This window comes from Rhipicephalus microplus, chromosome X (assembly GCF_043290135.1).
Source record: "Rhipicephalus microplus isolate Deutch F79 chromosome X, USDA_Rmic, whole genome shotgun sequence".
In the NCBI taxonomy this organism is placed as follows: Eukaryota; Metazoa; Arthropoda; class Arachnida; order Ixodida; family Ixodidae; genus Rhipicephalus; species Rhipicephalus microplus.
In genome coordinates this window covers 264,262,478-264,550,835 of record NC_134710.1, presented here as the reverse complement: position 1 = coordinate 264,550,835, position 288,358 = coordinate 264,262,478, and the positions used below count along the sequence as shown (strand labels likewise).

Here is a 288,358-nt window from a genome sequence, read left to right as displayed (position 1 = left end):
ATGGAAACTTAGCAGGATGAGAGAGATCTATAAAGGAAAGGGGGGCAAAGATGACATAAAACACTACCGCCCTATAACAGTGAAATCAGTGGTCTACAGGCTGGCGATGCAGATTATAAAGGAAAGACTGCAGGCATGAATGGAGGATGAGGGGGTGCTGTGGGAACTGCAGAATGGGTTTCGGAAACACAGGAGGTTGGAAGACAATCTCTTCTCACTGACGCAGTGCATCGAAATAGCAGAAAAGGAACACAGGTCCCGTGGCTACCGTTTTTGGGTATCAAGGGAGCGTACGATAGCGTGGTTCAAGAGGAATTGTGGGGAATACTGGATACACTAGGCGTAGAAGATGTACTCACTAATCTTTTAAAGGATATCTATAAAGGTAACAAGGTAGTTATAAAGTGGGAAAAACAGGTATCCGAGTCTGCAGAGGTAAAACGGGGGCTTAGGCAGGGGTGTCCTCTGTCACCCTTACTATACATGTTGTACCTACAAGGATTAGAGGCGAAATTAGAGAAACGTGGACTGGGCTTGAACGTCTCTTTCGTCAAACAAGGAAAACTCATTGAAAAGCACTACCAGCATTGATGTACGCAGATGATATAGTACTAATGGCCGACAACAATGAAGATTTGCAGAGATTGGTGGACATCTGCGGTAATGAGGGAGATAGGTTAGATTTCAGAATGAGTAAGGAAAAATCAGCCGTCATGATTTTTGTTGTCACTGAAGGTAGTGAGCTTAGAATACAGGAGGTCATGCTAGAGATAACAGATAAATACAAATATCTTGGCGTATGGATAAGCACTGGGCCCGAGTACCTAAGGGAACACGATACATACGTGACGACTAAAGATAACAGGAATGCAGCGGTAATAAAAATCAGGGCACTGCGGAATTACAATAGGTATGATGTTGTGAGAGGAATATAGAAAGGGGTCATGGTTCCTGGTCTGACGTTCGGCAGTGCAGTCTTGTGCATGAGATCAAAAGTACAAGCAAGATTAGAAATTAATCAACGTGGAATAGGTAGGCTTGCCTTAGGAGCTCACGGGAATACACCAAATCAGGGAGTACAGGGTGATATGGGATGGAGATCATTTGAGGGCAGGGAAGCTAGCAGCAAGATAAAATTTGAGAAGTGATTGAGAGAAATGGGGAAGGAGAGTTGGGCTAGGAAGGTATCCAGATACTTGTACATGAAGAATGTCGATACAAAGTGGAGGAAGCGAACCGAAAAATTGACTGGTAATTATTTAGAAAACAGTAGGGGGCCAAACCAAAAAGAATTATTGGTTAAGAAGAAGGTGAAGGAAGCCGAGACCGACATGTGGAGAATAGGCATGATTAAGAAGTCCGCACTAGAGATCTATCGAACTTTTAAGCAGGAAATTGCCAAGGAAAAGATCTGTGATAATACTCGTGGTAGTTCTCTACTGTTTGAGGCCAGGACGGGAGCATTGCGAACCAAGACCTTTCGGGCCAAATACGAAGGGGTAGACACGGTATGCAGTGCGTGTGGAGAGGAAGAAGAAACTGCCGAAAACTTGATAATGTTCTGTAAAGGGATTCACCCTATAGCTCAGGATGATGGCGCAGTGTTCTTTAAAGCACTGGGGTTTAGGGACAGGGAGGGTAAAATAGACTTTAAGCGGGTAGAATTGACTAGAAGGAGGTTATCTGATTGGTGGCTAAAGTCAAGGCACGAGTGAAAATTAAACCCTTCACTTCAAAGTACGAATCCTCAACCTCACTATTTAAAGATAAAAAAGGTAAATCTAATGGTTAGTTCACTAAGTATGACGGCTAGGTGGCGTTAGCCACCGCCCGATCTAAAGGGTACAGTCACATCCATCCATCCATCCATCCATTCATCCATCAAGAACGGCTCTTCCAAACGAGACCAAGATCACCACGCGAGCTCGTGTGTAACGGCAACGGTTTGGCGTGGAAAAAGCGCGACTTTAGCGTCTATTTGTGCTCAGAGTAATATCACAGGGGTGTTATAAATTGATTTTGTGCCGAAAATAATGACGGGAGAAGCTTGCAACTTCTCAAGTAAGTGCAAAATAGTTGCAGATTTTGAAAATGTCAACTTCAGCATGTCGGTTTTCTCGCGATTTTCGGCCTTTTAAGACCCGTGTCCCCCCTGAAGTGAACGCTGTGGTGATGCGGGACTGTCGTGTGACTATCCGTGAAATTGAGGAAGAGGCGGGCATCAGCACTTTCTCTGCACATTCCATTATGACCGAAGATTCAGCTATGACAAGCTGCAGTAAAATTCGTGCCGAAACTGCTCACATTGAAGAACAGCAACGTCGTGTTGAAGTGTCCCGGGACATGCTGGATTTAACAAGCAGTGACCCTCACTTCATGAACACCATTATCACTGATGACTAGTCTTGGGTGTATAGGTACGACCAGGGAACGAAATCCCAGTCGTCAGAGTGGAAGCATTCCATGTTAGCAAAACCAAAGATGGGCCGTCAAGTGCGCAGCAACACCAAAGTGATGCTGAGTGCTTTTTTGACTCCCACGGTGTGGTACACCACAAGTACGCACCACAGGGTCAAATAATCACCAAAGAGTACTACATGGATGTCCTCAGTCACTTAGGCTATGTGATAATGTGCGGCGCAAGAAACCTATTTGGGGTCAACAGAAAACTGGTGCATCCATCGCAAAAATGTCTTCACATTCCTCACACTTGGTTCAGACTTTTTTGGCAGAAAGTCACACTGCTGTAATTCAACAGGCTCCTTATTCTCCTGATAGGGCCCTCTGCGACTTCTGGCTGTTTTCCAGACTCAAGAGACATTGAAAGGAGAGCGATTACAGACAAGGGAGGACAATAAGTATGGCTGCAACGACAGCTGAGCTAAACTCCGTTCCAAAAGATGCCTTCTCAGAATGCTTAAACAATGGCAGCACTGCTGGGAGAAATGTGTGGAGTCCCAAGGGGACTAGTTTAAGGTGGATTAGGCTTGCAACCCTCCAATTATGCTAGTTTTTTTTCTTCCACCAAAGGACGGATACTTTCTTAACAGACCTTGTACATACATGCACACATAGAAATGCCACGAACTTAAAGCATGGTTGAATCCACCCCTTTCTTCCACCAAAAAATTTCTGAATATGACACTGCACTGTGTGCTCATAAAATAGAACCTGTGTTATCTTCTCAGTATATCACCAGGCATGCATACCTGTACTGTCACTCTTCCACTTCTCTAAACATGAATAGGCCACTCTTAGCCACACTAAGGGTGGTACTGATAGCGTTTTTGTAGGCTTATGCGAATAGTGAATTTTAGGTTCAAAGCGAATTCAAAATGGTATGTATGACATATATGAAAAAGAAATATTTATCATGACCTAAATAACCTGCACAATATTTCTTTAACATTGAAATAGGGGTTGTATGCAAATACCACTATTTTTTTGTTCTAAGGAAGTCGAAACAACCTTGAGTAGTAGTATCGGTAGGATGAGAGTGATTGATTGATATGTGGGGTTTAACGTCCCAAAACAATTATATGATTATGAGAGACGCCGTAGTGGAGGGCTCCGGAAATTTAGACCACCTGGGGTTCTTTAACGTGCACCCAAATCTGAGCACACGGGCCTACAACATTTCCGCCTCCATCGAAAATGCAGCCGCCACGGCCGGGATTCGAACCCGCGCCCTGCGGGTCAGTAGCCGAGTACCTTAGCCACTAGACCACCGCGGCGGGGCAGGATGGGATTGATAACCTGTAAGATATTTAACATTTTAAAATTTATTATACTTGGAGCATATGGGCCATCATAACACGCTAATAAAATGAATTGATTTGAGGGTAACATGTTCCTTTAAAGGGGCCCTGAAACACTTTTTCAAGTAGCCATGGAGCCAGTAAACATGCTTGTTGCCTCACAAATTTACCCCCGCAAAGTTTCTAGTATCCGTTCAGTACAAGCGGAGTTCCAAAAATTTGTTGCACGCTGCAACTGCAATCTCTCTTTTCGTCCCGGCAAAATAGCTGGAAGCTAAGCAGAGAGGAATGGCACGGCGAAAAAAATTATGTCACACGCACCTCATGACTTTCAGCCCCTCTTTTTTTTTTCTTCGAATACGCCGCTTTTCAGTGCGATCGCACACGTACTCGTGAACAAGCAACGGCGTCCCGCGGCGGCTCCAGTAACGACGAGTTCGCCATGCTCAAATTGGCCAATGGCTGTGACCAGAGCAGGATATTCCTTCTTAGCTGTGACAAGTGATTTTTGAGCTTGTGTCATTTGCCGAAAGGAAAAAGCAACTTTTTGCTTTGAAAATTTATTGTGAATTATAGGCCCCGTGCTGCGCTGTAATATTTGCCTCGCGTGTTCTCGGTAGCCTCGACTACCCATCGGCAGCGTTTTTTGACCATGTTCAGTAAGTGTTGCAGGACCCCATTAAACTTGCAGGGGGCTTCACGGCAGCACAATTTTTATGTGTGTTTTTACGGTTTGGCATTTCCACAGTGTAGTGAAACCACCTTCACGAGCAATGGCATGAGGACTAATATACACCTATTCAATCATTGCGAATACTTCGAAAATATTTTATAATTCATATTCGAATCCAAGCGAATTCGAATACTCAACTATTCGTTCAAATATTTGAAGCTTTTGAATATTCGCACAAGCCTACTTTTTTTTGATACCCCGCAAGCTTCATCGCACAGCATATTTGTATTGCAGCAAAGCTGACTTTTGAAGTACGTTACGGCAGCTAGTGGATTCCCCCCACAGCGTCAGTTTAAGCTTGCGAGATGATAATTGACATAGCAGTGGCTTCAGCCATTGTAGTGTCAGAGAGACTATTTTAGGAAAAAGTTGGAAAACTGAGACGTTAAGAGTTTCAGCATCTGAAATTTCAGACATCTTTATACGCAGACTAGGTACGTGGTGGTGCCATAAATGTGTACAAATTTTCTAGCAGATCCAAATATTCTACAGCTGTATCATCTTTGTAACTGGTGCTTGTTGATAATCCCATTTTATATAGTTGTGCCTTTCCCTGCATTGCTTTTTCTTTATGCAATTTGTTCATAAAAATCATTGGTTAAAACTGGCACTCGAAATTTGTTATAAGTTGATTTGACTGTATTTTGATTAAATGCAATTAAAAATAAAACCTTGTAAAGGGGTTATTTGACAGCACTTGGCAACAATGTGTATGGAAACCGTCAACGCATAGCACGGACTGCCAGCATGGGCAGTGTTCTCTCAAAATAGGAGCCAAAGAGCAGTGCGAAGTGAGCGAAAACAGGTTCTAAACAATGAATGAATTGCAAATTATCAAAGGCAGTGGGGTAACCCAAGAGCATGCAGTGAAACAATAGGGCATGAATCCAGTCAAGACAAACGCAGATGATGGGGTACAGTCGGCGGTGTGGTTGACAATGGTGTCAGATGGTTTGGTCACTCAAGGCCGGTGATGCCAACAATAGTGTAACAACACTAGCAATCAAAAACTGAGGGGACTCTAGTCCGCCGACCAGTCTTCGAAAGATTGTTAGCAGTGTGACAACACCGGCCTTGTATGGCTGTGCAGGGTGCTCAGAGTAGCGTGGGGACAAAAGATAGAGGGGTGCGTAACAAAAACAGTTATAAAGACCGACAACTAGAGGGCTTCTGAGGCAGGGCCGGCATTTAACAATAAGAATTTATGGACACCTCGCAGATGGCTTATCAGTGGTCAAAAGTGGTGTTCGGTAAGTCGCTGGAGCGCCTACTCCGTTCCCTGTAACCGATTGGCGGCGCTCAAAGACGTTTGTTGTAACTGCAATATTGTGTCATCAAAAAATGTATATTCCCACTGTCAGACAGACATCGTTTGTTTTAAGCAGAAGTTTGTTTTAAGTTTGGCAGTTATTTGTGGGATCAACTGAACAATACATCATGAAAATAATGAGCAACCTGCACGGCTGTCAATGCATGTTCTATGAATGACGCATTGCACTTACGCATGGCTTATGGCACTTAAATATGAGAATGACAATTTACTTTATTACTACATTTGTGTTGGGAATAAATTTGTTGGACGCATGTGCATGCAGTAGAAGTAGCCATTACAGCAGTAGTCCCAATCTAACAGAGGTTTATTTTCTTCCTCTTTCACCTGTCCGCTCACCACTAGTAAAGTGTTTCTGGCTGGTTCCAGTTACACCAAAGTGACCGCCATCTCGTGTCCACTACACACTTTGCCCTCTGGACACAAAGAGTTGTCTAGCGTTAACTTCTTTGCTACCCCTGTTCACCATTCATAGACATGACTTCTTAACCAAACAGCCTAACCGACAACAGATAAGGGTCATTGAAAACTTGCGCTTTTGTGACCCAGAGTGTCCTTTATCATAACTGCAAGAGTTAACTGCAGAAATAAATATCAGTGGCTGGTGTGCAAACAAAAACAAAACGACAATAGACAGATCACACAGCTGCTTAGCCTAACGGGCTAACAAAGCTTTGAAATATATTTTTCCCACATACAACATATTATGAAAAAAAAAGTTGCGTTAAGAGTCTCTGAAAAATCATCTAAAAATATCTGAAGCATTGAAATCCAGAATACGCAATTATTGGTGGTATTTGTGCTCTATTCAGAACAAAAGTTCTCTTTTGTGGGCCTTCATTATTGCTTTGCACTTTTGGAAGCAAGTCAAGTAAGATTTTTTTAAACTTCACCTTTTTCTATGCTTAGATCTTTCTTTAATAGGGCAGAGGTCAAGTGGTCATGTAATATAAAAGTGCCATGTCCTTGTGACATCTATAGCAGAGATGCCATGCATGACTTGGATCTTCATATCCAGCCTGTCTCCAATAATTTGATTATGGATGGATCAATTTTAAGGTTATGTGCCATCTATGAGGATCACTACCATCGTTTGCAAGCAAATTTCCATCGTACTACTGATTTACTATGCTCCTATGAATGATGATTACATGCCAACACATTGTCATTTTGTCAAGAACAGCTGCTAAGGAATGTGTGCAATGCCATAATTTGTAAAGGTATACATATCCAATTGCAGCCTTTGAAACGCATTTTGTGCATGTTACACATTTTAGGCATAGCATCACTTATAAGCACACCTTTGTGCTACCAATGCCATCTTCACTTGTAGATTTCATGACTTTTGAAAGAAGTAATTGCACACAAGGAGACTGTAATCCCGCCAAAAAATTTTTTTACGCAATGTACATAATTTCATACTCATTTTCAATAGTACTGCTTGTTCTGGCCCCTGAAGCGTATGTCAGAATGTGTGAAGTGTAAAGCCTTTCTCAGTGATTAAAAGGCGGGACTTCAAAATACACATTTCTTTACTGGAATTTATTTAAATCTGAGTGAAGGCAATTGTGATTTTCTTCATGTGGGGACAATGGCAATGTTGGGGTTGATGACTCCACTTTCAAGACCAAAATTCTGTTTTCTATTAAAACAATGATTATCGTCAGCACTATGAAATGGATGAATGAACAATGAAAACTGAATTTACTCTTGCAGTAAAGCAGTAAATTACTACTCTTGCAGTAAACCAGGAAAGCAACGTAATAATAATAACATTTGAGGTTTTACATCCCAAAACCACAACATGATTATGACAGATACCGTAATGGAGGGCTCCAGAAATTTCTATTATTTGGGGCAATATTTTGTAAGCGTTCTATCATACCACGAGGAAAGTAAAAAGACGAGAAAGAGCCACATGGGATTGGTCAAGGCTATTCTGATGATCAAGACTTGAGAATAGCCACGGAATGTGCAGAGAATGAACGGAAGCCCCGTTCTATCGATAGAATGGATACAAAATGGTCTCCGAACAACATGAATTGGCTTGAAATGTAAACACTTGAGCCCGGAATTTGAATTAGCTTGTTTTGGACCTAGCTTACCCCAATCCTGCACCGAAAATCACCACCGAACAACTCTTCAAATCGTGGCACCACGTGGCATCCACTCACTACATCAACACAAATAAATTGCTAAAGTCATCTCGCTCTGCAACTCATGCTTTGAAAAAAAAAAGTGCCTGGCAATACTGATGTCAAGTTGTATAAATTTTATATTTCTTCAAGCGTTGAAAGCATTTCTGAATTCTCTCAGCTCGCCTATTGGCTGTTTACTTCCTCTCATCTTTTTGTTGGATCCCCCCCCCCATTCCGCCCCCCCATATGATAAAACGCTTATAAAATACCGCCCCTAATGTTCTTCAGCGTGCACTGACATTGCACAGTACATTTGCCTTTATGATTTCGCCTCCATCAAAATGTGGCCACCGCAGCGGGGATCAAACCTGTTACCTTCAGGTCAGGAACCGAGCACCCTCGCCACTCTGTTCCGAGGCTGACAGGAAAGCAGCATCTACCCGATGCCAGTAAATAGTAAGCAATGTCTGTGCAGTCATGATGCATGGACAAATCTCCTAGAAGTTTGTTTTAAGCAACAGAAGCTATTCCATAAAACGCTTAACACTTCACTGAAGATTGACAATACAATACAAGCTACCTAAAATTTCTACTTAAAAATTCCGTCACCCATGCTACTATATAAGGTGGAAGTCCATGACTCCATAACTGATCAGTCAAGATAGAATATTCTACACTATCGTATGCTTTACATATGTCTAACGTTACTAAAGCAGCAAAGTGCTTTTTGTGACAGGCAATATGAATACAACTTTCCAGATCTACATGTGCATGACATATGGAATATCCAGATCTAAAGCCAATTTGGGAAGAACTCAACAGTTGTTTCTCGTTAATAAACCTAATTATACGACCATGAAGTACCTTTCAATAAGTTTTACTACATTAGATGTTAGGGCTATCGGTCGTATGTTGTCTAAAGTATAGCCTGCCCCCAGTTTCTTAAACAATGGTATAATTTTGGCCATCTTCCATTCAGAAGGGATCCAGGCTCTTCTATGAAAATAATTGAGGAGACCTAAAAGATCATTAGCATATTCCCTATGTAGTATTTTTAGCATCGCATTAGTTATTCCATCGGGGCCTGGTGCTGCATTTAGCAATATTTCCATAGCCTGATTTATTTCGTAAGTCGATATTTCTGTGTAGTCATAGATGGTTGTTGTGTAAACCGAATTAGGAAGATGCGTTGAGAATTTGTTTTCTAATTGTTCAGCCAATTTATTCAATGATTCCTGTAGTTCCTGTGAGGTATGAACTACTGAGTCAACGTTTCCTGGTATAGGGGTCTTCTTCCTACCACGAAGGAAATTGAATAAAGCACGTTTGTTATTTGATTTACACAGGTACTCGAAATGTTCTTGGTCATATTGCTCTTTCGCTCGCGATACAGTGCGTTTAAATGTTGCCGCAATGAACTGATAATTCTTCCAATTTTTTTGGCTCTGATTACATATGTCTTTTCCATGCAGCTTTTCTTCTTCTATAGTCTCGTGTGCACTCATTATTCCACCATCTACTAGGTTGGGCACTTTTGGTTGACGACGAAGCAATTACTATTTCTAAAGTGTTTTGGAGATTTTTAAAGCGGAACAGACATTTCTGCCGAGGTCTTCATTTTGGCTGCTGGACACTGCCCTAATGTTGTAACGCAAGCAGTCTTTAAATTTTTTTGTAATTGATCAACGTTTTCTCTGTCCTTTCAATAAATTTCAGAGCACATGAAATTTCAAAGTATACAGGAAGAAGGCCACTCTTTGAAGAGAAATAAGTTGTTTTCTAAGACTTTATTGAAACACTTGAGCTGCTCCTGCAATACGAAGATTGCTCTTCCTCGTCGTCGAAAATTAAGCACACCCCAATCGCGAAATATTGCATCATAACCGAGGAAAATGCGAGACCACTTCGTCAGAGTCCGTAAAAGGTTTCGACGCGAGAACGCGAGGCCATAAAGAGTCAAGTTGATCAAATGCTACGGAATGACATCAATCAGCCATACAAGAGTCCATGTGCATCCACCGAGGTGTTAGTAAAGACGAAGAATGGAACCCTACGTTTATGCCTTGATTATCACCGCCAGATCAATATCACGAAAAAGGATGTGTACCTCTCCCACGAATAGACGACGCACTGAATCGGCTCCATAACGCGAAGGACTTTTAGTCAATGGACGTCAATACTGCTATTGTCAAATCAAAGTCGAAAAACCAGACCGAGAGAAGACAGCGTCCGTAACACCAGATGGCCTCTTCGAGATAAAGGTGTGTCGCTTCGGCATTTGCTCGGCGCCTGCCACTTTTCAACGCGTTATAGATATGGTACTGGTCGGATATAAGTGGCACACTTGCCTTGTGTATTTGGATGATGTCTTCGTGTTTTCCTCGAGTTTAGACAACCACTTTCGGCGCCTTGAAGCTGTACTTCAAGCTATCACGACGTCTGGACTCAGCCTCAAACCAGAAAAAGAAAAGTGCAGCTTCACGTACGAGGAGCTCTTTTTCCTGGGACACGTTATTAGCAAGCCTGGAGTTGTCCTGATCAACGGAAAACAGCCGCCATCGCCGACATCCCACCGCCCACTGACAAGAAGGCAGTGCGCCGATCTCTGGGCCTGTGCGCCTATTACAGGCGGTTCGTCAAAACCGTCGTCCGCATCACCGATCTAGTCACTAACCTTACCAGTGCCGACGTGGACTTTATCTGGGAAATGCCGCAGGAAGAAGCTTTTCAGGAAATTAAACAACACCTCCAGATGCCTCTGTTACTTCCCATTTCGACGAATTCGCCGAGACAGAAATACACACTGATGCAAGCAGCATAGATCTCGGCGCCATACTTGTGCAAAGAGCTCACGGACTGGAAATGGTTATTAGTTACGCCAGCCTATCACTATCTAAAGCGGAAGCCAATTATTTCACAACAAAGAAGGAATCCCGCGCCATCATTTCGGCTACGTCACATTTTGTCCCTACCTCTACGGCAGGCCCTTCAAAGTTGTGAGTGACCTCCACGCCTTATGTTGGTAGCTACCTTGAAGGACCCTTCAGGTCGCCTCGCACGATGCAGCCTGAGACTTCAAAAATATGACATTACCCTCGTTAGCAAGTGCGGCAGAAAACACTCCAATGCCGACTGCCTCTCTCGTGCGCCTGTCGGCCCACCACCACCCGACGACCCAGATGAGACTACGTCTTGGGAACGATAACTCCCAACGACATCGCTGAACGGCAGTGAGCCGACCCGGAACATAGGGTCCTAATAGAATACCTCGAGGGAAGGACGGCCGCTGTTCCAAAGGTATTCAGGCACTCAGCGCTCACTTGCGTCGTTCTTCCTGCGAAACGGTCTTCTTCACAAAAAAAAAACTTCTCACCGCTTCGAGCGAAGTGCCTTCTTGTGGTGTCTTCAGCTCTACAACCAGAACTCCTGTAGGCTCTGCACGACGATCTGACAGCAAGGCACCTCGGTGTATCCCGCAAGCTCGAGTGGATACAAAAAAAGTACTACCGGCCAGGTCTTACCACCGACGTCACTCGTTATGTGAGGACATGCCGGGACTGCCAGCGATGCAAAGTACCGCCGACAAGGCCAGGAGGATTTTCGCAGCCAATTGCACTACCTCGCCGACCATTCCAGCAGATCGGTTTGGACCCACTGGCGCCGTTCCCGGCGTCAGCTTTGGCAAACAAGTGAATCATGGTAGCTACCGACTGCCTCACCCGTTACGCCGAGACGAAAACCCCGCGCAAAGGCAGTGCATCCGAGGTAGCTAACTTCTTTGTAGAAAACATTGTCCTACGTCACGGCACCCGGCAAGTTCTGATCACCAACAGAGGAACAGTATTTACGGCTGACCTAATTCAAGCGATCTTGCATACAGCCAGACAAGCCACCGCCGCACGTCAGCGTACCAACCACAGACTTACGGCCTTACCGAGCGGCTAAGCAAGACCATCGCTGACATGTTGGCAATGTATGTCGATGTCCAACACAAGATGTGGGACGCCATCCTTCCGTACGTGACGTTTACATACAACACGGTGATGCAGGAGACGACGCAGATATCTCCATACAATTTGGTCTACGTAAGGAGCCCAGCAATGACGCTCGACGCCATGTTTCCCAACGTGATCGACGAGAGTACCTTCAGCGCGCTGAAGATGCCCTAAAACTCACCCGCCACCGTATCAAGAACCGAGAGGCGACCGACAGCCGCCATTACAATCTTCGACGACGCTTCGTGGAATATTAACCCGGTGAACGTGTTTGGGTGTGGACGCTCATACGCCGACGTAGACTCAGTGAAAAGCATCTGCGATGCTACTTCCAACCGCATGGTTCGACGTCTCGGCCCACTCGATTATTAGGTTATCCCCGACGGAATCACGAACTCTTAACGACGCCGATCGCGAGCTTAAGTCGTCCATGTCGCGCGCCTCCAGCCGTTTCGTGCGCGTTAACGAACTTAAAAAGTGTATTTTGTGGTTGTATTACTGCTGTATTGTACCTTTATTGCTTCTACTTCCTGCATTATTGTTGCACTTTCATTTTCTGTTACAGCATAGGGATGATGCCTTTTTCATAGGGGGTCAATGCCACGTTCCTTTCTCAAGGATTGTTATAGCCACGTTACACTACGTTCTGCGCTAAACCGCACCTACGATGTTCGCGAAGCTTCGAGGCTTTAGTAGATCGGTACGTTAAGATTACGCCCAATTCGAGCACATTACAAATTTTACTGGAACCCACGTCGCCGCTAGCGATAACGCTAGAATATTCGATGGCAAGGGTATAAATGACAATGCACTTCGCCGCTTGTCAGTTGAACGACGACTGATGCTCAGTTCGCCGCTATCAGTGCCAGTGTCCTGCTGTAATATCACTCACTTTCCTTTTGCGGCGGGGCAAGAGTTCGGCCCCGAATGAACAGCTTAATTTCGTCCTGACGTCTGCACCCTTCGTCAACGTCATGTCGCCGTGACCATATATATATATATATATATATATATATATATATATATATATATATATATATATATATATATATCTGAGTGTGTGTGTGTGTGTGTGTGTGTGTGTGTGTGTGTGTGTGTGTGTGTGTGTGTGGTTGAGTGGCCGTAGCGTTGCGTACAGTCCAGTAGATTCTCCGTGAGAGGTCACAACGTGGTTTATTTCGACGTTTCGGCCTAGAGTCTGGCCTTCATCAGGATTAAAGGTACAGTTTGTTGGTGCTCAGCTTTATACAATCTCAAATCAGAAGGAAATGAAAGAGGAAAAAAAATTGTGCTCAGATTTGGGTGCACGTTAAAGAACCCCAGGTGGTAGAAATTTCCGGAGCCCTCCACTACGGCGTCTTTCATAATCATATGGTGGTTTTGGGACGTTAAACCCCACAAATCAATCAATTAAGAGGAAAAAAGACAGAAAAAAAGAAAAAAGAAAGAAAAAGAAAAGAAAGAAAGAAAGAAAGAAAGAAAGAAAGAAAGAGAAAGAATATAAGGTGGTCTCCCCTCGGGCGCCCCCCTTCCACTCTTCCTTCCACTTCCCCTTTCATCTCTCTCCCCTTTCTCCCCTTCACCTTTCTGATATCAGCGGTCTGTGTATGCTTCCTTTCACTAACGCATTCTTTCCGACCAGATGGCGCTTCCTGGCAATGGCGGTTTGGTGCGGGGCAAAACAGAGCTTTTTTAGAAAGTTCTAAGCCTTTAACTACTCTGAGCCCCGTCAACATTTCGTCGTAGAAAGAGGGGTGCCGCGTGTTGCGGCAGAGGCTGGTAAGTGGGCGTAATGCGAATTCCTTGCCCGCTTCTGGATTACGCGTGCAGTGGGGGCCTCCCGGCTGAGCACAGGGTTGCTGTTGGGCATGACATGCATGGCACAATTGATTGGGTAGTAAAATAAAACAGAAAACAGACGACAGCTGCACTTAGGAAGAGTAGTTACACTTGGAATTGTTTTGAGTTGTCCAGTGCCCTTCGCAGCTGCAGCGCCGTGAACTCAGTTACCATTTTCATTATTGCCGTTATCGTTTTTTAATGCTTTAATTGCTGCAAGTGTACCAGGATTCACATTTATTCCTATCGAGGGTGTTAAATCGGTGGATAAAATATGACTCTCGTTGTTCATGTTCTCGATTTGATTTAAATCCCTTCTCTAAGAGCGTTACTGATAGTTTGTCGAATGCATGGTCGGGAAGATTGAGATGTTTTGATAGAGGTAGACTTGAGGCTGATTTCGCATGGGCTCTGTGATTATTGAAGCGAATCCGAAATGGTGTTTCTGTTTGTCCGATGTACTGCATACCACACACGCTGCATTCGAGTAGGTATACCACATTAGAGGAATCGCATGTTAGGTTTCCTCGTATGTTAATTGAAAACTTGGATTGTGTGCTGGTTGCTTTGTGTGTTTCTCGCATCGCCTTACATACAAGACATCGTGGCTTTAAACAAGGTCGGCATGAATTATTGGGGGGTGATTTGTTAATTTGAGAGTAAACAAGTGTGTCTTTGAGGTTACGTGGTTGTCGGTAAACGACGCCTGGAGCGGATGGGAATGCGCGTTTCAGACGTTCACTTTGTTCCAGAATGTTGTAATGTAATTCAAGGATTTTGTTTACATTGGGGAAGTTTGTGCTGTAAGTCAAGCAGAGGTTTGTTCGTTGTGGGCCTTCTTGCGGTGGTCGCTTCATAAGTAAGTCTTCACGCTTTAGTTTTCTCGCTTTTTAAAGAGCGTCAATAATTACATTTGGGGGGGGGGGGTATTTTTGTTTCTCGAGCATAAGTTTTAATGTGAGCTCGTGTCAAAGTCAGCATCTCTAGAGCAGATTCGCTTAAACCGGTGAGCCTGACTGTATGGAATACAGTTTTTACAGTGGCGTGGGTAATCGCTTTGGTAATGGAGGTATTGTTGTCAATCCGTTGGTTTGCGATATATGGTTGTAGAGAACTTCTCTTCTTCTATCGTTATGGTAACATCAAGAAAATTTACGGTTACTTGCGAGTATGTGTGTGTGAAGTGTATTTTCGGATGTACAGCATTGTAAGTGTCGATAAAGCTGAGAAGTTCGTCCTCGCTGTGGGTCCAAATAAGACAGATGTCGTCTATGTATCTTCTGTATAACATTGGTTTGAAGGAAATTTGTGCAAGAAATTCAGATTCTAGCTTTCCCATAAATATGTTGGCATAATTAGGTGCCATTTTGGTGCCCATAGCGGTCCCGCTGGTTTGTCGAAAATACTCTTGGTTAAACTCGAATGAATTTATTCGAGGGCCATCCTCATCAAACTGCGATCAAAGTTTCCTGTTTCCATTCCCTCTGATTTGAGATTGTATAAAGCTGAGCATCAACAGACTGTACCTTTAATCCTGATGAAGGCCAGACTCTAGGCCGAAACGTCGAAATAAACCTCGTTGTGACCGCTCATGGAGGATCTACTGGACTATATGCAACGCTACGGCCACTCAACGACCATGCCTGCCTACACAAGACCGGCCACAGGCGCACCTCCAGTCGAGCAGGTCTCACGGAAGTTCCCTAAACGTGCACCAACTTCAGCCATCATCGGAAACTCGCAAACAAGGTATTTACGTCGGCATTTCAACCCGCATGAGAAGACGACACCTGCGATCATTTCCATCCGCGGAGCCTCCACATTCAACATCGAGAAAGAGCTTGCCGGCATACCACGTTCTGTGACCACGCTCGTTTTTCACGTCGGTACGAGCGAGCTGGCGTCGTACGGACTAGAGGAATCGCTACGCCGCCTTCGCCGCCTAGTGAACAACACGCTTCGGACACGCCAGGAACTCGAAAGGCTCGTTGTTTCATGCGTGCTGCCCCGTTACCTCAACCTACACCTAGAACGACCGAACGCACAATTCGTACACCGCTTCAACCGGGACGCTCGTGAATTCAACGAGACAGTCAAGGCCTACTGCCGAAGACCCAGCAAGGTGTCATACATCGACTACCAATTCGAGCAGTTGCCACCAAGACGTTTTCTTGCTGCGGATGGGCTTCATCCGAGTTTTATGGGTGTCGCTTTGATTGCCGAAACCCTCAAGAGTGCACTCGGTCACGGAGACTTCGAAGCTAGCACGGGGTGGTTGACTCAACCAGCAGCTCCCGTCAATATCCGTTCAACACAACAAGACACTCACGACAAGAACTCTGCATATCAACATACACCAGGAGCCCCACACCCACCCAACATCACAGACGAGTTCCCGACGATCGGCGAAACTGTGACTCCCGCGAGCCACAAGCACCCCCTCACTATCATCAACAGCGCACCACTACTAGGGGGGAAGTCTGCTGAACAGCCAACACGCGTCCCTCCATTGCGGATGTCGAGACCAAAAGCACTACACGACAGCACCACTACACCACTCCTCACAGGTAAGCCTGCCGAACTACGAAACCGCGTCCCCCTATTGCGGACCCCGGAACTGCCTACGAACACGTTCGCCGGGAGCCCAACGCCGAAATCCTCCCAACCACGACGAAGGCCTGCCGGACATAACTACAACCTGCACACCTCATCAGTGCCATCCCCGCACCCAAAAGAAGATTGGCTTCTGAAATATAAGTCCAGCTCATCGCTTCCCAGTTGCAGTGCCACTTTCCTTAGAGTACGAAAACTTGCTGACAAACGAATTAGACATGAAATGCATAAATCAACATTGCAAGTGTACCTTCGTGCTAGAATAGCCCCCAGGGTATGACACTCTCCCTCACACCAGCCGCTACAAATCTAGATGAACACGACCAAATAACATGAAAAAATGTCCTCCTTGAGGCACCTCTTAAATTATCAGAAATCGCTCTTAATCACAGTGATAAGCAGGTAAAGAAACTGGTCGCTATGACCAACACGATTCTCCGCCACTACACTTTATCGAACGAAGAAATCACCCGACTAACAAAATTTTAACAGAATAAATACCAAGCCATCATGACCACAAAAATTCATAAACTCAAAAGAGACCATGTGCCCGAACCCGCGTTCCCTGATATAGTTCCTTATCACTACAACACCACCACCCAGGAAACCACTAACGCTACAAACGAGCACCCATCTAGGAACACACTCTGTGACACTGTGGTTGTAAATCTATCAGACACGAGCTTGTCACCTGACGAAGAAAAACTGCTATCTAAGGGAATAAGCTTCTGCCCGACCACAAAATTTTTCGATGAATTTCACTTGCTCCGAGACCTCGACAACTTCGCTTGAAGCTTAAGGTTGCGCGAATATTTCTTGCACAGGCCTTCTAACCACAAAACAATTCACCGTCGTAAATCAAATGATTGGACACCGAACAGTAATCGAGACAAGTTCTTGGACCTTTATATCACCGCAGTACAGAAAGATATTGTACACGAATACCACAGACAAAAAAGAAACCGAGAAAACTTGACAAAGTCTGAAAAAATAGGTATGAGAAATTTGGCATCTAGGACAGACATAACAATAAAACTCGCTGACAAAGGAGGAGCACTTGTAGTCCTTAATACAACCAGCTACTTACAAGAAGCATACCGCCAACTAGACGACTCAAGATTTTACGAACGCCTCCCAGGTGATCCGAAAGACGAATACAAACGTATCGTATCAACAGAACTAAAGAAACTGTTGGATGCAGAAAAGAAAACCAACACTGACCACAAACTAATGCGAGCAGCATACCCTCGTCCAGGTCGCTTCTACATCCTCCCAAAAATTCATAAACCCGGTAACCCAGGTCGACCAATCATATCAGGCATCGGTACAATAACTGAACCTAAATCAGGGTACATGGACAAACTAATAAGCCACATTCCATGCACCCTCGCGTCGTACATAAAAGACACCACACAGTTTCTCCAAGACATTGCAGGTCTGTGTGTGCCGAAAAACTCGTACTTCGTTACACTTGATGTCTCTTCATTGTATACAAATATTCCTCACGATGACGGCATGCCTGCATTACAAAACATGTACACAAACAATAGACAATCTAACACCCCAGATTTCTCTCCCATCGCAACTTTGACGAGGATGGTCCTCGAATTAAATTCATTCGAGTTTAACCAAGAGTATTTTCGACAAATCAGCGGGACCGCTATGGGCCCCAAAATGGCACGTAATTACGCCAACATATTTATGGGAAAGCTAGAATCTGAATTTCTTGCACAATGTTCCTTTAAACCAATGTTATACAGAACATACATAGACGACATCTTTCTTATTTGGACCCACAGCGAGGACGAACTTCTCAGCTTTATCGACACAATGCTGTACATCCGAACATACACTTCACACACACATACTCGCAAGTAACCGTAAATTTTCTTGGTGTTACCATAACGATAAAAGAAGAGAAGCTCTCTACAACCCTATATTGCAAACCAACAGATCGACAACAATACCTCCATTACCAAAGCAATCACCCACGCCACTGTAAAAACAGTATTCCATACAACCAGGCTCACGGGTTTAAGCGAATCTGCTCTAGAGACGCTGACTTTCATACAAGCTCACAGAGGCTAAAACTTATGCTCGAGAAACAAAAATACCCCCCCCCCCCCCCCACATGTAATCATTGACGCTCTTCAAAAATCGAGAAGACTAAAGCGTGAAGACTTACTTATGAAGCGACCACCGCAAGAAGACCCACAACGAACAAACCTCTGCTTGACTTACAGCACAAACTTCCCCAACGTAAACAAAATCCTTAAACGACATTACTACATTCTGGAACAAAGTTACGTCTGCAACGCGCATTCCCATCCGCTCCAGGCGTCGTTTACCGACGACCACGTAACCTCAAAGACACACTTGTACACTCTCAAATTAACAAATCACCCCCCAATAATTCATGCCGACCTTGTTTAAAGCCACGATGTCTTGCATGTAAGGCGATGCGAGAAACACACAAATCGACTAGCACACAATCCGAGTTTTGGATTAACATACGAGAAAACCTAACATGCGATTTCTTTAATGTGGTATGCCTACTCGAATGCAACGTGTGTGGTATGCAGTACATCGGACTAACAGAAACACCATTTAGGATTCGCTTCAATAATCACAGAGACCATGCGAAATCAGCCCCAAGTCTACCTCTATCAAAACATCTCAATCTTCCCGACCATGCATTCAACAAACTATCAGTAACGCTCTTAGAGACGGGATTTAAACCAAATCGAGAACGTGAACAACGAGAGTCATACCAAACAATTCCAAGTGTACTAAAAACAATTCCAAGTGTAACTACTCTTCCTAAGTGCAACTGGCGCCTGTTTTCTGTTTTATTTTTTTACCCAATCAATTGTGCCATGCATGACATGCCCAACAGCAACCCTGTGCACAGCCCGGAGGCCCCCACTGCACGCGTAATCCAGAAGCGGGCAAGGAATTCGCATTGCGCCCGCTTACCAGCCTCTGCCGCAATACGCGGCACCCCTTATCTACGACGAAATGTTGACGGGGCTCCAAGCAGTTAAAGGCTTATAACTTTCTAAAGAAGATCTTTTTTGCCCCACACCGAACCGCCAGGGCCAGGAGGCGCCGTCTGGTCGGGAAGAATGCGTTAGTGAAAGGAAGCATACATAGACCGCTGACATCAGAAAGGTGAAGGGGAGAACGGGGAGAGAGATGAAGGGGGAAGTGGAAGGAAGAGTGGAAGGGGGGTGCCCGAGGGGAGTCCACGTTATATTCTTTCTCTTTTTCTCTTTCTTTTTTTTCGTTCTTTTTTTTCTGTCTTTTCTCTTTTTTCCTTTCCTTCTGATTTGAGATTGTATAAAGCTGAGCACCAACAAACTGTACCTTTAATCCTGATGAAGGCCAGACTCTAGGCCGAAACGTCGAAATAAACCACGTTGTGACCACTCACGGAGAAGAGGATCTACTGGACTATATATATATATATATATATATATATATATATATATATATATATATATATATATATATATATATATATATATATATATATATATATATATATATATATATATATATATATATATATATATATATATATATTAATGAGATCTAACAGACTATAATGCCAAGGAATGTACGGGGGAAGTTATTAGAACCAATGGACTGTAAATAGGCCGCTGTTGTAGCTCAGTGGTTAGAGCATCGAACGCGTTATTCGAAGGTCGTAGGTTCGATTCCTGCTCACGGCTGGGGTTATTTTTTCATCCACTTTTTTTTCTTCTTATTTACATTCCATTGGTTCTAATAACTTCCCCCGTACATTCCTTGGTATTACTGTCTGTTATATCTTACTAATATTGTGTTAAAACACGGAAAAATGAGCCCTTAGGTATACACTCCTTTATATATATATATATATATATATATATATATATGAGGAAGAGTTATTTACTCATCTGTAGATATCATCATGAGTGTGTGCCAGCTCCAGCTCGCATCGAATAAAGCTCTTCCTCATTATATATATATATATATATATATATATATATATATATATATATATATATATATATATATATATATATATATATATATATATATATATATATATATATATATATATATATATATATATATATATATATATATATATATATATATATATAATGAGGAAGAGCTTTATTCGATGCGAGCTCGAGATGGCACACACTCATGATGATATCTACAGATGAGTAAATAATAAAATTATGATGACACGTCCAATTGATAAAGAAGAGTCGGTTACTGCGCTCACACTAATTCCCCGTCACGCTGGAAGCGGCCTCCTGGCTGCGCGAGAGATAATATTAGGAATTGCGTCAGGTATACAGTTTTAGCCGAGAAACGTGCACAATTTTTGTCCCACGGCAACGGTGGTCGGAGGGAGCGTTAAGTGGTGAGATACGCTAATTAACGGGGGACGTTTGTTCTATCACCGTATAAGGCCCTATAAAACGACTGAGGAATTTTTCACATAAGCCGGGAACACGCACGGGAGTCCACAGAAGAACCTCGTCTCCTGGGGAAAAGGTGACAGCACGGTGTGTTGAGTCGTAGCGAGACTTGCGAGCTTCCTGAGAGATGCTGGTGTTGATTCGGGCCAGATGACGGCAGTGCTTGAGGCGAGACAAAAATTGTGCGGATAAAGGGCCTGCTGAGGTAGCAGGAGCCGAAAGGAAGGAGACGTGTAGAGTTACACTTGGAGAGCAGCCATGGACCAGAAAATAGGGAGAAAAGCCGGCGGTGCGTTGCGTAGCTGTATTGTAGGCGAACGTTACGAATGGCAAAATGGCGTCCTGGTTTTTCTGGTCAGGGTTAACGTACATGGCAATCATGTCCGAGAGGGTACGATGAAAGCGTTCCGTCAAGTCAATTGTTTGAGGATGATAAGTAGAAGTTGTTTTGTTGTTGGTGTTGGCGGCGCGTAGAACCTCAGCAACAATGAAGGAAAGAAAGACGTTGTCGCGGTCGCTGAGCAGAACATGTGGAGCTCCATGGCGTAAAAATATGTTACGCAGAAAAAAATCAGCTACTTCAGTGGCTGTACCAGTGCGCAGTGAGGCGGTTTCCGCGTAACGAGTGGGGTGGTTAACAGCCATTACAATACAACGATTTCCATTGGAGGTCACGGGAAGGGGGCCGTACAAGTCTATCCCGACGACTTCGAATGGCAAAGCGGGACAAGGAAGAGTTTGGAGAAAGCCAGAAGGAGCAGTAGTGGGTCGTTTCCGCCATTGACATAAGGCACACGAAGAAACATATTTGGCAATCGCGTATGAGAGGACAGGCCAGTTGAACTGACTGCGTATTTTGTCGTACGTTTTGTGATAGCCGAGATGCCCAGCATTAGGATCATCGTGGAATGTCTCAAAAACCTGACGTTGTAGACAACGTGGTAAAACGGGGACCCATTTGTTTCCTTCAACGTGGTAAATATAGCGATGTAAAACACCATCGTGAAGCTTGAATTGTTTCAGTTGTCGGCGAAGTCGGCCGTTCGGAGGAGTGGATGTGCCTTCTAAGCGTGCTATTATGGAGCGGCAGTAAGGGTTAACGCGTTGATGTGACACAAGGGTAGAAGGGCAGCGGGATCTTAGCCAACTGAGACCTGCGATGGGTAACGCTGCGATGGAAATTGGTGACCGTGGGTTATTACGGTTGGGTAGAGGGCAGCAATAGAGATCATCAGCATCTTGGTGCTTCTCATCAGACCTGTAGACGACATCAAAGTTGTGCTCTTGTAAACGAAGCACCCAGCGGCAAGACGACCCGATAAGTTCTTTAGCGACGGAAGCCAGCACAATGCGTTGTGGTCGGTGACGACTGTGAAGTGGCGGCCGTGAAGGTATGGACAAAATTTTTGTACCACCCAGACAACAGCAAGGCACTCTTGTTCGGTTATTGTGTAATTTTTCTTGGCAGCAACTAAAGCACGACTGGCATAAGCGATGACACGTTCGCGTGCAGTGTTGTCACGCTGCAGTAGAACGGCACCGAGACCATGACCACTGGCGTCAGTGTGAAGAATTGTGGGTGCAACTGGGTCGAAGTGACATAGTACCGGGTCGGATGTCAGGGCTTGCTTCAACGCCAGGAAAGCCTTTTCTCAGTCTTCGGCCCAGACGAATGCCTTGTTACTTGCGAGCAGTTGATGGAGCTGAGAGGCAAGCCTTGCGAAATCACGTATGAAGCGCCGAAAGTAGGATATCAAGCCGATAAAACTGCGCAGGTCTTTTTGACGCAACGGACGGGGAAACTCGAGGACGGCGACAAGCTTTTCAGGATCCGTTCGAATACCGTCTTTGGTGACTAAGTGCCCTAGAACCTTGATCGTCTTGCTTGCGAAGGTCCATTTTTTCGTATTCAGCTGTAAACCAGCTTTTGCAAGGCAACCTAGGACTTCTTCGAGACGTTGTAGATGTTGCGAAAAGGTAGACGAAAACACTATGATGTCGTCTAGGTAGCATAAGCAGGTTTTCCACTTCAGGCCACACAGTACGCTGTCGATCATACGTTCGAAGGTAGCAGGCGCGTTACAAAGTCCGAAAGGCATTGCGTTAAATTCATTTGGGTCCATCTGGGGTGGTAAAAACCGTCTTCTTTTTGTCAGATTCGGACACTGGTATTTGCCAGTAGCCCGATCGCAGGTCAAGGCTGGAAAAATACTCTGCGCCATGCAATGAATCTAGTGCGTCATCAATTCGTGGGAAAGGGTAAACATCTTTGCGCGTTATTTTGTTCAGTGCCAGGTAATCAACGCAAAAACGTACTGTTCCGTGTTTCTTTTGCACCAACACAACTGGTGAAGACCATGAACTCGAGGAAGGACGCATAATATTCCGTCCAAGCATGTCTGAGACGTCTTCCTCGGTTATCATCCTTTCTGCGAGAGACACGCGGTATGGGCGCCGGTGAATTATTCGGGAGCCGTCAGTCTGAATTCGGTGAGTCGCAGAAGTTGTCATACTAAAGACAGCAAAATGAACGTCAAACAAAGGGCGATGTCTGTTCAATAAATTTAGCAATTCTTGACTCGGGGCTGCTGTCAGATCATTGCTTATCGTCCCCGATAGAGGAGTGGGAGAGTTGAATGGCGGCGTGCTTGGCTCTGGTAGGTCTTTTTGACTTGGAAGGGCAACAATAGCAACGGGATGCGGGCCAATAGCGCATGTGACTGTTGATCCACGGGGCAACAATAAGGGTTTGGGGGTCTGATGTATGAGGAAGAGCTTTATGAAGACTTATGAGAAAGAGCTTTATTCGAGGCGAGCTTGAGCTGGCACACACTGATGATGATATCTACAGATGAGGAACTTACACAAATGATGATGACACGTCCAATTGATAAAGAAAAGTCGGTGACTGCACTCACACTATATATATATATATATACACGTTTCGATTGGAGACTGATCTTCATCAGGTCTGATGAAGATCGCTCTCCGATCGAAACGTCAGCAATAAACCGATATTTTAGAAGAGTATACTTACTTTCCCCCTAACTTTGCGGCAAGCCAATGAATATATATATATATATATATATATATATATATATATATATATATATATATATATATATTGCCATATTGCCGCCATTGCTTAACGAACTGCTGTGGCTCATACTCGTTTTCGGCTGCGAAGAATAGAACCGATTCGTGGCTCTTGTTCGGGTGAAATCCTGGCTGTAAGTCTTGTTTTGCTCGTGACATTACTGGTGGAGATGCTGGGTTCGTGTACTTCGGCTGTGTCGGCAATATTGGAGACGGCTACATCTCCAAGAGCAAAAACAGCCGCTGCCTGCGTGGGTTACCCCCTAATTTTGGTTCCTTGTTATCGACACCCAGAAAGATGGTAACTCCGATAACAAGCCAGGCGGCCCAAACCAGCGATGCCCATGGATCTCTTCTCGCGCATATCATTCATGCGCCACAGACATCAAAGCCGTTCCATGGAGACATCTTCGAGGATGTTGATGACTGACTCGACCACTTTGATCGGGTTGCCTGTATCAACGAAAGGGACGATGTTCGCAAGCTGCGTCGAGTTTACTTCTACTTGGAGGATTCTGCGAAGACGTGGTACGAGAACCACGAGGGCTCCGTTGCAGTCTGGCAAGAGTTTCGCCGACAGCTTCGTGGCACCTATCGCAACACCGAGAGGAAGGAGAGGGCTGAACAAGCCATATCATGCAGAAACCAGCGTACGAACGAACAAGTATCCATGTTTGTTGAGGACATGCTTCGGCTCTTCGAGCGCGCGCATCCTGTCATGCCCGAGAAAAATAAGGTGCGGCATTGGATGCGCGGAGTAAACAACAGCTTTTCGCTGGGCTCGAGCGCAATCCACCGACGACAGTCACCCAGTTCATCAGTGAAGCAACCACGATGGAGCGAACGCTGCTGCAGCAGTCGTCACAATACGAGCGGCAGATCCTGGCCACCGCATGCTCTATCGGCTCTGACAGCGAGAGACAGGCCCTCACAGACTTCATTCGAAGTATCCTTCAGGACGAATTGCGACAGCTTCAGGCAGTGCGATCCCATCTACCTGTGTCAGCCTTCGTGGGTGTAATCAGACAAGAAGTCTGGCAGACCGTCACGCTCCTGGCCCCGATCGCACCACCGATTCCCGAGGCCCAGTCCTGACATACGCAGCGGCATTGCGATCCCCTGCGCCACCGGCTACCGATCCTGCTATGCGGCCAAGGTACCAGGCTACGCAGCCATTTCACGACACTGCTTCGAGCCCGCCTCTCGGCTCAAAGTTTTCGAGCACATACACCTATCTGCCGTCTGCCTCAAGACAAAGTGGTAGTAAGGCAAGCACGTGGCGCACCTCGGATAACCATCTGTTCTGCGATCCCTGTGGCGAAGCGGGTCACGTGTACCGGAACTGTCAATGCCGGCAACTACGTCCTCGCGGCTTCCACCCTGATGCTCGATGCCCGCGCTACGGTGAGAGCCCCGGCGAAATCGAAGCCTATCTCACGGGCCAGCGAACACCTTCGACTGTTCAGCACCACCAGTCAAGATCACCATCGCTTCGCTGGTCTACGTCACCCAGTTTGCCCTCAACGTCTTCCACTCCTTTCAGGAGCCAGTCACCAAGTCCCCGAGGGGAATCTAGGAACGGCGACTTCTGGGGGTGAAGTCGTGGTACGGCGAACTGTAAAAGACCCTCCTTCGATGACGCCACCGGACGAGGACCATTCCGGTTATGCAGTGTTTTCCGACAGCAGAAAGATCGTTTCCGCCGAAATCGCCGTCTTCGTCGACAATCATGCTGTCAACGCCCTCGTCGACACCGGTGCTGACTATTCCGTATTGAGCACCACTGGCATCTGAACTGAGGAAGGTTACCACACCATGGCAAGGACCCCAGTTGCGCACGGCAGATGGCCATCTATCTGGTGATGACTGGTATGTGCACGGCACGCATTCGAATACGTACGTCGACATTTGCGGGCTCTTTCCTCGTATTGCGCGTGTGCTCTCAGCCAGTCATTATAGGAATGGACTTCCTTCGTGAATACGGTAATCGACCTCCGTGAAGTACTTGTGTCGTTCGAGGATCCTTGTTGCGCTGCAACTGACAGTACACTATTTCGGAAAAGAGCGCTCCGCGTTACCGACGATTCTCTGACTCTCCCACCTCGAAGCAGCCTCTTTGTGAAAGTATAATTGGGACAGGACGTGTCTGACGCGGTAATTGCAGAGGCCGATTTGTCACTCCTTATTTCACGACAAATCTGTGTTGCCCGAGGAATCCTTCAGCCTAGCAACAGGCTTGTTCACCTGCTGGTCACGTACTTCAGCGACGAATATCGCCGCATTACGAGACACACTGCCATTGCATATTGTGAAGAACTTGCCGATGCTGATGGTTCATCCACGTTAGCTTCATTTTCATCGACTCACCACCCTGACGAGGCCTTCGTGAGCACTCTCGACATAAACGAGAGACTACCTTCGGCTCAAATTGAAAGCCTTTTGCGTATACTCGGCTCATTTCAAGACTGCTTTGCCACTACGTCAAAGGTTAAACAGACAGCACATGCTCAGCATCGTATCATCACGGAACCCACTGAGAGACCCATCCGAAAACATGCCTATAGGGTATCACAAAAAGAGCAAGACGCTACGTGACCAAGTCCCACAGATGCTTTAGGACGACGTCATTCAGCCATCGAGCAGTTCCTGCGCTTCGCCAGTTGTGCTAGTAAAAAAGAAGGACGGTACGTTGCGTTTTTGCGTTGATTACCGTAAACTGAACAAGGCCACCAATAAGGACGTTTATCCTCTACCCCAGATAGATGACTCGTTGGGCCGCATACGCAACGTTAAATATTTTTTTTTCGTGGATTTGTGTAGCAGCTACTGGCAAATCGCAGTGGATGAGCGGGGCCGCGAAAAGACGGCGTTTATTATTCCCGATTGCCTGTACTAGTTTAAAGTGTTGCCTTTTGGTCTATGCTCAGCGCCAGCTACTTTCTATAGAATGATGGATACGGTCCTCACGGGGCTCAAATGGCAATCATGTCTTGTTTACCTTGATGGCGTCATGGTCTTTGCAGACACGTTGGAATAACACGTCCAACGCCTTCAGGCAGTTTTTCAGGCAATCAGAACAGCGGAACTTTCTCTAAAACCCTAGAAATGTCATTTTGGATACGAAGAACGGAAGTTTTTTGGTCACGTTGAGAGCCATGCCGGCATACGTCCAGATCCAGAGAAAACCCGCGCCGTTCCCGCCTTTCACGTGCCCAGAAATAAGCACGACCTACGCTGATTTCTGGGGCTCTGTGCATATTACAGGCGCTTTGTCAAAATCTTTTCAAAGGTTGCTGAACCCCTCAAGAAGCATACAAAAGACGGTGTCTTGTTTGTTTGGGGTCCCTATCAGTGCCATGCGTTCGACACCTTCTGAAGCCTCCTCCAAGCTCCGCCTGTACTGGGTCATTTTGACGAATGCGCCGATACGAAATTACACACTGACGCCAGCAACGTTGGACTAGGAGTGGTATTGGTTCAGTGGCATAATGGCGTAGAGGGCGTGATCGCTTATGCGAGCAGAACGTTATCCCCAGCGAAGAAAAACTATTCTGCAACCTAAAAGGAATGTCTCGCTGTTGTCTGGGTCATAACAAAGTTCTGCCCATACTTGTATGGCCGCCCATTCAGGGTAGTTAGCGACCATCATTCGCTTTCTTGGCTCGCAAATCTCAAAGATCCCTCAGGTCTTCTAGCACGATGAAGCCTTCGGCTACAAGATTTCGATGTCACTATCGTCCAAATATCTGGACGGAAACACACCGATGCCGACCGTTTCTCACGTGCACCGGTAGAAAATACCAACGCTGACCTTGAAGACGACGACACTTTTCTTTCTGTCGTATCAGCGACCCGCTTGGCTGAGCAACAGCGTCGTGACTCGGAGCTCATCCCGCTAATTGACTACCTGGAAGGAGGCAATTCTCGCCCTCCTCGAAGCTTTGCACGCTCACTATCCTGCTTTTGTTTCCACGATGGAATGCTTTATAAAAAGAACTTTAATCCTGCACAAGCTAAGTATCTGCTTGTTGCGCCAACTATGCTCCGTGGTGACATTTTACGTGCATGTCATGATGAGCCATCGAACGGACACCTCGGCTATACGCGCACGTTGCAACAGATTATACTTTCCTACTACTGGCCACGTCTCGCAAAGAGTGTGAATAACTACGTTCGCACATGTCGCGACTGTCAGCGACGTAAGATTCCACCTTTTCGACCAGCGGGACTACGGCAACCAATAGGCCCACCAAAGGCGCCCTTCCATCAGATTGGCATGGATTTGCTGGGGTCATTCCCCACGTCTTCGTCAGGAAACCGGTGGATTGTAGTCGCTACCGACTACTTAACACGCTACTGTGAAACCAAGGCACTTCCAAAAGCCACTGCAGCAGACGTAGCCCAATTTTTTGTTAACAGCATCGTCTTACGTCACGGTGCGCCAGCTGTTGTCGTAACTGATCGTGGGACAGCTTTCACTACAGAGATGCTGCAGGAAGTCTTGCGATTAAGCCAGCCAGTCTGAGAACTGGCTAACCTCCCTGTCCTTCCTCATTTAATCCTCCTCCTCCTCCTCCTCCTTGCGACTAAGTGGCACTAAACATCGTAAAACAACGGCTTACCACCCGCAAGCCAACGGGCTGACTGAACGACTCAATAAGACAATTGCAGACATGCTGTCAATGTATGTGGGCATCGATCACAAGAACTGGGACGCCATACTTCCATACATCATTCTTGCATATAACACTGCTGTTCAAGAAAAAACCGGTTTCACACCTTTTCGCTTAGTCGACGGTCGCGAGGTCAGGACGATGCTCGACGCCATGCTCCTGTCCGACAACTTGGGAATATACCACACGGATGCCGCCAAATTCCCGCAGTGCGCAGAAGAGGCCCGTCAACTTGCTCGTCACCGTATTCAACATCACCAAACTACAGATGCGCGCCGCTACAAACTTCGCCACGGTGAAGTCATTTTCAAGCCTGGTGATGAAGTCTGGGAAGGATCCCTATCCGGCAGCGTGGCCGTTCAGAAAAGCTTCTTCGCCGCTACTACGGCCCATTACAAGGTTGTACAACGTCTCAGCGACGTCACTTACGAGGTTCTCCCAGAAGGCACTTTGAGACGTTCTCGTTTCTCCCCGCAAACTGAAGTGATTCACGTTTCATGGCTCAAACCACACTTTTCGCGCTGTGAATCGCCCGTGAGTGACTGACTTTATTGGTAACTTCGCGTCTGTCTTTTTGTTTCATCTTTTCCTTGCCATCTTTCCTATTTTTCTTATTTCTCATTCAACTCTTGACTTCAGAACCAACTACCTTATTCCGCCTTACGCCATTCATTTTGCTTGCATGGTAATTTTTGTCTCATTTTCTTTTTTTTTTGCCTTCATGTACAGCATCGAGACGATGCTTCTTGTGAGAGGGTGTAATGCCACAATTGCTTAACGAGCTACTGTGGCTCATACTCGTTTTCGGCTGCAAAGAAGAAGAGAACATTTTCGTGGCTCTGGTTCGGGTGAAGTCCTGGCTGTAAGTCTTGTTTTGCTCGTGAATATATATATATATATATATATATATATATATATATATATATATATATATATATATATATATATATATATATATATATATATATATATATATGGCGTGTACGTGGCCGGTGCAATAACCTCCAATGTGACTGCAAGCAATATAAGGTCATCTTCCTGGTCGACATTGTCAAGTATCGCTTGTGATGCGACAATTGGGGCTATAGTCCCAGCGCCCACAATAGGATTGCTGATCTCGGTAAGCAAAGTTTTATTTTGCAGCCGTTGTGCGTTTTCCCTTTTGTGTGCCCTGACAAATGTGGCCTCTCGTATACGGAAATCGGGTAATCTAGTATTAAAATGTAAATTTTGCGACATTAATTTGTTAAATTTAGTGCTCAATCGGAAATGACGAGTTTATCGTGCAGCACATATTACTCGCTTTGCCTGCACGTGTCAGCTTACAATCTTTTCACAACGTTGTTAGGTAACCAGTGTTACGTACCATGTTCTGGCTCATGTGGCATTTTGCTTTGTAGTCTTTGTGCTAAAAGAGTAGTCTGTCTCAGCCTTTATTCAAACCTCACTTAGGCACACGATAAAAAAAAAGACGGCTTTGCGTTCTCTCGGTCGCACACTTGGGCGGCCTCTAGCGCTCTTTACGACCAACTTGCCCTCCTCATGTTAACTCGAGCGCAGTCGAAAACCGATGCTGATATGAGTGGATAAGCATCTACCGTATTCGCAAAACGTGAAAGACGCATTGATAAGTGCTCAAGCGGCAGATGACATTCGAAAAGAGGACTTGGACAAATGTGGAATGTCTACCAAATGGCTGCATTTAGTGTATACAACTCTTTTTTATCTTTGATATTCCTAAGTACAGGCTGCTCTACTGGGAAAAATAAACGTTGCTGCACCGCCTGTATACGTACACAATGACCAAACTTGGGTACAAGGAGGCAGGAAGAAATGTTTCACCTGAAAGAACTGGATAGTGCGCATGTGCTTTCTCCTATAATATCATGTAACCGTGTGCTTTTTCGCAGATAATGAATATGGTTCAACAACTTTTAAAACATGAAAAACCTAACCCACATTGGCTGTTTTCAAATCTATTGCAATGTTTCTTGGCGTTTTTTAAATAAAAAAGTTTGATCACTAATATGCAATTAGTTGGTCAAACTTTATTGACAACGATTATTTGACCAGATGTTTAGAGGTTCTAAAATAAACATTTTTTCCACAACAAAACACTGCAGTTACTTATTGTTATTTAATGTATACTTTCTCATTTTGAATAATGTTCGCATTGCTCTTTCTAACTAATTTGTTTATTTTCTTTGCATCCGGACGAGTGTTCGAGCCTAAGCTCCTGTATGGACTGTTCGGATTCATGTACTCCAAAAAGCTTCAAATATTTTTCACAGAAATTACAATGCACACGCAGGTTTTACAGACATTTATTGATTAGAAGATTTGTTCAACACTAAGCTAAAAAGCATGGCCAGCCGAAAAGCCTGTCTTTCTTTGAGGGCGCTTCTATTTTCGAGGTGAATGAAAGGAAAATGCAGATTGCTGCATTGATGGGATATGAACCCACAACGCCTGCTTGTCCATTGTGATGTTCTTCTCCTAATGAAAGAGTTATTGTACGAGACACGGAGAAGTTCTATAAGGTCAATTCCATGCAGTGGTCTGCTGTAGTTGTCATAATGGTTGGGATTCAAGGTTCACAGTATAACCTTTCTGTTTAGAAGTTTTTCAAATACCTTTAGAGACAAAAACACGCTATACCTCTAAAAAAGCTACAATTATAGAGGTTGCTAGTTACCTTTTGCTTTGAAGGTTTCTCTGTTACTTGGAAAAATACCGTGACTTATGCAATACAAGATACCATACTAAAAGGAAATACATAAACTTTAAATTAGACAGATACGAACCTTGAAAATTTATGCCTCTACTATAGAGCTTACGTGGTTAAGAGTGTAGCGTCGCAACCACTTGGATAACTACGCACGCGAGAAAATCACAGCATTAGTACAGCATTGCATTAGTACAGCAAGTTGGTGGAAAAGGAAAATAATCGTCAGAAGGAAAGTTGTGACGGTAAAGAGAGAAAGAAGCACGGGAGAGAGAGAAATACATAGCTGGAAAGAGAATTTTAAAGGTAACGAAAGGGAAGAAAGACAGAAAGAAATAGAAGCGAAGAAAGAGAGAACTTTGATGAGAGAGAGAGAGGAAAATAAAGACAAAGAGGTAGAAGGAGGAAGCAAGAAATAAAGATAGAAAGGCATGAAAGAAAGATAGAAAGTGCGAGAAAAAAAATACGCAAAAAAAGAAGGCAACAAATAAAATGTCAATAAACACAGAGACGACAGAGATAACAGAAGAAAAGAACAGAACGAGAAATAAAGAAAAACAATTAAAGCTTCTTCTTAAAGAGTTGAACGAAATAGCGATATACTGCCGCTGGTGTGTACTTCAAACACTTATATGTATGACATATTTTCGAGCTTGCTATGCACCCACTATGGGGCCTCAAGAAAATAGGCGCAACAATGTGTGTCCATTTTGTAGTGGGTGACTGGCTTTACATCGTGAAATCAATATGATATTCAAATTTTCTGATACCCGATGGCAGCACTTGTACCGCGAATTATTAGTGCAATATTTCAAGTTGTATTATGAAGCACATTTACAGAATGCGTGCGTTTCTAAAGCACGAGCGTTATTTTCACTGTATTTCCAAGCAGAGTAAATGTTTTTCAGTGTATTCATAAGCAGGTGCGTGGCTGTGTGGTTGAACACCTACTTTTATCGCCATTTGGACCCAGAATTTTTTGTTCTTTGCTTTGTTTGCATCTCTCTATTGTGCAGATGATTTTTCGCTCACAACTAACGACGCCGACAACGAAATTTTTACTATACGAGCTCCTTAACACAATCACGAAAGAAAAACAAAAACAAAGAATGCCGCCCTGTTGCATGGTTGGTGCCACTATTGCAAAGGTACCTTTACTTTTTTTATACACTGAACCTGCGGAAGCCGGCCGTAAAGGGTCAACCCTGCCTTTGCCACCATCATAAACTCACATGTACCACAGCATTTGCGCCAATCCTACCACCCACCGCTACGGTGTGGCCTTTCATAACACTGCACATGGGTAAGAGAACGGGTACAGAGAACTAGAAAGAGAGAAATAGAAAGAAACAGACACACGGGAAGGACATGTAATGAATTTGTACGATTTTTTTTTCAGGACGTGGAATTTGCCCCCACGTCACTTCGATCCGAAAGCGAGCGTCCTAATCACGTAGCTATACAAACACGCTACAGCGGAGTACAGCCCAACCTTGTACAGTATATTGTAGCAAGGGGGCTAGAAATGGAAATGAACGGGAGGAGTGTTGTATTTTGGAGGAGGATAGAAAGCAAAGCGCAGCACAGGAAGAATGATGAAGAGAGGAATAGACAGAGCAAGAAAAGCAGAAGGCAAGAGAGATAAAGAGAAGCCTCAACAAAACAAAGCAAATGGAGAGAGAAAGAAAATTCAGAAAGAAAGAGGAAGCAAGCCACGCACTACGTTTCATAGATTGAAGAAAAAACAAACAAACGGTGGAGACATCAGGCGCAGCCCCGGCTGTGTAGTACGTAACCTAGTCGCACCAGATCGGGACCAGAGTGTCACAGGACGTCCTGAAAAAGGGTGTGGCACCAAGAAGGAAGCTGCGCATCCCGAAGCTCGCCGTGGAGTATACGCGCGCTGGCGGGTCCTACATTGCTATGTCAAGCTTTGCGTGACTTAGTAAGCAATTCTATTTTAGAGTGAAAGCTGGTATGAGATCGCAACTCGGGTCACGCGCGGCGCCATATAGTTTTCCGCGGCCCCCACCACAGGTGTCCTTAACCACTTTGCATATAATAAGAAAAAGAAACTGGTACTAAGTGGACAGGGGTGCTCGAACCCCCGTCCGCGGTGTGTCAGCTCAGTATTCTACCACTGAGCTACGCTGGTGCTTCGGACTTATTCGCAAACTTGCTTGATGTCGGGAAAGGTATCGTGGTAATGGGAGTAAAAAAGCATTTTAGAGCAGCAAAAGAACAACCAGGTGTCAGACAATGTGAATATCATAACGAGTGGATTGTCGAATGCTCCAACCATTTACAAAAGCTTGTCCTTGATCACCAATAACTGTAGCGCATACCCACTTCAGGCGTGATTCCTCATCGTGGTCAGCCACTGCATGAACGATTGGCATGAAATTCCTTGCAAGCGTTTAGCGGATACCACGTTTCTCAGAAGAACAACAAAGGATAGCATATAAAATGCCGGCTTATTGCCCCGCCGCGGTGGTCTAGTGGCTAAGGTACTCGGCTGCTGACCCGCAGGTCGCGGGTTCGATTCCCGGCTGCGGCGGCTGCATTTCCGATGGAGGCGGAAATGTTGTAGGCCCGTGTACTCAGATTTGGGTGCACGTTAAAGAACCCCAGGTGGTCAAAATTTCCGGAGCCCTTCACTACGGCGTCTCTCATAATCAAATGGTGGTTTTGGGACGTTAAACCCCACAAATCAATCAATAAAATGCCGGCTTACTGTGTGTATCATTCTTCTAAAATCATCACGTGATGCACTTCTATACAGATCTACGATATCGTACCTTACGCAATTTTTTATTTTACACGCGCACGCACACGCGCGCGCACGCACACACACACACACACACACACACACGCGCGCGCGCGCGCGCGCGCGCTCTCTCTCTCTCTTTTACTTTTCCCTCCTTTTGCATTCATGTGAAAATTTAGCTGTATATTTTGATACATTTCTTGCGATTACTTTTCGACAGAGACCATCAATCCTAAGGCCATGCGCTTAGAAATTGTTGAACGGTGAAGATCCCCAGAGTCAAAATTTCTTGAGCTCTCCACTGCTGCGTGTCTCAATCATACTGTTGTTTTGGGACGTAAAACTTGCTATATACAGTAAAACTTGCTATATACAGTAAAAGTTGCTATATACAGCAAAGGCAAGAACACATAGCAGCATGACATTCTTAAAATGAAAAGCAAAGTTTTATTGCAACACCAACCTTTGAGGCACACACAATTGGAAACCTGCAACAAATTTTTAAACACACACACAAAACAAACAATACTTCCACGGTGAAAACCTATGAAAAACACACAGAAAGCTCATCGGGTGAGGGAAAGGCAACTCTTAGAACAATGCTGCAGTGTACAAAAAAAAGCACAGAGAGAACCCGCGAAGACCTCGAATCAGTTTGACCAGTTTGCTGGGTCTTGGTTTTGATTGTTATTCACGAGGACGGGTAGCTACATGAAATACACCTGAGTTGGTTTGACAAGGTATACTTCAATTCTGTCATATGTGCATTGTAAGCTCTCAACTTGCTTATGGGCTGATATTCACAAGATGCACAGAAGACAGAAGACATCGCCCGGTGGTCTAGTGGCTAAGGTACTCGGCTGCTGACCCGCAGGTCGCGGGATCAAACCCCGGCTGCAGCGGCTGCATTTCCGATGGAGGCGGAAATGTTGTAGGCCCATGTGCTCAGATTTGGTTGCACGTTAAAAACTACCCAGGTGGTCAAAATTTCCGGAGCCCTTCACTATGGCATGTCTCATAATCATATGGTCGTTTTGGGGACGTTAAACACCATATATCATATCAAATCAGATACAACACCTAGGTGAACCACGTGCCCCGTTTCATTTGTCACGTGTCTTCTCATCACCTGCGTTGTATAGCCACCAGGTAAAGGACATGTACATGGTTAGGCTACTAGTAGGCGGAAGACGGATTGCAGGAGTCAAGGCGGCGCCCACACGAATCCTCCTGAGCGCAACCTCTTTCCCGGTGGCTTAAGTCACCGAGATGAGATCGTGCTCAGGAAGATTCGTGTGGGCACCGCCTTGACTCCTGCAATCCATGCTACATTGGACATCCGGTGCACAGCCTCCCCCAACAACATGTCTATTCTGCGTTGCCCCAGCCACAGAGGCAACGCTTGAACACTTATTGGGAACCTGCCCTGGCCTTCACCAGGCTCGCATTCGCCACCTACGCGGGTTTAACCACCACCCCGGCTGACCACCTGACTTGACGAGCTGGACGCACGGTCCACTGCATCGACAACTCCCGGCCTTTATACAAAAAAAAACTTTTCTTTTTATTTATCTGATGGACATCCGGTGCACAGCCTCCCCCAACAACATGTCTATTCTGCGTTGCCCCAGCCACAGAGGCAACGCTTGAACACTTATTGGGAACCTGCCCTGGCCTTCACCAGGCTCGCATTCGCCACCTACGCGGGTTTAACCACCACCCCGGCCGACCACCTGACTTGACGAGCTGGACGCACGGTCCACTGCATCGACCACTCCCGGCCTTTATACAAAAAAAAACTTTTCTTTTTATTTATCTGATGTTATGAGGCATACTGGTGCAAAAAAAAAACTTGCAGCTGTTCACCCGAAAGTTGAAACAAGATGTAACATACACCTTCCACATCACACGCGCCTTGACCGGCATGCCTTGCGCTCCGAGTTGATGCCGACAACTGCTGCTTTGCCCGACGGCCACCTGCACACTCGAAAGCTTGGCAGCCAGGTCAGCAAAAACTGGAGCGTGATACTCCGGTCACCGGTTTAGGTGCCTCCAGGCCATGTCCAACAGATGCTCATGTGAAGGATCCTGGAGGAACTCGTTGCACATGGTGCAAACCTCACGGAACGCATTCCTTATGAAGTCGGCGAAGATGCGCAAGAGTGTCGGGCCGCGCACCACCAAGGCCACGATCAGAAAGGCCCCCAGCACGAACAGGGTGATGGCCGAGACCGTAATAAGCAGGCGCAACATCCAGAACCAACAAAAGAGCGCCAAGACCCAGACCACGTTGAGCATCACGCGTTGGCACATCGGACTGAGCAAGTCGAGCCACCAGAACCAGTTTTGCTGGGGAAGCTCGTGGGTGGCACGCGCGGCGCGTCTGCGTGCCTCCGCTCGGCGACGGCGCACCTGCGCATCAAGTAAAGTAATTGGCTGTTTTATGTACCTAGCATCTGCATAAAGGGAAAGCAAACGACAAATTGAGAGCGTGAATCACGCAAGGTAATTGTAAAGAGCCACAGCTGCAGAAATATGCTAGAAAAAAGAAACGCGCAAAGAGAAGTGCAGGTGGCTACGTCACCTTGAAGTTCCCGCACCAATCACTGTGAGGTGGTATATCGATGGCTGCCCTTAGGATGTACGTAGTTTGTAATTGCTAAAGATGAAGTAAACTGTCGTCTGAAGGGGCGATAATTTCAACGTACTAAATTTCATATTAATTCATTCAGCCATCGCCACCTGAATACCAGAAGTACTTTAAAACCCGTGACGTCACGTGCGGAGATATCGTCGTGAAATTTAAAAGGACTTTGAGCTTGATTTTCAACTTTACTAATGCACATATGACGGTGAATTATAGACATGAGAGTTTTTAAAGTAGTGTTTATTAATCTAAACCAATTCATATTTTAGGTAATTAGTGCCCCTTAATGCTATCTCCCGAACGTGAAAGCTTTAAGCATACAGAGTTTCTTATATGAAGTGGATCAGCCATCAGCTGGACTACAGTCGCTGTGAAGGAAGCCTACTTTTATCACTTCCTCTTCCGAACTCGTCATTTGTCATCGCCGATTGCTAAAAAAAGAAAAAAATTAGGACGTGCCCGCTTCACCAGTCATAATATATCTGAAAAACTGTAAAAGCTCTGTATCAAAATAAGTGCGACATGTATGTTTAAACTGGCGTAGTGCAAATATTTAATTTCAATTCTACGTTGCGGTTGAAATCTTCCGAAATGCCGAAATTCTTTCGATCACACCAGCATCGACAGTTTGCCACGTGACAACACAAAACTATGAGAAAACAAAAAACTAGAAAGTAAACAAAAGGAAGCTGTGTACGCGCGAAACGATAATTGATTTGTTTCCCTCTCTTTTTTTGTACTAGCTGCGGCGTTCGAGAGTTTCTTTGAACCTACACTTTTAAAAATATTATTTAAGTTATCTATTCAAAAACTCCAGAGTAAAACAGCAAGTGACGCATTACAGAGAAAGTAATAAAAAACGAATGAGCGAATAAAAGTAAGAGAGAAAGAGAGAAAGAAAGAGAGAAAGAGAGAAAGAGAGAAAGAAAGAGAGAAAGAGAGAAAGAAAGAGAGAAAGAAAGAAAGCAAGAAAGAAAGAAAGAAAGAAAGAAAGAAAGAAAGAAAGAAAGAAAGAAAGAAAGAAAGAAAGAAAGAAAGAAAGAAAGAAAAAAAGCTGTTCAGCACGCGTACAGTAGGCTGACACAAACATGAGCTAAAATATTTTGGCACGGCATTTCATTCGAATCCCTCGCGCGAACGCGATATTGATAATATTATTCCTTATATATCCACACTAAAAAATGACAGTATTGCTCCTGTGCAGTACAATACGATGAGCTGATACGACATGACACACTACGCGAAACGATTGCTATTTCCCAACAGGAACACTGTGTAGTAAAAGAGGCGCTGCACAACGCTCGCATCTTACGGGTCGTTGTCCACGACTTCCCGCAGCGATAGCGCACTAGATGAGACTGACAAAAAGCAAGAAGAACTGTCAGTGTTTGCCAGTTCTATAAATAGCTCGGCGTTTAATGTCCCCCCTCTCGTCTGACATAGGCTCCACAGTGTGGTAGGCGCTGAGCTGTTAAGAAGAAAAATGATGTTCGTGAACGCAGTGCTCATCAGGCAGTGCGTGGTCCAACCGCATGCAGTAAACCAGCTCTGCACTACCCTGGCTGTGCAGAGGAGATTCGACTGAGCGTGGAATATAGAAGAGGTCATACAGCACAACTTAACACTAAGAATGACAGCAGCAAGGCCAGTTTCATTGTACCTCGCATGAGGATGCCATAGTGTCACCTGCTTTTGTCCCATAAGTTTCTAAACACGTGCACTACACGAATCTCTGCGTCGTATCTCCCAGATAACGTGGGCCCAACTATTTTCGAAGTTATCGTACGACATATGAAGGGGAATCAACTACCTTCTGTTAGCAGGAGCCCTGTGCTAACTTTCCATTGACTATTTGGAGTAAACTAACCGAATAGTTAAGTACATGCACAATTTCTCTCTCTCACCTGAAAAATCTTTTTCGCATTCCATAGTTAAAAACAACGCTGCCACAGAACTGTCCCTAATCAACGCGGTACAGCTACAGCAGTGCCGCAGCTGCAACACTGCCATTTTATTTGCAGTGGAACTAGGCTCAGGCTTGTTACAATGCGCCCACTGTCAATAACCACAGCTCACATGACTTCTGTAAGCGATCGAAAGGGTAAGATGGTTTCGCTGGTGATTTTTTTCATTAACACAATGCTCTCGATGCATTCCTTCATTTCTACGTAATGAAACGCGATATCAGAACAAAAAATTAAGATACGATAAACTTTTACTCCGTATGGAAGTCTTCGTAATTGTGACACCATGTCCTGACACAGTGAGCAATTATTTATCTCATCAGTTATCCGACAAGCTCTATTGCGGGTGTTATACCAATGAGAAGATAGAGCCATTTTTGAAATTCATTTCATTGTATCGTGTGGTGGACGCGCCGCACGGAGCAACATATTGGCGACGAGGATGCGATCGTCGTAGTTGGTAAAGTCGATGTATGGCCCGGTAGGATTGGCAAATCCTCCGCAGAACTCGTAGAGGCCGATGACACAGCAGGGTTGGAAGCATCAAGTTGTAGCAGTATAGCAGGAGCACGAACAATGATGCTCGCATCTCGTAACCGAGTCGACCTGCAGAGCAGCAAGCTGTTGCAACGCGCAGTCAACGCGCTCGTCTTCCCTGGCATATTCCAACGCTGAAAGCGTCTCCCATCTGGATGAATGACCGAAGCAGGTCAGGGTCACGCAGGCCGTGTAGAATTTGGTCCGGTGTCATGGTATCTGCAGCGGTACCCAAATTACAGTCGTTGGCCAACCGCCGCAACGCTAGAATGAATTGGACAGCAGTCTCGTCCGGCTCTTGAACTCTCCGCCGGAATCGGGCACATACGCAGAAAGTGTCTTCAGGTGGCGCGAAGTATGCGTCCAGAACGGCTAAGGCCTGCTGATACACGTTGCAAGTTGTGCCATCTCCTGAAGCCTGGACGCCTTCACGCAGCGTCTGCTCGTCAGCAGCCTTGTAGTACGCTTGCAATCCCTCCACTCCAAGCGCGTTGAGCAGCAACGACTTCTTGGCGTCTTACGTAGCGTCCGGGCCACCGCGTCGATGTACACTTGCACGACGCGATGCCTTGTCTCCCAGGGAATCGGAGGCACGCCAGGGCATTGCAGGAACAGAGGTGGAGGAATTGCGGGGATCATGTTGCTGCCGAGACAGACCGTACGCGGAGGAAATAACGGTGGAGCCGCCCTACGTGTCAAGGTCTGCAGTCTTGTCAATCCGCCGAAATATCCTTAGATAGCATTTTGAATATGAGCCGCACAGCAGAAGAAAGTAGAATGAAGAATGGCTCCCATTTCGGCAGGATAGACGTGGCGCGACGCCGGTATGGTCTCAATGTCACGAACTGGAGATCCGCAGAAATGGAGTATCAGTGGGCTGAATCCAGGGTGCTGAACATGGTAGCACAAGTAGCAAATGTTGTATGCCCACCTCGGCTGGATGCATGTGGATCTCATCCTCGTCGACAATATGTTGCATCGTGCGAAGCTACACATACGTTCGAAAACCCCTTCATCCTGAGACTTATAAGCATCTAAGAGCCTCTCGAAGTCGGTATTTAAGGCCGACCCCCGTATTCTAGAGCGTCTCTTTACTCAATGCCCACCTTCACTAGAGAAAGCCGATGGGAGCGCCGTCTCTAGGCAAGACAAGCCACTGCATATCAGCGATAATCTGCTACGAGTTTTGAGTAGCGCAGTGTCACTTTCAACCGAGCAGCGGCACAGTGCTCAACATGGTCAAATGAAGGGGGAAAGTCGAGTCGAGGACCCTTTGTGAATACGGGGTCGACAGCAAACAAAGCCGGCTCTTAATCGAACGACTCGAACATAAGCACAGGAAAAACTCTCCAAACACGGCGCGTATGCCAATATGCGCCTAATGAACAACGAGAAACACTGCCAGAGAGCGCAGCCTTGTTACCACACTATGCTGGCAGCCGCAGTGACCACGGCATCAGAAGTAATCGGAGCGTGGTCTGAGACTACGCACAAGGTTCGAGGCTGCTCTAAAAACGCGTTCTATGAAATGCCTTACGTCATGCCTTCGGCGAGCCATCCCGATGTCGTTGGTACTGTTGGGCGATCGTCGACTTGGCTCGGGGAAAGTCGAAGGGCTGCGCTGATTAGGTCCAACGAGAAAGAGCTCTGGTCTGCGCCGTCAGCACGGGAGCGTTCGACACGTCGCTTCACGAGACAAGGGCGCGTGCACTGGACACTCGTCTTCTTCGTTTGTGCCTGCAGCTTCCAACGAGCGCGCACGAGGTGTTTTTGTTTTTGTCGCAAGTGTGATACAGAAACACATTTAGCGAGAAAGACAATGAAATTTGATGTCATTTAAACGCTCGAAATCTAATTTGTTTTATAGATTTTGATTTATTGATTTTTTCTGCACTTTTTCACGCTTTCTTTAAATTACCACTATTATTGTTCTTATTCAATTTCTCTCTTTTTTAGCAAGGATTGTATACAAAAATTTCAATAAAGGTACAGTGTGGCCAGTCCCCCTTGTGGATATGAGCCAAGATCTTCTAGGTGACAAGACAAAACACAAAACCCAAAAAAGGGCAGCGAAAATGCCAGTGCACTTATTGAGGAGAGTATTTTAGAAGCTGCCGTTGCTGAAGTGTTTCGCTCGTCAACATAGATACCTTGAAAGTACTACAGTGGAATTGTAGGTCTTTGATTTCTGCTTCTACTGACTTACTTTGCTTAATTAATCAGTTATATTCGAACATAATCTTACTACAAGAAACCTGGCTTAACCCTGTTAAGAATTATCATTTAAAAATTTTAGAGCATTTCGGTTAGACCGTCCAACACTAGGAGATGGTCTAATTATACTAGTCTCGAATAAATTTTGCCGCACAGCGAGCATAGCTTTTCAGCTTATGTCCACAGACTGTGAAATTTGGGCAATAGACCTCTGTCTGCCAGGGCACCACCCTTTTTCACTTATAAACTCATATTTTCCAACGTGTTTGCATAATACTCAACAATTAGATACTGCCTTAGCCAATTGCAAGAATGATTTCCTTCTGACTGGTGATTTCAACTCACATCATGTTTCATGGGAATTTCGAACAGACCTTTCTGGTACTCTTCTGTGGGATTGGTTGATTAATAAAAACCTTACCTGCCTAAACGATAGACAGTCTACATTTATTCGCGGACGGACACGATCGGTATTAGATCTCACGTTTTACAGCCCAAGTGTTTCAATAAAGTCTTGGAAAACAATTGATTTCTCTTCAAACAGTGACCATCTTCCTGTATACTTTGAAATCTCATGTGCTCTGAAATCGATTGAAAGGACAGAGAAAACATTGATCAATTACAAAAAATTTAAAGACTGCTTGCGTTCCAACATTAGGGCAGCGTCCAGTGGTCAAAATGAAGACCTCGGCAGAAATCTCTGTTCTTCTTTAAAAATTTCCAAGAACACTTCAAAATTAGTAATTGCTTCGTTGTCATCCAAAAGTGCCCAACCTAGTAGATGGTGGAATGATGAGTGCACACGAGATTATAGAAGAAGAAAAGCTGCACGGAAAAGACCTGTATGTAATCAAAGTCCAAAAAATTGGAAGGATTATCAGTTCATTGCGGCAACATTTAAACGCACTGTATCGCGAGCGAAAGAGCAATATGACCAAGAACATTTCGAGTACCTGTCTAAATCAAATAACAAACGTGCTTTATTCAATTTCCTTCGTGGTAGGAAGAAGACACCTATACCAGGAAACGTTGACTCAGTAGTTCACACCTCACAGGAACTACAGGAATCATTGAATCAGTTGGCTGAAGAATTAGAAAAAAGGTTCTCAACGCATCTTGCTTATTCGGCTTACACAACAACCATTTATGACTACACAGAAATATCGACTTCCGAATTAAATCAGGCTATGGAAAGATTGCCAAATGCAGCACCAGGCCCCGATGAAATAACAAATACAATGCTAAAAATACTTCACAGGGAATATCCGAATGATCTATTAGGTCTCGTCAATTATTCCCTTAGAAGAGCATGGATTCCTTCTGAATGAAAGATTGCGAAAATTATACCATTGCTTAAGAAACAGGGGGCAGGCTATAATTTAGACAACGTACGACCGATAGCCTTAACATCTAATGTAGTAAAACTTATTGAAAGGGTACTTCATGGTCGTATAATTAGGTTTATTAACGAGAAACAACTGTTGAGTTCTTCCCAAATTGGCTTTAGATCTGGATATTCCATATGGCATACACATGTAGATCTGGAAAGTCGTATTCCTATTGCCCGTCACAAAAAGCACTTTGCGGCTTTAGTAACGTTGGACATATGTAAAGCATACGATAGTGTAGAGTATTCTATCTTGACTAATCAGTTATGGAGTCATGGACTTTCACCTTATATAGTAGCATGGGTGACGGAATTTTTAAGTAGAAGAGAATGCTATTGTTATCAAGGCGGTTTCTCTTCCTGTAAGCACAAGCAAACCCGAGGTGTACCTCAGGGGTCAGTACTTTCCCCGGTTTTATTCAACATATTGCTTAGTATCATCCCCGTTCATCTAGATGTGAAAACCTATGTGTATGCTGATGACATTGCTTTCTTTGCTATGGCACATGACTTCCACTGTCTCTACACTATCTTGCAAGCATATCTTAATGAAATAGAACATTGGCTGGATGGATTGATGTTGAACCTGAATACCGGCAATTGTGCTATTCTCGTTTTCTCTATCAAAGATCCCGTGCACATATCAATTAATTACAAGCTTCAAGTTATCCCACAAGTACAATCATTGAAATATCTTGGAGCTATGTATAATGAACATCTAAATTGGCGCCCTCACATTGAATACATCGCGACAAAAGCAGTACGTGCGATGGGCGTATTGCGGAGGTTGAGCAATCGTAGATCAGGTATGAGAAGAAAGTCACTTTTGATTATATATAAAATGTATATCCGACCTGTGTTGGAGTTCGGCTGCATTCTTTTTTTCTGGTGCGCCAGCGTACAAACTTCGGCCGCTCGTTCTGTTGGAAAGAGAAGCTTTACGGCTCTGCTTAGGACTTCCAAAGTATACTGCAAATGCAGTGTTATACCTTGAAGCACGAATACCAACCTTATTATGTCGCTTTAACATTCTTACTGTGCAGACCTTTTTACGATTATATGAAGCACTGTTTAAACCTGAACAAATTATTTTTATTTCCAATCCCGACCTATTGTTCTCCGTGCATTGGCCCAGATTTCACAAACCACAAATATTATTTGTTCAATCGTTACTTGAGCCTCTAAATGTACACGTTCGTGATCTGATTCCTTTAACTGAGCAACAATATTCACCAGAAATTGTTTACCATGATATCTTCCCAACTCACGCTAAGCTATTAACTACAGGCATTTTAAATGGTTTATTTCACGACCATTTAAGTACTCTGCCAACAAATGTCATTATAGCAACGGATGCATCTCAATCACATGAAAAATCAGGCGTTGGAATATATAGCCCCGCACTTGATTGGTCATTTTCACTTCGCTTACCGAATTTTCTTTCTGTCTTGCTGGCTGAATTCATGGCAATAATGTTAGCTTTATGAAAGGTAAATATTTCCATTCCAGTCGTAGCAGTCATAACTGATTCATTATCAGTGTGCTCTTCTCTGTCCGCATCTGGTCACTCACCTATAGTGAAACTTTTTAAATCATTGATTCCCTGTCGTCTCCGAAGTATTCATTTAATCTGGACACCAGGGCACAAAGGTTTGTTGTTAAACGAAACAGCTGATTCTCTTGCGAAGGCATCCCTTTCGACACTAATTATTCCTATTTTCCCTCATACAGTATACATTACGGTGGCACGATTTCGCACACTTAAAATCAGGCAAAATTTATCTGACCCTGCACTGACGGCATCTCCAGAGTAAAAACACTTGTTATTTCCCTGGCGCAGTGAACTGACTAATTCAAGGATGATGGAAGTTGTCATCACGAAATTTCGTTGCCGCGTTACCTCCCTCAATTTTTACTTGCATAGATCAGGCATATTGGATTCCCCTATGTCCATTTACTGTAATCAAGAGGAAACGATCAGTCATTTTTATTACATTGTCGCCGTTTCGATTTATTCAAGCAAAGCATACTAGCACCACCTCTTCAAAGACTGGGCTTGCAACTATCACAACCTGATCTTTTATTTGGAGCCTCTACACTGGGTTTCAGCCACAGGGATGTTTTATTCGCCGTCCAAGAATACATCACTGCGACTAAACGATTTTCTTGCTAAATTACTGTCTCACTATTTTTCTTCTTTTTTTTTCTGCAAACTTGATATCGGTATTTCAAATCAAAATTAAGTTACAAAAAAATTTGTAGGAATGACGCATTGCTGAAAGTTTAGGGGAAATTCACCTTATAATCGGCCAATCCCCTTCTTTGGATACGAGTCATTTGCACAGGGAAACAACAACAACAACAAACATCGACGGCCTCACCCCATAGAATTCTAAGCACTCTCAGCCAGCTGACGCTGCGGGTGCTGGAGAGGGTTCCAATCGCCATGCGCTCTATATATGGTGTGGTCGAATAAAGCTAGGGGGATTCGTTCGGTCAACCAGTCTCGGATTCACTGATGTCGTCGGTCTGCATGTTGCATCGTACATGGCGGCGCATCGTACATTGAGTCAGAAGTGACCACCGTTCGCTCTCGATAATGCAGCCTACCGCTGTGTTCTGGGGTACGTGGACTCTAACAGCCACAAAGCTTCGACCTTAATGACCCAAGTTCATGGTTCACCAGGATTGGGCAGTTCGAGGACTATGCCTACGCAACAGGAATGCACTGAGCTACCGACGAGCTTTGGTACGAACGCTTCTATATAACACGACTGTTCAAGCTCATCACGTGCTAGCGTCTCTCAACTTGACGACCGAAGAAGCTCTTTCGTACAGCGTCGTGAAACGCAAGTTCACCTCATATTTCCTTCACCGGCTAAACGAAGTTCACGAGAGTTACCGTTTCATCTGCGCCCGCTGAGGATAGGCTCGTTCAAGACCAATTTATCGTTGGCTTGTTGGACAGCAGATTATCAGAACAACTTTCCCACACTTCCGAGTTGACACTGAACAAAGCACTCCTGCATGCACGGCTACACTAAGACGCCGAAAGAGAAAAACTGGAACGCGAAAACCAGTCATCTGGGCCGGTCACTGTGGATGCACCGAAGCAGACGCTAGTTGAAAGAAGGTTACGAAAGCGAGCATGGCGTCGAGAGTGACCTCCTTCGTCAACACGACGCGTGGATCATGTCGATTATTCGGACGAGAGGCACATCCACGAGAATTTTGCCCTGCCAAGACAGTGGTTTTGCAATTTTTGCAAAAATAAAGGACATTTCGAAGCAGTTTGTTTAACCATGCAGCATTCATTCAGCAGATGCATGCTGTCAAGACCTGTCGTGAAGCAAACGCCAAGTTTGGGTGAACTTGATTGGCGTCCCGCTAAGATTCAAGGTTGACTCAAGAGGAGAAGTTACCGTCGTTCCGAGCTCTTTTTTCTGGTATACCGTCTCGACTCGACAAACCGGAGAGTCATCTCACAGGTCAACGAAATTATCCTTTGAATGTGTCAGGGTAATTCAAAGCTACGTTGGAGTGGAAGAGCCACACCTGCGTACCATCAGTGTATGTCATGCCTTCGCAATCTACAGCTTCACTGGGCTACCCTGCTATCCTCGCATTGAGAGTCGTGAAATTCGTCGACGCCGCATAATGACCTGAACAGCCAGCTGACTCTGCAAGCAATGCCACCCGTAGCCAGGATATCTTCGATGGACTTGGCACCATAGGAAAGCAGTACACTATTCGTCTCAAGCCAAATGCCAAGCCGTTCACTCTCCGTGTACCTCGAAGTATTCCGATTCCTCTGTACGACCAAGTGAAGCAAGAGTGGGACATGATATAAAACAAGGGGTCATTAGCCACATTACAAAGCCGACGCTGTGGTATGCAGGTTTCGTCACTTTACCGAAAAAAACATCAAGCGGCATCCTAATATGTGTGCACTTAACAAAGCTCAACAAGGTAGTCCCACGTGAAAGACACGTACTTCCAACGGTTGAAAGCGTGCTCGGGCAACTTGGCGACGCAAAGGTGTTCTCAATACTGAAGGCGACAGTGGCATTTCACTAAGAGCGATTATTCCAAGAATGCCAAGATTACGCCACATTTATCACGCCCTTCGGACGCTACTGCTACATTCGTCTACCTTTTGGTCTAACCTCTGCACCGGAGTATTTTCAGCGAGAAATGGCTCGCATTCTAGAGGGACATCGAACTTCGTCAACATGGTAGATGACATCCTTGTTTTCCGAAAAGACCGTGAAGAGCACGACAAACGACTTGTGGAGGTTCTGGAGCATCTCAGGAGAGCCAGAGTTGAACTGAAGAAGTCAAAGTGTTGTTTCAGTCAAGGCAGAGTAGAGTTTCTGGGTGTGGTCATCGACGCCAACAGTATCTCGCCGAGCCCCAGTAAACTCGAAGCCCTACGAAACTTGGTATGGCTAATCATATTGGTCGCTTCCTGCCCAATATTTCGCAGGCAACCGCCGCTATCTGCACATTGCTAGGCGAGCAGAATGAATGGGAAGTGGGACCGCTTCAATAGATCACTTTCAATCGGATCAAGGTGATGCTCACGTCGGACCTCTGCGTTGAGGAGTATCATCCTGGTCGCAATACCATTGTATCATGCGACGCACGCTCAGTTGGATATGGAACGGTTCTTCCGTAGGATAACCCATCGGGGAACAATGTACGGTAGCGTTTGCATCACGGTCGCTAGCTCACGCGGAGAAACAATGCAGCGAAACAAAGAAAGAAGCGTCGGCGGTAGCATGGGCGGTGCACCGTTTTGACCAGTACGTGCGGGGCCTCTATGTCACGTGGAAACAGATCACCAACCACTGGTGACATTACTTGGAAACGCTGACCTGGACACGATGCCTCCACAAATTCTAAAATTCCGCGTCGAACTCATGCGCTACCAATTGAACGTAGTCTACGTTTCGGGCAAAGAACTAGCCATTGCCGTGACTCTTTCAAGGCCGTTGGACGAGAAGCCATCGATTAGTCCGGTGGATGATGTGGAATAGTTCGTGGAATAGCTAGTTGCAGCGATCACTGAGACGAAGCTGGTTACTGTAGAGGATGTCCGCAGGTGCCAAGAACTGGGCGGAGAATGCATTTTTCTCATCAAGTATTGCACTCGGGGCTTGCCTCATTGAGACAGGCTTCTAGATCAGATTAGGAAGTATTTAACCATCGAGGATATCTCTCTTTGTGCAACGACGTTCTGCTCAACAGTAACCGCTTTGTCATCCCGGCTTTACTGCAAGTGAATACTGTTATGCCTACGAGTCCACAGTGAACGTCCATGCCTCTGAAAAAGGCAATCTGTGTCAAGGCCAGTCCGCGAGCCCGCCTGACGCGAACAACTCAACGGCGTCAACACGCGGCGGTGCCTCTCTGCCACGCACGCACAGTGAGTCATCTCAGCCAGCGAGCCCGTCGAGCAAGCAACCGGCGCCTTCCTGTCTGGCGGGTCTGACGCAATGCCTGGCGACGTCACTCGTCCTTGGGTGCAGCCACCTGCAGCGCAGCCTTTCCAGATTCGATGAGAAAGAATGACGCGGCCCAGCGGCGACCCCATTGGAGGAGTCTGACCTCACGACCAGCGGCGCTTCTGGTTGGACATTTGGTTACTCAAAGAATCCAACCGGTGCATATAAAAGAAGCCCTGCGGCGCGTCGCGAGCAGCAGACCCATTTGAGAGCAGACATGTGTGTCAGAGAGTTGAGCTATGTGTTAGGAGCAGACCTATGTGTTAGAGAGGAGAGCTCGGCTCTTCGGGTCTCTAAGCTGTCGGCCCCAGTGCCGAATTTGTAATGTCTCTGTATATATGCTGTACATAAACCTTGTTTAACTCACCGTCGTCTCGTCCGCTCGTCTATCAGCTCTGCGCAGAAGCAGTCGCGAGCTGAGAAACCTACGCTACCAAACGGCTGGTGACCTTCCCGGCGGAGTTCGAAGCAGTGGCGCCTTCGGGACCGTGTTGGCGTCGCCGTCTTTCGAAACAGTGGTTGCAGCGGTGAGATTCGTGGCGCCCTTCGTAACGTCGTCGGAGGCGCGCTTCGCAACAATACGCTCGAGTTTATCCATGAAGGACACCAACGTATCATCCGTCCGGTTGAGAGCAGAAGACTGTGGTGAGACGGGCTTTCGCAGTAAACACGGGACAAAGTCACTGTAGGCTGTATGTATGTATATATATATTATATATATATATATATGTACATATATAAAAGTGATACAGACTGTAACAGTCTGTATCACTTTTGCTTGCTAGGGCTGACCTTCAATCGTTAGCTACACGTAGAAAAATAGCTCGCTTAAAATTTATTTATGACTTGTATCATAAGAACCCCAAGCTGGTTCCCAGTGTATACCTGCGCCCCCCAGGACGAGTGTCGGCTCGTACCAATCACTCATTTTCTGTCCAAGCTTATGTACCGCGGGTGGATGTATTTAAGTTTTCGTTTCTGGTGCGATCTATTGTTGACTGGAATGCGCCTCCTTCCGAGGTACTTACAGGATGTAGATCCTCACAGGATTTTCAACGACGGCTGGACTTGTTTTTTGCCTAACATTGTTTGTGTATTGTTCACCTGTTCACCTCCCACCCCTGCTACAGCCCGCAAGGGCTAGCAGTATTGTAAACATATATATATATATATATATATATATATATATATATATATATATATATATATATATATATATTGTCACGGGGTGGTGACCTGGCCGGAGACAGGAGACTTTGTTGGGATTCAACTGTTCATTTGGGCGAACCTGTGCCCGGTAAAAGGAAAGTCGGATTACAGTCGCATTCTTGCACAGATAGCGTTTAAGAGAATTTTATTTCCGGATATATGTTACACAGCTTATGTGCACACATAAAAATGAACAATGGTGAACAATGCGTATGTACAATGCAAGCTGTTATATACAGCGAAAGAACTTATAGCGTATGCAGTAACGTACAATGCAAAAATTTTACAACAAAGACAGGACATTCATGACATCGAGATGATTAAACTTAAATGAACAGTAAGGCTATATGAACAAACAAGGGGAGGTCATTCACAGTGTAGCATGATATTTTGTATTCACCTGTGAGGACAATTTGCTCTCGCACTCAAGAACAATATTGCACAAAAATACATGTTTCTAAAGAAGAAAAGAAAAATACTCACTGTAATGTCACAGTGGTACAAGCTCTAGCCCACCTCCTCAATAAGGGAGGAATGGCATGGACACTCTGGTGTTGTTTACGATAAATCGCGTAGACCACCGTCGGAGGAAAGCCTCCTCTCCCAGCATGACTAGTTCTGCGTTAAGATGCATAAGCATTATCTTTCTTAGCCGATGTAGTAGGGGAAACGGCTCTCTGGGGGCGTCCCCTCAGGCAGGCCAGTCTCCTTCGTTTCCATAAGACGAAGGCTCCGATAGCCATTAGGAGTACGACAAAGTTATCCTTGTGGCTAGACTTCCACTGCATACTTGTTTGGAATATCCTGGTAACAATGCGCCAAAAGGTGCGCGCTGCTATACATTCATGGAAGACATGGTGCAGTGTTTTGCACATGCCCGACCGCATTGCGGGCATGTGGCGGAGGGCGCCACGCCCCACGCCGCAAGGCGGTCAGCCGTTAGTAAAGCCCCCTATTCCCTGAGCCAGTTTAGGTCGCAGACCTCGGAGGGGAGAGACGTGTTTGTAAGAGTCCAGCGTCTTTTCGCCCGGCATTTCCGGCGTTGTTCTTCAGATAGGCTTTTAAATGCTATTAATTCGCTCATGTCGGTGGGGGACGTTTCCATAAGTTCTTGAACAGGAAAATCGTTTCGCCATTGTTGCAAAGATTTTATAACATGTGTGTAACACGCTGGTGGCTGCTCAGCAGCTAGTCCCGTGTCGTTTGCTAAACCAAAAAGTCTTCTAGAGGTTCCTAGCAGATACACTACAAGTTGCCTGCCTCGATACGATGAGTTCTCTAAGAGTGCCCAGCCAACATGCGGCACATTACATCAAGGTCGGGCACACTGAGCCCTCCCCATTTTACTGGTAGGTGGACCAAGGCTCCGGCAACAGCTTCGGCGTGGCCATCCCAAAAAAGGAGCCGCACGCAGTAGCCACTTTCAGCAAAACCCGTCGAGGTGGTCGTGCAATTCTGGCTACATAAAGCAGTGGCGCTGTTATGCTGGATTTAATTAGATAAGCTCTTTCAGTAAAAGGTAGTTGAAACGTTCTGGCGACTTCAATGCGTCTGTCCACTTTGTGTTGGATTTCTTTCCATGTGGTGCGGGCTACCTCACCAGTCGAAAGGAAAGTTACACCTAAGACTTTAACGCCTTGGACGATTTGGACGCCATCAGAGAACTCTTCCATGTGCGTCCCAAAGCACAATGCCTTGCTTTTTCCGGGATTAAGACGTGCTCCCGACAGGTAACTATACGTGTGGAATATTCGCAGAAAGGCTCTGTAGCTATCTATGTTCCGAATAAACAACGAGATGTCATCGGCGTATGCCGCTGCTTTCACTTCGCCCAAGCCTGGAAGAGGGAAACCACGTATCGAAGTACATTTCTGGATTTGTTTCAATAATGGATCTATGCATAACACAAAGAGAATTGCGGAGAAGGGACAGCCTTGTCAAATGCCCCTACTTACTGCAATAGGTTCAGATGTATAGCCATTCACTACTAATGACGTTTCTAAGTCTGTGTAGAGTAAACGGAGGGTGTCGGTTAAATGTGCTGGGAAGCCATAAAACTCAAGCACAGCGAATATATATTTCCATGCTACGCGATCAAAAGCTTTTTCTTGATCCAAGGAAACAAACGCCAGATATTTGTGTTCTTGTAGCGTACGTGAATAAATCGCGAGTCAGCGCAAGCGAGGTATAGATCGTACGACCTGGGACACAGAATGTTTGTATGTCGCTTACTATTTCCGGTAGAATGATTGTTATGCGGTTGACGGGGATGGCTGTCAATATCTTATAATCCGAGTTAAGTAGGAAAATGGGCCTCCACACCCTTGGGTCGGACGGCTCTCCCTCGCTTTTAAGCAAGAGTATAACTCTGCTCTCACGAAACGTATTCGGTCCGATTCCGTCAGCAAGAAGCCCATTTAGCATTGTCAAAAGGTGGTCTTGTATTCATTCAAAGAAGGTTTTGTAGAAACTCAAAGGTATCCCATCAGGGCCGGTGGCGGCGGTTGTGTTCATGCGCTAAAGGACGATGCGTAATTCATCCAGCGTCACTGGGCTGCACAGACCATCGCGGAGCTCCTCCCGTACGCGGGAAATTCCCTCGCAAAACTCATTAACTATGGTGGTATAGTTCACGTTGTTCTCCGCCCTGAAAAGATTCGAAAAATGTGTTTCAAAGACCCTCATTATGTCTTCTGCTCGTGTAGACTGTTCGCCGTTCGGCAACTGAATGAAAGGGACATGCATTTGTTCACCCAAGGAGCCGTTGCGAACACTTCGAAGAACAGCTGGATCTGAAACTGGTCGTCCGTTGATAAGAAACTGCGCAGCCGTGCGCGAACTAAGACGTAGCAAAAGTTCGTACCGCGCCTTAAACTGATCGAGATAGTCGTGCATTGCGAACGTCAGCGCCTCGTCTCTGCGTACAATGCGCGCTTTTCGTAGCGTGTCGTTTATCTCTGTCGTCAGGCGCGCTTTCCTTTCGCGCCCCGCTTTGATAAGCTCGGCGTGCCAACTGTGTTTCAATGCGTCCCCGTTACGGGGTTCAGGCGGCCTTTTGCATGCTTGCTCTAGTGCACTGCGCAGTAATGCTACGCTTTCCGAGTCGTGCACGAGTGTGGTGTCCATTTTCCAATGGTTTCAGAATGCAGTGGATTGTTCAAAGAAAAGTTTTACAGACTCTGGAAAGTGGTCTGTAATGCATGGAACGTCCGGTGGGAAATGTAGGACCTCGCAACTAAAGACATGAGTGGCTAGCACTTCTGGAAAATAGTAGTGGTCTAGCCGGGTCATGTTGGGACCCCGTTGCCAGGTTGCAACGAAGTCATTCCTGTGAGTGTCGACCCACGCATCCCTGAACTTGAAATTGCAGATGAGTTGGCGCAATGCGCTAACTACGCTATATTGTCTGCTTTGTCTGCGTCCGCGCGCATCTCTGTCGGTGTCCTCAACACAGTTGGAATCTCCAACTAAGAAAGTGGGGTAACTGTCAAACAAATGAGTCGAGTGAATTGAAAAAGTCGGCCGTGCCCCCCCGTTGAGCTGGGGCATTTATTACGAGCGCCCTTACTCGTCTGCCATGAAGGTCAAAGTGTACTGCTAGTGTGCGGCCGTCAAAACCATAAACAGTGTGCTCTTCGACGTAACGCTTGTGGCAAAAAAACAACAAATCCGACTCCGCACATCTTTGAATCAGTCAGCGAAAAAAGGCCTCGACTCCAAAATGTGAACAAAAGGATTGCACATCAAAAGGGGTTCAAAAATTACATTCCTGTAAGAAAAGGGATATCGACATGACGGGACCATGCGAAGTGCATGACTTCTCTCTGCGTCTGAAACCCCTGACGTTTAAGGAGAGAAAATGCATCGTAGCCATTTTGAAAATAGGGGGAGTGCGCGCAAACTTCAGAGAAACCTCTTGCAGGGTGTGGGGCGAGCGCTCAACAAGTGAACAAAACTAAAAAGAGAAATGCTCTGACGTCGTCAGAGCATTAGCGAATTTTTGGGGCTTACTACTGTCCGTAGAGCCCTCAGAGTCCGTCGTCGGTGGGTGGGCTCGTTTGGTGGCTGAACGGTCTATTTCCATGGCGCTGGCACCGACACTCGCACCGGCGGCCGCACCTGTAATCTGGTAAATGGGGTTTGACAGGCTCAGTTTGCGGGTCTGAGCCGAGTACTTACTGGCGCGGGCGCTCGTCGTTGTCGGTGGTATAATCACTGTTGTGGTCTTGTCTGGGCCGATGATCGGAGCCTCTGCACGTCCCATCGTTCGAGTGCCGCGTCTCATCGAAGCTCTCGGCGCCTCGGAGCTACTGGTGGTGCCAACTGTGTCAGAGCTGTAGCTCTCGTGGTCTCTGCTAAGTAAGGGCACTCGGGCTTCGGCTTTGGATGAGCTGTGTTCTTCATAGGCGTCCGGCGAGAAGTCGCTGGTCTCGGACGGGGTGTGAAGGGTTGACGAGGCTTTCACAGACAGGGGAGGCAGGTCTCCTGCGTCTTGTGGTTCAGCATGGGCGTCAGTCTCGCTCGCAGGCTCGAGCGCCAGATAATCATCTTGCAATGCGAGCGTGACGTCGGTGCACGCTTGTTCTTCGGTTACCGCTGCTGCAGCCGCTGCAAAGGACTTCGGACGTACGCAGTCAGCTGTTGCATGGCTGCCCGAGCACTTGCGGCACGGTTCTGCGCATCCCTCTGTGGCATGTCCAAACACGTTACAGCGCGTGCAACGGGGCGTGGCACAATCTTTGACGATGTGGCCAGCATTCCTGCACTTAGAGCACACTTTCTGGACACCCCGGTAGTCACGCATGGCATTGTAGCCTTGGACTGTCAGAAGGTTTGGTATTTGGCTTTTCATTTCCACTCGCGCCACACGGACTCCTGTGCCAACCCCAGGGTGGCCCTTGAACACTGGCTCGTGGATATGTTGCACGTTGCCGTAGGCGGAGAGAGCAGTCGCTAGGGCTGCGTCACTTACACACAGCGGTACCCGGAAGACTGTGACATGGACTATTTCAGGACCTACGCTGACTAGTGGAACTGATTCGCCGTTCAAGAGAATGGCGCCCCGGCTCTTCAGCTTGGTGGCTGCATGGACGTTTGCGGCTGCGGTGCCGATCTTTGCACCTCCGTGTGCTGGAGGGACTTGATACCGGCTGGGCCGGTTACTGCTTCGAGGGCATCTATGATGTCGTCGACGGTGCTCCCCTCTGGAGTGCTGAAGTTAAAGCAATGAGCTTTCAGCGGTGGCGCTGCGAAAGCCATCACACTTTCGTCCTGGCCCTGGCTCCCACGGCTTGCGCTGTGGTGCCCGGGCGTTGGCTCACGATGAAGGCCTGGACAGAGCCGGGGGGTTGTCCAATGGTTCGCTTGATGCTCGATAAGATGGGCTCGACGACTGGCAGCGTGCCTGGTCGTGGGAATTCCGGCGCCAGGTAAGCGGCGAACGGAGCGTCGGCCGTCGATCAACTACTGACAAGCGGTGAAGTGCGTCGGCATTTATACTCTTGCCATCGAATGATCTAGCGTTATCGCTGGTGTTGACGTAGGTTCCAGTATAATCTGTACCGTTCGCACAGTGGGCGTGATCTTATCGAAATGATCTACTACAGTCCTGAAGCTTCTCGAAAACTGCAGGCGCGGTTTGCGCTGAGAATTGTGTAATGTATTGGGGCGATAACAAAACTTGAGAAATGGAAAGTGGCATTGCCCTCCTCTGAAAAAAGCATCGTCCCGATGCTTCAACTAAAAATGAAGGTACAACAATAATGCAAGAAGATACAATGAATAAATTACGATACAGCAGTAATACAAAAAAACACTGTTTCAGTTTGTTAACGCGCATGAAACGGATTGAGGCGTTCGACAAAGACGACTTCAGGTCACGATCGGCGCCGTTGAGAGCTCGGGATGCTGTCGGGGAACACCTCGTAATCAAGTGGGCCGAGACGTCGAACCACCATGTACGGTCCGAAGTACCGTCGCGGAAGCTTTTCATGAGTCCACGTCAGCGTATTGGTGTCCACACCCAAACACGTTCACCGGGCTGGTACTCTATGAAGCCTCGTCGAAGATGGTAACGGCGGCAGTTGGTCGTCTGTTGATTCTTGATGCGGAAACGCGCGAGTTGTTGGGCTTCTTCAGCGTGTTGAAGGTACTCTCACATCGAGGTTTTCTTCGTCGGTGACGTTGGGTAACATGGCATCGAGCGTCGTTGCTGGGCTCTTTCCGTAGACCAAATTGTATGGAGATATCTGCGTCGTCTCCTACACCTCCATGTTGTATGAGAAGGTTACGTAGAAAAGAATGGCGTCCCACGCCTTGTGTTCGACATCAATGTACATTGCTAGCATGTCAGCGATCGTCTTGTTTAGCCACTCGGTGAGGCCGTTGGTCTGTGGGTGGTAAGCTGTCGTCCGGCGGTGGTTTTTCTGGCTGTGTGCCAAGATCGCTTGAGTTAGGTCAGTGGTGAATGCCGTTCCTCTGTCGGTGATAAGGACCTCCGGGGCGCCGTGACGTAAGACAATGTTTTCTACGAAGAAGTTAGCTACCTCGGATGCATTGCCTTTGGGCAGGGCTTTTGTCTCGGCGTAGCGGGTGAGGTAGTCGGTAGCTACTACAATTCACTTGTTTCCGAAAGCCTAGGTCGGGAACGACCCCAGTAGGTCCATACCAATCTGGTGGAATGGTTGTCGAGATGGTTCAATTGGCTGCAGAAGTCCCGCTAGCCTTGTCGGCGGTGTCTTGCGTCGTTGACAGTCCCGGCATGTCCTCACATAACGAGTAACGTCGGTGGTAAGACGTGGCCAGTAGTACCTTTCTTGTATCTTCGCGAGCGTTCGGGAAACACCGAGGTGCCTTGCCGTCTGATCGTTGTGCAGGGCGAGTATAAAAAAACTAGAGATAAGAGAAAATTGGAAGCTGGTGTCAAGACTCCTGGATGCAACAACGTTTCCAGCCAGCGGCTGGGGGGTGTTTGAACGTAAACCTATACTCACCTACTTGTAAATATTGGTAATACACTCATTTCTTTCTTCCGTGTGTTTGTAATCCCCGTAAATATATGATTGTTAGCTGCGGAACGTGGCACCTTGCGTGTGTGGGTTGCCAACTAATATGCACTGACTCGGATATTTTTCCTGAAAAATATCGCTGACGAGGCTGTGAAGCCATTGTCAAGTCGTTTTATCATGCAAAGGTGTAAAGAAGTAAAAAAATAGTAAATGCCAGGGTCAGCCCTAAGTTGAGAATAAATAAAACATTTTCACGCATTTTGTTTCGATTATGCGCTCACTGTTTAATTAGTTGCATTATCATAGAAACGCCGTGACGGAAAGAAACGAAAACATTCAGAAGCGCATGAATGGAAGCTGTTGGGTTCGCATTTTTCAGTCTTGTACCGCTCTTTTCGTCTCAAAGTTTGCATACCATTCACTTCATAACATTGATTGACTTGATTGATTTGTGGGGTTTAACGTCCCAAAACCACCATACGATTATGAGAGACGCCGTAGTGGAGGGCTCCGGAAATTTCGACCACCTGGGGTTCTTTAACGTGCATCCAAATCTGAGCACACAGGCCTACAACATTTCCGCCTCCATTTCACTTCATAACAGCTCGCTCGATTGCCAGCATTGAAGTTACAGTCACTGAAATTTCAAAGAGGCTTGAGTCAACTGTTATGAGATATCACACATGCTCAGTATATTTTGTGGCTGTTGCATCTGATAATGTATTGTATGAGTACAATACACGTGTTAGGAGGAAGTAAAATGTCTATCTTATTTTGTGTCAAATGGACCGTGGCGCAATTGTTGAGGTTGCTCATTCTAAACGAAATGGTTAAATCTGAAGCAAGGTTTTTTGAAGTGACATGCTCGCAGTTACTATAATGATTTTATATGCATTAGGAATGGTGTAGCTCTTCCAGATCAGTTAGCTGTGATTTTGTAGGATCCCAGTAAAGTGTGCTCACAATCTTACTTCCGCGAAAACTCATCAGGTGCGAGGTTCCATCTCGGTCAAGACAATACTGAAAATTTGCAAGGGCAGCAGGTATGTAAAAACAAGATTGATAATTCCACACACTAAACGGATAAAAAAAAGAAGATTTCGCATGTCCCGCACAGATGCATGTGCTAAATTTTAACTACTTCAAGCGCGCCGCGTATACGCGATACCGTGCGTGGGCACACGCAAAAACTCTTCCCCCCTTCCCCCACGGTGGCGCCACAGCGGTGGTCCGGGTACTAGAACTGTCACGCTATGGCGGGGCTAGACTGCGCATGCGCGCTCGCTTCTTACGGCTAGGGAAGTGCTTATAAGAGGGAAAAGAAGAGAAAAGTGAGCCCCGTAACTGTCTGCATCAGTATGCGACACCTCAACAGTAGCTCAAAAGGGATGGGGTTGAGGAGGGATTAAAAGGGTAGGATTTCGCATCGGGTGTAGTCATCTATGGGTGTAGTATATGCCTCTCGCCGCAGCTTTCAAGGGGGCGTGCGACCCTGGCCTTCCTCCGCCGCTCCGTGCAGCGCGTGCAACGCCGGCACATGAGTTCGGGCGCGCTTCTCCACTCACCGCGCTTTGACAAACAAGTTGCTGAATCGAAGACGCACAATTGGTTTATGGCATTGCTCATACCTGATGATGCTGGACTTGGACCTATATACTTCTGAAAAGTGTACTTTGCTGGCAGTATCACAAGCCCCGAAGTGCGCCCATGGTCGTAGCCTCTTTGTGACAGAGAGCGGCATACCACACACCTCTTACAAAATCGTCTGGGTTCACTGAATGTTTCCTTCCGTCACATTCTAGCCCCGCCGCGGTGGTCTAGTGGCTAAGGTACTCGGCTGCTGACCCGCAGGTCGTGGGTTCGATTCCCGGCTGCGGCGGCTGCATTTCCGATGGAGGCGGAAATGTTGTAGGCCCGTGTACTCAGATTTGGGTGCACGTTAAAGAACCCCAGGTGGTCAAAGTTTCCGGAGCTCTCCACTACGGCGTCTCTCATAATCAAATGGTGGTTTTGGGACGTTAAACCCCACAAATCAATCAATCAATCGGTCACATTCTATTTGATGCAAAAGAAACAGGGCCCTTTTTTCTCCTTTCTGTGGATCTGTTGCGATTTTCTTAACACATGCGTGGTGCTTGCTTTCGCGATTATATTGGGACGCCTTCTACACTTCTTTCAGCAATAGCTGCAGCCTCTCACATTTTGAACAACAGTGCGACACTTGGGAGCACAATCATCCTATCATAGTCTGGTATCGACCCTTGTGATGAGCGTCGCTGTTTATAGTTTGCGTGCAAACACTTACTGCTTCTTGTTCAGTGAAAGCGTCTTGTTAAGTTGCAACATCCAGATCTCTTTCGTTTGTCTCCGCTTTTCGCTTCCTTAATGTTGGACGTAGAGGCGAAGCTCGTGAAGCAGGATATTTGCGAGGCTTCTATGCACTTAAAATCAAGTGGGAAGGATAGTCTTCGAAAATAGTAGGCACGCAGTCAAGAATAAGTTTTCTAATGCAACGCAGGCACACAGTCTTCATCGCAAAAGTGTTTGCTGCATACGACTGTCGATGCAGACTTGTCGTTTATTATAGAGTTTTCTCTCGCAATATTCTGTTGTCACTTAGAGCACAGCTCAGTATTGTTTCAAAATTGGTGAGAAGGAACAGCGGGTGTTTTCCCGGAACGGGACTCGCAATGCGGAACCACGGCGATCCAGCGGCCATGGCGGAACACAGCAATACACCTTCACGCAGCTAATATATATCCATGTGTGTATAATGCGCGCACTGAAGGTTGTGCGACTGCCTTCTCGACTCGAGAAATCACTGACAAAGCACGTAATAAAATGCAGCCGTGGTGGGCAAATCTCACTATAAATAAGCAAGCCACACGAGAGATAAATAAGGAAATTGACAACGACCTGCTTGTAGCAACTGGCCACAAGAAAATTCTTACAGATTTTTAGGGGCGAAGCTCCTTATGGCGTGGCTTGGGCGTCCCTCGTATGTAACCACCAGTGGCACATACCCGAAATAGGTATAACATTTGACTTCCAAGGTGGTGCCAGTGAGAGATTTCTTCTGTGCGTTGTTTAACAATAAAAAATAGTGCTCAATGTACATGCCAATGGCTGCTAATGGGGAATGAGAGACATGAGCATTTGGCTTTTAGTCAACGCGCACGCTGCGATCCCCATTAGCAGCCATTGGCATGTACATTGAGCACTATCGGACAAGAAAGGGATGCTACATTATACTCGCTGGGTGTAACCTCCTTAGCTTTAGAAAGGTTTAGCGAGCGTTGAGCCGCAGTGCCATGAATACAATGAACTTGTATATACCATGAATGAACTCAAGGTGGTTAAAAATGAGAAGTAGATACGAAGCGCAAGCCACAAGAAAATAAAAGCCGAATTCTCCTGTCTCTCATTTCTCATTAGCAGCCATTGGCATGTAAATTGAGCCCTATCTGACAGGGAAAGGTTGCTACGTTATACTCGCTGGGCGTAACCTCCTTGGTTTTCGAAAGGTTTAGCGAGCGTTTGGTCGCAGTGCCATGAATACAGTGAACTAGAATATACCATGAACTCGAGGTGGTTAAAGTTGGGAAGTGGACCCAAAGCGCAGGTCGTAAGAAAGTGTGCGTGTGCCGCCTCTCGTTTAGTCTTTGGAATGTCCGCTGGATGGCGGTGCTTCTATATGGGGAATATATGATAAAAAGATGCGAGATGGTGGGACTTGGAGTGTTGAATAGATGAACGAACGGACACACAAACAGATGCATGGATGGACGCATGAACGGACGCAGGGGCGGATGCATGAAAGAACGCAGGGACGGGCGCACAAACAGACGCATGGACGGTCACACAGACGGACGCATGGACGGACGAATGCTTCGCCCCACTCTCCATCATTCACTCCGTGGATATGCTGCCATTTTTTTTAGAAAAATAGCTGAATCACTTGCAATAAAGTTGTAATGTTGTTCAGTTTCTATTTCTAAACACTTTTTTTTACGAACTCGAAGGATAGCGCAGAACTGATTAGCACTACAGTTTCAGTTCCGGGGAAGGTGGCTTGCGAGCGTAAGCAACTGCGAACTTCGTTCGCATTCTTCATGAACGTAGCTTGCAATACAAAGAAAATCAAAGGGGCTTAGGGTCTCCGGGTTTCCAGGTGGTGTTAACACAGGGAGACGGTAAGTTTGGTCAGTTGGTTGGGATCCATCATGAACTTCTAAGTGCCACAATGCCTTTTTTCGTTATGTCGACGATTTCGTGAATTTTTCGTATAATTACATTCACCATGAGGACATTGATGAAATTGTCAAGTTGTTCAGTCAGCATGGTATGGGTCTCGCCTTTACTCAGGAAGTCTGTAAGCACTACGACCTACAGTTTCTGGGCCTAAAGCCAACCTTTGGTAGAAATCATGTGTGTTGGAAATATGACCCGAGATCAGTCAAGCCCATCTTAAACTACAAGTCTGGCCACTGTAAGATTGTGAAGAGAGCGATTGCAAATACCAAAAATCCTGTGTGCATGGGTCAAATTCTGCTTTTCTTAAGCAGGTAGAACACTAAGTAGATGCTGTGTATCCGGACAAGGTAATTTCTTCGCTGTGTAAGTCGATGGTTCGGAGCGTTAAGCTCGTGAAACACAGAGCAGTTCAAACAAATTGTGATGAAAAAAGAAAAAGATTGCTTTTTTCTTACGTCCACAAATTGGCACGGGAGCTAAAAAATGTAGGTACAAAGTATGGCGTCAGACACGTTCTGTTTTTCACCAAAAATAAGATAGGTTTTATTTGCCCGATGGTTGATAATGCGCTGAATAACAAACAAACCAAAGGAAAATGCACTGTGAATCATAAAAACAAGTACATCGCATACGTGAAGAAAGCTCTGTATTTGGCTCCATTATCGTGTGCAGTGAGTACGTATAGGACAAACGAAACGATGTGTGAAAAGATTGTCGCCGCGGCGACAATCCCGGCACCGTGGCGACAATCCCGGCACCGCGGCGACAATCTTGGGTGGCCCGACACACGTCGAGAACTGAACAGCACGTGATAAGAACCGTATGTGGACGTACACGGACAGTTGGTTTCGTTCTCAGTGTTGACAGTGGTTCGTCCTCTTTTTTACTTTCTTTCTTTTCTTCCTTTTTCTTTTTCGCCTTTTTCTCCCCCCTTTTTTGTTTTTTTTTGTTTTTTTTTTTCATTTTTAGTTCCCTCTCACTCTCGCAAACATCTTTCAAGGCGAGAGGGACGTGGCAGCAACGAAGTTTGGAAGTTCATGTCAGTATAACTCATCCCCTGATGGAGGGAGGACCCCTCCCGAAACTGTTGGGAAATAAATATATTTATCCTTGTTGACAACGCTCCCGTTGTGCCATATCCCATATATATATATATGGGATATGGATATATGGATATGGGATATGGATATGGGATATGGGATATATGGGTAGAACTGGAAGCGTGCTAATTTCGATGCCTCGTTCCAGTTGTTGTAGACACCTACGCGGTCATAGTTGTCGAGCCAGTCTTCGACATCTTCGCCAGGCAGACCGGAGAAGATTGGAGGCTCCCGAGGGGGGTTGTTGACCGGGCTAGGGTTGGCGGCTGGTGGTTGCGCCGGCGAGTGGTTCGGTTGGGCTTGCTCTTGGGCCATGGTGCTCTGCTGGCGCAAGCGACGTCCCAAACGGAGCTCCAGGAGCTGGCTTTGGATGGAGAGAGGTCGAAGAGATCGGGAAGCACCTTCCACCACTTGAAATACAACGGTGCAGCTGACGCTTTATTGAAGCAATAGCAAAATGGCGCCGATCATGAAGAGGAACAGGCCGAAGACTGATGATGGTTATTGATAGATGAGGAAGATGACGTACAATGAATTCTCACAATATATATATATATATATATATATATATATATATATATATATATATATATATATATATATATATATATATATATATATATATATATATATATATATATATATATATATATATATATATATATATATATATATATATATATATATATATATATATATATATATATATATATATATAAGGGAAACAAGTGTATACTTAAGGGCTCGTTTTTTGTGTGTTTCGCACAATATTATTGAGATTTAACAGACAACAATGCCAAGAAAGGTATAAGGGAAGTTATTAGGCCAATTGTAATGTAAATGAGAAGAAAGAAAGTGGGTGAAAAGATAACTTGCCGTGGGCAGGATCCGGATATATATATATATATATATATATATATATATATATATATATATATATATATATATATATATATATATATATATATTAGGTTTTCATCCCGTTTCATCAAGTATCTATCATGTATCATCAGGTTTTTATCCCTGATGAAGGCTGGTCCCCGGCTAAAACGTAAGAAAAATAAAAATTTTTCGCTTTGCCCGTCCTTCACTTTTTGGTATTTTTTCACTGGATCCAAGGACACCTTCTTTTTCATATATATATATATATATATATATATATATATATATATATATATATATATATATATATATATATATATACCTTGCTGAGGTGCAGTATTACAAGTATCTAGGGGTTTACATTACAAACAACTTGAAGTGGAATAAGCATATCGATTATGTTGCAGCTTGTGCTAACACAAGACTTTCATTTCTTAGGAGAGTTCTCAAGCACTCCACTCCCACTGTGCGCTTGCTGGCGTACAAATCAACAGTTCTACCCATTCTAGATTATGCAGTCGTTATATGGGATCCTTTTACGTTGACTAATAAAAAGAAGATTGAAAAAATACAAAGAAAGGCAGCCCGTTTTATATACAACAGTTATGGTCGCACATCTGTTAGTGCACTGCTAGCGAGAGCTAATCTTCCACCAATAACTGAAAGAAACCGAATTTCTCGTCTCAAATTTTTATATCAACTAATTAAGAAGCACTATAAGATAGACACTAGCAAATTATTGTCTTTCTCCTCTGGGTATCCGACAAGGCATCGCCATAACCTCTCCATTACGCCCTTTCAAACACGCAATAACTGCTTCACGTATTCATTTTTTCCGAGAACAGTCGGGGAATGGAACAACCTAACTAATGACGATGTTTTACAGCCATCACTTGAAAAGTTTGCCTTGTGTTTAACTGCATAATATATATGTGTGCATATGTGTGTATGTATATGTATGTATATATGTGTATATATTTGAAATTGTGTAGAATTATCACCCGTGTTTTTTTTTCCAATCCTTGCGTATGTGACTCTGTTTCTGGAATATTTATTATCCTGTACATTTTGAATTGTATTTTGTCGCCATGATTGATCATGTATTCGTGAATTTTGTATATCAGTTTTTCCTTTTTTTTTTGTAATTCCGAGAATGGTACTTTGCTTCCGTATTTTGTTCTTGTTCAACTAGGAACATTTTATGATTGTACTTCCCACCCTGCTATAATCCCTCATGTGGGATTGCAGTATCTACAAATAAATAAATAAATAAATAAATAAATATATATATATACATATATATATATATATATATATATATATATATATATATATATATATATATATATATATATATATATATATATATGTGTGTGTGTGTGTGTGTGTGTGTGTGTGTGTGTGTGTGTGTGTGTGTGTGCTTCACTTTTTTTCAATTAAGGACAGTTGTGAGTCAGCGCCGTCTTTTTTCTTTTGCTCCTTCCCTGTCCTTTGTCTCTGGTGTTGCGCTGTAAACAAGTTCACAATGGTTGTTAACATCTTGACAATGCACACAACTACTTTTTGTGCGTGCCGTTCGAAGGGGTTATTCAGCGTAAAGGTTCCTCTTTTTTTTTACTTTCTTTCTCTTTATACGCAGTTTTTAAGCATTAGATATACAACGCGCGTACGTGTTTTAAAGAGTTGTCAAGCTGCACACTGCAGCTTTTAGCGCTGAAAATCACTTTAAATGCATTTCGGAAAATGAAGAAAACTAGGAAATATCTAGCAAAGGGAAGGCGCACTCGTCATTCTTTGAGCGACCTCTGTTAATTGCTACGGCGTTGTCCAACGAGACCAAGGGCCAAAGGTATTCGGTGCTCTTTGCTTGCAGACCAGGTGCAGCATATCTTCTTTTTCTCTCTGATCGCTCCCAATGCTTTATGCCGCTCATTACCCGATCTTCCGCACTTTTTCTGAATCTCAGCTTATGTTATCCACGAGCAGATACATATCTACATTAAGCGGAAAGTCATCTGGTAAGATTAGTTTTTAAATGCCAAGCATTTCTTAGTGAAATTCGGCGACTTTGAGCGTATCTATCTATCTATCTATCTATCTATCTATCTATCTATCTATCTATCTATCTATCTATCTATCTATCTATCTATCTATCTATCTATCTATCTATCTATCTATCTATCTATCTATCTATCTAGCCGCTCACGTTCTGGTGCTCTCGTGATCACCCCCTAAACTTGGCGCGAACCAAAATTAGCATGGGAAGGTAAGATGGTTTGACGGTTATGATGCGCCGGTCAAGACACGAATAATGTCACAATTCTGTCACGTACATCGTCAAGCACTTCCCGTCAGACAGTGGCCCCGCACACGGGTGGGTATGTGCCGCTGGTGTGCGGGTATGTGCCACAGGTGATTGACACTTTGTATCTACCCAGGAACGGCGAGAACACACATGGGCAATTCTAACGCTTCAGCGTTAAAGGGCCACTGACCAGGCCCATACCAAATTTTAGTTAGACAGTGGAAGTTGTTGGGTGACCGATGAAGAACATTTTGCCACAAAAATGTTTCGAAAGCCCTCTCTAGCATCCGACCATGAGGTGACGTGCGCATGACGTGCCCAAACAAGTCCAACCCCCGAGCACGCGAGCAGCGTTGCTTTGTTGACGAGCGTTATTTTGTGGTCTCCTGCCTGTTTCTGCGGAATGATTTGGAAACGCTGGCTTAGACGCGGTAGAGTAGATGAGCACACTGAGTGCGCGTACGCGTAGGAGCGTTCACGGTGGTCGTCTGCTCAATGCGCTGACCGCAGGGACACGAACGCATGCGAAACGCTGGCACATTAGCCGCGCATCTCCTAGCATTTCACGGGGGAAAATGAAAGAAAAATGCGCACAGTGTTTTATTGCGTCTCATTATTTATTTCGAGTTTCATTAATCTCTTAAAGCAACACATACATAAGCTACGCATGTTGTGTTAAATAATTTTTGCCATGTCACGTGGTACACTGTTGACAACGTCAGAACAGAGTCGTCTACATAGAGGACCAACGTCATTGCATTGCCGTGTACGTAGGGCCATTCATACGCTCACGTCATGCCTTTCTTCTCTAGGCATGCGCCGGCAGAGGGGAGGGGAATTAGCGTTCTTTTTGAAATTTGACCAATTTCCGCGGCGCGTAGCGTTGCAAATTTCGGCAGACGTGATCATGAACGCCTCGTCTACGCCTTGCGCTTGTCAGCTCAAAATTGCCAAACCTGGTGAGTGGCCCTTTAAGCAATACCCGACATCCGTAGCGTCAACCCAACTAAGGAAAAGAATAAATGTCAGTGTTAAGAAAAGCCTGACATTGGCAACGCTGACCCCCCGACAAATGCAAATAACGAATTTCAGGGTCCCAGCAGGAATCGAGCCCAGTCATTCTGCGTGGCAGTCAAGCATTCTACCACAGAGCTACGCCAGGTCACGGAACTACTTTTCAAAAAGACGCTAATCTTCATGAAACTTCAATAGTGGTTTCAGTACTGCGTACCCAATTTTATAAACATTACATATGTGCTCCTTTCATACAGCCGTCACGTCGGGCTAACGTCCATTGTGGTAAGGTGCCATGCACTAAAGTTGATTGATATAGCAGTGTCCAGGGCCAGCATCAGCGCTTCCTATCAGCTTTTGGTTTTGCTGATACGCATGTTCAAGTTGACATCGGTGCGCAAGTGAAAACAATCAGTGTTATACACATCTGCCACTCTTCAACATATGTCTGTGCGTGCAACATTTGTATATATATATATATATATATATATATATATATATATATATATATATATATATATATATATATATATATATATATATATATATATATATATATATATATATATATATATGCAGTGTCATTTCATGACGTGGCGCTCCAATAAAATTGCAACACGGTCACCTTCTCTCCGCATGCTTCGCATAACGTCGATTCCCAGGTACGTGGAATCGGCCGAAATGTTTTTAAAAGCGGACGATCCTCCTAACTTTGATTTATTCAACAATACCCCTCTTTACCGTGAACCGAGCACACCGAGCACGTGCCCCCCCCCCCCCCCCCCCCCGAAATTTTTTCGCCGTAGCATGTAGAGCGAAAAATGGCTATTTTCAGTGGGTGCCGCCACCGAAATCAAGGTGGTGCTCCCCCTCTCCCCGAAAAAAATTTCTCCCTACGCGCCTGGGTCACGCCGGTTTTTAAGGAGGCGGCCGGACGTACCCGTGCGCTTTTTCATCAAGCCGCCTTTTCTAAATTGGCTCCCTGGGCGCCACCATGATCGCTTTTCGGCTGCGCAAATTGGCGTGACCCCCAAAAATGTACTCTGGATGCTGTGCCTTTAGCCTTTGTTCTCCCGCGCGAAGCCCATCGTGGTGGCGTTTCTTCATCTCCTGTGAAAAGGTGTATACGTTTTCGTGGTTCCACCTCAGCGTCTTAATGTATCCTCTTCTTTCTCCCTTTGTAGTTATATTATTCAACTTCCCATCGCAGGTAGAATGTAAGATTTGCTATATCTTCCAGTTACCCTGCACTTTTGTAACATCAGCTCCCTTTTTCTCCTCGCCGAAGGAAAACGAAAATGCTGCCGTGGATGCTTGCAGATGAGCGTAGGAGAGAGCAAAAATTGCGTAGTTCGCTATTGCACTATAGATTCACTATAACGTTTCGCATGCGCACTCAGTGAAAAGTAGGGAGCGCGCGTATGCAGCACCACGGCATACAAGAGCTCTCGTCAAGCGGTGCCCTCGGGCTCCTGCGACCAGGTCCATCTTTCCTATCTCCTCTTTACTTCCGTCGCTCGCTATCCGTGTGCGTCACTCTCTTCTTCCTCTCTCTCTATATACCTTTTAATCCAATTCTTTTAATTCCTCTTTACCCCCATCCTTTATGAGCTACTGTTTACGTGTCGCACCTGTGCAGACAGCTACGGGGCTCACTTTTCTCTTCTTTTCCCTTTAAGAACCACATAAGAAAAACGTACGTACATGACCGATCGTCTCTGTTGTGTACCTTCTGGTGCGCAATCGGGCACGAGGCCCACCACTGGAGGTGTGGGTGCGCCAATCGCTGTGACGTGCAGGGTTGGATCACGTGATCTCGCCTCTATCTGGCGAAGGCATTGATTGCTTGATATGTAGTGTTTAACGTCCGTAAAACAGCATATGATTATGAGAGATGCTGAAGTAGAGGACTCCAGAAATTTCGACCACCTGGGGTTCTTTCACCTGCACCCAAATCTGAGAACACGGGCCTACAGCATTTCCACCTCCATCAAAAATGCAGCCCCCACAGCCAGGATTTGATCCCGTGACCTACGGGCCAGCAGCTGAACACCTTAGCCAATAGACCACCACGGCGGGGCTCTGGGGAAGTGAAACTGATGGTGGAAGGCATTGCTTGTAACCGTGACTTCGTGGTGTTTTCTATTTTAAACAGCGTTGTTTTGCTCTCGCTTCATGTGTGTGAACTTCAGGAGACTACACAATCAGGAAAAATGCTGTAAATGTTATCAGAGGCACGTCATAGTCCGCTACGTACGGGATGCCACTTACGTCTCTCTTTTTCTTTGTCGCCGGGGTTGTTATATACAGCCCGTAAGGTTAATGTGAACACTGACCACGAATGTTCACATAAGATGAGAGCGTTTCAGTTTCCACGTGGTAGTCCACGTGGTGTGTGTGGTAACACTTACACATTCAGTTACTTTCATTCTGTAACTCCTGCAACATTGATGGTTAGAAGAAAGCTCAAACAGGTTAACAATGTCGATCGTGGCACACAGAGTTGCCAATGTTTTCCGTACTATTCATGCATGCGGGTTTACAAAGCACTTGTGGTTTGTTTACTGTACTGTTTCGATTTCATTTAGAATGAAGGAATGGGCTAATCTGAACTCCGGAAGCCGATTTGAATTGGTGTGCCTAAAAGGTTAAGGTAGAGGGGGGGGGGGTGATTCAAGTTTGGTGAATGAAAAGAAAAGTGCGCCCCGCAATTGTCTTTCTCAAAGGAGGACACCTCAGCAGTAGCGAACAGGGGGGGGGGGGGACGAGAAAAGGGTGTGAAATAAAAAGAGGAGAGGAAGGTTAGAAAAAAAAGAGAGAGAAGAAAAAGAGCTACATTCTATGTCGAAGGCCACTGCCATTAATAGTATATGGGGGGGGGGGGCGAGAGAGCCCTCATAACGTGCAAGAAATGTGAAGCCTCGTGGGGGAGACCGTGCAGGCTGTAAACAGCGAGCATGTCGTGCCTGTCCGTGTCGGCAGCTGGGCATTGAGAAGCAAGAAGCCAAGAGTCTCAGTGTCCCCTCAGATTCCTGCTTTTATGAGGTAGACGCTTCGACGAGCATTCGCTAATGCTTTAGCAAATGTTTATGTCACCCCTGAAGACTATAGTGCATGGTTTTCAGCGTGATTGCTGGAGAAGGTTTGTGCCAATAAGGTTTCCGGTCACTCTTTATTATGTTTGAAGTAGAACTGACACCTTCGGGCGCACAGATAACGACCAGCACGCCACAGAAACCAACTCTCGCATTTAATTTTCATTTAACTTGGTTTCCACGAGACTCACTCTTTGTTGTTGGTTTCTGGATGTGCATGATGTTGCTTCTCGCGTTCATACTTTTGCAGCACAACATGTACCGAGCTGCGCAATCTCTGTGGATCTTGGCCCGACGATTGTTTTCTCTATATAACTACATATGTGTGGCACATCTGTTCTTGAAACTCCTGAGAGCGAACTGCGACCGTGTTTCTTGAAGGACGATACGCGTGTACGTTCTTCATAAAAAGCTGCCCGGTGTCGTAGGTGTTACTAAAGGTTAGCAGTGATGAAAAAGAATCAGGAGCTTCCCAAGACATTTAAAAAAACCCGAAACGTGGTTTTGATTGTGTCAGTATGTATACGCAGCTGTGGCAAAACTGACGTAAAAGAAATATCGAGTGGGGTAACTGCGCATATGTCACTAAACGGTTACACGTAAATTTGTGTCATTCCGTACTTCTACACATCACGTATTCCAGCATGTAATGAGGCAAAAAAAAAAACAATTGAGAACAAAGCGGCACCGGTGTGCTCCGATCTTAGAAATTGTTTACATCGCGTCATCGGCCTCCAACAGGCTGCACAATGCAGTGGGGCGACCGTTTCCAGCTCCTGTGACCCTTGCTTGGCTTGGTGGCCGTATTCAATTGCATGGCTTGCTTCATGCCAGTCATGAACGTCTTTTGCAGTGTAAAGCAATGTTGGTTGTGCAGCTAGCCCAAAAGTTCAGTCTGCGGAAATATCCATTAGGCTGTGCATGGTTTTCAGCGGTCACGTGCTACCATTAAGGTATAGCTCGTATGGGGCTGTATGACGTGTCCATCAGAGCTCGAAGCAAGGAGCATGGGCAGCTGTGATGCGGTGCCTCGACTCTCAAGGAAGAGACATTTCACAGGTGCCTTTAGAATATACATTGGCTTCCGTGTGTTAGAGGGCATCACAAAGAAGGAGATCTGGGACGCCCGAGATTTTGTGAATGTGAATATTGGCCGTATACAGGAATCGGCTGAATCCAGCACCAGACGTACGGATGCCTTTGTGCGGTTACTGAGACTCGCGTATCCTTGTTTGTGCAAGGAAAGTGAATTCAGTTGCATGTTCATGATAAATTTCTTTCATAAATTCTTGCTTTTGATTTTATTGCACGTTTATGTAGTGCGAACTGAATAATGAAATACGCTTGCACAAGTCTGGCGGAGACTTGGGGAGGTTCCTTGGGATTTAAAGGGACACTGAACAGCTTTTGAATTGGCGAACTTATTGCGAATTCGGTATCCGCGACATCTTACAACACGTCTACGGAGTTTTTTTTTCCCGAGAGGTTCAAGTAAAATATGGCGCTCTAAAAGGAACAAACCTTAACCGAGTGAACACCCCCTCCCCCCACCTCCACCACGCGTGCGCGCAGAGGCAGAGCACGGGAGAGTTAGCCACGTGGGGAGGTGACGTCACTGCCAGGCTCGAGCCGCCGCTTGGCGGGCAACTTTGCGCCAGGCTGCCTGCGTCGCTATGTTAGCTCAGCTTGACTACTTCGAGGTTGTGCATTGTTTCTGCTGCGACCTGCTGCCTGGCGAAGCATCAGCTCTGCCAGTTCGTAGGTATTTCTTGCCATTGCACCATTCACTTATTGTGATTGATTGATATGTGGGGTAACGTCCCAAAACCACTACAAGATTATGAGAGATGCCGTAGTGGAGGCCTCCAGAAATTTCAACTACTTGGGCTTCTTCAACAGGCACCCGAATCTTAGCACCGGGGCCTACAGCATTTTCGCCTCCATCGAAAATGGAGCCACCACAGCCGGGATTCGCTCGCGCGACCTGCGGGTCAGCAGCCCAGTATTTTAGACCACGGCGGCAGGGCATTCACTTTTTCAGATTAGAGATTCTCACCATTTCACATTCACAAGTTGTGTTTGTGCAAGGTTGAAGTTGAATCGCGATGCCGAGTTATGGCACGGAATATGGATGCCGAAGCACTTACGGTCGTGATGAGGCCGCTCTTCACAAGTTTCTTCGGGATAAGAAGATGGCTTCGAAATTGGCCGCTGTAGTTAATAAAAGAAAATACTTCAAACTTGCGAGATTAAGCATGTTGTGGCGGTCGCGAACAAGCCGAATTTCGAGGCAGCAGCAGCACTCCTCTTTCCCAATTTCCACACGTGCATGAGCACTTATGGCGAAAACACACGTACAAAGATATCAGTATACGCATAATGGAAATCAGCTTTTCTACATGACAGTCGAATACTTCTAGCCCAGCTCATATACCGCTTGCATTTTAACACATCATCATTGTAGTACTGGACGGAATTTAGGAAGAGCGATGGTATTATATAAAAAAAACAGAACTGCATGCAATATATAAGCTAAACTATTCTTGGCGCAATTTTCAGCGCAGTTCAGAGCACATATTACCACTGTGGCAAGAACGGCACTCGTCTGGCTCTTTTTTTTTTCTCGTGGTAGTGTACTGACCCATCGCGTGCTCCTTGCGCACTGCGAAGTACGATACTGACTGCATTGATAACGCTGCCTTCTCACCTGTGAAATACACTGACAGCTGACCTGTGATACACTGACAGCTGAAATACAATGACAGCTGATGAGCCCTCGCGATCTCCGACGTCCAGCGTAGCTCTGGCCGACTGGGCTCACCCTACGTCATCTCCTGACGCCGACGACCTTCGACGAAAGTGTAGCTTTGACCGACTGGACTTGCTCTGCGCCATCTACAGACGCCGACAAGAGCTCTCGTAAGTGGTGCCCCATCCTCGGTCTCCTGTTACCGTGTTCCCATCTTTTGTATCTCTCCTATCCCCTCGATATGTCGTCGCTCTCACGCTTACCACCTCACGCCTCTTTCTCTGTCTATACCTTTATTCCTACCCTTGTAGTCCCTCCTCACCCCCATCCCTTGTGAGCTACTGTTGGGGTGTCGCTCCCTGAAGCAGACAGTTACGGGGCTCGCTTTTCCTTTCTCTCTTAGAACCACTTAGTGAGCGCATAGCGCGGACCATGCCAATACTCGGCTAAAAGCGAGTGCCGTTGCTGCTGTTTCTTATTGAATTTGATATCCACTGATAAGCGTATCATTTGTAACATTTTGCTTTAGTGAAATTAAGCACTGGATTACATCTCATACGTGCCACTCTAGGTTTCCGACGCGGGTGAAGGTGGCTGGTTGGGACTCGCTTTTCTGTGCCGCTTCAGTCGAACATGTAAGGGTTGTTATGCCTGCGAGTCCACTTCGAACGTCCATGCCTCTGAAAAAGGCAATGTGTGTCAAGGCCAGCACGCGAGCCCGCCTGACGCGAACAACTCAACGGCGTCATCACACGGCGGCGCCTTCCTGTCGCGCGACGCACAGCGAGCCACCACAGCCCATGAGCCCGTCGCAGCAATAGGCGCCTTCCTGTCTGGCGAGTCTTACGCAATGCGTGGCGACGTCACTCGTCCTTGGGGGCAGCCACGTGCAGTGGCTCCGTATTTGATGAGAATGACGCGGCCCAGCGGCGACCCCATTGGAGGATTCTGACCTCACGACCAGCGGCGCTTCTGGTTGGACATTTGGTTAATCTAAGATTCCACCCGGTGCATATAAAGAAAGCCCTGCGGCACGTCGCGAGCAGTAGACCTATGTGTCAGAGAAGAGAGCTCGGCTTTTCGAGTCTCTAAACTGTTGGCCCCAGTGCCGGATTTGTAACGCCTCTATATCTATACTGTACATAAACCTTGTTTAACTCACCGTCGTCTCGTCCGCTCGTCTATCAGCTCTGCTCTGCGCAGAAGCAGTCGCGAGCTGAGAAACCTACGCTACCAAACGGCTGGTGACCTTCCCGGCGGAATTCGAAGCAGTGGCGCCTTCGGGATCGTGTTGGCGTCGCTGTCTTTCGTAACAGTGAGAGCAGCGGTGAGATTTCGAGGCGCCCTTCGTAACGTCGTCGGAGGAGCGATTCGTAACAGGATGTACAGCGAACTCGGCCCGACTTCCGCAGTTACCATACTTACAGCAACTACCCGATTTCAAGAGATTAACACGGCATTGACGGCCGGCGAGCGCAGTCAGCTGTCCTCGCCTTACTGACAGTGACGTCATAGAGATTCGACCAATCCCAGTGGCGGCGAGACTCGTGACGGTGGCCGCGGTGCCTGTTGCTTGTTTTAGGCCAAATAAAGTTATTTGCGTTGGTTTATGCGATATTTTGACTTGATTTTTGTGTTCGCAGCACGAAATTACGTATCATGACACTATAATCTCATTTTTTAATTGTTTCAGTGCCTCTTTGATGGAGCTTCGCAGAATTTTTGGTACCAACATGCTAGACAACTTTGCTAAGTTATTGGATAGTATACCCTTCATGCAGTGACTGCTGTCATTCAGCCGCATTAGAAGACAAAACCCGTGCTTTGTTGTAGTAAACAGAATTATCAACACGTCTCCAGCGTCCGCTTCCAGCAATTGCACATCAACTTCACGGCAACTTTGACAATTCGTTGCCCTGTCTCACATAAGATGGAAATTAGGGTGGGGAAGGTGCGGCGTTACTCTTTGCATCAAGCCCCGTCGATGCTTTCACAAGTTCTACGTTCCAAGAAAACTTTGTTGTTTGGAGAAGCTGTAGCGTGCTTGCTATTCATATAGTAAGAAACTTTCTTTCGATTACTATGCCAAGAGCCCAGCGTACTTTCTAAAGTGCAGTAACATTATTTACGAATAAATAAATGTGGCTCTACAAAAATTCGCAAATTATGTTGCGTACTGTAGTGAGGTGAACGTACAAAATATCAATGAATAGTGTTCAGAACAAATAACCGAGGGTTTACAGCAGGGGTCTCAAACACGTGACCCGCGAACACAGATGATGATTTCCGTTCCAGAGTTTACAGCGAGAGGTGTATATGGAAAAAAGAAACGAAAAACTAAACGTAATCAGTGTCACGAGTGGTCTCCATTGGATGTACAATCGGTTACGTCGTTCCCAGCATCTTACCCAAGCACGCGCGCCATATTGGCTGCACTGTGAGTGGCGTTGTCCATCCCGCCACAGTCGTGGCGCTACGCACATGCGCATCAGTTTCTGCTGAAAACGTATTCATGGCTGAACCACGGACAACTCTAGAAGATCACCAACAGTGTAAAAGTGAAAAAGCTCGCACTCACCGGGCCGACAGTGCAGTCAGGGCACAAAAACAGGCTTGAGAGGCCGAGTTCCTGCAGCAACTGCGTATCGATGATGCGGCAACCTTCCAGGTCGTGTTGAATCGCGACCGAGGAAGCAATCGTGGGTGCCAGGCGGATCCTGAAAACAACGGTCGCGAGATTTAACGTGCAATGTCACATGCTTCCGAGAACACCGTGCCGAACAAGCCCCGTTGCGGACACGACCGCGTCAACGTGATGATGATTGCGGGAGCACGCCCGCTTTCGGCCCGTCCTTATCCAGCGGCACTTCGGCTGCGACTGCGACGTCTCGGACCACCTGTAGTTCAAGAACAACTACTGTGATTAACGCATTGCTAAACACAATTAGCCGCTTATAACACTCCTCCATGACCATGATCATACGAGGCACAATGCTAGGCATGTGAAGTAAACACTGTGGTAAAACCCAAACCAAACGTGTATAATAACTTCATTAAAAGCGCGAACATGTAACGAATAATTGTGAGCGGCTTCTGTGCAGCGTCGGGCTGAACACATTCCTAAACACCTGGGCTGAACGTTTAGTCTTTCGCTGTTTAACCACTTGTACGGAATGCCTGGGTGGTGATTTTTTTTTTAAATATCACTCTGAAACTGAAATTTTCTGACTTGGCTAAGGTACACAATATTTATTGCCTATTTCGATCGTTAAAGCTTTCTTCAAGTTTGCTATGTGGTCATTAGTGGCCTGAAGCGTTTCTTTTTCGTTCGTGATGCACCACAAACAGTATTACAGTATTTAAGCCCAGATTAAAATCATCCTGCAGATCGGTATTCATTTATTGTACGAATGCTCGCACGCCAAATCTCTCTGGAAAGGATTCATATCTGAGATTTCGGAAACGTCAAGCGTCACTAAATGGATGTTGTTTATCCCCTTCTCTTTCTCCGCTTTTACAGGCTTCATTGCCCCGACTATTCAGAAACTGAACTTGTTGGCTGCGGCCGCTAGCTGAACCAAGTATGAAACCGGTGATTAAGAGCTTAAGAGTGTGACATTCTCAACAATGGGAGAGCATTAAGCTGTCCCTTAGGAAGCGTTTAGAAAAAGTAGTTAAAGATTCAAAGTACTTGGTACTCTACAATGGGAAAGCAGAAAGCTGTCCAACTAGGCCTACTTTATCATGAGGCCCTGTCAACTTTATTCTGCGGATAAATCTGTGCATAGAAAAAGTGGTTAACGATTTCGAGTACTGCGTACTCAACTATGGGAGAGCAGTGAGCCGTCCCTAATATCTAAAAAAATTAGAAAAATGTGGTTAACGATTTAGAGTACTAGGTACTCTAGTATAGGAGAGCCTAAAGGCGTCCCGTCATAGTCGAAGCCACCGAAAGACTGCATGGTTATATTGGTTTGAAAGCGAGTGCCCCTAAAACGAGCTTGTTTAGTCATCCCGTGCGGCCATCCCATTAGCTCTGTCCATGCACATTAGTTATGCTACAGTAATTTTTCAGAAACTTGTCTGTTAGTGCACATTTAGCTACCTACTTTTCGATCATAACATCTAGTCCACTACCTTTATCCTAATCAACCGCAGCAAAAAAATGCATATCTTACGAATAACTATTGCCATGGTTAACACGAACTGTCCTACTGCTGACCTCTCCTCACCTCGTTTGACGGTAGCTCCGTCAAGCTTTGGACGGGGTGAGACTGTTTTCACAAGAAATCCGTGCAGGGTGGGACCTCGCCTCGATGACGTAGGCACTAACGTCAGGTTCGCCTTAGCGTGCTGGCGGCGTGGGGGCCACAATTTCTCTTCTTTTTCTTTTCTCTTTCCCTTTCGCTTTCGAGCGCAGTTCATTTGGTTCGTTCGCGGCGTGTGCTGGAGACTTTTCTGCTCGGTTTGCAGCTAGCGTGCAGCTGCAGCGTGCGTGATCTTTCGCTTGCGAGCGGAGGTGCGGAATACAACGATGTTCAAGCCTTCTGACCGGCAGAATGCGATCGCAAAGTACCTCCGACAGTTACATCATCAGGAAGACAGCTATACTCCCACGGCTACTTGAAGTCAGACGATGAGCTTGAGCTTTTTGAGAAGTCATTGGCTGCCGTCAACGAGAGGCATGCTGTGCGGACATCAAGAGACTAGACTAAGTCATCTAAATGTAACAATATAGCAATTGCATCTTAATTTGCTGCAGTGCGCATTGATTTAGCCTTCAAAAGCACAGTAGTAATTTCAACCTGGTAGAATAAGTTTCTGGTTCGGGTTAGTGCAACAATAGAATTGATGTTTTGGTGTTTGCCACTATAGAGTTGTTAGTGCCACAATTTGGCATTTCTGAAGATCGGGTTATTATTGTTCGGGTTACCGGTTCAAAGTGTTCAGGTACACATTTATTGCGGTTTCTGTGGAGCGTTGCTCCGGGTTACCGGGCCGTGACCCGAAGTTCAGAAGTTCTAATAAACGTAATTGGAGCTTGACTGTTATTTTTCAGTTTCAGTCATCTATAAATGGGCAAATACACGCTAATCCACACTTAAAGAAACTAACGAGTCTACCCCTGTGATGCTTACCTGAATGCTACCCCTGTAATGTTCACGTAGATCCTGTTCACGTAAATGTTCACGTAAACGACCACGCACGTAGCCGCGCGTGGTCGTTTGTTTTGTATGCGCCTGTGCATTTTTTTTCTTTGCGCACTGAAAAATAATCATGCGCAACACGAGGCAGTATGTGCAGCTGGGCTCAACTTCATTGTCGGGTCATGGCCGTGTGTGCCATCTGTCGTCCTGCTAGAAGTGTGAATTAGGCGTCGAGAGTGAAGCATAGGCCTGATGTTGAAATCTGTTGAGCATGTTGGTGCTGCTTTCAGGTTGTTCCTTCTTAAACTCACACAAAAAAGTCTGCATGATTTGTAAATATACTCATACCTATTTTAGTTAAGGAGAGCCATAACTTTTTGACGGAGGCAGCGAATTTTTAAGTTTTTTTGCTGCTATTGCGCAAAAAGATTTGACATTGCCCTCTGTTAGCATAAAACTAGGCACAATCATTAAATAGTATTTATTTATTTATTTATTTATTTATTTATTTATTTATTTATTTATATTTTGCTGCCAGTGTTGTCTTCTCAATGATCCACTTCGGGTGTAGAATCTCTCTGGATATTGTACAGTTTCGAGTCGTGAAGTAAACCGTCAAAGTCTGCATATTTGGAATGAAATACTCTAAGAAGACTGAAAAAAAATGCGGTGTGTCTTATCGTTATGCGCTTGCAAACCAGGCTCATAGCCAGTCAGCCAGATGGGAGAAAGGCGAAAGGACTTGCCCTCTTCACCCCCCCCCCTCCCTCGAAATTCAAAAGAAGTGGAGTCGAGCAAAAATAATAAAAATGAGGGTTTCTCATAGCCTTCAACAAGTACCCCCTCTCACACGGAATAAAAATGCTTATCAGGGGCCTGTTGCAAACGTTTCAGTCTCGTGCAGGCATCCAGAAGCCTTCCTATTTGAAGATTGTGTGCAGGCAGTGTAAAGAAAGAGAGACTAGTAGAGATGGAAAGGCAGGGAGGTCAACCAGACCAGTATAACTGGTTTGCGACCCTACACGTGAGAACAGCAAGGGGGGGGGGGGATTGAAAGAAGGAGAGGCAGAAAGATAGCACATTCCACATAATTATGTTACTGCAGATTAGGTTACGTCAGGTTTGCTCCTGAACTTCAGACTTCCTGTTCGCCATCTGAATGAAATGTCCGTCTCCACCTTATCAGACGAAATATTCACGTGTGGGAAGTGGATGACGCCCCAGCTGATTGGAATATAGCGTGAGTGGTTCAAATACATAAGCCAGGTTGAACCCCCCATCTAGAAAACCTGTGGCCGACCTCGCTCACTTTGTACGGGGGAAAAGCCGCGGAACATGTCATTCACAACCAGGTATATTGAGGAACGCAAACTCTTCTCTTATAACATGATGGACTTTCACCCGTTCTTGTTCACTCAGACCATCATGAAACGTGTTAAGCACCAGATAACTGAAGAGACGTCAGGGCTATTCTGGTGCTGGATATCGAAAGTTTCTGCATTGGCACGTCCTCACTTCCATTTCGGACATAGGCCTTGGGTGCAAGTTTGAAGGAATTATGACGTCCTTCTTTCGGGGCAGGTGCGCTACCCTCAGGGTTGGTGAGGTTACGTCTGATACCTCCCAGTCAAGGGCGAGGGACACTCCTCAGTATCTCGTCGCTTTTCTTCAATGTCGCCATGTATCCCCCATTTCTCTAGAGTAGACGGCATTAATCATGCTCTCTACGGCGATGACATCATGGTGTGGGGCGACAGCGGCAGGGAAGGTAGGGTCGAGGAATGCCAGCAGGTGGCATTGAGCTGCATGGAGAAATTCTTGGAGGCCACAGGCTTCAGCTCTCCCGGCCATCAGAGTACGAACTCCTTTTGTATTGCCCTATTAGGAGCAGGTGCATCCCCTAAGGACAGGTCCCTCTCGGGAAGGTCGTTATTTCCATTCACTGTATTCCGCAGTGTTACTATGAGAAGAAAACGCATGAAAGATTGTAACATGAAAATAATGGCATGTATAACATGTGTCCCACAAACATTTTGGTCACTGGATGTTTAGCAAAACTGGTGTGGTATGACGCGGGCATGTGACAAGCATAAATGACAGGTTATGCGCTATCTATACCAGAATATACGCAAGTGCATTTCATTCACCGTACATAAACCAAATTCTTCATGCATGCATGCATGACAAACGTCATATATGTTCAACTACATGCCGTGATATGAATGACTTCATCTGGCTCAAAAACAAACAAGAACATTTATGCAACGCTTTGCTGGCTGCTTCGTATTACAACGATTTCCACAATGCGTCGTGTCTACCATAGTTCTTTAAAGCGCTTGTAGCCTATCTGTTGATAAAGGCACATAAGCTCGCGCATGATGCACAGAAGGGTAACTCTTCGTCCCGTTAAGGTGAGAGCATGATTAAAACGAATTAACAGCAAAGTGCACAGGGCCGCAGGCACCACGCTTTTCGTACTTCTTATGATGGTTTCGGTACATACTAGAATATGTGACATGGATGCTTACAAAAAAAGGCACAAATGTAATGATAATGTCAGGAGTATTACGTCCCAAAACCACGATAAGAGACGCCATATCGTGGACGGCTCTGGAAAGTTGAACCACCTGGTGTTTTTTTACTAAAATAGAAAAAAATATCGGTCGTCATTGTTTGGCCATATGTTTATAGTGCACTTACGTGGCACCACACTCTGGATTCTAGCGTTTCGCCTCCACTGAAATTCAACTGCCACGTAGCCGAGATCAAGCGCGTGACCTTGGCGTCAGCAGCCGAACACCGGAAATTAGTAACTACATGCATCCATGCGGCAGATGCACCGTTACACAACTGAGATTTGTCACAGCAGTTTCGCCACAGCTGCGCGCATGCTGATTTTTTCTTAGTCGCATTGTGGTTTTTTTTAGTTTTTTTTTTCTGGAAGACAAGTGATCCTGAAGAAAAAAGTATAGCTTAAAGCTTTGCCCAGTTCTGTTAACCGCAAGACACGTATAATTGATAAGCGTTGGTAAGCTGTATAGAATGTGTACTTGTACGCGTTCATTTATACGAACGAAGAGAAATGTTAACTGCACTTTACATAAAGGGCCCAATTATACAGGGTGTTTCAAGAAATGTGTCCTATATTGATTTTAAATCAGCAAAAGACGCTATTTGCTGACTGTCTTCACAGTTGCTTTCTCTGTAGCGGGTGACATATTAAGAAGATTGAAGACTTCACGTGTAATGGCAATTAGGAAAGTTAAATTATGTAACTTCATTTAGTGGTTGATTGATTGATTAATTTGTGGGGTTCGACGTCCCAAAACCACCATATGATATGAGAGACGCCGTAGTGGAGGGCTCCAGAAATTTTGACCACCTTGGGTTCTTTAACGTGCACCCAAATCTGACTACACGGGCCTACAACATTTCCGCCTTCATCGGAAATTCAGCCGCTGCAGCCGGGATTCGATCCCGCGACCTGCGGGTCAGCAGCCGAGTACCTTAGCCACAAGACCACCACGGCGGGGCAACTTTATTTAGTGGAGTTCGGAAGTTAAGTTAAAAAGGAGAATTGAAGTTGTTGATGCGAAAAACCCATTGCTGATCTGAGATTGCAGAAAAGCGGCCTCTAGTAATAACTACGAAATAATGAAATTTTCCTGAGTTCTGCTGCGAAACCGAAACCAACTAACCGAAAAGCGCAGCAAGCAGACGACTATAGTGACACCACTGCTTTAAACAGCGGTTACAGGGCTGCAGTTCTTCTCTATTCGATAATGTAAGTGCCTCATGCGTGCTGTAATTGCGAGCGCAGCCCATACACCCACACAACGAAGCTGTGTGGGTGCTTGGGAGCATTGATATAACTCCGGTCCGTTAATATTGATACGTGTATGGAACTGCCGCTCCAGCACAGCTAAAATGGCACCTAAAAGGAGAAAGACGACCACGTGGTTGTTGTGGGTTAGTCTCTCGAGCTTCCCCCGTTGGTCTGCATGACTGTGCGCTCTTTAAGGCGTTAGCAAGACCCGCTGTCGGTGAATAAATCTCCCCCGTAGCATCTTTTGGTGGAAGGTGCGGGGTCTTCACACAACCCGGCTCTGGACCACCGCAGTGGACGCCAGCTTTGTCATGCCGCGATGCCTGAAACCGGCACTCAGGCCTCGCCATCTGCGCTGGCTCCATCACCTGTGATCTCCCTCCCCACCATCTTCTTGACCCTGGCACTTTTCCGGGACGGACAGCACTAACGTCGAAGAATGGCTCGCATTATTCGAGCGCGTCAGCAAGCACTACAGCTGGGATGAGACGGTTATGCTAGCAAACATTATATTCTACCTACGGGGTATGGCACGCGCCTGGTATGAAACGCCTGAAGAAGAATTAACCAGCTGGGACACATGCAAGCAAAAGCTTCGCGACTTGTTCGGTCGGTCAGTTGCTCGTCATATGGCAGCCAGGCAGAAACTCGCGTCGCGTGTTCAATCATCGAAGGAGTCATACGCCACGTACATCCAAGACGTACTGGCTCTGTGCCTAAAGACTGACAAAGACATGTCCGAGTCGGACAAGATCAGCAACGTGTTGAAAGGCATTGCTGACGATGCTTTCAACATACTAATGTGTAAAAACTGTACCACTGTCGACTTCATCATATCTGAATGCCGACGATTTGAATAGGCCAAAAGCAGGCGAATAACCTACCACTTCACGAGACTACCAAACACCGCTGTGACTTCATCTTGCGAGGATTCTGCAACGCCCCGTTCACTTGCGCCTCCTGCCAATATGTTAAGGAATGTTTGCCATGAGCTGGAGGCCGTGGCACCTGCTTCCTATCAGTCCCCTGTGCAAGACAACTGGGCAACAGTCTCGCTTATACAAGTCGTCGTACGTCAGGAGTTTGCTAACCTGGGCGTCCAGGTTCCCCAGCCCACCAGGCACATGCCGCAGCCCATGAGCTTTCCCGTCTACAACGCTGACCATCACTCTGCTCCACTTGTCGCAACGGCAGCTTCGACTCCTCGGTTTCCACGCCGCTACCGAAATACATCTGAGTGGCGCACGCACGATGATCGACCCATCTGCTTTTCTTGCTCTAGAGTTGGGTACATCTTCCGCCATTGCCGCAACAGGTGGTGTTTCCGGCCAAGCTCTCCCAATGTCGACCGCCATCAGGACCGTGGACACTATTCGCAACCCACTTTTCCGGATGACCATCTTCAGGGCTTTTCACCTCGCTGTTTATCTCCACGCTCCGAACCGCCCTACGCTGACGTCGTCGCCCAAAGAAACTGGTCTAGTCGCTCGCCGTCACCTAAGGGTCGGCCGTCACACTGCCCTCAACGCCGCCGCTCTCCGTCACCGGCTTATTCTGGTCATTCCCCGGGAAACTAACGAAGGCAGACCCGCAAGTCACGGGTTCGAATCCCGGCTGCGGCGGCTGCATTTCTGATAGAGGCGGAAATGTTGTAGGCCCGTGTGCTCAGATTTGGGCGCACGTTAAAGAACGCCAGGTGGTCGAAATTTCCGGAGCCCTCCACTACGGCGTCTGTCATAATCATATGGTGGTTTTGGGACGTTAAACCCCACAAATCAATCAACGAACGCAGCTCTTGGAGCTGGCGCTGCGTTGACAACTCGGAACAAAAACCCTCAACCAGCTTCAAATTAAGGACGCAATTTACTTCGAGTGTTTCTTGATAGCCTCGCCGTTACTGCTCTAATTGACACTCTTGCCCAAGTATCTGTTATGACTTCTACACTTCGATCTCACCTGAAAAAGGTTCTCACACCTGCTATGTTCTCTACTGTTCGAGTGGCCAACGGAAGTCGAACATCAGTGCTTGGCATGTGCACTGTCCGCATTGCTGTTGCTGGCCACCACAATTGCTTTCTCTTCGCAGTCCTCGATGCTTGCCCACACAACGTCATCCTTGGAATTGATTTCTTAACCACCCACTCCGCCCTCATTGATTGTTCTACCGGTATCTTAAAGCTCGAATTGCCTTTGTGCACTGATTTCACTCCACCAAGTCGCACTCGGCTACGATTCGTGGAGTCTTTACGACTACCGTTCCAGGCTGATATGTACATTCCTATGTCGCCCTTTCCGTTCGTTCCTGATGGAGACTATCTGGTGGCTCCCCTCATTGATTTTACTTTACGCACCACATCGCACTACCACATACTATAGTGGTTGTTGCTAACGACACGGCGCTACTTCCTGTCCTGAACTTCTCTACGTCGACCCAAGTTCTTCCCCATGGCATCACTTTAGCCGATCTTTCCACCCTGGATGAATGTTTGATTTGTTCTTTCAGCCCTGACACTAAGACCATGGCAAAACCTGTTAGCACCCCGCAATATCAGGCGTTCCTTGACAAAATGATATCCGGCGACCTCTTACCTTCCCAAGTTGAAGCGCTTCGGGGTGTTCTATTTTCTTACCTGGATATCTTTGACGTCGACGACCGTCCCCTGGGCCACACAAGTGCCGTAGCCCACCGCATCGACACCGGCGACGCCGGCCCACTCCACAAACGAACGCCCTTACCGCGTGTCACATGTTGAGTGCCAAGTTATGCAAACGGAGGTCGAGAAAACGCTCAGCAAAGACGTCATTGAGCCTTCACTGAGTTCTTGGGCATCCTTTGTGGTCTTATTTAAAAAGAAGGACAACACCTGGCGCTTTTTCGTCGACTATCGCCACCTCAATCGGATCACCAAGAAGGACGTTTATCCTCTACCCCGAATCAATGATGCGCTCGACTGCCTCCAGGGCGCCAACTATTTCTCATCCCTTGACCTTCAATCCGGATACTGGCAAATTTCGGTCGACGACCGTGACTGTGAGAAGACAGCATTCATCACCCCCGACGGCCTTTACCATTTCAAGGTCATGTCTTTTGGGTTGTGCAATGCCCCGGCTACTTTTGAACGTATGATGGACTCTCTTCTCTGCGGCTTAAAATGGTCGACCTGCCTTTTCTATCTGGGCGATGTAATCGTTTTCTCTCCCTCCTTCGAAAGCCACCTGTCTCGTCTTTCGGCAATTCTTGGCGTTTTTCGTAGCACTGGTCTCCAACTGAATTCGTCGAAATGCGCATTTGGACGCCGGCAGATTAAACTACTCGGCCACCTTGTCGACGCCACTGGTGTTCGACCCGACCCTGACAAAATCTGAGCAGTCCGAGAATTTTCGGTTCCACGTTCCACACAAGACGTTCGCAGTTTTATTGGGCTCTGTTCATACTTCCGCCGCTTTGTCTTCAACTTCGCGGATATTGCTAGGCCCCTCACTGATCTCCTCAAAAAGAATGTGCCCTTTCTTTGGGGAAAAGACCAAGAACATTCCTTCGCGTCACTGATTACAGCCCTCACATCACCACCTGTGTTGGGTCATTTTGATCCAGCCGCTCGAACAGAGTTTCGCACCGATGCAAGTGGCCATGACATTGGTGTTATACTCGCTCAGATACAAAATGGCACCAACCGTGTGATAGCCTACGCTAGTCGTCTTCTGTCGCAAGCGGAAAAAAATTATTCCATTACTGAGCGGAAATGCTTAGCCCTCGTTTGGGTCATTGCGAAATTCCGTCCGTACTTATACGGACGTCTGTTCGCAGTCATCGCGGATCCATCATGCGCTTTGCTGGCTGTCGATGCTTAAGGACCCTCAGGAATACTCGGCCGATGGGCACTTTGATTACAGGAGTACACGTTCTCTGTTGCGTACAAATCTGGAAAGCTGCACAGCGATGCTGACTGCTTATCCCGGCACCCTGTTGATCCATCTAACTCCACCAATTTGGAATCCGATGCCTGCGTTTTAGCCATCACCGACTTTCTGAACGTGACCGACGAACAGGGCAGAGATCCATCGCTGCTCATCGTCATTGACCACCTTCAGTCGCGTCATACTTATCCTTCCCTTAGCAGATTCTTGCTTGAAGACAACGTTTTGTACCGCCGCAACTTATACCCCGACGGCGCGGAACTTTTACTCGTCGTACCACATCACCCGTGAAAGGATGTTCTGCGACAATTCCATGACGCTCCAACTTCTGGACATCTAGGAATCTCCAGAACTTACAACCGCGTTCGATGACGAGTATTCTGAAAGGGTCTTTACCGCTCCGTTCACCATTACGCCGCATCTTGCGACCTCTGCCAGTGCCGAAAGAAGCCTACGACTTCCCCTGCCGGTCTTCTTCAACCTATTGAAGTTCCCGCCAAGCCGTTTTATCGAGTGGGGTCGGACTTGCTAGGTTCCTTTCCTACTTCCACAACTGGAAATAAATGAATTGCAGTGGCCACAGATTATGCCACTCGGTATGCGATCACTCGTGCGCTGCCAACCAACTGCGCGACTGACGTTGCCGACTTCCTCCTCTACGACATCATTCTCCAGCATGGCGCTCCGTCCCATTTGCTCACCAACCATGGTCGCTATTTTCTATCTCGTGTGATTGATGATGAACTTCGACCTTGTGCTACCCGTCACAATTTCACCACATCTTACCACCCTCATACAAACGGCCTTACAGAGCGCCTCAACCGCACATCGACAGTGTTGTGACTCCGGGTCCTGCCGGTCTCGTTTTCGGTAGCTGGCCCCGTCGCAGGATCCATCGTCCAACAATTCAGCGAGAAGAAGCGCCCGAACGAACAACAGAGATTTATTTACATGTGGAGAAGTGGTCAACTGACCCAAAGAGAGAAGAGTGCGTGTGATACAAAACGTCTTCGGCATTTTATAGCGCCGCGCCGTTGACACTGGGCGCCCCGTCCGCATCGTCAGCCAATACGGTGTCTCCGGCCCCTCGGCCACGAGAGAGGGGGAAACACACCTCACAACACATGGAGTGGCACATCCCAACACGAGGTCCATATATGGTCACGGCGCCCTAAAATGTTACCAAACATGGTAACGAACGCACAGCAGACCCCGGAGCTCTCCCGGCGAGGAGGAACCCGAATGGGGAGGTGGGGGTGGACGACACCGTCAGGTCAAGAACCGGTTCTCCCCCAAACTATTCCTGCTTGGCTCCCCAGGGCCGGTCGTAACAGTCTCTCGCGCGGGGGGGTGAAGATCTCGATGGGCTGAGGTTTGCAGCCACTGTCCGGAGAGATCAGCGCCGGCAGTCGGTTTGGTGACGACCGTCTTTGATGAAGTAGAGGGCAACACCTGCTTCATTGAGGGCTCAACAGACATCACATACGCACATGAAAACACAACTACTCAGCCGGTGAGCGCCGGACAATTCCGCCAAACTCCACCAGGCAATTTTCCCCTTTAACTGATATTAAAGGAAATACACAATTTATTCAAAATGTTACTCACACTTTAAGGTGACACAAAACAACAACACTGGAAGCACACCGAACCCGAAACCCTGGATAGCCGTGTCTTCAACGTTTTCAAACAAGTACACCTAAAAGAGTAAAAAAAACAATCACTAGCTCTTGTCTAGGTCAGGAAAAAAAATGCCAGAGTTCTCGAGACATCCTCTCGCGTCAGGGGCATCGACTTAAGCCATCAGCGTTGCCATGGAGTACACCCTTTTTGTAGCGTATTTCAAACGTATATTGTTGCAAAACGAGGCTCCAACGCAGCAGGCGGCCGTTCTTAGAGGACATGGTCTGTAGCCAGGTGAGAGGACAGTGGTCCACTTCCACAATGAACTTGCTTCCGGCAATATAACAAGCCAGTTTCTGGACTGCCCAAACCAAGCACGCACATTCCTTTTCGCTAGCGCTGTAAACCTGCTCGCGAAGGGTGAGTTTCCGGCTAACATATAGGACGGGATGCTCTTGATCCCCCTCATCCCTTTGACTAAGAACTGCCCCTATGCCTCTATCACTAGCGTCGCATTGAACTATGAAAAGCCTCGAGTAGTCCGGTGAACTAAGCAAAGGTTGGCTCGACAAGGCCGCTTTCAAAACGCGGAAAGCCTTTTCTTTCTCCTCATCCCAGTCGACCATTTGGGGCTCGGTCTTGCGCAACGCGTCAGTAAGAGTGCTGGCAATGTCGGAATATCTAGGGATGTACTTACGATAGTAACCAGCTATTCCAAGAAAAGCCCGAATATCGGTTTTCGTTCGGGGCTGGGGAAAGTCTCGGATAGCTGCCACTTTCATTTCAGAGGGACGGCGATGCCCTCGACCGATAACATACCCGAGATAGAGTACCTCTGCTTGTGCTAGCTGACACTTGGGCGCCTTTACCGTTAAACCTGCTTCGCGTAGGCGTGTCAGTACTGCTCTCAAATGCGCCAAGTGTTCTGGCCAGGACGAGGACAACACGGCGACGTCGTCCAAGTAAGGCAATGCGAAGTCCTCTTGACCCCGCAAAACCTTATCCATTAAGTTTGAAAAACAGTAAGGCGCGTTCTTTAGGCCAAAACTCAACACTTTAGGGCGGAATGTCCCCAATGGTGAAATAAATGCAGCATACCGGCTCGCCCTCTCGGTGAGCGGCACCTGCCAGTAACCTCTCACTCGGTCTAGCGTTGAGATAAATTGCGCGCTGCTTACCCTCTCGACGCGTTCCTCAATGTGGGGAATTGGGTATGTCTGATCCTTGGTGATGAGGTTTAACTTACGATAGTCTACGCAAGGACGCGGATCTTTGCCGGGTACCTCCACAAGAATTAACGGGGAAGTATAATCACTTTCACACGGCTCAATCACGCCCAATTTCAGCATCTTGTTAACCTCTGCTTTTATTAGCTCAAGCCGGCAAGGTGACACCCGATACGTCTTAGATCTTACCGGTTCCGACGAGGTAAGCTCTATGTCATGAGTGAGGACGGATGTCCGGCCTGGCTCGCTTACAAATCTGTCCTGAAACTCGGTCAAAAGACCACGCAATTCCTGCTTCTGCTTCGTTGTCAGTTGTGACTTTGATACTAAATCCTCAACTCTTTTCTCGATCGGGACTTCGTCCGATTCGGGAGCTAATTCAGGGATTTCTGCCGGAACCTCTTCCGGAACATTTAAAGTCATGTTCACGATGGCTTCCCTCTCTTTGTAGGGTTTGAGTAAGTTGCAATGATACACCTGGTGTGCCTTACGACTTCCTGGTAATTTTATCACATAGTTGGTGTCAGACAATTTTCGAGTAATCTCGGCCGGGCCGACCCATTGCACTTCAAGCTTATTCTTTTGGGAGGGCCTCAACAACATGACCCTGTCTCCTACATCAAAGTGTCGTGCTTTAGCTGTCCGATCGTAGTAAAGCTTAGCCTTCTGCTGTGCTTTGGTCATCCCACTCTCGGTCAGTTCTTGGGCTTTTGTTAGACGATCCAATAAGGTGAGGACATATTCCACTACTACAGGATCATCACCCTGACCTTCCCACGACTCTCTCAGCATACGAAGAGAAGACCGCAGTCTGCGGCCGTAAACAAGTTCCGCTGGCGTAAACCCTGTTGTCTCATGTGGTGCAGTTCTTAGTGTAAACATCGTTGCAGGTAAGCACATTTCCCAGTCAGTTTTCCGTTCAAAACATAAGGCTCTTAACACTCGCTTCATCACGGAGTGAAGCTTTTCTATCGAGTTCGACTGCGGATGGTAGACTGAACTATGCAATAATTTCACGCCACACCGCTCTAGAAAGGTTGTCGTTAAGGCACTCGTGAAAATGGTGCCCTGGTCTGATTGTATCTCGGCAGGAAAGCCTACCCGGGCAAACACGGACAGAAGTGCGCTCACTACTTCGATGGAACTTAGCTCTTTTAGCGGGACCGCCTCTGGAAATTTAGTAGCTGGGCAGATTAAGGTCAGGATGTGACGGTAGCCTGAAGTTGTCTTGGGCAAAAGACCTACTGTGTCAATTACCAACCGACGAAAGGGGTCCGTGATTACGGGTACCAGCTTCATTGGAAATTTCGCCTTATCTCCCGGCTTACCCACTCGCTGACACACATCGCAATATTTTACAAACCTCTCTACATCTTTAAAGCATCCAGGCCAGTAGTATTCCTGTAAGAGACGATTTTTCGTCTTCTTTACGCCTAAGTGGCCTGACCATGATTCTCCATGCACCAAACTAAGCAAATCCTGACGATACGCCTGAGGTACGACTACCTGGTCAAATTCTACTCCTCGCCTATCTAGATATTTTCGATAGAGTATGCCGCTCCTCTCTTGGAATCTCACATTTCGTTTGGCGATTCCCTCTTTCGAACTGTCCTGGAATTGCTTAAGCGTTGGGTCACCCTTTTGTTCGGTTATTAATGAAGCGGGGCTCACCTGCAGCAGCCGACTGAAATTATCCGAAGTTGGCATGACACACAACTCTTTTGTAGTTCCTAGTACCTGGAATGTGTCACCCTCTGTGCTATCCTCTGTACTACCAGGAATCGGCTTGGGAGCAATGGCATTCTCTATTTGCTCGGTCAACGAGGCGTAATTGACCCCTTCCAATTCGGGAGGAGGTTCAACGTCGCCTTTAGGAATGGTTGCCTCCGCGACTACGGCTTCTGCAGCCTTTTCTCGCACAAGTCGATTTGTTTCCGTGGTGTCCAACTCGCAACCAGGCCCATTGTCGATTTGAGGCTTGTTTGCCTCGGTGAATGTTGCTCTCGCAGCCAGCGCACGTGCCTTTGATCTAGTCAGTGCCTGCACTATGCCTTCTCCCAACGTTAGACCTTTCTCCTTCATCATTTGATCTGACTTATTTGAAAATAAGTAAGGATACTGAGGGGGTAGATATGGCGATACCGCGGCTTCTGTTTCCAATGTTCCAAATGCGCCTTTAAGGACAACTTTAGCTACGGGAAGGCACTGACTGTTTGCTTCTACGGCTTGTCTAATCCAGGCACAGTCTCCTGAATACTGTCCGGACTGAACAAAAGACGGATGAACTACGTCCATAGTGGCTGCGGCGTCTCTAAGAACCCGACACTGCTTGCCGTTCACGGTAAGGTCGTACATATAGGGCTCTAACAACTTCATGTTCTCGTCGGCTTCATTTATAGATAAAAAGGCCACCTTTTCTTTCGAGCAGTCTTTCGCGAAGTGCCCTGTTTCGTGGCAATTGAAACAAGCAGCCGGTTTTCTCGCCTCAAATTTCCTTTTGCTTGCCTCTGCCGACGCCCCATGGTTAGATGAATTGTTTTCCTCACCCTTTTGTGCGAGACTTGTTGGTTGTTTTCTAAACGGCGCCTTATTCGGTCGTAGGAATTTTTCCCTTTTAGGCTCGCTGTTTGCCCCGAGGGCGCGGCGCGTAACGAATTCTTCAGCGAGCTCTGCGGCTTTTGTTACGGTGTTCACGTCTGGTCTATCCTGAACCCAGAACCTCACCTTTTCTGGTAACCTTTGATAGAATTGTTCCAGACCGATACACTCGAGCACCTTGTCATGATTCCCATACGCCTTTGCCTCTTTCAGCCACTCCCCCATGTTGGTCATTAACTTGTAAGCAAACTCCGGGTATGAATCATTGCTTTCTTTTACGGCGTTGCGAAATTTTTGTCTGAAACCTTCCGCTGACAACCTGTATTTCTTGAGAAGGCTCGACTTTACCTCACTGTACTCGTCAGCCTCCTCTTTCGTGAGGCACGCGATTACTTCTGAGGCCTCCCCCGGAAGTAGGGACAACAAGCGTTGAGACCATGTATCCTGGCTGAAACCTTGCCTTTCACAAGTTCTCTCAAAGTTGACGAGGAACAGCCCAATGTCCTCCCCTAGCTTGTACGATCTCATTAGGTCCGTCATTTTGAACCTGACCCGCTCTGCTGTACCGGATGCCTCGCTGCCTCCTGCTCTACCATTATGGCTAATCTCTAAATCGAGGCGCTTCATTTCAAGCTCGTGCTTTCGCATCTTATCTGCTTCGGCTTCTGCCGCTTTCCTTTCGGCCTCCGCCGCCTTTTCTTCGGCCTCGGCCGCCTTTCTTTCGGCCTCTGCCGCTTGCCTCTCCTGAATCTCCTCGACACATTCTGACAGCTCGTCATCCTCCGCCCCCAATGCGAGAATCGCCTCTATCAGCTCTGGCTTTCCTTGAGAGTCCGACACCTCCAGATTCAACTCCCTTGCAAGTAGCAACAACATGGACTTTCGCAGGGATTTCAGATTCATGGCTGCTTCCAGTACCGCTGTCTCTGTTCCACAAAGATTCCTGTTCTGCAACTAATTAACCTTGACGGCAACGACAGCTCTAGATACCTGCCTTGCCTCAAGTTTTCCGTTAACTTAGTCTACAAATAAAGCTTCAAAAGCTCTTACACGGAATCCTGCCCTGTCACTGTTAACCTTGACGCCACTGACAGAAAGAGCTTAACCAAGCTATCACACAATTTCTGCCTGACGCAAGTTACCTGTTAACCCAATGACCAAGACAGCCCCTCTCTACCAGCTTTTACTTAACACATAGAGTAAATGCCTGGTAAAATTTAACAGAGAAAGCCGGCACTCACCCAGTTCGCAGTCATGTCTCCGGCGTCGTGCCTCTCAGAAGTGCCGTTCGATTCCCTTTGGAAGTCGATGAGCTCATGTAATCCTTCTCCTGTCGTCCCGTTGTTGAACTTCGGGCTCACTCCGTCCAGTGGTCGCTTTCGGGGTTATCAGCATCCCGCCGCTGCCATCCAGTTGTTGTGACTCCGGGTCCTGCCGGTCTCGTTTTCGGTAGCTGGCCCCGTCGCAGGATCCATCGTCCAACAATTCAGCGAGAAGAAGCGCCCGAACGAACAACAGAGATTTATTTACATGTGGAGAAGTGGTCAACTGACCCAAAGAGAGAAGAGTGCGTGTGATACAAAACGTCTTCGGCATTTTATAGCGCCGCGCCGTTGACACTGGGCGCCCCGTCCGCATCGCCAGCCAATACGGTGTCTCCGGCCCCTCGGCCACGAGAGAGGGGGAAACACACCTCACAACACATGGAGTGGCACATCCCAACACGAGGTCCATATATGGTCATGGCGCCCTAAAATGTTACCAAACATGGTAACGAACGCACAGCAGACCCCGGAGCTCTCCCGGCGAGGAGGAACCCGAATGGGGAGGTGGGGGTGGACGACACCGTCAGGTCAAGAACCGGTTCTCCCCCAAACTATTCCTGCTTGGCTCCCCAGGGCCGGTCGTAACAACAGACATGCTTTCTATGTATGTATCTATAGCGATCACACTGATTGGGACCTAGCTCTGCCATTCGTCAACTTCGCCTGTAACTTGTCGCGTCATGAAACAGTGGGCTACCCCCCTTTTATTTACTCTTTGGACGTCATCCGTTACTGCCCTTCGACACACTGCTTTCATCAGACCTCCTCTTCGTACGCTCAGGATGCCATCACCCGTGCCCTCACGGCATGCGCGGTAGCCCACGCTCGGTTATCGTCGTCGCAGACAGCACAAAAATCTCTTTACGACCGTCGACATAGCGATGCCGTTTTTTCTAAGGGATCTCTTGTTCTCCTGTGGCTCCCATCTCGACGTGTTGGCCTTTGCGAGAAACTACTATCGCGATACGCTGGGCCCTACCGAGTCCTTCATCAGGTCACACCTGTGACCTGCGAGATTGCCGCGACCACAAACTCATCGGCTGCTGCACCCAGAACGGAAGTATTCCACGTTTCCCGTCTCAAGCCCTACAACGCTGACTCGCTCATTAGGCAGGCACCACGACGGTGCCTTACCGGCCTGGGGGATGATAAAACTGTCACTATGGCACAGCTAAAATGGCATTTAAAAGGAGGAAGACGACAACGTGGTTGTTGTGGGTTAGTCTCTCGAGCTTCCCCCGTTGGTCTGCATGACTGTGCGCTCTTTAAGGCGGTAGCAAGACCCGCTATCAGTGAATAAATCTTCCCCGTAACAATATAATAAGGAAGCGTTGATATAACAACGCTCCCTTATTTCAGTTGCGCTCTTTCGTGTTTCGGTTTCACCGCAGACTTCGGGATAATTTCATTAATTCGCAGTTATTACTAGAGGCAACCTATTCAAAATCTCAAAGCGGCAATCAGTTTTTCGCGAGAAGAACTCAATGGTATACCATTTGACTTTACTGTCTAACTCTACTAATTAAAATTTTAATTATTTTAACTTTCACAATTACCATTCCAAATAACATCTGCAACCCTCTTAAAATGGCTGCCACTATATAAAAAGCAACTCTGAAGAGAGCGAGAAAATAGCGCCTTTTCCTGATTTTTAAAGAATATTGGACAAATTTCTTGAAACGCAATACGAATCTTGGTATATAACAAGCTTGCGAGCCAACCGCGAGTGCATTATGACTGTAGCAGGCATATCATGCCGTTTATTCCAGGTATGTCATGATTTTCATATTACCAGCTGTCTTTTCTGTTTATCGTACAGGAGCGTCAAGCAGTACTACTTTCGTTGTTTGTGAAGCAAGCGAAACGACCGCATGCAAGCATGCATACGTATATAGAGCATGCACATGAAACAAAGCCGGAAATCAAAAACAAACGTGATGGAAAGTTATTGCAGTGGATATGTATCAGTCAGCTTTTATGGCGCACTCAGCGCTACACGTGAGCCCTAAGGTGTCAATTTTACGGCAAACCGAATTAAAGACGTCGGTCCCGCGCCAACCGCGCGAAACACGCTACCCTATAGCGCCAGGGAAACGCAATCATTTCTCAAAACGACATTTGCCAATTCTCAATAAGGTGCTTACGTCACAAAGGTGGGTATCAACATTGGGAGTGAACTTTTCCTGCCATATTTTGCTCAGCCACACAGCCCGTCGCTATGCGCAATTTTTTCCTCTGGGAATAGCAAAAAGGCTTTGCGCGTTTCCCGCCAGTTGCTACTTCCAAAAGAGCAGCACACGGTCATTTTTCGATGGTTCAACAAGTGCGATTAAGTGTACAAACGATTCTTGATGTCTAAATGTTCCTGAACACTTTTCTGAGGCTATAAAAAGAATCCCCCGCCAACGCGCCAAACTCCGGTGGCCGGGAGAGACTGGCGAACCGAGTGAGTTGGACCATTTCTGTGGTGAAGGCCACCGATTTCATGCGGCGGCAAAGAGGATGGCGGTACTTTCTCTGTTCAACTGACTTGAGTGAGTGGGCACCTCCAGTACCTGCAGACCATAGAGTTAACTCTATCTCCAGATGGGTCGTGTTTTTCCATGGTATTCCATGGCCTCTCCTTAGCTTTCCTTTCTTCATGTCACGTTGGCAAACACGGAGTTTCTCAGAAAATTACCGAGAAATTCTATTATGGTGGCTAGAAGGAGGGGTGTCAGCATCGGGGCGCCGGAGAGCGCGCGAGAATTCTTCCGGATGCGGCGGCGCTGCGGTCGTTTTCAAGATTTTAGATTCAGTAAGGAAAAATCAGTAGTCAAGATTTTCAATGACAACGAAGGTAGCGAGCTTAGGATACAGGAGGTCACGCTAGAGATAACAGATAAATACAAATATCTGGGCGTATGGATAAGCAATGGGACCGAGCACCTGAGGGAACACGAAATATACGTGACGACTAATGGTAACAGAAATGCAGCAGTGATGCCAATACACGCTGCAAAGCGTGTATTGGCAGTAAAAACTAGTGTTTTCAATTCACTTCCTAGTATATCAGCTACGAAGCTTGGAATATAGAGAATCAAGTGATTTGCCGTGAGCTTGACACAAAAAAAAGTCCGTGCAGTTTTCAAATTTGATGCCACAGTGTTTTCCGTAAAATGTTAGTGCACGTAAAGGTATCGGCAACCATTATTTTTATGACTCGCGCAATCAAGGTCTAATTTTACCAGCAAAACATTTATTTGCTCGAAAGCGATAAACAACATGAAAATAAACACAACATACGCATTAGGGTGAAGAAAACTGCAAGTTATATGAAACTCAGCTAAAGCAAGTGAATAAGGCTACTAAAGAGAACAGTAAATATACGATGATACAATGGGAATACATACACACATGACATTGAGATTTCATTGGCAAACATAGATACAGTCACAAACCAGTTGATAAAAAATTGATTTCTGCGTATGTGAACACAGCCAGACAGTGATACCACAGTTGTTAATTAGGGATTTATAACAATGTGAACGAGACAACAGTAAAATCGCAAGAAACAAGAGAGTGTGAGTAGTGCACAATAACATAAAATAAAACCTTGTTCACTGAGTTTAAGTATACTGTGACAGGTAAGTCAGACGTCTCAACTTCAAGAACTTCATTTTTTCTCTCTTTTTTTTATTGGACGCATTTTCTCCAGCAACAAGTAAATGTATTCTGGTCAGTGTAAACAATCTAATTATCTGATTTGTCACTCCCAGTTTGTGGTGTTCACTGCCGACCATACTTAACCTCTTCACAGACAGGCAAGAGATAAGGTCTGTTATGCTGCCACTTTTCAACTTGTTGAAACTGAATCAATAGGTGAGTGCTTCTTCCATAGCTTTCACCAGGTCTGCTAAGGACTCGGACGGGTACAGAAAGCATGATTCTGTCGGAAGCAAGCTGGAATTCTGAGTGAAGCAGCAACCTGCTACATTCGTTGCACTTCGTCTTTTTCACCATCTTCCGGGCCACATAGCCGCTGACGTAATAAGTGATCCGTGAGTCACCTTTGCGTCCATTGAGATCAATGTAGTCAAGGAGGGCTTCACAAGCAACAATAATTTCATGAACCTCATTGAGGCGCCCCACATCTTGCAGTGCATCTAGCTTATTCTGCAATTTTATTGAATTATTGTGGATTCCCAGACAGGGTTGCTCGGAACTCTAGAAGGTATGTTTCCACTGGGGGTGACTGTGCAAAACTGTAAAAACTGAGGCAAGTCACAGAAATCAAAAATTGTGTCGGCGAAGGGTGATCATTCGAGCCAGACATTCGCTTCAGAATTCAAAAAAAAAAAAGATTTCAAGTGCGTTTTGGCAGAGGCAAGACGTCATCAAGTGTTTATAGCCCAAGGTTTTCGTGACATAGTGCCGGATAGAAAGGTTGCTGGTTAGAGTGACGCGGAGTCCTTCGGCAGTTGATTCACTCAGGAACCCACCCTCCTTAGGTATAGCTTTTTCCCAAGTTGCTAAGAACCCGTTGATAACATGCTTGTAGCTACGGACGATGAATATTTCGTCGAAATGAGCTTCGCACACAACGCAGTTCTTTTCCAGTGGTTTGTCAGCGCGAGGAATCATACGCTCCCAGGCATTACTGTCGGCGGGAGCAGAGAAGAGAAACGCTTTCTTCCCTTGTTTGCAGGCCGAAGCATATCCCCCATTGCATCCAGGTGCAAAGAAGTGTCTTTGCTGTTTACTTATCACTGTTGCATGGTCACATTGACAAGTATTGACCCTGAAGAGGTCCAAATAGGCAAAGCGCAGACGTTGCGACTTGCGAGCTCACGAGCAAGCGACTAAAAGTACCGCGCTAGCAGCTGGCAAGCGCTTTCGAGCGATCATGGATGGATGGATGGATGGATGTGGCTGTACCCTTTAGATCATGCGGCGGCTAATGTCACCTATAGCCGTAATACTTAGTGAACCACCAACTAGATGTATCTTTTTTTCCCTTTAAATAGTGAAGCATATGACTGGTACTTGGCAGTGAATGGTTCATTTTCACTCGTGCCTTGACTTTAGCAACCAATCAGTTAACCTCCTTCTAGTTAATTCTACCCGCTTAAAGTCTATTGTGCCCTCCCTGTCTCTAAACCCTGCAGTGCTTTGAAAAACTCTGCGCAATCATTCTGTACTATCGGGTGAAGCCCTTTACAGAACATTATCAAGTGTTCGGCAGTTTCCTCTTCCTATCCACACGCACTGCATACCGTGTCTACCCCTTCGTATTTGGCCCGATATGTCTTGGTTTGCAATACTCCTGTCCTGGCCTCAAACAGTAGATAAGTACCCCGAGTATTAGTATACGTCCTTTCCTTGGCAATTTCCTGCTTAAAAGTTCGATAGATCTCTAGTGCGGAGTTCTTAATCATGCCAATTCTCCGCATGTCAGTCTCCGTTTCCTTCACTTTCTTCTTAACCGATAGTTCTTTTTAGGCTGGCCACCTGCTGTTTTCTATGTACTTACCAATCAGTTTCCTGGTTCGCTTCCTCCACTTTGTATCGAGATTCTTATCGACAAGTAGCTGAATACCTTCCTAGCCCAACACTCCTCCCCCTTTTCTGTCAATCGCTTCTCAAATTTTATCTTGCTGCTAGCTTCCCTGCCCTCAAATGATGTCCATCCCATATCACCTTGTACTTCCTGGTTTGGTGTATTCCCGTGAGCTACAAAGGCAAGCCTACCTATTCCACGTTGCTTAATTTCTAATCTTGCTTGATTTTCTGATCTCATGCATAAGACCGCATTGCCGAACGTCGGCCCAGGAACCATGAACCCTTTCCATGTTCCTCTCACAACATCATACCTATTGTAATTCCACAGTTCCCTATTTTTCATCACTGCTGCATTCCTGTTACCTTTAGTCGTCACGTCACGTATATTTCGTGTTCCCTTAGGTACTCGGTCCCATGGCTTATCCATACGCCCAGATATTTGTATTTATCTGTTATCTCTAGCATGACCTCCTGTATTTTAAGCTCACTACCTTCATCATCATTAAAAATCATGACTGCTGATTTTTTCCTTACTGAATCTGAAATCTAACCTATCTCCCTCATTACCGCAGATGTCCACCAATCTCTGCAAATCTTCCTTGTTGTCGGCCATTAGCACTATATCATCTGTATACATCAATGCTGACAGTGCCTGATCAATGAGTTTTCCTTGTTTGAAGAAAGAGAGGTTGAAGCCAAGTCCACTTTCCTCAAATTTGGCCTCTAATCCTTGTAGGTACGTCATGAATAACAAGGGTGACAGAGGACACCCCTACCTAAGCCCCCGTTTCACCTCTTTGGGCTTGGATACCTGTTTTTCCCACTTTATAACCACCTTGTTACTTCTATGAATTTCCTTTAAAAGATTTGTGACTCCATCTTCCACACCTAGTGTGTCCGGTATTCCCCAGTCCTCTTGAACGACGCTATCGTACGCTCCCTTGATATCCAAAAATGCTAGCCACGGAGGCCTGAGTTTCTTTTCTGCTATTTCGATGCACTGCGTCAGTGAGAACAGATTGTCTTCCAACCTCATGTGTTTCCGAAACCCACTCTGCAGTTCCCCCAGTAGCCCCTCATCCTCTATCCATGCCTGCAGTCTTTCCTTTATAATCTGCATCGCCAGCCTGTAGCCCACTGATGTCACTGTTATAGGATGGTAGTTGTTTATGTCAGCTTTAATTGTCCCCCTTTCCTTTATAGATCATGCTCATCCTGCTAAGTTTCCATCCATCGGGGACTTCACCACCGATTATTGTTCTGCTCACTGCCTGTCTCAAAGTCTGTTTAGACTTCGGACCCAATGTCTTTATCAGCATAATGGGAATGCCATCTGGGCATGTTGATGTACTACTTGGAACCCTCTTCTCAGCTCTTTCCCACTCTCGTTGAGAAAATGGAGCCATTGCGCCACTTGATGCATCCTTGTCTATTGTTGTGCATAAGGCACTTCTTTGTTGAAATTTTTCTGTCACCCTTGTTCTTATATATTCAATAGTTTCGTCACCTTCTAGTCTGGCACCTTGAGCTGTAGTCATAAACCTCTGCTCTAGGCTTGTTTCAATTCTTAGAGATTTTAGATGGTTCCGAAATTTCGCAGCTGCCTTTCTGTCCTTTTTATGTACTTCTGCCAGCGACTGAGCACCCTTTCTTCTAATCTTTTCATTGATCAGGAGGGATGCTTTCCTTCTAGAGCTTAAAAGATGTCCCATTTTCTTTCAACATCATCTGTCGGTTCAACCAGCTGCTTAGCATGACTGTGTTCCCTGGAGGCTTCCTGACGTTATGCTATGGCTCTCTTAACTTTCTCATCCCACCAACTATTGGGCTTGTGTCTTCTTTTCGGGGTGATATGTCACGTTCCTTAGCAAGCTCTATCCCAAACAGTCTAATTAGATTTGTGCATGTCCACACTGTTTTATTATCCACAGTGATTACGTCCTCAACTTGTTTAGTAGCAATTTCTATGTGTTTTTCTGAATGAGAATTTCCCTGTAGTTGCTCATGTTGTCTCCTTCCCACTTTCGATGCCCTTCCGAAACTTAGCTTGATACGTTTGTGATCACTACCCAGGCTTCTAGAGCCACCTTCATGTATGTGCATTCCCCTGAGCTTATCATACATCCTATGTGACATCAGGTCGTAATCTATCGTTGACTGCAGCCTTCCTACCTCCCATGTTATTTGCCCTTCACACTTCTCAGTACTGTTGCACCATCACGGTGCAACAGTACTGAGACACTGTTTTGCACCATCATGGTAGCGACTGTCGCGCTGCTCCACGGCGATATGAAATACCAGCACGCCTCTTTTCAATGCGCGGCCGGGACGATGCTGCCACCCACTTTCCTTCCTCCGTGCTGCCACCTCTCCTTCTAGCCACCATAAGTATATGCTGGCTAAGCTATGTTTGCCGCATTCTAAAGCTCTCGTGGGATTCATTCCGTTCATGTTCGACCCCAAATGCAGACGTTCATTGCATGTTTTCATCGTATACATTCGTAGATTGACAACTAATATTATATCCAGAGGAGTTTGTACTATATTACTACGCATAAATTCAGTGCACGGCTTCTTCGTCCGTCGCCCCGCCGCGGTGGTCTAGTGGCTAAGGTACTCGGCTGCTGACCCGCAGGGCGTGGGTTCGAATCCCGGCTGCGGCGGTTGCATTTTCGATGGAGGCGGAAATGTTGTAGGCCCGTGTGTTCAGATTTGGGTGCACGTTAAAGAACCCCAGGTGGTCTAAATTTCTGAAGCCCTCCACTACGGCGTCTCTCATAATCATATAGTGGTTTTGGGACGTTAAACCCCACATATCAATCAAGCTTCTTCGTCCGAACTGTTTGAGGCATTTGAGCGCTAGAATTGGCGCAGTTGAGCGACAATTGTGGTGGCAATTGGCAACGCTGCGTCAGTCAACAATTTTTCTCACGGAGGAAGGACCTTCGTCACATAATTACAATTGCATGATACAACTATCGACAAGAACGGTGCCGCGCGCGTAACGAAGGAAGTCGAAGCTGTCGCAGTGTGCACACTACGACTCGATATAGCAGTAATATAACAAGAAACTTTAGAGTTTATAGATGCTCATTCGATACCTCAATCTTCCTCATTTTTTATTCGTTCGCCAGCGAGATTTAAAAACTGCAGGCAGTTTCCCCAGGGAATTCTAGCCACCCTACCCAGGAATAACAGCTTCACCGTCGTTTGTTAATACCTGCATTCGGATCATGCGTTGCAGCTTTGCATTTCGTTTTGTTTTGAATGCAGTACGAACACACCCATTCAGAAAGCTTTTCGCGGATGTGTCAGCAATTGAACACAAGACTATCAAGCGCGACGTATGCAAGCGCATGCCACGGGATCGAATCCCGGCCGTGGCGGCTGCATTTTCGGCGAAGTCACTATACTGAGGGGCGTGTACCTAGATCTAGAGCACGTTAAAGCACCCCAGGTGGTCAATTTTCTAAGCACTCCGCGACGGCGTCTTTCATAATCATACGGTGGTTTTGGGGCGTTAAACTCCTGCTAGTACTAATATCAAAGCACAGAATTGCATGAGAAACAAAGTGTGAAGTGACAGCCTATGCTAATGTGGCGCCATCTCACGGCTGTCGATACCAACTGCGGCAGCCACGGCTCCTCCTTGTTCTGTGACACTACCTCATTATCTAGCACACTATAGTTACGGGACCTGAGGGCTGCCGCCGCCGGTGTGCAGTGTTCTGTGGTGCGCGCTGGTGCAGAGTGTTGCCGTAGGGGCGAGCAACTGTGAAGCGGGCGTGCTAATTGATATGTTCTGTCTTCTGCTGCCTTTTCCCCGCTGTTAGACGCTCGCCATGGTCGGTTTCGTCGCTTGTGGGCCCAACGAAGCTCTTGTCGTGTCTGGTAAGATTTCTGTTTGACCTTCCCCTGCTTGGACGCCCCGCCCCTTCGCGAGCTATTTCCCGCAAAACATCAACAATAGGCCTAGGGTTTGAGCCCGGTTGTCATTGCATGGTTTTTCAATCGTCGCAAAGGCAACCTCAGTGAAACGTCGTTCTTCTATTAGTTGTGAAGTGTGCGGAAAAGTAGTTCTACGTGTGAAGAGGACAAGAGCTGACTCAAACTCGTGTGATGAAGAATAGTGCTTGTATTGCTACTTTTTTTTTCTTTCTTGTAACGACGGCTGGCCTTATTTTCTCTGATTGCGTGCGTATTTCCCCCGAATTGCGGTGCGTGGCTGGTTTCTGGGAAAGCCGCATTTTCATGAGTTTGCTTATTTTAAAGCGCACTTTCAATTGCTCGTTCTGCAAAGTACTGCTGACTGCAGCTGTACCTGACAAGTTGTTTACGTGGATTTGGCACCAACACTTCCTTAACATGCTATCATGATGTAAAGTGTTCTTGAAGCGGAAGCGCTTGTTTTCGTGTTAGTCTTAAGTTCCACATTTTGAGTGCGTAAAACACCCCCCCCCCCCCCAAAAAAAAAAAAAAAAAAACGAAGCACGTGGAATTCACTCAGTTGCAAATAAAGAAGACGTTTTGCAACAGGAGAAAAACAAAGTTGTACTTCAGTAGTATAAGTGTGTTCATTTACCTCAAGTGCAACCTAACCGGACAGATTTGTGAATTAAAAATTGAAAGCGGTCAGTAGTAAAGGGATGTGATTGGTTTCTGTCTAGCGAAGTAAAAAATCATTCCAGTTGATAACTGTGTGTTAATTGAGCCTAATAAATGTGTAATGTACGGATATGTGTGCTTATGTTTTTTCCGTAACAATATCTGTGCATTACAATGTCTGTTGGCTCTATTCAATATTTGTCAAACGAATTGCATATGCTTTATGACAGTGCTACATTCAACTTGGCTGCATATCAACCTAGCTGAATATTCAACAAGGTTCATTATTAAGAGGTTTAACTTGCATAAGTAATCTAATGAGAATATGATTTTGTTTCGTCTGTAGTAACAAAAATTATGAACAGAAGCAGTAGCTTTTGCTTAACAGCTTGATATAAAAAAAAAAGGGTTACCATAAAAGACTTCTTTAAGGAAGAAAACAAATCCTGAGCCCGAGATGTAGCTTTTTTGCCACATTCCATCTGGGTTGAAATCTTGCATGATTGCTCCAAGGAAGCACTTCATTTCTTGTTTACCAGTTATCATTTGGGGCCAGATTGCTGGTGCAATAACTCTTCTTATCACTACAGGTTGCATTCTTGAGAATATGCCCGAGAACGCCTCAATGCAGGAACATGGTGGGATATGTGTAATTATTCATTTGTATATAATAGGATTCATCACCTAAATAAACTCATCTTGGCCAAAGTATATGAAACATCCTGTACATAAACCTATACCCTTTTTCTGAAAGAAGCCTAAAAAGAAAAAGCCACTTATGTCACTTACCAAATTTGTTAATACTTTGTTCACTAGTTCTGTGAACCTGCTGTCAAAGCTCAGTTGCTGCAATGGTTCACTTCCAAGCTTAATGTCATGGGCTCGATTCCAGCCACAATGGCTTCTTTCCAATGTGAACGAAATTCAAAACCACTTGTGTACTAGGCACTAATCGGGAACATGTTAAAAAATCCTGTTCGTCCTGAATCGGGGTAACCAACTGTCCCGCAACTCATGGGACTGCGCCGCATTGAGGGCTATTGTCCTGATTCACGTAAGAGATAAGAAAATCGTCGAAATTTCTCGCGTTGTTTGGCAGAGCGTTGTCCAGATGCTACTAGCATTTATGGAAACTAAGCCACAGTTTCTAAGGGTGACATTATTGGAACACTTTTTTATGATATTGTCATCCAATTTTCAGGAAAAAACAATTCATTGCGAAAACTGTTAGAGGGCATATGTGTCAATAACGTTTCTGGTTAGCACTCAGCTTCATCTGTCACGATGGCCGTATTGTGCATAGCTGCCCTTTTCAGTATATGGGACTAGAGATGCAAAGGGCGAAAGAAAACCGGGAAATTCTGGAAAAGGCTTTTCGTTTATTTTTGGCACAGTTGGAAAAATTGGCCAAAATATCTGTGGATTAAGATCTAAAGAAATAAACCTTAAGCAACAGCCAGCGTTGAACGTGAGACCAACACGTCTCACATGATACCAAAACACCAAATGACGGCTGACTACTTGCCATCGGCATCACGTAAAGTCAGCGTCGGCTTAGCTTGAGTCTATAGCATAGCTTCGTTTTTCGGGTGTGGTGATGTTGGGGGTGGCTTCTGATGTTTCGGTGCTTGTTATTGTTCAATTTTAACTTGTACATTTTTGCGACCTGTGGCCGAAGTCCACACAAAAAGCCGTGTGCAAGCAGATTCTGCAATGGTAGGGCTAATTTCTGACGTGTGGATGCACTTCACTGTCGGGAGATTGTCGGCGAGAAACGGAGACTCTTTGTCTGTAAGCACTACAACAGCAGCTACGCTTTCCCTAATACGGCATCTTAACATGACAAAGAAAGCTACAAATGAAGACAGTGATACTGACTCTGAATAAGAGTTTGAACTTTGTCTTTTTATCATCTTGAACAATGGTTTCATAATTAAAGCCACGACGCACTAGACATTTCTGGGTTCTTTGTTCCACCTTCTGGAAAAATTTTAGGAAGCTGCACCCATTCACAGAGAGCTAAATGAGTTCATGGTGATGCTTCTGACCTGCCTTCAATCAGTTAAATGCTGTATTCGTTTGTGAAAAACGAGAAAACATTTCATTTGTTATATACATGATAAACGATAATGCTCTTGGTACCTGGCGATAAACTATTACCGTACGATAAAGAAAATTTGTTGTTTTCCAATTTTTCCAAAATTTTGGGAAAAAGAGCAAAAAAAGTTTTTTTTTTACTATTGCTCAAAATTTTGGGAAAATTTGCATTAGATACAATTAGAAAAAAGGCAACTGGGCGGGGCGATTGCCTGCAAATTATGCAAGGCTAGATCCGGCGGCTACCTACAATATCTTAACCTAACCTAACTTACTCATTCTAATCAGTGCAGTGCAGAGAGTTATTTTACTTACCGTGCAAATTGCAAGTGATGACGGATCTGGTGCTGAATATCAGTCTTTACATGTATGATGTCTTCTAGTAGGCAGTGAGAGGGGTGTAGTGTGACGTCAACTTCCTTCCGACTACCTTTGAATTATCAGTGCACAAACTTATGCAGTGTCGTCATCTAAATTGCTTCATATGTTAATGCATCTAAAAATCTAAAAAATGCTTCACATGTTAATGCAAGCAGGAAGTAGCTATCACTCACTTTCCTTTTATTTGATTAGTCACGCTGTCAGTCAGTGCATGTCGATGCAATCATGACATACCAATGCCTACCTGTGCTGTCCAGCCTATTTCATTCTCTTAATTTCCCTATCATGATCAGGGTCTTCTGTGAATGATTGACCTAGTTGCCTGACCCTTATACAAGCTATAGTAGCTGACTGCCAGTCACTAATTCAAAAAATGGACACGGCAAACATAAATGTAGACCAGAAGAGAAGTAGGCGAAAAACAGTGCTTTTGTTATGCCTACTTTTCTTCCTCTTGTCAACATTTGATTTTACACTATTCTCTTTTTTTCCCACCACGTATCTATATCAAATAGTACAACTGCTTGCTCCTAATCACCGATTTTTTCTTGCCAGTCATTACATTAAGTTTCAGTAGATTAATCATTATACCTACAGTCATGTCTGACGTTGGAGCAGCCAAGCGAACAGTTGGCATCTTCACCTTGAAATTTCAGTTTCACTATTCAGGTTCATTCAGAGTCCTTTTCTTAAGACTTCTCAGCAGGAAGTGAATAGAACTTGACTGGTATTGCTGCGTTACGCTTTTCTTGATCACCATTTTTCAGCTTGTCCCATCAAAAGCTAATGTATCTTTGAAAACTTTCTTTCAAATTGTATGCCAAGATATGCATTTTTTCTTTACGCTTAACTGCATGAATATTACTCGGAATGGGCAAAATATGTGACCCTCTGTGAAATGTGAGCTTGAGCAACTGCTCTTGAAACACCTTGGTTCTGCAAGCTCAGATGCCTTTCCTGTTGACCTTTGAAGGGGTTTTTTGGGCATTTTTTTCTTTTGGTTGTGTGAAATATTTTGACAAGGTCACGTCTGCTCTGCTCTTACCCCCAACAGGGTGCTGCCATGCCCACCCACTGTTGGTTCCTGGGGGCAGGGTCTTTGTTTGGCCCATTATCCAGAGAGTGCAAAAGTAAGTGATGGATGAAGCAGTTAACAGGTTTTGAAGCTTCGTCGTGTTTACTGCCTCTGTTTCTTTTGTGTAGAATGTCTCTCCACTAGAGCCGAGTGCTCTTCCTTGTGCCACTCACTTTTCAATAGTTTTCCTAATTGTTTATAACGTGAAAAGTTTTGTCTCCTTTTTGTGGGAAAAGATTGTAGAATGTTTTGTCAGGTAAATGTAATTAAAAATGTACTGTAGAAAGATAAAATGACTACACTGCTTCTTGTTCTCGTGTGATCTATTGGCAACAAACGGGAGACCACAAATTGATTGTTGTATTTTCGAGCAAGTGCACTCTCTTGATTCATTTACAGTACTGCTTGCTCATCAACTGGCTTGACGGCCAATGCCTTCTGGCAGCATGAATTGATGACATCAGCAAGAGCAGTGCATGCATCAAACTTACTTGTACTGCATGCTTTGTATGCTAGGCTCTTCCAACCAGCATGGCACTGCCCCTGGCATTAGTAAATTGTTGTAAGCTTGCCGTCTTATTGGAAATAGCAAGTGTCTGTACCGTACCCGTGGCTTGCACATTTTTCTTGTGGCGTGTGATGCTTCAGCATGCATGCACAGGAAAACAATGAAGAAAGGTGTAAAGCTGCAGTACAGATGTATTTTAGGGATGGTGTTTCTAAAAACACATTCGGGTGCATGCGCACTTGCTGTCTTTGATGAGCAGAAAACCTTTCCAAAATTTAACCGTGACTGTCGGGGTCATGCCTTCGGTAAAATTCAAGTGTAGAAAAATTGTGCTACAAGTGAACTTGATGCGCATGTGCACAGAGTTCTTGTCTATTTGTGCCATCTTGCCACGTGTGCACCAAGATAACGGCGCTTCACACCACTAGAGGTTATTGCCTGGCAGTCAATACTCGCTTGGTATTGTTAAAAAGTCTGAAACGTGTACATTTAGATAACCCCGTGCATAGCTGCACCTACCCTGAATGCTTGAATAATACTTGCATAGTGAAGCTTCATGAACCTTCACTTGGCCTAAATATTGACCCTGATTATGGCCGAGGCCTGCATTTGAAAGGGATAAGTATGTATATACTTTGTACAAGTGAATGTGCAGGAACAGGGTGGCTCTTTTGTGTGCAGGTATGCACAATGCATTTTCAAACTCTAGTTTCCGTTGCCTAATTCAGACCTGTATACGTAAATACCTACGACAGAGCAGTAGTAGTGAACATTTATTTTAACAGTTTTAACATAGTTTTGATATAAGACCCAATACTCAATTAAGATACTCTCATGACCTGGTCATCAGTATAGTTGGTTTAGTAGCTCCTCGGGTCATCTGTGCCACTCTTTCACAGGTATCGTCAATGTCACAAATAAACATGTTCACATGGAGCATAATCGTATAGTGTTTAGGTGCCTATCTTCACAAATGTTGCCTTGGTGTCTGGTTGCTCGTGTCAGGGGTGTAGCAAGTGAAGCTTTTTTTAGAGGAGGTGTGTCTTCAACAGTGAAGGGTGTGCTTAGTGAGCATGTGGGATATGTTGTTTTATGCTAGGTAACCTATAGCATACCATCATTTTGCAAGGGGCATATGACCAGTGAGGCATCTCACTGTTGCCTCTGCACCCATATTGTTTCATTCCACCCCTGTATAGGGCCCTGGTTCAACAAGCACATTCCTGAATGGTTGTAAGTTCTTAGAGTTCAACCATTGTGGTGGAATGCGAGTTTTTTATTATAATTTTGAATTTGCATCTTGGTGTAATGCCAAGATTGATCATATTTACAGACAGTAGCACTAATTACACATGATTCTGGAGCATTTACAGATACATTCTGTGGTTTCCAGATGCAGGCTTGTTTATTGAACCGTAACTAAAACGTTTTGAATGTCAAGTCCTTTAAATGGTTACAATATGTGGGTTCTACAAATTGGCCGCATTTAGCTTAAGCCATTGTAATTATATAACACTATTTAAGGAGTATTACTAGCCCACATTGCACATTAAAATGCATACCTGGGCATTCCTTAGGAAGAAATATTTTCAAATATTTTCTTTCTACTGATATTCATTGTCCCGCGAACTTCTATTCCCATCAGTACTTTCAGTGCTGTGCTGTACTACCTATACATATCTATATTTGCGATGCTGAGTCATTCTTATTTATGTTTGTAGGATAAGCCTGAATACTATGACATTGACCATCGAAAGCCCCAAGGTATACACACAACAGGGTGTTCCTATATCAGTCACAGGCATAGCGCAGGTGAGCAGCCTTTTTAGTTTTTCTTAATTGTTCTGTGATCATTATAGCTGTGGGTGGTTATGTTGAACCAGTTTCTATAGTAGGCAGTTGTCAAGATGTGGCAGCCTTACCTGCAAATTGCTCCATCTGTATACCTTAGATGTCAAAAGTAAACCCCCCCCCCCCCCCCCACAGGGGCGTCTGCATAAACAGGTGTTTGGTATATGGCGACACCATGAACCAAGGGGGTTTCAACTCTCTCCCACGCTTAGCCATGTGTGGCATTGCTGTGTCCGGAGAAAAGGGGTTCTGGGGGTGGAGCCGATGCTGGGTGTGTGAACCTGTCTCACGCAGCACACATGCATGTCTTCTATGAGGTAAGGATCCACCCAAACCACCCAAGTGTGAGAGGTGCAGAGAACCACTAACTGTGGTCCACATCCTTATCGAGTGCATTGATGTACACGCGATCGGGAGAAAATGCTTTCTACTACCCCATGGACTGCAAATGCCATTGTATCCACCGATATTCATAGTTAGGGACCTGCTTTTTTAGGTGAGAGGACATATCGTGGCGCCACCACGCGGACGCATGCCAGTGACGTGCGTGGTTTGAGTGACGCTTCCTCCATTCTTTAGAGCGTGTTCAATTCTCTTCATGTTGCACCTTCTTACATTGGATACCTTATGCTTAATAATGAACTTTGAAAGCTCTGCCAGTTCTATTTTGTCTGTTGTATTTGAGGCTTTCATGCTTTGACATTTTTTTAATGACATTCTTTGTCTCCTGGGACAGCTTGCAACTGTCCTGTCTAACTATTGTACCTCTGGCTTCTACTGCACACTCTGTTATGATACTCGTCAGATTATCATTCATTGGGTGAAGGCTAAGGCTGGTTTTCTCGATAAGAGCCGAGTATCTGTTCTGAAGCGAGACTCTGAATTTTTGTAATTTCCCTCTCAGTGCTAGCTTATTGATTGGCTTCTTGCGTATCAGTTTCTGTCGTTCTTTCTTCAAGTCTAGGCCAATTCGAGACCTTGCCATTTTATGGCCACTGCATCTTACATTGCCAAGCACTTCCACATCCTGCACAATGCCAGGTGGGCACTCTCTATAAATTGTATTTCGTTCTTACTTTCGCCCTTAGGGCTCCTTCATGTCCACTTACGGTTCCCTCGTTTTCGGTAGGTGTTCAAGGTCTATAAATTATTGTGTTCTGCGAATCATACTAATAACTCCCCTCTGGCATTTCTAGTACCGATGCCATGATCTACTGTCCGGTCTCCAGCCTGCTCCCTACCTTGCCACTGAAGTCGCTCATCAGAGTGGTATGCTTTGTTTTTACCTTACTCATTGCCAGTTCCACCTCCTCATAGAATCGGCAATGAGTCCCTGATTCTACAAAGTGCTAAATAACTGCTCTGGAAAAGTTTTACGCTTCTCGTAATGCCTGACTGCCGGCGTCGTCTGCTATGGCCACATATGAAAACCACAGGGGCTGAGCACGCTGCCTTTGTAAAAGGTAACGACTGATTTCGTGTTGAATTGAAGCATAAAATGGTTATTAACGCGTGCTTGCGGCAAATACTTATTTTTGCTGAAACGAAATGCATGAAACCACGCTACTTTATTCATTGTAGGTTTGCTTCTGAAGACGGGCCGCGGGACTCTCCAATAGTGGAAAACCTTACAAACTTTAGGAACATATAGTCGCAAGGCGAGATTTCACGCTAATAACCGAGACGGAAAGTTGGCAGAAGTTTGTATCGGGCATCACGTCATATACACATGAGGTTTAAGTGCGGAACGGGGTCAGTAAGGTAATAAGACAAGTATATTCTCTCTCTAGTAAACACACAAGGCGACAGCTTGGAAGACCAGGCGAACTCCCTGGGCAAACACTTCCAACAGGTGTCCAGCTCGTTGCTTTACTCTGAAGCCTTCCGATGCTACTAAACAAGAATATAAAAACAGAAACTAAAGTGCGAATGTACAAAATACAAAGGCGCACAATGATGCTTTTTTTTTTTTTGCCTGAGCTACGGGCATCTCCATACTACTGCAATAAATCTGCCCAAGTTCCTACTTGGCGCTTTGGAATATATAAAGAAACCTGTCCCACTTTGGTGGTGTGCATGGGGGAATGTTTACCAGGATCGAAAGTTACTTGTCCAGTCGGACATTCTTTGTTCGAGTAGGCAGAGCTTTGTCCCCAAACTTTGACCAAGAAACAGGAGTGCCGCAAGGTTTTGTACTTAGTTGTACACATTTTATTGTTAAAATGAACTTTTTGCGTCTTTGCATCCCACGAAATATGTTTTATTGCTCATATGGTCGACGATGTGCAAGTGTGCTCAAAATCATGCGTACTTGCAATGTCAGTGGCAAATCTAGTTAGGTCCGAACAAAATCGCAAAATGGGCAGACAAGAAGTTTACACATTTTATTGTTAAAATGAATTTTTTGCGTCTTTGCATCCCACGAAATATGTTTTATTGCTCATATGGTCGGAGCCCTCCACTACGGCGTCTCTCATAATCATATAGTGGTTTTGGGACGTTAAACCCCACTTATCAATCAATCAATTGCTCATATGGTCGACGATGTGCAAGTGTGCTCAAAATCATGCGTACTTGCAATGTCAGTGGCAAATCTAGTTAGGTCCGAACAAAATCGCAAAATGGGCAGACAAGAATGGTTTCAGTTTTAATGCGCAGAAAAGCAGCTGCATCCTGTTCTTCTGGAAGCGAGGCCTTCATCCTGATCGAGATATTGACCTGCATGGTCAACATCTCTTCGTGAAAATGGAGAACAAAGTCTTAGGCCTGATACTGGATAGTAATCTATCGTTCATATCACACATTATATATTTTTAAATTAAGTGCATAAAAACAATGAATGCTCTAAAAGTTTTTTTCATGCACTATGTGAGGCACTGACAAGAAGTGTCTGATAGATCTGCATAAAAACCTCATACGCACTCACTTAGGCCACGGGGCTATAATCTATCAGTCTGTAACACCAAGGGCCTGACAGATGCTTCATCCTGTCCACCATGTAGGCATTTGCCCATCTAAAAGCGCCTTTCGTCTTAGCTCCGTAGAAAGCCTCTATGTTGAATCGAGTGACTTGTCACTTCATCTGCAGATATCCTACTCTTTATTTGTACGTTTTCTCAAGACGAACATGAAGAGAAACATCTATCACACTCCACTGTCGATCATTTGTCCACTTCTACTCTTTGTATAACCATCCTTCGGTGCGAGAGCCCTATGTACTCTGTGTGAGGGGCCTAACTGAGAAAATGCGTGTGCCTATTCTAGAACACCTTTTGGTGACCCCCGCTGCCAACCTCCCGCTATGGCAGTGACAGTCCATAGACTGATGTGTTCTTCTTCATGGAAGTTGCAAAACATGCCTTTCTTGCTTATATTTATACATACTTCAGCCAGATGGCAAGTTGGGCCAGTTGGATTATGTTCATGGACATCGAGTAAGCACTGTCTTTGTCAGCCTAATCTGTCCGTGTTTTCAGTGCGCTTCAACGAAATTCCAATCATACCTACTTCCTAGAACAGCAGCACAAGTATACCGTAAAAACCGGACTTTAAAAAAAAATGCGATGAAACTAAAAAAAAATGCGATGAGAACTCTACTCTCTTATTATATACCGGTCATTTGCAGAAAGAAATGTGGAAGTCTCGCTACAATGGGCTGCTGAAGTCAAAACCTCCATTGCCAATGTGAGCGTCAGTAGGGGTGCTGTTGGGCAAGGCTAGGTAGTGTTACTGTATATGCTACCTAGCATATGCAGCAACTCTAAGTAAGGTAACATATACTGTAACTCTAAGGCTAGGCAAGGTCTACAGCACAGTGTACAAGCAGTGCCATTTTGCTTTGGTTATCCTTGTCAGTCTGCTGTTTTCTTTTTTCTTTTCAGAAATTAGTGGTAGTCGATGGCAGTTTACGATAGGCTTTAAGAAAAAAGTTAGAGTATGCCAAAGCGCACGGCAACCTGGCAGCACAACAAGAATTCGATGCATCGAAGAAAAGTGTCCAATACTGGAAGAGCCAAAAGTAGTGCATCACATCCTGCAGCGAAAAAAAAAAAATCGTTTCGGAGACCGATTGCAGTGTACCCCGAACTGGAAACTCTACTCGCCGAATTCATCCGAGAGCTATGTACAAGGTCGCTACCTGTGACAGCGGAGTGCATCTGCGTGAAAGCTATCAAAATGGTGCGTGACTCTGGGCTCACGAGGGTGCAATTCAAGAGCTTGCCATCGTGGGTGCGCTGATTTATGAAGCGGCAGGGCTTTGCACTGAGGTAGCATACTTCCGTGTGCCAAAAACTTCCCGAAGAATCGGATAAGCTGGTCGAGTATCAGGGCTTCGTCATCGGGCTTCGTCAACAGCAATGCTACATGATGGGACACATGGGCAACATTGACGAAACTCCGATATGTATGTTTGATATGGCTTTGAACAGGACTGTGGCCACTAAAGGATTCAAGCAAGTGAAGCTCTTGACAACTGGCAAAGAGCATTCGCGATTTACAGTGATGCTCGCGTGCACAGCCGAAGGAAAGCAGCGCCTTCTTTATATCATATTTAAGAGAAAAGGGCTACCAAAAGAAAGCTTTCCCCAAGATGTTATCGTGAGGGCGAACGAAAAAAAATACCAGGCCTGTGCGGAAAGCGCAGCACAATCACAGTGAAAGATAGAAGAGTGGCCTTTCAGAGCTTTTTCAAAACACTAATTGAGAAACTATACTGCAAGCATACTTGCTTGACACCCGCCTGGGCATTAATAATAAATCTTTTGGGGTAGTGATGTAACCGGGGGTTCTGCCCAGAGGACCGGAGCCAGCCAGAGTCTCGGGGAGATGTTGAGGAGAGGAGCCCGGAGCTGTTAACAGTAACTTTTAATTACATTATATACAGGTAGCGTGTTACATGATGGTGGTAACATCATGGAAGCTCTCCGCGGAAGCATGATGGGAGCTTCTGGGTGCTTGTGAGAACCTGTCGGGAGCGCCACGTTTCTCGCATTTTATGTCCTGGCCTTCTCAGGATTACCTGCGGGAAAAAGTAACGGAGGCCAGGACAGTCTAATAAGTTTTGCCATCTTCATCTCCGCCCTCGAAAGGAGGTGAAACGGCCCCTCCTTCTCAACCCATGAAAAGGGAAGAGGCACGCTCAGTTCAGCCCATGGAGAGAAAGAAAACACTGCACAATGCGCACGACACAGCACAGCAGGAAGGCGTTGAGTCTTGTGTGGAAGTCAATTTCGTAGTCCTTTGCAGTGATGGGTATGTGGCGCCAGGCAGACCGCAAATTGTGGAAACAATTCCCGTGGAGAACGCGGGAAAGGCATTCGCAGATGGTTCTGAGATGCTGGGCCCTTTGCCCGGGGCACCTAGACGACAAAGCAAGATGCCTCGACGGCCAACAACTCTTCCTTATTTGTCAGTCGGTCGGGCGTGTCCAGAGGGTTTACGAGGGATGCCGACGACCTGGGATAACTAGAAGAATGATTCCTCTGTTGTCACCGCTCTTGGTGCATCTCTGGGAGCGCTGACTCGGAAGAAATCAGGGTAGGCTCAGCCACCATGTCTGGTGCGTCAAAGCGCCATCAAGCCAGGCAGGCCGATCGTAACAGTAGTAAGCCGGCATTCACAATGCTATTTTTCGTCGTTCTGAGAAGTGTGGCATCTGCTAAACACTTGCAAGGAATTTTCTGCCAATTGTTCATGCAGTGACTGGAAACGATGAGGAATTATGGCTGAAGTGGGTATGCGTCACAGTTAATAGGAGAAAAAGAACAAGCTTTTGTAATGGGTTGGAGCATTTGACAGCCTACTCGTTACACTATTCGCATTGTGCGATGACTGCTTATTCTTTCTCAGTTTTAAAACGCTTTATAAGTCATATTAACGCGATTGCTTTCCCGACATCAAGCCTGCTTAAGGCAAGTTTGCCAACAATCACAAGCAATGGCTATCCACCTGAAAAATATTTACGACGAGCTAGACTTTAGACCCGACTGGTACTCTGTCTTAGAGAACTGTTTGACCTCACCCCTTTGTTTGTATAACACTATGTGAAGAACTCTTCATCTGAGGAACTCACACTGTGTTAGCCATTTAGTGTTTATGAGTAACGCTTGAGTGCTTACTTTGGCGATTTGATTGTACTTTTGTTTGCTTGATTTTGTCTTTATTGCACAAGTACTTTATTAAATACCATGAAAAAAAAACGGCATAGCTCAGTGCTAGAATAATACTGGGCTGGCACCCAGCGGGGCCGGGTTCAAGCCCCACTGTGTCATTGGTGCTAGGTTTTTTTTTTTTTTGATTTTGCGCGATGTGGTTACAGACACCGGCAGCGGCGGACAGCTGCGCATGACCGGAGTTGTGATCTCATAACAGCTTTCGCTGTAAAAGGGTTTCATGATTGAGTCCCTCATGCTTGAGTGTTTCGAGCTCGTGTGGAATTGGCGACCCGGTGCGCTTTTTCAGTGACAAAGCATGTTGGTGCTCAACTCATTTCGAAGCCACCTCATGGCCGATGTAAAGTTTCCGATGGAGGCGGAAATGTTGTAGGCCCGTGTACTCAGATTTGGGTGCACGTTAAAGAACCCCAGGTGGTCAAAATTTCCGGAGCCCTCCACTACGGCGTCTCTCATAATCAAATAGTGGTTTTGAGACGTTAAACCCCACAAATCAATGGCCGATGTAAAGGGAGCTCGGTCCTCTTGAGATCATGACAAGGTCCGTCTTGCCATCGGACAAACATCAATCCTCCAGCCACTGGACGTAGTGCTCAATAAACCCTTCAAAGATTGCGTGGAGCTCTTTAATGAGTGGATTCTGGGCGACAAAACCCAAGGCCCCCGCTGGCTGCCTACGACATCCACCGCTCGCGCCTGTTTTTGGCTAGGTGTCGTCAGTTTGGAAATCTGTCCCTGAAAAGATAGTTTGCAAGTCTTTCCGCAAATGCTGCATTAGCAACGCACTGAATGGAATGGAGGACGAAGCACTCTGGGACGCAACTACTGAGAAACATATGTCAGCACTTTGTGGCCTTTTGGCATTTAAATACATGAGATTAAGGTTGAAATTAGAAGAAAGGTCACCACAGTAGAGCTGGTTTTGTCACATATTTATCGCGGTAAGGGTGCGCCCCATTAATTTGCTATTTTTTTAAATATTTTTCAGAGATTCAGTTGGAGGGGTTGACTTATATTTCAGTCCAACATATCTTCCGGTTTTTACGGTACCTGTCCTCTTTCACATTATATACCGAAGCAAACTGTAGCACGCCCTCTGAAAAGAGGTTGTTGCTATGGTAACTACATTACAGAATGCACCTACCCCCCTGCTTTTGGTGTCGAAGGCCTTGAGAGGCATTCGTGCTCTTTTATCGTCTCTCACTTGTAAATACTATGCTCGTTTGGAATTCACTCCACACCCATAGAGTACACCATGCATAACTTCCATAATTCTCTTTTTGCTACCTTTAACACTTATACATAGCACATGATTTTAGGCCTCTATACAACCGTAATACACCATCATTGCAACCATTTGTCATCGGTAATATCACATAAAAGACATGGCACTCTTTGGCTACCTATGGTCCTTGTGCCACAAAACCCTACTAATCATCATTATTCTGAGATCAATGTGCTGACCCCTTTGGATAAATTAAAGCCTTCTAACATACAAGTGCCTTAGGTTATAGCACAAAAAAATTTCAGTGAATATCAGTGAATACTTTTAAGTAGAAAAATTTGTCTGTTTACACTGCTGGTGTTTGATGGCTAAAGAAGTGCTACTAGTGTGATATTAACTTTTTTTTGGTGGTAAATGAAGGCCCAGACTCTGTAAACTTCTTGAAAAAAAGATATTTAATGGACCTGGAGATAATTACTTGGTATCTTTTCCACATCTGATTGCAGTTTTGCTTTTATTGTGTTATGGCATGTGATATGGAAAGCAGTCACATGAGGGCAGGACACCGCAATACTTTGGCACATGTTCTAGCTTGCACTACATCAGCCATAAAATTAACAGGCAAAAAACATAATAGTTACCTGCTCCCCCGAGACCTGGGAGCTTTGCTTCTTTTCACAATAAAAATAATGACCATTCCGTACCTTCATTGAAATTTTGTCACTTTCCTGTTCCAGGTGGTTTTGGTGTGATGTAAGAGTGGTCGTGCTTCATGTGCACTGGGTGTGATGAGATTCGACATCGACCTTAAAATTCAATGATGGGTATTTGTGATTTCTTTGTGGTTTCTAAAAAATTGGGTGGGCCATAAATTATCATGCATTACAACATTCCAATATAAACAGCTGCCCTCAAGTTAACAATTGAGAAATCATTTGATAAGTTTTTGTTACCTAGTCACAGCAGTAACATTTCAGCTGTGACAGTGTTTCTCCCCTCGTGGAGATCATGTGTGAAAGTGACTGGAACCTTGCTGTCATAACATTTTTTTAAGTATGTATTCTAAACAAGAGGTTGGTGTTCTCGTTTATTGCAGTAGGAGAGGTAGGGGAATGTACTCATTTAAAAACGATCAACCTTAGCTCTGTTGTAGTTAGATACTTCGATTTCTTGGTGAAACAGGTAAAGATTCAGGGCCAAAATGTGGAGATGCTGCGAGCAGCATGTGAGCAATTCTTGGGCAAGAAGGATGAGGAGGTTATGCACATTGCACGTGAGACCCTTGAGGGGCATCAGCGTGCTATCATGGGCACCATGAGTGTTGAGGTGAGTGTTGGTTTTCCTCACTCTCTGAAGGCCTTTGCAAGTTTCATGTGACTGTGACATTGGAATATTTAATGGTTTAAGGCATTCTAGCAAATAGCACCACTGTACACCATCGCAGCAGTTTGTTGAGAATGCCATTAGTGGTGAGACATGGGACTGTGGGTTTTCTTTTCAACATGGTATATACCAGCAACACAACCATAAAGGTTAGTTTTCATTGAGGTTGCAATCTGTGGCTGTGGAGCAGTGGTTATGGTGTTTTGCTGCTGATGCACAGGTCATCCATTAGATACCGGCTGCAGCGGTCGCATTTCAATAAAGGCGAAACGCTATAGACCTGTGTGGCATGTGATGTGAGTAAAGAACACCAGATGGTAAAAAATTTCCATAGCCCCTACGACGTGTTTCATAAATGTATCTCAGTTTTGGCTTATAAAACCCCAGATATTGTTTCGTTGAAATTGTGTCTTACTACAAAAAAAGAAACCCTGAAATAACCTCCTTTTAACTAATGGGAACAAAAATATGTGGGCTTTTCTGCTTTGCCACATTGTGGAAATGCATAGTAGATATTGGTAACATTCTTGTACTACATTGCATCATAAGGATTAATCCTTACCAAACCTGGTACTGTTAATTTTGGCAGATTGAATGGAGGTTTGGTATATATTGTGTAAGTTTTCGTCGCAGGGCTATTTTAAAGGGGCCCTGCAACACTTTTTCAGCATGGTCTGAAAACGCTGCCAATCGGCAGTAGATGCTCCAGACTACACGCAAGCCAAATATAGCGCAGCTTGTGGCCTGGAATTCACAATAAATTATCATGGTCAGTTAAAACTTGCTTTCTTTTCTCTCGACAAATCACGAAATATGCCCGAAAATCGCACGTGAATTACCCATCTATCAGCCATTGGCCGATTTGAGCATGAGGCCCTCGCGTGTTAGAGATCGCCGCGGGAGGCCGGTACTTGTCCACGCGTGCGCGTGTGATCACACTGAAAAAGCGGCGCATTAGAAGACAAAAGAAAAAAAGTGCACAAGGTCACGAAACGCGTGTGACGTTTTTCTGCGGCCCGGCCATCCCTGCCTGCTTAGCTTCCAGCGCTTTCGTCTGGTCAAGAGGGAATGCAATTGCACCATTTGACAAACCTTTGTAACTCCACTTGCACTGGACGGACTCTTAAAATTTTTGCGGCGTTGAATTCGTGAGGCAATAAGCTTTTCCAGTGAATTCATTCCATGGTTACTTGAAAAAGCGTTTCAGGGCCCCTTTAAGTGGCTTACATCTGTATGCCAGTGAGCTTGTACAAGCTGGTCATTCTTAATCTCAGGAGATCTACAAAGACCGCAAGAAGTTCTCCAAGCAGGTGTTTGAGGTGGCCTCATCCGACCTCGTCAACATGGGCATCACAGTGGTATCCTACACCATCAAGGACATCAGCGATGACGAGGTATACTACATATCTTTGAATTTAAAATGTTTGGGTCTATCTAAAGAGCTGAAAAAAATTTCTTGGGCTGCAACACAGATACGTAAGAATACCGATAAAGGTCATATTATGCAAGAAATATTTTGACATTTATGGTCAGCACTCCTAAAGCAATTAAAAATATTTGTGATAAATAGGCTGTCAGAATTGCTGTGGATTTACCATGATATAGCAATATGAACTGACAGGCCAGCTACCTGATCATGCTTTCAACCACTGTGGCATCATGCCAAAGACTATGGGTTGACGTGACAGTGCAATAAAGTCAGTGCTGTTTGCCAGTCAGTCGAGTGTCCATGGAGGCCTTAATTTATGGCATTCTGATTTATGTGTACGATATGTGTTGAATGTGTTTTAAAGAGGAGGTATGAATTACCTTCTTCCTGGTTAAAGGTTTTTGTTTTGATGAACAGTCAAGAAGATAGATGTAAAAACAAACTGCTTGTAAAGTGCACGGACTACAAGCTACACTGTTTACTGCAGTACTGCTTAAAGTGTATGTGGCTTGCAGAAGAAACCTGAAAAGTTGGTTGCCACAATCATGCCTCGCCTTGGTGGTCTAATGGCTAAAGTACTTAGATGATCCCGGCTGCATTTTCGATGGAAGTGAAAATGCTGTAGGCCTGTGTGCTCAAATTTGGGTGCACGTTCAAGAACCCCAGGTGGTCAAAATATACGAAGCCCTCCACTACCGCACCTCTCCTAATCATGTGGCGGTTTTGGGACGTTAAACCCCTCATATCAATCGTGCCACAGTCACACAAGGTAACACATTGTACTGAGACTAAGAAACCTTATGCACACACCCTTAAAACAAGCTCATACATGTGGTACAGCAAGTGTCCCAGAAATGGCAGCATAAGCTTTGTAGGCAATATGAGGCAATTAGTTACAGCGACTATCAGACCCACGCAGCTATGGTTGCCACATTTAAACAAAGTGGCACTGGATTTGCTCAGTAGCACATTGCTTTACAGTCGATCACACGTACATCTGGAACTCTTAATACCATGTTCCCTGTCATAGTTTTGAAATGCGTCTTGGTCTTGCTGCTATAGCTAAACCTCATTATAATGGAATTGGAGGGGCCTCACCTGCAATTCGCTTATTATAACCAGTATTTTGTTAGTATAGCCGCAGCGTGCATTTACTGCAAATGTTGCTCACTCTACTACTTACCCCCCCAAGATAGGAGGCAAAATAGCATCTTTTTATGTGGCGGTGCACAACAAAATTACCACATTCCAGACTAAATAGGAAACCACAAAGAACAAGGGCCATAACTTCGGCCCTTGAAAAAAGGTTTACTTATAGTGTGGCACCGCTTATTTCTTTTGTTACCATACCTATTCAAGTCGATCACTTGTGAGGAATGCTTTGGATCGTCGATTTTGGCATGTGGAATTGATTTCTGGTGCATCCAGCACTTTCTAGTTGTTAGTCCTGCCACTCAACTTTCAGAATCAATTTGAATTTGCCCGTTTTGGCAACACAGTGATTTTTTGTGGGCTTTTGTGCGTACCAATGTGCATGTGTTGTTGGAAATATGCACTTGGCAAGAGAATTTGACAGAAGTGCATGCCCCTCGTGCTTATGCTGCAGTACCATCAAAGTTCTGTAATCAAAGGAGCCTTGGCAAGTCAAATATCAAATTTATTCTACAAAAATATATTTCTGATAGGCCACTGCATGTATAAAGTTTGGAGGTGGCTTTCTCAACCAGTTTTCAGCAGCTTTGGTTAAGCTTGTATCGTAACATCAGACACAGGGCCGCATCTAGTGTAATTAGTCGCTCTTATGGCCCCGTCGTCACACGCACATAGGTGCATACTTGCGCCACAAAAACACGCGCAGCTCGAAACTGTCTTGCAACTGCGCCTGAATTGATTGAGGACGAGCTTAGAGTCCGAGGATGACAGCATCTCAGTTTCAAGTTTTATGGCAATGATGTTATGCGTCAGCCTGAGATATCTACAGCCGTTCATGTGTTTGTTTTGTTCAAGGCCTCCTATGCAAGTTGTCTCCTCCTATGCAAGTGCGTAGCTGCTGACCTTTGTGCACAATCGTATGGCTAATCTGGTTACGTGCAAGGTCCACACGACGCTGAAGCACGGTGTGCTGGCGCCGGCTATAGAGCTCCTCACGACAAGAAGGCCACTCAAGCACATCTTGGCTCTCGCTACGAACAGTGCAAAACGTTTTAGAACTGCACGTTAATTTTTATGATATGCTTTGCAAATATGCAAAGAAATATGCTTTGATGCATATATTGAAATGCCAGCCTATGCAGAGTGAGGTGACTCGTGGAAAGAGGCGAGGATAGATGAAATAATGAAGTTCATTGGACGTATGATTTCTCGAGGGATCCTTCACATCACAGGCATCTATCTACAGTAGACTCCACGAAACTCTCTTAGTTGAAATTGCTGCTTAAATGGAACAACTGCCACTAATATGTTTGGTTTCCTACTTGGATATTGTACCCTTGTTTATCTCTCAGTAGACGAAACTCTTCTTAAAGGAAACACATTTTCCTGGTACCTTCAGGTTTCATTTAAAAGGAGTCTACTGTATATTGTAACACCGGCAGGCTGTTATCGCACAAAAATAAAGAAAAAAAATCAATGAGGAAAGTGTACGAGTTTGTGTCTCACGAAAACCGAAGCAATGCCTCGCTGCATGGAATGAGCAATGAAGCAGTGTCTTTGTTGCTATTTTCTTTGTCTGCGTGCTTAGAAACATTTTGTACAAGATTTATTATTTTTTATGCTATTCCTGGGTCATTTACCTTGAAAATGTATATGGAGCTTTTTCTTTGTTTTGAATATTATGGCATATATAGTTTTTTTTTTGAATGGCAGTGTTTACCAGCTGGCAACCAAAAATTACACACTTTTTTTTTTCTTTTTACATTTTTATTCGCCCCGTCGTGGTGGTCTAGTGGCTAAGGTACTCGGCTGCTGACCCGCAGGTCGCGGGTGCAAATCCCGGCTGCATTTCCGATGGAGGCGGAAATGTTGTAGGCTTGTGTGCTCAGATTTGGGTGCACGTTAAAGAACCCCAGGTGGTCCAAATTTCCGGAGCCCTCCACTACGGCGTCTCTCATAATCATATAGTGGTTTTGGGACGTTAAACCCACATATCAATCAATCAATTACATTTTTATTCATTCCAAAATACTTTTATTGCTCTACAAGACATATTTTTTGAAAAGAGCATTTCATTGTGCAACATTTGGTATCCTGCAATGTGTGTTGGGGTAATTTTCAAACTCGCAAGAACTATTTTCCCGAGACATATGAAAAATGACCATTTTTTTGTGGGAATGAAAGAGTTGTAGTGCAGATGCTCACGACTCCTGTGACTTGCATTATAAGTGGTCAATACTTTATATAATTCTCAATACTTCAATATATTAGATGAAATTATATCTGACCACGAAGGTATACAAATTCAATAACTTCATATACTAGATGTCTGTCTGGAAGGTTTGAATGCAGAAACATGTTTATACACAAGCACAAATGCTTAAGTACAAAACTCCTACGTTTGTTGATACTAGTAGTACAATGTTGGAGCTTGCTGTAACAGAAGCAAGCATAATTTAAGAGGTTGCTGCCTCTGAGTGAGGTGTGCTCATTTTGATTTACAATTCTCAGTTTTGAAAGTGCCCTTTGAAAGTTGGGAATGCGCTTTCGAAATTGAAGTTGATCAGATGAGTCTGAATTGCTGAAAAGTTTAGCAGCGAGTGTTTATTGGATTTTTTCGAATTTATCTAAAAGCACGGAGCTCTAGTTATATCCCATAACAGGCAAGTTTCACCTTTTTAAAACAAGGCTTTATTTACATTGGTTTCTGTGGGGGCTTTCAAGGAAAATAAATAAAATTGATTTGGTCTTTGAACAAAAAAAGGCTTTGTTCTTCATGATGATTGCATAGTTATGCCCATGAACTGGCATGGTAACCACACCGAAGGTGAATACCTCTTTTGTGCTCAAGTTGGTAAAACTAGTCTTTTCTACTTCATGAGGGGAATGTTCATTGTATGATGTCCAATCATAAGGTTGATAAACACTATACAAATTTCCTGAATTATGTATTGAACATCAGCTTTATTGAGGCCTTGAATACTAATGAGGTGTTCCCCTTAGATATGGGTGACAGTGTACATGTCAACTAGGTTTGTTATTACATTGCGTTTGGCGACTAGCGTTCACCGTGTTTAGAAGTTTATTGCTGGGGGTGTATTGCTGTGTCAGCTTTTTGGCAACTGTCATCACGTGCAGCTACTTAAGGTCAGCATATTTATTGGTTTGAATTGAGTAAATGCCATACTTTACATATCATAACCTTAGTAGATATTACTGAGCATGTGTTTACAAAATTCTATTCTAATTTGTGGAAACCTTTCTTGAAGCTGTTCAGGTAAGGTAAGAGTTCAAGTTAGTAATTATTATGCATGTGTCAATAGTAAGTTTTAGATTCAAAGGGAATTCGGAGTGAATCATGATTTGGTCAAATTTCGAATCAAATTTGTATAGTAGTACTGTATGTCCTGTATTATAAAAAAAATGAAGCATATGTATTTGTCATCACCTAACTTGTTCAATATTATATATATCTTTAATTGGAACAAAGCATGTGCATTGGAAGAAGACATTGCCACAAGGCATGTCAAGAATATCCGTTCAAAGTAAAGTGTAAGCAACTTTAAATGGTAGCAGGATTTGACTTTTGGCAGAATGCAAGTGGTAACCTCTATAATATGTTCCGTTTCAAGATTTACTATAAGAGCTTACTAGCTATTGTTACAACCTTTGAAACTTAAAAAAACGGTCAATTGATTTGAGGGTAATATGTTCATTGAAACTTGAGGAGGGGCTTTGCGGCATAAAATTTATATTTGTGCATAAAGTTTATAAGCAATAACGTATGGTCTCAGTGTTTCACGAAAGGAAATGTTAGAACAATCCGGCTCATCGCTGCTTTAGCAGACATATTGACAGGCTGGTATAGTATTTGGGGAGGGAGGAGGAAAGTGTCTGGAAATTTATTGGGGGGTGTTTATTGCTGCGTCAGCCTATTAACATCTGTCATCACCTCCAGCCACTTTCGGTCAGCTGGTTTCTTGGTTGGAACAGCTTTGATGGCATACTTTGCACATGATAGCCTTAGTAGACATCACAGAGCACAGGTTTGCAAAATATTAGTACAATTTTCATGCTCCTTCTTGTAGCCTTAAAATAAAAGTGTGCAAGTTGTTAATTATGAAAAATAAATGCAGCATTTATGCATAAAGCTTTTACAAAATATTGTATCGTCTGTGTTATCTGTGTTTCAAAATGTAAATGCTAAAACATTCCTTCTTTGTCTGCTTTAGTAAGCAGACATATCGACAAGCGGACATTTGTTTTATAATTCATCACTATAATCAATAAATACTCTAATGCAGTTTTTTAAGGGAAGCTGGTATTATTTAAGAATTCGGTAAAGCTTTTTGGGCAAGAAATAGACATTTGTAAACTATTTAATAATTATTTCTGTGGTTTTTACAACAGGTGCTTTAGAATGCGCAAAAAAAAAAGTTTGTCTTGCTCCGCCTATGCAAGTGTGCTGGAAGTGGTGGCATGTAAACAAACTAACTGGAGCTATGTCATCTTCAATTTTATTGGCCTAATTACGCTGCACTCAGATGGAAGGTTCTCACCACTCACTGATCTGAACGGACTACAAGAGCACTGTTTATGTACTCGAGGCCCTAGCAAATATAGCTAATAAAAATTCCACAGCTGGGCTGTAATATGTGTCATAACTATAAATAGCTGTGCACAATTTGGAAATAGTCAGTCATATCTTCAACAGCAGTCTCATATTAAATTCAGCTGCACATTGCTGCCAAAGCCAATTTCAAAGGCCATGCTTCAACAGGGGCTGCTGTTGCAGACTATTCGGAATACTGAAGATATCACTGTATTCACTCAGCATCTCAAGAAGCTGTGCCGCCACAGTGTCTGCTTTCTGGGTGGAAAAAAAGTTATATGCAATAACTGTTCAGATTTCTCGTAGGTATTTCAATTCAGCAGGGCTCAAACTGATTGTACACTCCAAAGCACTTTTTCAAGTGCTTCAACTTTTCTTTGAATTATTAGTGTTGACATTTGGTAACTCTGCAGTTGCCTTTTTTTTTTTCCAGGGCTATTTGAGGGCATTGGGTATGGCCAGAACGGCGGAGGTCAAGCGAGACGCCCGCATTGGAGAAGCCGAAGCGCAGAGGGACTCTCAAATCAAGGTAATATCCTATCTCTTAATTATAGAGTGTCACTACTTTGATTGCTTCTGAAAGAGCCTTGTCAAATAAGAGATTAGTAAATTTCAAAAGGGAACATACAACTTTGTGCAGTGACTTGCACTTGTGTCATAATTTGCATTGCACACACATCTACAAGCTCCATGAACATGAACATCAGTGACTTACTTTTTGTGCCTTCTATGAAAATAAGATCAACCTAGTGAAACCTGAATATAATAGCTTTTAACCTAATGAAATTATAGATGTAATAAATTATTTTGATTTTATAATCTGTCTGGATTATTTCTTTCTGCTAATATATTAAAACCTCATAACAACAATGGCGAGTATTTTTGTCTGTTGTAAAAGGAGTATGTTAAATTCAAGTACTGTTACAACAGACTTTTATGTAAACACTCAAAAGGTCTGTCACAACCAAAAATATTTACTAATCCAAAACAGATTTACTCTCAGCAGGGGCATAAAAAATTCGTTTGGTTTCAAAAATTATTCGTTGCAAAAATGAGGTTGTAAAAGTTATTGTGGAAGTCATAAAAATAAAAAAAAAAGTCATTTTTCAAAAAATTATAGCTCCAAATTGGCACAATCGTCGAAAATCGTGCTACTTAGTGACGTTCTTGCACTCGTTCTGTGTTTGCGAGATGCGATAAGGCCGTTGCAAAAGGGAGCTCATTTATCAGATTGAGATAGCGTGCAGAATTTATCGCGAACATCGCAGACGTGCCTCTCGGGCCCACTGTGATCATTGATACATGGGGTTTAACTTCCCGAAACCACCATATGATTATGAGAGACGCCGTAGTGGGGGGCTTGGGAAAATTCGACCACCTGGGGTTCTTTATTTAATGTGAACACAAACCTGAGCACATGGGGGGCCCAACTGTAGTGTCTCGTTGCACCCGCTGCTTATCAGCACTCAGACCTTAGGACAAAAACCACTGCAGGACAACTGTTTAGACTCGCAATCGGGCATGATGTATTTGAAACATCGAGCACTGCGACCACACACATTGCAACCGAGGTTTCTGCTCAGTCGTGGCTAGGCCTAACCTTGCTCCGAACTTTGCGGGCAAAATTTTGTGAGCGGACATGCGAAAGCTATGAAGCCATATTGCGCTTCATCGAAAGCGGCGAATTACATGGCCTACTAGCTCATCAAAACCGCGGGTGGGCATATTGCACATCGACTGTGGACCCCCCGGACTTGCTCAGTACGCAGTGACCACTCAGAGCAGCGGCTAAAACCAAGCTTGCTGCGCACCGTTTTTTTTTTTTGTTTTCGTCACTTTGGTTAGGCACAACTGACATTTAATTGACCAAAGATAGATGGCCTTTGTTTTTCAATCGATACATCGATACCCGCGGTGCACCATTGATGTCCCGAAAGTATGCCGATATGAAGTTATTGAATTTGGGGCGTCAGCGGTAGAAAAGTCCACTATAAAGGAGTCTTGACCGCCTTGCTCGCCTTGCATTTTATTCAATTAAATCCGAATGTCCGTTGTACCAGAATCTGTAGTAAACGAAGCTCAATCAGTGGAACGAATAAGGTGGTCTGCATGACGACGTCAATTGGCATGTTGTATCCAAAAGACTGTTGTAAGCAGATACATTGTGTCTCTGTGTCTGCTAGATTAGCAAGAAGTTTGAAGGAAAGCCTTTAAGCAGTAAAAACAGAATGTACGATTCAACCTGGATATAATGAAATTGATGAATTCCCAGAAAAATTCGTTATAAAGAGGATTTCGTTATTTGCAGGTTCCGCCCAAAAATTCGAAAAATAAATGCTCATATAAACAAAAAGGGGACAGTAGACAGAGCTAACCAAAAACACTTATTTGATGAAAAACACTTATTTGATGAAAAACACTTATTTGACGAAAAACACTTATTTGACGAAAAACACTTTTTTGACCAAAAACAGTTATTTGACAGTAAAAAACTGCTTTATTATTGTGATGGCAATTGTATGGACACTCTCTGCCGTCGCCGCCCTGTTCCATAACATGCCCCCGCGCATCTTAACTTTCACGAGGAGGTAAAAGCGCGCGAGCGCTGCTGAAGCAGAGATCCCATATCGCCTGGAAACTGCATAACATCTCCCGCGTGTTAGAACTGCCATCGAATGCTCAAGCAGAAAGTAAATTGCCCATCTTGAACGAGCACTTCTCACTGGAGCAGCCGTGTTTGCTCACACCAGCGTTTTGTACGAGTTCCGTGATATCGGATACAAAAGAATTGGCTGCAGGCCTTATTTCTTATAACATTACAGTTTTTTGCTATCGCATCCATAGCATTGCATTCAACGCGCTGTCATGTTGCCAGAACTAATCGGCTAATCGCGAAAGCTACCAGACTGCGAACTCGCGGTGCGGCGCAAGATGGGAGCGCCTTACGAGCCGACCTCCAAAGATCTGTCGTCACTGTGGTCATGCAGAGTTTCCATTAGAACATAATCTGACATTCCCGTGGGGTGAGGACACGGTTGTGCAAAATTAAGAAAAGTCACAGTTTTGCCGCAAGGGCGAAGCAATTAATGCGATGGCGACAACTTGGAATATAACGCTGAGAACGGCATACAGATCGAAACATGCAGCGCGCCACTCATGCACGAATAACGCACGAAAACGGCATACACAGGATGAGAACGAACTAACAGCATTTATCGCTCGATACTTAACGCACATTTTAAACAAAAACGAGGCACAAAATGTAATCACAGGTGCAGATATGAGTGCGAACTAACAAGTGCCTCAGTTAATTTTGTTGCTGCGCTGTGTTTGAAAAGCGCACTTTTCGCAAACGGCGCCTGCCCAGCGAGTGAAGAGATATTTGTGCGCCCAGTAACTAAACGCAGTCATTTCGGTCTAAGTTGAAGGCGCGCGATTTTCTACACTGAAGGATATGTGCGCGCATGCACAAGCATCTAACGCCCCCACCCCACTCTAACTCTTCAGGCAAAGTACGTGTCTGTGCATCGTGACGAGCTGCAGAGTGCCGAGCGCGGGCGCCTTTTTTTTTTTCTTGAGTTTGCTTATATATGTATATATATGTATATGTGTATATATATATATATATACACACACACACACACGCACACACACACACACACGCACACACACACACACACATGCACACACACACGGTGAATGGTGGCGGTGGCAAAAAAACAAAATTCAGCCGAGACTGTCCATATATTTGCTATAGCAATAAGAAAAAAAAAAAAAACCTGAACGTCCTCGGGGCCACACCATGCGCGCGCAGTGAAACTGCACGCGCGCGTGGCATCAAAAATTAACGATCGACACAGGCACAGACACGGATACCACTATTCGTTAAAGCGCCCTCCATAGGCAACGCGGCCCCACATTGTGATGCTAACTAAAAGCGTGGACGCGCAAAAGTGTTTTTCTTTTTTTTTTGTTTTGATTTTGGTTTTAAGAGTTGGGGGGAGGAGAAGGTGGGCACACCCGCGTATGTGCCCGCGGCGGCGAGAATGGCGGCCACGCCGGTTCGTGTGGTGCAGGCCCGCCTGGCGCACACCCATGCGCAATAACAAGTGCTCGCTCTCGCCTAGTGCGCCGTGCGCACCGCCCGCCGCAGAAGATGCACGCTTGTACCAAAATGCCAAAATGTGGAGCGAAATACCTAGATTGTCTGTGGGGAAAATTCGTTATATCAAGGTTGTCTCCCACTGTTACTTTGTTACATAGACGTTGCAAATACATGTGCTTCTATGGAGCAACAGCTGGGAATTGAAAAACTTCGTTATATTGAGGAATTCATTATATGGAGGTTCGTTATAAGCAGGTTTAACTGTGGTGCCTTTGCTGCTTTTAACAGCATTAAAATGTCAGTAATAGATTGCACTCTCCACTTTTTAGTAAAGCATAACAGCAGCACTCATCAGGAAGCTTTAGATGAACCCGACTAACAGGCAACAGATTCACAATAGTATTGAATCAGGCCTAGCTGGTGAGCATTCCTTGGTGCTAACTCACTGAGCTAGTAGGACAGCCATGTGCAGTAGAAACTTCACCAGCCCCTACAACTTTTTTCATTTACTCTGTCTCTCTGTGTATCCTTGGACTCTGGCAGATTTCCATGTGTACGGTAGTACTACACCAAAGTACTTCCCTTGCATAAATCAGGCATAAATCAGGCGATAAACAATTTCTAGTTCCAAGCCAATATTCCTTGTACCTTATTCTTGCAAGAAGCTAAAACACATTATTCAAAACATATAATCGAATTCCTTAACTCTAATAATAATATTCTATCATCAGCTCAGCATGCTTTCTATTGTGCTTGTAGTACTCTAACAGAATTATACTCAATTTTATGCATGACGCTACTTATAACTTAGACCTTGGTAACCAAATAGATGCCATTTTCATTAATTTCTTAAAAACTTGTGATAATGTCATTCATTCAAAGCTATTGTTAAAACTAAACGTCATTCTCGATAACCCTTGTATTGTTTCTTGGATAGCCAGTTTCCTTCATTAATGCTGACAGTTCGTTTCTTTCAGCTGGACAGATTCATCTATTTACGTTACCTGTAGTGTTCTGGGATCTTTTCTAGGCCCTTTATTATTTTAACTTTTACAGCGAAAGCTGTTATGAGATCACTTTTCGGGTCACGCACAGTTGCATGCTGTCCGCCGTCTCCGCTGGTGTTCATTACCACATCGCGCGAAATAGGAAAAAAAAAAAAAAACCTTGCACCAATGACACAGTGGGGCTTGAACCCGGGTCCGCTGGGTGCCAGTTCAATATTCTACCTCCGAGTTACGCTGGTGCTTGTAATTTGTTGTTAAACTTTCCTTGGGCAAGCATGACCTAGCACCAATGGCACAGTGGTGCTTGAACCCTGGTCCCATGGGTGCCAGCCCGGTATTTTACCACTGAGCTACACCAGTGCTTGTGACTTGTTGTCAAAGTTGGCTTAGGCAGGTTTGATGTCGGGAAAGCAATCGAGTTGATACGACTTATAAAGCCTTTTACATCAGCTAAAGAACAACCAGTCGTCGCACAATGCGAACAGCATAACGAGTGGGCTGTCCATTGCTCCAAACCATTACAAAAGCTTGTTCTTGTTTCCCTATTAACTGTGGCACATATCCACTTCAGCCATGATTCCTCATCGTCGTCAGCCACTGCAGGGACAATTGGCACAAAATTCCTTGCAAGTGTTTAGCGGATACCACGGAAGAATAACGGAAAATAACGGAAAAATAACGGAAGAATAACGGAAAATAGCATAGCCAATGCTGGCCTACTACCCAAAAGTTTATTATTAATGCCCTAGTGGGTACCAAGCAAGTGTGCTTGCAGTAGTTACCCAATGAGTGTTTTGAAAAGGCTCTGAAAGGCCGCTCTTCTAGCTTTTGCTGTTACCGTGCTGCACCTACTGCGCAGGCCTAGCGTTTTTAGACTAAAAGACTATAGTCTTTCTTGGGGACCTTTGACGCAAAAATTTTGGTCTGTCTGTCTATACATTTGTCTGTTTGTCCACCCTTAACGGTACCCTAAATGGCATCAGTGACCAAACTATACTCCAAACGGCCGACCCCATCCGCAGTGCCCACCAATATTGCTCAAGGTTCAGTGTTCATACTTGTGCGATTGTCAATTAAAAAGCAATTATTACGCATATCTGAGGCACCATAACACGTCAATATTATGTATGTGTATTTTTTACTAGAAAAGGCATACATAAGTAATTTTAAGGATCGTAGCCTTTATAACGCTACGCTGGCCATGCAACGCTTGCACGAAACGGCAAGTGTTTCCAACGCTTTGCTAAGACGACACGGTGGTGGCACCTACCCGCCGCCTTGCATTCTACACCTTATCACCCCAGAGATGGGCGCACACGGCACGCGCCTTTTTTCTAGGATAACTGCCAGAAAATGCTCGTTTCTCACGTGTGACGCGACTCGATGCACTCTTTCGCCTCTGCTGCTTGCTCGAGGCACTGTAACGCAGCGCCTCCAGAATATCATTCACCAATTTTCTTGCGCAGAACATCAAATAAACATTTTCTTCACTCTCTACAGACCCAAGACTATCGTCTTTCGATGACATTTGCGATGTGACATGCATATACGGGGCCAATTTTTTTTATTAATGGCTTACTTAGGAGCATCTCGTTCAAAATAAGGCTCTAAGCAGATGATTGTGTCCTCTATGAAACTATGAATCTTATTGATCATCATTATCATCTTGCATAATCACTCACATCTTTTAGTAACTGGTGTGATGTATATCAATTTAACATTAACTGCACTAAAACAGTTGTAATATCTTTTGCCAATCGGCATTACTTCTTTTCATAAGATTATTCTTTAGGTGGCACAAGGCTTAATCAAGCCAGATCCAAAAAATAAATGCATAGCCCCAATGCTGAGGGCTTTCTGTATGGGGTGATGCTATTTTTATTAATTTTTAGGCATTATATAGATAAGAAAACAGACCAGCACTTACAATGGATATTCTGTTCAATTTTCGCTCATTACTATCCATAATTGTAATTAACAGTATGCTTCTAGAGTAATCGAAATAGCATCACCCCATAGGTAATGTTATTACAAATAAAATGATACCAAGTTTGTCATTCTCAATCAACAGTAACATATAAGAAAAACCCCTAAGGTTTAGTGTGGTGCACAAAAACATCGAACTGAGAAAAACGCATTTAAAGTTTCTGATAACTAACTTTTGCTAAAGTGAAGCTAGAGCAATAAAAATGGCACCGTTGTATAGCTCTACATTATGTGAGTATGGCTGTACCAAATGTGTCAATGCACCTTCCCAAAATATTTGCCACAGCTCATTTAAAAACTGTGTATTGGCCGTTGAATCAGTATAAGGAACCCAGTCTACAACTTTGTGGCTGTTCTAGTGCACTGAAAACCAAAGGAAGACACATGTTATATATAAAAACATCGCCCTTTTATACATAAAACACTATTTCAAGTAAAACACACATTTTTGTCCCAGACATCCTTACAATTCTACAGCATGCCAGGGCTGTATGCAGTGTCTCTTGCAGGCTTATGTCGCTTTGCAAGTGTTGCCTTTGTTGAACTGCTCTGCAGGTGCTCCCTCCGCGATTTGTGAAGCCTGGTTTTATCCTTTTCAAGGCTACGACGCATGAAGAGATTTCCTGCACTGTAGCCTAGCTTCTCAGCAATTGCTTCATTGCTCTTCGTGGCCCCCTGATTAAAGCGGCTGATGGCTTCAGCCACTGCTCTTTCTACGCTGCGCAGTGAGGCATGGGTGGTCTTGGGGACTTGTTGCCAAATTGTAGCGTGTAAGCTCTCACTAGAATTCTGGCAATAACAGGCACTTGTGCCAGCGAGTCGTCGTCTGAATGTGCTGCCTCCGCAATAACAGGCATTTCCGACAGCCCATTGTCGTCAGAATGCGCTGCCTCGGCTATCTCCGGCGTTCTCGGCGGCACGCAGGCCGCTCCCTTCTGCCGCGCATTCCACGCTCGCTTTCGTTTCCTGCCGAAAGCTTGACGAGTGTTCTTCTTCAGGCGAGCTTCCCAAGCCATGCCGGCGAAATGCAGAAAGACGTATACGTCGGCGACGTCTGTACACGAGCGGGTAGCAGACGAGATAACACGCTCGAGAGCAGGCGCCGACGGAGCAAAAAAAAAAAAAAAAAAAAGAGCGAGCAACCGTGGTTGCGCCGCCGCGCCAGCCAATGGTAAGCGCGAGACGGGGGGGGGGGGGGGGGGGGGGCTCGCCGGCGCGCGCGCGCTCTAGCCAATCAGCGGTCCGGCAGACGGCTTCGCAAAACGGGGGAGGGCAGTCGTTCTGTTGGAGCTACACCATTTTGAGAGCCCGCAAAACAAACGCGCACAAAGGAACCAGCTTCAAAACAAGCCCAAGATGGCGCCGATCCGCCGGCTGCTTCGCTGGCGGCGCGCGCGGGAAGTTCGAACAAATTTTCTGTTTTGCGGGTTGTTTTGCGACTCCCGTGATGGTTTGAAAATAGATTTTAACCTATTTTTTTTATCGAATTTAGCGTTAATAATTTGAGGAGAGGTGCTTATATGTTCAAAGATTCGAAAAATGCGTTTTTCTCAAAATCGATTTTTTGGCCATTTTTTACTTTTCTAATACCCGCGTCCCCCCTTAAGGGGGGAGGTGGCATTGAAAAAAAACTTTTTTATTTGTTGACTTACAGCAATGAAATGTGGCATGCATACTCATAATTGTCTCGAATAGGGAAATGTGCAGTTTCATTGTGATAGCTTCAGTAGTTCAAGTTACATAATGCTACATGGTCCAATTACATGGTCCAATTACATGGTCTGCTCGTGGAAAGCCTAGCGCTGCAACAAAACATGCCAGGAAGCTGTGAATGGTGTTGATCTTTACTCAAAAGAAAGCTACAGGGTATGGCACTCTCAGAATTTTTTAATAAGTTCTTTTTTTTTAGAGAACATAATGACTGCCGACACACATTGTCAGAAACAGTGGCACCGACAAATCATCGTCTAGAAAAATAACAGGGCCATAAAACAGAATTTGAGAATTGCTGTACCCACAAGCAGTGTTCAGGGATTCAGGAAAAAAAAAAAAGAATCAAAATCGGTCCAGTCATTCCCGTGCTACTCTTTCCACGAGCAATGCTCAATGTCCAAAACACACTTGTGAGAAAAAGCCTGTCGAAGTTTTCGACAGGCTTTTTTCAATGAACTTTTTGGTTTCTCGTTGGATGTAGATGAAAATTGGCACAGACACTAAGAATGACCTCACAGTGCTTCCATAAAAATTTTGAAGCGATACTACAAATACTTCAACGAGAAACAAATTATTTCTTCATTGAACCATGTGGAGGGGCTGAGCATAATGTAAAAAAAAAAACAGTTATGGAGAAAGCTGCGTTTAAGGTTTCAACTTTTCTTTACATCTCTAAGACGCCTAAAAATTGTGATCTCAGGTTTGTCTTGTGTTATTTGACTTCTTTTCATGATTTACTCTTTTTCATGATTTACAAAGAACAAGTATGGATTTCAAACCAAGTTCTTTGTATGAAGGAGTGGTGTTATAAGTATGACAGAAAAGATTGTAATTGAATAAAACCATATACTGACATTATTACACATATTTTTTCTGCTGATGTTGTAATTAGCGTAATTAAGTACTTGATTACAAATATTCACTGAACTTTTCTTTATTTGGAGAGAGGTTTATTGCATCAGAAAAATGGATCACACCATGACGGCCTATGCTTTCTTTCCAAATAACAAAGTTATGGGCAGAAGACTGGTGGCACAGGAATTTCTAGCAGTATAATTAATGACACGAAACGGGCATATAAAAATTAGTGCCCCTGATTCACACATGCTCTTTCGCCGCTCTAGCCGTGAAACGCATCATCATACAGCCGGTCGCAGAGAAACTCTAATCTACAGCAATTCATTAACCTCGGAACATTCATAGACGTTCGTGGCGATACCAAGCACGGCTCCAAGCATGTCTCAATCGCATCACAAAAGCTTGACAGCACTCCATATTACCGGCGGGTGCGCGGCCGCGTGGACAGTGCAGCCAGTGCGTAATGCACTTACCAGCGGTGTTCAATGACTATGCGCGGAATGTGTAACTACAATGACAAAAAATCGGCGCGCACTGCACTTGGCATCGCATTTTCGAATGACGACGCGCGAAACTGCTAGCCGCTGTTCCGAGCAATCCTTGGCAGTGAAGGGGGGGGGATGACGAGCTTGACTATGTTGTCTACTGCCGATGCGTAAAATGCCCGTACGGGATTCAGACGAGCTAGCGAGTGATGTGGTGCATTCCTTGCGAAAGAAGCACGTCTCCAAGAGTGCGTTTGCACGTTCTTCCTGCCCGCAGTCTCGCTGTCAGCGGAGTTAGAGCTAAAGCCGACACCGATGACGCGCCGCACTCGTAGACCGCCGCGCGCCCGCTCGTAGTAATCTGATCGTGAATCCGGTTCGGCCACTCGTAGTAATCAGATCGTGCCGCCGCTTACAGCTTCATTGCTTGCGAAGAAACACGTCGCCACGAATGCGCTAGCGCGACGTTCCTGCCCGCAGTCTCGCTGTCGGCGGAGTTAGGGCTCCGATGACGCGCGGCGCTCGTAGACCGCGCGCCCGCTTGTAGTAACCTGATCGCGCATCCGCTTACTGCTCGTAACTGAAGCGTAATTATATCTTAAGTGATTATCAAGCCGTGAACACGTCACGAAGTGGCGATTTTCGAGAGCCATGTCCTCGCGACGCACAAGCAGCAGACGACGATCTCCCGGAGTGAGCATCGGGCCAATGGCGAGGCGAGCTTAGGCAACATGGCGGCCGCGGCCAATTAAGGGTCTCAAAACGACCTTCAAACATTTGCTTTTTGCTCTCTTGTTGTTAAAGGGAGGAGCCAGATGAGGCAGGAAAGTTAAACATGGAGAAATGCTCTTTCCGATGAGCCCAAGAAGCCAGCTCCCGGGACAAGCATCACGAAGCTATAATTTTTTGAAAATCGCCGTTTTCTCGCCATTTCCAGAAAAAGTTTTGCTACCTAGGTGGGTGAAACGAATTTTCCGAAGCACTTCTGCACGGTTTTCAGTGTAGATATTTTGGAACCAATAGAAAAAGGGTTCCAGAAACTGAAAACTTGAGTTTCAAAAAATCGATTTTTTTTGCCATTTTTCGCGATCCCAAAGCCGCGTCCCCCCTTGCACTATAATCTTTCACTTCTGAAAATGACAAACGTGAAATGATCAAAATGGCACGAGAAATGATCTAAAGATGCTTCCAAGTAGAGAGCCGTGACGTGAGAAATGCGGGAAAGTCACCGAAAATGGCATAGTTCGCGTTATCTTGTCACGAAAACGACGCGTTGGCCGCCATTTGCAATCATGCACGCATGCTGCGAAGGCCTTCCCCTTCACAATTCACTAGTATTTCAGCCTGTCTCGTATCTTCACGAAAAATGAACCAAAAACAAGAAAAATAACGCACTCATTACACGTTTTGAATATCGCGGCAAGCAGCGCGAGGCCGCCATTGGTCGGCTGTGCGTTCCGCCTCCTCCCCGTCTTATCCTTCCTCGGACGTCGCAGTCGAGTTGTTTGGTGTTTCTCTGCAGATTTGCGTCATGGCAAGCCCCGAGAAGCGCAGTCTAGATAATCGAAAGTTCAGAACTCGCCCCAAGTATCGAGGGAAACATCGTCGGATGCTTCCCAAAGCGACAGTGAATGCTGATGTCACCGCCGACCAATACCTCGACTACGGATAGGCCTAACTGATACCGAACCCTGCGGCGACAGTGGTTGTGAAATAGCCGCTGCCGTGGAATTCCTCAGTGCATCCCAAATGAAGAGCGGATTCTTCGAGAGTAAACATAGACCAGTAGGTGCTGCTACTGCCACCACGCTGCTTTGCAAGATCGATGCGCTGACTGCCCTTGTGGCGGGTGCGCAATGCCCAACGTGCCGCAAACGTTAACTCGGCATCCAATGTAGCTGGAAAGCGCAAAGGGCTTTCGGCATTCCTCGAACTGTGCTGTGAAAATACCGATTGCCCTGAATCTACACTTTCATTCACGCACAAGTCGAGGCGTACTACTTCGGCCAGGGACCAAGGGACGAGCGCTCGTTTCGACAGCGGGAGCTCGCGTGATAGCTTTGCTGTAAACGTTGACAGCATTTCTGGCAGCACGCGCTATAGGCGCTGGCCATAACCAACTTTCACAATTCTGTGTGATTCTCGGTCTTCCGAGCATTCAGTGCAAGATGCTTTTCATTGTGCCCTAACTTGATGCAAAAAAAAATGGTTCCTATTAAATGCCAACTTTCCAAACTTTCAAACTTGTTTTTCTCATTTTCATTTTTTTTGACAATTTCACATTTTCTGGGCAGCCTTTTAGACACTTATAGTTATTGTATTATAACAAAACTTGGCACGCATATTCTTCAACACATGCAGAATGCAAATATCTACTTGAAATTGCAATGCTTACCAGAATTACTTGTGAAAATATTAGGTTATTGCTTCAAGGGAGGTTGAAAAATAATTGCTCATTAATGATTTTTTTTTCTTGGTTCCAATATTTCTGTGACATATCTGGATAGATATTTGTACTTTACAATCTACTAATAGTCAAATAAGATTAGAGACAATGCTTTTACTGAAAGTTAAGTACATGAAAGAGTACCCGCAAAACATGTAACGTTTTGCTATTGTGTGTGGTGCAACTTAATAACTATAGCAGCTACACAAAAAATGAATGCATATTCGAAATCTCCATAAAAAACTATATTATTAGGAAAATTTTGAAGTGTCTATAACCGCGAATAAAAAAAAAATTTTTCGAGGAGCGTCTCCCCTTAAGGGGCGCTTAGGACGCAGCTTTGGGATAGCAAAAAATGGCGAAAAAATCGATTTTTTTTTTTAATATCAAGTTTTTAGTTTCTGGAACCCTTTTTATATCCGATTCCCAAATATCTACTCTGAAAACCACGCAGAAGTGCTTTGGAAAATTCGTTTCACCCACTTAGGTAGCGAAAATATTTCTGGAAATTGCGAAAAAACGGTGATTTTCGAAAAATTGTAGCTTCGCGATGGCGGGGCCGAGAGCCGGCTTCTTGGGCTCATCGGAAAGGGCATTTCTCCGTGTTTAACTTTCCGCCTCAGCTGGCTCCTCCCTTGAACAAAAAGCGCACAAAAAGCAAATGTTTGAAGGTTGTTTCGAGGCCCTTGATTGGCTGTGACCGCCATGTTGCCTCGGCTCGTCTCGCCATTGGCCCGATGCTCGCTCCGGGAGATCGTCGTCTGCTGCTTGTGCGTTGCGAGGACATGTCTCTCGAAAATTTCTACTTCGTTACGTTTTCACAGCTCGATGATCACTTAGGATATAATTAGGAGCCGTAAGTGGTTAGTTAGGAGCCGTAAGCAGATTTTTTTTTCTGCGCAATCAGGTTACTACGAGTGGGCGCGTCGTCTACGAGCGCAGCGCATCATTGGAGTCGTCTTTAGCCCTAACTTCGCCGACAGTGAGACTGCGGGCAGGAACGACGCGCTAGCGCATTCATGGCGACGTGCTTCTCCGCAAGCAAAGAAGCTGTAATTGGCGGCACAATCTGATTGCTACGAATGGCCGCACCGGTTGCACGATCAGATTACTATGAGCGGGCGCACTGCGGTCTACGAGTGCGGCACGTCATCGAAGTCGGCTTTAGCCCTAACTCCGCTGACAGCGAGACTGCGGGCAGGAACAACGCGCAAGCGCACTCTTGGCGACGTGCTTCTTTCGCAAGGAATGTACCACATCACTCGCTAGCTCCTCTGAATCATGTACGGGCATTTTACGCATCGGCAGCGGACCACACAGTCAACATCGGCATCCCCACTCCCCTTCACTGCCAAGGATTGCTCGGAACAGCAGCTAGCAGTTTTACGCGTCGTCACTCGAAAATGTGATGTTAAGCACTGTGCGGCGATTTTTCGTCAACATAATTACACATTTCGCGCATCGTCACAAAACGCCGCCGGCAAGTGCATTACACGCCGGCTGCACTGTCCACGCGGCCGCGCACTCCACGGTCATATGGAGTGTTGTCAATAAGCTTTTGTGATGCGATTTATACGTGCTTGGTATCGCCACGAACGTCTATGAATGTTCCGAGGCAGTGAAAGCCTCGTAGGTTAGAGTTTTGGGCGACCGGCTGTATGATGATGCGTTTCACTTCTAGAGTGGCAAAAGAGCATGTATGAATTAGAGCATGAATTTTTATATGCCCATTTGGTGTCATTAATTATACTGCTAGAAATTCCTGTGCCACCAGTCTTCTGCCCATAGCTTTATTTGGAAAGAAGGCGTAGGCCGTCATGGTGTGATCCATTTTTCTGATGCAATAGACCTCTCTCCAAATAAAGAAATTTTCAGTGATTATTTGTGGTCAAGTACTTAATTACGTTAATTACAACTTCAGCACAAGAAATATGTGTAATCATTTCAGTATATGGTCTTATTCAATTACAATATTTTCTGTCATGCCTATCACACCACTCCTTCATACAAAAAACATGGTTTGAAATCCATACTTGTTCTCTGTAAAACATGAAAAGGAGGTTATGGGGGGGGGGGGGGGAAAGGGCAACCAAGGCAAACTGGTCAGAGACCAGATACCTGAGAAGTGAAATATCATAAGACAAACCCAAGATCACAATCTTCAGGTGTTTTAGAGACGTAAAAAGAAGTTGAAACTTTAAACGCAATTTTCTCAATACTGTTTTTTTTGGCAATATACTCGGCTCGTGGAGCGGATATCTGGGCAACCACGGTACAGATTTTGATTCCGCTAATTTTGTAATGCTCCTTGAACTGTGCTTCAAGGGGCTGCGATTTTAGTTTTTTTTATTTTACTCCTTAAAGAATTTTTTATAGGGTTTCTTGTTTGTTGTGCAAGTGTGCTCATTGTAGTGTCGTTGGAGAAAACGTTAACTACAAGTTTTAGTGTTGCAAAAAAATTCTTTTGAGAATGCAGCCCCATTCAACATTTATTTGGCTGTACGTACAGTATACCAACCATTTTTGTCATTTTATAAATCCTCCAGCCCCTCCACGAGGTTCAATTGAAAAATAATTTGTCTCTCATTAAGTATTTGTGCTATCACCTCGAAATTTTTATGAATGCACGGTGAGGCCATTCTTAGTGTCTGTGCCGATTTTCATCATCATCCGACCAGAAACAAGAAAGTTGATTGTCAAAGGTACGTCCCCCCTTAAGAGTTTCGCAGCACAAATATTTAGGTGTAATTTTAATCCAAGACCTTCCACGGACTATACACATTATGTATGCAGTAAAGTATGTATGTGATAAAGTGCTAAAAAAATTGCGTTAGTATTTGTGCTGCACCTTACCTAATACCCCTCGGGATACTAAACTGCTGTTATATAAATCACTAATTCACTCTGTTCTCGAATATGCATCCATAGTCTGGTATTTGCTTTGCAAGTACTTGCAATGAATGGATAAGTGTATGTTAATCCGCACGTAACTGCTTTTAAAGATGGTTTCACTGCAATGTAGGGGTGCTAAGCGGTGAAACCACCTATTGAGGCAAATTCGCTTTGCTGCGAAGCCCCCCTTCGAATTTAAAGGAGCCCTGCAACACTTGCTGAGCATGGTCAGAAAACGCTGCCGATCGGTAGTCAAGCCTACCGAGAACACGCGAGGGAAATATTATAGTGCAGCACATGGCCTATAATTCACAATAAATTTTCAAAGCTAAAAAAATTGCCCGCAGCTTCCCTCGGGGGAACACTGAGGAGGATGCGGACCATATAATTGGTTAACGGGGTGTTAAAGTGCGACTTACTTGGGTCGATGGCTAAATTGGTTAACGTGGTTGTGAAATGGGGTGTTAAATTGCGACTTACTTGGGTCGATGGCTAAATTGGTTAACGTGGTTGTAGGAGGGGGTGTTAAATGAGTGAACACGTACACACGTATGCGAAAGGGCGGCGCTGGTCGAAGGGACGTCGATCATTGTGTTTGTGGATTCGTTGGAATTCATTTCACCGCGACCTTGGACGTCGACGCGCCGTACAAACCAACCGACGAGCGGCAACTGAGCGAGCGAGCGCCGACCTTGAGTATATATACAGCACGACGGCGAATGCACTGTCAGCTGTTGAATGTTCTCGAAGCGCGACGCCACATGCGCGTCCACTGGAGAATCAGGAGAATTGTAGATGTCGAACGCGGTGTGTAGAGGAGGAAGGGTGCACAGATGGTGGAGGAGTGAAGCGCGCGCGGTGTGTAGAGGAGGAAGGGATGCACAGATGGTGGAAGAGTGGGCGACGGCGCGTCGGCGCATGCGCGCGCGTCAGCTGTCGAATGTTCGAGAAGCGGTGCGGACGGCGCACTACAAGGCGCGAGTATAAGATGCTCCGCATCTAAAATTGCTTTCTTCCCTCGTCAAATGACACCACAAGCTCAAAAATCACTTGTCGCAGCCAAGAAGGAATATACGGCTCTGGTCACAGTCATTGGTCGATTTGAGCATGGTGCGCTCGTTGTTAGCGGGGCCACCGCGGGAGGCCGCCGCTTGTCCACGAGTACATGCACGATCGCACTGAGAAGCCGCGTATTCGAAAGAAAAAAAAAAGAGGTGCTCAAGGTCATTAGGTGCATGTGACGTATTTTCTTTCGCCGTGCCATTCCTCCCTGCTTAGCTTCCAGCTATTTTGCCAGGACGAGAAGAGAGAATGCAATTGCAGCATGCAACAAATTTTTGGAACTCTGCTCGTGCTGGACTGATTCTAGAAACTTTGTGGCGGTAAATTTGTGAGGCAACAAACATGTTTACTAGCTTCATGGCTACTTGAAAAAGTGTTGCAGGGCCCCTTTAAAGGAACATGTTACCCTCAAGTTAATTCATTTTATTAAGCTTGTTATGACGGCTTATATGCTTCGAGTATAATAAATTTTAAAACGTTAAGTATCTTACAGGTTATCACTCGCATCCAATCGAAACTACTACTCAAGGTTGTTTAGACTTCCTTTGAACGAAAAAAAAAAGGCATTCGCATACAGCCCCTATATCGATTCAAAAGAAATATTGTGCACGTTAGTTATACCATGATAAATATTCCCCCTTATTATGTCATGCTTACATTTATTCAAATATATTCGATTTTGTTTGAATACACCGTATTTACTCGCATAATCAGCGCACTCGCATAATAGGCGCACCCCTAGTTTGGTCGCAGAAAATTCGATTTTTTTTAATTCCGCGCATAATAGGCGCACCCCGAACTTGGCCGTGATCAGAAACGATTCTACCCCCCAGCGGTACAGTTGGAACGCGGTCCCCGTACCCTGAAGAAAAAAAGAAGGCAAATCGACGAGCAAATAAAAAAAATTCGAAGTGCAACGACCTAACCAACGTGTTTGTCGAAATAAAACTTGAAAAAAAAAAAAAAAGCGTCCATGAGCGAAAAAAAAAAAACGGCTGTTCCATCAATTACTGATACCCCCCCAAATCGCCGCGCTTTTTGGAGGTCACATGTACAACGCCGGGGGCTCGATCGCCATCACCACCATCAGAGAAAAAGAAACGCCATTTTGCAAGCGGTGTGCGTATGTTGTGGTCGTGTATTGAACTTTGGTTCCACCATGGGGAAGTACGCGAGCTACACGGCTGGGTTTAAACTGAAGGCAGTGCAGTACGCGCTGGGGATGACATGTTGTGGGGTGCGGATGATTCTGACACCGAAAACGAATCCCCGCTCGGCGAGGATGAATGTGTGATCTCAGACTCGGACTCCGAATAGGGAAAAGGAGGAATAGCTACGACTTTTGTGTAAATAAATTTTACGTGTGTGTGCAGTTTACGGCTCTCGCTTGTTCGTTAAAAGGTACGTAGGTATGTTTGTTTTATGCTGAATTAATTGGTAAATGATAAAGTCGTCTTTTACTTGACAAGTGTGCAGATTTAAAGCGCGAGAACAGAGTTGAAAAAATTTTCGAAAATTTTACCCCGCTTAATTGGCGCAGCCCTAACTTCGAGCCGGATTTTCTGAAAAAAAGTGCGCCTATTATGCGAGTAAATACGGTAATTATTCAAACAAAATCACTTACGCGTCAAGTTTGCTTCGAACCTAAAATTCACTATTCGCACAAGCCTACATATATATATATACAGGTTGTCACTTAACTCTCAGCAGCATGATTAAAACAAAAAAAGCCGCCAGCATTACTCGAAAAAAGCTTACTGCATATTGTTTCTAGTACATTGGACTAGCTGATAGTAATTTTTTTGTTAATTACATACAAATACATGAAATAATTCAATATATTATACTAGAACTTTCGTTCTCGTCGTGGCGGTAGTCTAGTGGCTAAGGTACTCGGCTGCTGACCTGCAAGTCGCTGGATCGAATCTCTGCTGCGGCGCCTGCATTTCCGATGGAGGCGAAAATGTAGGCCCGTGTGCTCAGATTTGGGTGCATGTTAAAGAACCGAGGCGGTCGAAATTTCCGGAGCCCTCCACTACGGCGTCTCTCATAATCATGTGGTGGTTTTGGGACGTTAAACCTCATATATCAATCAATTAGAACTACTGTTGGAATCATTCAAGCGTCAATGAGACAGCTGTAGTCAAACACATGGGGCATCAAGCTGCGCTATTTTCGGCATTGTATGAATTGCATACTCAGTTTTTCTGAATGATAAACAATATCCGCAAAATACAAAAAGTACCACGTGACAGCGCTCCCAGCCACATCGTAAAGCAGTGCCCCCGAAGAAGCTGATTGAAAGCGATTCTTTTTCCGATCGCACATCTGAAAAGACAGCGCATCCACTTGATTTTGATATGGAAGCAGGAGCAAGCTACACGGCTTATCAGCGATTTCATGCCTGCCAACTCTTCAGGTTTTCCCATAAAATGTGCGAGTTTCGACCGCGCTTACTATTTTACGAATCTTGTGTGAAATTTTGTGAAAAATATTTTTTGACAAAAAAAAAATAAAATTGGTAAAATAGCGTGGCCTCTGCGATTGGATACAGTGCATTGCTGTAGCTAGTCGTGGAGGCCACAAAAGCGGCCACAATATAGCAGCCTGTTCTCTGCCTCTTTGAACTGGCTCCAGGTTTTTGTATTTTAGCTTTTGCTGCGCAGCCATTGGATGTTAAGGTAGGAACATGAAAGTGAAACTTCAAGCTCAGCAGTGGGAAAAAGCTGAAGTCTCTGATCGGAGCACCATCCTTTATCCAGGGATGGATGTGCTGCGCCAATTGTGCCATGCTTCACCAGTCTTACCTGCTGCTTCGAGCTGTGCATAAATGGCAATTAATGACTGCAACGTAAAATTTAGCAGTCTTATCAACTGGGCTACGTGCTTTGGGTACACAATTTACACAGTCACATCTATGTCTCGTGTAGTTCGGTTACATCATATTTTGGTTCATGCGTGGTGCTCACACCATGCATGAACAACATGCACGAATTTCGCGTCTTGTGAAAAAAAACGCCTGAATCTTGTTAAGGTGGGCCTTGTATTCAGACCTCATTACACGATTTGATCTTTCAACAGTGAAGCTGTTAGTCAAACTATTATAAAACGGCAGTGGTGTTTCGAAAAACTCACTGCACTATTGCCGAGTAATTGTCGTGTACAGTGGCACAGCACGCTCTTGGCGATTGATGCCGTTAAACCATAAAAACCAAGGGGGGAAGGGGGGGGGGGCAGAAATGACTGCCAATTAGAAATAGATCATGGCGTGACATCGAAACTCTGATTACTCATGTTTCCTTTTTCTTTTCTGTGATTTTTAATTAAACCCCAAACACACTGCGGCAAACAAAAGATCACTACGACTACATAATGCACGACAGAGGCACTGACTACCATTTCGCCTAGAGGTTCTTGCTTGCACAGGACAGATGTTTATACGAAAGGCCTCTGCCTCTTCTTTCTTCTTCCTTCTGTGCATTTGTGAGCTGCCTCTTTCAGCCCATGCGGTAGGCTTTATTGCTAAAGGGGTGCAATCAATCGCCTGTGTTGAATTGAAGTTGCTACACCCATGTATGTAGTTCGTTGGGCGGCTTATCGCACAACCCGTGAAGAGCCAACAGTGGTTAACTCCCTCGTTACTGTGCCAAAATGGCTATTTTTCATATGTCTCGACAAGAAAGTATTTTCCATCTTGAAAAGTACTCCAGCATGCATTGCAGCATACCAAATCATAATGAAATGCTCTTTTAAAAAAACATACGTTGTAGAGCAACAAAGATGTTCTGGAATGTAGAAAAATTTGAAAAGTGTGTAATTTCTGGTTGCTAGCTGATGAACAGATCAATAAAATAACACTATATTACAGCGAAAGCTGTTAAGAGATCGCAACTTGGGTCATGCATGGTGCCGTAGCTGTACGCCGCCGCTGCCAGCGCTGGTGTCCGTAACCGCTATTGCACGAAAGAACAAGAAAAACTAATACCAAGGACACAGTGGTGCTCGAACCCGGGTTCACTGCGTGCCAGCCCAGTATTCTGCCACTGAGCCATGCTGGTGCTTGGGACTTGTTCGTAAACTTGCCTTAGGCAGGCTTGATGTTGGGAAATGTATCACGTTAATGTGAGTAATAAAGTAATAAAATGTAAATAATAATAAAGTAATAATGTGAGTTAGAACAGCAAAACAACAACCAGGTGTCACAGAATGCGAATAGTGTAATGAGTGGTTCGTTCAGTGTTCGAAACCATTACCAAAGCTTGTTCTTGATCACCTATTAACTGTGGTGCATACCCACTTCAGGCATAATTTCTCATCGTCGTCAGCCTCTGCATGAACAATTGGCACAAAATTCCTTGCAAGTGTTTAGCGGATACCATGCTTCTCAGAAGAATGACGAAAAATAGCATAGTGAATGCTGACCTATTACCCAGAAGTTATTATTAATGTCGAAGTAGGTACCCAGCAAGTGTGCTTGCAGCAGTTACCTAATGAGTGTTTAGAAAAAGCTCTGAAAGGTCACTCTTCTCGCTTTCGCTGTGACTGTGCTGCGCTTTCCGCACAGGCCTGGAGTTTTTTATTTAGAAACGTTCGAAACAAAGAATATTCAGGGTACGTATTTTGAAGATAAATGACCCAGGAACAATATAATAAATGTTTTACACAATGTTTCTATTAACATAGACAAAACAAATTTGAACCAACGTACAGCTCTATTTCTCTTGTAATGTATGAAAAATGCCTATAAAATTGATGTCCAATGAACTTCACTAGTTCGTCTGGCGTGACCTCTATCCACCGGGCAGAGGGTTGGTTGGCGTTCGAAAATATACTCTCAAGCATATTTATTTTGGCTGATAGCATTGAAAAAAAAAAATCGAAATCACTCAGTCTTAAAAAAGTCTTGCACTGCATCGTAGTGCAAGGCTGAGATGACCTCTGGTGGCCTTCTTTTGGTGAGCTCTGCAGCCAGCGCCAGCACATTGCACTCCAGTGACGTGTGGACCTCGCAAGTAACCAGAGTAACTCTGAGAGAAACAAATTCCTGAAGGGATGTGAATGTCCCAGGCTGATGCAAATCATCGTCGCTATCATCGCTCGAAGTTGAGGCGTTGTCATAGACTTGAAGCATTTCGTCACTCACTTCAGGTGCAGTTGCAAAATAATTTCGATCAGTGCGTGTCTCCTTAGGGGCAGGTTTGCATCCATGCACGTGTAATGATGCCATAGGAGATCTAGTAACACTCAGTGTGGCCCAGTCTGCTATATAACTATATAGAAGCGAAACAGAAGTAGCTGTAAAATGGCTGAAAAGGCCACCTCTGCAAGTTGTATATGGGGGGAATCTTCAGAAATATGCTTTTGTTGAGTAAATTTCAGGCAATTATTACTGCTCAACACTATCAGATTGGAAAGCTGACACTATAATTTGATACTATTTAACTTGCAAAGGTTCTTTTGATTACAGAACTTTGATGTTACTCAGAACATTGATGCATTTTCTCAACAATGCAGGCACAATGGTTCACGCAAAGGTCCGTCAAAAATCACAATGACGTCAAAACGGGCAAATTCAAACTGATTCTGAAAGTTGATTGATTCATATGCGGGGATTTCACGTCCCAAAACCACGATATGATTATGAGAGACACCGTAGTGAAGGGATCCTGAAATTTCTTCAACGTGCACCCAAATCTGAGCACACAAGCCTACAGCATTTTCAACTTCATCGAAAATGCAGCCACCGCAGCCGGGAAGTCGGTTGTCATACATCATGTTTGTTACTATGGCAGCGACATCTACAATACATTGGAAAGGACAAGCAACAGTGTTTAAGCTTTTCCTACTTATGGGCTTCCAGCACATTTCATAGGGGGGAGCCGTCTGACGTCGCAGGGTTAGTCAGGGCAAGGAGATGTGGTCACGTGACCCCACGAAAGTAAAGTTGAGAGTAGGCATTTTTTTCTGATATTTTGAATTTTGTAAATCGATTAATTTTAGACTGTGTGCCAATATTGCTGCTGTTTTTGCTGCATTAATCTGTACTTCACAACCCATCAGTGAAAAATGGGAAAGTGTAATAGTGTTCAAGGTCACCTTTAACAAAATAAGACATTAGTTGGAGGTATCAGAGTGGCTACCACACCGGTCATTTGAAGTACCATTCATTTGGAAGCAAACTGCTAGTAATGGACTGCATAAAAAGTACTTTCAATGTAGAACTGGAAAATACTTTCATACCTTTTAGTATCTTGCCAGTAATTCCTTCATTACGCTCGGGCACTATAAATCATGTTTTCAATGATCACAATTCCTTCAAAAGTAATAGTAATTGGAGGAATTCGAGAATGGTGGTTGGGCAGGTCAATGTCACTTCGTGTAGGTTCATGAGGGAAAACAGATTAAAAAATATGAGTGGATTATGTCTGATCGCTCAAAGAAATCCTGTTAGAGCAATTACTTAGTTTGAGAATTCTCAAATTTTTTAGGCTTGACCTGCAAGTTGAGGTGGAAGAACTTTCTTCAATTGTCTTAAAGCAGAAGTATATTCATGCATATTTGCAAAGTACTTGTTCTACTTCTTGGGTGTGGGATGTTTCACTTCGAATTACCCGGCTGCAGTTTAGATGGCATGAAAGTGGTGCACTGCAGGGCGTTTTTATAGAAATCTTGGACTGTAATACATAGTATTATATGCCTAGAGAAATGTTTTTTATATTGCTTGTTCCATAATTTGCTCTGAAACCAGTTGTAGCCAAGACAAGATGTGAATATTGTTAAGCATTTTATTAAAGATTATATTGTACACATAAAAAAGTTGATGTTCATTTGAGAGTTGGTTATAATATATACTATTTAAATACGGTATATTTATAAGTATACTGCACCACCTGTATGCCATAATGCAGACTGTAGCTCTTAATGTTCTTATCTTTTAGGAGGCCCTGGCTGAGGAAGAGCGCATGGCATCACGCTATCTCAATGACACTGAGATAGCCAAGGCTCAACGGGACTTTGAACTAAAAAAAGCAGCTTATGACATGGAGGTTAACACAAAGGTGGGTAATGATTGTGATCTAGCTTACTTCTGATTTAGCGACTCTTCATTGTACTGAATGTTCGCCGCTGTGATGTAGCAGTTAGGGTGTATGGCTGCTGGCCCAAAGGTCGCAGGTTTGATATTCCAGCTACGGCAGTCGCATTTCGATGGACACGAAATGGTAGAGGCCTTTGTGCTGTGTGATGTCAGCGCACGTTAAAGAACACCAGATGGTCAAAATTTCCGAAGCCCTCCACTCCGGCGTCTCTCATAATCACATCGTTATTCTGGAATGTATAACTCATAACCCCAGATATTTTTATTCATTTTACTGAATGTAAACAGAGCACAGATGGCATTGGATGCTCTAGGTGTTGCATCTTCATACGAACTCTGCTAGAAAAGTATGCGACTTTTTTTTTTTTTTTGCAAGCACCTGATGGATTTGATACAAGCGCGCTTGCATCAGCCGACCTTGAACCTTCGTATGCAAGCGTGAATTTTTCCCGCTTGCCAATTGGAAAGTCGCAGGGACCCAGCATTTGAGTGAGATAGTGCGCAGTGCTTAATCAGTTTTTTATTGTAAGGAAAATGACGAAGTGACTGGAGCAGCGCTACTGCATCAAATTTTGTCCCCTCAGGGGCGCCTGCGCAAGTAGGCGTTTGGTTTGTAGGGACACCACGGACCCGAGCTAACGGGGGAGTTTCTACTCCCTCCCACGCCTAGCCGTGCGTGGCTTTGCCGTGTCCGGGGAAAAGGGGATCCTGGGGGTTGAGCCGACGCTGGGTGATTGGACCTTTAAGGCCCCCCTGCAGAGGCAACACACCCCTTTGGCCCCGGCTTCACATAGACGGCACCCCTGGGCTGACCCGCCCAGGGGAAATCGGCAGTCGCCTTTTCCTATCTCTCTCCCTACATCTTCGTCTTTATCTCTCACTATCTATCTGTCCTGTCTTCTACTCTCTTCTGCCTACTTCCAAACTTCCTGGCGGCTAGGGTTAACCCTGTGCAAATAGCCTACCTTGGTCTAGGCGCATTGGGTTATAGTAGCGTTGTACGGCTGGCGTCTGCAGGTTTTAGCATCCGCAAACTTGTAGCGTCTCCTCGTTGGGCTCCGTGGTAGGTGGCCGCCAATGCTTCTGAAGAAAATTAAACTGGAATGCATAGAGCGTTTCCCTTGTTAAGTGATCGTACCGCCTTAAAGCGCGTACGCACCGAAGACTTTGGCTTTTTCAATCGATCACATGGAAATTTTCCCCATTTTCATGTTATACATAGTGAGTTAAGCAGCAAGCAAGCCAGAACTGTATCCCCCTTTGTAGTAGCCAGATGTCTCACAGAAACTCTTGGAGCCGGGTACAAAGTTACCAAAATGGCCAGCGGAGACCTCCTCCTTGAAGTTCGAGAAAAAGAACAGTTTGAAAAGCTACAGAATCTTTCAACTTTTGGTAACACTCCCATCACTGTAATGCCACACAGATCTATGAATACAACCCGTGGAGTAGTATCTGATGCTGATTTGCTTGGCTTGACCGAAGAGGAACTTCTGGAGGGGTGGAAGAGTCAGAATGTGACCAATGTACAAAGAATCATCATTAGAAGAGACAACATGGTAGCACCAATGAAACACCTAATACTCACGTTCGCTTCCAGTAATCTGCCAGAAAGTATTCAAACAGGGTACACAAAGACATCGATCAGACCATACATACCTAACCCACGTCGTTGTTTTAAATGCCAGAAGTATGGCCACGGCTCGCAAAGCTGTCGTGGTCACCAAACTTGTGCACAATGTGGAGTGTCAGGCCACAATTCTGACAATTGCGAAGAACCATCACACTGTGTGAACTGTGGCGGAAATCATGCCGAATACTCACGGTCTTGCTCATTTTGGAAAAAAGAAAAAGAATTTATCACATTGAAAATTAAAGAAAATATCTCATTCAAAGAAGCAAGACGAAGAGTGTCGCCATTTTACGGCGCTACATATGCTGATGCGACGCGTCAGGGGGCAACGCTGCACCAGCCCTCGCCACCCCTTCGGCCAGTGCAGAGCGAGCCGTTGGCTGTGGCGCCTGCCGCCAAGGCGGCAGTAGTTCAGTCTACTCCGCCTCCTAGCGAATTGAGACCGGAGACCCCAGGGTCCTCTGGTCTCAAGGCCTCCCCTCACCAGGCGAGGCCTAAAATCCGAACCACCAGCTCGCATGTGCGGGCACCCAGTGCCTCTGAGGAGGCAATGGATACAACGGTACCCTTGGTACCAAAAGTGCGGGGCGGCTCCTTGGAGCTCGCCAAAAAAAATAAGAAACCAATAATGGGGCCGCACGACCGTCCTGCCACCTGAATTAACGAGCTCACTCCAACACAGGATACTCTTTGTACACACAGCAGCATCTCTCTTGTTTAAATATGCAGACAGAAATATTACAGTGGAACATCCGAGGCCTTCTTCGAAACCTCGATGACTTGCAAGAACTCCTCCATGAACACAATCCTAGAGTACTGTGTGTACAAGCGACACACTTGAAACGAACAAACACACTTTTTACGTAACTATGTAATCTTCCGAAAGGATAGAGATGATGCCATGCCACCATCCGGTGGTGTAGTGGTTATAGTTAGTCAAGGTATAGCATGTACACAATTACCCCTTCAAACTTCCCTCGACGCGGTGGCTGTCCGAGCAGTTATTCTAAACAAACTCGTCACTGTCTGCTCTTTGTACATACCTCTGCACCACCGTCTTGAAAAACTTCAATTCCAGTCTTTAATAGACGAACTACCTGAACCTTATCTGGTCCTTGGGGACCTGAACGCACATAATGGTCTGTGGGGTGACTCTCGCTGTGATGCACGATGTCGTCTCATTGAACAATTCCTCATTTCATCAGGTGCTTGCCTGTTGAATAGGAAAGAGGCAACATACTATAACCTTGCCAACAAAACTTACTCTTCCATAGACCTCAGTATCGCATCTCCTTCACTTGTACCATTACTTCAGTGGAAAGTCATAAATAATCCATACGGAAGTGACCATTTTCTTTTAGTTTTGAGTACACCAATAATATATGAATGTCCTCCACATGTTCCAAAATGGCTGGTAAACAAAGCCGACTGGGAACAATTTCAAAAGCTTACTCACTTAAATTGGACTGACATATGCGGATTAGGCATAGATGAAGCTGTGCAGTACTTCACGGCTTTTCTTACTGACGCAGCAGCCAAGTGCATTCCACAAACATCTGGACTGCCCGGCAAACGACACGTCCCGTGGTGGAACACTGAGTGTCGGAATGCGCGAAAGGAACAGAACAGGGTATGGAGGTTGCTGCGGAACTCGCCGACAGCGGAAAACCTTGAGAGCTTTAAGAAAATAAAATCTCAAGGCAGGAGAACGTGTCGGCAGGCCAGAAGAGAAAATTGGCACAAGTTTTTATCAGGGATAAATTCATATACACAAGAGGCCAAAGTCTGGAACATGGTTCGTAGGGTAGCAGGCAGACAAGTACACTCACTCCCACTCGTAAACACTCAGGTTGATACCATGGAAGATCAGGCAAACTTCCTCGGTGCACACTTTGAAAGGGTATCCAGCTCGTCCCACTATACTGACACTTTCCAAAAATACAGAACAAGAATAGAAAAGCAGAAACTCGAACACAAATCCACTAGATACGAGGCATATAACCAAGCTTTCAGTCTAGCTGAGCTCTGAACATCAGTAAACTCCTGCAGTACTTCTGCCCCAGGTTCTGACCGTGTGGTGTATGAAATGTTAAAAAACCTTCCAGCCGAAACACGAAAAACCTTACTTTGTTTGTACAATGCTATCTGGTTTTCTGGCACTATCCCTACCTCCTGGAAAGAGGCTATTATTATTACCAATTTGAAAGAGGGAAAGGACCCTTCTTTAGCTTCAAGTTATAGGCCCATTGCACTTACAAGCTGCTTGTGCAAAGTATTCGAAAAAATGATAAACTGCCGACTGATAACTGCAGTGCGGGTTTCGAGAAAGTAGATCCACCACAGACCACCTTGTTCGTATCGAGGCACAGATCAGACGCCTTCGTCCATAAACAATATTTTCTCTCTGTGTTCCTCGATATCGAAAAGGCTTATGATACAACATGGTGTTTTGGATTTCTAAGAAACCTGTCCCACCTTGGTGTGCGCGGAAGAATGTTTCACATAATCGAAAGTTACCTGTCAAACCGGACATTCCGTGTCCGTGTGGGCAGTGTTCTCTCCCAAACATTTGTCCAGGAAACAGGCGTGCCACAAGGTGGTGTACTTAGTTGCACACTTTTTATTATCAAAATGAATTCCTTGCACTTGTCCATCTCCCGCAATATGTTCTATTGTACATATGTCGACGACGTTCAGCTTGGCTTCAAGTCATGCAACTTGGCAATGTGTGAGCGGCAGGTTCAGCTGGGTTCAAACAAGGTCTCCAAATGGGCAGAGGAAAACGGATTCCGACTGAACCCACAAAGAAGCAAGTGTGTCTTGTTCTCTTGAAAGAGAGGCATGCACTCGGAACCAGACATTGAACTGAAGGGCAACGTCTGTCTGTTAATGCGGAGCATAAATTCTTAGGATTAATCTTGGACAACAAGTTGACCTTCGTACCGCACATCAAGTATTTAAAAACAAAATGTTTAAAAGCCATGAATGTTTTAAAAGTGTTGTCACGTACTACGTGGGGTAGTGACAGGCAATGTCTCATGAACCTCTATAGAAGCCTCATTCGCACCCGCTTAGATTATGGGTTCGTTGTTTATCAGTCTGCGACTCAAAGTGCTTTGAAGATGCTGGACCCCGTGCACCATTTGGGCATCCGCCTTTCTACGGGTGCTTTTCGCACCAGCCCCGTAGAAAGCCTTTATGTTGAGTCAAATGAGTGGTCACTTCATCTGTAGAGAACTTACATGTCCTTTGTTTATTTCCTTAAGGTGAAAGCAGACAAGAAGCACCCCTCATACTCTACTATCAACGATTTGTCAAGCTCAATTCTGTTTCAAAACAGGCCTTCGATGAGGCAGCCCTTCTCAGTTCGCCTGAAGGGTATAGCTGAGGAAACTGGAGTCTCACTTGAACACAGTTTAATGGCTCCTGTAGCATATCCGCCACCGTGGCAATGGCAGACTATAGACTGCGATGTGTCTTTTCTAGAAGTTACAAAACATGCTCCTATTGCCCATATCTGAACACACTTCCTGGAACTTCAACACAAATACACACGTCCTGAGTTCTTTACAGATGCCTCCAAGCCTAACTCCTCTGTGTCCTACGCTGCTGTCGGCCCATCCTTTTTGGATGCTGGCCCTCTACATCCAGGCACAAGTATCTTCACAGTGGAAGCTTACGCGATACTTGTGGCAGCTAAACATATCAAACAGTTACAAATACAAAAGGCAGTAATTTATACAGACCCCCTTAGTGTGGTACCGGCTCTGCACAGTCTTAAAAAACAAAAAAACCCGGTCCTTGTCTGACTTTACTCCATTTTGTGCACACTCTACACACTCAAACAACATGTAGTAGTGTGCTGGGTGCCAGGGCACCGTGAGATCCAAGGCAACGTGAGGGCGGATCAGCTCACTGCATCCGTCCACAAAAGCACTGCCCCTACACCCATATTAATCCCGGCCCTTGATCTTAAGCCGTCTCTCAAACGAAACTTTAAGGACTACTGGCAGAGCAAGTGGGATACACACATGCAAAACAAACTACACATTATTAAGCCACACCTTGGTCATTGGCTGCCAGTATCAAAATCGCGTCATACACAGGTAATACTAACGAGACTCAGAATAGGACACACATACACGACACACACATATCTTTTGTCCAGTGGCGATCCACCATTGTGTGACAGATGTGGTGAAGCATTAACAGTCCTTCACATGTTAATTCAGTGCAAACACTTAGAAACTCTAAGGCCCGTATTCACAAACGCTCCTTCACTCAAGGGCTCCCCTCGACTTGACGAAGTCAAGGTGGAGCGTGCTCCTCCACTCAAGGGGCCGCTGCGTTTCATGAACGCTCCTTCACACTTCCTTCGCCAAGGGAGGCTTTGGAAATGCTCCCTTCACTTGAGTGAACTGCATGCGCCGAGAAAAGCGCCTGATAACGAGAGTATTCGCAATTGTGGTTAAGAATTGCCTATCTATGTACATCAAGAGAACGCCTTTTCTAGTTATTCTTTTTTCTAAATTGACACTACAGCAAAATACGTGCATTTAGAGTGGTAGTGTTGTTTCCCTAAGCCTTGTGCTGATAGTTAGCAAAACCCTCCTTCAAGTCTGGCAACAGTCGAACCCAGGCAGCTGAACGAATAGCTGATGGCATTTCGTCTGCTGCTGAACGTGTCTACCTGCTTAGTTTATTTTGTCTTGTATGGGTCTAGTAATTGAAGTTTATATTTACGGTAGTGTTTGCGTGTGTGTCGTTTGAGAGCCTACTTTCGCCGGGGTGACTAACGAACTATGAGTGATGACAGGAAGCGCAATAGATGGTTTGTTGTTTTGTTTACTTTCGCTTTACTGAGAGCCTTCTGATCACTAATGTAGCCACCGAATGTATAACGCGGTGGAATGAGTATTTTTTACTATTTGTCACAGTATGTTGGCGTGCTTTTAGCATTCACCACCGCATTATGTATAAGGATTACTCGTACGTAAATTCGTTCTCGCTACGGGAGTACATGCACAGTTCCTAATTTCAGGGGCCTGTGCAATGTTTATTTTTCTCATTTACTGCGAATTTCACCGTGGCGCTTTCGTAGTTGTTCCTCTGCGTATAATAGGAAATTTGAAAGACATTGCTCGCAACTGATATTCAAGGTTATACCAGGGTAGCGTTAAAAACTAGGCATGTTATACTCGTGGCTGAGCGTTCGAATCAGACTGCTACGCAAGTTAAGAAAAGCGATCGTGTGCCTTTCTTTCACTATTGGCGAAAAATACACTTTAAAGTTGTTTTCTTCATTTAGTAACATATATAGTCGGTTAACAGGGACTGGTGTGTGTGTGTGTGTGTGTGTCAACTTTAACATTTTGAACTTTCAAGAAATAAGTTATTGTTTTTGCATTGTTTTTCTATTTGCCATGCATTTGTGGATGCGTCTAATTTGACAGATTCGCATAGAAATAACCTTTAAATTTGTGTAGCTTCCCTCTCCAAGTTCACACAGCGGCAACGTCTTAAATTTTTATTCCATCTCCTTAATCTGCATGCTCAGAAGCACAATCGTGAGTGCATGAATGACCTTCGCACTAATGTTTTGGATTTTATCTGCATTATAACTACTGGAAATACCTGTTGAAAAGAATTGTGGTGTCTGTGCTGCATTCCGAAGCCCTGGCACAACATAAATTATTGGGGATGTTTTATTTTTTTGGAAATCAAAAAATTGAAGCCGTGTCTGACTTGTGGCACTGTTGTGTTTTAAAAACTATCCTGTGGGTTCTCTCAACCTTCGAGAAAGTGTCTTCAAGAGCAGCGTATATTATTCTGCTGATTTATTGAAGACCAGTGCAACAAAGCGGTGAAAAATGCTCAAGAGTATTGCAGTCACCGCGGATGCATCTGGTCAGAACCCTGTAAATAAAATATCCGCTATTGCTGCATCATTAGCAAGTCTACCAGTTAGAACCACGCCATCTCAGTTCCGTGGAAGAGGAGTGGTGCTGCTTTATATAAAACAAGTTTAATTTTCCTAGAACTGCTTTCCTGTAGAATCGGAGAAGTGGTTTTTGCAGTCCTGTCTCATCATGAAAAGACAAACACAACGATAATTATGTATTGATAAATGAACAAAACAGAAGTTGTGAATGGCAAATGGACCTTTATTACATGTGGCTGATGAGGAGCAACGTGGCAAACATAAGAATGCAAATGAAAAGTGTTCATCAATCAAACATATGCAACCTACACACTGTAAAGATAAAGTACGAGCTCGGAGGACATCATAAATAAGATTAAGGAAGTAGACACCATAGCGCTCCTAATGCAGTGTAGCTGCACGCATTCACTGCTGTTTTTGTGCTTTTGTATACAGTCGTGCAAACTATGCAATGCATTGATAATACGGCAGATTCTAGGAGGCCTTTTCTCTGTGTTCTTCTGTCGGCAGCTGGTCCCCTGCACAAAAAAGGCAAGAAATAATATTAGAAAAACGTAATAGCTTGGATACAAAAGCCGCATTTTTCTTTAATTCTAGCTGTGCACACATTCATTAGTATGTCTCACGTTCAAGACCAGACATGGTTGAAGTATTGAGCTTTGACTATTTTGACACATGTTTGGCTCGGGCACTTGGGCAGCTGACCAGGCATATGGGTATATAATTTCATTATCTAATTGCACGAATCAGTGCCATAGCCATCAATTCTTCTTCGGTGGGTAGGAATGGGGTTAAATTAAAAAAAAACAATCTCATTATGTATCTGCTGTATTTATATTTCATATGTTTGCGTTTTCATACGACACTCGACGCACTTTTGCGTACATGCAGGTTTCACAGAGCATGATCATCTGCTTGATCCCCTAAATGTGTACTTGGTCGTTCATTGGTATTGTCAGCTGCATAGACACTGTATAAAGAAGCTATGTTTCACGTGTAGTAGCTACAGCAGCACACTCATTGCGCCCAATGTATTGTGTTGTGCTTTTCTTAAACTGTCTTTAATAGTAATTTGACCGAAGCAGGAAAAAAAAACACAGGAGAACTTACCTTCTCATTGGTACAGATGGTCGTCTAACGGAAGTGTGCTTCGTCGTAAATTTCGGCTAGGGCAGCAAAGGTTCACCGGAGAGGAAGCCACTCTAAAGTACGGTGAACCCAGCGCATCAAAAGTTTGCTATGCCGCTTGCTTGTCAAGCTTTCGCACCACGCTTGAACTGATGCGGTGTGCGAGCTTCATCAAAACACTTCAAAGCACTGGAATCCGCAGTAAGTCATGGAGCATTAGCACGAAGAGTATACGCATACCCGAAGGCAGGTAATCCACTGGCTCATGCACGGAACGCAACACATCACGGCACTGGTGAGTGCTCCTTTTGACACCACGCCCGCTTGTCCCGGCGCCACAGTAGCCGTTGCTGAGCCGTTCGAAGACAGCTCCATAGTAAACGCGCGCCGTCATTGTCGAAAGAACGCGGCGGTGGCAGCCTACTTGATCGAGAAACGCCGTCAAAGTGAGTCGGGCTCCGCCATGGATGCGATGCTGGCGCAAATATTTCACTCGAGGGACGATTCAAGGTAGCTCGATCGCTTCCTTGACAATCTCGAGGAAACGCTGAAGATTTTTTCAAGTGAAGGAAGCGTTTCAAGTGAAGGCCGGTTTGTGAATGGGAAAACGCCACTTAAGGAGCGTTTCGAGTGAAGGGTCGAGTGGAGGAGCGTTTGCGAGTACGGGCCTAAGAAAACAGCATTTTCCATTACCCTACCGACAACATATACCTTTACACCCTGTGGAGGCGGAAATGTTGTAGGCCCGTGTGCTCAGATTTGGGTGCACGTTAAAGAACCCCAGGTGGTCGAAATTTCCGGAGCCCTCCACTACGGCGTCTCTCATAATCATATGGTGGTTTTGGGACGTTAAACACCACAAATCAATACCTTTACACCCTGCAATGTTCGTTGGTAGGGAACCGCTTTTTAGTCACAAATCATTATTAGCGTTTTTAAAGGAAATTCATAATTTTCATATCATACACCCGGGCATACCGTAGCACGACCTCTCTAGAGAGGTTTTTGCTGCTGTGGCTACACAGGAAAGCACTTGCCTCACGGCCCTTGGACGCAAGGGTATGAACGAGTGAGGTACTTGTGCTAATGCCATACATGTTCACCATCGTTTTACATTATCACCAACTTTTGTCACCTATTCACACCACACACACCTTTCACGGCATGGTCATGATTTTATTACTTGTATGTTTTTACCCGCCTTACTGCGAGGAATTTTATGGCCCTTATACAGCCGCTAATCACAATCATTATCCACATTCCTTGTCCCATGAACTGGCGCTCTTTGGTCATCAAATGGCCCTTGCGCCAAAGAACACCACATATCATTATCATGCATCGAATTTTGCCAGAAATTGTGCGACAGCCAAATGGAAATCATTTAGGAAGATCAAGACTGCTTTCGTTGACGATGCTATGAGCCGCATATACATTGAGGAGTATGTTCGGCTCATATGCTGTGCTGCCTATACGCAGCACAGCACATAGTGATTGTCATGAAGGGTTCTCATCTCGTTGTCTTCATTACAACTGGAATCTCGCATCACAGCTTTGCAGAAACCAGGGGCAACATTGTACAACATGCGTCGCCCCTTAACAAATACGTTCCGAGATTGTTCCATGTACTTGAAGGCAAGCTGCTTTAGCATTCTCCACATCGTTATAAACACGGTCAGCAGCGTCTCGTCCTTTTCTAAACTCTGCCCCACATTGGCGATAGTTGGAATTACATCTTTCTTGCACTTGATGTACACTATCTATCGAAAGACTCTGAAGTCAAAATCATACAGTTGCTTTGCCAAAATCATGGCCTTTCCTCCAAGAACAGTTGTTCAGTGATAAGACTCTGCTCACGTTTGTGCTCTCACCTGAGTAGGTTTTTGTTCTTCCTCTCTTTTGGTGAGTGAATCCACGCTTGTACTCGCCCCGCACTTGATGGGAAGCGCTTTTATAAGCTGCTTCACCAGCTTGTAAAACTGTGCGCACTCAATGGATGTCGCATTGGCAACAGTTTGTGGGACGCATTGCAAACAAACGACAGGCTTCGATGACGCCATTTTGCCAAAAGATGACGCATCACCACTTCATTACAAGGCTCCGCTCAGCTGCATTCATGCAAGCTTTTTTTAATAATTTCACAAATGATTAAAACACCTTGGGCACTTTGAAACATAATGCTCATCATAATGTCAATTTGTAGAACCCTGACTATTCGCAATATTTATAGACTGTCGTGCCGCCTAGCGGAATTCAGGAGCGTCCTCTCAAGGATGATCAGTAGGCAGACACTCCCAATGATCCCTTGTTCCCGCAGTGTTAACGCGTTTGCAAGAAACAAACACAAACCAGTTTGTATGTTTCGTGAGTCAGTGAATATACCAGACCGTTCGTGACACAATAAGTGTGATTCGTTCTTGTGAGACGCGAAGTTTTCGTGAAAATACGTGGCAACTCGCGCTTTTGATTATAGCCCGTAGAGTACCGCATTTACTCGCATAATCCTCGCACTTTTTTTGGCGGAAAACCGGTGCAAAGTTGGGGGGTGTGAGAATTACGCGGGGAAAACTTTCCACAAGAACGTACAGAGCGAAAAAGAAAACGAAGTGGCCGCAAATCGGGATTCTCAAACCAGTAACTAACACAAAGCTTTGAGAAGTACTAATTAAAATTTACCTCAACAATAAAAGCAGAGGTTCAACACAAGGCAAGATTTATTTGAGACACAAAGTGCAAGCAAATAGGCGAGAATTGGAATACCATACGCAAAGCTTTATGGGCATTGCGGGCGAAGCGGTAGCATTCGTCACTCAACAGCAGCCCTCAAAAGGTAAGCGTAGGATGTCCGTATTGGGCTGATGGCTATTTAACAGAATCGTCGGCAGTTTTCTTTTAAAGAAATAAAGTTTACCATCAATCCCAGTCTTATGCACACGGCAGGCCCAACGCGTCTTGGTTTTTAGCTGCCATCATCAGTAGCGAACACAAAACTCGTCGTCTCCGAAGAGTCTACCGGAGGCTCTGTTGCCGTTGTTTAGTGCATGATCAATCACTTTCAACTTGAAAGCAGCCGTATAGCTTCAGTATCGCCCCATAACGTGACAAGATTACCGACACAACATACAAAACACGCCGTAACGTGCAAATGCCGCTTTGACTTGACTTGGATTGGATTGAATCTTCATGCAATAACGAAACCCCGCGAGTACGAAATCCCCGCGGCAACAAAATCTTTCCGGATCCGCGGCGAATGTTCATAGAAGCGCATGTATTACGTATCTTGCGGCAATGAAATATTTTTGGACAGCGATCCCGCATTAACGAATTTTCTACCACAGTGCGGGCCTTATTTTACCCTCCCGCCAAAGGTTAACTGTCTGAAATATGCTCGTATGCGTGTTATGTGCACTAAAAATTTGTAAACGTCTGCTTTTGCCGCGCTAGCGTGGGTACCGCCATTTTTGTTTACTTAAGGGGAGACGTGGCTTTGGGATCGCAAAAACCGCGCAGAAGTGATTGGGAAAATTCATTTCACCCACCTAGGCAGCGAAACTTTTTCTAGAAATCAGGAGAAAACAGCGATTTTCAAAAAATTGTGGCTTCGTGATGGCGGGGCCGGGAGCCGGCTTCTCGGGCTAATTGGAAAGAGCATTTCTCCGTGTTTAACCCTCCCGCCTCAGCTGGCTCCTCCCTTTCAAAACAAGCGCACAAAAACCAAATGTTTGAAGGTCATTTCGAGGCCCTTGATTGGCTGTGGCCGCCATGTTGCGTCAGCTCGCCTCGCCCGATGCTCACTCCGGGAGATCGTCGTCTGCTGCTTGTGCGTCGCGAGGACATGACTCTCGAAAATTGCTACTTTGTGACGTGTTCACGGCTCGATGATCACTTAAGATATAATTACGCTTTAGTTAGGAGCAGTAGGCGGATCCGCTATCAGGTTACTACGAGCGCGGCGCGTCGTAGGAGTTGTCTTTAGCCCTCACTTCGCCGACAGCGAAACTGCGGTCAGGAACGACGTGCTAGCGCACTCATGGCGACTTGCTTCGTCGTAAGCAACAAAGCTGTAAGCGGCGGTACAGTCAGATTACTAAGAGTGGCCGCGCCAGATGCACGATCAGATTACTACGAGCGCGTCATCGGAGTCAGCTTTAGCCCTAACTCTGCTGACAGCGAGACCGCGGGCAGGAACGAGGCGCTAGCGCATCCAAAACAACCCGCGGGTTGTTTTGGATGCACTGGACAACCTTCGCTCCTTCTTCAGCGCACATGATGACGACGTAGCAATAGACCACTTTTTCCAGTGCGAAGGGAGAGCTTTGAAGTTGTTGCATGGCAGGAGTCTGCAAAGTAAGTTGACCGACTTCTGGCAATAAATTTTCGTTCTGCTGGCCGTATCACTGTTTTTATGTCTCATGCTCGCAGCAACGGAATTCTCGCGAAAACGAAATTTTTTGGTTTCTCCGGCGATTTCGTTATTGCGGGTTTCGACTGTAATAGTACGCTTGACGCTTAAGAGATGGCACGCGCTATCATCATCAATGGCTGGAACGAGCAGGCGACATTATTGCGGCAATTTTCGGGGGTGCGATAATTACTCGAGGAAAAAAAATTTAATTTTTGTTGGGCGATTTGAGAGGTGCGAGAGTTACGCGTGTGCGAGGATTACGCGAGTAAATACGTATGCATATCAGCTTGACGAGATTTTTTGCAGCCACTTTGGATAGTTAAATGTTATCGTATGACCATTTCAGTTAAAACTCGCCCGTTTTACATGCGTATAGTATTCCTCAGTGCTTTTGTAGTGCATGAAATCCGTAACATTCATTGTACGCGGAAAGTAGCGTAGGCTAGCGATTTGCTTTTCAAAACCTTGGCCTATGCTGCACCACTTGTTTTTTTACGTTAATAGATGGCAGCACACTGCAAGCGATTTCTTTCTTGCTGGGTATCTGAGCGAAACGATCTCCGCACTCTCAAATAAACGTGGTGAGTGTTGCCGTATAGGTGTTGTGCGTGGCGAATGACGCGTTGTTGGTGCTATCAAAGTCGTTTGGCAGAGAGAATTCCTCAGATTACTTTCAGCAGGGATGTTCAAAGAAACCGTCTTGACGTCAAGGATTTTTCACTGGACATAGATGGCTGTCAATACGCTGTCTGTGACAGCGGCGATAAATGATCAGTTACTAACTCACAAGCAGAGAGTTGCGCTTCACGTCCTATCATGTGTTAATGTTTTTTCATGCTCGTAAGTTACTTTGATTGTATTTATTCTGTAATATTCTTCAGCAAGTTCAAAAAAAAGCATACTTTTTCTTGTGCATTGAATGCATCCCAATTTCAAGGGATATTAAAAAGCGCCGCATGCTGCCAACTCGCTCGACATCGACCAGTGAAGCGAAATAGAGCAATGAAATGCGCAGTTACGACTACAATCCATGCTGACGTCTCCAGCACTTCGCCGATGCTGTCCGAACAACAACGTTGTTCGACAAATTTTTGCAATTTTGATGTTACGAAAAGTTTACGTGTGTCTATATTCTTGTTTCGATCGCGCTGATGGAACCTGCAGCATCCGTGTGCAGGGCATTGCGCACTGCTAGTCTGATGATGGCTGTGAAAAAAGCGCTACTCAATGGGAACTTAAATGCTTGTGTCCCGTTGAAGAAGCAGCTGCATGATGCTTACAGTGCAAGTAATGACGGTGTAATACAGTAGACTCTCAGTAAACATAAATTTGTTAAACAAAACTACTGCTTAAACGGAACTATTTTCTCTGCTATGCTTGGTTTCGGGCTTGTATTCTGCACCTATGTTCTTTCAGTAAACGGAACTCCTCTTAAATAGAACATATTTTCCCGGTCCCTTCAGGTTCCATTTACTGAGAGTTTACTGTATGTTTGCATACCATCGCTACGTTCAACATTCGGTCCTGTGCAGCTGCGACGGCGCGCTACTCGCTAATCCGCCAGACAGGCTCAGCACTAATGATCTCCGAGTGCCATTCAGTTCATACGTGAATTTTAGTTCGTGCAATTTCTTGTACCACACACAGGATTACGCAAATCATCGGTGATACACGGTTGATAAGCTGACATCACCACCAATTGCCCTGTGGCAAGAAATGAGGTAGCGAACATTCAGAAGTTCCTATCGGTTGGGAAAGTACTTTGGTTTAATATACATTCATTTGACGATCAAGAGTTTATCCGGGGAAAGTGGCACGGGAATATGTCCATACGTACTATCTTTTCTTATGTGAGCGCACGGGTTGATCATCTTTTCACAGCTCTCTTGGATTGCACGGCTTCCAGGGGACCACGTAATATCGTTGTGTAATCCTGGCGTTTTATAATTGAAAAACTAAGATAACAGATAGTGACACTGAGCTTTGCCCTAGAAACAGGTACAGACTGTCATCCTCGGCATCGAGACGTTCCCAGGATGGACAAACTATGCAGGCATAGCGGCATCATTCGCGGTGCCACGACCCGACTTCTGTCCGAAGCCACCGAGGTCCTCCTGCAAGACACATTACCGTCTACCGCCGACTTGCAGGAAATCCTTGACGGGCTTCGTGACAAAGATTCAACTCTCGCCGAACTGGATGAACAGATTGCCGACGTCCTCGACGGGGAAGGGTTTGCTGAAGAAGTTGAGGGCGCTCTCGACTACCACGAGAAGATTGTGAAAGCCATCAGCAGGCTTCGATCTGCGATGAACGCGCGTGCAACGGTTGGCTCTACCGTCGTCGAAGCCAATCATTCGGGCATGCGGGTACGAGCGACGGACCCAGCCACTTCATAAGAGCTGCCCGCTTGGACACTACCGGCCATACCTTCGTCGATCACAGTAGGCCACGCGCACCAAGCTTGCGAGTCGCGCTGCCAAAGCTTCAAGTGCCCATCTTCAACGGCGAGAACTGTGAGTGGCAGGGGTTCTGGGAGCATTAAGAGGCGACCATTCACACGCACCCCGATCTCACTGGCATCGAAAAGTTTATAAGTGCTTGAAGAGGTACTTATCCGGCGCGGCAAAGCGAGCCATTAAAGGAATACGTCTTACAGAAGCGAACTACAGCATCGCTGTCAAAGTGCTCACCGAATGGTTTGGCCGGAAAGATCTCCTCATCGACAACCACATGGACAGCCTTCTAACCATTGAGCCAATCAAGAAATCATCGCATGTATCAAGGCTGTGGGACTTGTACGAACAGATATGGTTCTCGACCAGCTGTTTGGAGAGCCTTGGTATGCCTTCTTCTGAATACGCGGTTGTTCTGCAACAGGTGCTGATGTGCTCATTTCCAGAGGACCTGGTGGTTCAGTACTAAAGGCGCATGAAAACAGAGACAGGTGCCACGGACTCTCTAGTGCAGTCGAGAGACGAGCAAGTGAAGGCAATCCTGAAGTTTCTTCAAGTTGAAGTCAAAAGCAGAGAGGAAAGTCGCGCGTCAAGCGAGAAACCCGCTTCAGCGAGCCTGTCACCGAACCGTAATAATACTGCGAACACTGTGACGCCAAGTTATCTGCCGTCCGCATTGGCACTGACAGCACGGTCATTATCGGCAGGTTCGAATTCAAGGCCTGAACAGACTATATATCCCCTCTGAGGCATTTCAGGACACGTGACACGCGATTGTCTGGTCACACTATCAGCAGAGGAAAAGGGTCGTCTTTCCAGCAACAGTAGCTGCTTCAGATGCGGGAAGCAAAGTCGCATTGCTTGTATTTGCCGAACCGCACCCTGGTTTAAGTGCGACCGATGCTCCAGATGCCATATCTCTGCTCTGTGCGAGATCTGGGGCCAACGAGGAACTGACAGTCCACAGTTGACTGCAACTGAACCCCTTGAGGTGACCTCACAGCGAGAAAAGCGCGTAACGACTCCTGCAAGCAGCACACGCTCGTCGTCTGTGTTGCTCTAAACAGCCACAGTTAGGGCTTTCGGAACCGGTGGGCGCGTACCAGTGAGACTGCTGCTTGACACCGGCAGCCAAAAAACGCTCATCCGTAAGGACATATCGCAGCAGCTTTGTCTATCTTGTGCTGGAACGGAAGAGGTGGACGTTTTTGCATTCGGCAGGTCAAGTCATCCACGACATTACCAGTGCTGAAGGGTAAACGTCGCGCTCTGTGGACGTATGGAGCCTGTCGACGTCGATCTTGAAGCTCTGGAGGTGCCAGAGGTCTGTCCTGTAAATGTTCCCACGTTAGAGCCGAACGTTATCGCTATGATGCGTGACCGCAATCTGGCATTTGCTGATGCGTCTCAAGGAGACCAACCCAAAGACTCCATGATAAGCATTTTGATCGGCTGAGACCACTACTAGAGGGTAGTGACCAGGCGCGTCAAGCGTTTCACCGACACTCTGAGCGCAGTTGAGACCATATTTGGCTGGGTCATTCAATTTGGCTGGGTCATTCAAGGAGGGGGGGCTAACGTCAACCATCGGTTGTCCTCGCGTAACATCAGTGCCAATGCCTTGTTCCTGGCTTGTTCCGACAACTGGTGCACTGAAGTCCTACCTCAAGACCCATCAGACATCGGGCGCTTGGACGCCATCTGTAACACTGACTGACGACGTCAGCAAGCACCCAGCACTCATTTACTTTCATAGCACAGTACGCAAGAGTGCACGATGCTACGAGGTACCGCTGATGATCAAGACACTAGGTATCACATCATGCACTACAACAGACATGGGGCGCTTGGACGCCATCGGTAACACTGACTGACGTCAGCAAGCACCCAGCGCTCATTTACTTTCGTAGCACAGTACGCAAGAGTGCACGATGCTACGAGGTACCGCTGATGATCAAGACACTAGGTATCGCATCATGCACTACAACAGACATGGGGCGCTTGGACGCCATCGGTAACACTGACTGACGACGTCAGCAAGCACCCAGCACTCATTTACTTTCGTAGCACAGTACGCAAGAGTGCACGATACTACGAGGTACCGCTGATGATCAAGACACTAGGTATCACATCATGTACTACAAAGGTTTGCGTCGTATTTGACGCCTTGTCGCATGAATACGATGAACCGTCTTTGAACGACATGCTCGATAAAGGCATCAAGTTGGGTCCTGAACTCCTGCAGTTGCTCTTGCAGTTCAGGAGCAGCAAATTCGTTCTTACTGCAGACATCTGAAAGGCATTCCTCCAGATATGCATCCGACCGGAAGACAGAGACACGCTTCGTTTCCTGTGAAATGGACCTCCTTGGTTAGCCAAACCAGAAGGCATCTGGCCTCTGAATCTTCGCCCTGCGCTGACGGCGCAGAACCTCAACAGCAAACTGGCGGCCGTGTGCCTAACTGCAGTCTCAGCTCAAGCCATGCATCCGCCGACACCACTAGTAAACTTAATGAGCTCTAGGCTCCTTAGAGTAACCGCCTGGATTTCGAGGTTCGTTAATAATGCCTCCACAAACCAGACATCCTTCTCCGGGCCGCTGACATCCCTGGAAATAGACAACGCAGAGCGATACTGGCTCAAATTTGTCCAGAAAACCGCCTTCCCAGCAGAGGTCGCCGTACGTCGTGCGGGCCAGCCTTTGCCATCAGGTTTCATTGTTCTGTCATTAAGACCGGATATTGACCAAGACAATTTGCGCAAAGTTGCAGGCCGCTTACAGCAACTTGATGGACCAGAGGAGCTTTAACACCGAATCCTATTACCAAATAACCACGTCTTTACAAAGCTCCTGATATCCGCGACGCATGTTTGTCTTCTACACGCCGGCGTTCAAGTTACGCTGCTGGACCTCCGATGAAGGTTTTGGATTTTAAAAGGCAGATGAACCATTGAAAAGGTGCTTCAGTCGTGCTTTCCGTGTCATTGCAGACGTTTGCGTCCAGGGCCGGTCCTAGTTGCACCATTACCGAAAGACCGCATAACGGAAACGGCACCGTTCGATGTTGTGAGAGTAGACTTTTGCGGCCCACTGCACTACCGCTCTACTCAACAGTCGGCGAAACTTTATATTGCTGTTTTCTCCTGTGCGGTGACACAGGCGATGCGCTTAGAAGTAACCTCGGACATGACAGCCCACTCATTTCTTTTTAACTTTGGCCGATTTGCGTCTAGCAGGGGCATCCCATCTACCGTTTATTTGGATAACGCCAAGACCTTCCGCAGCTGTTCCAAGCAACTGCGATTCTTGCTCAGCGAGACTGTGCAAAACCACGCAAGTACCCACGGACTCTAGTGGATGTTCATCGCCGAACGAGCCCCGTGGTGGGGAGCTTTCTGGGAGCGAGTCATATGGGCAATTAAAGATGCGCTCAAGTGAGGCCTTGGACGAAGCAGCCTCAGTTACGAAGAGCTGCTCACTGTGTTGGCGGAGGTGGAAGCGATTGTCAACTGCCGCCCTCTGACCCAACTCTGCGAGGATGGCTAGGAGGCAGAGGCACTGACGCCATCGCATTTCTTAACCGGCAAATGTGTTGTGGGATTACCAGCAAGCACAAGCAGCAGTTTGCCTGGTTCCACAGCACATGATTATTGAAGAAGGGTGAGATACAGAGACAAGCTTCTGCACCGATTGATTACACGGTGGAAGAAGGAATATTTATTTCTCCTGCGTGCCGTCGATCACTGCCAGCCATTGTCTTCGTCCCAGCTGCATGTTGGTGACTTGGTGGTTGTTAGGGACAACGTGCCAGCGGTGCAATGGAAGCTCGGCAGAGTAGTCGAGGCATTTCCAGGCAGGGACGACCTCTTGAGGTACTTCAAGGTCGCCTTCCCCAATGTTTAGCAAGTTCGTTGCACTGCTCAACGGTTGTACCCTTTGGAGGCAAGTGACGACGCTGTGGCCCCGGGATGATGTTCAGTTTACCGTGGGAAAACGTTGGCGGGAAACACTATGCTGCGCACCAGATGCGCAAAGAAACAAGAGCAGGGGCGGGGGGCACGTGAGAACGCAATTAAGAACTAAGTATTCAACCAGAGCAACGCGGGTGTCGGTCTTGTCTCTGTCGTAACACACCACACCAGGGAGCACCCACTGCCAGGAACGAGGTCCGCAGCCCCGGAGGAACAGGGCGAGGCAGCACAATAGGTGCAGACAGCTCGCTAGAAGTTGGCCAGACTAGATAGTTTGCAGCCAGGAATGTGCGCGCGCAGCAGGCACCGCAGGCAGCCAGGAACATAAGCCAGAGGGGCCACGCTCGGTCCTGGGCCAAAGCTTCAGTGGGCGGACCAGCCGCCGAAAGTGGCCGCCAACGCCGCCAAGAGGGTTGAGCTGGAAGGTGGTGTCAGCAGGCAGAAGGTGGGAACCAGGTCACAGCGAAGAAAACCATGGGACAACAGGCCACCGGTCAGGAACAGGCTGGTAGCACTGTAGACAGGTGCTGGGAGACGACTGGGGGACGAAAAAATGGATGGCAATCAATCAATCAATCAAATCTTTACTTCTAACAGTTTTTTACAATTTGTTGGGAGTCCTTCAGGTGAATATCTGTTGCATACAGCTTGATAATGCCTGTAGGCCCTTTATGGCAGCACTATACACAGCATACAACAAAATAAAGTAAATAAGTGTACATCAATTGTATTAATAACAGCATAATAATAAAAACATAAAGAAATGAGTTTGTGTGCAACTGTGGTCATTTGACTGAGTTATTGAAAAGCAGTAAAACAATGCAACTTCATGTGATAATTAAAACTTGAAGTAAATACCATAAATATAAATACTATAGAAATGAATACTATAAAAGAGAGTGATACTTTTAGCAATCGTTTAGTAAGTCTACATGCTCTTGCACATTAGCATCATGGATCATTGAAACCACAAAAATATGTCTCGTCTCCTTCCGCATTAAAGGAGCACTGACATCAAATTTCAAAATTGAGGCTTGCCCTTAATTCGATTGCTCGGTGTGCGTAAGCCCTCTTGGCCAAGGTTGAATCGTGCTCGGCACGTGGAAGAATCGCGCTCGTCACGGCAAACAGCATATGAGAGCCTACTGGAAAATGGAGTGCCCCTGCGACATCGACACTAGTGCTATGTGTTCTGTGATACGTTCCACACATACCATCCTGAGTGACTATGCGCTAGTAACAATGTCGGGGCGCCGCCGCAGTGGTCGTCTAGTGGCTAACGTATTCCGCTGTTGACCTGCAGGTCGTAGGATCTAATCCCGGTTGTGGCAGCTGCATTTTCGATGGAGGCAAGAATGCTGTAGGCTGTTGGGCTCAGATTTTGATGCAGGTTTGAGAAACCCAGGTATTCGAAATTTTTGGAGCCCTCCACCACGGCGTCTCTAATAATCACATGGTGGTTTTGGGACGTTAAACCCCACTTATCAATCAGTAGCAATGTTGTATACGATCTAAGTGTTCTTATTCTGGCGCCGAAGCCTGGAAACTCACTCACTCACCATGGTGCAAACCGCCCATAAAAGATCATTGAAAGAAAAGAGCACGATTCAACTTGTGCTTGTCAGTCAAGGCGTCAGGGAACCGTTGTGTGTTGGTCTGGTTCGAAGTGCAGGAAAAGTGCAATGAGGGTGTCTTTTCATTATACGTATGTTACACACCAACACGACCACAAGCTATCGAAGTGGAGTAGCGTATAGATAGATATCATCGCTAACAAGTAGCATGCAGGTATCATTAGTAATGAATTTTAGTTTGTCCTTAGACTTCTTTGCTTCCGTGTAATACCTGGTTGGTGCCGCTGCCACCGTAATAGGCCGGAAAAGTGTGGCCATCTGGAGGCAAAGCAAAGAACCTGGCAGCAGTTGACGTATTCTATATCTCTGCCAGTGCGCTTCCTCTATACCATTATTCCATCGACCCCTTTGCGTATACCTAAATGCCACGCATGCCACACACACAGATCTAATTTAGACGCATGAGTGAGCATGGCCAAAGCCTGCATCCTCAGGCACCTTCTCATTGTTGCTTGGAACGGCGTTTGTTTTGGAACCGCCATTCAGCGAAGGGTTGATCGAAACGAAAATGCTTTGTGCCGTCGTGAATCACGGAGATTCCAAGCTCCAGACTGTCGTATTTTAGAAGTGAAGAGAACTTTTTAGAGGAAAAGAACTATGAAGAGAGCAAATGATACTGATACACCTCAGTAACTCTGATTATGTTAATTTAGCGAAAAGAGGTAATGCGTGTAGATGAACGTTTGCTATAATTCGAAGTGCACGTTTCTGAAGAACAAGAAGTTTGTGTATGTTAGTATTTGTAGTGTTGCCCGACCCAAGCATGCAGTAGTTGATGTGAGATGCAAAAAAGTGCGAGATAAATTTGTAATATCACCTTTTCTGGAAAGAAATGGCAACATCATGACAATGTTGATAACAAGTATTTCAACAATACAGTAGACTCCCTTTTAGATGAACTCAAACGGACCATCCCGGCTGTGGCGACTGCATTTCTGATGGAGGCGGAAATGTTGTAGGCCCGTGTACTCGGATTTGGGTGCATGTTGAACGCGATGTGGTCGAAATTTCCGGAGCCCTCCACTACGGCGTCTCTCATAATCATGTGGTGGTTTTGGGATGTTAAACCTCACAAATCAATCAGCTCAAAGGGACCACGATAATTTGTTCATCTTATCAGAAGTGTCCCCAAAAACCAAATGCTAACATGTAAGCGCGTCCAAATATGTTGCTTGAAAACACTGAATTGAGTATACTTACAATAAGTAGGTAAGGAACTAGTAAAAGCATTTATTTGGCTCAGCTTGATAAAAACTATACTTTCAAGTAGAGTATTTACACCAATCTAACAAGTACTCGCATAATAAATATGCTCATGAATAAATTGCTACCACATTTTAACAAAGAAACTGTAGCATGACCCTATTTTCACAATTACAAAAAAATTAAGAGAGAGAGAGAAGCTCCGGTTAATCGTGGCTTTTTTTTTCATTTTGCTTTTTCTTGTTCGCCTGAATGCCCTCATCAAGACTGATGTACGTTGCGCAGAATTCGCGTCATTGTCGCTCGCTGTGAGAGTTCGTCTTAATAGAAGAGGCGTGTTATGCAGTTCGTCTTGAGCAAATTTGTTTTTGCATTGAGTCTTTGGGAAACCGAACAAACATTCCCAAGTTGTTAGTCTTAAGCAATGGTTTGTCTTAACAGAGTTCGTCTTAAAGGGAGTTCACTGTATGTCAACAAGGGGTGTCCAACTCGGCACACTATTAAAAATGTTACCAAGTACCCTATGTTTGCTATCAATTTCAATTGGTTATCAAGCAGTAATTCATCGCATAAAGGTACCTGTCTTCCCCTCGTCGAAAACAGAACTGCCTTTGATTCTTTTCTTGCCAAGTTTAAGGCCGTTGCGGCAGGACCATTCTGATAGTGTGGAAAGGAGGTGTTCACCTTACGAATGACCTCGCTAGCCTCTGGACCAGAGACAGAGGCTGGTATCATCCACGTATAGAATGTTCTTGCCTCGTTCTGCATGTCTGTCATGTCATTAATTAAAATATTGAAGAGAAAGCCTAAGACACTGCCTTGTGGGACACCTGACCTTATTGCCCTGTCTCAGGAAATACTATTTCCTATGTCAATGTACTGCCTACGATCAAGCAGATACGAACTCATCAGAGAGTGAGCCACTCCTTGTACACCTCAGGCCATCAACTTTGTTAATAGATTGTTGTGTTGTAGACGGTCAAATGTCATACTATAGTCAATAAATACTTCGAGAATCAGGTTATTTTTTCTAGGTTATTGATAACTGCTTCTGGACAAGCAGTGGGGTTTCAGTAGTGTCTTTTGGGGAAACCATGTTGACAGTCGTTTAGAGCATTAGGTTTTATAAAGAAACTATCAAGACGAAAGAAAATAATTTTTTCCAGACCCTTGGAAAATATGGGCAGTAGTGAGATCCGTCTGTAATTGTCCAAGTCGTTTTTATCACCACACTTGAATACGACTGTCGCTTCGGCTGTTTTCATTGCACTAGGAAAGGAACCACATTCTAAGACGAAATTAAATATGTATATTAAGTGGGGTGCAATAATATCAATTACACATTTAGCAGGACTAACTTAGAGCCCATCGATATTGGTTGCTTTACTATTTTTCAGTCCGATAAATGTCCGGCAAACTTCTGCATTATTTGTTGGCTCCAAAGATAGTTTGTGGGCACTTTAATCCTCGCGTCTGTAGGGACCAGTGTGACTGCCGCCACGTTTGTGAAATGCCCCTGGCATAGCTGGCTTGCTGAAAGGAGTGCCTACCTGACGGTGCTACCCAACAAAGGGTGCGCTTGGCAAAGTTAGGCTTGGTTTGAGTACACATAAGAAGATATTTTCAGCACAGAGAGCCTTCTACCACTTCCAAACGTGCGTCTGTGTACCATAGCGGTTCGTCTCCCTTTACTAACATGGCATGCTTAAGTGCATTTGCGCACTTGTGCTGGTGGCCTGACTTGAGGTCAGCCTTGCAGTATTCCTGTGGTTGTGTGACTGCCTCCCTCGCTCCCAAGTCGTTGCTGTGGGCAGCAAGAGGGTTGGAGAGAGGCTGCGTGATCTCGAAGGGCTTGCCCACACAAGATTTTATGCATTGTAACGTGTGGAATAATAGCGTCATGCTTCATGCCTGGCCAAGTAGCAGAGTGGCACAACCTTTAGAAAGTCTTACAAGCACTCCCGTCTTCGGCCAACCGCGACTCATGGAAATAGTCTGCGATGGCTTTCCTGAGACTGCGGGGTACCCCCACCTTCGAAAACTCCTGGGGAGCTTCCTCAGGCAAGATGATGGGCAGGAAAACACTGCCGGTGACAAATAGATGTGAAACCAGCATGCCCACTACAATGCCAGGCTGCGTAAACGACACACTGCGCTGACAGCAATACCAGGCTGTTAATGCGCGCCCGCTCCTTGGGAGCACACTAAATGGATTGCACTGTTGTACGCTCGTGTCTGCTTAAGGCGATACCGGCAGAAGTGACGTCCTGACCTGAGGCAATTCACTCAAATGTCGCTTCACCATCGGGAGCCCTGCCGTGGTGGTCTAGTGGCTAAGGTACTCGGCTGCTGACCCGCAGGTCGCGGGATCGAATCCCGGCTGCGGCGGCTGCATATCTAATAGAGGCGGAAATGTTGTAGGCCCGTGTGCTCAGATTTGGGTGCACGTTAAAGAACTCCAGGTGGTCAAAATTTCTGGAGCCCTCCACTACAGCGTCTCTCATAATCATATGGTGGTTTGGGGACGTTAAACCCCATGTATCAATCTATCAACTTCATCATCGGGGTTCATGCCTTTTGACCTATTGGAGCCGGAGGCCCCGCAGTGCCTACTTGGTGCAATTGCTCTCAGGTGTAGCGCACACGATTGTCAAATGCGAAACGGGGGCACACAGCAAGAGCGAGAGCCACAATGTTTTAACTCTCTTTCTGGTAGTGCGTAACAAAGTTACACTGCTGCAAAATCAATGCCCAGCGCGGGAGGTGGCCTTGGGCTTGCGCAAGTGCTTAAGCTAGCCGAGTGCCATGGGGTCTGTTTTACCCACAAATGGCACTCTGTTGCCAACAGTCAAGCTTCCAGTGAGGAAAATTTCAAGTGGCGTCCCGTACTTAAAGGCAGCGATAGCTACTACGAGGGTTGCACATGGTTGTAGGGCGCCTGAAGGGACGACTCTGTGACCACTGCTTGGAAAGTGAGCCCCATGCACGCAAGGAGGTCTCGACTGAATATCACACCACGTAAGGTATAGGAAGATACTCCGACGGTGCGCGAGATTCTCCCTATGCCCAGCCAACCCCACAGCACTGCATGAAACAGCGGGGCTGCTCAGAAGGTGGAATGCAAAGTTTTCCCCAGGGATGCGCTGCGGTCGTGTACAGCGGCAAGTTCTCAGAGTCGGGCAGCGCTGTTGGAGGGTCGCGCGCCTATGCTCCGCCATGCACTCTAGACCCAAAAGCGCCATTAAATAGCTCAGGGAAAAGAAGGGTTTCCACACCGAAGGATGCGTGATGCCTCACACGACGGGTGAGCGGAATGACTGCTTAGCACGGTGACTCACAATTGCCGAAAGCGTCACCTATGTGCGACAAACACGCTCGTCGGTAAACGCAGCATCACCGGTGCGAGCCAGCATGTGGACGACGAGGTCAACCCTTTACGCTCATGACAAACACAGGCCAGCGAGCATGTAAACGCCAGCAGCATGTGGCCTACGAAGGGACGCTCCGATGCAGCTTTTTGTGCCTCAGCTGTGCTAACAAATGAAGGCCAGCGAGCGGAGACAATGCATTGGAGATGCCGGAAGGCATGTGCTCCGCATGTGTCTCGTACAGCTGAGAAAACCCAAAACTGGCTGGGCTAGGACTAGAGTCCATATTCGAGCGGTAATCGCCCCTAGAGGCCCCAAAGACGGGGCCTCCCGTTGGCCAAAAACAAAGGGCCGCTAAGGTGAGCCTATCTCGTGCTGCCGGCATCGTCTGCATCGAAGGGGACCAAGTTCACCTCCACCGTTTCTAGTAGAAACAATTGCCTCGAGGTGTATTGCTCTGAAGCCGTGCCGAAACCAAGTTGGCCGCCAGTTATGTGGAAATAGGTTTGCTTAAGGCTTATGCTACGAAGCGAACGGAAAGAGACACGATGCTCTCCACTGCCGTTGCACTCAAAGAGGCTACGACCTGGTTCGTCGACTCTCCGACACGGTGCAGAAATGGCACTCAAGGCAGGTCGTCAACAAACATGGGTTGATTTACCGAAATTACAGCACAGTGCAACAATTGTGGGCTTGCGAACCAGCAGGGAACTCTGCAAGACCGTTCGATGTACGCTTGCTGGCAGGCGCTAGGGCTATCACACAAAGGGCGGCAGCTTTGCGCACGTACGAGAAGCCCCCTGTTGAAGCAGCGCGTCTATCTCTTGTTCAGGCCTGTGTAAATCTGCCCGGCAGTGGGCGAGTGCCAGGCGAAGACAAGCTGCCAAGGAAGGGGGTGTCACGGGCGGCCAATGAGGATCGGCGAAGCACTGTGATGTGTGCTGGCATGACACGAGGGGGAGGCGTTGTCTAGGATAGTTCGGACACGTGTCTCCGTGCAGAGAAAACCGATACACAGCTCACCCCAGACAAAAAGGCCCGACGGTGAAACCACAGTCGCAGTGTTCCCGATGCTCGAGCCACACGCAGTCAGCACTCGCATAAGCTTGGGGAACGAGGCGCCTAAGGGGTGGGTGTGTTCGATTCCCACAACTTGGAGGGGATACATATCGTTAATGAAAAAACAAGGGTGAAACGTGTAGCACAGGAATAGTGGTTTACGATTTAATTGTGATGACTTGAAATTGGGTGCACGCCCATCAAATAAAACGATTGGCGTTTTTCAGCACATGAAACTTCGGACACGATTCTACATGGTTTCTGTGTAAGGCACATTATCGACGTGGTCTGAGAAACAGTTCGCGAATTTCCACAATGTTGCTTTATTTTGCACCCCCTCCTGCCCCCCTTTCGCATTCATTTCATTGGCAGCGCTGTTCTGTCATTTTATTTAACCATTCAGAAATTTGAATGGTTTTAAGTACCACACATCATGTGCTTCGATTTTGAGACACGTGAGGCTGCATGCTCAACGTGTTTTGCACCACTACGGCCCTTGAAAAAGGTCGCTTGCAAGGATCTCATCAAGGTCTTCCGATTTGTAGCAATTTTCGGAGTAGAAAAATTTTCATTTTGGAGCAGCAAAAGTTTCTATTTTTGAGCACATTGGAGCAGCAAAATTTTCATTTTGGGGCACTTTGGAGCAGCTAACTTCACATCCTGAAGGAGAACCAAGTTCATTTACATTCAAGGGCATGAACATATATTATGGGGCTCTTGTCTCCTGTGAATGAAATATTTCCATTCATTTCAAATCTCATGAAACCAGTCATCTTAGGAGCACTTCCTATTTTAGTTGATGATGCAAAAATAATGGCATCATTATGTTGGCCATTCTGAAAAAAACTTGTTCTGTGATTATTTTTGAAGCAAATCAGCAGAATAATGGTTGAATAAAATTGTACCTAATAAAATAAGTGACTTTTGAAAGGGCAAAAGGAAGAAATAAGCACAGTTTTGTTACTGTCTCTCTCTCAATGGAGAGCACCTCCACAGTTCTGCACAGGGGATGGAAGTGAGGAGGGATTAAAAAAGGATAGGGAGGAATTAAAAGTATAGATAGAGAGGAGCAGGAAGAGAGAGAGGCACAGGGACAGCCACATACAGAAGTAAGAAGATAGGAAAGATGGACACGGTCCCAAAAGTCCAAAGACGGGGCACCACTCAGTGAGAGCTCTTGTCAGCGTCGGGAGATGGCGTACGGCAAGCCAGTTGGCCAGAGCTTTGTCAGAGATCGCGGGGGCACAACTGGTCGACACGAAATCCAGCGATCGAGTGTCTTCATGAAATAACATTCTATACACTTAAGTGGTTATCAATAAATATGTTAGACAAACGCTGTGACGTACAACACTACAGACACACAGTTGCAAATGCATTTCCCTTAGACGACTCCAAGGATATAGAAAGATTATTTTTCTCCACAACCGATTATACTGCTGGGCTTAACATGACGTGATTTAGCTAGTCTGATGAAGCCAACCTCTTCCGGTACTCGTCTCTCGTGTTAAGTCGTTAACAAACTTCCTTTTCCATTTGCAGGGATGTTTTATGTGGCTAAGGCATTCTGTCTATACTCTAAAATCCCCCTGTAGTGTTCTAGAAAGCAGTGTATAAAGAAAAAAACCTCACAGGGTACCTTATGCATACGCCAAGACAACTAGAAGGGGAAAACCATTTTCTTTTTATGGCGATAGCAATTTTAAGGACATTCTCGGCTGCTCTTTGCCATTGCCAGAAGCGTCAGTAAATTATTTTTATTTGGAGGGGGGGGTGCAGCTTGATCTGAAGGGGGGGCATGCAAATGGTGATTGTTGAGTTATACATATGCCATGGCAAAAAAAATGTCGGGAGAAGGAGAAGCACGTTCCCGATATGCCCCTCTCCTCCCTGCCTGGCTATGCCACTGGCCGTTGCGGTCATGTTTTGTGTAATACCCCAAACATCCCCCCCCCCCCCACATCCTGTGCTTGCAAAGCATGCAAGCAGGGGTGACGAATCGGCTAAAGTAGAGATAAAAAAAGTCTACTGTTTCTTCGCAAGGGCGAAGCAATGAATGCAGTAGCAACAACTTGGAATGTAACGCTGAGAACGGCAAGCAGATCAAAATGTGCAGCGTGCTGCTCACACACAAATCACGTACGACAACATAAACAGAACAATAGCGAACTAATGATGTTTACTGCTCGACACTGAAAGTGCTGTTTAAACAAAAACGACGCGCGAAACGTAGTCACAAGTACAGATGAGTGCAAACTAACAAGTGTCCCAGTTATACTTCGCTGTGTATGAAAGGTGTGCTCTTTTCGCAAACGAGGCCTGTGCAGCCAGCGAAGTGACCTTTGTGTTGGACCCGGCAACTAACGAACTAAGCAATCGTTCTGGTGAAAGCCGAAGGCATGCTATTCTCCCCACCCAAGGATAAGTGCGCGTACAAGCATCTACCCCCCCCCCCCCCCTCTCCCCATTTGCGGGTGGGAGATAAGCATCATGACAAGCTGGCACTGAGCGTGGGCGGCTTTTTTCTTTCTTTCTTGAGTTTTCATGTATGTGGATGCGTATTCATAAGCTGTGAAAGATAGTGGCGACGCCAAAAAAACCAGCCGAGACTGTCCATATAATTGCTATCGCAATAAAAGAGCTGACCTACCTCCTTTGCACGGAGTGCAGATGCAATAGCAGCACCCTATGTGCCAGGCCTGCCATCGATTGTTACTAAATCAGAAAAGAATGCGCCACCCATATATCAAAAAGTAGGAAGGAACTAGGAACGCAAGGCAGGTGGTATGAACTTTTGAGTGTGATCACTGGCAGTTGCGCCGATTCAGCAGGCATTAAAGGCGGCTGTTATACCCTTCTATCTTATACTCTCAATGCGAATAGACTGTTGGTATCACATTCATTGCTAACCATCTTTTGGACACGCCACATAACTCAGATGAACGCTGACAACAATGATCACTCCAATTGCCGAAGCGGTTTTTGCACTGTCAGTTATCTAAACGCGAAGCATATGTTATAGTAGCACAGAAAGTTTAGGAGTATGTCTCATTAGTAGAGGCCGGATTATAGGCAAATGGCTATTTTGTTTTTTGCGTTCCCATCGTGCCATTTCGATATGAGCGTGAATTAAGGGTTAATAAGAGCTTTTATAGTGTTTTTATAGTGCCTATAAATGCCTGTTTTTGACATTTATGCCTCAATTCCTATAAGTGCCTATAAATGCCCATCTTAAATATCGGTGCCTTTGTGAACGCTATTTAACCTGGAATTTCGCTTTCAGTTGCAGCTGTAGACACGTATTCATGCTACCAGGCAAAATTGAGCTTTCGCGACACTATACGGTGCAACCTATACTCCATCTCATCAGTTCCTTTCAGCACTGTCATGACTAAAAGGCCTCTAAGCCAATACGAAGGCCGATTCGCCCCTGCACATGAATTCATCCGCTGCGTGTCGTCTGCTCGGCATCTCCACGGTGCTTGTTGGCATACGTAGGGAACGAGAGGTGCTTCTGTACAGCCGCAGGACAATGGATAATGATTGAAAAGTAGTGGAGTGTCATCAGGGGAAAGTTGACTGTATACGTTAAAAAAAAGCCCACGTGGTTTTTGTTTTATTTGTAATTTACTTAATCAACGGTGCTTCACTAGGTCAGATAAAAATTACTTGGACACTCGAAATTGTTGCGTGCCCAAGCTTTGCACCGCTAGGATTTTTCAATTGGTTCATTACAAGTCGCAAAAGCATGATGCGAGGAGGCGAGCTTGAAACCTTTGCCACTCGCCCGGTGTAGATTTTGCTAGCCAAATTCCTTCCTGCCCTCTTCGGTATCAGACCAACTCGAAGCCGGAGGATCACACGATGCAGACGTATCAACATGTCATGCGCAGGCAAGGACAGATCATGCACGCTAGCTACGTTGTGCCGTTTCGACATTCTCTGTATTGCCATTGCCATATGTTTCTGTGAGATGGAACCATCTCTACACGCACTTTTGGAGAGGCTGCCAGGTTCATGTATCCTTACCACGATACACAGCGTCGCATTGCTTGAGCTGCTATAAGGTACGATGCACCAAAAACACTCCGAGCGTTGTGAATGTGGGCACTGGAACGATGCGAGGATGGTGAAAACATCAACGCAAATTAAATGAAGGCAGCTTAATCTTGCATCTCACTTGATGCGAAGTTACAAAAAAATAATGCGAATAGATTCCATTTGTGTGTTTTAATATTTCTGTCAGCATTCTTACTTCTAGTCAGGCAACAGAAAACATGCCTTGTAGAATTCGCGAAGTGTCACGTATGATTCCTTCTTGTATATACACTGCCTCCACCGTGTTGGGGCACCCGTAAGATATATAAGCAGCGTTCGATCTGATATTTCACTTTTTTTCGGGGCAAGTAGCATTATAAATCTTGGCAGATGAGATCGCGAGCGCCCAGTGCATGCATCCCTCTTGCCTGCTCGAAATTCTCGAACTTGGTGAAGGGTCCTTTAAGGTGTCTGCAGACAGAAGAGAAATTATTAACCCTTTGCAGTTCAACCAAGTTAATATGAGGCAAAATAACCCTTCTAGCCTATTGGCGCTCTGGCTGTTTGCTCCCGAGTTGCGCTTCTCAATCATGCCGAAAAGAAAGACACCCACTAGCGTGCTTATTCAACGGTTGACATTTAACTCGCCATGCTGAACTAAAAAAAAATGGGATACCATATTCTGCAAACCCTGCAAAAAAAAAAAAAAACTGCATGGCTAGGTTAAACATTGGCGCCATTCTATCATTATAAACAGTGTTTTTTCTGCCTATTTTTGGCACCTGAAACGTGGTTTTTTAGTGCATGTAAATCCGGTCTCTACTCATAAGGCCTTGAAATAGTGCGCTCACGAATGCGCCCTTCAAGCGACGCAGCTCCGTCCTCTCCCACAAAAAAAAAAAAAAAAAATGAAGCAATGATTGGGATGGCAGGATGTTTAATTTTTTTAACCGTCAGCTATTGACCTTAGAAAGCGAGAGGCAGACGTGTAACAAGGTGTAGCCGCTTCACCATGGGCCTTCTAACCCCAGAGCTGCCAGCGATAATAAAACTGAATTCCGGCTGCTCCAACCAGTCTGCGTGCTTTTAATAATGAGATGTCATTAAAAAACATACAAAAATTTTGAATACGAACACTAGCAATCTCGAGGTTGAAATGGCAGGGTGTTTAGCTTTTACTGTAACAGCGATTACAAATGGGGATGTGCTGGTGGAAGGAAGTACGAAAATGAACTTCTGAATGAAGATCCATGAATAAAGTAGATTAAAGGAAAAGTGTCAACGCATTTCCACCGTGCACATGTTTTTCTGTGAACTCGAAGCGCGTGTAGATGTTGGTGAAAATTGCTTTAGTTACGTACCGCACAACTCGTCAGACGAGCTACCAGCAGTGTTTCTGGAACAGACGACACCCGCCGATGAATCACCGCCACAATTTCAAGATACAGATTGGAATAGGGTTCACGAGCCCCTGCGGAGAGCGCGTTTTACGGTTAAGCGGACTTGCGCAACAGAAGTTGCGTTGGCACCAAACATCCTAGATTACTTATGACACACGTGCGACCACTGTTGATTCAGCGGAATAATTTTAGGCACATGATTGTAATTTTGGTGGCCTCAAGAACAAGGTGTACATGTTTTGACACGCCCGCGTGGCTATTTCTGGTCAGAGACGCTCCCAAATCCGACTTTGACGCAGTTTGGCGCAATTTTCATTGATATTATCAGGATGGCGCAGTAAATCTGATTTGGCGCACTTTGGCACAGTTGGTGCAAGAGTTGTAGTGCAGATATCCGTGACTCCTGTGATTAAGGTTATAAGTGGTCTGTACTTATTAAGATCATTACTGTGGTCATCAGTATGGTTGGGCACGGGCTAGATAACCAATAAAGGTCAAATTATTCAGCACAGACGAATTACTGCAGCAAAGTAATCAAAATATGGTCTCATAGAAATGTATGGGCACCAACCGGGGCCTTCAGCCGGGCTTTAAATTACTAAGAAAAGTGGATTTAATCATTAGAAGCCTACTCTATTGAAATTGGCTGAAATTGAGTTGTTACTCAGTGCCCTGTGAAACTGTCAACACTTACTGTGTATGCCTTCTATGATTCATTTCAGGGCAAGAAAAGGAAATTAACGACTTGGAGTGAAATGTGTAAATATAAGAAGGTAGCACAGCATGGACAAAATTGTAGGCAAGAGGGCAAGTACACGCGCTCACTACCAACTGGCTCATTTTAGAACTATAATAATATGTACATGTTCAGAATGCCGAAATCAAAAGGGATTCTGTAAAAAATACATTATTATTGCAGCTTAATGGAATCATGTACACCAAACCCACTTAATTCTTTCCAAAATGATGCTGATGCTTTTTATCACATCATTTAGAATCACTAGCTTTCATTACACACCTACAAACACTAGATAATTGACATGGCACTGAAAAGAGCCCAGGCACATCAAGCTTTGAAGCAACCTTCTTAAGGTTATGTGCTACCTTATGCGAGTAACGGATAACTATTGGTCTTGTTTTCTTTTCTTGACACGCTAATGCCTTTGGTGCCAAAAATAATTGTCCCAACTATGTACAGAGTGGCCCAGCATTGAGTTTTGTTGGACTTTGAGGGAACAAGGTTGTCCTTACCCCCATAATTCAGAAAACACCCCTATACTTGAAGCCCCGACTGGACTTGGTCAAGTCAACCTCAAGGTGATGCGCAACTTCAGACTCGCCAAGACAGCCATTTCTCGAACTGGGTTCGAGATTGATACTGACTTCAATGCAGTATCTTTCTATTTTAAGAAAAAAAAAAGCTTACCATGAAATCTATGAAATGCATTATTCCAGTCATTTAGGATATGAAAACAAAGTTTTATGTAATCCAGCATTGGTTATAGCCGCTACATTAAAGCAAATCCTTAACAGCGCAGCCAGAAAAAAAAAACAAATAAAAACTTGAGTCATCCATGAATGTCATATTGCCTGCGTCGTTTCCAATGGCAAAAGCATTCGCAGTTCGCTTGAAATTTCCTTTCAGAAACAATATCCTAGTATGTGGCCTTTGTGATAAGTTTCAGTAATTCTGTTCCTATGGTGTGCTGTCCAAGCTAATTGTGGAGGCCATGGTGCAAATACCGTGTCGCTATGCACTTCCATTGAGTTGTCTTTGTCGCGCAACAATTCATTCAACATGCTTCACAAAATGTGTGGGTCTGGTCGAAATTTCCGGAGCCCTCCACTACGGCGTCTCATAATCATATGGTGGTTTTGGGACATTAAACCCCACATATGAAATGTGTGGGTCTCGTAACATAGCATCAGAGGTTTTTGCATACAAACTGAAATGCTTGCTCATAGTGCCTTTATGAAGATGCTTTTGTGGTGGTAGACAGCATCTCTCTGAAACACAGCTATGGTTCAGCTTCCCAGACAGATTCAAGAGTGCTCATGCCTAAACTTGCTTTTCAAGTTGACTTAATGGAGCGAAGCTCACAACAAGGACTCGTTTCAAGTCGAGGAAGATATCTGAAAGGCATTTGCGATACTTCAAGGCCGTAGCAAATCAAGTAGTTGTGCATTTCTCCATATGAAGGTTCGTGTCACAAATATTGTCACTTGTGCATCTGATATTACTGGCCGACCATACAGTTTCCACCTTGACCATTAGATTTTTCATTAATGTCACTCCCGTCACGTTTTTGTTCCGACCTTTTCATGCCAGTGATATCTGACAAGCTCACTTCAGAACAAGTTTCTGCTCTCCACCCCGTCCTCACTTCTTATCAGGACATCTTTGACTTCAGCGACTGTAATTTGGGCCAGACAACCATGGTAGCCCATCGCATCAATGCCGGTGATGCTTGATGCATTTGCAGGCGGCCCTCCCGTGTGTAAGCCTCAGAGCGTGCTATTCTACAGCGGGAAGTGGATAAAGTGCTTCATAAGGGCACAATCGAACCTTCATCCAGTCCCTGGTCCTCACCTGTTGTACTTGTTGAAAATAAGGACAACAGCTAGAGATTCTGTGTTGACTACCGCCATCTCGACCGTATTACCAAGAAAGATATGTATTCTCTACCAAGCATAGATGATGCACTTAATTGCTTGCACGGCCCCAACTATTTCTCTTCAATAGACCTCCACTCAGGCTACTGGCAGATACAGATTGCTTTGGACAGACAGAGAAAAGGCTGCCTTGGTGACTCCTGAAGGACTTGATCAGTTCAAAGTGATTCCTTTTAGATTATGCAATTCTCCCATGACTTTTGAACGCATGATGGACTCTCTCCTTCGAGGCATGAAATGGTCTATCTGCCTTTGCTATGCTGACGATGTTATTGTTTTTTCGACTAGTTTGATAAACCACCTTACCCATCTGTCTACAGTGCTTGATATTTTCCAACGTGCCAATCTGCGACTTAACTTGTCCAAATGTCACTTTGGGCAATGCCGATTCTGTGCACTCAGCTATCTTGTTGACACTGCGGGCATACAACCAGACCTTGCGCAAGTCCGAGCAGTTCGAGACTTCCCCACACCCCGCTAAGCCAAGGACGTCTGAAGTGTTCTGGGACTGTGCTTTTACTTCCGTTGTTTTGTCGAGAATTTCGCAAAAGTAGCCGGTCCGCTAACCTGCCTTCTCAAAAAGGATGTCGCATTCACCTGGGGCCAACAGCAAGCAAACGCCTTCTCGTCACTAGTTGCCATTCTCACCAATCCACCAGTCCTGGCACACTTCGACCCATCTGCCACCACTGAGCTTCGTACCGATGCTATTGGCCATGGCATAGCTGCAATGCTGGCGCAACAGCAACAAGGCGTACACCACATCGTCGCATACGCAAGCCGACTGTTGTCGCGCTCGGAACAAAATTATTCGATCACAGAATGGGAGTGTTAAGATATCGTCTGGGCCATTGCGAAATTCCGACTGTATCTGTATGGCAGACACTTTTCAGTTATTATGGACCATCATGCGCTTTGCTGGTTCTCCTCGCTCAAGGACCCTACGGGACACCTTGGTCGCTGGTTGCTGCGCTTACATGAGTACTTTTTTCGTATCCTATAAATCCGGGCAACTTCACAAGAATGCTGATTGCTTGTTCCGTCATCCAGCTGATCCCCCTGAGATGATGGAAGATGGACAAGAAGCCCTCGTTCTCTCAATTACAGCCTTCACCAACATAGCTGCTGAACAAGGGTGCGACTCCTCTGTGCATTCTATCATCGATGGTCTGCAATTTCCACACCCTGACCACTCCTTACAGATGTTCATCCTTCACAACATCTTGCATCACTACAACGCCCACCCTGATGGTGCTGAGCTTTTACTTGTTGTTCCTGTGCAGCTGCGCTTAGATGTTTTGGCCCACAGGGTGTCTATCAACCTGGAAAACCTGGAAAAGTCGGGGAATTCAGGCCTTTATCGAAAAGTCAGGGAGAAGTCGGGCAATTTCTGAAAAACCTGGCCAGGTCATGGAAACTGGCGGCAGTCTGTGCGACCATCACAAAAATAAGCATTATCATTGATCAAAGCTTTAAGTTGCACCTTCGGCTGCAAAAACTAACGATGAACCTTTCTATGTTGAATGAATAATAATAAACTGAACTTGACTGAACAGCTAGAAGCGACCTCAAATGAAGAAAAAGGCAGTGCATAACTGTCTACTCAAAAGAAGACAAATTTTACAGACGCTTTGCCACTTGAAACGGGAGTCTTTTTCACTATAAAAGCCATAGGAAATGCGCAGCGTATTTAGGTACGCCTAAGTATGAGACGTAAGCACTGAGAGTACATTGTCGAAAGCGTCTTATCACTCCTGTTCAGTGTATGTGCAGTCGTCTATATGTGCAGGGATTCCGAGGTCCAGGCATGATGCAACCTTTTCTTTGGCTAGAGACCATTCAACTTGGTGGCTTGTAGATTTGCCATGTTTAGCGAGGGCATTCGAGGACATGCGTCATTTCGTGCCATAATATTTGTATCGCTTAACTCTTTTCGTGAAATCACTGGTCTCACCAACGTACTGGTTGTCACAATTGTGGCAGCCTATGGCATAAACAAGACCGGGAAATTTTTCGCTCAGCAGCTTGTCTTTCATGTTGACTAAAGCATTCCTTAGCTTCCATGTTGGTACATGCACTATTTTAATGTCTGTTGCTTCTACATATCACACACCATATCTGACATTCAAACCACAGCATTACTCACTAGTTAGTACAAACCACAACATTACTCACTAGTTGGTAAATTTGTGCATTATTGTCAGGGCCGCGATTTCAGCCTGGCTCGGGTTACGCCAGAAGTGCCATCAGCAGAGGCTTCTTGGGCTTTGTCATGCCTTTTAATATTATTAGTACTGCTGTAATTATTATTTTCGAAGCAACGGCAAACGTCCTCAGCAACGCCCTTATTGCTGGTAGCTCGCCTTCTTATGTAGCATTGGGTAACTTCAGGTAAAGTTCTCAAATATGTTTCTTAAAAAGGTGTTATTAAATCTGTCATTATTTTAGTCTCACGTCCGAAGAAGACTAAGTACGTAAACGAAGGTAACATGCTGGCATCCGTGATTAATCTATAGAATCGAGAAAGTCGTTGCAACCTGACAGATTCCTTCTTGCCACCTCATATTCAAACATAAGCGCTTTAAACGCTACCCTCAGCTTTCGTTGCAGGCATCTGAGGACTTTTGTCGCTCTGCAAGCGTTGGAGCCTAGCGAAATAAAACACCAACATGCATCTGCTTAATGTAAAAAAAAAGGCAGTACGGCTTTGTTCTTGTGACATTCTCATAGTTATGTCAGAATACGTGTTTTTGGATAGTAAGTACAGCAATTCAGGGATCGAACCAAATCCAATCCATATCATGAATAGTAAAATCACTTCAGTAAATACAGTAGTTCAGGTCGATTTTATTCAATCCGATCCACATGCTAAGTGGTCTGAGCATTTACTCCAGTGGCGGATTCGGTCGCGGGCTCCCACATACTTCTATGAGATGGTGGCACTTCTAAAAGGTGCAGCCACATGTGCACTTTGCAGCCCGTTTGGCTTATTGACGCGGTGCTGCGGGCCCGCTTCTATGGTCTAGTGGCTAAAGTATTCGGCTGCTGACTAGCAGGTTGGGGGATTGAATCCTGTCTGTGGTGGCTGCATTTTCAGTTGAGGCGAAAATGATGCAGGCCCGTGTGCTCAGATTTGGCTGCACGTTGAAGAATTTCGGGTGGTTGAAATGTCTGGAGCTTTCTACTACGGCGTCTCGTAATCATATGGTGGTTTTGGGATGATAAACCTAACGTGTCGATCGATGCGGTGCTGGGTCTTCTTCCAGTGAAGGAAGAAGGGAGCGCAGCTTCGCATAGCCACGTGCCTTCTTTCTTTGTATAAGGAGAGGGCGCAGCACAGCATCAAAAAGTCACTCGCTGAGATGCAATGCACATGTTAGGATCAGGCTTCAAGTTTCCTAGCAGCTTTGACTGCGTTGCTGCACTATTACGGCTCCTTCAGACTTTCAGTTATGGTTAATTTCAACTCGTGTGTTCGCTTACTGGTCCTTCCAAACATTAAACAGCTGACTTGCTCATTTCCTGACTCAGAGGCTTTGTTTTGGCCAGATATACATATTTTTTCATGCTTACCAGACATGCCGAGTACATTCTGAGCACATGTGGTAACTATGTTTACTTATTTTATACGAGTGCCTGAGTTTTTTTGCCTTCAAGGGTTTGTTTACAGTGCACAGAGTTTTCCAAGCAGATGTGACGGTGATGGAATTCGCTTTTAATCATCATGGAAAACCTGTAAAAGTCGGGGCATTTGGAAAAGTCCAATTGGTAGACACCCTGGGCCCAGTTTTATGACGCACCCACCGCTGGACACCTAGGGGCGTCACGCACGTATGACCGCGTTGGCCTGGCTTCTACTGTTCTGTGTGACAGTGAGTTGCGGCATGCGACCTCTGCCAGCGCCACAAGACATCTGCACTGGAGCCGGCTGGTACCCTTCAGCCCATTGAAATACCACATGAGCCATTTTTTCGAGTCGGCCTCGATCTTCTAGGACCTTTTCCTGCGTCGGCCAGTGGTAATAAATGGATTGCCGTCGCTACCAACTACGCAACGTGGTATGCCGTTACACGAGCCCTTCCCACCAGTTGTGCTACGGATGTAGCCGATCTCATTCTTCATGACATCATTCTTTGTCATGGTGCTCCTCGTCAGTTGATCACCGACTGCGATCACTGTTTTCTATCTAAAGTAGTCACCACCTCCTGCGATTGTGCTCCACCCACCACAAGTTCATTACAGCGTACCACCCACAAACCAACGGCCTCACCAAACGCCTCAATCGCTCCCTGACAAACCTGTTAGCGATTTCCTTCTCTAAGGATCACAAAGATTGAAACATCCACTCAGCTTTCGTTACCTTCGCATACAGCTCTTCACGTCATGACATAGCTCGATTTTTACCTTTTTATCTACTGTTTGGTCATGACCCGTCTTTACCCATGGACACCATGCTCCATTCTGACACCACCTCATCGATATGCTCGTGATGCCCAGGCTCGTGCTGACATCGCCCGCCAAGTCGCCCAGGATCGTTTATGTGCCTCGCAGGTTAACCAAAAGAGTGTTTACAATTGCCGGCATCGTGACATGTACTTCCCGGGGTCGCTGGTCTTGACATATTGCGACAAGTCAGTCTCTGCGATAAACTCATGTCCCGTTACATTGACCTTTACCGGGTCACATGCGAGGTCACCAGTGGGACCTATGAGATTGCTCCCCTCTATCCCATGTCGGCAACAGCTTCAGTCCCGACCGATACAGTGCACATCTTGAAACATAAACCATCACGAGACTTCAACCAGGATTGAATGCACCGAGACAGTGCTTCTGCTGCTGGTAGGTGATGTCACGGGCTGAGAAGATACCTGAGGATGACAACAACGAAATGCTTAGCGGAACGGACGTAGACTGCAGCAGCATTGTATGCATTTTCTGGCAAATATATTTTCTGCATATACTTTCTTCCCCATAACAATATAATTAATAATAGCAGCTCTCATCATTGGTGTAATAAAGCACCTCAAGCATGTTGGAAAAAATGTTACAAATCTGTCAACAGATGTCTTCACACATAGGTACTGATGAGGAGTAGGTACTGGGGCATGGTCAGTCACTTCAAATGATATGGCAGACCGATTGGCTTGATCACTTTTATCACAAAAAAATGCCAGGCCTGCGTGGAAGGCACAGCACAGTCACAGCAAAAGGTAGAAGAGGGGCCTTTTAGAGCCTTTTCAAAACACTCATTGGGTAACTACTGCAAACATACTTGCTCGATACCCACTAGGGCTTTAATAATAAAATTTTTTGGGTAATAGGCCAGCATTCGCTATGCTATTTTTCATCATTCTTCTGAAAAGCGTGGCATCCGCTAAACACTTGCAAGAAATTTTGTGCCAATCGTTCATGCAGTGTCTGACGATGAGGAATTATGGCTGAAGTGGGTATGCGCGACAGTCAATAGGGGAACAAGAGCAAACTTTTGTAGTGGGTTCGAGCATTGGACGGCTCAATCGTTACGCTATTCGCATTGTGCGACGACTGGTTTTTCTTTTGCTGTTTTAAAACACTGTATAAGTCGTATTAATGCGATTGCTTTCTCAACCTCAAGCCTTCCTAAGGCAAGTTTGCCAATAAGTCGCAAGCACTGGCGTACCTCAGTGGTGAAATACTGGGCTGGCACCCAGCGAACCCGAGTTCGAGCCCCACTGTGTTATTGGTGCTAAATTTTTTTTTTTTCCCCTAATTTTGCGCAATGTGGTTGCGGACACTGGCGGTGGCGGGCAACTGCGCGTGACTCGAGTTGTGATCTCATAAGAGCTTTCGCTGTAAAACAGTCTCTGGCTTGTAAGATCTGTGCACTCCACTGTACTCTGTTTCACCACTTTGGTTTAGCACTACCAAAGCTACAGGGAAAGCCACATGCTTGTGCAGCAAAGCCTAGTCCTCTTTAGGCAGAAACAAAAAAGAGCCAAGCAGCGTTACAGCGGTAGACGCAAAGAAACGCGTCTACGGAGAAACAGACATACGAGAGCTAAGAACAGCATCAGAGAGAAAGAGCCTCAAAGTGAAGTTATCCGCTGGCATTAGATTCTACCAATCTCCGGCAGAGCAATAAATTCACGCTTCAAGTTCCCAGTGCAGTAGCTTGTTTAATGGCTTAACTGCATTTTTTAAAAAGTCAATAAACTAACGATAATAACTACAATTTATTATGCAGACACCGTGAATGCGGTGGGCAGATGACATGGCGCAAATGAATACATGTGGATGGGCTAAGCGTCCTTCCTATTTGCTCAACAGTGCAGAAGGGAACTTCTCAAACAGAGTATAAGCGCTAAAATCAAGCCTCTAATGGGATGCATGCACTTTGATTTCCCTTTGTGGCTGCTTCCTTTCTTGTAATAATCTTACCCAGGCTTGGACAGCATCTCTTCAGAGGCTTGGGGCAATAATCACTTTTATGCCATCTGTTACCTGGGCTTAGAGAACTACGTTGCGAACTTTCATTAGTAAGTTTATTGTTAAGCTTGCACAATTTCTTGATGCAAATTTCATCAGCTAGCTATCAAATAGTGCAGCACACTTTTGAAGCGTACTTGCAGTAATATACTGTCAGTGTCGTATTTACTTGCGAGTGAGCAAGCATTCTTTTCAAGGGTCATTCATTATTGAAGTCTGTGTTGCTTCTGGCTGTGAAGTTCAGGAATGCTTCACTGATGAGCATATTGTCTTTGTGAGGGCCATATCAGATATGAGATTTTTTTTAGTGTACCTTTCTCATACAAATAGACGTTAGGTGATGGTCTATCCTAAAAATGTACTTTTTTTCTATAAACTGCTTCTTGTTAATACTTGCTTTGTAAAGTTCACCTTGTTGACTTTTATGAAAATAAAAATCGAACCTGAATTCAATCCTGTAGGTTAATATCACTTTCAAAAAGGGCAAGGTGTCTGTTAAAAGCAGAAAGCCGTGTTTTGCAGTAATAGTCAGTAAATACTGCTTTTCACAGGCACTTGAGTGAATACGAAGTCTATACATGAAATTGACTGTTTATTTGGTATACTTCTAGGTGAAGGGAGTGTGATAAGCACGAGCGTATTCGAAGGTCGTAGGTTCGATTCCTGCTCACGGCAGATTATTTTTTCACCCACTTTTCTTTCTTCTTATTTACAGTGCATTTGTTTTAATAACTTTCCCTATACATTCCTTGGCATTGTCTGTTAGGTCTCATTAATACTGTGTCAAACACGGAAAAACTTGCCCTTAGGTATACACTTCTTTCCCTTGTATATAAATAATGTTTTTCTCCAACTTGCAGAAAGCGGACAGTGACCTGGCATACAGCCTGCAAGCAGCCAAAACGCGGCAGCGCATCAAAGAGGAGCAGATGCAGGTACAGGTGGTTGAGCGTTCCCAGGAGATACAAGTGCAAGAGCAAGAGATCATGCGGCGTGAGAAAGAGCTCGAGGCAACTGTGCGTCGTCCTGCCGAAGCGGAGAAGTACAAACTTGAAAAAATGGCTGAGGCCAACCGTAACCGCGTCATTATGGAGGCTGAAGCAGAGGCTGAGGCCGTTCGAGTGAGTCTCCCAACTACCGTGCCTTCTTGAGTGCAAGCATTTTCCTAGATATTTTTAAGGAGCAACAATGTAATAATTACTCGTAAAATATTCTTTAAAAAGTTGTGTGAATTTCACAGTGCACTCACTTTCTGCGATTTCAAACTTTGCTGGTATCACAGATTTTGGTCTCATTATTCTAAAGGTAGAATAAAGAACAGTGGCTAAATGACCTAATCCTTTTTTTTTACCCTTTGTTTTTTATTTATTTACTTGTTTATTTATCAAATACTGTGGACATGTAGCCCAAGCAGGGAGAGCAAATAAAATGGTACCACAGTGAACATGTTCAAAACAATCTTGAATCAAAATAAAAACAAACAAACTTGAAGTAGCCTGATGTAGCCAATCACTTTTCATGTTATTTCTTGACAAGGATCACAAAATAGTTTCATGTATTAGTAATTTGAATACAAAGTATGCATGCCCATTTAAGCTTATCTGAAACCTCGTGTGACATTTTCCTAAGGTCATAAAATGTGGCAATCTGCCGAATTGCTTCTCTAGGGTGCAGTTGAACATATGCAAATGCCTGAAGTCTTCTGAGCTTAAGAGTAGCCTGATGCACTAATCGCTATTTCCGATGGAGGCGGAAATGTTGTAGGCCGTGTGCTCAGATTTGGGTGCTCGTTAAAGAACCCCAGGTGGTCGAAATTTCCGGAGCCCTCCACTACGGCGTCTCTCATAATCATATGGTGGTTTTGGGATGTTAAACCCCACATATCAATCAATATGCACTAATCGCTATGTTATCTCCAAAAGATTGCATTGGAGAGCTTGCTGGAGATGGAACAGTGAAGAACTGAGTCTTTTATCTCCACAAGCATGCTGTGTTTGCCGTGAAAAACTCTCCTCCATTCATTTGTTTTTCTGGGTGCATCTTCTTAGAGCACCATCGTTGCACACATTTTTCATCGGCCTGAAACTTCAACCAGACAGTTGGTTAGTTGCGAGAGAAAAATCACCACCATATCCATAAAGTGAATGATGTTAGAGGAGCTTGTTCGAAGGTGCATGAGGCATTTCTTGGCAAGGCCATTTCTGTAGGAAGGCTTGTTAACGAGCCAGTGCATGATGTGTACGTCATAGGCAGCGTTGTGCGGCACGTTCCGCGGCCGGCACTGCACAGTGTTGGCCGCGTCGATCGGCACGTTAACCACCTGCCTCTTTATGCCATACTAACCGCTGCCGTGAGTCAAGTGCGTAACGCTCGTGAATGGGAGACGGGCAGCTATCGGGTGTTTTTAAACATGGGTGAGAGCAGGCAGGTGAGAGGGCTTGGAATGATATCGTTACCCATGCGTAACACTCATCGTAGGAAGTTGTCGCGTGCTGCCATAAAGGGAAGAGAACAAAGTGGCCGTAGTCGCGAAGAGGCGAGCGTGCGGGTCATCGAAAAGAGACACCTTGGGCGTGCCATCTAGTGAGTATTGTTGGAATCACCGGAGAGGCGACCAGAGCAGTCACCGGAGCGGCGACCTTGAGTGGCGACTGGAGAGGTATACACTGGCAACACTGGGGTACATGCCGGCGGCGCCGGACAAGGTGCGCGCATTAGAAGCTTGCTGAGTAAGCTCCTAAAAAAGCTATGGATTCTATCAACACATTACAGATAACACTGCTAGGCTTCTAAAATAATCGAGGGTGTCTCTAATACACAGACAATTTTTAAAGATATATTGTGGGGGACCTTTAAACAGTGCTAGGTGCGGCTTTTACAGGGTGCGGCCATTGCCCTAGTATATGCATTAATGCTCAGACACGTGTTAAAGAACACCAGCTGGTAAATACTTAGTCTCCCACTATGGTTTGCCTCTTAATTGTGTTGCAGCTTTGGCACAAGATATTTCTAGTGGTATCAATAGTGTCAAAGCCTGTATTGCCCAGAGGGGCAATTTAGGTTGTTATCACAGCAGAGCATGTTGCTGCTGAGATTCAGTAGTGATGGCTGTGTGTGGAATTTCTTGGTTTCAGGCTTTTTGTGATGGGGTCAAATAAACCAAAATGTCTGCTTTCTCGTTAGAATGAAACAAGTTTCTTTCCTAGGCAATGCACGGTTGCATGCAGTGATCTTCAGTGTAGTATTCTGATTAAGCAAAAAGTCTGATTTAAATTGTAGTCAAATCAACTGCTGTTAACATTATTGGGTTCATGTACATAATAAAACAGTTTATTTTAATTTTTACTTGCACTGAGTGTTTTAATCTAGCTTGCTTTTCCAGATGATGTAAAGACCTTTGAAGCACTTTATTCATATTTGGGGTCATTTGAGCTTGCTGATCTTACTCAGCTCTCTTACAATACTATGTGTTCCATTGCTGTTAATGCCTTTCTTTCTTCATCATGTGACGTCATTTTGTGTTCTTGCAGCTCAAAGGAGAGGCAGAGGCATTCGCCATTGAGAGCAAGGCACGTGCTGAAGCAGAGCAACTAATCAAGAAGGCAGATGCATTCCGAGAGTACAAGGAGGCTGCAATCCTTGACATGATGCTGGATACACTGCCAAAGGTTTGTGGAACTGTCATGCTTATCTTAAAGGGACACTAAAGGCAAATATTAAGTTGATGTTGATTGCTGAAATAGCGGTCTGGGAACCTCGTAGTGCTACTTTTGTGGCAAGGAAGTGCTTATATTGAAATAAAATCACATTTCAGTGGTCCGCATCACATTAGCACACTTTGAATTCCCCATTCGAAAGCAGTCCGTCTTGCGTCACTGTTGCCGTGCCCAATGCGGGCCTTTACTCCGTGGCCGCTGATATTACTACAGTTGAGCCCACATATAACAGACCCACTTAAAACAAATTTTTGCTTAGAAGGAATAATATCCGCGTGATTGTGAAAATATACATTGGTTCAATGGCACAAAATTGCACTTACAACGAGCATCTCCGAGCACTGCTGATCGGTTACAGCGAACGGAGTCAGCGGTCTGTCGACTTCCCAGAAAACCACTTTCGACCACAGATCAGGCATCGGCGAGGTACCCATACTTTCTTATTGTTAAACGCCGACCCTGCCTCCGCGACCCTCTAGTTGCCGCTCTCCCCAAACTATGGAGGAAAAAAAGCTGTTTCTTTCCTTCGTGCCCCGACTGCTTTTTGTTACACACCCCTCCGTTCTTTGTCCGCCTGCTACACTGAGCACCCCGCATCACCAGACGAAGCCCATATTTTCACACTGCCACTGATCTTTCCAAGACCGGTCAGCCATCTACCCTGTTTTTGATCACTTGTACTGTCGTTGGCGTCGCCGACCTGGAGTGACCAGACCATTTGCCAAGATAATCGGCCACCGACTGTATCTGATAGTCTGCGTCTAGTGCACCCACGTTCGCTACCCCACCGACTCTGATAATTTGCGATTTATTTCGTGTTTAGGACTTGTTCTCTCTCACTTCACACTTGGCACAGCATGCCTGCCACGTGCACGCCGAAGCGCGAAAACGGCTGTTAATTTGTGCGGAACGAATCGCAAAATATCGAAGCTCGTGAGGCCACGCAAACCCGCCGGCGCAATGAAACGATTGTTTGACCACGGCCGCCAATTCTTCGAACACTGCCACGCGCACCGATCCTGGCGGCCGTGCTTTGACTTCTGCGCGCGCAGGTACTCTTTCAAGTTTTTCTACGTGAAAGTTTCGCGGGCCTTTCAAGCAAGCTACCTAACCTGCCTCCTTCCCGTGTGTTTTGGTTTTCAAGGTCGCCCTCCCGCCCCATCCTCCCCTCTCTTTATCGCAACTCCTTCGAGCCAGCGTGGCAACACCAGCCACGCTGGCTCGAATTAGTTTCGTCTTATGACTGGAAACAGGCCCAGAGCTGTTCCACGCGTTCTAGCATGTGTGTCGCGTGTGTGCATCTTGAACGTAATCTGTGCGTTAGGTTCCCCGTTGCGAAGCGCTTGCTCATAGTTGTTGACCACCTGGATGCCAACTTGCCGCTTCGGGCGTCCCGGTAGCTGTGGAGATTGTGAATATTTCGTGGGCGGCGGTGATGGCTACATACACGCGAAACTGCTTTTGCGAGGCCGACTTCGTTGAAGTCGGGCCCGTTGCGGAGCCTGAAGCTTCCGAACAGGACCACTGTGGCGGCGATTTATGGCAGCGCGTCGTTGACTCCGACCTGGGTGAGTGGGTGGGACATCTGTTACGATGGTTTAATTACGGCCAATGATATGTCGATACTGCTTGCATGGATTGGGGCATTGTGAATGAAGTACGTGGCGAGAGCGATTTGGAGGAATCGGATTACGAGAACGACGAATCTTTAGAGCCAGTGCCTCACGCAGCTTCTGCCACGGGCCTCGGCGAACGAGCACCCTGCCGTTTTAAATGAGCTCAAGACCGTCCTTATCGCTTTTGCTTTTCTTAACACGTGCATCACGGACTTTTTTGGGCAAAAAAAGTTTGTGTTTTACACTCGCAACTTTTTTTAAAAGCTGTGTTTCAGTTACTACGAACTTCGTGATACAGCGAACGGATGCCGTATCGTGCTCAGGTTCGTTATAAGCTGGCTCGACTGTAGCAGCAGAAAGTACCTGAAGCCACAGCAGCAACAGTGGCCATTAAACAATTTCTGCTTGCTTGGTTCAACTGAGGCCTTCTAGATGGCACCACCTATCTAGCATAACCAGGTGAAAAATGAATTTTAGAACCACTCGCGCCATTTCCCATAGTAATGCCAGTCGGTTCTTTTTTCTATAAATCAAACAGCAATGAACATGCAGAATTTTGTTGCATCTCTTGATACACAGAAGCTTCATCTTTAAGAAAAGGAAAGAAGATGATTACCCGTTTTGTAGCACGAAGCCACAAGGAAATCCATGCGGATTTCTCAGAGAGAAAGCCTCTTAGTTGCCGAAATATTGGTCCAGTTCCCGGGTTCAAACCCTGGACTAGGATGAATTTTTCGGCAACTAAGAGGCTTTCTCTACAAGAAATCCGTATGGATTTCCTTGTGGCCTCGTGCTACAAAACGGGTGATCGTCTTCTTTCAGGGTGTCTGGCGACCGGGAAAACCTGGAAATGTCAGGGAATTTTTAGCCACCAGGAAAAGTCAGGGAATTGTCAGGGAATTCGTCAATCAAGCGAGACAAGTCAGGGAAAACTGTCTTGGGGCCTGCCCACACTACTAATGACTCACACAGCCGATCGCTTTGGGCGAAACGCTAGAGTCAGGGAAATGAAATTTCCATAGAAGGACGATAGGAGGTGTCTAAATTCTACGCTCACTCTCCTTTTTTTTGTGTAGGGAATCTTGAAGGCGATGCATTTTGATAGCCAATCTTGGAGGCGATGCATTTTGGTAGCCAATATTGAAGGCTATGCTTTCTTACGACGTCAAGAGCCAGAATTACGTAATCGAAGTGAAACAAGGCAGATTTTCGGTGTTACCTATTTTTGCGTCATCGTTTGCACGCACTGACCTCTACTAGAATTAGTTTGTGCGTTCTGGCTGCGGAGGCAGGGTAACGTAGCATATCGAGCCGAGCCACAACAATCCGCCCGCAATAAATCCAGCATGGTGACGTCCCTTTGTTGTACAGTGCGGCTAGGCTCTACTACGACTGAAAATGTGTGAATTGTGAGCTTTGCGTTCTCGCGGACGTTTTCCCGGAGTTCCTCCGTAGCACGAATTGTGGTGTGCGACATTGTCCTCGACTAAGTGCTTCTGTGATTCGAAGTGAACATATCTGTATATTTCTGTGAAGGCGTATTCCGGAGAGAAGAAATCCATCGGACCTGCAGCATTTCAGACGCGATCATCAGTGTCGCGCGCTGCTTATCAGTGCTGCGTTTCGGTGTCGCGCGCTGCAAAATATTTTTTCATCGAAGATGTCAGGAGGCAAGAAGTGTTCCTTTAATGCGGGCTAGGCGAGCCCAAGTGTCTCCGACTATGCAAGTTGGATTAGGCCTGTGGAAAATGATCCGCACAAAGCCATGTGTACAGTTTGCCAAAAAACGTTTTTGCTGAGCAACATGGGTCACAGAGCTGTTTAAAGTCATGCCTCTAGCAAGCACATTGCTGCATTGAATTTTCTCAAAAGTGCTTTCCAGCCAAAGCTATTGTCAATTTTTGAAAGCCCGACGGACGCCTCGCCTAGCAGTAGCGCTGGATCTGCGCCTGCTGCTACCGAAGTTGCAGTGGCTACAGCTCCTGTGCAAGTGTCAGTGGGTGGTTTTTGTTTAAGAACAACGTGACTAAAGCAGAAATAATTTGGCGTCTCAATACCATAATGACACATGGATCCTTTCGTTCTGCGGCAGCGTCTGCGGTATTTTTTTCCACTGTTTCCTACTTCTGAGGTGGCTGCAAATGTTCAGCTGGGTAAAGACAAGGTAGGCTACACCATTTGCCATGGCATTGCGCCGTACTTTCGCAATATGTTGCTGCCGAGTCTCGTCAATGTGCCTTACCTGGTAGTCTGTTTCGACGAGGCGCTGAACAAGGTCACCCAGAAACAGCAAATCGATGTTCTCATTAGATACTGTGATGCTGCTGACGACAGCGTAAAGACTCGCTACCTGACGTCTTGTTTCATGGGTCATACGTGCACTGAAGACTTGGCGTCAGCGTTTCGCCAAGCGGTGGAGGAAATCAAAGGATCCAAAATCCTGCAAGTGTCCATGGACGGGCCAAATGTCAATTTTATGTTTTTGCGGTCTCTGAAGGAAGAGCTTCGCGAGTCAGATGAGAGCTATATCCTAGACATAGGAAGCCGTGGCCTTCATGCAATCAATGGTGCTTATAAAGCTGGCCACGTTGCATCTGGCTGGGATTTGGTATCATTTCTTTGAAGCGCCTACAACCTGTTCAAATGCGTTCCTGCACGTCGCGCTGACTTCGTCAGCCTCACGGGGTGCTCGAAATTCCCCATGAAGTTCTGTGCAGTGAGGTGGCTGGAAAATAGTACTGTAATCTGTAGGGCGCTGGAGATTCTACCACACCTTATTGTATTTGTGCAGCAGTGTAAAGAAAAAGCACACAAGAGGCCAACATGCTCAAGCTACAAAGTGGTTGAAGAAGCTGTGTCTAATCAGGTCTTGTCAGCAAAGTTAGCTTTTGCTCTTTTGATTGCTGAGGAATTGGAACCCTTTCTGCGTGAGTTTCAGACGAATAAACCGATGGTTCCATTCCTGTCAGCAGCACTAGAGAGCATTCTGCGTTCACTGCTGTCGAGAATTGTAAAACGGGAAGTTCTCGATGCTGCCGACACGATCGCCAAGTTGATGAAGATAGACCTAAGCATACCAGAAAATGCAGTAAATGTAGCCGCATTCGACGTTGAGTTCTCGGCAAAAAACGAGCTCCGCAAGAACAAGAAGTTGTCACAGCTTGCAATAATGAATTTAAAGAAAGGCTGCATATCGTTTGTCAAGGCTTGTGCACAGAAAGTGGTGGAGAGATCGCCACTTAAGTACAAGTTGGCCGTGGGTGCAGGCTGTTTGGACCCTGTCTGTGCATTGTCTTTGGAGACTGGTCCCAGGCGGCTTACGCTGGCACTTGAAGTACTTTGCGAGCACCACTGGATGACCGGCTTGCTAGCAGAGTGAGCCCATCGCACCTACGTGAAGGTGTGCTCAGAAAGCAGTACACGGGCACAGCTGGCAAATTTTTACAGAAAGAAACAGAGGCTGGATACTCTGTGGACAAACATATGTTCCCAGGATCACAAGGAGCTGCAGTTTTTTGTGAAACTTCTCTTGTGCTTGCCTCACGGCAATGCTGCGGTAGAGAGAGGCTTTTCTGTCAACAAGGAATGCCTTGTTGAAAATTTGAAAGAAGATTCTCTTGTGGCACAGAGAGTAGTGCTTGATGCGGTCTTGGCAGCAGGTGTCATCGCTCAAGTAGACATTACCGACAGGATGGTGAAGACAGTTCGCAGTGCCTACAGCGTCTACAGGGAGCAGCTGCAAACAAAGAAGAGAGAGCGAGATGAAACAACTGAATTAGAGAAGAAGAAAAAAAGAGCAGCAGCTCTGATTAAATAGCTACAAGAAAAAAAGCAAAGGCTCCTTAGTGTAGTGCAACTTGAAGCTTCATTCTTCAAGACGAAATAAACTCTCTCAAACACTAATTGAAGTGCATTTCGAGAATGAGGGCAGTTGCAATAAATGTTTTACTCTACAATGAAATGTGTTTTCTGTACCCTTTTAATATGCTTCACAGACCATTTCCACAAAATGGTGTCTGTTGTATAGGTCAGAGAATTTTAGCTAAAATGGTCAGTGAAAACCTGGAAAAGTCAGGGAAATTGAATTCTGCGATTTGCTAGACACCCTGTCTTTCCTTTTCTTAACCCTTCCGCCACCTTGTGGGTTTCCGCAGAACTCATTCGCAAAGCTTAATTTTTTTTATTGCAGCTAGCTTGATTACTAGTAAATAATTGTAGTTGGACACTGTCACGTCATCACAATAATTTCGCAAATGTCCCTCTCGTGGTGCATGTCGTGTGCTACATTTAGCTTAATTTCTCTGTAAGTAGAGCACTTCTGGTGATATTATTGCCATTTCAGATGTTGTCATACATCAAGCTTTCACTCTGACACATAAATTGTTATTTGCCTTTAATGTCGCTTTTATTGGCAACATTTTTTTTTGCTATTCCCATTCAAATGCTGATTTAGCAGGGGGGCACGATAATTTCATATGGCAGATTCGGAACCTAGTCTAGTTAATGTATGGTATGTATTGTGCCCACGCTTCAGGCATTTAATAATGATGCATAATACTCAAGTAAAGTAATGGAGTGTGAACGATTAAGCGGGCTTTTTATGTTAAAATTAACAGCTTCTCTAAAGCATTGGCTATAGGTTGATGCATGTGAAAATTGAACTTCAACAACAGTGGTTGAGTATAAGGCAGCAAAACGGCACTGCTTTTTAAGTGCGTCCACATTTTACCATGCCTCTGAGTTTTAACCATTTTGCTCTAGGTGGCAGGAAGGATAGATTCAATGCAGTTCAGTACTCCAGCCTATGTGAAAGTATGTTGTCATGGTAGTTAAATTTGCTTGTATTGTGTTGTCAATCTTCAGTGAAGTGTTAAGCGTTTTATGGAATAGCTTCTGTTGCTTAAAACAAACTTCTAGGAGATTTGTGCATGCATCATGACTGCAGAGACATTGCTTACTTTTTACTGGCATCGGGTAGATGCTGCTTTCCTGTCAGCCTCGGAACAGAGTGGCGAGGGTGCTCGGTTGCTGACCTGAAGGTAACAGGTTTCATCCCCGCTGCGGTGGCCACATTTTGATGGAGGCGAAATCATAAAGGCAAATGTACTGTGCAATGTCAGTGCACGCTGAAGAACATTAGGGGCGGTATTTTATAAGCGTTTTATCATATGGGGGGTGGGGGATCCAACAAAATGATGAGAGGAAGTAAACAGCCAATAGGCGAGCTGAGAGAATTCAGAAATGCTTTCAACGCATGAAGAAATATAAAATTTATACACCTTAACATCAGTATTGCCAGGCACTTTTTTTTTTTTTTTCAAAGCATAAGTTGCGGAGCGAGATGACTTTAACAATTTATTTGTGTTGATGTAGTGAGTGGATGCCAGGTGGTGCCGCGATTTGAAGAGTTGTTCGGTGGTGATTTTTAATGCAGGATTGGGGTAAGCTAGGTCCAAAACAAGCTAATTCGAATTCCGGGCTCAAGCGTTTACATTTCAAGTCAATTCATGGCGGTCGGAGACCATTTTGTATCCATTCTATCGATAGAACGGGGCTTCCGTTCATTCTTTGCACATTCCATGGCTATTCTCAACTCTTGATCATCAGAATAGCCTCGACCAATCCCATGTGGCTCTTTCTCGTCTTTTTCCTTTCCCCGTGGTATGATAGAACGCTTACAAAATCTTGCCCCAAATGGTAGAAATTTCTGGAGCCCTCTACTATGGTATCTGTCATAATCATGTTGTTGTTTTGGGATGTAAAACCTCAAATATTATTATTATTACGCTGCTTTCCTGGTTTACTGCAAGAGTAGTAATTTACTGCTTTACTGCAAGAGTAAATTCAGTTTTCATTGTTCATTCATTCATTTCACTGTGCTTACGATAATCATTTTTGTGATAGAAAACAGAATTTTTGTCTTGAAAGTGGAGTCATCAACGCCAACATTGCCATTGTCCCCGCATGAAGAAAATCACAATTGCCTTCACTCAGATTTAAACCCATTCCAGTAAAGAAGTGTGTATCTTGAAGTCCAGCCTTTTAATCACTGAGAAAGGCTTTACACTTCACACATTCTGACATACGCTTCAGGGGCCAGAACAAGCAGTACTATTGGGAATGAGTATGAAATTATGTACATTGCGTGAAAAAATTTTTTTTGACAAGGGACAGTCTGCTTGTGTGCAATTACATCTTTCAAAAGTCATGAAAACGACAAGTGAAGATAGCATTTGGTATATGCCTCAAATGTGTAACATGCACAAAATGCATTTCAAAGGCTGCTATTGGATATGTATACCTTTACAAATTATGGCATTGCTCACATTTCTTAGCAGCTGTTCTTGACAAAATGACAATGTGTTGGCACGTAATCATCATTCATAGGAGCATAGTAAATCAGTAGTACGATGGAAATTTGCTTGCAAACGATGATAGTGATCCTCATAAATGGCACATAACCTTAAAATGGATGCACCCATAATCAAATTATTGGAGACAGGCTGGATATGAAAATCCAAATCATGCATGGCATCTCTGCTAATGATGTCACAAGGACATGGCACTCTTATATTACATGACCACTTGACCTCTGCCCTATTAAAAAAGATGTAAGCATAGAAAAAGGTGAAGTTTAAAAAAATCTTACTTGACTTGCTTCCAAAAGGGCAAAGAAATAATGAAGGCCCACAAAAGAGAACTTTTGTTCTGAATAGGGCACAAATACCTCCAATAATTGCGTATTCTGGATTTTAATGCATCAGATATCTTTAGATGATTTTTCAAAGACTCTTAACGCAACTTTTTTTTCATAATATGTTGTATGTGGGAAAAAAATTTATTTCAAAGCTTTGTTAGCCAGTTAGGCTAAGCAGCTGTGTGATCTGTCTATTGTCGTTTTGTTTTTGTTTGCACACCAGCCACTGATATTTATTTCTGCAGTTAACTCTTGGAGTTATGGTAAAGGACACTGGGTCACAAAAACGCAAGTTTTCAATGACCCTTATCTGTTGGTTGTTAGGCTGTTTGGTTAAGAAGTCATGTCTATGAATGGTGAACAGGGGTAGCAAAGAAGTTAACGCTAGACAACTTGTTGTGCCCAGAGGGCAAAATGTGTAGTGGACACGAGATGGCGTTCACTCTGGTGTAACTGGAACCAGCCAGAACCACTTTACTAGTGGTGAGTGGACAGGTGAAAGAGAAAGAAAATAAACCTCTATTGGATTGGGACTCCTGCTATAATGTCTACTTCTACTGCATGCACATGCATCCCAACAAATTTATTCCCAACACAAATGTAGTAATAAAGTAAATGGTCATTCTCATATTTAAGTGCCATATGCCATGTGCAAGTGCAATGCGTCATTCGTGGAACATGCATTGACAGCCGTGCAGGCTGCTCTGTATTTACATGATGTATTGTTCAGTTGAGCCCACAAATAACTGCCAAACTTAAAACAAACGACTGCTTAAAACAAACGATGCCTGTCTGACAGTGGGATTATACATTTTTTGATGGCACAAAATTGCACTTACAACGAACGTCATTGAGCGCCGCCGATCGGTTACAGGGAACGGAGTAGGCGCTCCAGCGTCTTCCCGAACACCACTTTTGACCACTGATAAGCCATGTGCGAGGTGTCCATAAATTATTGTTAAATGCCGGCCCTGCCTCTTCAGCCCTCAAGTTGTCAATCTCATAACCGTTTTTGTTACGCACCTCGCTATCTTTTGTCCCCACGCTACTTTGAGCACCCTGCATAGCCATACAAGGCCCGTGTTTTCTCACTGCTAACAATCTTTTGAAGACTGGTCGGCTGACTAGTCTCCCCTCAGTTTTTGATTGCTAGTCTTGTTACACTATTGTTGGCATCGCCGGCCTAGAGTGACCAAACCATCTGACACCATTGTCGACCGCACCGCCGACTCTACCCGATCATCTGCGTTTGTCGTGTCTGGATTCATGCCCTATTGTTTCACTGCATGCTCTCGGGTTACCCCACTGCCTTTGATAATTCACAATTCTTTCATTGTTTAGGACCTGTTTTCGCTCACTTCGCACTGCTCTTTGGCTCCTATTTTGAGAGAACACTGCCCATGCTGGGAGTCCGTGCTATGCGTTGACTGTTTCCATACACATTGTTGCCAAGTGCTGTCAAATAAACACCTTGACAAGGTTTTATTTTTTAATTGCATTTAATCAAAATACAGTCAAACCAACTTATAACAAATTTCGGGTGCCAGTTTTAACCAATGATTTTTATGAACAAATCGCATAAAGAAAAAGCAATGTAGGGCATGGCACAACTATATAAAATAGGATATATCAACAAGCACCAGTTACAAGGATGATACAGCTGCAGATTATTTGGATATGCTGGAAAATTTGTACACATTTATGCCACCACCACATACCTAGTCTGCCTATCAAGATGTCTGAAATTTCAGATGCTGAAACTTTTAACGTCTGTTTTCCAACTTTTTTCTCAAATAGCCTCTCTGACACTACAATGGCTGAAGCCACTGCTATGTCAATTATTATCTCGCAAGCTTAAACTGACGCTGTGGGGTCAATCCTCTAGCCGCCGTAACGTACTTCAATAGTCAGCTTTACTGCAATAGAAATATGCTGTGTGATGAAGCTTGCGGGGTATCCAAAAAAAGTAGGCCTATGCGAATATTCAAAAGCTTCAAATTTTCGAACGAATAGTTGAGTATTCGAATTCGCTTGGATTCGAATATGAATTCTCAAATATTTTCGAAGTATTTTCAATTAACGAATAGGTGTATATTAATCCTCATGTCATTGCTCGTGAAGGTGGTTTCACTACAATGTATAAGTGCTAAGCCGTGAAAGCACATATCCAGGGGAGATTTGTGTTGCCGTGAAGCCCCCCTTCAAATTTAAAGGGGCCCTGCAACACTTACTGAACATGGTCAGAAAACGCTGCCGATCGGTAGTCGAGGCTACCGAGAACACGCGAGGCAAATATTACAGCACAGCACGCGGCCTATAATTCACAATAAATTTTCAAACCTAAAAGTAGCTTTTTTCTTTCGGCAAATGACACTACAAGCTCAAAAATCGCTTGTCACAGCTAAGAAGGAATATACTGCTCTGGTCACAGCCATTGGCCGATTTGAGCATGGCGAACTCGTCGTTACTGGAGCCGCCGCGGGACGCCGTCGCTTGTTCACGAGTATGTGTGCGATCGCACTGAAAAGCCGCGTATTCGCAGAAAAAAAAGCGGGGCTGAAAGTCGTTAGGTGCATGTGGCATATTTTCTTTCGCCGTGCCATTCCTCCCTGCTTAGCTTCCAGCTATTTTGCCGGGACGAAAAGAGAGATTGCAATTGCAGCGTGCAACAAATTTTTGGAACTCCGCTTGTACTGAACGGATACTAGAAACTTTGCGGGGGTAACTTTGGGAGGCAACAAGCATGTTTACTGGCTCCATGGCTACTTGAAAAAGTGTTGCAGGGCCCCTTTAAAGGAACATGTTACCCTCAAATCAATTCATTTTATTAAGCGTGTTATGACGGCCTATAAGCTCCAATTATAATAAATTTTAAAATGGTAAGTATCTTACAGGTTATCACTCCCATCTTACCGATACTACTACTCAAGGTTGTTTCGACTTTCTTCGAACGAAAAAATAGTGGTATTTGCATAGAGCCCCTATTTCAATTCAAAAGAAATATTGTGCAGGTTAGTTAGGTCTTGATAAATATTTCTTTTTTATATATGTCATGCATACCATTTCGAATTCGCTTTGAACCTAAAATTCAGTATTCGCATGAGCCTACAAAAAAGCTATCAGTATCACCCTTAGTGTGGCTAAGAGTGGCCTATTCATGTTTAGAGAAGTGGAAGGGTGACAGTACAGGTATGCATGCCTGGTGATACTGGGAAGATAACACAGGTTCTATTTTATGAGCACACAGTGCAGTGTCATAGTCAGAAATTTTTTGGTGGAAGGAAGGGGTGGATTCAACCATGCTTTAAGTTCGTGGCATTTGTATGTGTGCATGTATGTACAAGGTCTGTTAAGAAAGTATCCGTCCTTTGGTGAAAGAAAAAAAACTAGCATAATTGGAGGGTTGGAAGCCTAATCCCTCTTAAAGTAGTCCCTTTGGGACTCCACACACTTCTCCCAGCAGTGCTACCATTGTTTGAAGCATTCTGAGAAGGCATCTTTCGGAACGGAGTTTAGCTCAGCTGTCGTTGCAGCCATACTTAATGTCCTCTCTTGTCTGCAATCGCTCTCCTTTCAATGTCTCTTGAGTTTGGGAAACAGCCAGAAGTCGCAGGGGGCCCTATCAGGAGAGTAAGGAGCCTGTTGAATTACAGCAGTGTGACTTTTTGCCAAAAAAGTCTGAACCAAGTGTGAGGAATGTGCAGAAGCATTGTCGTGATGGATGCACGAGTTTTCTGTTGACCACAACTCGGGTTTCTTGCGGCGCAAATTATCACGTAGCCTAGGTGACTGAGGACATCCCTGTAGTATTCTTTGGTGATTATTTGACCCTGTGGTGCGTACTTGTGGTGTACCACACCGTGGGAGTCAAAAAAAGCACTCAGCATCATTTTGGTGTTGCTGCGCACTTAACGGGCCATCTTTGGTTTTGCTAACATAGAATGCTTCCACTGTGACGACTGGGATTTCATTTCCTGGTCGTACCTATACACCCAAGACTAGTCATCAGTGATAATGGTGTTCATGAAGTGAGGGTCACTGCTTGTGAAATCCAGCATGTCCTGTGAGACTTCAACACGAAGTTGCTGATGTTCCACCGTGAGCAGTTTCGGCACGAATTTTACTGCAACTTTTCTTGGCTGAACCTTCGGTCATAATGGAATGTGCAGAGAAAGTGCTGATGCCCACCTCATCCTCAATTTCCCGGATAGTCACATGACAGTCCCGCATCACCACAGCGTTCACTTCAGGGGGGACACGGGTCTTAAAAGGCTGAAAATCGTTAAAAAAACGACTTGCTGAGGTTGACATTTTCGAAATCTGCAACTATTTTTGCACTTATTTGAGAAGTTTGAAGCTTCTCCCGTCATTATTTCTGGCACAAAATCAATTCATAACACTCCTGTGATATTAATCTGAGCACAAATAGACGCTAAAGTCGCGCTTTTTTCACCCCGAACCGTTGCCGTTACACACGAGCTAGCGTGGTCATCTTGGTCTCGTTTGGAAGAGCCATTCTTCGTCTTCAATTTCCCGCGACCAGTGGCTTGCCTTGCTCATTGGTTCTTCAGCGAAATCGCGTCTTTGAGAAGCACCACCGTGCGATTATATTGGCTGCTTGGGGCACGTGAGAAAACCTAGGCGTCCGATTGGCCAAATGGCGTTTCCGTTTTTTATCGTGACTCGCACGGACATGTGCCATTTTGTCATGGTGCTGTCGACTGCCTGCCGCAGTAAAGAAGTTCCTCGCCGTACTAATTTGTGAAGCGGGTGTAGTGATCGTTCATTCGCTGTGAGCTTCAGAAAGAGCCCCGCTATCACTCAAAACAGAGAGGATTGCTAACTTGCCGCGTTCAACGGCGGTCGCCGAGTCACCAGTGTATGCCTAACTCAGGTACGAGCCCGTCGGTTGTCGATAACGTCGCTGAAAGCGGCAGTGTTTTAGAACTTCAACAGTTACAGGACGGCAAGTAAAAAAAAGAAGTGAAGCTACGAGAGATAGCAATCTTCGCAACGATGGAACGGAAGCGCAGTCTTATTGCTAAACGCGCCGATGCTGCAGGGTCCCCCCGTCTGACGTGAACTGTGTGACGGGTCGCCAGAGTGGAGTTCGCCGCGCGCCGGCAAACAGCAGAAAATTAATCCGTTTACGGTGAACATGCTCGCCGCCCGCGCGCAATGAAGGCTACTGGCAACAGGTAGTGTGCTTGTAACGATGCGTCCGCAATGATGAACAAATTGCGCCGCGGCTTCCACTCGAAAATGTGGCAATCTTCAGAAAAGGAAACTAACACCTCGCTGCTCTTGGAGCCTTGAAATTGATGAGCGAGTGCACGAGTTTGGTCGTCGTCATCACGACTCAATCTGGACAAGCCGGAAAACCGCTTTATTATAGGACGAATCGCGGATTACGTGCGCACATTCGTCGCACATAGGAGTCACCAAACTGGTAAGCGGCCTAGTCGGCAGACGAGCCCAAGGCGACCGTATCAGCTCGCAAGTGTGCCTCTGCGGAAAACATGCAGCGGGCATTGAAAAAACGCCATTTAGGTGATGCAAAACAGAAGGAATACATGCCTGGTGCCTACTGAGAAAGATGAATTTGCAAATCATTGTAAATAAACAGCTTTTCTATGCTACTGTCTGCCCAAAATGGACTTGTGTTTTTGCATGATTTCTCAGGATTCGAATTTTGCTGCAGTTGCAAAGTTGTCTAAAAGATATCTCTGCCTCCAGAGCAGCTAGGACTGTCATTTTTGTTGTGACATGTAGCTGAATCTTTAGTTTACACAATGCTAGGAGTGAATTTTTTATTAATATCTTCAAAAAATTTCATTTTTGCCATAAATTGGAGAATAAAGTGTGCGTCTCTGCAACACTGAAGTGCAAGGTGCGACAAACCTTGCTAAAATTATCACATAAATAAAAGCACTCCTACCGTTGTGTAGCTTATGTTCATTAGTATACAGGCTTGTGCCAATAGTAGCTCTGCAATACAAATTTCCTGTCTCATTATACCGGCAAACGATAGGTAATTATTTTAGGGTATCTTGAAAACTAATTGGTTTAGAGGAATAGTAATTGCATTTTTGAAATCAGCACCAAAAACTCTTTCACACTGTGAATTTTCTTTATAAACTCATGAAAATATTTGACATTTTGTTTCAAGTACAGTGTTCCCCCTTCAGCAATGACCTGGTCATTTTAACAAGTTGATGGCTGACCAGAGCGGGGCTCACTCTCCACCAATGTGGGACAGTCTTTAAACGAGTTGTACCACTCCTTATCCTGTGTGTGGTGCATCGCATAATCACTGAAAGCAGTCTTCATCTTCCGAATAGCTTCACTTGGCTGTCACACAGTTTCTGGCAAAATTTGATGAAGTAGCGCTGTTCCAGTCGCTCTGTCAATTTTACTGCTATGAAAAAATGACGAGAGCACTGTGCAAAGCCTCACTCAAACGCTGCGTCCCAGCGACTGACGATATTGTTGGCTATACCGCTCACGCAGTGACCGTTGGGGTGGTGGGTGAATGTGCAACATTGAATTTCTATTTCTGTTCTTTAAATTAAAGGGTTTTGTATTCCAGTACTTTTCAGTATAGACGCCCAGCAGCCAGAATTCACTGGTATTAACTATAATGCGGCATGATGTGCTTTATACCATCATAGAGAAATGCAAAAGTTCACGGTGTAGCAGATGCTCATTGTTCTGAGCCATATACATATTGCTAACACCAGTATCATTATATGGGGTTCACTCGTGTCTATGTAAAATTTTATCGGCAAGGCCTCTGTCGTCACATTCACGTGTTGTGCAGCCTAATGTGCACCATGCATTGTCATCAAGTGCAGGTTGAGAATGCAACTTTGCTGCTATTCTATGATGGTGTTAATTCAGGCTGTGCTTTTCAAATTCAGTTTGAAGCATTGTATCTGAACACACCTATGCCATTCCATCCTGTGACCCCGCAGGGGCGTCCGTGAGAGCAGGCGTTTGGTGCGTAGTGTCACCACAGACCCGAGCTAACGGGGGGAGGGGGGTTCGACTCCCTCCCACGCCTACCCGTGCGTGGCTTTGCAGTGTCCGGGAAAAGGGGGTCCTGGGGGTTGAGCCGACGCCGGGTGATTGGACCTTTAAGGCCCCCTGGCCAAGGCAACACACCCCTTTGGCCCCGGCTTCACGTAGATGCCACCCCTGGGCTGACCCACCCAGGGGAAATCAGCAGTCACCTTTTCCTATCTCTCTCCCCCTAATCTTCGTCTTTATCTCTCACTTTTTATCTGTCCTGTCATCTTCTCTCTTCTGTTTACTTCCAAATTTCCTGGCGGCGAGGGTTAACGTGTTGTAGCTATCCAACCTAGGATAATTATAACAGGTTATAGCGGCGATGTATGGCTGGCGTCTCCAAGTGTTTGCTTTGAGCCTTGTAGCATCCCCGTGTTGGGCTTCGGTGGTGGGTGGCCACCATCGCCGCCGGAGATTATAGTATTTTTATGGCAAAAGCTTTTCCTCATCTTCCTGATCGCTCCCTAAAAAGGTGGCGCACCAAAGACACTTTTCTGCCTAACACAGCAAAGCCGACATTCCTAAAGTACCATGTTATTCACAGTCAAAACAAAAAGAAGACAGTCCGAGCTATTTCACCTTTCCTCGTTTCCAAAACTCTCATAGAATCAATAGGCCCAGGTTATAAAGTGACAAAGATGGGAAGTGGCGATCTTCTTCTGGAGGTTCGTGACAAAGTTCAGTATGAGAAGCTGTCTAAGCTTGTAGCGTTAGGGAATACCCCTGTTTCGGTGGGCCCACACAGCTCCATGAACACGGTCCGTGGCGTAATTTCCGATGATCTTACTGAGCTTTCTGAAAGTGAGCTGCTCGAAGGTTGGCAGGACCAGAACGGGGTCAGTCTAACAAATAACAATAAGGTGCAACAACAAACTGACCCCTACAAAACACATAATAATAACCTTCGGAACAAGTGACCTACCAGAATCAATCGGAACCGGCTATTGTAAACTCCATGTAAGACCATACATTTCCAACCCTCGTCGATGTTTCAGGTGTCAACGTTTCAGTCATGGATCGCACAGTTGCAGAGGGTGTGCCACTTGCGCAAAATGTGCATCCATTCAACACATATCGGACAACTGCACCTCAGAAACAACTCATTGTTCGAACTGTGAAGGCGATCCCTCTGCCTACTCACGATCATGCCCCGCATGGAAAAAAGAGAAAGAAATAGTAGAACTTAAGTCGAACTCAATATTGGATTCCAAGAAGCACGCCAACGTTTCGCACTACACAACCCATCTTATCCCTCCTTTGCAGATGTGACGCGCCGGGGCGCCGTGCCACACGTCTTTGTACCCACCAATGTCACAGTGTGTGTGGCCGCGGTCGTGCCACCAGCGCCCCCGGCTGGAGCAGCCTGTACTGCTCCGCCACCTGATAAACAGGGCTGGCAGACCCCCATGTCTGCTGAACCTCGGACCACTGCAAGCACAGTTAGGTCAACAAGTTCTATGAATGTGCCTGCCGAGCAGGCACCATCCACCACCTCACAAGAGGTGATGGATACAAGTCCCACTCCTCCGGTGCCCCAGGTGCCGAAGGATAGGCGCAACTCCTTGGAGCGCGCCAAAAAAGAAAAACCTCGAATCACAGGGCCGCCAAAAGGACCTGTAACCTAACGCAACACTTTTGTACACACAGCACCACACAACACTAAAATGACACGAACACTACAGTGGAATGTCAGAGAACTGCTGAGAAACCTCGACAATACCCAGGAACTTTTACACACACATACATCTAAGGTGCTGTGCATGCAAGAGACACACCTGAAACCTAAATACATCAACTTTTTACGTCACTACGTTATCTTTCGGAAGGACTGGAATGATGCCATTGTGCCATCCGGTGGTGTTGCCATTATAGTCAAACAAGGGATTGCATGCACACACCTACCACTACAAACATCCCTTGAGGCTGTGGCTGTTCGAGCAGTTCTTTTGAATAAGCTCGTCACCATCTGCTCTCTCTACATACCTCCACAACACCGTCTTGAAAAGCATGAATTCCAGTCCCTCATAGATGAACTTCCAGAACCCTACCTTGTCCTAGGGGATTTTAATGCACATAGTAGCCTCTGGGGTGATTCTCGCTGTGATGTGTGAGGTCGCCTGATAGAACAGTTTCTTTTTTTTTCTTTTGGTTCGTGCCTTCTGAATCGGAAAGAGCCAACATATACAATATCGCTAACAATACGTACTCAACAATAGACCTCAGCATAACATCCCCATCACTCCTGTCCTTACTCACTTGGAAAGTCATTAATAATCCATACGGTTGTGACCATTTTCTTATCGTTATCAGTACATCAATAAATACATGTCCTGCACAGGTCCCCAAATGGCCCACTGAGAAAGCCGATTGGGAAAAGTTTCAAAAAATGACTTTATTAACTTTGACTGACATGGCGACGTTAAGCATAGAGGATGCTACTCTACAGCTTTCTTGGTTGATGCAGCAACGAAATGTATTCCCCAAACAAGTGAACCGTCAGGCAAACGACGAGTCCCATGGTGGAATAATGAGTGCCGTGATGCGCGAAACAAACAAAATAAGGGACCGAAGTTGCTTAAAGACTCGCCGACTGCCGAAAATCTTGTAAACTTTAAGAACATCAAGTCGTAAGGAAAGAGGACGTGCAAATAGGCGAGAAGGGAAAGTTGGCACAAATTTATAACACGCATGAACTCATACACAGATGAGTCGAGAGTCTGGAACATGGTTAGTAAGCTGGCAGGACGAAAAGCACATTCACTTCCTCTAGTGAACACACAAGGGGAGACTTTGGAAGACCAGACTAACACTCTCGGAGTGCACTTCGAACAGGTGTCTAGCTCATCACACTATAGTGAAGCGTTCCGACGACACAAAACCAACATAGAAAAACAGAGATTAGACCGCAAGCCCACAACACATGAGGCATACAATGAACCTTTCTGTTTGGCTGAACTACAAGCCTCAGTTACCTGCTGCAATAAATCTGCCCCAGGCCCGGACCGTGTGGCATATGAAATGTTAAAACACCTGCCCACGGAAACCCAAAAAGCTCTCCTGTCTCTGTATAATGCGATATGGTCTTCCAACGAGCTACCCTCAGTCTGGAAGGAAGCTTTCGTTATCCCAATTCTAAAACAAGGCAAGGACCCGGCCTCAGTTTCCAGCTACAGGCAAATAGCCTTAACCAGCTGTCTTTGCAAGGTCTTTGGGAAAATGATTAACAGGCACCTGATTTTTTTCCTTGAAATTAATGGCCTACTTGACCCATACCAGTGTGGGTTTCGAGAGGCTCGGTCTACCACTGACCACCTTGTCCGTATTGAGGCACAAATCCGCAACGCTTTTGGTCATAAACAATTTTTTCTTTCTGTGTTCCTCAATATAGAAAAGGTATATGACACTACATGGCACTTTGGCATATTGCGAGACCTGTCACATTTAGGTGTGTGGGGTAGAATGCTGACATTTATCGAAAGCTACCTGTCCAACCGCACATTTCGTGTCCAAGTTGGCACGGTTTTATCTCGACTATTTGTCCAAAAAACAGAAGTGCCACAAGGAGGTGCATTGAGCTGCACACTTTTCATAGTTAAAATGAATTCCTGGCACCTGTCTCTCCCACGTAATATTTTTTACTGCATATATGTCGAGGATGTACAGATTGGTTACAAATCGTGCGACATCTCAATGTCCCGTCAAGTTCAACTAGCGTTGAACAAGGTTTCTCAGTGGGCAAATGAGAATGATTTTATACTCAACGTGCAAAAGAGCACTTGCGTCTTGTTCTGCCGAAAGGAGGGCCTCCATCCTGACCCAGGCATTGACCTGCATGGTCAACCTCTGCTTGTGAAGACCGAGCGCAAGTTTCTTGGACTAACATTACACACAAAACTAAGCTTCATCCCACACATCAAGTATTTAAGGGACAGGTGCTTAAAAACAATGAATATTTTGAAAGTGTTGTCACGCACTACGTGGGGCAGGGAGAAGTGCCTGATGAATGTATATAAAAGCCTCGTATGCACACGCCTAGATTATGGTGCTCTAATCTATCAGTCGGCAACACCATGGGCCTTGAAGATTCTCGACCCTGTCCACCATCTAGGAATTCGCCTCTCTAAGGGTGCTTTTCGTACTAACCCTGTTGAGAGCCTGTGCGTGGATTCCAATGAATGGTCGCTCTACCTACAAAGATGTTACCTGTCTTTTTTGTACTTTCTGAAGGTGAAGGCAGACAAGAAACATCCCTCTCATTTCACAAGTATAGATTTGTCTTGTTCTGGCTTGTTCAAGAACCGTCCTTCGTTGCGGCAGCCCTACTCGCTCTGTGTAAGGGGCCAGGCCGAAGAAATAGGTGTGCATCTTCTCGAACACAGTTTGATAGCTCCTGCAGCATATCTGCCACCATGGCAGTGGCAGCTTATAGACTGTGATGTCTCTTTTCTTGAAATGACAAAGCACGCACCACTTGCACACATACATACTTCCTAGAAATACAACATAAATACACTGCCCTGAGTTCTATACCGACGCCTCAAAGTCCAACACTTCTGTGTCATATGCAGTGGTTGGCCAATGGTTTCCCGAGGTTCCCTAAGTGTGGTCAAAGCCCTGAAAACTTCAAAAAACACAAGAACCCCGTGCTAGTGTCACATTACTCACGTCTGTGCATACTGTACACATCAAAACAGCATGTCGTCTGCTGGGTGCCAGGGAACCTTGAGATACAAGGGAACGTTTTGGCCGACAAGCTGGCTGCTTCCGCCAACGACACTACTTCCAATGCATCAATACCAATCCCTGCACTTGACTTGAAACCGTTTCTAAATCGAAAACTTGCGGGGGGGGGGGGGGGGGTATTGGCAAAGCACGTGGGATAGACACACAGACAATAAACTCCATGCTATTTAAGCCACAACTAGGTAATTGGCCGCCACTATCAAAATCACGACGCACAGGAGTAACACTAACAAAGCTTAAAACTGGACATACACACTCCACACACTCATATCTCCTATCTACTGGCAATTCACCATATTGTGACAGATGTGGAGAACCACTTATGGTTCTCCACATCTCCGTCCAGTGAAATGAGTTAGATGCTCTAAGAAAAAATCACTTTTTACTGCCCTACCGACAGCAGCTCCCACTACACCCTGGGATGCTCATTGGTAGGGATCCGCTTTTTGATGATGATGATATGTGGAGTTTAACGTCTGAAAACCACCATATGATTATGAGAGACGCTGTAGTGGAGGGCTCCCGAAATTTTGACCACCTGGGGTTCTTTAACGTGCACTCAAATCTGAGCACACGGGCCTACAACATTTCCGCCTCTATCGGAAATGCAGCCGCCGCAGCCAGGATTCGATCCCACAACCTGCAGGTCAGCAGCCGAGTACCCTAGCCACTAGACCACCGTGGCGGGGCAGGGATCCGCTTTTTAAACTGCAATCACTTTTCACATATTTAAAAGATGTTCATAGCTTTCACCCCATATTTCGAGGTTATCTGTAGCACAAGCTCTGTACCGTGGTTGTGGCTGTGGTGACTACATTTCCATCATGGTTTTAATATCATGACATTTTGCCATCCACTTTCACTGCAATATCTCATGCCACTGTGATGACTTTATTACTTCCATGTTCTTACCCGCGTTAGCGAGAGGACTTTTAAGGCCCCTTTACAGCCACGCATCATATCATTGTTCATATATCTAGTCTTTTAAAATGGCACTCTTTGGCCATCAATTGGCCCTTGCGCTATTAAAACCACTCACTCATCCTGTGACAAGGCATAATTTGTTTAACCTAAACAATTACGATGAAGCAGACCAACAGAAGAGCTAAAGAGTCAAAAGAAGGCAGCATACAGGGCAAGCATGAGCTTGAACCAATATATTTTGCATAGAAATTGCAGCAGCAAGATGCACTCACTCGTACATCGCCATATCATAACCATTTCGTGTCAACTAAGGGGAACTTGCTGCCTAGCAGAGAAACCGATTTTTGCCTTATTTACTCCATGCCTTTTCTTGCTATGATTAGCTTTCAGCAGTTCCCATAAAATTGTCAATTTGGCTGTCAAGGAAAAATATGATCTTTACTTATGAAATCCCTTTAAATGGGTCTTTCCACTTTTTACATCTAAGGTTACCTTTGCAAAAGACTGTTTGCAGACTCTAATTCCCTTCTGCACAGAAAAACTTGTCATACATGTCTGTCTCGACTAACTTGTATGGCAGGTAGCAGCAGAGGTTGCAGCACCAATCTCCCAGTGCAAGCGCATTGTGATGGTGTCATCTGGTAAAGGCGAGGTTGGAGCAGGCAAGCTGACGGGTGAGGTGATTGACATCATCACCAAGACTACCAGCATGGTTCACCAACTGACAGGCGTCAATGTGGGCTCGGTCTGTGGCAAGGATCGAAATCTTGCCTCGGCGGCTGCCTGGGTGAGTCTCATGCTTGTGTTTACATCTCATGCTGACACATATGTGTGTATTAGTGGACTTGGGAGCAATGTGAAGGACTGCTGAGTTGAACTGTTTGATATCGTTTGCCTAAGTGAAAGTAACAGTTCATGTTACAGCACAAGCAGAAATAACACTTTGTTCCTTTCTTTCATATGTCCGGCCTAGTATGCTATTACATTAAGGCAAACTTGGCTAGTTGGTTAAACATATTCAATCAGGAAAGTACGTGGACAAAGCAAGGAGCGAGCAACACACTACACAAAGTGCTGGAAAAAAACTTGCCTTACGTACGTCACAAGTTCAGAAGCAGAGCTCCTGAGTGCGACAGCCAATTTCGGACCCTAGGTGAAAGCTTATTACATGAACTCAAGCAGAGTGACATCACCAAAAGTGTGAACCGAGCTGCCAGAGGTGGCCAACAAGACTACAGAGTTTATTTGCCAACGTACATTTCCACATTTGCGTGCACCGATTCTAAGAAGGCCTGCCATCTCTGGTGCTGTTTCTGTGCCTCGTTGACTACAATGGCATAGTCACAAATGGTTGGGGATCCCTAACCTTGGAGTTGGAGCTGCACGCCGTTGTTCATCTTTGCTGCTTGGGGCAATTTCGATGACAATTTAATCCACAATATGCTTGGTGTAATGCTTCAAGTACGTGCTGTGGACAATGCATTTGGGTACCTATCAGGTCCGCGGCTCAATTTATACGCTCAAGCTTAGGCCTCTAAATGCGTACAGGCCACAGACAGACTTTGCATGTTTCCAGAGTGCTGTTCTTGTGTGAATTCTTACAAACGTGAAAATCTCCTGAATCGCACAGCGGCCAAAACAGCCCGGCTCGATATAGTCAAGTCAGGGGTGTCATCACAGCTGCAGATAATCAGAAAAAAAAATATTGTCTGTCATCCTTTCGCTCGCTGCTGCTTTGATGAAGTGTGCCCAAGCAGAAAGAAACGCATGCTTGACTGCTGTGAGTGACACCTTTAGTTCACACAGGTATAACTAAATCGTTTTGACACATCTAAGACTTCTGCAGTTATATCAACAATGGCAAGCGTGAAAAATCATTCGCATATGGCAATACTATCCAGAAAGTTAATGTGGGTGCCTTGAGGTAAGTGTGCTCGATGTGCCTTCACACAAGGCTTACTCCAATAAATGCGGTGTGGCACATCATTATGACAAATGCTTGAGAGAAGTAATCATTTTTGCTGGGTAAGTGGCTCCAAAACATAACCGATGAAGTGGCGTCAAATACAAGCTCTGGAGCTTTACAGCTGCGACTAATCTTCTTGCGACTGTTTTTGTGAACAGAAAACTGAAAAAAACACCTAGGCGATCTTTCTTGTTCCTTTTCTCACAAATAACCATGACAGCTCGTCATACAGTACAAGTTTTTTTTTTCGTTGCACGATAACAAAATTTGCACGCACCAGCGAAAACACAGCAGTGACTGCGGTAGGTGCATTGGCTTTAGCCCTACCACGCAAAACCAAATGCCCGATGGCAGCGCCACCACATTTTCGGGATGTGTGTCCGGTGGAATTCGTCTATTGCTCCCGCCAATCTTCGAGCTGGCTCCTGCTGTTATGCCAACAATAATGTAGCCTTCGTTAACTTGTTTACAGCGAAACACCAGAAACACAGGACAGGGAAGGAGCAAAAGATAAATAAAAGATAGCGCTGACTCTCTCTTTCGCTCCTTCCCTGTTCTGTGTTTTTGGTGTTGCGCTGTAAACAAGTTCACGATGAATCCCGACCAACTGGCACAACTTACCGTCTACTAGTAAATGTAGCCGTCTCATAAGACCTTAAGGCCAGCTCTCTCTAGCAATGAGGAGAGCTAAGGTGTACCCTCATGCAGCTCTCACGCCAGCTGTGCTGCGTCGGGTTGGTGCTCTCTGCATTTTCACCTGTGATCCCATCATCGCAAGCCGCCTGTGAAATGCCGGAGTGCCACAGTTTCAAGAACGACGCTTATGACTGGGTGGCAACCGTGCACGCTCTGAGAGGTCGCAAGTCCTGAATGGAAATAGAAAAATGGTCCTTGGTCATAGGACCGCCTTCGAAATGGTGCCGTGGAGTGGCATTAATACGAAGGCATGATAAAACAGTACTGGGCAGGCTGTAGCTGCAAGCTCATAGCAGCTCTTGGCCGAATTCCTTACCATTTCTATGCTGCCACCCAGTCCAACCAGACTGCAACTGAGGATGGAACTCAAGAGGGGTTCTTTCTTGAGGCTGCAGCTGAGCACTGCAGTTAATTTACCTTTTAAGGCCTCAGACTCTGGTCCGTATCTGGCGTAAATCGACCACCGCCAGAAACCAAATTACATCCCCACCACTCAAGTTCAGCATCATATGGAATTAGCTATGCCAACTCTGCTAGTACTTCATGTACCGTCATATCAGAAATGCGACCTGTCCATGGATCTGAGAAATGAGATCTATCCTGACCCGTTGGAGCAACATTCTTTGCTATGAGAATAGTCACGCCATGAACACGGAGCGAATTCCTTACTACAGGACACTATCACGTACAATAAACTGAAGTGGCAGGTGTAAATATAGTGGAAGACTTGCCCATACAACCCGATTCTCTCTATAATGTCATGGTTGCTGCACAGGAAGGCTCTTCTGTGCGCATCCGTCTGTCAACATTCACCGGTTCAAGCCCCACACATATGCCTGCAAGGACAGCTTCATATCGGAAACATTGCAAATCAAAGCCGTAAATAGCCCCGTTGTCGCAGTCTGTCAGTGCAACCAGGGTTGTTCGCAATGTTTTCTGTGCAGCTTGCAGTCTGAAGAAGATGAAATGGAAGTGCATGAGTGGCAGACAGATGCATTCGACCACTTATCAGACTGTCTCACTGTTGTTGCTGGCCTTTAGTGTTGGCAACCACTCCTCAAGAACGTGCTGTTACTCGTGGCATCACGACGAGACCAGCGCCTGCCAGTCTTGTGACCATGCAAGAACAGCCAATTTTGTCCACTAAAAACAACTGAGCCATTTTTTTGTGCATTGTCGCAGCATGCTCGAGACTGCTTTTCAAAGACACAATCGACTATGTTTCAGGCCATGTCCCAGCATGGCCAAGACTGCCACAGCAATTGGTCCAATGTCGCTCACCGGAGGCACTTCAGGCAGGTCTGCAAAGCAAGTTACAGCATGTTCAGGACCAACCACTCCAATGCAAACAACACCGTCCACCCGAGGCATGGTCACCTATCCATGCGTCGCAGTCATGGCCGAGTGTGATAAAAGGTTTTTCTATAGTCAGTGCAAAGTAGAAAAGGAAGCAAAATTAGAACAGCTGGCTCAGGAACGAGTGCTGTCTCAGTGTCTCACTCATTATGGTGTGTATGTAATTTATTGCTTCCATGCCTCATACTTATACGAAAAGATGTTGATGGACCATCAAAATTCATGGGAAAATTGCTGGCTACTTAGCGGCAGTGCAGCTGTGTGATATTTCTGTCTATGTTTGCAACACTTTCCAGGTAACAAGATTTGAGTTGCAGTGGATCAAGCTGAATTATTGGACAAGTCTGAGTGAGCCTATGATACAGTGCAGACCACTTATAACGTTACCGCTTTTTGCACGGGATCGGTTATAACGTGGGTTTTTTCGACCACCGATATGTCGCCCATAGAACTCAATGCATAGGTCGACCGTTTATTGCGTAGGCGCGCGACCTAAAATCGGCGAACGGAGCACGGTCGACACGGTTTCCCGGCGCGCCGGAACGTTGGGAGTGTGAGCGGGAGGGCGCACGGGGAGACCGCCGCGAAAAGTCAAACATTGCGGAGGAGAAGAGAGGGTACAGTAGGGAGGGAGTCGGGGAGACTTTGGAAGGAGGGAGCGTGTTTTCGTCACCGTAACGACCGTGGCAGCGTCCAATCCGGGTGCGCACTGCGCGGAGTGGGGGAGAGAAGCGGTAGCATGCTTTTTTTTTTTCCTCAACCTCCTTCTTTTGCGTCTTTGGATTTGCTGTGTGCGCTTCGCCGTGTCGTTGCCATCTGAGAGCCCAGAGCACGTGTGTTGCGTAGCTCCTGTCGGCAACGTCTTCAAGCAATGTGAAAAAACGCCGTGCCTTATCGCTGGGGATTAAGGAATGCGTCATAAGGGACATCGAGAGTGGCCTGAACAAGGCGTAGGGGGCGGCGAAATACGGCGTTTCTGACACGACCGTGTCGACCATCTACAAAAACAAGGACAAACTGCCGCAGCAACTGCAGCAAGATTCGTCTTCCCTGTCAGGGAAGAGAATACGTACGTCAAAATGCGAAGACGTGGACGCAGCGCTGTTCAGGTGGTTTCGCGAAGTTAGGGCTCAGAGCATCCCAGTAAGTGGCCCCATGCTCCAACAAAAGGCCAAGTGTCTCGGAGCTCTTTTAGGCCACGACGACTTCAATCCACTCAACGGGTGGATTCAGCGTTTCAAAGATCGCCATGGCATCAGCTGCAAAGTCGTGTGCGGAGAAAGCAACGCTGTCGACTACGAGTCTATCGAAGTCTGGCTTCGCTTGAACTTGGAGAGTATGCTGTTGACCTATACTGACAGAGACATTTATAATGCCGATGAAGCTGGTTTATTTTATAACCTTTTGCCCAACCGCACGCTTGCGCTGAAAGGCGAAGCCTGCTCCGGCCGCAAGGTCTCAAAGGAGCGCATAACTGTATTGTTTTGCGCCAATTTGGACGGGAGCGACAAGTGCCGCCTCTTTGTCATAGGTAAATCGGCAAGGCCACGTTGCTTTAAAAAGCGAGAGTGGCTGCCAGTGACCTATAAAGCCAATAAAAAGGTGTGGATGACGCAGGATTTGCTCACCAGCTGGCTTTGCAAGTTTGATGAGGATATGGTGGCAGAAAAGCGGCGAGTCGTGCTTATCCTCGGCAACTGCTCGGCCCACAACGTCAAGCCGAAGTTGACCGCAGTCAACCTAAAGTTTTTGCCTGCCAACACTAAAGCAAAAAGTCAACCTCTCGACCAGGGTGTCATCGCAGCCGTAAAGGCGCTGTACAAAAAGCGCATTTGCGAGAGAGTTTTGCTGAGCATGCAGCAGCAGCAGCCTCTTAAAGTGAACTTAAGAGGCGCAATTGACATGGTGGTCGCTTCACGGTGGCAGGTAAAGGCCGATACCATAAGCAAGTGTTTCAAGAGAGCAGGCTTCTTGCGCAATGCAGAGGCTCTGGAAGATGATGAGCAGAGCGACATGTCGCTTGCCGATGAGACCCTCAGCACTGACGACATGTGGTCCTGCCTCGTTGACAGCAACTTTGTAACCGCCACCGACACTTTCCAAGAATTTGTCGATGCCGGGGAGTCGGAGCTTGCTGTCTGCGAGGAAGCGAGCACAGATGATGCGATCGTCGCAGCGGTGCGCGGTAGTGCGGAGGTTGCAACGACGACGAGTCTGACGGCGAAGACAATGTCGACCCGACGCCAGAACCAGATTTCCCGTGCAAAGACGCATTGGAATACCTCGCTAAAGTGAAAACGTACTGCGCAAAAAACAGTTTGAGCAAGAAATCGCTTCAGTGCTTAAGCTTTGTGGAGGACGAAATTGTTCGCAGCGCTGTTCACAAGCATCGCCAGACGCCCCGCCGCGGTGGTCTAGTGGCTAAGGTACTCGGCTGCTGACCCGCTGGGCGCGGATTCGAATCCCGGCTGCGGCGGCTGCATTTCCGATGGAGGCGGAAATGTTGTAGGCCCGTGTGCTCAGATTTGGGTGCACGTTAAAGAACCCCAGGTGGTCTAAATTTCCGGAGCCCTCCACTACGGCGTCTCTCATAATCATATAGTGGTTTTGGGACGTTAAACCCCACATATCAATCAATCAATCAAGCATCGCCAGACGAAAATAACGGCGTTCTTCCGCTGATGCTGGACTTGAGAACTTTGTTTCCGTGCGGTGTTGTGATTGTGTTGAATGTGTCTGCGATTGAAAAGGATAGTAAATTGCTTTTGAAAAGTGGGTTGCCCTTTTGACATAGGCAAAGGCTGAAAAAAGCATGCTTTGGTTATAACGCGGTACCGCTTATAGCGCGGATTTTTACAACTCCCGTGACTTACGTTATAAGCTGTCTACACTGTATATTGATCGAGAATGAGTAAAAGTTTGATTTGAAATCAGCCGTGCTAGGTTCGACCTTCTGGGCGAGGGCATTTTCAGAGGTATGAGAACAGTGAAATTTCATCTTTAATTGAATTTGAATTGAACAGTGTTAATAAATAAAAATATACAAATTAATACTAAATGCCAATGACTTTTTTTTTTAATTTAAACCAAGAACAAAGAAATGAAATCTGCTTATGTCCTAGAGCACATAACATAAGCTTTAAACTGTCAAGCAGAAGCACTAGTGGTTGCATATAATGTAGCTTTAGGTTCTCTTCCCACAATGATTTGGTGTTTCCTACAGTTGTAAGTATTGAGTGACTGGGCACCTCACTAATACGTATGGGAAGATTTTGGTAAGCAATTTTGGCGATACTTGGATAAAGTGCATCTTCATGCACTTTCCAGTATGTCAAAAGATCCTTTTTTTGGGATCAGGGGCCCATTGAAGTTTGTTAAACCTTTTGATTGTAAGTTCAAAGCTCAGTGTGCTTGTTATTTTTTTCTGCTAGTAGTCCAACAGTCTCCTAGACTGTTCTTCTGCCTTTTTTGCTCAAGCCATGAGGTGTGGAAATCATATAATCTCTTGAAAAAATAAGCCTGGGCTCTATATTGAATCCGAATATCTGTCAAACTTTCAACAAATGGTCTACTGTGGCAATATTAGTGATAGTTTTAGCCGTCACACTCTAACCACACAAATCTGTTTGGCAGAGACCAAACCTGCAACACAATCAATGGCGTTCGTCTGGATTTAGATATTCATGCTGACAAATTATTTGATTCGAATTTAGAACTGGATTATTCGCACACTTCACATTTTTTTACAAGTCGGGGTGACTTCACCTACCAATGGCCATAGCCTGAATGCACATTTTGATGGTTGTGGCCCATTCATTTATACTGAGCCATTACACCTGCCGGTACTAATGAGTTGACAGTTGTCCATTGGCCCTATAAACATGTAATGATCCTAGTACACATGGAGGAGAAAAAATTGTGTCATGAATCACAACTGTCAACTGAATTTTTATTACAGTAGACTCTCAGTAAACAGAATCTGAAGGGACCGGGAAAATATGTTTCATTTAACAGGAGTTCCGTTTACTGAGAGGTGAACATGGATGCAGAATATAAGCCCGAAACCAAGCATCGCAGAGGCAATAGTTCTGTTTAACAGAGTTCCGCTTACTGAGAGTTCACTGTATTTACAGTGAAACCTTGATGATGCAAATCTTGCTGGGTCACCAAAAATATTCTTATCACCAGAAAACATGGAAAGTTAGTTTGCAAAGAAAGAAAGCTATTGTACATTTTGATTTGTTTCCCAGGGCCACAGCAATGTCATGAATAGCTCTGAGTGACTGCTGGTAGTGCTTTTGATGTCATTGATTATATAATACTCTTAAATATACAGCACGAGTATTTGATGAACCAGTTTTGTTGTGAACAGGGACAGTTAGTGATCCTTTCCAAATCTTAGTATGCTTTTCCACAAGACAACCGAGATCTGTGATAAAAACAATTAAAAGGGCACTTTGCATGCAATAGATCATGGCCAAAAAATTTTGAAACCACTGTATTTTGTTTTTATTCTTTTCATATAGTGGTAGTACTGGAGATGTTTTCTTTGGGGGGGGGGGGGGGGGAATCTGCAGTTGTGTCTGCATAATCAAGTTTCACTCAAAATTCTGGAGTCTTCCGTGTGAATCGGAGAGTTCGCAGGTGTGAGTAACCCCGACATTGCACAGATGCATGGTGACATTGTGAGGCCTAGCTCCTTCGCTAAAACTATCCGCTTCTTCTTTTGATTCTTGTTCACCTTTCATAGGATGTCTGATTGCCAGGACATGGCTGGCATGGATGTGGCAGACACGCGTCTTCACAGTACAATAACGCTATTTTCGCTACCTCGAGCATAGCAACACTCCTTGGCCCAATGGAGAAAAAAAAAATGACACCAACACCATTTCTGTAATCTAAAAGTGAAAGCATACGAAGCATTAAGGCCTTGGAAGATTTCATGCTCAAAATCATGAAGGCTACGACGCATCGCTGATTTGACAAACTGGCGGTGTGGAATGTGTGCTCACGCATGCGTTCCCATGCCTGTGCACGATTGCTGCGTCTTCTATGACAGCGTGGGCTGCGTGTGTGTGTACCTGTGCAGTAGCATACGTTCATATTAAACGTCGTGGGGCGCAAATCGGTTCGCAACAACAGTATTTAATTACACTGCATGCTAATGGGCCTTGGCCAGGACCACACGAAAATTTATATCACCTCAATATTCAGACCAGCCATGATTGTTTCACCAAGGTTTTACTGCGTTTGTTTAAATCTCTGTCCTTCCAGTCTCCTTATCATGGTGGGGGGAAGAAATAGCAAGGAGAAACTGGTTCACTTCTTGTTCTTACCTGCACGTTGAAACCTACTTGCAGTCTGTATGTACAAACATGTTTTGCAGGTGCCTTAAACCGTCAGTTGGGAAATGTTGCGCCAACAAACCTGCTCAGGGACAATCTGCACAGTAGTTCATTAAAAAAAAAAAATTGGGGTATTACTAAAGTTGGCTCAATACTCTCATAATTGTGCTAATAAGTATCACATGAACTTTGGTTCCTGTTTAAATTGTACTTGTGTCTATTCAATTTGTTGCTTCAGAACACCAAGACTGCCCAAGCTGCCATGTGAAGTGATGCCACCTGCTTCAGCTGATGACTATTGAAGACTGTTTTGCGCTGGCCAATCCAAGTCATGCACTTCGTGATGTTAGCCTGTTAAGCAGCACCTTGAGGTTGCGAATTTTGTCCGTTTCGGCTCATTTACTAATGGTGCACATGAATTGAAAGATACGTAATGCCTTCTCTCTTTATTTTAATCATTATTAGTATTATTATAAGCTTGTGTTCGGACATTGACTAGTTTTACAAGTTATTTGTGTGGTAATAATTTTTTGCCATCTATGTGACAACTTGGGACTAATCTACAAAGCAGGATTTTTTTTTTCTTTGCCATTGTTCACAAATGCAATTGTGAACTCTTTCTTCCCTTGCATTTAAAGAAGTAGCCATGTAAGCTGGGCTGCTTCAGCTTGAGTAAACTGAATGGTTGCACATATAATGTTTTAAAGTGTGTTGTGGCAATGTCTTTTAACAAAAAAAAACCTTTTACAGCGTCACATTAATTATATATATTATTTACATGAAACAGTTTTACCCCCTATTTTTGTTGTTCTTATATGGCTGAATTCCTAATGTTCTGCATGTAAAGTGTTACAGTATGGCGGCATAATTTGTTAAAGCACTGTCTTTTACATCTGAGTTACTATTCACAGCTAAATGTATCTCTCGGCAGGAACATTAGCCATAATCTAAATGCATGCTTCAAAAAGAAATGCACAATGAATGTCATGAGGGAACATCTGTCATGGTCTTGTTTCTTTATGGCTAGAGAAGCTGCGGCTAATCCCACGTAGTCTTATTTGCTTCGAAGTTTGTTTTATTGAAAGATGTATTTTTGTGTTTACGTGCGAAATCACTCTTGCCATAAGTGCATGCTAGTTGCAGCTCTCATAGTGAGCATGCTGTAGTTTCAATTGTATATAAGGTTGCATGTAACCAAGTACATCTGGTTTGTGGTACTGTTAGCAGAAAGTTTGTGTAATGTTGATACTCTTTGCAATGCTCTCTAAAAAGACGCAAAATAAAGCAAGAAATGTGCAGTTCATTTTCTATTAATTTTTTCTTAAAATGGCCACCAAGCTTTTTTTTTTTCATGGTTTTGTATCTTGTAACAGAAACCTGTACATTGTGTTAATGTTTCTTATGATGTAGGATTGCAGACTGGGCATGTTGATTGAAATGTATAGCACTTGAACAATGGTACAAAAAACGGGATCCAAGAAATAGAAGACGTACAAAGCTGTATGCATTGTCTTTTTCTTCCTTTGTTCCCGTCTTTTGCACTGCTGTTCAAGTACCTTGCATGTCCTGTGCAGATGTTCTATAAGTGGGATTCGGATAAATTGAAAAAAAAAAAGGCTAATATTTAACTGTTGTTTACAATTGTTTAAAAGTCATTCAGATTAGGTGCAAAGCAAGGATGTTTTTTAAAAACTTTGGCCACGGAGGCCGCATTTTCGATGGAGGTAAAAGTTTGGTGGAGGCCCACCTGTGTACTTAGATTTAGGTGCATGTTAAAGAACCCCAGGAAGTCTGAACTTCTGGAGACCTCCACTACAGCGTCTCTCGTAATCATGGTATGGTTTTGGGTCATCAAACCCCATCAATTATTTTTGTTTCCTAAAAACTATTTAAAATGAGAGCTTGCCAGTCAGTATGTGTCTAAGTTCCTGGTTTGACAAAATAGTTTTTCTGCTTGTTTGTCCTCTGAGGAATAAATTTTTGGGCCCATTGAAAGGTAATCGTACAAAAAGTCTGCACACTTACCAGGAAATCCTCTGTCTCCTTGACTGATCTTTATGCAAGTTTGGGTTGATTTTATGGCATTGCCACGGAGCATTTGTGCTGAACAGATGTTGCATGCCACTTTGAGAAAATGCACACATTGAGAGGACGTGTGAAGGATCTGTCCATGGAATCTTAATAGCAAGAAAATCACTTAATGGACTGTCCAACTTATCTGTACGTTGTTTTATTTTACAACAATGCATTTAGTGGTTATCTAAGTGTATGGAATGTTTCTTCCTGTTTTCCCTGGTTTGTTTCCTTCATTGTGATAAAGGGTTGTTGTGTTCCCCTTCTTTTCTTTCTCTGCTAAGAATCTTATTTTGTCAAGTTTTAATGTCATTAAAAGGTAACCTGTTTTGCATGCAAGGTGTGTGTGTGTGTGTGTGTGTGTGTGTGTGTGTGTGTGTGTGTGTGTGTGTGTGTGTGTGTGTGTGTGTGTGTGCGCTTGCATGCGTGCGTGCTGCATTGTCATGCATGCTAACTGTGCCATATGCATTTGCACTGTGGCTGATGTGAAGTGCTCGTTCTGCCAAATATGAAGAATGAAAAATATCCTGTGTGTCTCCTGCCTCTGGATTCAGTACTCCAGTTACATACACAGACTGGTGACTGTCCTTATTTCAACACTGTCTAGGATCTATCTCCATAGTGCTGTTCTTTGACCATTCTTGTATTGAATGCCAATGCTTGAAAAAACTGTTTGCATATTGCATAATCCAAGTGATGTGCATTGTTTAAGTTGGTGCATATTGTAGGACACAGTAGCTTCAGTGTAGCAAAAGAAGTCTTTCTGTACATTCATATGTACTGCACTGAAGCTAAAACTTTGAAGCTGTTATGTCTTACAATAGTTCGTCACTAGCACCAGCTATTATCAATTTGATAGTATCCAACATGTTAGATTTGGTTCATAGTTACAGAATGCACCAAGTTGCTTTTTGAATATTTTTAGGTTCAGATTAGCATAGACGGTAAAAGAGAGAGTTGCAAATTTTCTCCTACTTTATACATAACATGTGGCACCTCTCTCTCCATAGGCTTAATACTCATTGAAGCTGCACCACTTAAAGAGTTACTTTCACCCTTGGCATGCCAAACTGTGGCAACAGCTTGGTGTTAGAAGCATGTACAGCTTTAGACAACTTTTGCCTGCTCAATTTTATGGATTCCATCCATTGTTCTAGCAAGATGTCTATCTGTTTTATGCAAAATCATTTGCCTCCCACTTTTAAGAGTAATTACAACCGAGTTGGCTGTGTGCACACTATTCACAGGTTCTTTAAGCCAGGCTAATGAAGAAAATTTTTTACGGCAGCTACAACATTTTAGCTGATTGTCACTGCCTGTAAAGCTGATCTGACCTCTCATCTCATCTTACTGGAAACTTCTCTCAACACACTAAATTGCCGTGTTGTTGACACCTCTGTGATGGCATATGCTTCAGCCACTGTGGACCGCATTGCGTTTCACATTCTACGGTGTTAACTTGCGAATTACAGGTTTATTGAAAAAGGCTACCTTAGTACTGTGTGACTACTAAAAAATGTCCACCACATTGAATAAGTCTTATACATTTGTGTCTTGCAGTCAGCCGAACACTATAAAGAACATTTCCCTTGCATTTTTAGTTTATTTTTTATAACTGAAGCCAATGCAGTTGCATACTTCATGGCACATTCTCACTGTTCTTCAAATTACCTACGCTGTCATGTAACCTTTGTGCAGCCACTGTGTAAGTAAGTCCAATTCGTGCGATTTCAAATGAAATGTGTATACGCTTCACTGCAACAGCATCTTCGTGGCTCTTCATTTCTTATCTGAGTAAAGTCTGCTCTGGGTACTGGAGTGTATTACACCACATGTGCATATGAGCGTCCCAGCTTGTATAGGTGCCTTGGTTGCTTTAAGAGCTCATCAAAATCGAGACCATACGCTTACATGGCATACTATTATGACCATAATTGCATAATATATGTGGACTGTGCTTACAGATGTTTTGAATTGTCTAGCTGGAAACAAGATATTCATGTGCTGGATACATTAACAGCAGAGCAAGCCACTGGCAAGAACTGCAGCTTCACCTCTAAGCCCTTCTCTTTCTATCTGCTCTTTGTTCACAGCTGGGTGGTAGAGTTTACCACTGCTGGAGACGTGCCATAGCTACTAAGCAGCCTGCAGTCTGTGCCCTAGAAGTTTCGCCATGGGATTTATGTAAAGCTGTCACTACTACATTCAGCCAGATTATTCCCAATGTTTTTATCTTTTGGTGGCAGATGAAACAAATAGGTGCATATCCAGTCTTTCGATCTAAGAAAAATTTTTCAGAGCATTCAAATTCAATTGATGCACAATTGGATGCACATTTGTTGGGTATGAACTTGGATGGCCTATCAGTATTGAAATTTTCTTAGCATTTTCAGTATAAGCCTTGCAGCTTGCTACCATGCTTTCCTTGTGGGCTGGTGCTTCATAACACATCATACTGTATGTCCTTACAGTGAAATTTTGCTTGTAGAGCCAAACTTAACAGGCACATATTTCAATCTTGAGAGCTGTCATGCAACAAATGAATGTCTTCAGACTTGTTCGTAGTCGTAAATATTTATTACAGGTCTCCGAAACATTTGCTGTCAGTATATAGTTGCAAAAACCTCAGCAGCTTTCAGCGTAGTATGGACTTCGTTGTTAAAAAATTACTGCGAAATTGTGAATGGTCCAGTCATTTGTCACTTACCCTGCTGCAGAAATGGACCCCCTCTCCCCCTTTTTTTTGACTCAGTACTTTATGTAATGTTTAGAGTATGAGAAATAAAGCTTTTTGTAGAATTTAATTTTAAAAAATAACTAGCAAAGTTATGATCTTCAAAACTTGTACATCAAGTAATGGGCTGTTCGTGCAATTTTCACTTCAAAAATTCCTTACTAGATTAGACTGAATGAACTTGATGAGAGCATGAAAACCTTTGTGGGTGAAGTTGCTATGCTACTGTTAGAATCTTGTTAACGAATCGTGATTTGTTCTCTAAAGAGCGAGGGGCACACCTGTGGGGATCTTCGAGTGGTATAAGATACTGTTTACCACTGCCATTGCTACTTAAGCTGTATTAACTAGTACATCACAAAATGTACACCATGTGATTAATGCGGACTGATGTTATGAATGGACACTGAGTATTCAGGTGCACAAGATTAAAGCTCACAGTTGAAGTTAGTCTTAACAGAAGAGTAGTAAGCACAATGTGCAAGTGTAGGGCACTTTTGGTTCATTTCCCGGAACACTTTTGCGATTACATTAGCACTTGATGAAATGCAACTGCTGCTGTGTGTGTGTGTGGGGGGGGGAGTTGAGTTTTTGGCCAGAAGTAGTGTGTTCATCAGCATTCAGCTTGCATTTTTCACTTGTAACTGTATGGCAACGCTAATGATTGTCTGCTATAATACTCTGCTCTCGAAGCAGAAAAAGTCCATCCTTCTGGGAAAAAAGTGGTACAACATAGTCTCAATACCATTGGGTAAACTTGACTGTCCTGTCCCCTGTTCCTTTTATTAATAAACATGGGGGCAAAAAAGTATTTTTATGCTGTTCCAGTCTGTCAGATGTGCTTTTTTCATTTGTATGACTTGGTTGTTGCATGTTTGCAGCCAGTCAAAGACTGTGCAAACACTGGTAACGTCCAGATGTTAGCTTATGCATATAGTAGGTATTTTATGCACATGGTAGCAATAGTCTTCAGTGTAGCACTCTGTGTGTCGAGCTTTTGGTTTTATTTTGTCATTTTGTCCACTGGTGCTGTATGTCTTGTGAGAAATAAAAATATTTACAAAGGCTGTCGAAACCATGTACTTTCTTGCATTGTCGGTATAATACAGCAAGCATTTCCGTGACTTATATAAAGGTGCAATTTAGAAAAACGTTCCGGACCCATATTGTCAAAGTCCTCACGTGAACATGCCCTTCGCATCCATCTGTTGTCGTAGCATTGTTGCCTTGTCCCACTAGACTGCTACATCATTTGTGTGGAGAGGGAGCACTTCAGATAGCGAGTGCAGTTGCTGATTATTGCCAGAAATACATTCTCCCAGCTAGGCTAATGAAAAAAAAAAAGAACTTCCTCTAAGTGGCCTGCTATTTTAATGAACTGGGGTAGAGATATGGGTACAAAAGCCCTGAAAACTTAAGTCTACTCCACTTGTAGCTCAAAAGGGCAAAGAAGGCCTAAGTTACCATTATTTACTATATTCAAAATGAAATATGTCTGTGATAGATTGAATATCGCAGACATTATTCATTCTTAGCTCGTGTTTGATTACAATAAGAAGGCTACAGATTGCTGGACTGACCATTGATGGGTCTTTTGGGGCTGAATTCCCTGACCTAAAATTTTAAAAATTCACGTTTTTCCAGCACTAGAGCTATCAAGGCTGGGTATTCATCCATTTTTATAAAATATTGATTTCTGAAACATCTCTAAAATGTTACAGTTCTCACTAATAATGAAATATATGTGAACTTACTTATCTGTATTTATTAATAAACATTCGAAAATATGTATTTTCAGCTTTGCCACCTTCACGAACATGGTGAAAACATAATCGTATACTATTGCGGTCAGCCAGAGGTAGTTGCTTAAAAAAGGCAACTTTTCAGTAACATACTGTGAGTGACATAAACGATGAACTTTCCCTGGCCCACTAGTTGATCGATTGTGTAGTATGTATGTATGTGTGCCTGCAGTGTTCGAGGAGCTTTGGGGCTGTAGTAGATAATTTCGTTAAGATCACGCCCATTTTGTGAACATTGAAGATTATTCTGGAATCAACGCAACCGCTAGCGATAATTGTAGAATGTTCGACGCCACGTGTAAAATGCCGACCACAGCTCTATTGCAGATATTGCCACCAAACATCATGGTACAAGAACATTCCTATTGCATATCCACTAAGTCTACATGCAAATAAAATGTTGAAGTTTCATAGCTGCCCACTGAGTATGTTGTTTCATACGCGCAAATGAATTGCAGCTTGCCACTTCTGGCAAAGTTAAAGCACCAGTTGTGTCACTGCTTGCAATGACGGAGGTGCTACTCTGATTACTGCAAGCTGCTACAAAAGGAAAATTTTGCTACAAGCTGCTTCAAACTGCAATTTTTCTTTGTAACTGCTTCAAACATGCCCCAAAACGGCACCAATAAAATGAAGATTAGGAACTTTTGGCCAATTTGCAAGCCATAACACAAAACACCTCTGCATACTAGCATCCTAGCCTACGACTAGCATGCGGCTTCATTATTTCTGATCTCATTCATGTAGCAAGAACTGGCATATCAAGCATGTAGCTGTGTTTATTTCCTTTTTCCAACTCGACATGCAGGCTACTTTGGTGAAAGGTAAAAATTACCTAGATTGCTTTGATCTTAGACCAGTTATCAACTGCTGCTTTGGCAACAGTTTTATATGACTGTGGTTACTTTTACAATAGGGTGCTCGGATACTCGTTTGATCTTGTTTCTGCCTCAACTACTGGTATTTTAAATATATAGCTCATTTTGCAGTGCATGTCATAACCATCTATTTAATTGTTCTTTTCTTGCAGTTTATATTTATTCTTGTCTGTGAAATGTCTTTATTATTGGCAACAATACTATTAATGAAACACTTCAGCAATGCTTTTGACTCCAGGAGTTGTGTGGCAGATTTTGAAGTTTGCTTTTAAAGGGACAGATAAAGGTAACTATTAATTCAACATTGATTGCTGAAATAGCAGTCTAAAAACCATGTAGTGTTAATTTTGTGCCAAGGAAGAGCTTATTTTGAAATCAAATCATGTTTGTAGTCTGCATCGGGTTAGCGCACTTCAAATTACACACCTCAAGTGGAACATGCAATGTCACAATGCTGCTCGACTTTACTGTGTGGCTGCGGACACTAGTAGCAGCAAAACGAAAGCAGTGGGAGCCACAGCAGCAACAACAGGCACTGAATAATTTCCTGTCATGGCCTGCAGGATGGCAGACGTGCTCGGTTCAACTGGGCCTCCCCAGATGGCATGACCTGGCCAGTTTAACCAAGTGAAAATTGAACTTTTGAACTCGACGACATATTGAGTGCTAACAGACAGGGACATGAGAGAGACGACAACACAATTCTCTCACGTCCCTGTCTGTTAGTGCTCACTATGTCAGCGAGTTCCGTTTACCAACACGCTCAATAAATGGCATTGCTGAACTTTTGAACCACTAGTGTCATTCCCCATAGTAACGTCCGGCAGGTCTTTTTTTCATAAATCGAACGGAAGTGAACAAACAGCATTTTATTACGTTTCTTGATGCACGGAAGGTTCTTTATCAAGTGCAGCTAGTTCGATCGATTACTAGTGATTAATTGAAGGACGTACCTCTGACGTAATCAGGATTATTTTACAAATGTCCTATCATTGCGCATGTGTTCTCGTGCATTTACATTAATTTCTTGGCAAGTAGGGCACTACTGTTGATAATATTGTCATTTTATACATTGTGATACACTGAGCTTTCACTCTGACATAAATTTTTATTTGACTTTAGTGTTCCTTTAAAGCACCAATAGCTGGTCTGAATTAGATTTTTTCCTGCTTAGGAAACGCTTATCGCTGCTCCGAAATTGTTCTTTTTTTTTACCTTGCTTCAAAATCGGCTCCAGAAAGTAAAAAGTCACTTCCATAACTGCTGCCTACTGTAAGATTTATTCAGTGGCAGATAGACAGCTGAACAAGAAAGATAATTATGTGGTGAAAATTGCAAACCGGAGTGTTTCCGAACCCTCACATGTACAGTAAATGGTACCCAGAAGTGTTTAATCCCAGATGCGCACACTGTTATAGTACTGCAGATCTGGTGCACATGGTCTGGACCTGCCCTTCTTACAACGATCCCAGCAGAAACATAGAATCCTGACCGTCGCCGAGTCCCAAGGGATTCCGGCCGACGGCTAAGGGTATAAACGGGGGGCAGAGGCCACAGCCTCCTCCCCAATCATTCCCGACAGGTGCGAATAAATGTTATTTCTCTCTCTCTCTGCTGCATAACAGCACATATATAGAAGGTAGTGCATATCTCCATGAATATTTTTATTCTAAGTAAGTTGATAACAATAGTACTAAAGGGGTTTTCAAGACAAGAGAAAAAAACTCGCATGGAATTATCTAGAATCCTGGGAAGTGTGGAGAACTTCATTAAATGATGATTTGGTCTTTCTGATACCAGTTTCTTAATTTTGGTAGTGATGTTCTATTGAGTGCAGTACACCCATAACACTTTATGAAGTTTTGGATGTTGACTTGAGCTGTTGCATACAATATTGACTTAGAAAATCTCATATAACATGTAATCAGAACTGCACGAGATGGGATCATGGGAGGCACACAAGTTAAACAGAAATCATTTGGGCATTGCAGTCCAAGTATGATTCATAACCTAATTAACATTAATTATTAAGTTATACTTATCTGCCTATGCTTCCCATTTTTTCTATGCTTTATAAAGTTTGGGTGGTTTTATAATTTTACAAATAATGCATCAATAATTATAAAAAATAAATTTGCTAGAAAGTTTCCCTCATTATATAGTCTTTTCAGCTTTTAACTGGAGTTCTTTTGATGGTAAAAAAAATGCCAAACATGTAATTGCTTCAAGCAAGTCTATATAGACTTTTTTTTTTCTGAAGTAGGCATCACACTCACGGCAAACTAGTGACGTAAAAAAGTCACTACAGTCTAAAAACAATGTGTTGCTTGTTTGATCTTTGAAGGTCCAAGTTCAATGCTTCTTATGTTTAGCATCAAAAGTTAAATATCTTTAATAAAATGCATTTGTATCTCATGAAGGCACTTGTTCAGGACGAACAAGTTATTCCTGTTCTACCATCTTGGTGTCTTGTATGCAGAGTGCTAAGATTAAAGTTGCTTGGCAGGTTTCTGTACAACCACAATGACTGCAAACAAGTCCACCAGGTCCAAGACAGCCCAACGATGCTTGGAACAACAGAAAATTGGGCTAGTTAGTACGAATTCCTCGTGAAAGAAGGCACGAAAACAAGAAGCACAAAGAAAGAGAGCCAAACAACAACAATGCTAACCTTCAGCTGAAAGATTGCACTGTGACAGAAAAGAAAATAGACCCAAAAACTTATTTGAACATGCTTATAAAATGTGTGTAATTTCAGGTCATAGCTTGTGCTTGTGTTCGGTCCACTTCTTCTGTGCCTAAGTTTGCGCACCTTACATTTTTCCACAATCAACAATCCTATTCCAGACATAATAATAAGGCATTTCTGCAAATGCTTTGCCTTACCTGGTTTTCACATTATTTTTTTAAAACGCTTTGCAGAGGAACTACATAAGCGGTGGGGGTCCAATCAGGATCACATACACTCGACCATTCAGGATAAAAAGTGAACTCTCCTAGGTTCAGTGGAAGTTTCTGGGTTAATGATGGCAACAATGATGTAGACAAGGCCATTCCAGTCCACAATGGTGTGCGGAGAAAAAAAGCAATGAGAAAGTGAGAGTACAGGCTTGAGGGTGAGCCACACAGGACCTGTGCGAAAGATACATGAACTGGTAGTGAGATGTAAGGTACCTAATTGAGAAATCTGTGGTACATTTTGCAAAACAGAGACAAGCTGGCAATGTGACAGAGACACGAAAGGCCGGGCAGGCCTGTTTCCATCTTTGATGAGGGTGCACATATGTTGTATGAATGTCAAAAGTGAATGAACCTGATGGTACAATTTCACATCATCTTAAGTGTGTCTAGGAGATAACCTTGACGAGGTTCCAGACTGCAGAACCAATGCAGACAGCTCTTTAAGAAGGTGAAACAGCTAAAATTTAAAAAAAATGTGCTGTGTTATCACAGCCTCGCTACAACTAAGGTTTGGTAAACCACCATCCCTTAATTTTTCAATTTTGGCTTTCCTTACCTTAAATTACCCTATTCACACTATTATCCTTCCCCTCTTTAAAGGCGCAGTGTAAGTGCACTATGCATGCATCAACACTGCTAAGGGAAAAAGCACTTGCTGCCCTGGTGAAAACAAGCACCTTTGCAGAGATATGACTTCACTGTCATTCCTTGCTTTATCACTGTTGATCACTTAAGCCACCATTTTTCTATGAACTGTCGTCCCATTTGGACAGCCCATTAATGGTTCTTCTGGTGGCTTTATGCCGTTGTGCCTCATCTGTGACACAGTTCAAGTTGGAACATTTTAGAGGCTAGATAATACAGGACATGTTATAAGCACTCATGCTGCATGTCCTTATATAATGATTGAAATAATAATAAATTACAAAAACATTGCATTAACAGTATATGCTCAGGAAATATAGAATAAATGCAACAGTGCACATTTCAGAACATGAGCACTGTTAAAATGCATCATAACATTTCAAACCTTATGAAGATCAAATTGCATGGAGCCCATAATAGTAAGCACCACTTCACCTACTTAGTCCCAGGGTTGACACAGCAGATACCAAATATGCTCAGCCATTTTGTGAATCAGATGGGTGCACTACAGCAGTTTCATTGAGGTGATGGCTTACACACGTAAAATTCATTCAATAATAGATTGTTAGAGGAAAGATGTATCAGTGGCAAAACTGGAAACTCTTACTGCTAACACATGCAGGAGCACAACATAAACCTTGGGCGCAAAAAAATAGGGACCTAAAAAATAGTCTAAGGTCACTTGAGCAGTTCACACTTTCATAAAATTTGAGGCTGCACAATAGAATGAGTCCAATGCCTTCCCAGGAATATAACTGCCATACAAGGATGCAACAGGAATGGAGCAACAACCAGTGCTTCGTTGCACTTCATTGGTCGTCATGATGGGCATAAGTGTTTGGTTTCGAAGCTCCAGGTTCAGTTGACGGAGATCTTCAGCACCTTCCACCAATTGAGAAGAGGTGTAATGGATGTGCATTTCTCGACTCTACAGACACAACACAGGGAGTCAGAGCAGAGCACCATCCAGAAATATTGTAGCGATCATAAGCGCGTGTCGAGCGAACTGAGAGAGACCAGCATCCGAGCGTTGGCAATACTGCTGAATGGAGACTCATCATCTTCACACGTAGGACCAAAAGCTGAGCTAGTTAGTAAGGATTTATTGTAAAAGAGGGTAAGACAAGCAAACTTGGGCACAAGAAGAAGAGAGCTAGGCAACACAGATGCCAACTATCAACTGAAAGGACACATTGTGGTTGAAGAGAAAACAGACATAAACACTTATCTGCATAGGTATGGCAGTGCCACCTGTCAATTCGGAACACAAATTTTCTACATATACTTTCGATGCCATTTGGAAGTGCTATAGATGAATAGCCATTATTCGTGAATTTTCCACTTTGCGTAATAGTGAAATACTCTTTGATGATTCCAAGCATGCAGTGTGGCTCAGCGCTTCACGTCATGATTTACAGATGTCTCACTTTTGATTTTAGTTTTTGATGTTTGAAGTAGTTAGCTTTCTATCAACTGCAGACCATGTGCGTTATTTTCTATTCGTATTTAAAATTTAATTCTCATTATACTGCTGCCGACAGATCCACAAAAATTGTTTCCTGGTTATTTTCATCTAGATTACACATTTTTTTTTCTTGTCATACAGCCTAGCAAACATGAAGGATGAGTGATATTTAGTGTTGTAAAAGTATCACACAAGACTGTTTGAAAGAAAGTATGATTAACAACATAATGTCTGTATTTAGTGTTAATTTTTCTAATTATTAATTTACATCTTTACACATTCCAGTCACTCAAGACTATTTAAAAAAAAGTACAACCAACAACACAATGCCTGTGCTTAGCGTTAATTTCTCTAATTATACATTTGCCCCTTTACATACTCCAATGCTTTTTGCTGGTTTGGTGTCATGTAGTCAATAATCACCAAAAGTTGCTCATTTATTTCTGTTTATTGCGGGACACTGCATGTGAATGAGTGATGCCAAATGCTGGTCATCTTCTATAACGTGTCCGAATAAACTTACCGCTTATCAGAAAGTATGTTCTAAGCACACTTTCCACTCTGTAACGCCTATGTGAAAAATTAACGAAGTGTTCTTAGTCTGAGGGCTATGAAGTGGAGTAGCATCAGTGCACTCAGTAATACTTCATTGTAAATTTAAACCTTCAACTATGAAAGGTCGACCATGCCACAATTTGGGCAAGGGAGGAATACAGAACCAGCATACACTGGCCGCTATTTCATAGTTTTGGTTAGTCAGTTGCAGAAATTGCACTGTCATTCACCTGTTATGCAAGAGTAGCTAGCCAAAATTTATGTTTTATGAACTTTCAGTTACACACACATCAAATATTGCTGTATATACAATATAGCATTGTCATGATAATAATATAAGGTGAGATCAGCTAGATTCTAGTAGTATGTGCTGCAATGTCTCTATGCTTCCACAGTTATCACATGATGGACTTGTGGTACGCCCTATGCGATACATGTAACTGTTCGTGTATGCACGTTCAGTCGAAGGCGATGTTATAACGTCTGTAGGTGGCAAGGGAATGAGTGGGATAGTTCCGCGCGCAGTTTTAGGTCAATACAATAGAGAAAGCTATCATAGTGAAGTGGCAGGTAGTCTTTTTCTTGGTAGGCATATCTTTTGGTGATGTTCCAAGCGTTGGCTTTTGTAAAAAATATCCATCTAAAATTCCTGAATAGTAGTCCATTTCGGGCAGCTTCATCAGCTTTTTCATTTCCCGAAATACCAGCATGACCAGGTATCCATTCAAACGTAATGCTGTGTCCAGCTGCCTTAACTGTGTGATGGAGAATGCCTGGCGTACCGCGATGAGAGGCAATTGTTCGAACAAAAAATGGACATGATCTGCTGCAAACAATTAACATTGCGCAACATATTTAGGCCCTGTGTGCGAACCTTCAAAACATCGTCGGGTCATACTGTCATTGATCAATTACCTATCCGATATTGGCCCTGTCAGAAGGCTTTAATAATACGACACCTCACATAGGAAAGCCTTGATTTACCTGATACGCTAATGTATATGGTTTTATCGGGTTCACTTGATTGCAACTTTTTTTTTCATATCTTTCTTTTCTCTCTACTAAAACCTTTCAGTCCCTTTCCCCACCCATATACAGAGTAGCATGCCAGCGATATATAGGCACCGGCAAAAATCAGTTTTTTCTAATAAAGTCTCTCTCTCTCTCTCAGGTGGTGGCATAGTATCTAATCACTGTACTACATACCATGAACTGCATTAGGAGTTCCTTGGTAATGCTTAGAAATAGAAAATAACTTATGTACTTATCAATTGCTTTAAAGAGATTTTTATATAATGGAGTATGTGCAACCTATTCAGTGCGGATTATACAAACAAGGAGCTATAGGTGGACGCTTAGTAAACCGTAAACCCATTAATTATCGGAATCCAACAAGAGTGCTATGTGCAGTTTGAAAACACAGGAGATAAAATTGCCAGTTGCACAGCATACCTGCATTGATCTTGTGAAATCCTCTTGACATTTGTTGCAGACTGTTACATAATGGCATTATGATATGTTATTTATAGTTTCCTCTTGCACTAAAAACAACAATTAGAACAGAGAGACATACACATGAATTGAGTCCTATGTTGTGTCTATGTCCCTGTTGCTGTCTTTCACGCAACAATCTACATGTCGGAGAGAAAAAATTTACAAGAAAACTACTATTTTTCCTGTCACACTTGTAAATTTTGTGCCACACTGCTAACCAAGAAAGAGATGTGCTCTTTCATACAGATGGTAACTGTGATGGGTACTTGAGCAGCACAACAGGGATTTCTTATTTCAGGCAATACTGAAGTAGTGATGTGAAATATAATATAACCAGGCCTTAGAGTATACTTTAGGTACAAACACAGCAGATGCGCCTATTGCACAGTGCGTGCTGGGCACGCCCATGGCAGCTGAGGCCGTAAGCTGCCCCAAGGTTGAGAATAGCAAAGTAGTTTTCTTATGGTATAATATAAATAACAATATTCCTAATCACAAAAATAATAGTTTAAAAAATACTGTGAACTAATACTATAACTGAGCTTCTGATAATAAATTGTTTTCGGGCAACTGTTTCCAGATGCTAGCCACTCCAATGTAGCGATGCAAGTTTGGCAAACGGAATCGCCGGCAAGTATGCTCCACAAAGTGCGACAGCGTGCAAATGACACTGCCCCACTCTCTCAAAATTCACTTGAACTGTGTGACAGGGGTACTATCTGCAAGTATGCCCAACAATGCAAGTACAATGAAGGAATAAGTAATGTGCCCAGGTATCTCAAGGCACAAATGACAAATATATCAGATATGTTTATTCCGCTGTTACCTTGTATTTGTATCTCAACTACTTACTGAGCTGGTATCCTGTGCGGTATTTCTATACAATTGCAAAGTATCTCAGCCAATTCCTGCTGCTGCATAATTAAGCTACCTCCTTTTCTTGCAATTTAAGGCAATTTACTTTGCACATATTTAACACATAATAAAGGACAACCAAGACCTGCTGTCTTTGATACTTGCTCTGATGATACTCACAAATTCTGTAAGGTTAATGGATGCTAATGCTAATGGATTTGTTCAGATGACTTTACATAACTTGCACATGTCACAGACAGGTTCTCTGCACTGGGTACCTAAAGCTGGCAGCCACTACGAATTTCTATCTCACTATAGAATATAAGTGCAGGGGGAGGATAGAGGGCCTTTCACCCCTCGCGTTATTTCGTACTCTGCCCGGTTTCTTCTGTTTGCCAGCTTTGCCAAGGGGGAGTCCAAAAAATTACAGGGGACACCGGCACTAATCTGAAATTACAGTTTCTTGCTTCATGCGGTCGAGCAAGAGTTCATGCAGCATGTTAACTGGCTGGTACCTGAAGATGGTGACTACAGCGACGTCAATGCAAGTTATGTAGTTTCATCTCAACAAATACAAAGAAACACTCCACGAATCTAGCACCTTTGAAATACATTCATTCAGCTTTATTTGCCAATGCTGCTGAGATGTCAAGTTAATAAAATTTTACAGAATAATGAAGTAGTACTTTAAACAAAGGCACTCACTATGTGTAATGGTTCTCATGTGGAACTTGTATATATCAGTGGAAAAAAGATTTTTCATCCGGACTACTTTCCGTGTCCTCCTCCATTTCTTCAGAGGAATCTTTGCAGTTTTCTTTCAGTCTGTTTTTCTCCATTTCTGCCGCCAGATTCCGCAGTCCTTGTAGCACCTTGTTAACGTTTTGTTTTTTGTTCATATATTTCGGTTTTGGTGTTATGGGTTTGAAAGTGGTCACATAAGGTTGCACACGGAGACTCCGCATAATAGCAGCTGCCTCTGATGGTGCTCGTAGCGCTATTGGCGATTCAGATAATGAACTTTCACTAGAAAATGAGTACTGACTCCTTTCTGGGCTAAGATGTGGGGAATTCAGCACAGGTGTTGGCATTCTAGATACCTGGATGTCTATCTCAGACCGATCATCCCAATTTTCTGACGTGCAAAGTTCATCAGGAATGTTTCCACGTAAGTCCTGGGAATTGTAAATGTCATCATAGGCTTCCTTCGCTGCCAGCGCGTCTGCCAGCGTCTGGATTTGGGCCTTACGTTTTAGGGTGCCCTTTTGGGCTGTTATTGCCAGAAATGCCTCCGTGGATTCATTTGCTCCAGGCTTTCGAGTCTGACTTCTAGAGCCTAAGCTAAGACCTTGCTTGAATGGCAGTGGTTTTATGAAAGGATCAGCTTGTTCACAAAAAATCTTTTCCAGTTCACCTGAAGTATCCGAATTATCAGCCTGCGCTGTTTGTAGTACACTTCCGAAAGTGTTAGCACCGCTAGTACTTGGCTGTCCAAGAGAGTTGCCATTACTGTTATTCTTGCTAACTACCAGAGGTGCTTGTTCCTTTTGTGATATTTTGCTGCCAGTGGTATTACTGTGATTTTCATCATCAGCTTTGGCAATACCTCCATTGGCTGCATTCTTGGCCAAAATTGCACTGAAAGGTACAGCTGACGACTCCCCTTGGCTTATGGAGCAAACTTTCTCTTGTACTATAGGTATTGCACTCAAAGGTACAGCTGACGACTCCCCTTTGCTTATGGAGCAAACTTTCTCTTGTCCTATGGGTATCTTCCTTGATCCTTGCTTGTCTGCTGTAGACCTACTGGACCTAGTAAGTGATGTAACCATAGATAACTTTTTGCTTTCAGGAGTATGTGTGGAAGCTTTTTTTCTGGGTGAAGACTCAGATGAAGTTGCAACAGAACATTTTCTCTTTGCTGTTTCTTTTTGTCCTTGAGCATTATTTCCACGAGTTGACAAACTGTTTGACTTCCGTTGGCCTGATCCGGATAGAGTACAAATTTTGTGATGAGCACGTGAACCAACTTTTTCTTCACGAACATTTCCAAAGTTCTTTTTAGATGTATTGGGTGAAGCTGTGGCTGCTGAATTTTTTAATGCTGTTCTTCGGGTATTGAGTGAATGGATTCTTTTGTCTGGAACCTCTTTCCCATATCCTGGTGACCTGTCATTCAATTTTGGTTTACCTTTGTGGGACAGTGACCCTGAGCGGTTACTGTTAAACTCATTGCTTAATGAACGGAGAGTTCTGACTGTAGAAGAACTGTGCTGTATTTTATTTTCGGCTGCTTTTTCCAGCTTTGTAACCATTTTTCTGCTCAAGGTCTGGCTCTTGCGTGAAGCAACTGCTTGTTGCTTACCACTTGCAGTGCTTCGAGAAGAGTCCAGGCTGAATTTGTGCTTAGCTACCAAAACACTTGACGATTTGGTTGCACGCTCGAGTACAGCCAGTCCATCAATTCTAAGGCTATATTGATGTTTTCCCTGTACTTCAGAGTGAAAACTGCTCTTCCTCGCAGGACTCTTTCGGCTGCCAGATGATATTCTTCTGTGCGACTTCCCTTTAACCGGTATAGCCTGTGCACTGCCAGTGTCATTGGTAGTACGTGATGGACGCTTCTGCTTAATAGAGAAACTGCTTTTTCTTAGACTAGCTGTTGCTTTCTTCTGCTTAGCAAATGTGCTTTCACGAGACGTACAATGGCTGTGTGGAGTACCTGTTTGCTGCTCATCATTCACAGTACGTCGAACATCACTTATGCTGCTTTTACGCTTAGCTGGCAGGATATTCAGTGGCTTGGCTCCAAACTTGTTTTCACATACGCCGTTCTTGCGTTGATAGAAGCGGCCACTTCTTCTCTGCACAAATTCACTTCCATCAAGTCCGCATTCATCCTCTCGAGGGAGAAAGTCCTTTTTTGCAGGCTCATCCTGGCACCCAGACAGTGAAATTAAGTCACTAAATTTCCTCTTCGCTGATGACAACTCCGTATTTCTTGTTTTTTTACCACTGCGTACAGGATACCGCTTGTTGGTAATAGCAGAAGGGCACTCTTTCAAACTTGCAGTCGTTGCAGGCTGCCTTGAAGCTAAGATATCACGTTTATTGCTTCTGAGCTGAATACATGTTGTCTCCATGGCCACAAGACTGCGGAGAGAACTATTCATGCTAGATTTTGACTTGTCTGGCAAAATACTTGGCGACATAACTTCAGCATGAACTTCACTGTACTTGCATGTTGGATAACAATGACTTCTGGTCTGGATGCTTGTACTACTCTTGCATTCTTGGCATCCCTTCATTTTCCCACTGTGCATTTGCTCTCCTCTGGAAGACTTCCGGCTACTACGCGATTCAGGCTTATCTTTCGGTTTTGTCTCTTTCTTATGGCCTTGACCACTACAGTTCTTTCTATAATTCCGAGGTGATGATAGCACCCTTTTGACTCCAGGGAATTTAATAACATGGCCACGGTTTCGGGATGCAATTTTTTTACTTTTGCTGCCAGAAATACTTTGCTTCCTGAAGTGCATTTTAGGGGTTAAGGCTTTTTGTATTTTGCCATTCACATCAGGAGTCGCTTGCATTCCTTTCTTTGCGCTCCGCAAGATTCGCTGAGCACTGGCGGTTCGCGACCGAGTCCACACTCCGTTGCTGCGCTCACCCGACACATCACGTGCTCTAGCAAGAGTGGCAGGACATGAACGTCTTCTCAAGGACGTGCCCACATTTGCTCCATGTTTTTTCGGCACCTTCTGCTTGGCTTTACCAGACAACGACACTTTAGTTGGAGCTGACAGTCTACATTTTTTTTCATCAGACAACGCAAGATGAGGCGTGCTCGGTCCCACTGCACTGGCTCCATTCACCGTTTCGGTAACCATCGCCGCAGGCAGTCTTTCAACAACAATTGCCACTTCTTTCAGCGGCAAAGGAGAACGACACACGGGGACAATGCCATAGGTGCTCGTGACACTTCGACGCTTCTTGATTGGCAAAACCACACGGCTGTATTGTCTGCGCTCCTGGCCTGGCCGCATCTTCTGGGAATCGCTGTCAGCAGAACAAGGCTGAGGACGGAAGTCTGGGAACTTCACTGGGCTTTCGGCTTCACAGCGATGCGGGGCATTTATTTCCTCTTCACCCCAACCCAGTATGACCTGTCTCCAGTTCCGAGGTACACCGTTCACAAATGCGTCGAGTATTCGCGCCGGAATGCATCCTCTAACACCCGCAGCTCGGTTGAACGGTCCCACAAGCTCGTAGCTCCTGCCGTCAACACACAGGATATGCGCACTACTGAGACGTTTGTGCACTTTAGCTGTTCTCAGGAGCTCGCCAGTTGTTTCACGACCCTCGATCGCGAAGTCGTAAGCGCTGACAGGCACAATTCCCCACTTCATCAATCGCCTCATTGTGCAGAGCTTGTAGCGGCAATTGCGGTGACACGTTTAGAGGTGACGACAGCGTACGAGACGACTCAACTCTTCAAGTAGCTACCCCGCTACACCGAATGGTAGTAGCACAGAAGACCTACCAGTTTGGTGGTAGCGGCTGGAAGAGGAAAAAGGCGCCTAATACTGCAGTCTGGTAGGGAGCACAGCGCAGCGCATTCGCGCCAAAACGAAATGGCAGAGACAGCTGCGCCGCGCGGCGCACAAGCCACCCTCATAGAGAAATCTATGCCACCCTGCCCACACAGAAATGGCTGCTGCGCCGCACGGAAGTGACGTCATGCATTTTTTAGTTAGGCGCTTTGTTTGAATAGTTGGGAGTGTCTATCGGCACGTCTAGGCATAACGATAAAAGCAGTTAAAATTACGTCCAAACAAAAAAAAAATGAACAAATATGTTAGGTTTAGCGTGACAACACAAGCCACCTCAAACTGATCGGCAGCTGTGGCGTAGTTGGTTAAAGCAACACATCAACTGGTGAGGTCGGTGGTTCAAGTTCCATTGCAGTTATCGACACTTTTTCTTTTTTTTTGTTCACGCATGTATTGTTTTAACATTTGCGCCTCCTCATCAGCCCGACTTGCTGCTGGTGGTGGTCCCGTCCTCAGGCCCTTTAATATTGGATCTTCGATGACTCTTGCAGGATTGACTATATTTATTATGATAAAGTGTCTTGCGAATTAGTGCTCTTAATCGGAGAGACGCAAAAAGACACAAAAAACTCGAATGCAGCTGGCTGCATTGGTTTCTTCGGCACAGGTGTCAGGAATGTTGATTTCCACGGTTTATCTAAGTTTTGATGACAGAAAGGTGCACTGCAACGTAGTCTCGGGCAACTTTTTTTATGTCGCTCAGTGTACCATCACCTGACGAGGTAACCGGCAGGCCGCTTTCTTTAAAAATACTGACGTGTCACCGCAATGTTCTAGGCGATCGGCACTTGATAAACAATGCCGACGGCGTTAGCCCATGTAACTACAAAACAGCTTGCCTGCCTTGCTCAATAACACGCGCGGCCTGTGACAGCACGGGAGCATTCACGTAGCAATGGATGAGAACGGCCGTACATGTTCGCACTTGACAAAACAGACGGCAATGCAGTATCTCTGGTCTTCGTAGATTACAGGCTTGGTAAGAACATTACAATAAAGTTGTTTCTATCCACCGTATGAACACTTCGTCGACGCACTGGGGTTTCATGCATGTGCGTCCGGTCAGTCACACGTGAACTGTGCGAAAGCATTTATTTCATCGTCGACCTTGTCCTTCGCGACAAGCAAAACTCGGCAGCAAGAAAACTTTCACTTTTGACAACACCACGCTTGGTATTGCGATCTAGAAAATGCAGTACGTCCAACAACCGTAATCCGCACATCATACTGAGAAACTTTATGGCGCACACACTCAGATGAAGCTGCGGCACGGTGGACGCCGCGCTAGCTCCAACCACCAGGTTCAACTAAGCATTCAGCAATCACATGAAGCAGCGACGACACTCCAGTCCTCCTTGGGAGTGGCCTAGGCAATGATTTCATCGGAGTTTTCACCACCTAACACATCGCAGGCGGCTACCATCTTGCAGTGTTTACCCCTTTCGCAGCCGCAGCGCCCATGGCGCCCCCTTTATTTAAAATACTTGTAATAAGTATTTAAATAACAAACTTTGGCTATTTGACTCGACAAACATCTGTTTAGTAAAATTTTTGTAGGTCCAACACATTACACACGAATAATTTACACATTTAACTAGCTTTAGGTAATAATTTCTAAAGTGACGTCACTTCTATGCGGTGCAGAAGCCACTTTTGTGTGAAGCTGGCTGCTGCGCCGCGCGGTGCAGAAGACGCTGCCAAACCAAATACGTGCAAAGCAAGATAGAAAAAAAAGTTTTTGGGCTAGTACAATTTTAAAAAGCTGCAATAATATTTATATTGCAAAAGGCATTACAAATAAATGTACACATCAATTGAGTGCAAAAGCAAATGTTTTTGTGGTTTGTAGCTTTTGATCAGGACCAGAAGTATAGTGTTCTAGAATAATGGGTAGTGAGCCCACTCTACGGGGAGAGGGTACGTTGCCGTGGCGCAAAAAATGTCAATGAGTTTTTGTTTTCTTGAGTGCCCGCGTGGCGGCGCTCTGGTAGGTGTTCTGTGGCGTTACCTTCGTCAGCAATCAAAGTATACACTTTTTCACTCCGCTTCTGTGTTGGCTGTGTGTCGTCGTCGCTGCAGGTTTACGGCCGAGCAGTGCTTTGTCAATACGTTCCATTTTTCAATTCTTATAGTTGTGAATAATGTAGATTGGTAGTGAACACCTCGCGGTCATCGACACTTAGTGCGGAATGGCACCACGTCGCCAGAACCATTGTTATGCGCCCGGATGCCAGACGGGCTACGTTCACGTGAAAGGTGCTCCAAAACCGTCACTGTTCGTCGTCCCCAGGGATGGGAGACTCAGAAGACTGTGGGAGAATAATTTACACCGTGCGGACAAGCCACTCGAAGACACAAGTGTGGTTTGTAAACTCCACTTCGAGCCTCGGTACGTAATTCGCGATTATGTACACACCATGGGCGGTAAAGGAAGTGCGGATCCCACGCGGGAGGCCACTGTTGAGCAGTGACGCTGTTCCCACTATTTTGCCAAATTTGCCATCGTATCTCACCAAAAAAGCAATGAAAGAAAGGCCGTCTCGAAAAAGGAAGTCTGAAAGTCATGCTTCGCCAGTGAAGCGGCGGCTGTGCACGAGTGGCAACTCGACGATGTTGCACACAAACGCCGTAAATACTCCGGATCCAGACGCTGCAGCATCGAGGCCAGAAGACGAACAGCTGGCCATCGATGTAGAAGTTTCTTCTTCAGAAAATCTGCAGGAAGACCGCAAGTCTATGTCGTTATTTAGCTGTCTTGAGGTACCATCGCCGCACTGGACTAAGCACATCTTTCCAGATCACAAAGGCATTGTGTACTGCACGTCCGTGTTGACACCGAAGAATGAAGTACGATCGGAAAAAGTGGTCATGTTTTTTTGAGTCACGCATTGCGAGCTACTGCAAAGTGTTCATCAGAGGTACCCTGTTGAAAGATGGCACCGTGGAAACAGAGGTAGCAGCAGAAGAAGTGCTGAAAACAAGTGATCGTATGTGCATTTGCGTTGGAGCAATATCTCACGAAGACTATGAAGAACGATTTTTTACGAAGAAGCTAAAGGACCATGTGGTTACATGCAACGAAATGTACTTCAGCATTAAGTGTCTTGGCCAGGTTGATAAAAAAGGTATTTATAATGTGCATTTTTACTAGTATGACAGCTATAACTCTTGTCGCTACGAAATATTTCTTGCCAGTTATTGCAACCTAATTCACTGCATCTTTCTTTCAGGTGCACAATGTGTGTTGCCGCTATTTGAAACGAGCACTGCAAATCCGACGAGCCCGAGTGAAGCGAACAGCAACAAGGAATTGCCAATATGCAGCGCTGAAGCTGCGTGTTGTGGCCAGAAGAAACACTAGATTGTTTTCTCGCTTGAAAAGTGTGAAAAAGAAGCTGGAACAAATGCAAATTAGGAATGCTGCTATAAAAACAGAAACTTTAGAAGCACAGATTGCAAGGCTTCCACCAAGACAGCAGGAAGCTGTACGACAGTGCTTTGCAACTTCAAGAGTAAAACGCAATGGGTTGCGCTATACGAAAAGCTGGGTTTTAGATTGTTTAATCATGAAGATGAAGAGCCCTAGCCTGTATGAACACCTTCGTCGCAATAACATCCTAGCCCTTCCATGTAAGTCAACCCTGAAGCGCTATGTACATGCATACCGCACTGTGTTTGGCTTTAGTGAGAGAGTTCTAAAGCAGCTAAAGGAAAAGACAGCGGAGCTTGATGTTTGGAAGAAACACGGTGGATTGGTCATCGACGAACTGAAACTGTCAGAACATTTTTCAGTGAAGAAGTCGGGTGCAATTGAGAGTTTTGTGGATTTAGGTCCATTTACAACTCTCAAGGACGAAGGTGTACCATGTGATTACGGTATGGTTATCCTTTTCGTCCCATTTCAAGGCAAATGGAGTCAAGTTATTGGTTACTTTGCTACACATGGAAACATGAAAGGGGACACACTCGCCAAAGTTGTCATTGAAGCAACCATACTAGCTCAAAAGAGTGGGCTCTTTGTGGATTTTATTACTTGCGATGGTGCAAGTTGGAATAGAAATATGTGGAAAGTACTTGGGATCCAAGCGACAGCTGACTCTACTACTTCGAAAATTGAACACCCCAGTGATGCATCACGGCACCTATATTTTATATCTGACTTCCCACATCTCATCAAATGCCTACGGAACTCGCTGCTGAAGTCTGGATTCAACATCCCTGCAGGTCATGTAAGTCTGATGTTTTTTACGCATATCACACATTGGATTTCAGATATGCTTACATTATCTCCAAGCTTAACCAGGTGCATTTCAATATGGTCCACTTAATTTCATTGCAGGTTGATATGCAACATGTAAAGGAAGCTCGCAAAATAGACTCCTCCAACGTGACCCTTAAAGTGATGCCGGGCATAACGCGGTGTCACCTGGATCCTAATGGATTTGAGAAGACGAGGGTCAGCTATGCCTTCCAGCTTTTTGGGACAAAAGTCCTCCAAACTTTCCACCTATACAAAGACAAGTTGGAAACAACACTTGAAAGGATGGATGTAACACAAGAGTTCTTCAGGTGAGTCGTCGCTTGTCATATGCTGGTTAAAATTTGGTAGTGAAATGTCTGATATAACCAACTTGTAAATGAAAATTATATCTTAATAGAATGCATCATTAGCACCGACATTTGGGCGAGTTGGTTTTGGTTCATAGTTATGAACGGTGCAAAACACACGGGACACAAAATGACGTCCTTGTGTTTTTCGTCATTTTGTGTCTCGTGTGTTTTGCGCCGTTCATAACTATGAAGAATGCATCATGCAATGTAAACTACAAAATTATGAAAACAGCTGTTTTGCATATTTCAGCAAAATCCACCAGCTCATAAGAGTGATGACATCGCGGTTCCCTGCTGAAGCCCTCAGACCGTGTTCATCAGGAACAGCAGTGCTGCAGGATTTTCTGTCCTGCAGCATGGGAGCAGCATACGAAAGGTGTAGGAGGCTTTCTGAGCAATTCCACTGCTGCTGGCCTTCGTGTGACCATTTCGAGTACACTAGAGTTGCTTGACTATCTCACTCAAAATGTTGGCTTTAAATACCTAATGACTGCAAAAACTAGCCAGGATCCTTTCGAAAACCTTTTCGGCATTATCAGGCAATCTTCTGGCAGTAATGCTCATCCAACACCAACTCAGTTTTTGATTACAGTAAACTGCATGTCATTCTATGGTTTAGTTAAAGGTGTCAGTCAAGGAAACTGTGAAGAGGGCATGCTAGGTTCCCTTTTGGAAGTTAGTAGCCCACGAGACACATTGCAAAATGCAGCAGGCATGAATTTGGCACCGAGCTCTTCTCCGAATGCACAGGCGTTGGTTATACCTTCCCAGGACCACAGCCAGCATGTTGCGAGGAGCGACTCGAGAGTTATATTTTACATTGCTGGCTACGTGGCACGAAAGTGCATTTTGAAAAGCAATTGCAAAGATTGTTTGATACTACTTACCGCGCCTGCCCCAGACGAAAGCTTTCAGCTTGCAAGGTTGACACTATTTCGTGACAACGGTGGACTCCTCTACCCAAGTGCTTGCCTATTTCGGTTCATAAAGAAGCTTGAAGACTTGTTCACGGGCTGCTTTTCTTGTGAACAACTCCATGCAGACAGCATTTTAGATGTGCTAACCATTGTGAAAGCAAGGCTTTGGCAAGAGGTTGGGTGCCCAAGCCATGTCTCAATGCTCTCTCAAAAAATAATACAATTCTATGTTGTTACACGACTTCATTTTACATTAAGGGGCTAAATACAGACAGAGCAGGCAAACGCCAGAAAGCAAAGCACTTAAAGATAAGCCGCTGCTGTTAAATATTTTTTCCTTGCTTTAGATTTTTGAAAATTTAGTATTGTTCCTGTGTGGATTTTACAAGTGTAGGTTAAACTTGACGTATGAATCCTTTCTGAATATTGTTTTTCTGTTTCACTGACCCAAATACAAGAGAATGCCAGATTTGAAAAACAAGCAAAATAGTATGTTGCCACTCGCCACGCATACTATAGCAATAAACCCTTGACTAAGTGGCAACTCTGCTTAATTCAATTGTGAATGGTGACTTTGGTCCTTGGCGTACCATCAACAGTGCGATTAATATGATCTACGAGAACATCTGTAGATCTCTATAAAAATGCATTTTATTTGAATGGAAATGTGTCTATTATTTGTCATTTTCAGTATTTCTTCTGATTCAGTGTCTTTACTTATTGTGTGAACAATATGTGTTGAGTGTTCATGTGTTTTTGTGAACTTTTTTATGCCAAGTGTGCTATTGAAAATATTTAGCATCTCTTTGTGATTATTTGTAGTTGTGAATATTTTTCTAGCATCTATTGGGCTGTTTTAGGAGACATGCTCTTTGTCGCACACGCTGATAAGTACATAATGGGGCAAGGCCCTCTTCAAGCTATTTCAGCTTTTTCCATCTGCTTTCACTTTGAGAAAAAAAAAATTAAAGTGATTGATATGGCTTTTGTGGAGTACGGTCATTGTGCTGCCCCACCAAATAAACTTTTAACTTGTTCCCGTGAACGATTGTTGTCTATATTTTTTTTCCACACCTTCATTACAAATTCACTTTTATTTCTTGGGCATGATTAGGATAGGTCTTTCCTTCTGTGCACTACCACACATTTTCTTGCACTTTTCAGGAAAATATATCAGCTGAGAGCGCGTAAGGTGCTTAAGTTTGTAGTAATATTGTTTTATTTAGTGAGAGTACGACTTCACTAAAGTTACTGTTGAGTACAAGCGCTAGCATATTGGTGGAGAAATGTGAGCCGCTTATATGCCACTCTGCGACTTATTAAATTCGCGATCATGAAAACATTAGTCTCTTTTATCTAAAGGCAATCGATGTCAGTGCACGTTAACATTTCTGGAGTCCTCCACTACAACGTGCTTCATAAGCAGAAAGTGGTTTCATAAATCAATTATCTAAAGGCAATAAAACTGCGAGAGCGCAATACAAAACTGGCTGTTTACAGCGTATATTGCATCCCGCTGATGACGCGCTCATGTTTATTTATTTATTTATTTATTTACAAAATACTGTCAACCCTCCTTGAGGGTTATTACAGGAGTGGAAAGGATACAAACATTATACAAGCAAGGCAATATAGTGGCAATACAAGAAGAGTACATACTTCATGCGCCAGAACGACGGCCAAAGCAAGAATGTGCCCAGGCAAAAGAAGAAAAGCAACGAAAGTGGCTATGAACAGGGGTTGCACAAGAGTAGTTTGTGCTTGAAGCGCTGGTAAACTAACCTTCGCGCTGCGTTGGCCGAGAGCAGCAACGCGTCGCTTCCATTGCAGGTGGTGGTGGCGCCATCTACCAGATGAGACATAAAGTGCGTCAGTGCACGGCCTCCAGTCAGCCCACTACCCCTTTCTAGAACACTTTACCAGAAGTCACCACCATCGGACGAATGGATATACGAAGAGGGAAAGGTAGGAGAGAGCATGCCCAGCCGGCGCGCGGCGTGAAAAGTGTGGGGAAAATGACATCATAGCGGCCATATTCACTGGGCCCAACGGTGGCGTAGTTATGGTTACGTTTTGCGCATTGAAGTTGGTCGGCCGCCGCTGCTGGCATAAAGTTTTCCAAAACAATGTCTCCTCTCGAAAGATGCCTGCCGCATGAGAAAAAAAAAAACAGCTGCCACGCCCTTTCTCTTCTTCATTTTGAAAATGTCACTTGTTGCGGACGGTGCAACAACGCAACACTTTGCATAGCCTCTGAACTAGTGGTGCACTGTTGCAGGTCTCGAACAACTCTCGACTGACGCGCCTCTATGGGCCGCAGATGAAAAACGCTAAGCTCGTACTAGAGGTGTGCGCCGGGGCGATTTCTACCGGCGGCGGCGTGGGGGTCGTCCAGAGTCGGCGGCGTTGTCGGCGCACGCCGGTTTTTTCATCGGCGGCGGCTCCGTGGGCGGCGGCGTGCGGCCAATTTTCGTCGGCGTCGGCGGTGTAGAAACCGAAACTGAAAATTCAAAAGGCTCTTCTGCCACAGGTTACTGAATTCGTTGAACTTCAGGGATTTTCATCCAAATAGCATAAATGACACTACACAGATGCGTCCACATCCCGTAGAATGCAAAGCGTTTTGTAAAGTAGTTTTTATTTTGCCTTCATAAAAAAATAACGCGTATTTCAATCTATGTCCATGTTATACCGTAAATGTACAGCACTTTGCTTTTTTTTTAAATTTAAGATGATGCAGTTTGTTGCTGTTGTTGGCTACGTCATACTTTATGAAACCTTCTTTCATTGAACAATGAGCAAGCAGTGACGCACGTCACTCATTTCACGTTTTCCGAATCCGATCTTACTTTTACACTGTACGCTGCACAAAAAAGATGCACCTCTGCTTCGAGTTTTCTTGTTGCGATTGCATGAAACCGCTTTTCTGACTATCTGTTATGCTTTGAATGTAACTTTCCTTCAAACGAATCAAAATACCTTCTTTTCACAATGTGAGAATCTTTTATGCAGTGGTATAGGATGCGGAAGGAAACAAATCTGCGCATTTATTCAACTAGTTCTCAGCGCGGTGTTCAATGAATGAAGTGTAGACATGGGCGTGGGTGAGGCGGGTGGTGCAAAAAGGACACTTGAACCCTTCAAGCTCCACCAGCACTTGCTACCCACTCTAGCGACACCAACACGACCCGCTCCCTCAGTCGTGATGCAAGTTGAAAGAAGGGTTTGCATCATTTCCTTTTTTTTTCTTTCTCTCCCACCCTCTCTGTTTGGCAGCGCGTTCGCTCAACACCACCTAGACTTGGTTCTCTGTGTGCTGTTCTGTGGCTGTATGCTGTGCGCGGCGTCTCCCTGTTCTGTGCCGGCGTGCGCTGTCTTGTCATATTAAGCTGTTGAATATTAAGCTGTTGAGAGGTCCTTGGCTGTTGTCAACGGGAGGTATGCTGTGCGGACATCAAGAGACCTAAAAATGTTAGAATGTCTCGATTGCTTCTTAATGTTTTGCTCTGCGCGTAGATTTAGCATTGAAACACGTAGATGAAGGGACTCAACACGGCAGGACAGGCTTGTTTGCAGTTGCGGTTAGTGCAACACTAGACAATTGATTGGTTTTCGCCTTTTTGAAGGTCGGGTTATCATTGTTCTGGTTGCCGGTTCAGTTTCCCTGGCACCGATTCATTTCGGTTTGAGTGAAGTACCGGGTCCGGGACATGACCCAATCTTCAGAAATTTTAAGAAACGTTATTGGAAGTGAACTGTTTTAGTTTCGGGCTCCAGTCATGATTAGAACAGCGCATGCAAGCTAATCATGACTTAAAAAAAATTAAAGGTCTGCCATAGGGTCACATACCTTATCTATTCTGCTCCTGTACTCTTTAGATAATTGCCTTGAATTCAAGGCAGAGCTGCGCTTGGGCGTTTATTTTGTTTCCATTTGTGCGTTTCAGAATTAACATTTATGTTATTTTCAACACCGAAAAAGCAATCGTGAGCAACACGAATTGTGGTTGGGTTATTCGTGACACATCCGTATGTGCCATCACTGGTCCTGCTAAAAGTGTGAATTACACGTTAGAGCGAGGCAGGCCCGATGTTGAACTCATATGAGAAGCTGAAGCGTCAGCGTCGAGCTTTTTTGTAGTGTTGTATTAAAAACTCAAGGCCCAACCAAACTGTAACGTGTTGGTGCTGCTTGTAAGCTGTAATTTAAACGCCATACGAAAAAAGTCTGGGTAATTATTAATAATAATGATAACTATATTTATTATTCTGGTTGACGAAAGCCAGCCAGAATTTCTTGCCAGAGGCAGCGCATCTTAAAGTTTTTTTGCTGCCATTACACAAAAACTAAAACGAGATTTGATATTGCCCTCTGCCATGCATAAAACTAGGTGCCTTCATTAAATCCTCTTTATTGTTTATTTTCAGCCAATGTCGTCTTCTCCGTGATCCACTGCGGATCTCGAATCCCTCTGGACAATGTGCCGTTTCCAGTTGTCAAGAGAACCGTCGAAGTATGCATATCTGGAATGGAATACTAGCAGAAGATACAGGAGAAAAAGAAGACCAAATATGTTACATCGTGATGCACTTGCTAACGTATCAATCTCATTCAGATATGCCGTAGCCTTTCAGTTCAAAGATTGTGTGCAGGCAGTGTAAGGTGCATACTTTGCGGCAGCTGTATTTAACATATTTTTCCTTATACATATGCCCCTTTTGGGGCCCTTAGGGTATTTCTAGCCAATGAATACATTTAGGAAAAGCCCAAGAGCATTATGACTGTGAACGAGACACATAGCCGGGGGTTGCTGCACACCGAAATGTTCAGTTTTGCTGGGACCTCTTCTACCTCCTCTCGCACCTTTTGACGTTTTGCCACGCTTTCCCCCCATCAGTAGTTGCGAGTGAAAGAAAATCATGGCTACATCCCTGGTGCACGTGAACTATAAAAACATGGGCTTGTTTTTTTTGCACTTATCAAAGCCGACCTGTGTGTCTGTTAACATGCAAAAACACCAGAAATAAATATTCTTTATTTCATTTACAGCATGCAAGTACCGCTGATTGGCCGAAGGAGTGTACAGAAAAAGTGAACAAACCTCCAAGGCACAAAGAAGAGGGTTCATGAGGCTTCTCTCCTTTGCATGAAAAGGCTATGTAGTATGCACCATACATTGGGTTGCATGTTTTGGATACATGATGGGCAAAAACTAGGCAGCTCTACGTTGACTATTTCTAGTTTCACGATACTAAATGTACATGTTAAAGACTTTAGTTCAGAAATACTAGCTGATAAATGCTAAGTTGAGACGATCACCTTCCGGTAATATTTTCTTGTGCATTCGTGTTCCTTATGCAACCCCTTTTTATATCCCCATTTTGTATGGTGCCATTTAAAAAGTTTTCAGATTGAATAATTAAGCAGCTCGCCCAAGTCAGTAGTATCAATATGAACCAGATTTAGGGGAAACCCCCAAGGTGGAGTAAGATTCTGCAAAGGAAAGTTTGACATCCACATTTAGGTGGATGTCGAACTTTCTTTTGCAGAATCAATATGTATACCTAAAGCGTTTCAGTGAGGGGGTAGTTCCCATAGTTGCCCTAAAAAAAAGGCCAGTTTGTTTGCCCAGCCTCTACATCAACCGGTCACAGCTGTTGCAGCAGTCTTGATGAAATTGCTCTGCTGTGTAGGTAACCATACTTCACATTTTCACAGTAAACTTTTTGTGCACATTACGCATTCTCTCACATTTGGTTTATTTACAGTCTATGGATATTACAAGCACGCTATGAATACATCTTGAAATGACCACCCCCAAAAATGTACTAACATGCTTTCACATACAACAGGTACTGTATTAAAATGTCAAAAGGAAAGTATAAAAGCAAGCACATCCGTAGCAAGTACAGAAAGAATGCAACTTTACAAACAGTTTTATACACATAGATTGAAAGTAGAAGCCTAATAACATACTTTCACACACTCTCTGAATTGAGAGTATCACCAACACAAAAAATTACGGCTGCATTTATACACATACACTGTCGTTGCCAATGTCACAATTGCATGACTATAACGAAGTCTAGTATAAAACATACCATATTAATCTTAAAAGCTCTAAACATTCTAAAAAATTATTCACAAAAATGTCCGAACACTGTGTTTAGGCCAAAGTTATTAATGGTAAACTAAATTGAATTTTGCAACAATTGCAAAATTCAATTTACCGAGTGGTCCATCTCTACCGTTTTCCCCGATCCTTTCCTAGCAGTCAAAGCTCCAGTCAATGGCAGAGTGACAGCACACTATAGGCGTCTTCTTTTCGGAAGAGGCTTCAGAGACGAGCATCCTTTTGTCGGTGAGCCACGAATGTGAAGGCCAGAACTCTGTGGCACAGATTCAGCCAGCTTACGGAAGGTGGCTTGCAATAAGCCCCTAGCCTCCACCTCTGTTTGAACGTCATGGCAGCAGTAAAGGAGGGAACTGCACTTTTCAAATTCCTCGGTTATACTTTTGTGTAGCTCCGACACTGAGGGGGCTGCTGTCCCAGGAAGCATAGCAACCCCAGGCTGTAAAGGCACTTCACAAAAGCTGGTCTCATTGACAAAGGGAATGTCTGGCTCTGATGCTGCTGTATCAAGATCCTGTGAAGACACTTCACAAGGGCTGGGCTGATTGACAAGGGGAATCTCGGAACTTGTTTCGGATTCTGGACAGCTTCCAAGAGTAATTTGCGGTCGATTGAGGTAACTCTGCAGAAGAGAGGAAACGCCCCACCTGTCGCTGTATTTAAAAACAACACAAAAGTGCTTGCATGGGTACTTGTGCTTCCTGAAATCAGGGCACGTACACGATGGCTTGGTGAAGTCGACAGTATACAGATCATCATCACTTCTTTCAGAATGAACCGTAAACACACCTTCAACAGGGAGCTCTTCCATGTCTGTGGGGGTGTATTCCTCTGCATTAACAAGCCGTCTCAGCATATGCTTAACGAACCCATGAGGCCGGTTGTGCAGGTATGCAGGAAAATTTTCACTGTACTGTCTGTACGCTGATGACTGCCTCCTTGCTGCCTCATGGAATTTCACTTCTTTGTCGGGAAGGTAGCCATGAACGACAGTCATGATCAGGGATGTTAACGACCGTTTCCCGCTGGAACTTTTCACGTACTGTGCCTTCAACGCGCGGTTTTGGGCCTCAATGCCGTTATTTGTGGTCAACACAACGTCAAACTCCAGCCTGTAAGACATGACCCACAGCTCCTTTACTGACAGCCACACTTCTTCAAAGTAACTGCGGAATCTTTCGTTTTTCCAATACTCAGAGTCAACAAGGACTTCAACCGCCTTGTCAAAGTCATGATGATTTGAAGCACTGGCTACGTGTTTCATGAGTTTCAGGGCCTCATCTGGATCGGATATGTTGTTTTCCTTTCTGCGCAGCCACCTCTGCCATGCCTGTAGTCTATGGAAGTCACAGATGGAGATTTGACTCTCTGGAAACACTTGCTTGATGGCACTTATTTCTGCCTTGCTATAATCCACCATACAGTATTGTGGGGACCAGTTGTCACACCACTGCTTGAAAACGTCTAAAGCCTCAGCGATACAGTGGGCCGTCTCGAACTGTATGATAAACACACCAGATGGTGTGTATCCCGACGGTGTTTTCACGGCAAGCAAGAAAAGTGGTAGGGCATAGTCACTCGTCTTGTGCGTTGCGTCCAGGCAAACTACTGAGCCTCCGTACTTTTTAAGCATGCTCTTCATGAATTTTGTTTGGAAGCAAAACAGCAACGTGTCTTCACACTCGCTGGCAACGCTCTCTTCCACGTTGTCCGAGTCGCTGCTACCCACGAAGCTGCGTGCTGCATACGGCCGATAGACAATGGAGGATTCGGGTTGCTCACCCCTGATCTTTTCAATTAGGATTCTAGCATTCTCTTGATCAACTGTGCTGAAGCGGTCTTTCTTAAGCACAGCTTGGATCTGGTTGCTGATGTCACGATGTGTTGGGAAAAAGGCCCTGCAGCTGCTATCAGGCTTCTCCTTGTTCGCAAAAAGTATATCGTGCACATAATAGTGAAGGCACTTTTTCACATCTGATACAGAAGTAATGCCTTCTTTTGCCAACATCTGAATTCGCTCAGCAACGCTCTTGTCCATGTTTTGGCTAAAAGCTTCCATGTCCTCGAAACCATGGTTTTGATGGGAACTGCAGTTAGCAATCCTAACATATACCCGCGTCTCTTTGGCCACAGTCTGCTGCTCTGCGTCAAGTGCCTCCTGCAGCTCCTTGGCCTTGTCTGCTTTCAGACGACCTTCTCTTGTCTGGCCGCATAGCTGGGGGCACATCCACCTAGAAAGCAGGCACTGTTAAGTACACAGATCATATTTTATGGTTTCAAACAGTACAACAAGATGAGGGCGAAGTCAAGATGAGACATAAGACAGCGCTGAAATAATAGCTGGAAGTATATTTCCACTATTGCCAGTATGTATACATGTGGGAAATAGCAAAATAAGAGCGCAAAGTACAAAACACATACAGTCTTGGCTTAGATGCCGAGACTGTATGCGTTGTGCTCATTTTATCTTTCACACTCTGTTTATCTTGCTGTTTCCCACGTGTATACATACTGGCAATGGTGGAAATATAGAGCGCTGTCTTCTGTCTCATCTTGACTTTGCCCTCATCTTGTTGCGCTGCTTGAAACCATAATGATCTTCAACCAACTGTGTTGTGTCGGATTGCACATTCATAAATGACATGACAAAGGTCCCCAGAAATTAATCTGAAATTATTTTTTACTTGTCATTGCACATTACATACCTGAAAATCTGAGTACAACTCAATCCACTTCAAATTCATTGTTGCTGCGCACCCCTTTTTCTTTGTGCCTTGGAGGTTCACCCACTTCTTCTCGTACACCTCCTTCTACCAGTCAGTGGTACTTGAACTCTGTAAATGAAGTTAACAATATTTATTTCTCGTGTACACTTATAGTAACTTAAAGTAAATCTTCTTTATACTGCCTACACACAATCTTTGAACTAGAAGACTGCTGGATATGTGCATGAGATTGAAACTTTTGGAAGTGCATCACCATGTAACATACCTGTTCTTTTTTCTCCTGAGTTTTCTTGTAGTACTCCGTTCCAAATATGCCCACTTTCACGGTTTCCTTGACAGCTCGGAACGGCACATTGTCCAGAGAGATTCGAGATCCGCAGTGGATCATGGAGAAGACGACATTGGCTGAAAATAAACAATAAAGATGAGTTAATGAAGGCACCTAGTTTTATGCATGGCAGAGGGCAATATCAAATATTATTTTAGTTTTTGTGTAATGGCAGCAAAAAAACTTTAAGATGCGCTGCCTCTGGTAAGAAATTCTGGCTTTCGTCAACCAGAATAATAAATATAATTATCATTATTATTATTAATAATTACCCAGACTTTTTATGCGGTTTTGAAGTTACAACTTACAAGCAGCACCAACACGTTACAGTTTGGTTGGGCCTTGGGATTTTAATATAATTGGGCGAAAAATCTCGACCCTGACCCTTCAGCTTCTCATATACAGCGTTGAACATCAGGCCCGCCTTGCTCTAGACATCTAATTCACACTTCCTGGAGCACCAGGGATGGCACGCACGGCCGTGTCACAATTAGCTTGCTAGCGCGGTGCTAATCATGACTAAAACCGAAAAAATACAGTTCAGTTACAACTGAATAATTTGGGGCGCTAAGCAACGGGGACCAAAGAAACACGCAGACACAGACAAGGCGCCAATTACAGCTCCAATAACGTTTATAGAATCTCTGAAGATTGGGTCATGTCCCGGTAATCCGAACAATACTTCACTCACACCGAAATGAATTGGTTCCAGGGGAACTGAGAACCGGTAACGAAAACAATGATACCTAAGCCAAACTTCAAAAAGGCGAAAACCAATAACCGCAACTGAGAAGAAGCCTGTCCTGCCGTGTCCCTAGCTGGTTTAAATTACTACTGCGTGTTTCAATGCTAGATCTACGCGCAGATCAATACATTAAGAAGCAATCGAGACATCCTCACATTTAGACGACTTGCTCAGGTCTCTTGATGTCCGCACAGCATACCTCTCGTTGACGGCAGCCAGGGACCTCTCAAAAAGCTTTAGCTCTTCGTCTGACTTCAGGTAGCCATGAGAGTAGCCGTCGTCATGACGTAATCCTTGGAGGTACTTTTCGATCAACTTCTGTCGGTCAGGAGGCTCGCTCATCGTTGCGTTCCGATTTTCCGGCCACTTAACAAGACAGTGCACGCTTCTCGCTCACGTGGAGTGCACGCCACCACAGCAACCACGTCGACCACGTACCACGCCGTCAAAAGGAGAGAGAGAGAGACAGAGAGAAAAAAAAAGAAATGGTGGCTACGTCATCGCGGCGAGGCCCCGCCCAGCACGGATTTGTTGTGACACGGAGGAATTCCTTTCTCCGTGTGTTGTGAGAACAGTCGCACCCGAGTTGGTCGGCCGCCGCTGCTGGCATAAAGTTTTCCAAAACAATGCCTCCTCTAGAAAGATGCCTGCCGCATGAGAAAAAAAAAAACCAGCTGCCACGGCCTTTCTCTTCTTCACTTTGAAAATGTTTTTGGTTGCTAGCGTCACTTGTTGCGGATGGTGCACGCAACACTTTGCATAGCCTCTGAAATAGTGATGCACAGTGGCAGGTCTCGAACAACTCTCGACTGACGCGCCCCTATGGGCCGCAGATGAAAAACGCTCGTGTCTTTCGTGTCCTTCTTGTCTCAGTGTCGTTGTTTTGTTCTCGCGCTATAACTATCGTCATGCCATACCAACTAGCCCAAGCTGCCACACTGCTAAGCTGGTACCGCCTGTCGCCATGATGATGGATGGATAGATATGGCTGTACCATTTAGATCGGGCGGTGGCTAGTGCCACCAAGCCGTAATGCCTAATGAACCAAAAATTAGATTTATTTTTTTCCCTTTAAGTAGCGAGGTTGAGGATTCGTACTTTGCACTGATAGTATCCGTCGCGAGCGCCACTGCGTGGAGCTTTTTTAAAACTGAAGGCAGGCCAACTCCGCTGGGAGCGTGAGCCATTCCTCAGGCATCTTTCTAGAGGAGGCGTTGCCCAAAATTAACGCTGTTGCGACCTGGTGAGAACACCCAACGTTTCTATACTAGGTAGTCTAGAAACGTTGTTCTCACCTGGTAAAAACAACGCCTCCTCTAAACAATGCCTGGGGAATGGCTCGTGCTCCTAGCGGAGTTGGCCTGCCTTCAGTTTTGAGCAAGCGCCGCGCAGTTGCGTTCGCGACCGAGAAGCTGACATAAACAACTACCGTCCTATAACAGTGACATCAGTGGTCTACAGGCTGGCGATGCAGATTATAAAAGAAAGACTGCAGGCATGGATAGAGGAAGAGGGGGTGCTGGGAGAACTGCAGAATGCGTTTTGGAAACACAGGAGGTTGGAAGACAATCTGTTCTCACTGACGCAGTGCATCGAAATAGCAGAAAAGGAACACAGGCCCCTGTGGCTAGCATTCTTGGATATCAAGGGAGCGTACGATAGCGTGGTTCAAGAGGAATTGTGGGGAATACTGGACACACTAGGCGTGGAAGATGTAGTGACTAATTTTTTAAAGGAGATCTGTAAAAGTAACAAGGTAGTTATAAAGTGAGAAAAGCAGGTATCTAAGCCCACAGAGGTGAAACGGGGGCTTAGACAGGGGTGTCCTCTGTCACCCTTGTTATTCATGATTTACCTTCAAGGATTAGAGGCCAAATTAGAGGGGAGTGGACTGGGCTTCAACCTCTCTTTCGTCAAACAAGGAAAACGCATTGAACAGGCACTACCAGCATTGATGTACGCTGTTAGGGTTGACGAAGGAAGAAGTTCGCTGCTGATGGCATCCCACCGCTGCCACCAGTTGTTAGATGTTGAAAGGAAGGACGCTGGAGGATACGGAAAACAAACATATGGTTTATGTCACTATTTACTCATATTTACAGGAAAGAAGGGATAGTGGATTTCCCAAACCACGAGCGTGGTGGTTGAACGTTACATAGCTCAGAGCGACGTCCAGCACTCTGCCGCGTCGTTTTATGCCCTGTCGGGCTCCTCCTCTCCGAGTCGAACACCAATCATGCACACACAGGTGAGGGGGGGGGGCGAGCATGCAAGGTCCACGTGAACACTGCACTGTGGTGGCGCCAGCAGGGCTCTTCCTCGTCGTGTGTGTGCCTTTAGTCGAGAGTGCCCACGATCCTGGCCGCATACTTCAAAGGGTCCGCCGATTTCGTTCGCTCAATTAGCGGGGCGATCCGCGGCAGCCGCCGCGGTCTCCCCCAGAAAGACGCCGTCCCTGTTGTCGTCTCTGTGGCGTCGCGGCGTCTTGGCGACACTACGTCTCGTCCTCCGGCCAGCAGGGACAATGCCTGGCGGGCATAGGCAGTCGGCTGGTCGGCTACTTGACTGAGGATTAAAGAAGCGCCGCTCCGCCGTCAGCTCTGTCGCCGGCCACGCCAGCTTTTCCGTTGCCCGATGAGTCGCCGAGTCCATTAGTCACCACTTCTGCTTGAAGGGACGACAAAAGGGTACGCATTTGAAGGACGGGCACTCGCCTTTGCTTGCTGCTTGGTCTGGATAATTGCTCAAATCTTCGGCAGCGACGGTCAGACTGGGTGCCTAAGGGATTTAGAACCTCTCCAGTGGATCGGCTTACACACAAAGGCGTCTGCCCAGACGACTTTCCAGGCCAAACTTAACAACGCAGATGATATAGTGCTAATGGCCGACAACAAGGAACATTTGCAGAGATTGGTGGACATCTGCGGTAATTAGGAAGATAGGTTAGATTTCAGATTCAGTAAGGAAAAATCAGCAGTCATGATTTTTAATGACAATGAAGGTAGTGAGCTTAGAATACAGGAGGTCACGCTAGAGATAACAGATAAATACAAATATCTGGGCGTATAAATAAGCAATGGGGCCGAGTACCTAAGGGAACACGAAATATAGGTGTCGACTAAAGGTAACAGGAATGCAGCGCTAATGAAAAACAGGGCACTGTGGAATTACAATAGGTATGATGCTGTGAGAGGAATATGGAAAGGGGTCATGGTTCCTGGTCTGACGTTCGGCAATGTGGTCTTGTGCATGAGATCAGAAGTTCAAGCAAGATTAGAAATTAAGCAACGTGGAATAGGTAGGCTTGCCTTAGGAGCTCACGGGAATACACCAAATCAGGGAGTACAAGGTGATATGGGATGGACATCATTTAAGGGCAGGGAAGCTAGCTGCAAGATAACATTTGAGAAGCGATTGAGAGAAATGGGGGAGGAGCGTTGGGCTAGGAAGGTATTCAGCTACTTGTACACGAAGAATGTCGATACAAAATGGCGGAAGTGAACCAGAAAATTCACTGGTAAATACTTGGAAAACAGCAGGGGGCCAAACTTAAAAGAATCATCGGTTAAGAAGAAGGTGAAGGAAGCTGAGACTGATATGTGGAGAATGGGCATGATTAAGAAGTTCGCACTAGTGACCTATCGAACTTTTAAGCAGGAAATAGCCAAGGAAAGTATCTATGATAATACTCAGGGTAGTTCTCTACTGTTTCAGGCCAGGACGGGAGTATTGCGAACAAAGACATATCGGGCCAAGTACGAAGGGGTAGATACGGTATGCAGTGCGTGTGGAAAGGAAGAAGAAACTGCCGAACACTTGATAATGTTCTGTAAAGGGCTTCACCCTGTAGTTCAGGTTGATGGCGCAGTGTTTTTGAAAGCACTGGGGTTTAGGGACAGTGAGGGCAAAATAGACTTTAAGCGGGTAGAATTAACTAGAAGGAGGTTATCTGATTGGTGGCTAAAGTCAAGGTACGAGTGAAAATTGAACCCTGCGCTGCAAAGTACGAATCCTCAACCTCACTATTTAAGGAAAAAAAATAAATATAAGTTTTTATTCATTAGCAGTTACGGCTTGGTGGCGCTAGCCACCGCCAAATCTAAAGGGTACAGCCTTATCCATCCATACATTCATTATCACGGCAGCGGGCGGTATCACACCGCGTCGGCTGCTAAACGTTTTTCACCGACGGCCCATAGGGGCGCGTCAGTCGAGAGATGTTCGAGACCTGCAACTGTACACCGCGATTTTTGAGGCTATGCAAAGTGTTGCGTTGTTGCACCGTCCGCCACAGGTGACGCTAGCGACCGAGAACATTCTAAAATAAAAGAGGGAAAGGGTGTGGCAGCCGTTTTTCTGCTCATGCGGCAGGCATCTTCTATAGGAGGCGTTGGTCAAAATAACGAAAACGCTATTTTCACCCAACTTGGCTTGGATCTAGGCGGATTGCAGGAACGTTCCGGCTTTGCGTCAAAGTTTACAACGCTGGTTCAGGCAACCTATGGAAGCTTTTCTTTTTGATGAAGGTGCATTGGGCATATTTTTTTCGTGTTGATGGTCGGCTCGGTATTCTTGTGATTGTGTTGGTCGTTGCAATGTGCACTGTAAACGTGAATAGTTAGATTGTGTTCGCGTTTGGAACTGCTGAATTTTGTGGTTCGCCTGAGCTTGCGTGAAGGCCACGATGTGTGTGTGTGTGTGGGGGGGGGGTAGTGTTTATGTTTATAAGAATGAAAAGAAGAGAAAAGTGAGCCCCGTAACTGTCTGCATGAGGGTGCGACACCTCAACAGTAGCTCACAAGGGATGGGGGTGAGGAGGGATTAAAAGAATATGAATAAAGGTGTAGAGAGAGAGAAAGAAATGCGCCAAGCCAGCGAGCGAGGACATATCGAGGGGATAGGAGAGATAGAAATGATGGAAACACGGTCACAGGAGTCCGAAAACGGGGCACCACTTGCGTGAGCTCTTGTCGGCGTCAGGATATGACATAGAGCAAATACTGTAGGTCAGAGCTACGCTGTCGTCGGAAATCAGCGTCAGGAGATGACGTAGAGCGAGCCCAGTCGGCCAGAGCTATGCTGACGTCGAGGATCTCGAGGACACAACCGGTCGACACGGAATCCGGCGAGTGAGTCCAAGGCCACGTTGTCTAGGACTCGTCAACCTGTTTCAGTGCTCCTTGACATCCGTGATATTTTCTGTTGTGTGTGAGGTGATGACGATGTGGTAGTCTGTACTTGTTGCCAGTTTTGCGGAATGCGCTTGTAGTTTTGTGGTTTGCGCGGCCGTTCGGCAACCTGCTCAGATTCTTCCGCTTGTTCGTCGAATACTTCGCTTTAAATGCGTAGTAGCATCGAACTGGTATTACCTGAGCTGTTAAATGCGTGGTACTTTAACTACTACATCAGTCAGAAAAGCTGCTGACCATTTTTGATTTGAAAGTACAATCATCACACGATATAATTTCGATGGCTATCCAGTCCAAGTTTCTTGATTGCGTTAGGTGCGGAGATGAGTCAATCACGGTTCACAAATTCACATTCGATAGAAAGTGCCCATGTGACACCCGCATGCTCAATCAAGCCTTGCTATTCGCTTTCATGGCTGCAAGAGCGATGAAAAAACATTCGACTTTGAGCGTGTGGCTAGCACCCCATGGTTTCTGCGAATGGAACAACATATGTGTCTGCGGACTAGTTGGTATTCCATACTTCAAACTGCTCACCGGTAAACACAGCAGCTCAAGGGAGATGAGAATTAGCGCCAATATCCAATTGAAATCTATCTCAACTCCCAAATGGGTTGCCTATACCCGAGATAAAAACAACATGCTTATGCTTAAAAAAATTGAAGTGAAGCATAAAATCACCAAGACCACAAAAAAAAAAACGAAAAGCGGTGACATAGAACATGCCAATAAATCCAGGTAAGCCAGTTCTTTGCAGTCAAAAGTATTGAAGGTTCTGGGTTCCATAATGAGGATGAGTTATAACAACTTGTATTTTCTCAAACAGGCATTGGCAATCGCATTTCCAAATATGAGAACCCAAAGAAACGTCTCTATCCACGTATTTTACTTTTTGCAAATTCCTCTGTAACCATATGTTTAGATACTTTCTCGTTTTACCAATGCACTGAATAAGCAATCTCATATATGTAATTGAACTTGTGATGTCAAAAGAGCTTTGAACCATAGCCAATCTATGCATGGCAAAACTTTGTTGACTGTGCAGGAGGCATCGATTACAGCATATTTTGGTTCTGTGGACACAGTTATGTAGGTCAAAGAGACAAGTGCCTAAATATACGGTTTCAGGAACATCGTCAAAGGTAAAAACTATAGATAGAGATGGTTCTTTGGCTTTTGATTGCTGAGAATGTGGTTGCAAGCCTCTGTTCGAGAAAACAGAAGGTATTGCAGCTCACCTTTATGAAAGCACCAGTATTATCATTAAGGCTGCATGAACAGCTAAAGGAAGCTGGTGACATTAAACCTTCGATGTTCCTATCTGTTAAAGAACTGGCTTACCTGTATTCATCATCATGTGCTATTTTGCTTTAGTTTTTTTACAGTTTGTTTCAGTGTACGTTATTTTTTCTTACCATGAGCATGTTTATATTTTGGATGTGGGCTATATATTGTATGTTGTATAAAATTTCAGTTGGAAGCCTGTGCTTATCCTTGTGTCATTAAGGTTGCTTTATCTGCTGTTGTGCTGGCTATTTTCAAATCTCTGCACAGATGCATTGCGTGCATGTTAAAATCGACACAGCAAATAAGCGAGGACGCAGGAAGAACAAATACACACCACTGCGCCATCTCGGAACTAACCTTATGAGAACGCACACCATCAGAAGGAAACCGAATATATCAAAGTCTCCTGATCTGGTGGACCACAATCACAAAGTTTAGTCCTGAAAAGGCTAGCATGGTGCAGAAATTTGATGTGGAGGAGGGGGTGAAAAACGTCAAGTAAAGTAATTTTAAAAACCTTTTTACCGCATCTTATATATGGGACATTTCTGAGAGAGATTTGTCATTAAAATTCAAAAGAGATGTTGATATCGACATTAAAAATGGCTAAAATATGAATGCTGGTTACAAATAAAGAACATTAACTTCATTGGTATGTTCTGGCTACATAAGGAGCTTGTGGAACAAAAGCTTGAGACCAATTACATCTGTGTGATTTGCCTGAACACGTTATCAAGGGCAAGAGGCAAGAATAAGTGCGAGTGTTATTTAGCAAAATGACACAACTTTCTTCCTTGTAAAGTACAAAACAGCTGCTGAAGTTCTGAACATGCTCGCTTGATGCCTTGCGAAATTTAGTAGCGACAAAAAAAAAGAAATGTTTGTATTCTTCTGCCGAGACGATCCTCATGGTCGATCGCAGGGCCTCGTCAGTAGGGTAAGAATATCGGCCTCAGAGTGTTTTGTGCAGGCTTGATCACTCAAGAAAGGTCGGCGGGACATGTTGTCTAGCCTTTTGATTTATTCTGCAATTAGTGCCGAGGGTTGTTCTCACGTGATAACAATGGGACAAAAAAATTGAGGCAGATTTGCGTGATGGTGCCAAGCCTAAAAAAATTGATACTGAACAAAATTTCTTGTTTTTGTGTTATTAGTCTTTTTTTCTTCCTCATTTTCTTTTTATTTGTTATTTCTGTCTTTCCTACAATTGATTTTTGTCTCTATTTTAGATTCCATTCTATTTCTCTTTTTTCAACGTTCTCCTTCACTTTTTGATTCTGTTCCTTCCTCATTCTTTCTATGCGACACCTTTTCCCTCCCCACATTTTTCCCTGTTTCTCAATCTGCAATCTTTCCAACCCCATTGCGCTCTATACTTTAAAAAGCTATGATAAATTTTGTTAGCGTGCCTGGATAGCGGAATGGTTTTTTTCAGATTATCAGTACATGGCATCTTTGAATATCAAGGGAGCGTACGATAACGTGGTTCAAGAGGACTTGTGGGGAATGCTGGATACGCTATGTGTGGAAGATGTAGTCACTAATCTTTTAAAGGATATCTATAAAAGTAACAAGGTAGTTATAAAATGGGAAAAACAGGTATTCGATCTCACAGAGATAAAACGAGGGCTTAGGCAGGGGTGTCCTCTGTCACCCTTGTTATTCATGATCTACATACAAGGATTAGAGGCCAAATTAAAGGAGAGTGGACTTGGCTTCAGGTTCTCTTTCGTCAAACATCGGAAACTCATTGAACAGGCACTACCAGCATTGATGTACGCAGATGACGTAGTGCTAATGGCCGACAACAAGGAAGACTTGCAGATATTGATAGACATCTGCGGTGATGAGGGAGATAAGTTAGATTTGTGATTTAGTAAAAAAATAAGCAGTCATAATTTTTAATGATAATGAAGGTTGTGAGCTTAAGGTACAGGAGGTCACGCTCGAGATAATGGATAAGTACAACTGTCTGGGCGTATGCATAAGCAATGAACAGAGTACCTAAGGGAACACGAAATATACGTAATGACGAAAAGTAACAGTGATGTAGCGGTGATGAAAAATAGGGCACTGTGGAATTACAGTAGATATAATGTCAGAGGAACTTGGAAAGGGGTCATAGTTCCAGTTCTGACATTCGGTAATGTGATCTTGTGCATGAGACCAGAGGTTCAAGCAAGATTAAAAATTAAGCAACGTAGCATAAGTAGGCTTGGTTTAGGAGTTCACGGGAATACACCAATTCAGAGAGTACATGGTGATATGGGATGAAGATCATTCGATGGCAGGGAAGCTATCAGCAAGAAAAAGTTGAGAAGCGATTCAGAGAAATGAGAGAGGAACGTTGGGCGAGGAAGGTTTTCAGCTATTTGTACATCAGGAATGTCGATACTATATGGAGGAAGCAAACTAGGAAATTGACGGGTAAATACTGAGAAAACAGCAGGGGGCCAAACAAAAAAGAACTATTGGTTAAGAATAAGGTGAAGGAAACGGAGACTGACAATGTGGAGAATAGGGATGATTAAAAAGTTCGCACTAAAGATCTATCGAACCTATAAGCAGGAAGTTGCCAAAGAAAGGATCTACGATAATTTTCGTGGTAGTTTTGTACTAATTGAAGCCAGGAAGAGAGTATTATGAACGAAGACTTATTGGGCCAAATACGAAGGGTAGATATGGTATGCAGTGCGGGTGGAGAGGAGAAGGAAACACTGCCGAAACTTGACAATGCTCTGGAAAGGGCTTCACTCTATAGTTCAGGATGACGGCGCAGAGTTTTTCAAAGCACTGGGGTTTAGGGACAGGGAAGGCAAATTATACTTTAGGCGGGTAGAAATAGCTAGAAGGAGGTTATCTGATTGATGGCTACAATCAAAAAACGAGCGAAAAGAAATCTTTGACTGCAAAATCCAGTCCTTGACTTCACTACTTAAAGGGGGGGGGGGTCATAGTTTGTGTTCATGAAGTATTACGGCTAGGTGGCGCTAGCCGCCACCCAATCTAAAGGGTAGTGTCATATCAATCCATTCATCCATCCATCGTACCAAGTCGCTTCTGCAAAGGGCATCACCCTATACGGACGGTTTCGGTGTTTGTAAACAAACTGACTCGCGCCGAATGGCCTACCCCAGAAGGTTACCGGTGCGCCACTTCCAGCAATTCATTTTTGAAGGTCTTGGTCGTGTTTTCATGGTGTGTTTGAGTTTGCTGCTGTGTTATTTTTGGCGCATTTCTCAGGACGTGTTTCTACGAACGTTAGCGGCCACGCTTGAAAAAAAAAAAAACCATCTTCTACGTGTACCTAAAACGCTAAGCATCGTATGTGTCTATATGCAAATTAACGCTGGTTGAGCTCAGCCATCACTTTCCACAGAGTTCGTGTGCCACACCGGACTGCTTCACGTAGGCGCACATTTGCAGGAAGCTCCACACCCGTAGCTTTCCCTTTATTGCCGAAAAATGTTGTCTGCGAGGAAAGTAGGTAAGCTTGCGTATTGAAGGCCTCAGCACCTCAAGGTATCTTTGCCAACATCCACGATGCAGTTCAGCTATTCTTCGGATTATTTCCCTGTTCTGGAAGCAGTCAACAAAAAAATTTAATAATTCAGTCCGGTGAGTACCCTCTTCTGTGTAATTTCTGCTCGTGTGCTGCACAGGAGGGCACCAAAATTTTTTTGAAAACCGACTAACGGATGTGTTCGCTTCGGTCACTATTACCTCGACAGCAGCTGGGGCACGGAGAAAAAGAAAGAATATAGCACCGGCCACCATCGAATCTTCTATTTGCTTTATTCGAGGTGGTTGGGGGGCGAGGAAATATAGTATGTACAGCTAACCAGCGGTCTGGATGGATGGATGAATATGGCTGTACCCGTTAGATCGGGCGGTGGCTAGCGCCACCAAGCCGTAATACTTAATGAACCAAAAACTATATTTTTTTTCTTTAAAAAGTGAGTTTGAGGATTCATACTTTGCAGTGAAGAGTTTATATTCACTCGTGCCTTGACTTTAGCCAGCAATCAGATAACCTCCTTCTAGTTAAGTCTACCCGCTTAAAGTTTATTTTGCCCTCCCGGTCCCTAAACCCCAGTACTTTGAAAAACTCGCCGCCATCATCCTCAACTATAGCGCGAAGCCCTTTACAGAACATTATCAAGTGTTCGGCAGTTTCTTCTTCCTCTCCACACGCACTGCATACTGTGTCTAGCCCTTCGTATATGGCCCGATATGTCTTGGTTCGCAGTACTCCCGTCCTGGCCTCAAACAGTAGAGAACTACCTCGGGTATTATCATAGATCCTTTCCTTGGCAATTTCCTGCTTAAAAGTTCGATAGGTCACTAGTGCGAACTTCTTAATCATGCCCATTCTCCACATGTCAGTCTCCGTTTCCTTCACTTTCTTCTTAACCGATAGTTCTTTTTGGTTTGGCCACCTGCTGTTTTCTAAGAATTTAGCAGTCAATTTCCTGGTTCGCTTTCTCCATTTTGTATCGACATTCTTCATGTACAAGTAGCTGAAAACCTTCCTAGCCCAACGCTCCTCCCCAATTTCTCTCAATAGTTGCTCAAATTTTATCTTGCTTCTAGCTTTCCTGCCCTCAAATGATGTCCATCCCCTATCACCTTGTAGTCCCTGATATGGTGTATTCCCGTGAGCTCCTAAAGCAAGCCTACCTATTCCACGTTGCTTAATTTCTAATCTTGCTTGAACTTCTGATCTCATCCACAAGGCCGCATTGCCGAACGTCAGCCCAGGAACCATGGCCTCTTTCCATATTCCTCTCACAACATCATACCTATTGTAATTTCACAGTGCCCTATTTTTCATCACTGCTGCATTCCTGTTACCTTAAGACGTCACGTATATTTCGTGTTCCCTCAGGTACTCGGTCCCATTTCTTATCCATACGCCCAGATGTTTGTATTTATCTGTTATCTCTAATGTGTCCTCTTGTATTCTAAGCTCACTACCTTCGTTATCATTGAAAATCATGACTGCTTATTTTTCCTTACTTAATCAGAAATCTAACCTATCTCCCTCATTACCGCAGATATCCATCAATCTCTGCAAATCTTCCTTGTTGTTGGCCATTAGCACTATATCATCTGCGTACATTAATGCTGGTAAAGCCTGATCAATGAGTTTTCCTCGTTTGACTGAAGAGAGGTTGAAGCCCAGTCCACTTCCCTCTAATTTGGCCTCTAATCCTTGTAGGTACATCATGAATAATAAGGGCGACAGGGGACACCCCTGCCTAAACCCCCGTTTTACCTCTGCAGGCTTCGATACCTGTTTTTCCCACTTTATAACTACCTTGTTACCTTTATAGATATCCTTTAAAAGATTAGTGACTACATGTTTCACGCCTAGTGTGTCTAGTATTACCCACAATTCCTCTTGAACCACACTATCGTACGCTCCCTTGATATCCAAAAATGCTAGCCACAGGGGCCTGTGTTCGTTTTCTGCTATTTCGATGCACTGCGTCAGTGAGAACAGATTGTCTTCTAACCTTCTGTGTTTCCGAAATTCATTCTGGAGTTCCCCAGCACCCCCTCATCCTCTATACATGCCTGCAGTCTTTCCTTTAAAATCTGCATCGCCAGCCTGTAGACCACTGATGTCACTGTTATGGGACGGTAGTTGTTTATGTCAGCTTTGTCCCCCTTTCCTTTATAGATCATGCTCATCCTGCTAAGTTTCCATCCATCGGGAACTTCACCATCGATTATTAGTTTGCTAACTGCCTCTCTCAAAGCCTGATTAGACTTCGGACCTAATGTCTTTATCAGCATAATTGGTATGCCATCTGGGCCTGTTGATGTACTACTAGGAACCCTTTTCTCAGCCCTTTCCCACTCTCGTTGTGAAAATGGAGCCATTGCACCACTTCATTCGTCCTTGTCTTTTGTGGTGCATAAAGCACTTCTTTGTTGAAATTTTTCTGTCACCCTTGTTCTTATATATTCAATAGCTTCGTCCCCTTCTAGCCTAGCACCTTGGGCTGTAGTTATAAACCTCTGCTCTAGGCTCGTCTCATTTCTTAGGGAGTTTAGATGGTTCCAAAATTTCGCAGCTGCCTTTCTATCTTTTTTATGTACTTTTGCCAGCCACTGAGCTCCCTTTCTTGTAATCATTTCATTGATCAGAAGGGATGCATCCCTTCTACAGCTTAGAAAGGTTTCCCATTTTCTTTCAACATCATCTGTCGGTTCCCACCACTGCTTAGCATGTCTGTGTTCCCTAGAGGCTTCCTGACGTTTTGCTATATGGCTCATCCCACCAACTTTTGGGTTTGTGTCTTCTTTTCCGGGGTGACTTGTTACGCGTCTTAGCAAGCTCTACCTCAAACAGTCTAATTAGATTCGTTTATGTCCACACTGTCTTATATTATCCTCCGTGATTACTTTCTCAATTTGTTTAGTGGCTATTCCAATTTGCCTTTCTGAATAAAAATTTTCCTGTAGTTGCTCATCTTGTCTCCTTCCCACTTTCACTGCTCTTCCAAAACTCAGCTTGATACGTTTTTGATCACTACCCAGACTACTGGAGCCACCTTCATCAATTTGCATTCCCCTGAGCTTATCATACATCCTATGTGGCATCAGTGCATAATCTATCGTCGACTGCAGCCTTCCTACCTCCCATGTTATTTGCCCTTCACACTTCTCGGTACTGTTACAAATGATCAAATCAAGCCTTTCACACATATCCATGATCATTTTGTCTGTCGGGTCGGTATACGCATCTATATCTTCTATGTGCGCATTCATGTCTTCTAGTATAATTATGTCGCACTCTCTTCCTAACTCCTGAATGCCATTTGATATACACTCTACCATTGCCTGGTTTTCCTCCCTGGCCTTTGCTCCCGTCCACAAGTACACGAAACCAAGGAGTGTCATTTTACCTACCACTTTCCCTTTTAGCCATAAATGTTCCTTGCACTCCTGCTTGACCGTTTGCCAGTCTGTACTTTCATGAATGAATGCCCCGATACCACCCCCCTTTCTACTGCCTTCTGTTCTATTACAATATTCCCACGCGTAGTCCGGATTGTTCAGAGGTTGTTCCATGTCCCTGAGTTGTGTTTCTACAAAACCGTATACCATCGGCCTCTCTCTCCTTAGCTGTTCTTCTATCTCTTCCCACTTCAGCCTGTTCCTACCACCCTGCATGTTAATATACGCTATGTCTGAATTGGCTCGGCGCTCGTGGCTACGTTCATTTATCCGCCGGACTCTACCTATCTTAGATACTGGTGCCACTTTGGAATCGTATCTGTCCATACCACCTGTCGAAGAGTCTCCCTGGCTGTTTTATTCGTTACTAGCTATCCTGCACCCCGAAGGGTTCGCTTGCCCCGCAAAAAAGCTACTGCATGTCCTGCAAGCCGCCAACTCACCTCATGACCTAGCCGCCCATCGAAGTGAATTCTGTCTCGTTGAAAACCACCCCACCTATGCACCTCTCTGTTTATTTCCACCACCTCAAAGCCTTTCTCTCGACTAATCCGCCATATCTATTGGTTTGCGTTGACAACCGCTCTTTGCAGGTGGCTATCACGCACCGGTACCTCCGGTATCGTGCATATCACTACCTGTACCTTAGGAGAAGTGGCGCGCATGTCATCGACGCCTTTCGCCAGTGTGGTTGCTAGTCCTGCTGTATCTTCATTTAAGACATCGTTTAAACCGCCTGAAGGTATCACGAGGTTTCGTCTATCAGCTGTAGTTTTGAGCTTTGCGCTCGCTTGCATCACGATTGCTTCAAGCTTGCGTCCTGGGAACACCCTTACTGCCACCCTCTTGTCACCTCTTACCCTCTCTTTGATGGCTTCTGTGCATCGATTTAAATTCGAGTCCCCGGCGATTATCACATGCTGTGACTTTTCAGCTGGAGCGTCCTGCACCTGGAGGCTACATGCACCCGTGACGCCGGCTGCTTTGTCTCGTCCCAGCCCCACCACTACCTCGCTGAAGCTGGACCTTGCGACAATTGAACCGGCTGAACCTGTTTTTCCAACTTGCTTGCTTTTCCTTCTCCACCATTCTGGTTGCCGGTTCCCTACTGTTCTCTCCATAGGCCGCTTCGTTGTTCAGCTTCGCTAGTGCTTCCTCAGCGGACTTCAGTCTTTCTCCCATTGGCCTCGTTTTCTCTTGCTCTGTCGCCAACGCAGTCGCGAGCTCGGCGATTCTCATCAGCAGTTCACTCTGGGCAACCATCATTTTCTCCTTTTTTTCCTCGACCTCACATTGCCTACACTTCGCGTCAGCCTCTTCTCCATCCGCTTCTACACTTGGGTCCACTTTCAAACCCACTCCACATCCTTAACACTTTACCGTATTTTTAACCATGTCTTTCTCACACCAATTGTCCCTATACTCGATAATTACTAAACTCGAGCCCTGCACTACGAAAAAAAAGAAAGTCTAAGCTCTACTACAAAACTTTGCGTGTTCAATGTACGCGCACCTCCTCCACGGGATGGCAAAAGAGAAAAAAAACAACAAAAAATTTCAAACACACACACACCCGCACTAACTAATAAATACCTGGTGACTGGCCCCCGGAAAAGCCGTACCATAAAATAAGTGCTACGAAGATTTCAACTGCTGCCTTATAACTATAAAGACAAGCTGAAAACATGCAAAAACACTTATCTGCGCAGTCGATCCGAAGCGATTTCTATAAAGCGACATCTATAAGCGACATAAGCAGGAAAGGAGGGGCAGTAGGCGCGCGCCTCCTATGCGGCGAACGGAGTGGCCACGCCCCCTTGTGCAATTACTCCTCCTTCATCCGTATGTGACGGCTGGAGGGACACCACCGCGCGCACCCGATTCACGTGACCGTGCGCTGCGCCACTTGATTTTTACGTTTGTTGATAGATGGCAGCACACTGCAAGTGGTTCGCTTCTTGCCGGGTGTCAGAGCGAATGGTTCTCCGCGCCCAGATAAACGTGGTGAGTGACGCCATGTTGGTGTTGTGCGTGGTGACATGTCCATCTTTTCTGGATGGATGGATATGGCTGTACCCTTTAGATCGGGCGGTGGCCTGTGCCACCAAGCCGTAATACTTAATGAACCAAAAACTAGATTGATTTTTTTCCCTTTAAATAGTGAGGTTGAAGATTGTACTTTGCACTGAATAGTTTAATTTTCACTCATGCCTTGACTTTAGCCACCAATCAGATAACCTCCTTCTAGTCAATTCTGCCCGCTTAAGGTCTATTTTGCCCTCCCTGTCCCTAAACCCCAGTGCTTTGATGAACTCTGCGCCATCAACCTGAACTATAGGGTGAATTCCTTTACAGAACATTATCAAGTGTTCGGCAGTTTCTTCTTCCTCTCCATACGCACTGCATACCATGTCTACCCCTTCGTATTTGGCTCAATATGTCTTGGTTCGCAATACTCCCGTCCTGGCCTTTAACAGTAGAGAACTACCCCGAGTATTATCATAGATCCTTTCCTTGACAATTTCTTGCTTAAACGTTCGATAGATCTCTAGTGCGGACTTCTTCATCATGCCAATCCTCCACATGTCGGTCTCAGTTTCCTTCACCTTCTTCTTAACCGATAATTCTTTTTGGTTGTGCCCCCTGCTGTTTTATAAGTATTTACCAGTCAATTTTCTGGTTCGCTTCTTCTATTTCGTATCGACATTCTTCATGTACAAGTAGCGGAAAGCCTTCCTTGCCTAACGCTCCTCCCCCATTTCTCTCAATCGCTTCTCAAATTTTATCTTGCTGCTAGCTTCCCTGCCCTCAAATGATGTCCATCCCATATCACCTTGTGCTACTGATTTGGTGTATTCCCGTGAGTTCCTAAGGCAAGCCTACCTATTCCACGTTGCTTCATTTCTAATCTTGCTTGAACTTCTGATCTCATGCACAAGACTGCATTGCCGAACGTCAGACCAGGAACCATGACCCCTTTCCATATTCCTCTCACAACATCGTACATATTGTAATTCCACAGTGCCCTGGACAAATAACAGACAGCGCCCCTAGCGGTCCCAGCTCGAAGCTAGCACGTTCTCAATGGAACGAGGGATTTTTTCTTGAATAAGTATTTGTAGCGGGTGAATGTTTAAAAAACTTAGACAACAAAGCGCGTCTGAGAACCTAAACGGACGAGAAGGCTGCAGCGATCATGTTGGAGTATGTTTCAATCTTGTTCCCAGAGCAGTTGAAGATCGTACAATTAGAGTCCACGGAAGCGGCAAAAAAGTGGCCTGTTTTTCGAGGCTAAAACGTTGATGATTGATATGTGGGGTTTAACGTCCCAAAACCACCATATGATCATGAGAGACGCCATAGTGGACGGCTCCAGAAATTTCGACCACCTGGGGTTCTTTAACGTGCACCTAAATCTGAGTACACGGGCCTACAACATTTCCGCCTCCATCGGAAATGCAGCCGCCGCAGCCGGGATTCGAACCCGCGAACTGTGGGTCAGGAGCCGAGTACCTTAGCCACTAGACACCGTGGCGGAGCCAGAGGCTAAAACGTTCACTGCAGTAGTGAAACTAAGCGGGTTTTATTAATGGTCAGTGCACCGTATGTAGTCCTGACACTCGGCGTTTGATTGAAGTCTATTTCAACCTGTCGCGATTTGTATAACATTGTTCCCTAAAGCGTTTTTTTTGCTACGTGGTCCTTCAAATGCTTATTGTATATTGATAAACTCTTGCTTATTGTAGGCGGCTCGGTAGCATGCATGCCTGAGTGCGTTATTCACACAGTTGCGGGCCGCAACATCAGCGCGCCGTTATACAGGTTCAATGCCGCGCGTCGGAGCATTTTTTTTTTCAGCCCGTGAATTAGTTCCCCAACATCTTACAAGATGTCGCCACCAAAACAAAACAAGTAAGTGTCTGTTTCAGTCTTCACTTCTGGCTGTGATCTTGAGGAGTCTTCTGTTTTCCTTCATTTTTATTACTTTTTAGTGACTTTTTAAATACTGCGCGCATATCACAGTCTTAAGATGTACATTTGTAATTCTTACTTTATCCTTGTAAACATCTCAAAGAAAACAACGGTTGATCAAGTTAGGTTAACAAGTTAGGTGATCAAGTTTTCGTACGCGTATTGTGGTGTAAACTTCCCGTTTTCATGATTTTGTTATATGCTCTTCTCTGGTCCCTACAATTCACCGATGTAAAGAACACGAACTAAGAGAAGCAAGGCATTGTATATGGCGAAATTATTCATTTTGCCATTGCTTTTTGAATGCGAAGCGTTTCTTTGCATAGTATCTATCTATCTATCTATCTATCTATCTATCTATCTATCTATCTATCTATCTATCTATCTATCTATCTATCTATCTATCTATCTATCTATCTATCTATCTATCTATCTATCTATCTATCTATCTATCTATCTATCTATCTATCTATCTATCTATCTATCTATCTATCTATCTATCTATCTATCTATCTATCTATCAATCTATCAATCAATCAATCAATCAATCAATCAATCAATCAATCAATCAATCTATCTATCTATCTATCTATCTATCTATCTATCTATCTATCTATCTATCTATCTAGATGCCCACGTGTGTATATATCGCCGCATATCTAGGTAAGGAGGCGCTCTAGGTAAGTAGGAGACCGCGGTGGTCGAATGGCTAAGGTACTCGGCTGCTGACCCGCAGGTCGCGGGATCGAATCCCGGCTGCGGCGGCTGCATTTTCGATGGAGGCGTAAATGCTGTAGGCCCGTGTGCTCAGATTTAGGTGCACGTTAAAGAACCCCAGGTGGTCTAAATTTCTGAAACCCTCCACTACAACGTCTCTTATAATCATATGGGTGCTTTCGGTCGTTAAACCCTACATATCAATCAATATACGTAGTATATATCGCCGTATATACAGCAACATATACTACGTATATCGCCTCCTCATCTTTGGGTAAACCAGAATTTATTTAGCGGTAAGAAAGCATGTCGAATAAGTTTGACGGGTCATGACATAATTAACTTGCAAATTTCATTGTGTACGTACGTCGTCAAACCTTTTCTTCCACAGATTTGTGGCCCTTTCCCATTTACCCCGTGTGGCGGTGTGCTGGTATACGACATAGGTGATTGACAGCTTGTTGACCCTGGAGCGGCACGAACAGACATTTGTAATTTAAGTGCGAAAGCGCCAAGAAAAACTAATACCGGCAGTGTTGACCCGATGAATGCAAAAGTTAAATAATATGGTCCAAGCAGGAATTTAAACGAAGCATTCTTCGTCGCAATCAAGTACAGTACCACAGCGCCGCGTTAGGTCTCAAAACTGCTTTGTAAGAACACCCTCTTGCTGGCGAAACGGATATTATGGTTGCGTTGCTGGTCATTAAGATTTATAAACACAATTATGTGCTCCTATGACACAGAATTCGTGTCGGCTTAGCGTCAGTTATACACTTCATCGACATCCGCTGAAGTTGGTCAACGCACCACTAACCAGAGTTACCATCCTTGCAAGCACAAGCGCTACATATCCGCTTACCTCTTCTGTGTTGGTAATAACCATGTTGCTGTTGGCGTCGTTGCACAACTGTAAATATCTAGTTATATAAAGTATACACGACTGTTCAACATATGTCTGAGCGACAAGATTTGTACATGTATTTAGCATGATTTCGTAATGTTTGGCTTACTTAAAAAAGTACAAGGTCACACTCCTCGCGTATGCTTCGCATTACATTGATCCCCGTGTTACGTGGGATCTGCCAATTAGAATGACGAAAAGTACCTCCTGTGTATGGGATCGGAACGTATGTTTCATAATGCTTCTTCGGAGAGGCTAAAGAAATAGCATTCCAGTAGACCTATAATTTCGTGTTTTATCTCAACCACGTGTTATTGTGATATCAACCATATGAACTTATAGATAGGTTCTTGCCGCCACGTCGCCATCGCCGTCATGTCCCGTATAAAGTTACCATCGACGTCATTCCCATGCGTACCAAATGATCTACGCGCGGGTTAAAAGCACGTGAACGGTGGGGACGAACATGGCTGATCAAACGTATCGGTCCATCTCGATCGATCAAAGGGCGCATGCGATAAGGTTGACCCACGGGAGAAGCATGCCATCAAATGCTGCTGAAGCAAAGCGTAAACGCCCTGTTTGCTTTGAAGGCGCATGAAAAGACGTGGAGGTGAAGGAGGTGGGTGTGGGGGAGGAGCGTTCGAGCAACGACTGCGAACGTTGACTATGAGGACGCAGTAGCGAATGCTACATATACAGACATCAGCGGACGACTTGTATACCCTTCTACGTTCTTCGCTCTCAACGAGAAGCGACTGTGTGGATTTTCGTTTCCTACTGCGAGCGGCTGTGTTCAGTTGCAGTGGCATTTCGTAGAGTTACGCAACACTGGATGTAAAACTTTAACCTTACGTAATTTGTCGCTACCACACTCATTACACCACCCTTGCGGAGAAACTGGAATATTTCTTCATAAGTGGTCATGTCTAAAATGCTGTGTGAACAGGAATCGACCAGCATGCCTTCATTTGGACCATCATAAAGCTCTCTGCGCTGCATCGGATATGTTTGTGTGATAAAACGTATGTAGATGAAAGCTTTCAAAAAGTTCCAGAGACTGGCGCTGTCACAGGAAACAGTTAATCATCATCGATAGAGCATAATTTACGATCATGCATGATTAAGTCTGTTTCGTTGCTCGAAAGAGCAAGGAAACCTGAACTCATGCACTTTTATCACGATTCGAAATTTCGTGGACTTGTATGATTCTTTATAATTTTTTATATGTTTCCTCTACTCAATTTCTTCTTTCAAGTTGAAAAGCGCGTATACATATATCTATGCTAGAAAGTAAAGCAAGCTGCCCTACGCTTTCCGCATTGAGATGGCCAATACTACAGCCTGTGACCACTGTGACAACGAAGAAACTATTCCACATATCTTTTGTGACTGCTGAAAGTATAGTGGACAGTGACTATGTCTTTGCAACGACCTAAACAAATCAAATGGACATGGGTCGGGCATGTAGCGCGTAGACAGGATAACCGCTGGTCGTTAAGGGTAACTAACTGGATTCCCAAAGAAGGCAGGCGGGTTAGGGGGAGACAGAAGGTTAGGTGGGCAGATGACATTAAGAAGTTTGCGGGTATAAATTGGCAGCAGCAAGCACAGGACCGGGTTAATTGGCGGAACATGGGAGAGGCTTTTGTCCTGCAGTGGCCGTAGTCAGGCTGATGATGATGAAACAAATCAAATGTACAGTGTCTGTCAAAGGAAAAAAAAAATACAATATTGCAACTGGGTAAAGGTTAAACTGATGGGAGCAGCTCCAGCTTCCAGCTACCTGGCAATCAGGCTCCCCCAAATGGGCCAATGGCTTTTCATGAACTGAGAAAAGCTCTTATGAGGGCTACCAAAATATCGCTGTTTGGGGTGAATCTTTTGCTAATATATGTTCTTTAGGTTGCTTATTTCTTAAAATGTGCATGGTGTTTGTTGGAGTTTATTATTATTTTTTCGGAGAAAATATGCACTTTATTGCAGTTTATTTATAACTAGTCCGCGATTCTGCAAAAAATTGGGATTTGCTTTTTCAGTTTTCCCCCATTGCTCCAAAATCAGATTCAGCGGTATGTAAAGATAAGAACATCAGAACACATGGAGTATATTTTAACTGTCAGGCAGACGCGCACTGACGGAAACACAAATAAGTTGAAATACTTGAATACAGATTTTTGTTCGTATAGCAATCATAAAGCATGTGGTAATATACGCAAATGTATATTTGTGATCAGTGCAAGAATATTTTACGAGGTTGTTGTCACTGATGGAAGACACTTCTTTCGAGTTGTGATTCCCGGCCTCTGAAGAAGGTTGTGTATCAACATACCAAGTGATATTTTGCTGTGCTGCTGAACCACTTGTTATTATATCATGGCGGTCCTACGCCTCGGAAGCTCCTCGTCACATTAGGTTGCAAATAGTGTCACTGCTTGTCATGCGCGAAGCTCCAGCGACTCGTCGATGGTGATGAAAATGGGGCACTTTTTCGTAAAAAATTTTGTCGACGCAATGTCTTTTGCATTATCTTCATATTGTTATTTATGTATTCAGGAAAAGGGTACGAAGCGTAGACACGCTCGCGCTAAAGGAATCAGTTCTGTTCTAGTCTTGAGGAAGACAAGTCTTGTCACAATCCCTGTTTACGGATTGTGCATCGCAAGCTTCCATCTTCCCCTTCCTATCGTTTCTTTTTGTATTTCTGATATAACTACTCAGTACTTGGCATCGTGCATGCCACCAGACACTTGATTCGAACCAGTCCAAAAGATCCATCAGCCAAAGTCCAAAAGATCCATCAGCCAAATTCCGCAGAATTCCTGCAAAGCTAAGGTGAAGTTTAGCCAAACAGGTCGACCGATGGCGTAGCCATGTCGCGGCACCACACCAGGCGGGTGCCCCCCACCCCCTTTCCCGATTTTTTTTCACTCTCGCATACTCGACGAAAAAGGCCCATATCAAAAAAAGTGCCCGACTCCCCCCCCCCCCCCCCCCAAATCTGCCTTTGTGCTCGCGACCGACGTATCAATGACTGCTTAGATTATGCTCATTTGATGAAAGTGGAACAAGGTTGTAATTGTCGTTAAAATTAGGGAACCCTAAAGCTTCGCCTTTAGGAGTTCAACGCGATAGCGATCTTCTGTTCCTATAGTGCCTATTTCAAAAACTTCATGCATGCAACCTTTTCGAACCAGCTATGCACCCTTTACATAGCCCTAAGGAAACAGGCGCAGTTGCGTGTGTGAGTTTTGTAGTGGATTACAGACTTTAAACCACGAAGTCATTTTGATAATCACATGTTCTGACACCTGATTTCTATTGGTGCTTGCACCACGCATTATTACTACAATATTTAATGTTGCATTCTGAAGCATGTATAAAAGACGCGTGTGTTTCAAAAGCATGTGTCACTTTCACTGCATTTCCAGACAGAGCAAGTTATTTTCAGTGAATTCCCAAGCAGATTTTGGGACGTGTGGTAGAACGTCCGCTTCACACTGAAACGACGCTTTATCATTTTTCACTCGCATTCAAATGATCCGGGTTCGATCCCCACTCTGACACAGGAGTTTTCGTTATTTATTCTATTTGCATCCTTATTGATATTTTGGTGACGCATATGATGATTTTTTGCTCACTACGAACCACGCCGAGGCCGAAGCCAATGCCAAAAAATCTGCGAAACGAGCTCTTTAACGTTATTGCGTCAAAATGCGTGCTGATGCATAAAACAGAATGGTGAAACTTTGCACAAGCGTTAGTTTATTTTTTTCAATTACCCGAAGGCAGGGAGCCCTAACTATAACAGGACACACATCGAGGACGAACGCTGTTGTTGTCCTTGATATTGCAACCGCAATCCGCACCATCAAAAAACAGTCCCATTTTATTTTCATGAAAATGTCTATGCCGCACTTCTTCGTTGTGGGATTGGAGATGGTGTCATGACAGCGTCAACATATCCAATCACACGGTGGCAGAAGCGGGAGGAAAAGCGGGCGCCACTGATGCATTGCCGAAAATTCCTCGTCATTGCGATCACTGTGGAGGAACTCACACTAATATTTTCATTTGCCTGTATCCACGCCCATGACGGAATTGAAAAGATTACCTGCAGGCATACAAGTATCATTTGTGCTAAGTAGAGCCTAGTTACAGACAATTCGTTAGAATAACGAATGTGAAGTGGGGGTGTTTGGGTTCACTGTGATATTTCGCTTTCACCTATCCCGTACTCGGCGAGGGTACCGAAAAGGCAATTGCATATGGGAATGTAGAACAGAAAACATATGATAACATCAATGGCGAAAATGAATGACCCACGGCGACTCAACTGTTAGAAATTGGTGGCAGTAACGGTGTACATAAACGTAGATTTGCCGCTTGAGGCGTTGAGACGTCAGAGATGGCGCCTTGCTGTGATTTACTCCTCAATAGCCAACATTGGCGTAGGCGCAGCAGACGGTGTTTGCACTCCGTTCAAAATTTTAAAGTTTCGTATTCGTAGACATGCACATATACAAATGAACGCATGAGCATAAATATGTACAAACAGCCTCCCCCTTTTTCTTGCTGACTGGCGGAGGCCAGCCACGACAGCGGCGTGGACCGATGTGCGCAGAACAGACAGCGAAAAGGTAGGCAAGCAGACGCGGAACTGTTACAAAGTGTGGCTGCACGTAGTTGCCATAGTAACGACAAAGATATCTTCCATCGGCTTCCTTACTGCTGGCTTGCGTTCCGTTCTTTGAATTCTCGGCACTCATCCCTTTTTGATCAAACAAAACAAAAAATTCTGATTCAGGCTGATAACATGCTTGCCATTCTTGAATGAAAGTGGCCGACGTGCTCGCTTTACAGTTGAGAGGCATGCAAGATTTCAGGACCATTTTTGTGAGGCGCGACAACACTACTTGAACACGCTCTTTTTAGTATACTCTGTTTCCTGATCAGCATAATATTATCAGCAGTTTAACATTCCAAAACCACGAGATGATTATGAAAGACGCCGTAGTGGACTCCGGAAGTTTGGACCATCTGGTGTTCTTTAACGTGCACTGACATTGCACAGTTGACGACCCGCTACCATTTCGCCTCCATTGAAATGCGACCGCCCCTGCCGGGATCAAACCCGTGACCTCTGGGTCAGAAACCGAGCTCCATAACCACTGCTCCACTGCGGCAATCTCCTGATGAGCGTAGTTTCATCGGGAATATTAACCGATGACACACTAGTTTCGTTGCCGCAATGCCACTTTACGCCGTTGAAAGAGTAATCCATATATATAAGAGACTAAGTTCAGGCAGGACCACACGCATGTCGTCTTTACTGCTGACTTAACCGGAATAGGTACACAAGCCAGCAATATACAACTGAGTGAATGAGAACAACAAAAAAGAAAATTTAACGCTAACAAGCGCTTTTTGGAATAATGATCTGCCTATAGATTCAATGAGCCAAGTGTTCAATGCTCACTAGACTGCCCTCTGCACAGTGCTCGTGAGCCAAACCCAATAATGGTTCATCAACTAAAGAACAGATCAAGCGCATATTTATTTATTTATGACATACTGCAGGCCCAGGTAAGGGCCCAAGCAGGAAGGGCATGGGAAGTACAAATTATAATAACCAGAGGGAAACAACATTGTAAGTATGGAACGGGAAAAGAAACAATACAAAAGTTGGCATAAAAACTAAGCATATGCAAAGCAAATACAAGGCAAGAACAAAAAGGCATACACAAGGCATACACAAAGCATAAAAAACCTAACATCTTAACTGAGCAATAGCGTCAATATTGGACAGCTGTTCACAAGGCAAGTTGTTCCAGTCTGATATTGTACGCGGAAAAAATGAATACTTAAATACGTTAGTTTTAGTGCTATAAGGCGTTAGGGATTCAGCGTGGCGATGCCTTGTCCGGCGTGCTTCGAGCGGAGTTATGAAAGGCTGCGGGTTAAGGGATAAACGGTTATTTTTCAGCAAGAACATGAATTTTAGTCTGAGAATTTTACGCCGTAGTTGTAATGTTGGAATGCTATTAGTTAGCATTAGGGTTGATGGGGAATCAGTTGAACGGTATTTGGAGAAAATGAATCTTATTGCTTTACGTTGTATCATTTCTAATGCGTCAGTGTTACGTTTGGTGTAAGGGTCCCACACAGTACATGCATATTCTAATTTGGGACGGATTAACGAGTAATAAGCTGTTAGACGAGTGTTGTGGGGAGCCTGTTTTAATTTATGCCTCAAAAAGCAGAGCTTACGGAAAGACGACTTGCAGATGTTAGAGATATGCGTATTCCAGGATAAATTGTTAGTAATAGTAACACCTAAGTACTTATATTGGTTAACTTCAATTAGGGCTTTGGAAGCGATATTATATGGAAAGGATAACTTTTTAACCTTTTTGGTGATTTTCATATAGACAGACTTTTCTACATTTAATTCCATATTCCATTTTTCACACCAAGATACGATATTTTGAAGGTTAGAATTAAGTGCAGTTTGGTCGTCACTGCAAGTTATTTCATTGAACACCACACAATCATCGGCGAATAATCTGATTTGAACGGGCTCTGTAATTGTGTCAGTGATGTCATTAATGTAAATTAAAAATAACAAAGGTCCTAAAATGCTGCCCTGTGGGACTCCCGAAGTTACCGGAAGTTCACCCGAAAACTTATCATCGATAACAACAAATTGCTTACGGTTAGTCAGGTAGGCAGAAATCAAATTAATTAAATATGCTGGCAAGTTAATCACTTCGAGTTTTTTTTATAAGGTTACAGTGCGAAACAAGGTCAAACGCTTTCCTAAAATCTAAAAAAACTACATCAATTTGCCCAGATTTGTCAAGGACAGACGCAAAATTATGAACGATAGAAGTCAGTTGGGTAACCGTAGAAAAGCCTCTACGAAAGCCATGCTGGTAGTTAGAGAGAATATTTCTATCAGAAAGGAATTTGTTAATCTCGTTTGCTATGATATGTTCAAGCAGCTTGCACGAAGAGGATGTTAGTGAAATCGGACGATAGTTAGTTAAAAGTGTTGCATCTCCTTTCTTAGGCACAGGTACGACACGTGCTCTCAACCAATCGCTAGGAAGAACTGCAGAAGATAACGATGCATGAAAAATGACAACTAGAAAATGGGACAACTTTTCTGCATATCTGCGCAGAAAAGCATTTGGTAAAGCATCCGGACCAGGTGATGACTTAGTTTTCAGATTGAGCAACATAGAAACTACCCCTGGTTGCGATACTATATCGGGTGGTATAATGTGAGGCATATGTTTTATTAACGGCAGATCATAAGAACGGGAAAAAACACTATGAAAAAATTTGTTGAAATGATCAGCAATGCTTTGCTTCTCGACGACTAGGGATCCCTCGTGTACAATTTGGGCAACTGACCTTGTTTTTTCTTTTAAGTACCTCCAAAACTTTTCCGGGGCATTTCACATAAAACCTGGCAGCGTATGCTGGAAGTACCTTTCTTTTGCGTTTTTCACTATTTCATTTAATTTAGGTTGAATATTTAGAATAGTATCACGAGAAGCGCCTTGTCGTCTTAAGCGTTTAATCTTTCTTTTCAGTTGTAGTGCTTCTCGCGTCATCCAGGGATTTTTCTTTGCTATTTTCTTTGTTTTCTCAGGAATAAAATTATTAATACAGTACATGCATATGTTTATAAACTTTTTCCAAAGACTGATAACATCGTCACCATGAAAACTGTTGAGACTAAAATCAAGGAAGTCCAACACACTCTCGTCTCTGGCGCGCGAGAAATCTTTAACAGTCACCCTTTTACATGGATTGATGCTACAAGACTGTATTGGACAGGAAAAATACACCATGTGGTGATCAGATATACCTGGTTCAACCGATACAGAAAAATCACTGATTGTTTGACTGACAAAGACAAGATCAAGTACCGTAGCTGACGTACCATGAACACGTGTCGGTTGATTGACAACCTGCCTCAAGTTGTGGTACAACATGATATTACTTATATAATTAGAATTTGTATTTAAATCGGGACCAGGGTATTCATTCACCCAATCTATTTCAGGCAGGTTGAAATCTCCAACAAGAAAAATTTTGTCATGAGAAAATGAAGACATGTGTTCACAGAGGTCATGTAAGAACTGAGGGGATGAATCGGGAGGGCGGTACAAGCCAAACACCAACAATGAAATATTCCAGCATGTAACCTTTAAAATAACGCATTCAATATTTTCTGGCTGACGTAAAAGCACGACTGGAATATCGTCTTTGACCAAAATAGTTACTCCTCCTCCTCTAGTATTCCTGTCACGACGAAAAGCCCGATAAGAAGGGGGGAAAACAACCGTATCGTCAATAGCTTCATGTAACCATGTCTCGGTTATCACCACTATGTGAGGGGCGTATCCTAAAATAATTGCCTCGAGTTGGTCACTTTTATTTACAATACTGCGCGCATTGATATTAAGTAGTCGTAGTTCCTTGCAGACCTCATGGGCAAGTCAGTTCTGTTTAGAAGATCCGTGGGTCCGAATATTAATTCTTGCGTTTTGGGTGTCGTCCCAGATAAATGTGTCATCATTGACACGAAGCTTGTCATCCTTTAGACTGACTTTTTTTCCCTGCTGTTTTTCCAATTTTGCACTGTCCCACAGTAGCTTGCGCTTTCTTAATGTGGTGTGCGAGTAATCATTTTGCAAAGATATGACAGTCCCTTTGAGTTTGTAGGCATTCTTCAGAATTTGTTGTTTTTCGTTATAGTCTTGAAAATAAATGATTACAGGACGTTTTTTACCGGGTCTACCAAGACGGTGAATTCTGCCGATTGATTTACACTGAACGTTAAGTTTCTTCAAAAATACATCGTCTAAGATTTTAGATTTTAACATAGAATTGGTCTCTTGTGCTTCTTCTGGTATGCCGAAAACCACCAAATTAGAACGCCTAGATTTGTCTTCTATATCCGTCAACTTCGCCTCCAAGGACTTGACTGTATTTTCTAGAATATCAATACGTGCCACTCGCTTTTCTAATTCCGAAAAACGAGCGACCCAGTCAGCCATGAGCTTTTCCATATTATTCTGCAGAGCTCTAATGGCTGCAACTTCATCAGCTAACTTATTTTGACCAGCTAACAATTCTCTTAGCAAGGCCTCAGTTGAAGGACCAGGATTTGACTCCACGTCACCACAAATCAAAAGCAAGCACACACAAAAGACATCACTTGCACAGCTAAATAAGCGTTGTGGGCACGGTAGGACCAAAAGACCACGATGATCGCTCTTAGTTGAGCTGAAGTATTCACCAACCTGAACGAGACAGAAGAATGGCTTGTTAAACCACATACTCGCTCCCGGTCCACCGCGCCCACTGAAAGCGTAGTGTCGGTGCTGCCTTATAAGGTGCTCTGCGGCAGTCACATGGAGTGCCGACTGCGTCTGCGCACGGGTGTCAAGAAGCACGGATATCGCACTGCTGACAGTATCACGATGTGGCTCCTCAGATGACGCTGAATACTGACGAAGCTTGCCAAATTCGGTTGGTTCGAGCTGCGGATTTATTCCGGAAGGTACATGTTCCCGTCGATGTGTTAAGCCGGCGGATCCAAGAACAAGCACCTGAACGAGACAGAAGAATGGCTTGTTAAACCACATACTCGCTCCCGGTCCACCGCGCCCACCAATTGTTTGTTTGCCTCAGGTTTGCAACCAACGTTCCCCTGCTCGCAAAATGCCGGTGCTGCGTCGAATTCTGCCAGCGGTGACGTATCACACTCGCACGTGGTGGCCACTTTTTTGTCGATGTTTTTTTTTCTTTTTTTAAAATCGGTACCATTCTGTCATGGTTTAACGTCCCTCTTAGTCACCGATAGCCTGTTCAAGCGACCATCCTTCATGAGCCGTATTTGATAATTCCTTGAACTTACAATTGAGGACACAAAAAACACAACGCGTTAGGTGGCAGTGATGTGATAATGTTTCAATTTAGCAAACTTTAAAACGATTCGTCAATTGATATGTGAAGTTTAACGTCTCAAAATCATCATATAATTATGAGAGATGCCGTAAAGGAGGGCTCCGGAAATTTAGACCACCTAGGGTTTTTTAACGTGCACCCAAATCTGAGCACACGGGCCTACAACATTTCTGCCTCCATCGGAAATGCAGCCGCCGCAGCCGGGATTTGATCCCGCGACCTGCGGGTCAGCAGCCGAGTACCTTAGCCACTAGAACACTGCGATGGGGCCACTTTAAGGTGAGGCTGGAGAAAATAAGTAGTGGAGTTGTCTTACCTCAGAATAAAAATTTTTTATTCTCTCTATTTAAGCACTACAAATTTCGGATTGAAGATTTGTTTCTAGAGTCACTATCACAAAATTTATTAAGCAATTTTTGTGAATTCCTAAGCTTGACAGACGGGAAAAAATATTCTGACATGATCTATATGGCGCAGAAGCATACTGAACGAATTGGGCACGTGTAGTACTCATGTATAATTTTTTTCATTAGTTTTCAATTTTGGCTAAATCACCCTGTAGGGTTCGGAAGATGTAAACTGTAGGGCACCATGCAGCGCAATCAGACACTATGCACATCAAAAACAAGTAAATGCGCGTGGTGGACACAACACTACAATGCGAATCGCAATGGCACAAACAAATATATGCCATTAGTCAAGAAACCGCACCTCTGTCCAAAGAGATACTGCGAGAGATGGCACTTATGAAATTCATTGGCGCCATGCAAAGCATACATAGCAAGGGATTGCACTCTGCGAACAAAATCAGACAAAAAACTACAACAAAAATAACACTTTTGTGACGGGATGATATCCCACACAAATAGAGGTAGTCTGTGGCAGCATGGAACTGTGCATGCACTGTATACTATCGATTAATATGGGGGGTTTAACCATA

The 288,358-nt window shown here is 44.8% G+C and overlaps 4 protein-coding genes across 8 annotated transcripts; 1 reads left to right on the top strand and 3 right to left on the bottom strand.

Moving 5' to 3' along the window:
* Nucleotides 1-35,752: 35,752 nt before the first annotated feature.
* LOC142777158 (uncharacterized) lies at nt 35,753-41,028 on the bottom strand. Its single transcript, XM_075881482.1, has 2 exons — nt 40,831-41,028; nt 35,753-36,557 (listed from the first exon to the last, which is right to left on the bottom strand). Exons 1-2 carry the CDS (start codon nt 40,849-40,851, stop codon nt 36,180-36,182), a joined length of 399 nt encoding a protein of 132 aa, XP_075737597.1. The 5' UTR covers nt 40,852-41,028; the 3' UTR covers nt 35,753-36,179.
* Nucleotides 41,029-100,911: 59,883 nt separating this feature from the next.
* On the top strand, nt 100,912-223,681 carry Flo1 (flotillin-1). The gene is made up of 11 exons (XM_075879044.1): nt 100,912-101,111; nt 105,358-105,433; nt 107,608-107,698; nt 116,318-116,461; nt 117,793-117,912; nt 124,145-124,240; nt 147,204-147,323; nt 189,591-189,851; nt 192,261-192,398; nt 214,075-214,281; nt 223,096-223,681. The coding sequence occupies exons 1-11, from the start codon at nt 101,063-101,065 to the stop codon at nt 223,123-223,125; spliced, it is 1,332 nt and encodes a 443-aa protein (XP_075735159.1). The 5' UTR covers nt 100,912-101,062; the 3' UTR covers nt 223,126-223,681.
* A 9,037-nt stretch (nt 223,682-232,718) lies between these two features.
* LOC119161548 (uncharacterized) lies at nt 232,719-243,011 on the bottom strand. 4 transcript variants are annotated; one of them, XR_012887303.1, is made up of 4 exons: nt 239,025-243,011; nt 237,423-237,511; nt 233,231-233,476; nt 232,719-232,911 (listed from the first exon to the last, which is right to left on the bottom strand). XR_012887303.1 is itself a non-coding variant. In XM_075879037.1 (2 exons), exon 1 carries the CDS (start codon nt 242,738-242,740, stop codon nt 239,060-239,062), a length of 3,681 nt encoding a protein of 1,226 aa, XP_075735152.1. In that variant the 5' UTR covers nt 242,741-243,011; the 3' UTR covers nt 232,719-232,911; nt 239,025-239,059. The 4 variants fall into 4 exon arrangements, 1 of the variants encoding a protein (XP_075735152.1); XR_012887304.1 differs by lacking the exon at nt 233,231-233,476; XR_012887305.1 differs by lacking the exon at nt 237,423-237,511.
* Nucleotides 243,012-254,076: 11,065 nt separating this feature from the next.
* On the bottom strand, nt 254,077-259,175 carry LOC142776096 (uncharacterized). 2 transcript variants are annotated; one of them, XR_012887302.1, is made up of 4 exons: nt 258,549-259,175; nt 257,586-257,725; nt 257,300-257,428; nt 256,694-256,825 (listed from the first exon to the last, which is right to left on the bottom strand). XR_012887302.1 is itself a non-coding variant. In XM_075879035.1 (2 exons), exon 2 carries the CDS (start codon nt 256,819-256,821, stop codon nt 254,770-254,772), a length of 2,052 nt encoding a protein of 683 aa, XP_075735150.1. In that variant the 5' UTR covers nt 256,822-256,825; nt 257,300-257,432; the 3' UTR covers nt 254,077-254,769. The 2 variants fall into 2 exon arrangements, 1 of the variants encoding a protein (XP_075735150.1); XM_075879035.1 differs by lacking the exons at nt 257,586-257,725; nt 258,549-259,175 and having other exon boundaries at nt 254,077-256,825; nt 257,300-257,432.
* Between the last annotated feature and the right edge of the window lie 29,183 nt (nt 259,176-288,358).

Excerpts from the sequence above, each read along its gene's own strand:
- LOC142777158 (XM_075881482.1), bottom strand. The coding sequence starts at position 40,851 with ATGGCTCGCCGAAGGCATGAC. Across the intron at positions 36,558-40,830 it reads TGGCTCGCCGAAGGCATGAC|GTGCGCCGTCGCCGAGCGGA; the intron begins GTAAGGCATTTC and ends CTTGATGCGCAG.
- Flo1 (XM_075879044.1), top strand. The coding sequence starts at position 101,063 with ATGGTCGGTTTCGTCGCTTGTGGGCCCAACGAAGCTCTTGTCGTGTCT. Across the intron at positions 101,112-105,357 it reads CGAAGCTCTTGTCGTGTCTG|GGTGCTGCCATGCCCACCCA; the intron begins GTAAGATTTCTG and ends TACCCCCAACAG. Across the intron at positions 117,913-124,144 it reads AGGACATCAGCGATGACGAG|GGCTATTTGAGGGCATTGGG; the intron begins GTATACTACATA and ends TTTTTTTTCCAG.
- LOC119161548 (XM_075879037.1), bottom strand. The coding sequence starts at position 242,740 with ATGAGGCGATTGATGAAGTGGGGAATTGTGCCTGTCAGCGCTTACGAC.
- LOC142776096 (XM_075879035.1), bottom strand. The coding sequence starts at position 256,821 with ATGTGCCCCCAGCTATGCGGCCAGACAAGAGAAGGTCGTCTGAAAGCA.